At 37.2% G+C, this 288,358-nt stretch overlaps 4 protein-coding genes across 4 annotated transcripts; 1 reads left to right on the forward strand and 3 right to left on the reverse strand.

The window, feature by feature from the left end:
* Positions 1-26,261: 26,261 nt before the first annotated feature.
* Positions 26,262-53,880, reverse strand: LOC131192025 (V-type proton ATPase subunit S1-like protein). The gene is made up of 7 exons (XM_058170779.1): positions 53,766-53,880; positions 38,838-38,878; positions 37,515-37,576; positions 33,599-33,831; positions 32,452-32,502; positions 31,318-31,561; positions 26,262-27,756 (listed from the first exon to the last, which is right to left on the reverse strand). Exons 1-7 carry the CDS (start codon positions 53,858-53,860, stop codon positions 27,454-27,456), a joined length of 1,029 nt encoding a protein of 342 aa, XP_058026762.1. The 5' UTR covers positions 53,861-53,880; the 3' UTR covers positions 26,262-27,453.
* Positions 53,881-59,820: 5,940 nt separating this feature from the next.
* LOC131191067 (small ribosomal subunit protein uS12) lies at positions 59,821-62,251 on the reverse strand. Its single transcript, XM_058168819.1, has 4 exons — positions 62,095-62,251; positions 61,438-61,597; positions 60,171-60,291; positions 59,821-60,017 (listed from the first exon to the last, which is right to left on the reverse strand). The coding sequence occupies exons 1-4, from the start codon at positions 62,096-62,098 to the stop codon at positions 59,871-59,873; spliced, it is 432 nt and encodes a 143-aa protein (XP_058024802.1). The 5' UTR covers positions 62,099-62,251; the 3' UTR covers positions 59,821-59,870.
* A 268-nt stretch (positions 62,252-62,519) lies between these two features.
* On the forward strand, positions 62,520-66,443 carry LOC131191066 (small ribosomal subunit protein uS12). Its single transcript, XM_058168818.1, has 4 exons — positions 62,520-62,666; positions 64,449-64,608; positions 65,560-65,680; positions 66,250-66,443. The coding sequence occupies exons 1-4, from the start codon at positions 62,663-62,665 to the stop codon at positions 66,394-66,396; spliced, it is 432 nt and encodes a 143-aa protein (XP_058024801.1). The 5' UTR covers positions 62,520-62,662; the 3' UTR covers positions 66,397-66,443.
* A 21,227-nt stretch (positions 66,444-87,670) lies between these two features.
* ATG10 (autophagy related 10) lies at positions 87,671-232,575 on the reverse strand. The gene is made up of 8 exons (XM_058168817.1): positions 232,243-232,575; positions 228,663-228,785; positions 213,840-213,950; positions 140,237-140,363; positions 126,977-127,074; positions 91,906-92,003; positions 90,348-90,463; positions 87,671-88,560 (listed from the first exon to the last, which is right to left on the reverse strand). Exons 2-7 carry the CDS (start codon positions 228,783-228,785, stop codon positions 90,352-90,354), a joined length of 669 nt encoding a protein of 222 aa, XP_058024800.1. The 5' UTR covers positions 232,243-232,575; the 3' UTR covers positions 87,671-88,560; positions 90,348-90,351.
* Positions 232,576-288,358: the final 55,783 nt, after the last annotated feature.

Raw genomic sequence — 288,358 nt, forward strand, 5'->3', positions numbered from 1 at the left:
ATTTATACATTAGCAATAGAATCCAAAATATATAATTACCTTGGCAGTGGAAATTGCATATATTGGCTGCATGATTGATTTCATAGCCATATTATGTTTGCATTATTCAGAATTATTAGGGGAACTTATATTTCATTTAATTATGGCCACTTCATCTGCAAAAATCTGAGTTGTAAACAGAATCATGGGATCAATTGAAATACATTATAAATTCTTATCCTGGTTCATAAATTCAATTTGCGCCACAATTTACAATTCAAGTATATTAAAAACTGTGGCTTAGTAAATCCTAAAAAACATTTTATTTAAGCATGTAAAGCTACAGAAGAAGGGAGTGTATGGATGCAATATTCACTCTCAGCCTAATACACTACAATTATTACATATGAATGACACCCTTTAATCTGCCTCATATATTAAATGCTTCGAGTGCAATCAATTTTATTTTAAAAATGTATTTTTATAATACATAGCAAAGCAGATTTTTTTTGTCCTACTTTATTTATTTAACTTATTTGTCTTTACCTCATTCTAGGTATAGATGGAATGGTTTATGAGCAATTTATGAGCCAATTCTAATGTTGTTAAGTATGTAAGGATTTATACTGATAAAAAGCATATGATTGAAATACCAATATTATGTTGCTAAAACCAATGTATCAGTCTCAAATTATTTAATAGAGTCTCTTAAGTGGATTTTCCCATCATAGTTGTGCTATAAAAGGGTTGATGGATGCAGCTTATCAAAGGTGGAAATAGTTCTGACAATATAAATGAAAGAAGAGAGTTTTACCATAGCATGACAAGGACTAAAATAGAATAGAATAGAATAGAATAGAATTTTATTGGCCAAGTGTGATTGGACACACAAGGAATTTGTCTTGGTGCATATGCTCTCAGTGTACATAAAAGAAAAGATACGTTCATCAAGGTACAACATTTACAACACAATTGATGATCAATATATCAATATAAATCATAAGGATTGCCAGCAACAAGTTATAGTCATACAGTCATAAGTGGAAAGAGATTGGTGATGGGAACTATGAGAAGATTAATGGTAGTGCAGATTCAGTAAATAGTCTGACAGTGTTGAGGGAATTATTTGTTTAGCAGAGTGATGGCCTTCGGGAAAAAACTGTTCTTGTGTCTAGTTGTTCTGGTGTGCAGTGCTCTATAGCGTCGTTTTGAGGGTAGGAGTTGAAACAGTTTATGTCCAGGATGCGAGGGAGGTGTAGAATATACACTTACTCTAAGTGGCAAACACTTGAGAAAGGGACAAGCAGGCTTTCCTTGAGATTAAATGTCATGAAGGAAGGAAGCCAGGAGCTAGAGACTTACCATTTTAGAAAAAGGGTACGATAAGCAAAAGGAAATATTATCAATGTAAATAAAACTTTTCAGTCTGGAGAACTCCAACATGGGTCAGCTGAGGAAAAACATGTATTAGTTAGCTGCCAGATTTTGAGGAGGAGGGAAAGATGAACAAGCTATCACTCAAGCTCCTATCCTTTCAGTTCCCTATTCCTCTCATGTATGTTGCTAATGACCATTCATTTATTTCTCCTTCTGTGTGTCATCTGCATCACTTCCCAGAAATAAGGATGTAAAAATGTATCCAGTTCTCCCCATTACATCTCACATCAGAAAGGCAGAAATACAACCAGCTATGGGAAGAAAGAGGGAATGTATAGCTATGGATAGGGGTGAAATCCAGAAGATTCTGAAAGGTTCTGAGAACTGGTAGCAGAAATTTTGAGCAGTTCAGAGAATCAGTAGCGGAAATTTTGAATAGTTCAGAGAACAGACAAATGCCACCTCTGGCTGGCCGCAGAGTGGAGTGGGAATGGAGATTTTGCAATATCCTTCCCCTGCCACGCCCACCAAGCCACGCCCCACAAGCCACACCACGCCCACCAAGCCACTCCCACAGAACCAGTAGTAAAAAAAATTGGAATTCACCAGTGGCTATGGATGCCAGAGAATTTGGACTGTGGTAGAGAGCAATCCCAATAACCAAGCCTGTACATATTAGAGGTACTTATATGGAGCTGCCTACAAAACATTCGCTTGCACTTTGTGTTACGAGCTGTGCATCTAATGCAATATCGTGTATATATGGCATCTACTTTGGATTATGTATCCACTCAAATATTTAAATCCAGAATTTACTGTATATATTGTGCAAGTTGGAATTTGTTTCATTTCACCTTAGAATACCAGTTAATGCAAAGAAAAAAGCTGTGAAATCTTTTTTTTTTTTTAATAAAAAGTTTTATTTTTACAATCATATCAAATAATTCATCCAATGTACAGTTATATACAATTAGTCGGGCTTGCCCAGTCACCATCACCCTTTTTAACACTCTTCCCTCTTCTACCTTCTTTTACTTTCCAAACCTTCCTCTCCTTCTCTTATCTACATCCGCTCCTCCCTCCACCCTACACCTTCCTTCTCTCTCTACTATCCCTCTTCCTTCCTCTTCTCCTCTTTCCTACCTCCTACTCTCTCTTTTCTCCCTCCTCACCGTTCTAAAATGGTAACTATGCAGACCCGACCCTACATTAATTATATTTCTTCAATAATCCCTGTACATTAACCATCACTCCATCTCTACCAAACCCCCCAATTCCCTCCCCTTACCCCCACCCCCACCCCGACTTCCCAGAACAAAATGCAGGGTATCAAAACTAACAATCATAATCCAAAATAATTCCTAAATTATAATCTCTAGTCACACCACACTTAGTCACACTCTCAATTCCCCTCTCCTTCAAAAATATATCTAATACAAAATATTTCCTAAATTTACTCATATGCTATTCGATATTTTTTTTTATCTGATACTTATTTTAAATATAATCAATCCACATTTTCCATTCTAAAATATATTTTTCTAGTGTATAGTCTTTCAAGTAAGCGGAGATTTTTGTCATCTCTGCCAGATTTGATACTTTCTTCTTTCTTCCAATACTGAGCAATCAAAAGTCTTGCGACTGTTATTAAGTTCAAAATCAATTTAGTCTCTATAGCTGTATAGTCCATAATTATTCCTAGTAGAAAGAACTGCGGAGTAAACTTAATCTTCTTTTTCAAAATATTCTGCATAATCCACCATACTTTAATCCAAATGGTAATAAGTAGCATCTTCACAATTGCATCTCCAACATTTAGCAAGATCTAATATGTGTTTCTTGTAAACAGGTAATGTCATTTTTAAATTGTTTCAAATAATGAAATAATTTCCTTCTCTTCTGCGGTGAATTCAGGCCATTAACATTCCAAGATAATAGTTTAATTGCCATTATCGGCCGAAGGAAACTTTTGGAACACCAGCCGCAGATCACATATATTTAAGACAAAGAGTTCTCTGATGATACACCACAGACTCCCATCTTCTAACAGCAGATACCAAAATCACCACAGCTACACACATTTCAGCACATTTTTTAAGAATGCTCATTACTAATATAATTCATTTTCAGCCCACAGTAGTGGTGGGTTGCCCCCAGTAGTATAGAACCAGTAGTAAAACAGGCAGGAGGCTCCACCCACTGATCCAAACGTCATCAAAACTGATCTGCGCATGTACAGAAGAGCGCGGGCATGAGTGAGCAGAGCGAGTGAGCATGGTCAGGATGCAAACCGGTAGTAAAGGTAAGTGGAACCCAACCCTGCCCCACAGGGAAATAAATGGATAAAACAGCAACAAATGCAAATTGCTATCAGTAAAATAAGCGTTTCAAGCAAAGGCTTCCAGCTTCATTATTCCTGATTCAAACTTCTCCCAAGTTGTCTTGCCTTATAAGTGCATCAGTGACTTGACCACAGAGCTAGCAAAATTTCTTTCCCGCATACTTTTTGTTCTTAATACATTAAGTATTTTCTTTCACGGGCTTCCGGTTGGCAACGCAGGCTTCGTGGACGTTCCTTTGGGATCGTCTGCCCTGGGTTTCGTCAAACCGTCCCTGACAGCGTAAATGGGCTGTCAAACGGTTTGGAATTCTCTCCCCCGGGTGAAGGGGGAGGGAAGAGTGGTCAGGTTTTGGGTAGAGCTCCCCGGGAGCCCCTGGAATTTAACCAGGGGATCGAAGGGTGAGAGCTCCCCTTTAGCCTGACGAAGCTCCGTGCCCAGGGTGCTTCTGTTTATACAGAACGAGAAGCCGCGACCATCTCTGTGCCAAGATTTATTTCTAAAGAGAATTCAACACAGACAGAACAAAGTAGGAGGACTAGCAAGAATTTGCAAGTAATAAATCTTAACTTCAGCTCTTAAATAGCTTTCCTTTGAACTAACTTTCAACTTGAGTGGATTTAAAATGGTGTTTGCAATATACAAAGGAAAGTGAAACTATAAAGAAGAACATAACAAGCTACTTTTTTAAATGGAATGAACAAGAATTGTTAATGATTTTTTTCTCTTTTTACCTTTTTCTTTATCACAATGTTTAAGAAGAAAAGTTTATTGAATTTTTTTTTTCTCTTTTTGGTAGATTTTACAGTTTATGAATGGCTCTTAAGCAAACAGAACTAACTATTAAAATCTTGCAAACTTTTTCATTTCAAATATGGAATTTTTTTATTTTTTTATTTTTTTTTTATAGGAACTTTTGGAGGCTTATCTTTTCTTAATAAGTTTTTAAACAAGAGATTTTTACACCAATATATTAAAGATTGGAAATTCTTTATTGTTAGATGTTAAGCTGATTGGTGAGCAGATGGTGGAAAATGTGTAAGGAAATGTGTAAGGTAGAAGACAAGGGGAAGGAGAATGCTTAAGATGTGATTTTGATGGTATTTTCTTTTTTTAATATATATATATAGCGTTTAATTTTTACAACTGACTTATATTGGGTATATCACTATTTGATATATGTGAGGTATAAAGGAATGGGAAGATGGAATATTGTTTAACTTTTGGAGGACAGATAGAAAAATTTATGGATGTAATGTTGGTATTTGGTTAAATAGAATTTAATTGTTATAATTGATATATTTTGGATATAAGTTATAATTTTAATAATATTATTTGATAGATGTAAGGTAAATTGAAGAAATATTAATATTTGCAATGTTATTTGATTTATGTAAGTGATATTTTTGGAGATTGAAAATGTGTAAGGAAATGTGTAAGATAGAAGACAAGGGGAAGGAGAATGCTTAAGATGTGATTTTGATGGTATTTTTTTTTAATATATATATATAGGGTTTAATTTTTATAACTGACTTATTTTGGGTATATCACTATTTGATATATGTGAGGTATAAAGGAATGGGAAGATGGAATATTGTTTAACCTTTGGAGGATAGAAAAATTTATGGATGTAATGTTGGTATTTGGTTAAATAGAATTTAATTGTTATAATTGATATATTTTGGATATAAGTTATAATTTTAATAATGTTATTTGACAGATGTAAGGTAAATTGAAGAAATATTAATATTAGCAATGTTATTTGATTTATGTAAGTGATATTAAAGATATGAGAAGATAGAATATTGTTTATTTTTGGAGATTGGATAAAAATTTAAGAATTTAAGCTGGAAATATGAATTATATTTGGGACACTGTTTAAGGAAGAAAGATATATTATAGAAGACTTTCTGATGAATACTGGAAGATGGAATATCGTTTTGGTCTTGATCGATGAAGATTGGATATTAAAAACTATAAGATTTTGAAGACTTCAGAAGTGGAATGGATTGATATATATTTGGTGTTAATTGATGAAGATTGGATATTAAAAACTATGTATTTTATTGATGAACTGGAAATACTAATTTAATTGGAAGATTCTGAAGATTTTAGGAGTGGAATGGACTGATATATAATGGACTGGAAGAAGAATGTACTTTTTTGTTTCTGGAAGGGGAGTTAAGGTCTTAGAGAGAGGAGTGACTATGGATTTGACTTATGTTGTATTTTAATTTATGATTGTTAATTTTATACCCTGTACTTTGTTCTGGGAAGTCTCGGGGGGTGGGAGGGGGGAGGGAGGGGAAGGGGGGAGAGTGGGGGGAGATGAAGGATCAATGTAAAGGAATGATTGAAGATATGTAATTAAGAAATAGAAATAATTTGAAATGAAGTAGACCATAACCTACTACTAGATAAAGTAGAAAAATGTGGGTTAGACAGCACCACCACCAGATGGATTCGTAACTGGCTGACCAACCGCACTCAACGTGTAGTCCTCAACGGAACTACATCCACATGGAGGGAAGTATGCAGTGGAGTACCCCAAGGCTCTGTTTTAGGCCCAGTACTCTTCAACATCTTCATCAATGACTTGGACGAGGGGATAGATGGGGAACTCATCAAATTTGCAGATGACACCAAGCTGGCAGGAATAGCCAACACTCCAGAAGATAGGCTCAAGTTACAGAAAGATCTTGACAGACTTGAACATTGGGCGCTATCTAACAAAATGAAATTCAACAGTGAAAAAAGTAAGGTTCTACATTTAGGCCAAAAAAACAAAATGCACCAGTACCGTATATGTGGTACCTTGCCCAATAGTAGTACCTGTGAGAGGGATCTTGGAGTCCTAGTGGATAACCATCTAGATATGAGCCAGCAGTGTGCAGGAGCTGGTAAAAAAGCCAACACAATTCTGGGCTGCATAAACAGAGAGATAGAATCAAGATCACGTGAAGTGCTAGTACCACTTTATAATGCCTTGGTAAGGCCACACTTGGAATATTGCATCCAGTTTTGGTCGCCACGATGTAAAAAAGATGTTGAGACTCTAGAAAGAGTGCAGAGAAGAGCAACAAAGATGATTAGGGACTGGAGGATAAAACATATGAAGAACGGTTGCAGGAACTGGGTATGTCTAGTTTAACAAAAGAAGGACCAGGGAGACATGATAGCAGTGTTCCAATATCTCAGGGGCTGCCACAGAGAAGTGGGAGTCGGGCTGTTCTCCAGAGCACCTGAGGGTAGAACAAGAAGCAATGGGTGGAAACTGATCAAGGAAAGAAGCAACTTAGAACTAAGGAGAAATTTCCTGACAGTTAGAACAATTAATAAGTGGAACAACTTGCCTTCAGAAGTTGTGAATGCTCCAACACTGGAAATTTTTAAGAAAATGTTGGATAACCATCTGACTGAGATGGTGTAGGGTTTCCTGCCTGGGCAGGGGGTTGGACTAGAAGGCCTCCAAGGTCCCTTCCAACTCTGATGTTATGTTATGTTATGTTATGAAAGCGGGGCTGCTCAGCTGCCATTTCAGAAGGGAATGGAAAGGGAGAGGAGTGAGTGAAGGAAGAAAGTAGGTAGGAAAGAGAGAGGTAGAAAAGGGGGAAAGGAGAGGAAGAAGAAAGGGGAAAGAGAGAGGGTTAGAAAGGGTGGAAGAGAAGAGTAGGGAAAGAGGAGAGGATGTAGAAAAGCGAAGGAGAGGAAGGATGAAGAAAGTAGAAGAAAGTAGAGAAGGGAGGAGGAAAGGTTTGTTAAGGAAGGAAGTGGTAGCTGGGCAGGTCCGAATAAGTAACAAATGAAAGTTAATGACTAATGTTGAATAAGAGACTGTATATTGAATAGGTTGTTGGAAAATGAAAATAAAACTTTTTACCAAATAAAAAAAAGTATTTTCTTTCACTTTCTCAATTAAAATGTTGCACAGCATAGAAATATCTGTTTAAGGCATCCCTGATTTCCACTACAGGTAGTCTCGACTTACAACCATTCATTTAGTGACCATTCAAAGTTACAACAGCACTAAAAAAATGATTTATGACCAATTTTCACACTTACAACCACTGCAGTATCCCCTTAGTCATGTGGTCAAAATTCAGATACTTGGTAACTGACGTATATTTATCATATTTATTATGTTTGCAGTGTCTGGGGGTCATGTGATCCCTTCTGCGACCCTCTAACAAGGACATTCAATGGAAAAACCGGACTCACTTAACATGTTACTAACTTAACAACAGCAGTGATTCACTTAACAACTGTGGTGCAAAAAGTCATAAAGTGGGGGAAAATTCACTTAAGAAATGTTTCACTTAGAAAAAAATTTGGGCTCAATTTTGGTTGTAAGTTGAAGACTACCTGTATGTTCTTTTTTTACTATTTTTTTCTCATTGAGGAAGTCCAATTAACAGTTATTAGGCATAACCACAATAAATACTCTGTCTAATTGTACTCCATCAGTGTTCTGTAATGAAGTCTGTTATGTATGTATGTATGTATGTATGTATGTATGTATAGGGGATGCAGTGGCTCAGTGGCTAAGATACTGAGCTTGACGATCGAAAGGTCGGCAGTTCAACGGTTTGAATCCCTACTGCCGCATAACAGAGTGAGCACCCATTACTTGTCCCAGCTTCTGCCAACTTAGCAATTCGAAAGCACATAAAAAATGCAAGTAGAAAAATAGGGACTACGTTGGTGGGAAGGTAACAGTGTTCCATGAGCCTTTGGCATTTAATCATGCCAGCCATATGACCACGGAGACGTCTTCGGACAGCGTTGGCTCTTCGGCTTTGAAATGGAGATGAGCACCGCCTCCTAAAGTCAGGAACGACTAGCACATCTGTGCGAGGGAAACCTTTACCTTTTATGTATGTATGTATATGTTTCCCATTACTGCCCTATATTGCTCAAACATTCACATATTTCTGTATTTTTACTCTGGTTAGATTAAAAACCTAAGCCAACAAGTTGTGAGTAGTCCTTCCCCTGTCTTAGTCATGCTGATGAGTCATTGATCAGCTGGTCTGTCCAAAGAGATTCCCATTGTTTTCAGCAGAAGATTTTCCCTGAGCCTGAATTCACAAAATTCAAGGACAGTTGATTCCCCACCACAGAGAACCATGCTGTAGTTGTAGAGACTAAGTTTTCAATGAGATCATCAACATGACTTAGAGAAGGAAGCAGCTGCTCACTGTTCTTCCCATGTTAGGCTTATCCATGCAAAAATATACAACCAAAATAGGGCTAACCATTTGCATTAAACCTTAACACATTACCAACAGACTTACAGTCTTGCTTCACAGTGCCCTCTCTATGCAGCTTACAGAGTCAGCATATTGCCCCCAACAATATGGGTCCTTATTTTACCAACCTTGGCAGGATGGAAGGTTGAGTCAACCTTGAGCTGATCAGGATCGAACTGCTGGCAGTCGGCAGAATTAGCCTACATTCTTCATATTAGGCATATTTTCCCATCTTTTTCCATAGCACAGTCCTCTTTGTGTGTGTGTGTGTGTGTGTATGTGTGTGTGTGTGTATTTGTAATTAATTAGGCCTAAATAACCCCCAAATTTAAAAAAGTTGTGATAAAAGGGAAATGTTCTTACAGACATGGGGCATAGTTGAATTGTATGTAATTTATTAAACTTATATGCAATTATATTTACATTTCAGCTAAACCAGATGAACCTCAATGTTTTGTCTAATTCTATCCACTTTGAAACGTAGGCTATTAAAAATTCTATATCTTTCCTGACTCCCTGTATGGTGTTTCTAGCTAGTCTATTGGAAGACAGATGAAATAGATAAATAAAGAGAAATATGCCAAGGAAACTCCTTTTAGTATGATATTATTTTTGTATCTATAATGCATCTATTCTAAGGAAATATCTCATTCCTATAAACTTCATGTTACACTATTTTCCTAACTGAAAAGACTTTCTATGATTGACCAGCCTAAAATTATTTTTGTAGAGAAAATAGCAAGAACGAAATAAGGCTGGCTACTTCCTAATGAACAAGATTGCAATAGCTAGATGCCACCAAAGTAATACATAGCAACACTTCAGAATAGTTTAACTGGTATTTCTTAGACAAATAAAGCATGCATTAAATAGTCAGTGGTTGAAATAAAAATATAGATTTGGGGGGCAGGGGAAATGGACAGATTCCAAATTCTTCAGCCAAGACAGTTAAATATTTCATTTTAAGCGGAAACCTGCCTGTGAAAGGAAACAGGTTCAGGCAAAAGATGATGCCTCAGGTATTGGATCTGACATAGACTTCCTGAAAAGCAAGCCTGGACCTTCTCTGTGCCTTTTATCTTTTGATAGTGAATACATGGAATGATATAGATTTCAAGGAGTGCAAGGTTTTCTGATGAGGCTTTGGATATAATCACATTATTTTCTTCTCATGGAACTATTCTTTTTTTTGGCATCGTAAGCCAAATTTTTTCAGTTGTGTCTTGAGTTATGTCCCTTTGGTTTTCTTATTTTACTAAAAGCAAAAACAAAATCTATATTCATAATATTAGATCTGTGATATAAAGGAGCCAAGCTTCATGTTGTTCACATTCCCACTAAATTTTTTAACTACTAAAAAGTGTAAAACTAGGTATTGGTATTAAAATTTAGTTCTTTGAATTAAAATGTTTCTTGTTACATCCCTTTCTTTAAAAACAAGTATTGTTTTGTATGTGATAGGACAGTGATGAGTAACCTTTTCCGGACTGAGAGTCCAAAACACATGTCCGAACTCTAAAATGCAACATTGTGTGGGCACCGCGCATGCACCCATTGTGCATGCAAGTGTGGCCCCTGCACATGGTGTTGTGTCTTGCCCGCCCTCAGAGCAGCCGGGGCCTTCTTACCTGCTCCCCAACACTGAGGAATGTATGCCTTCCGGCCCAAGTCCTGGCTCCATGCCCCCACAAACTGCAGAAGAAGGAGCATCTCCCTGCCCCAGCCCTGACTCCATGCCCAGGCAAACGGAGCAGCTAGACCCCTCCCCCTCATCCACAGCAGGTGAGCCTGAGGAGGGTTTACTCCCAAGAACAGCTGATTGGAGTGACCCTCGCATCAGAAGATTGGAGAGGCGGAGGCAACAGAGGGAAGGGAGGGGCAGGCCTTAATGAGTGCTGAGTCATGGAGCCACACCCCATGGCCTATATAAAGGAGCTACTTTCTGGCAGTCTCTGAGTCAGGCAAAAGTCAAACTTATCTTGCTGAAGTCACTTACGGTCTCCTGCCTGCTCTGAGGACTTTGCTAGGACTTTGGGCAGAGCTGCAGAGGCAAGCCTGATTCGGATTTCCCAGACCCAGCCGTCAGCGGAGGAGTGGGACACGACACATGGCCCCTGCATATGCGCACATACCCCACACATACATTCCACCACCACCACCACCATGCATGTGCGGCAGAGCTGAACTGGGGCATTGGCTAATGTGCCATCAGAAAGGGTGCTGCATGCCACATCTGGTACACGTGCCATAGGTTCGCCATCATGGTGATAGGAGATGCAGAGTGGATGCTGAAACAAGCGAGAAGTGTAGCTAGAATCAAAAGTGGGTGAGGGGATACATTTTTTTCTTTTTCTGATACCCTCTATTTGCTCTCTCTCAAATAACAGGATTCACTGAAAGGATACTCAGTAGAGGACAGTCATGAGATTTTGAGCGGCTGACTTTGAACCAGAGTTTGTGTTACAAAATCAAAAAAGTGTGGGTCATCATTTGTTTCCTCTTATTTTTCCCAGATTGCTCATGAGTTAATGTAGCTTGGTGAGTGTCCCCACTCTGGAAAAGGGTCAGTTTGGTCATAGGGACTCCCCCAACATTAACCTCAAAGTTAGATTATTACAATTCATTCTTCATAAGATTGCCTTTGAGGCAAGTGGACATTTGAAGGGATAACCCACTACCCCTATTTTGAATGCATGGCACTGGCTACCAGGTCAAATTCAAGGTATTCATAACACTATATTAAGTTCTGAATTACTTCACTGTCAGATAGTTCACTTTACCCCTCATGTACCTGCTCACCAATTAATATCAGCAGCAAGATGAAACTCAAATATTTTGGCCACCTAATGAGAAGGAAGGACTCACTGGAGAAGAGCCTAATGCTGGGAAAGATTGAGAGCAAAAGAAGAAGAGGATGATAGAGAATGAGGTGGCTGGATGGAGTCACTGAAGCATTAGGCGTGAGCTTAAATGGACTCCAGAGGATGGTAGAGGACAGGAAGGCCTGGAGGAACATTCTCCATGGGGTTGCGATGCGTCTGACACGACTTCGTAACGAACAACAACAACATTGCCCTGTTGGATTTAATCCACTTGCCAGGCATTCACTATGGAACAACCAAAAACAAGGCATTCTCAATACAAGCACCAGTATAAATGCCTTCCCTGTTCAATTTTAGTCTTATTAACTTTTAATATCAATTAAAAACTTTAGCTACTTAAGATGTTGTCATTTAATTTGTTGTTTTTATATCCTGTTTTATGATTTTAATAATTGTTAAATGAACATGGTTTTAATGAATCACACAATATCCATGTGAACTGGGACAATATAGCTCCATTTTACATTATTTGTATTTCATTATTGGCTTGCTTTTTTTAAAATTCAGAAGCCCAAAAGAATTCCACGGATGTTTGTCTTATCAGAGTTTTACAGGGTTTGTCTTGTTATTTGGCCCTTCTTCCTGCTGAGTTCAGTTTAACATGCAGCATTTTCTCTAACGCACTTACAGCAGAAACAGAAACGAAAACCCTAATTTTAGTTCGGATTCAGCATTTGACTCCTTTCCACCTCCTGATATCCCACAAAAATACAGGGAGAATCTAAGTACAGCTGAATTGCTTAGTGGAGTACGTTTTTGTTCATTCTGTCTGCCTTAAATAATTATGGTAATACTTCAGTTACAAAAAACAGATGCATTATGTGCTTGGAAAAATGTAACATGGCCTTCAGCCAAGGAAACTATTATTTTTACCTGAAGTGGTACACTGTCTTTCTGTTTGTAGATTTCAGTGACGAGTCACATCCTCCTGACCTCAAAAGCGTGTGTGTGGGCAGATCATTTAAGCACCTGCAGGAACAGAAAATAGCTATCTATTGTTAGCTGGCTTTATCTCCAGGCTGATCAGTTATTCCTTGAAAGCCTTCTCTGTGGTGAACAGGAATGCACAAGTTTTTAGAGGTCTATGCAGCAGAAATAAAGACATACTGCTTTCAGATCGCATCTGTTTTTCATGGATCTGCGGATTTTCTTCATCCATACAGGTGGCAACATATTCTGGCCAGAGGTGGGTTTCAGCAGGTTCTGACCAGTTCTGGAGAGCAGGCAGCAGAAATTTTGAGTAGTTCGGAGAACCGGTAGTAAAAATTCTGACTGGCCCCGCCCCCATCTCTTCTCTGCCTCCCGAGCCCCAGCTGATCGGGAGAAAATGGTGATTTTGCAGTAACCTTCCAGCGGAGTAGGGAGGGAATGGAAATTTTACAGTATCCTTCCCCTGCCACGCCCACCAAGGCACACCCACCAAGCCATGCCACGCTCACCAAAGCACACCCACAGAACCGGTAGTAAAAAAATTTGAAACCGACCATTGATTCAGGCAGTGCATCTTAATATGTATTGGCATGACATTACCCACTGTTCTGCAAAGTTTCACAGGATTCTAGATTGAAGGAAATGAAGCCCATACAGTTTACAAAGATCAATGAACTAAAAAAAATTAAATACAAAGCAATTTAGATGAGAGTTAAAATTATGAACTGAAATGCATGAAAGAAGCCCTCAGAAATATATTTAAATAATAAATAAGGCAATGCCAAACTCTAGCTTCTGCTTTTTCTTCTTTTAACCTCCCCCACCAAAAATAAACTTGTTCTCAAAATCCTTGAAGATTTCTTTCTAATTTCTCTTAACATGACTGAGCTTTGTTTCTTATTGAAGCTAGCATCACAGATTGGGTTTGATCATTCTCTAAAGAGTCTTTGACAATTTTAAGATGTGTGGACTTCAACTCCCAGAATTCTAGTGTCTGGACTGCCTATATCAGGGCTGTTAAACTCGCGGCCCATGGGCTGAATGAGCCACATGCTGGCCACGCCCCTGCCCCATTAGTGAAGTTGCAATATGTCACATAATGCTGCCGTGACGATGCGAGTTTGACATTCTGGCCTACATGCTCCAATCTTGGATAATTCAATCGGAAAGATTCCTTCATGTTATTTTCCTTGGAGTTAATGAAAGAAATGGGACCTTGAGAGATTACAAACTGCTGAAGAGATGATTCTGCAGTGAAAGGACAACATACATACAGATTATTTTTTCATCTTACACCTAAATAAATGCAAGAACACCATTTATGAAATTTTGCTGACTTCCTTTGAAGTAATTTTTAAAGCCATTTTCTTTCATATTTCAAATGAGAACTGATAGAAAAAATGGAAGAGAATTTTCTGCTTGTAAGTAATAAATAATAATTGGAGAGGACAAGAAATTTCTCTGTGAAGGATATTTTGTAGTGAAGGAATTACAGGGCAGTCCTCAACTTACAATAGTTCATTTAGTGACATTCAAAGTTATAATGGAACGGAAAAAAGTGACTTATGACCATTTTTTATACTTACAAGCTTTGCAGCATCCCAAAAGTCATATGATCAAAATTTAGATGCTTGGAAACTGATTCATATTTATGATGGTACCCCTTGGTCAGGTGATCCCCTTTCGCGACCTTCTCACAAGCAAAGTCTGTGGGAAGCCAGAATCATTTAACAACTGTGTTACTAATTTAATAACTGCTTTAGTGAGTCATTTAACAACAAGAAAAGTCGTAAAATGGGGCAAAATTCTCTTAACAAATGTTTCACTTAGCAACAGAAATTTTGGGCTCAGTTGTGATTGTAAGTCAAGGACTATGTACAGTTGAGAAGATTTTCTGGTAATCATCAAACTATTATCAAAAGCTAAAATCACCTGATAGAATCATCAACAGGAGAAAACAAGAAAGTCCTGTTGCCTCTTGAAAAACACCTTTGGGATAACTATGTGTTTTAACTGGGGTTTTATTATTTGATTTTAATAACTTAATTTTAATTGTTAGCCAAAATTTAATCAGATTTTTACAGTGTTTTTAATTTATCTATATATATTGTATGAATTCTGTTTTACATTGGCTCTGAACTGCCCTGAGGCCTTCGGGAGAAGGGCGGTATAGAAATTTAATAAATGAAAAATAAATGAAATGAAATGAAACTATGACCTGGATCACTGAAAATCTCCATAGACAGTAACAGTGGTAGGTTTCAAAAAATTTTACTACCTTTTCTATGGGTGTGGCTTGGTGGGCGTGGCATGGATTGGTGGGCGTGGCATGGATTGGTGGGCGTGGCATGGATTGGTGGGCGTGGCAGGGAAAGGATACTGTAAAATCTCCATTCCCACCACACTCCAGGGGAAGGTTACGGCAAAATCCCCATTTCCTCCTGATCAGTTGGGACTTGGGAGGAAGAGAATAGATGGGGGCGGGGCTAGTCAGCATTTTTACTACCGGTTTTCCGAACCATTCAAAATTTCCGCAACCAGTTCTCCAGAACTGGCCAGAACCTGCTGAAACCCACCTCTGGACAGTGAGCAAAGATAGAACCAATAGGGATAGATGTGTTGGGTACAATCATAAGACATCTGGAGCACCAGTTGAATATCATCAGCATTGACAAAATCACCTTTAGTTAATTGCAAAAGGCAGAATTACTTGGAACAGTTTACATCCTGCAACAATACCTTTAATATGATCAAGCAACATCTCCCTATCCCAGGTCCTTAAGAAGGACTGGATAGGTGGATAAAAATGCCAAATCCAGTGTAAACATTTAACTAACTGTGCAACAAATGATAATACTCCATTCTCACATGTATGTAGTGTACAGTGACCATACATCCTTTATTTTAAAGGACAGCCCTTTATTTCAGAAAGCTGTCTTTTAGATTTATTTAATTCAATTATTTATTTTCTTGGTTTTACTCTTGACTTTTCCTTCCTATAGTAAAGTTATAAACATAACAAAACTTTTTTTTTATCCTAATGAACATCTTTCAGAATTGCTCTTTTTTCAGATTTGTCCTTTATTTTTTTCCCCCGAGACAATATCTATGTAGTGACACAGATAACATTGGACCTCAGGACTGAAATCAAGGACCCCAGAGACAGGATCATCAGAATCATGCTGGGCATACATTTCATTTTCTAACAGTTCTCATTCAGTCTGAAGAAATAGATCCTTTAAAAATATTTAAAAGGAGAATTTTGCAAAGAATCTCGTGAATGGAATGTTGACTCTTATGACTTATTGCACCTATTTACCCTACTTACAAAATAGCTTTTATTGTGCAATAAAATAATTTTTGCTGCTCTGTAGTGGTTAAAAAAACTGCTTTTTGTCTAATCTTTTATCCAGTTTCTCCATTCTAGTTATCTGGTTGGATTCTTTGCAGGCTATACAGAAGAAAATTCTAGTTTGTGTCTTGGGCACATAATACCAGACTTACCTAATTAGAAGATATATTTTGTTTATGAAGCATCTGCATCAATGTGCTACTTTTAGATGAAATTAAGGTACTTTGAGGCATTCATGACCTGACTTCCTTTTGAAGATGGATGCCTGAGGCTTGTGATAACTGTTCTGCCTTATTGGTTATATCTCCTGAAAGAATAGGAAATTACAACAGTGCAGGAAGAAAAGGAGAAAAGTTGACCTAGTGAAAAGAAGCTATAAGAAAAGAATTATCAGCAGTGTTCATACTTCTTAATATAAGCTCCTTTTGTTTAAAAGAAAGAAAAAAATGAACCTTACAAACACAACTGCCCTGTTTCAATAGATCAAAGGCTAAAGCAAGTCTTTCATGTTGCTCAAAGATCATTGCCAAAGGGCATGAAATGGCACCTTAGAATTCCATGGGAGACATCAATACATGGAAAATTCTCACATTGGAGTATCACAGAGAGAGAGAAAGACAAAGAAACAGTAGAGAGAAACAAGCTATGAATCTACAAGGAGCTAATTAAAGAGGTTGTGCTAGACAGGAGCAGCAGATAAATTATCTTTTTCTAAACCAGAGGCACAGCAAGACCAGTAAAGTTTTGGCTGGTAAACAAAGGATAGAGAGAAGGAATGAATGATGAATCTAACAAATCAAGCTGCTATAGAAATTATGGGTCCTTCCCTTCTGAATTGTTCACTGGATTTTTCTCAGATATAACTACTGCCAGCTTTCTTTTGTATCCCCTTTCATTCAATTCCCATTTCTGTATCTTGCCTTTGTTGAAGAAATGTGTATCCAGCTTGGCTATACTACATTTGTTAAGTTGGGGGAGTGAAGAGACTGGAAACAGGCTTCAGACAACAGCTCTTTATTCAATAACTATGTACAATCCAACAGCTTGCCTCTCTGACAGCCTATATAGGGAGGTGTCAGGGAGTTCAACCAATCATATTTGAATATTCTTCCCGCTCAAACAACAGACCTGAGAGAAAACCTTCAGAGTGTCAGTATCTAACAACCCTCCCCTCTTAGTTGGCACAATCCACTCTGCATACATAGTCACACAAATAGGCAGGGCGTTTACTGGTCCTTCCATACTTGCACAGCTCAGTAGGTGTGGTGGCAGTGGTCTGAGTGGTAGTGCCTGCTGCTGCCTCCTGGTCTATCCATGGAAACTCCTGGAACTTTTTGGGTGGGGCCTCGGGCTCAGCTGGAACCAGTTCACAGTAGGAACATTGCTGGATTCCCGGTTCTTCAGGTGCATATTCCATCTCTATCAGGCTTGAGTCTGCTAAGGAGGGAATATATTTTAGCTCAGTATTGCCTGGTTCTTGGGTTTCTGTGTTAGGGCAGAGGCAGCTGCGTAGTTGGTTTATGTGTCACCTCCACTGGTCCCGTCGTCTAATCTGACACTGTACAACCTGGGGCCTGTTACTTTTTCTATTTTTCCTGGTAGCCATAGGGGTCCTTCGGTAAAGTTTTTTGGTAAACACCAGGTCCCCGATGCTAAAGGATCTGGTGCAGCTGCTTGGTTCTTTTATTGTTTCTGGGGCATAGTTTGGGTAAAGTCAGTCTAAAATCAACCAAAGCTAGTGACCCATTAGTAGTTCGGCCGGGCTTCTCCCTGTTGTCATGCTGGGCATTATGTGTTAGTACAGGATGAATTTGTCTACCTAGGTTTGCCCATCCCCAGGTCCTAATCAGCCCAAGGCTTCCTTGGCAGACCTCACCATCCTTTCAGCCATCCCATTGCTGGCCAGATGAAAGGGCACAGTGAGGGCATGTCGTATTTGCTGGTCTGCCAGGAATCCCTCAAACTGGGTGGCCATAAATTGTGGACTATTGTCTGACACAATGACATTGAGTAAGCTAGAAACCTTTGTTGCAGGCAGAGGTCTTGTACCCCGCAGATGAGTTGATCTAAAAGGATATCATTTAAGTCTCTAAACTCACAGTGGGCAGAGGCTTTCCAAAGTGCTGCAATATATTGGTTGATGGACTCACCATCCTTCTGCATTCAGTGCCGAAATTCTTGGATGGGGCCAGAGTGTAGTGAGTCTTCAGCATACTCTGAAGCACTTCCATCAGGGGTGAAATGTTCCCAGTTCACACCGGCTCCCCCAATTAGGTAGCGATAGCAGCTGCTGGTTCGGAGGACCGGTAGCAAAAATCCCTGGCCCCGCCCTCCCTGTCCGTGCTAAGCCGCACCATCAGCAGAGGTGTTTTTTTTTTACTTTTAAAAGTTTTTCTTCAGACAAAAACATGCCTTTAAAAGTAAAAAAAAAAAACCTCTGATGAACACGGGGCTGAGCAGGGATCATCAGAACACTTAAAAGTTTTTTTAAAAAAAACCTCTTCAGCAGAAGGGGGGGGAAAAGAAAAGCGGGGGGGGCTTTAAAAAGCTCCTCTGGCCATCCCAGCTGAGTTCCTCATCACCAGAACCTTAAAAAACATGTTTTCTACATGTTAAAACAATTATTTTAAGAGGTTCTGGGCTGCTATGAGGGAACTTCAGCTGAGATCTTCAGAGAAGCTGACTTTAAAACTTTTTTTCCTCTGGCGATCCCAGAGGAGTTTCCTGATCCTAACAGGCTTTTAAAATCACTTTTAACAGCCCCCACTTACAAGAGCCCCCACCCATGCCCACCCAATGCCCCATCCTGCTTCTTTCGGGCTGGCAATGCAATGCTTACTTCAGCTACTGATTACAGCCTGCTTTGACTTCCTGTTTTGCTTAATGAGGAACTCTGGGAGTTGAAGTCTACAAATGTAAAGCTACTAAAGCTGGAGACCCCCTGATCTAAATAAATAAATAAATAAATAAAATAAAATATTTGTGCAGATTATAAAATATTTCTGAGATTTGATGTGTTTCTGTAGTATTTCACTCTAACTACACAAACACACAAAATCTCACAAAGCTGTATGTGGCATTTTGTGTGTGTGTGAGTCAGTTATGTTGTGTGTGTGTAAAGTGTGAAAGTGTGAGGTTCCTGCTTGTTGCAGGGGCCATTTTGGGTGAAGTGCAGCTGCTTTTACATTGTGTGTGAGTCAGCTGTATTGTGTTGTGTTTTGTTGTGTGTGTGTAAAGTGTGAAAGTTGGTTTTTGGTACCTCTTATTGTTTTGTATACTTTGTTAATTATTTTTATTATTTATTGTTATTGACCACGCCCACCCAGTCATCTGACCACCAAGCCACACCCACCAATTAAGCCACGCCCACAGAACCGGTAGGGAAAATTTTTAGATTTCACCCCTGACTTCCATGTATGGATTGCACCGGAGTTGGTTCAGACAGGGACTCTGCCATGTCAAACAAATCATGGCCACATTATTTCTCAGCCACAATGGCTGAGAAATAATGCCCTTTTCTGGTTGTCTGATAATCTGAAGACATCATTTGCTTCCATAAAGCATTCAAATTGGGTCATATAAGTGTCCCAGTGTTCTTTCATTGGATCGAAGGGCATAGGTGGGTGAAATGCAGACATTCTTGCCACTTTTCGCTCATTTGAATTTGGCACATAAAATGGCAGCCATTTCTTTTCATCTGCCTGGCTGAATGTTTTGTTGTCAGCTCTTTTTGCCTCAGTTCTCCTTCACAAATCCCACCTTCGTCACCATTGTTAAGTTAGGCAAGTGAAGAGACTGGAAACAGGCTTCAGACAACAGCTCTTTATTCGATAACTATGTACAGTCCAGCAGCTTCATCTCTGACAGCCTGCCCTTATATAGGGAGCTGCCAGGGAGTTCAGCCAATAACGTTTGAGTATTCTTCCCACTCAAACAACAGACCTAAGAGAAACCTTCAGGCTGTCAGTATCTAACAATATTCTACTTCTAATGTATGCTTACAATCTTAATCTTAATTGATTTGAACAAAATTACCATATTTTTCAGAGTATAAGATGCACCTTTTTACCCCACAAAAGAGGGTGAAAATCTAGGTGTGTCTTATACTCCAAATGTAGCCCTGCCCAGCTTCTCAAAAGGAGGTTTCAGTGGCTGAAAAAAACATCAGAAATGAAGCTTCAGAAAAGAAGCCCCCAAACAGAGCTTCAGAAAAAAAGCCCCAAACAGAGCTACAGAAAAGAAGCCACCAAACAGAGCTTCAGAGGCTTTTTTTCTGAAACACTGTTTCGGAGGCTTTCAGAGGCAAAAATAAAAGTTTTTTCTGAAACAGTTTCAGAAGTTTCAGAGGCAGAAAAAAAAAGCAAACAAAAAGCAAGGCACAGAGCTTACAACCAAGGAACCTGTTGCTAAAATTCACCTCTGGGAACAGCTGATTGGGGGTATTTCAAGAGGCCGATCCACCTGCCAATCAGCTTTTTTCTTATTTTCCTACCCAAAAACTAAGGCGCGTCTTATACTCCGATGTGTCTTTACTCCGAAAAATACGGTATCTGTTTTAGCCTACAGAGCTTAACTAAGTCAGTGGAAGGCAGCAAGGCAGCATTATCTGAAGTATTTAAACTGTGATACAGTAATACAGGGCCTTCTCCATTGTGGCTCCCTCCCTCTAGAACATTATCCCTCCAAAAATTAGAGTGGTCCCAGTCTAACACTCTTTCAGAAGGCCCTGAAGGCATGGTTCTGACAGCGAGCCTGGGGAGCCCAGAGTGGGACAGAGCCCATTAAATGGCTGGTATGAATGTGTGTTGTAATCTGGAATGTGTGTGTGTTGTGTGTGGTGTGTGTGTGTGTGTGTGTGTGTGTGTGTGTGTGTGTGATATTATTTTATTATTTTCATCTTTTATTATTTTTATTTCTTTTATATTGTGTTTTTAAGTCCTGTAAGCTGTCTTGAGTCGCCATATGTGAGTAGGCAGCAATATAAATTTTCTTAAATAAATAACTAAACACAACTTATGTTCCAATGAACAGATTTTGAAAATATATAGTTATTTTTAACAATAAACTCCATCGTATAGAAAATACGGGTCACCAATTCTTTTTTAGCCTTATTTAAAACATTTAGAGTCAGTCCTTTTCCCATAATGGAACTCATGTAACATTCCCATAGGATATTCCAGTCGGGCACTACAGTACCTACAATAGTTTCATGTTTATTTAGCTAAGCAAGCTAGGAATACCAATCTTCTCTTGTAATATAACAAGGAGCCAAATTACAATGTGTTGCCATATTTTAGAATACATAACAAGATAAAATTATATCATGCTTTAGTCAGTACAGAAATACAGCAGCAAAAAAAATAATACTATTATACAGATCACTGCTTGCCTATATCAAGTCCTATCTTTAGGATCAAGGTTTGATTGTTTGTGAGGTCCATAGATCTGCAATAGACCCATTGTAAAGAATCCTCGTGGTCTCTGTGGCTGCTGTTCTTTTGCCCGACTTTCTTCTATCCTGGAGAAAGCCAACCAAGCAATAAGGACAATTGATTTTTTACTAGGTGAATACATCACAAGAAGAAGGAGCAAAACCTGGTTGACTGAGAAAAGCTATCAGTATTAAATACAGAGTGTGAAATTTTTCTTTGAAGGCTCCTTCTCAAAATAATAGTTTACTTGTCAACCTATCAGCAAAGATGGCTTCTCAGTATAACCAGGGCAACTATCACTCTTGTCACTAGACAAGGAATGGCAGCAGACTGAGCCACTAGGTATAATCCAACCAAAATTGCTTTTTTTCTTTATGTAAATCCTTTGGTTTTAGCCACACATATAATTGAACACACACATAATTTTCCTTTAAAGGGGAAAATAGTGTGTAGACATATACACATGTCCACACACACATATATGCACAACTTTGGTTAGATTGTGCCCAGCTACTTTTATTTTCAACGATTTTTTTTTCCAAATTCAAATTTAAATAAATTCAAACAATAACATATGCACCTGTTTTCATATAATAATGTTTACATAGTGATTAGTCTTAAGTACTGCAATAATTGGCAAGGGGCTTACTGCATTGCCAACTTGATTAATCCAGAGAAAACTGCTGACACACCTTAAGTAGGCTAAAGCAATGAGCATTAGGGTTATACAAAATATTTGAAAGGACCCTCTGCAAAATATGGAGGAATGAACAAAGACCCTCCTCCTCAAAAGCAGGGGGAAACATGCTGTCCAGAAGACTCAATGCAGCTGCTGTGAACATTTGCCCAGGTGCCAACCCAGGTGTGTGGTTCCACAGGTGTTATCCTTTGTCAGTTGTCCTAGCAGAAATAGTTGTAGTTCTGTATTTGTTCATGCATGTACATGCAGAGGCAATATAGTAGAAAAAGGAGATTAGACAGAGAGGGACTTGGTCTCTAAGATTTTCTAGTGATCTCCTAAACTAGTATTAACCAGGCCCAACTTTGCTGGATATTTTTTCTGTGTTGATTTCTGAAATCAACAGAGGCAGCCTAAGTGCCTTAGTATAGGAATATGCTGCATTTTAATGTCCACTTTTTATTCATTATGAAAACCCTAATTAAGAGAATAAAACTAATGCACTCTTACTTCAAGAATGTAAAGAATCAGAGCCATGAGTCATACAGATGCCTGTTTGCTGGAAGAGTGCCATCATCTTTCCCATGGAAATACTCTTATCAAATTGGGTTAATATTCCTACCTTGATTCCATTTCTGCTATCATTATAAAGTGTTACTTTCTAAGGTCGGTCATGGTTTTATTCTCATACTGAATTTTTTACCAAAAAACAAAACAAAACCCTAAATTAAAGGATAAAGAGAAGCTATCTTTATAATAGCAAATATTAACAAACAGACACTAGGGGGCTCCCTTGCATTGTGAAAATAACATTTTGTGCCAAAGTCTAAGGAGCAAGATTTTTGTTATTGTCTGCCTGCCTGTATTTGGGTTTATGCTTTCAAGAAGAATGGCCAGGTTTTTGCCTTGAACTTGTCCCTCCAGAAGCCCACCAACAATGCAAAAAAAAAATATTCATCTGCTGTTCCATATAAATAATTCAAACATGGCATTCTAATTATTTTGACACAAAATCCTATATGAGCATTGTGTTATATAATGCCCTGTGCAGATTTAAAGCTTGAAATATGTGCTTCTCAAGTACCCAGTTTTATGACAGATGAAAATCCCTTCAATGATGTTCTACCATTTCCATGAGTGAGATACCAAATTAGGTGTCCAGTGCCAAACTGATCTTACTTTTTAATTTTTAGTTGCTAAGCTGCAGAAAATTTGTGGAGGTTGACCAGATGGTGAAAAGTCTGGCTGGTTTCAGTACTCTGCAAATCAAGAAGCAGAATGCATTTTCTCTTCTCTGAACAGGCAGCATTCAGATACTCCGATTTTTACATCAATTATTTGGTTTAAATATCTCAGACTGAATTAGAATTTATTTTAACCATGGTTTACTTAAGAAATTGCAATTTGCCCTATACTAAAAGCCATGGGATGCATTTGAAAACAATTTATTGTTATTATTTGGTTGTAAAATACAATCATTTATTTAAAAAGCCCAGATCATTGACAATTGTACATTTTTATTTTATTTTTCCTCATACATATGGTCGGATAAGCATTGTTGGTCATTTGGTGGCTTACATCTATTGGGTACTTAGAAGTTGATGAAGATTACTGGATCCCTCTTATCTCTATGAGGTGAGTTATGTCTCATGCTAAATTAGAGTTTATTTTAACCATGGTTTACTGAAGAAATTGCAATTTATCCTAAACTAAAAGCCATGATTTACATGCCATAACAATTGGGTCCACCCATTAAGGTAACCAAAATCAAAAAAACTGTATTTTGGTTAGTATGGATGCTTAACCCTGTGACTCGGTTATACAGTTCATTTCAAGCTTTTCTGAGGCTTAATGTGTTCTCTGAATGCAGCCATTTGACTTTTTATAAGGATGGTTAATGTTAGGCAATAATTAAGGTGATGGAACTGAGTTTGAGGAGGATATAGAGCGCAGAGAAAGAACAATTCTCACCCTAATAATACTCCCTTCCAGTAACTGAATTAGATCTTTTGGTAAACTTTCCACATGTTGCAGATACTCAGTTGCAGATCTACTGATTCCTTATATGGAAAGTAAGTCATGGGCCAGCTGGAATCTCTGGAATGTCTTATTGTTCAGTCATGAGATGCATTCGGAGAATAATTTATTGATATAAAGGCCCCTTCCAACTCTGTTAATATATTGATATAGGCCCTGCATTAGAAACTGATCTTGTTGGCATCTATTAAATAGGGGTCAACTTCCAGAGCCCTTGATCTCATCCAGCAATTTCTGCTGCTGCTGTTCACTTCTTCTGTTCAAGGGAAGGAGCAGGCCAGAGGAAACCCTATGCTACCCCTTTCCATAGGGGCAAACTCTTGAATGCAGTGGGAATAATTTCCTGCTAGTTTCTTTCAGGTAACTCAGGAAAAAAAGGGGGTGATGCAAAACCTAATAAAACATGCCCTGTCAACTTGGCTGGTCCTTTTCCCAGGAAAGATTGAGAAGTAATTGAGAGGAACAGAAGAAGTAAAAGAATAGCTGCATGTATGGAGCAGAGAGGCTGCATTGCTACTATCTGATCCTGGTATTTCCCAAACATATCAAATATATTTATTGTGTGGTGGCCATTTTATTTCTTTGGGTATACTGTGGTTTTAATTATTTTTTTATCTGTGGCTTTCTTCCTATTTTTGTTTCATTTACTCTATTTATATAAAAATTGAACTTTTACGTAATTTTAATATCTAATCTGCTGTTACATAATTTTAATATGTAATCTGCTCTGTGAAATCACTACTATTTATTTTTTAAATATAAAACAACATGAGATTAGAATTGTGCAATATTCTTTTTTTTCTCCCTTTTTCTTTAGGCAAGAAGAACAAAATGCACAGGTACTGTATATGTGGTACTTTGCTCAATAGTAGTAACTACGAGAGGGATCTTGGAGTCCTGGTGGACAACCATTTAGATATGAGCCAGCAGTGTGCAGCAGCTGCCAAAAAGCCAACACAGTTCTGGGCTGCATAAACAGAGGGATAGAATCAAGATCATGTGAAATGTTAATACCACTTTACAATGCCTTGGTAAGGCCACACTTGGAATACTGTGTTCAGTTTTGGTCGCCACGATGTAAAAAAGATGTGGAGACTCTAGAAAGAGTGCAGAGAAGAGCAACAAAGATGATTAGGGGACTGGAAGCTAAAAGATATGAAGAACGGTTGCAGGAACTACTGTAGGTATGTCTAGTTTAATGAAAAGAAGGACTAGGGGAGACATGATAGCAGTGTTCCAATATCTCAGGGATTGCCACAACGAACAGGGAGTCAAACTCTTCTCCAAAGTACCTGAGGGTAGAACAAGAAGCAATGGGTGGAAACTAATCAAGGAGAGAAGCAACTTAGAACTAAGGAGAAATTTCCTGACAGAACAATTAGTAAGTGGAACAACTTGCCTGCAGAAGTCGTGAATGCTCCAACACTGGAAATTTTTAAGAAGATGTTGGATAACCATTTTTCTGAAGTGGTGTAGGGTTTCCTGCCTGGGCAAGGAGTTGGACTAGATGTCCAAGGTCCTTTCCAACTCTGTTATTCTATTCTATTTCCTCTATATACAAAAGAGAACCATTAATAGTTAAGACCTGAAGCTTGGTAAGAATGTTTATTGCTATGTAGATGACAACAAAATGAAAACAGAATGCAGTCTAATGGTTGAATACTTTCCACATTCCCTTCCCAAGACATGAATAATAACAAAAATGTTAGACAAAAACCAGCTCTGCCTTCTATGATAGTATCCAAATTCTGGACACAAAATGCTACAAGGCAATTAAGAGCACTTCATTGCTTTATATTAGCTTGTTTAAGTTCTTGGCTTTCTGATTCCAGATAATGTTTCTTAAAATTTAACATTTATGGGATTTCAAAATTTGTATCTACACTGGAATAAAACTTTCAGTTTTTCAGGAGTATTGACCACCTATGCAGTGGTTACAATGGTATGGCTTCAAAACAACTTCTTCATCCATGGGCTAAAACATTCTAATTGCTGTCCTAGATACGTCATGCTAGAGATGTATTTATAGAATAGAGGGTACATCTGGGGTAGAATTCAAAAGGTATTACAACAATAGATTCTTTTTATACAGTTACAAGAGATCAGGGGCTTTCTCCCTTTGAACAATTGTTTGGTTTTCTTCAAAAACATTATTAAATGTGACTCTCAAGGCTTTGGAAATTAAAACTGAAGACAACACTCATACTTTTGCAGTATCAGAGGCAATGATTGCTACACTAAATTCTTCCTTCCCACTGAGATTCATTTTCTTTTATCTTATTCTGAATGACATGTTTGGAAATTAATGCCAACAGTCTGGTATTCTTTGATCATTTATCAGAGAAACCATGTCATAAAAAATTAGTTCAATATTAGAAGAATGGAACATCAAAAACTGTTTATAATTTCAGTGAAATACAACAAAAGTGAACAATGTTCAGTGCCAAGGATACCTCTTGGCACAAAAGCATCACAAGATAAGCTAACCACAGCAAATTTGTATAACACTGAGATGTAACTGACAAAATTCATATAATATCTTCACAAGCCATATACATGGTTGCTGTTTGGCTGGCATTTGCATTTCACACTGCAACCAGACACAATGTTTTGGATGCACATAGTCACTTTTCAGCTCATTAGCAGTTAAAATGTTATTTGCTACACCAAGATAGAATTCATGTGTATATTGCAGGAAGGGAAAAGAATCTTGAGGGTTATGGCAGAAAGAACATGATGTTGCTAGACCATATCTGAAGAACTGACCTTTATTTTTGTTATGCATCTTTGGCTGTGATATTTTATTTTCGTTGGGAAGAAAAATTTGGCAGCTTTAGAACAGCAGCAAATTCCACCTTGTTAGATAAATCCCAGGCAATTAATTAATCAGTCAACATTATATTTCTAAAAACATTCCTGACCATGAAACATCTCCTTTCATCTCCAAGTTGCTTTTTGTATTGACAAATGTAACGAAGTCGTTCGTGTGATCTGTTTTTGTATTTATGAGTAACGAAGCACTCCACTGCAGCACTTCTACTTTTATCTCCACAAAATCACGAAAACTTGAAATTGTTTGATTGAAATTAAAGTTGTGACATTCTGTTTCAGAAGTGTTGTGAGGTCATAGCTGCAAAAGTTTCTTGAAGCATTTTGCTGTCTAACCATGGGATGAGAACAAACACCCAGGATAATGGTTAGATATAGATTTTAGAATATTGTTGGCTTCTAAGTTCATAAGTTTCATGCCCATTGATTCTCAGGGGCTCTTTTTCATCTGCTGTATCAATATCTTTCATCTGTGGATAATAAGCAGAAGATGCTTTGCATTCATAATGTCTGTCAATGGATTTTAAGTGCATCAACATGTGAAGAGCATAAGCTAAAACAAGAAGCAGTATCAGAGACATCACTAGACCCATTAGAATGGCTGGTGGGAAGAGGGAAGCACAATCTTTTGCATAAGCAAACTGTCCATCTTCAATGTTAAATCCTTGAATCTGTGAAGAAAATCAAATAGTCTAAATTAAGACAACCTCCCCTTGCAATCCAAGGGCATGCTATTCATTGATCATTATTGGTAATCAAAATTATTTTCCCCAGTATCAGTTGCTGAAATAGAAATTAGAATCTATTTCTGTGGAGCTTCTTGTATGTCATCGAGGAATTCTAAAATAAACTAGGATAGAAATCTGGTATATAGATATATGTGCGAGATTGCAGAAGTTAAGCCTTGACTCACTTCCCAAATGAGTTGGAATGCAGTACTACTAACACATCTGAAGGAAATTTGGCTAAATAAGGCTAGTCAAGATACTACCAAAGATTGTAATTCCAGGGTCAAAAAGATAAACCCAATAGCTTATTAAAACAGAGACAACGATTCTGTGCACTGCACATAAAAACTGTCTGAGCTTCAATCACACTGTCAAGGCTGCCAAACTGACTCTTTCAATCACAGCCTGCAGATATCCCTGCTGTGGAAACAGTTAAGCTATTTTTCTCCTTGACAGGCTTGTTTACTTCTCTTTGCAAATTTCAGTAACTTTCTCAAGTGTCACCTTGACACAAATTGAACCATCCCATAAACCAAATCAGTGAGATGAAAGCTCAAACTATTTATTCAGGTAAGTGCCTTTGCCATTTCATCTTATCACAACATCTAGTTGGGAAAACAATAAACAACCAGTAATGATCAGATCATGTAATTCATTAATATAGTCTATCATTTTATTACAATAACAAAAATATAACTTCAATATGGCGATACCAGAATTTTCAGGAGGAAGTATATTAATAACCCCAGTGGTGGGCTGTTGCTGGTTTGGACCAGCGAACCAGTAGTTATGGCCAGCGGCTGGGCCCGCCCCACCACCCTGGCGTTATCACATCCTATATAATCGCTGGTTTCTTGATGCAGTGCGCAAGCTCATATTTTCAGTTCTGGGAAAACCGGTTGTTACAGTATGTGACGCCCACCTCTGAATAACCCTGTATATTCTAAGACTAATATGCATTTCTAAGAATACTTAGCCCAGAATAAGTACAGTTACTTTTAATGAAATGTGTTTATATTATAATTCAAACTTCATTATGTCCTAGATCCATGATGGCGAACCTATGGCATGTGTGCCAAAGGTGGCATGCAGAGCCCTCTCTGCTGGCACATGCACCGTCGCCCCAGGGCAGATCTCCGTGGCTTTTCTTTTGTGAGCTTCTGTTTCCCTGCAAACGCTGAAACAGAAGCTCATGAAAGAAAAAGATCTTACCTCTTGCTGCACTGCTGGTGTTGGCCAGCTGGTCTTCGGGTCTCGGCTGTGCATATGTGCATCGCTGTGCATGCTCATCTCTGTGCACATGTGCACATGCCCATACACACATGTGCATGTCAACGCACGCAATCGCACACACATGTTTATGCATGTGCACGTCCGCGCATCCATGCATGTACACGTCCGTTTATTTGCACATCCGGGCATGTCTGCGAATGTACACATTCACATACATGCACACACCTTTCAGTTTGAGTATGCACGTGTGCGCAGTTTGGGCACTCGGTGTCTAAAAGATTTGCTATCATTGTCCTAAATCAGTAGTGGCAAACTTATGGTGCACATTCCAGAGGTGGCACGCCGTCGCCCTAGCTCAGCTCTGCCACACATGCACCACCACCTGCCGGCCAGCTGTCCTAGATTATCTCGTGTTCTTTCTCTCCAATTTACATTTAGGATATAGGCTATCATTCTTTTGGGAAGTTTATTGATATTTTTATCAATTGTCTCATATATAAAATCTCAAAAGTTCACACATGCAAGTCTTGAAAGAGGACAATAGTTAGGCCCCCAACAGTATGGCAGCTAATACCTAATAACTGGAGATATTTATTACACACAGTAATAGACTGACTGACTGACGGCCGTCGCCAGGGGAGCTTTTTTATCAGGTCCGCCTGATCCGCCAATTGCGCCCTTTCCTGGACCGGGACTTGTTATGCATGGTCACTCATGCCCTCGTCACTTCCCGTCTGGATTACTGCAATGCTCTCTACATGGGGCTCTCCTTGAGGAGCACCCAGAGGCTCCAACTGGTACAGAATGCAGCCGCGCAGGGGATTGAGGGAGCTCCCCGTAGCTCCCATGTAACACCTCTCCCGCGCACCTCTCCTCCCTGCACTGGTTGCCAGTGGTCTTCTGGGTGCGCTTCAAGGTGTTGGTTATCACCTTCAAAGCGCTCCATGGCATTGGACCGGGATATTTACGGGAACGCCTGCTGCCGCCAGTTACCTCCCATTGTCCGGTGCGTCCAGTGCGCTCTCACAGGGAGGGCCTTCTTAGGGTGCCGTCGGCTAGCCAATGTTGGCTGGCGGCCCCCAGGGGAAGAGCGTTCTCTGTGGGGGCCCCGGCTCTATGGAACGAGCTGCCGGTGGGACTCAGTCTTCTCCCTGATCTCCGGAACTTTAAACGCAAGCTCAAGACTTTCTTTATTCACCAAGCGGGGCTGACCTGATTGATTTTAAATATGGGGGGTTTTAGCGGGTTTTTAACAGGGTTTTAGCTTTTGTAAAAAAAAAATTTTTAGCTAATATTTTAAGTATACAGCGGTCGAATTAGATTTTTAAACTTGTTATAGTATTTTAATTTGTTTTGTTGTTTTATTTGCTGTACACCGCCCTGAGTCTTCGGAGAAGGGCGGTATAAAAATAAATAAATAAATAAATAAATAAATAAATAAATAAATAAATAAATAAATAAATAAATTCTCTGCTCGAAATAAAATTCCCTATACCATCAGGCTTGAAATTTTAGGCCTGGATAGCCTTGAACTATGCCGTCTACGTTCTGACCTATGCTTAGTTCATAAGATTATTTACCAAAACGTCCTACCTGTTAATGAGTACTTTAACTTCAACCGTAATAACACAAGGGCTATCAATAGATTCCAACTCAATGTAATTCGCTCTAATCTTGATTGTAGGAAATATGACTTCTGCAATAGAGTAGTAAATGTCTGGAACACTCTACCTGATCCTGTTGTTAGTCTCTCTAACCCCCATACCTTTTACCTTAAATTGTCTACGGTGGATCTTTTACGTTTCTTAAAAGGTCCCTAAGGGGGCATGAATAAGCGCACCAGCATGCCTACCGTCCCTGTCCTACTGTTCCCATTTATATGCACTCGTTTTATGTGTTGATGGCATGTTTTGCTTATTTATATCCTTTTATTTGTGCCAAAAAAAAATGCATGTGTCCATGTCTATGTCTATACTGTTACTTGTTTCCTTGTATTTGTTGACAAATAAATAAACAAACAAACAAACAGTGAGAGAGACTTCTGAATAATTCTTAAACTTCCATTGCAAGTCTGTAAGAACAAAGCAACTGCCTTTTTTCCCCTTCACTAAACCGGGTGTGGGCATGGCTAGTGCATGACGCATCCAGCCCGCGGGCCGGGAATTTGACAGCCCTGAACTACATTGAAAGGTTCTTTAAGCTTCCTTACTTCACAGATCTAGCCTTATAAGTATTTGCTTAAAGGCCTCGGTTGGCTTTCCCACACATTACCTGAAAGTCAATAAAAGTAACTTCCCAGTGCTTGGCTGCATCGTTTGCAGAGCTGGGTGTTAATAGTGCATCATATCTCTGCAAGTTGCTGACATGTTCACAGTGATAAGAATAGATTGCTGGTGCATGTATTCGTGTTGCGTTGAAAGTTGCTTGTACAGATTGATTGTAAATAAGCTGGATTCTGTGTAAGGTAAACCAATTTTGAATGGAGAACTTGTAGTAACTGTTTGTCAGAATGAATCTGCCAGGGGAAATCAGAAAATAATTACAGTAAATCTTGCCAATTTTTGTTTATATATGTAAATAAATCTCATAAAGATATACCAACTTCATATTATTATTGCATGGGATTTTTTAGTTGATCCAGAATGTATGCCTTTCAATTCTTTGTTTTCATTGTTAAAAACTAAAAATACTCTAAACTGCCAGAAAATCAAGATAATGGAAAAGAAGGGAGGAGTAGGTTGTTGCTGTTTGCAAATATTCCTTTTAAAACTTATCATAAATACATTTCTAGATAAATAATACAATAGCCTTGACATTTTGTGTGTCTAGTGCTTTAAAAGCACTGTCTAAATTAAAGGCTAGAAAAATAAGAGGATAAATCGTACTGGATGTTCATGTAGTGCACTAATTTACATATATTAATATGTAAAACACACACATCACCTTTGTAAGCAAAATTTCCTAGAGCAATTTGGAATTTTGAAAACTCATATGTATATATTTTAAACTGAAAGCCCAGCATAGCATACATAATATTGCAAAATAAGGAAACAGAACTACCAAACATCATAAAAATACATTTTCATTAAAACATTAAGACAACAGAAATCAGGTTAAGTAAAAGCATAGTGCAGGATAATAAAGTATTTGCTCCTAACAAGGGCACAAAAGTGAGATACGCTAACTATATTTGCAGTTATTCTCTTAAAAGTTGATAACATGCAACTGTGCCTATGGATATTGCCTTCCAAAGTGAAGTCCTGATAATTTCAACTGAGGAATATAGAAATTGTATTTGTTGCAACAGTGGCATGATTTCACATTTTAACATTATCATAATGGAGATAGGCTGACAGTATAGTTTTTATGTAATAATGCTGTGAAGATTAATATTTGAAAACATACCTGATAACAAATCCTTTCAAATTGTCAATGTCACCAAAATTAAGTGAAAGCCTAGATGGAAAAGGACAATTAAATCAAGAACTATTCAGAGGTGGAAGAGAAAGAAAAGAATAGAATGTAGTTAAATTTAAATTCATCAAAGTTATTTAAGATGGTTGCATGGTACCATCACAACACACAAAAAGGACAGAGCTTGGTAATGGCACAACATGCACTCTTGATATGTCCAAATCATACACTGGTGCAAAAAATGTGGCCCTATAATGTATCAGAGTGGCACTTGGCTTGTGCCAAGCTCCTATAGTACAATAAATGCTTGAATAAAAGCCAGCAACTGTATCCAAGAGTGCTTCCTTAGGGATTCACAGGACCTCAGGATAACATTAGTGAGGGTACCTAGTAATACCTATATTCCATTCATAGTAAAATTGAATTACAGCTATATTTCATGGTTACAGTTCACGAACAGACAACAATTAGGCTTAAAATAAACTGCATTTGTCACAGACCCAGGATATTATGATACCTTGAAGATTATCCCATTAATTTTAGTATAAGTTTCTATACATATATCTTGCTACATGGTCTAGTGTTTAGCTTCTATACATCACAAAACCTTTTCTTCTCAATCTATCTTACAATCTCTTTCTTTCTTTCTTGGGTTATATGAAAGTTAAAACACAGACAACCTGTGTTGACAAACGTCTCTGACAAACATAGGATGACAAGCATTCATCAGTTTTATGGCTTCAGCAAGTAGAATATTTGGGAACATTCAAAATCATTAAATTAGTTCAGTGCTCAACATTTCACTGCCATAAGGACACTGAATTGTTGATTTTTTTAAAAAAACATTTAATTTTATTTCAGACCTAGGAAAACTCCACAGTAGGGTACAATTTTGCATTGCACCAAAGGTTTTTGCTTTTTCAAAAAGCAACTGGACTTTCTTGATTTTTTGTTTGACAACATTTCACTTCTCATCCAAGAAGCTACTTCAGTTCTTCAGTTAGAGTTGAAGAAGCTTCTTGGATGTCAAATGAAACATTTTCAAAGAAAAAAATCAAGAAAGGCCAGTCATCTTTTGGAAAAAAACACCTTTGGGACAAGCACAACCTGGATGATTGAGAATCTCAATAAATCTTACATTGCATTTTCTTCACTGCAATTTGAATCAGCAACATCCACCGATGCGTGAACACCAAATGTTTTGTCTGTTAGATCCATCTGAGTGTGGTTCTGAAACTTAATCATGATCCTTCTGGCCCAGAATAGAATACAGGGGCTTCCATTAATGGTGACATTCAGTGGACTGTAGTGGCTGTGAATCATAGATTCTTTCTCCAAATTCTCTTTAGTGCTTACATTGTAATTGCCAATCTGCATGCAACCAAGTAAGAAATAACAATTAGTGTTCTTCCTTTAACATACTACTAACGCTTAATTTTGAATTACTAGATACCAGAGCAACATAAATTCAATTCCATAAATGACTTGCTGTCAAAGCTAGTCCAAAATGCTTTGCTTTGAGATGGAGCCCATCCAGAATCAGAACTAGAACATTACACTAAATTCTCAATTCTGACTATAATAATAAAAAAGTAAAAACCTAGCAATACCCTGCTTCAGAGTGGCTATCATAATTCTGTCTAACAGGAAGACAAGCTCTGCATATAAAACACCATAAGAAATTATAATTACTATTCGTCCCCAATACATAAGTAAAAAACAGAGTTTCTAAAAATATGGATATCTTTTTTAATAAATGTTTAATCATTAGTGGAGACAAAGCTCATTGAACAATTTTTTAAAAAATATATCATTTAAATTACTATTGTCAGAGTGAAATGGCATAAGTGCTATTAGTGATACAATGCCTTAGTGAAACACTATACAATTATTGTGCTAAACTATAAATATCTGCATATGAACTGCTTGAGATACGAACTGTTATTTTTATCCTTCTAGATACAAGAAGATATATTGATTTATGTTAATAATAGTGGAAAGATTTATACAGCTGCTTATCAGCAGGAATTTTATTATGTCAGCTAATTCAGACATTGAATTTGTGGATATTTTTCATCAAAATATAAACAAAGTTAAATCTTTGTAACATTACGTAGAGTACTAGTTTTAAAAATTCTGGAAATTTCAGGAGATAGCAGAAATGTAAAAGAGAAATCCCATCTCAAGAGGCTCAGACATGAAAGAGATGAAAGAAAACACAAATGTGGTCTGTCAATGAAACCTAAATTCTATCAATCTAGAAAATTGGCAGACACCATCAAAGTCCTGTAAAATCAAATCTGAACTAGCAATCATGAGCCAAGGAATTCAACTCTTTCAAGTTGGCTTTTAAAAAACAGTAGAAAGACTCTTTTCTGTTACACCTTTCTTTCTCATAAGAAAAGCAGAAGATACAAGTGGGGAAAAAAATTGAATTTGAGAAGATGGATTAATTTTAAAAATGAACTGTAAGAAGAAGTAATATGTGAAGTTGGTATTGCTTCTTTTCTTTTCTTTTTTTTATTATTCTTTCCTATCTTTTTATTCTTAATGTGAGGGGATCTAAAGTTTTAAATTTTTAAAGGTGGGAGGTTATGTATATTTTGCATACTTTAGCTTGTGATTGTTGGTTATAATACCGGGTATTTGCTCTGGGAAGTCTGGGGGGGGAAGGGGGAGGAGGGGGAAGGGGAAATGATACATGGATTGATTATTAATGTACAGTAATTTTGAAGATATGAAATTAAAAAAATTAAAATGATATTGGCGATGCTCGACTGCCATTTCAGGAAGAAAAGGAGAGAGGAGTAGAAGGAGGGAAGAAAGTAGGTAGGAAAGAGTAGAGAAGGAGGAGGGGAATAAGAAGGTTAGATAGGGTGGAAGAAGGGTGGAAGAAGGGAGGAGTGGAGAAGGAGGAGAGGAAGTAGTAAAGTGAAGGAGATGAAGGATGGGAAAGTAGTAGAGGGTAGAGAGGGAAAGTAGTAGAGGGTAGAGAGGGAGGTTGTGTAGAAAGGAAGTGGCAATCGGGCAGGCCTGAATCAGTTATAAATAAAAATTAATGATTAATGATGGATAATAGTTTGTACATAAATATGATGTTGGAAAATGGAAATAAAAATTATTCAAAAAAAAAAAAAAAAGCAGAAGAAATTATCCGAGCTATTAGAAATTTGTTTGCTTTTGTTATTTTCTTATACTATGTCCTATTTTTTTATGTCCTTTTGTTTTATATATATTTTCCTGAGTGGAGGAACTGAAGGAATTTCTCCCTTTGACTTTCAACCATAATAATTCCATACTATCTATATCTATTTATATCTATATTTATATCCATATCCATATTTATATCCATATCTGTCTGTCTGTCTGTCTCTCTCTCTCTCTCTCTATCTATCTATCTATCTATCTATCTATCTATCTATCTATCTATCTGTTTAAATTTCTTTCTGAGTCAGTCTGCTTATTCTAAGAGGGCTTAAATTTTAGCCCAGAATATTTGGCTAAGCTATTGAGAAAAGTCAGAGGATGTGCCCAGTGGTGGGTTTCAAAAAAATTTCTACCAGTTCTGTCGGTGTGGCTTGGTGGGTGTGGCTTGGTGGGCATGGCACGGGAAGAATACTGTAAAATCTACATTCCCACCCCACTCCAGGGGAAGATTACTGCAAAATCCCCATTTCCTCCCTATCAGCTGGGACTTGGGAGGCAGAGAATAGATGGGGGCAGGGCCAGTCAGAATATTTACTACCGGTTCGCTGAACTACTCAAAATTTCTGCTACCGGTTCTCCAGAACTGGTCAGAACCTGCTGAAACCCACCTCTGGATGTGCCACATTATTGTTATTGAGTTCACACAATTTTGTTCCATACAGATCAGACCAGCACAGGAAGAGAATTTCTCTCGAATAAATTGGATTGTGGTAGCACACTGAGCAGGAATATAGAAGGTTTTAGAAGGAGAGTTGGTAAATGAACCACCCTGCTGGTAAAACCGTGCCAAAGAGTTCTGTGCACACTTGTGCCAGCAGACAACAGATGTCATTACAACATAGCAGAAAATAACACCGGGGGGGGGGGAGCAATTAATTGATAAGTACAGGCATTCCTCAATTTACAACAGCTTGTTTAGTGATCATTTGAAGTTACAACAGCTCTGAAAAAAATGACAGGAGCATTTTTCACACTTACAACGGTTGCAGCATCCCCATAGCCATGTGATCAAAATTAAGAAACTTGGCAATTGACTCATATTTATGATAGTTGCAGTGCCCTGGGTTATGTGATCCTCTTTTGCAATCTTCTGGCAAGCGAAGTCAGTGGAGAAACCAGATTCATTTAACAACACTGTTACTAACTAAACAACTGCAGTGATTCACTTAATAACTATAGCAAGAAAGGTCATAAAACGGGGCAAAAGCCACTTAATAAATGTCTCACTTAGCAACAGAAATTTTGGACTCAGTTTTGGCCCTAAGACAAAGATAACTTGTAGCTATTAAGAGAAACCAAAAAAAAATTGTAATAGAATTCTAGAATACTTTCTGGGAAAAATTGGGAACTACTGATATTCAGAATAGAACTACATTTTCAAATATATAAAATATATACCAGATATTCCTAAGTACCAATAAATGTGTCATCCAGAGTTTCCTGCAGAAAACCTTCAAGTGAGTATTTCTCAGTTATACTATCAACATGGAAAGTTTAGTCTCTTTTTCTTTTCTTTTTCCTTTTCCTTTCCTTTTGCTTTTTATTTTAATTTTTGATATGTGTCACTACTTCTGCAATCAATGGGGTTTGTACCAGGGTAATAATTGTCCTAGGCAGACAAATCTTGCAAGACCAACTCATACCATGAATTTATCTGGTATCATCAATATTTTTTTTAAAAAGATATATATATATATGTAGTAAATCATACAGATTTACAACCCAGGTGCAATATGCTGTATAACACTGAAAATAATTTGGTCAGAGAACATAAATATGCTACATGACTTGGAAAGAAAATATTGTCATCTAAGAACTTACTATCCAGTTTTCTGGTGTCTCCATACCTGTGTTATTGCTACTTGTTGTAAATTAATTTTGGGCTTCACACTGCCATCATACCGTCGACCTACAAAAGAAACAACATACAATACATTCCAATTAAAACTAATCCTAGCAATAAGCAATTTTAATAACTTTTTTTTAAGTTTGAGGGGTTTTTTTATCAAAGAGGAGACTGATATAAAAATATTTTTAAAAAGAAAGAGTGTGTGTATTGGGGCAGACAACTTATCAATCAGATATAGTTTAACACAGCAGCCAACATGGTGAATAATTTGAGCCAATCTTTTTAAAAAGAACCCAGTAGAACCCAGAGAGATATAATCTTCTATTACCTTTCATTAGTATGAACAATTCTTAATACTCAGGGATTTTGTTTAGGAGCCTGGTGAATCAACTGTATTATGGACTGTTATAAACACAAAGCATTTTCTCACTTCATCTATTTGTCTACTACAGGTAGTCCTTAACTTACAACCACAATCGGCACCAGAATGTCCATTGCTAATGAGGTGGTTGTTAAATAAGTCATGCTTAAATTTATTACCTTTTTGCCACAATTGTTAAACAACTGTAATTGTTAAGTAAATTATATTGTCATTAAGCAAATCTAGCTTTCCCTAATGACATTGATGTCAGATGCCGAAAAAAGAGGGGATGAAATGGTGATCACATGACCCAAAGGATGTTGTACCCATCATATATACATACCGGGTTACCAAGCACTCGAATTTTGATCACATGACTGACCGGCTGCTTCAACAGTCATCAATACGAGGACCTGTTGTTACTTTTTAAAGTGCTGTTGTAACTTCAAATGGTTAATAAATGAATGGTTGCAAGTCAAGGACTACCTGCATTTCAAGGAAAGAGCATTTCATGCCCTTTAGTTATGCCATCACTGCATAACTCCCTTACATACTAATTAGATGCAACCACTGCAGAAGAAAAGTAAAAATCTAAATAAAATAAAATAAAATAAAAAGTAAAAATCTAATGAAATATAAGATCTAATGGGTTCCAGTTCTTTGAACTGTTTTCAGCTGATGACTCTAAGAGCTATTGCTTGGTTTGTTATGGCTTCCCTGCTCATCAATATTTTCCTTTGGTGTTGTATTTAGCTTGTATCCCTGTACACAGACATCTTTGTTATTAATCGTTCCTAAGCTACTATAGGAATATTTCTGGCAGAACAGAAAGGTTAAAAATGTTTGAATTAATTAAACTATCTGTTGGTGACCTATAGTCACCTGAAACTCCTCTGTAAATTTTTTGGACCTGTATTTTTTCAGGAAGTGACAATTTGCAGGAGACAATTAAAGCCTTACCATTTCTCTGGAGTAGATCTTGATCAGAGAATACAAACAAACTGCAAAGAAGCAGACAAAAAAGTAGTATTTCAGCAACATTTTTTAAAAAAAATTATGTACCTTACTTAAACTGCAGAAAGGCAATATTTACTACTTTCAAACTGCAATATAATCTGTGAAATAATGTATCCATTTAAAAGTTTAAATATCTTTTTAGGAAAAAGAGTTCTCCATACTGAATTTAGAATGAAACTTTAGGTTATACAACTATTGGTAAATCAACCGGTTTGTTAAGTGGGTTCATTTTATGTATTTGATATTTATCCACTCTGGTAAGCATCCAGGTAAGAATGGATACAATTTTAAAAACAAAACCAGGAAACAAAACATTAAATCCATGAATAAAAATCAAGATTAAAATACTCATTGAAGAGATGCTGCAGAAGATTTCTTAAACTACCAAGCAAGTGGAGGCCAAATGCAGCTCACGAACAAATGCATTTCATGGTCTCAGGCTAAAAAGGTGGGACCCTGGCAGTGGAATAACATGCAGGTCATTGGCAGTAGATTTAAATAGACTTTTGCTAGAGTCTGATAGATACCTGAGAAAGTAGTTATTGAATTTACTGCACGAATCAAAAAGAGGGCCGTGAAAATATTTACAGATCCCTCATATCCTGGACATAAACTGTTTCAACTCCTACCCTCAAAACGATGCTATAGAGCACTGCACACCACAACAACTAGGCACAAGAACAGTTTTTTCCCGAAGGCCATCACTCTGCTAAACAAATAATTCCCTCAACACTGTCAAACTATTTACTAAATCTGCACTACTATTAATCTTCTCATCGTTCCTCATCACCCATCTCCTTCCACTTATGACTGTATGATTGTAACTTTGTTGCTTATATCCTTACTATTTATATTGATATTGATTGTTCCCTGATTGCTTATTTGTACCCTATGACTATCATTAAGTGTTGTACCTTATGATTCTTGATGAAGGTACCTTTTCTTTTATGTACACTGAGAGCATATGCACCAAGACAAATTCCTTGTGTGTCCAATCACACTTGGCCAATAAAAAAATCTATTCTATTCTGTTCTATTCTATTCTATGTAAATAAAACTATTGCAAAAGTCTTCCCAGTTCAATACACCTGGGGGCAAGGGAAGTCAAATGAAACAAGAAATTTCAGCATATTTCATGTTTCAAAGCCAGGTAGCAAAAATACACGCAATGGTTTGGGAACAGCTCAGCCTGCTGCAACACAATAAGTACTGTTCAAATTTTGGAGTCCTGCCAACTAGGAGTCTGAGTGATGCAGTGTGATCCCTGTCCCCTACTCCTTTCTTGTCGTGGCAAATGCAAAAATTGACTTATGATAAATGTTTATTCAAACCGCCCACCTAGCAGTTCAAAAGCATGCAAATGTAAGTAGATTAATAGGTACCACTTCGGTGGGAAGGTAATAACATTCCATGTGCCTTTAACTATGCTGGCAACATAACCATGGAAAATATCTTCAGACAACGCTCCCTTGGCCAAGAAATGGAGATGAGCACCACACCCTAGAGTCGAACACAACTGGACAGGAAAACCTTTACCCTTACCTTACATTTTTATGATTCAGGTAGTCCTCAATTTATGACCACAATTGAGCCCAAAATTTCTGTTGCTAAGTGAAACATTTGTTAAGTGAATTTTCCCCATTTTATGACTTTTCTTGCCTGAGTTGTGAAGTGAATCCAGCAACTGTTAAGTTAGTAACATGGTTGCTAAGTGAACCTAATTTCCCCATCGATTTTGCTTGTCAGAAGGTTGCAGAAGCTGATCACATGTCCCCAAGGCACTGCAAATGTCACAAATATAAGTCATTTGCGAAGCATCTGAAGTTTGGTCACGTGGCCACGGGGATGCTGCAACAGTCGTAAGTATCTAAATGGTCATAAGCCACTTTTTCCAATACTCCTTGTAACTTTGAACAATCACTAAATGAATGGCTGTAAGTTGAGGATTACCTGTATATTGCATCACAAGCCATGAGATTACCTTCTAAGTGAATCTTTTGTGCAAACCCAGTCTGAATGAGGTTCATTTTGCCACATAAACCCAGAAAATTGAGTTAAACAAACTGGTAGGTCTCTTATGCAAGCCTCACATACAGCTAGCTAGAGCAAAAGCGGTTTAATGGACAGCTGGCAGATGCTATATTCCCAGCTAGAAAAGCAGCCTGGGTCAAGGGAGGCAGCCAGTTTGGGCTGATGACTGTTGTGCTAGTCACTGCACTCAACATTAAATCTGCTGTATGCTAATCTTTTTAGTCAGTATTTAGTATTTAATCGGCTTATCAATTAAAGGTCACATTAGAGATCTGAAGAAAAGCCACACACAAGCTTTCTAGGAAATGCATATTACACCACCCAAAGTTCACTGGAGTTGGATGGCCAATAAAATTAAGTGAACAAAATGTTTGCATTTTACTAGAGTTATCACTGTAGGTTTGAAAATGTATTAAAATATCTCAAAGCAAACTCATAGATACCACTGAGGATTTTGAAATTCAGAAGAGTATTGTCCCTGTCTTGTTCACACATTGTTTTTGCTAGGCAACAAGTAACTATTTATTAGTGCAAAGTCCCTAACTTACATATAAATCCAGGAGCTGGTGGGTAAATATACTGACCATCCTGAAATTCCTGTTGCTACTTTTCAGTTCAATTCCTTATATGTTGTAGTGGTATAGGACTATAGGTTCCTTCATGAAACTTAGAGCCTATAAAGTTGTTTTAATAAGTATACATTCATATTTTAGTTATATAATTCTATACAGAACAAGACAACTGAAAATCCACAATGTGCAGCAGAGTTGAAACTAATATGATTAACTAAATTGGCTCAAAGACATGTCCATAGCATCTGACTGAGCTGAATGGTTTATTCCCAGTGATATATTGGGAGACTTGGGAGACTGGGAGAAGAGTCTCTGCCAAGGCAATGTTCAGATAAGAGACAGCCTAGCCTGCAACTGGATAGTGGATAGGGCAAGAGACTCAGAAGACAACCAAATTTCTCAGGCTCATCTGGTTTGATTCCTGTCTGGTAGGGTAACTACAAGGCCAATATTGAGTGCACTACTGGAGGAGCTGCAGCTTAATTGAGGTTAATATTAAAGTCCTTCATGAACTCTCTGGAACTATGCAGAGTTTCACACCTTAAAACCTTAAAACCTTATCTCAGATGACACCAAGTTAGTGTTGTTAGAAGAAAATTCTGGTTTTTCCTGACTGAATTAAAAAGCACAGGACAACTGCTTGAAACAGAAGTAGAATTTATTTGATAGTGAAACAGACAGCCTATCAATCAAAGGTGACTACACATTGAAAGGCAGACTTGAAAATATTTATAGGAAAGTTTGGTCTTTGTATTGGAAAACATGCAACTATGGTTTTCTTCTGGGGATAGTGTTCCAGTCCAGTAAGGAGGAAAGGCAGTTTTCTCATCCCGCAGGGTGAAATAATTTTCACCATTTTGTGTGCCCAGATGTTGGTCTTGGGTGATGGATCTAGATTTGAAGAATCTTATTCTGTATGTAAATGATTTCCATATATTGAGGAGATTTCTTATAGTTTTGGTATTTGCTAATTTCCTAAGCAAGAGACATGCTTAGTCAGCTTCAACTTCAGCCCAAGTATCAATATGAGTGGAAAAGCTTAAGCAGCCTTTTGTTTTATTGCTTAGAGCTCACTGACAGGTTAGGATTGGCGAGTGATCTGAGTGACAAGGGTGACCTGAGGGTGTTGCCTTTTTACATTGTGAAATTACTAAACACTCACAAATTATGCGAACATGCCTATTTATACAGTATTGTCCCAACAAAGTATAGTGCACTCTTAAATAACTGTTTAAAAATTGATGGTTTCAATTTTGATACTTTGCAGAAAACTGCCAGAAAATGAAACCAAGTTTCATGCCAAACTAACAAAATGCATCCAGCACTAAATATGCTTCCAAGTGAAATATTCATAATTGTGCTAGAAACCTAATGGCAAGAGTAATTTCCAAACCTTTTCCACACAGAAATTATTAGCAGTGTTTCTACTTGAAAATCAGATAATAAATGGGCCACAAAGAAACTTTAATTTGCTCATTGAAACATTCAAACCTTATGGAAATAAGATTAGCACATTCACCATTGAAGCAGAGACTATGGCCGCATTGAAAAGCTCCTCCTAATATTGGACATGCAAAATAACACCTTCTTCATCCTTCCACATCATCTACAGATCAATGACTATCAGAATTTCATGTGTCCAGATGTACACATGAAAGCCCTTACTCATATCACAGACTAACAGAATACTATGGATGGAGCACTTCCGTGTGGCTTTGGTCCCTATTCATACATAAACAGCCAAATCATTTGATCTAGAAACATCTAATGTATTTACATGCTTGTATGGTTTTTAGCAGAGATTATATTCAGTATCTAAAAATATTTGCCAGAAATATTTAATCAAGCAACAAATCACTGTAATTCAAAACATTTACAGGATCATTATTGACTGCAGAAAGATCCAGACATAATATTTCCCTGGATTCTTCCTCTTTTATATTTTGGTTCACAGAGCAAAGGATCAAAATATACAGAACATATCCAAGTTTCATAGAATTTTCTCAAAAAATGAAAAACAGACCCAGAAGCAATAGCCATGGGAAAAATCTACCTTATCCTTTCTGAAGCAGCTTGGGGGAAGGAGGTATTTCAAATCTTCCAAACAGTTTTCTCACCTGAGTGAAAAAAGTGTAACTCCCCAGACATATTTTCCTTCATACAGGAAAAACAGGGAAGAGGCAATTTGGAAGAAAAACCATTGGTAAAACAAAGTTTAAGTATTTCTTGCCCACCAGTGGATGACTCCAGTCTCCAAAAGCAATATCCCTAAATATGGAAACACCATAACACTGAGTACTCAAGATATCAGTGGCCATTCAGTCATTCAGTAAAAGATCCTATAATAGCAATAGCACTTATAGTGCTTCATAGTGCTTTACAGCCCTCGCTTCATAGTGCTTTACAGCCCTCGCTAAGTGGTTTACAGAGTCAGCATCTGGGTCCTCATTTACCGACCTCAGAAGGATGGAAGGCTGAGTCAACCTTGAGCCTGGTGAGAGTCGATCTGCCAAACTGCTGGCAGCAGGTGATCAGCAGAAGTAGCCTGCAGTACTGCACTCTTACCACTGCGCCACCGTGGCTCATTAATGGCACTCATCTATCCACAATGACATATTGTTGCCAGGAACAATGAGTGGATACAGAGAATTGAAAGACCTTTGAGCAATGGCATGGCACTGACTTTGGCATGACAAGGGCATTGTTCTTTTAGTATAAAGAAGTGTACAAATGGATGCAACATATATGCATCCATTTAATTCATAGAATTGCCTCTTCTTCCTGAATAGGTCCTGGATTCTGGCAGGAACCACAATGATATTTTTAAATCGAAGTGTCAAAGTCTAATTGTGTTTATCTAAACATCTCATTTCTTTCCACTTTTTTATAATACAGAAAATGCATTTGAAGCCCCAAAGCCCATAAATCCATCTAATGCAATGAAGAATCTGATGGTACAAACACATAAGCCCCCAACTGCCTGTTGTGACAAAGAATGATTTGTTTTCTAAAATCACATTTACCAACTCAGATGTTAGTAAATGAAGAGAGATGAAAGAGTGCTACTGAAGCTTCATAGGAAGTAAATGTTAAGGTAAAAAAACTAGGAAAGCTTTCTGGTTTGCAGACATTTGTGTTTTTTTAAGTGCGCTCTCTATAATATTTCTTAATTTAAAATATTGTGCACCATTTAGCCCATGCAAAATGGTTCACAATAATAACTTTAAGTTGAACCACCCAAAAAACATAGTACATGAAATAGTATCCCAACAGCAGCAAAAAAGTGGATGACCAAGTGAAGGCCTCTGAACTTTCAGAAAGTTGTCAGTGAGAAAGTGAAGTTCTAGAATTACGGTATGGAATTGTCAAATATTCTCCAGTCCTATGTTCCCAGCAGAGGTGAAATGTAAAAGGTGAAATGTAAAATTGGTTACTACTGGTTCTGTGGGCGTGGCTTGGTGGTGGTAATGTGGGCGTGGTACTACTGGTTCTGTGGGCGTGGCTTGGTGGTGGTAATGTGGGCGTGGGCGTGGCTTGGTGGGTGGGTAATGTGACTTGGTGGGCATGGCCAACTTTTTTTCCTTTCTTTTACTTTTAAAAGCATTTTTTTCTACAACATCTTCAGCCAAAGAGCTTGTAGAAAAAATGCTTTGAAAGGGTTCTGACGATCCCAGGTGAGTTGCCTGATCACCAGAAACCTTTAAAAGCATTTTTTACAGCCTCTTCGGCCGAAGAGCTTGTAGAAAAAATGCTTTGAAACGGTTCTGACAATCCCAGCTGAGCCATGTGATCATCAGAGGCTTTTTTTAAAAAAAAACAAAAAACATTTTTTCGGCTGAAGAAAAAATGCTTTTAAAAGTAAAATAAACCTCTGATGATCGCGCGGCTCAGCTGGGCATGCGAGAGAAGGGGCAGGGATTTTTGCTACCCGTTCTCTGAACCACCTGCCACCATCACTACTAGATCGGGCGATCAAGATCGGGAGCATTTCACCCCTGGTTCCCACATAGCCATTTTTAACAAAAAGAACAATTTCATGTTGTGACATTGACCAGCCTTCCCTAGAAGTCTGTATTAGCCCTAATTTTTATTTAAAATTTTAAAGTTGTGAAATTAAAAAAACCTGCATCACTAACAGAAAAAGATAAGTAGTGTGAAGTGTGAAGAAAGAAAACCTAGATATATTTAATAAGTTTATTAAAACTAAATCATATAGCAATGTAGTACATCATCTTCTCATTTTTAGAACACAACAGCTTTTCCAAAAAAAGAGAGAGAGAGTAACAAATTCATATCCTGCATCCATTCCTTAAAAACAGGAGAGTATGTTTTTTTTTCAATTATGAAAAATGATCTTCTTTCCTGTGCCTCAGACTCAGTAAAGACAAAGATCATGCTAGAATAACAAATTCCATGTTTATGTGGAAACCATTTATATGGTCCACCTTCACATTAAATTTCTTATATATAATATCTGTTCCCAAAATTGTACTGACAAATTTGAAACTAATCAAGGCTTTAGCACAAATCATAGGAGTAGCTGTCCAAACACATCTAAATATCACCAGGTTAGAGAAGGCTGGGTTAAGCTGAAATCTTTTGTCAGCCTTATTTTTATTTTTATTACCAGAATCATAGGTGCAGTGGACTAGCTCTGTTATCCTCTTTGATTTCTGCTGTCTACAGAAATGAATGTTCATGTCCTTTATATGTGTGTTTTATGTGTACAGTATTTACATGTATGAAAAAGGTGAGAACAGAGTCATGTTAAATCTTAATTCATTTTAAACTCACAAATCAATTGAGGTAAGAAAATCCCTTTATTTTTATATCTATGTGCAAAAGAGAAATGTAATTTTTAAATAATGTTAAACATCACAATATTATTATTTTTGTCTCCACCTATTTTATATATTTTTAAATATTCTCCCACCCCCACATATACGATTCAAAAGCTAGTGCAGTCCTCAGACAAATGAAATTTATGCATCTTCGTTGATAGTAGCTGGGATAAGAATTTCCATTGCCAAGCAATGCAGTCACAAAGACAAACTCATGCGACCACAATGCTTAGCAATGGCAATCCCTGAAATACTTGATATCATTAAGTGAGAATCTGGAGTCACTAAGCGAGCACCACCTCACAACTTCCTGCTGGCTTCCAATAATCAAAGTCAGTGGGGAAGCTGGCAGGAAATTATAAGACCCAAGCAGCTTGAAAGCAGGTTAGTGGCTGCTGCTGGGGGAGGGAGTGTGCAGATGGCCAAGGAGGCCCGGTTTGCACATGGCATGGCTTGAGGTGGCTGCTATTGGTTGGGGGACGCATAGTGCAGGCATAGTAAGGTTTGGAGATGGTGCACAAGGGTGTGTGGGTGGCAAGGGAGGTTTGTGTGAATGTGATGGGAACTGAAGTACCTGGTAGGTGAGAAAGGGTGTACATGGATATAGAAGAGACCAGAAAGGATGTCTAAGTAGCCAGGAAAGCTTGGCACAAGTGTAGTAAGGCTCTGGGAGGTTGCATAAGAAGGCACTGATGGTGGAGAGGCGTGCCAAAAAGAATGGCTGTTGCTGGATGGGGTAGTATACATGAGGATGTGCACATGGCCACGGAGAGTGCTGGGAAGTGCTGATGCTGTGCTGGGAAGGTACAGCATCAACACAGCCAGGCTCAGAGAGGCTGCACAAGAGTGTGCAGGTGACCAGCAAGGTACAGCACAAGTCCCATAGAACTGGGGAGAGTGCACACGAGCCACTTCTGCCAGCTTACCTACTGACTTTGCTTGTGGAAAGCCAGCATGGAAAGTCACCTGAATCATGTGACTACAGCACATCATAAGTGTGAGCTGGTTGCCAAATATCCAGATTGCGATCATGTGAGCTCAGGGGTGCTGGGATGGCCAGAATTTCAAGAACCATCCAAAGCAGTGGTGAAATGTAAAATTTGTTACTACCGGTTCTGTGGGCGTGGCTTGGTGGTGGGGTAATGTGACTGGGTGGGAATGGCCAACTTTTTTTTTTTTACTTTTAAAAGCATTTTTTGTACAACCTCTTTGGTTGAAGAGGTTGTAAAAATGCTTTTAAAAGGCTCAGATGATCAGGCAACTCAGCTGGGATTGTCAGAGCCTTTTAAAAGCATTTTTTCTACTGAAGGTTCTGACGATCCCAGCTGAGCCGTACAATCATCAGAGGCTTTTTTTTTTACTTTTAAAAGCATTTTTTCGGCTGAAAAAAAATGCTTTTAAAAATAAAAAAAACTCTGATGATTGCACGGCTTAGCTGGGCGTGCGGGGGGGGGGGGCAGGGATTTTTGCTACCGGTTCTCCAAACCACCCACCACCATTGCTACCAGATCGGGCAATCTGGTCCAAACTGGGAGCATTTCACCCCTGATCCAAAGCCTTCCAAACTTTGAATGGTTGCTGAATGAATGCTCATTAAATGAATGCTCATTAATCAAAGACTACCTGTTTAGAGTTTCTATCCCTCCCTTTCTTGTCCCTTTCATTGCAAATTCTGAATAATGCTCAATTTTGCCATAATAAAAAATAATAATAATAATATAATAAATAATAATAAAATAATAAAAAATCAATTTAATGTGTAAATAGCCATGACTCATATATTATGAACTTCAAGAAAAATATAACCCTAACCCTAACCCTAACTCTAAATGTAAATATGATTTACTATATTTCATAATCTTGGTGTAAGATATTATCAATCCTATTCTAATTCTGTCAACAGCCGAACTAAAATTGGCTTAGCTCTATGAACATCTATGGATTCAGTGGTGAAATGCTACCGGTTCACACCGGTTTGGGAGAATCAGTAATGATAAAAACTTCTGGTTTGGGTGAACCGGTAGTAAAAAAAAGGCTACCGGTTCCTCCAAACCGGTATTTCCAACATTTAGCTGTGCCACATGATTTAAAATTGCTAGAAAACAGAAAATCGTGCTTTCTAGTGAATCTAAATCGTGTGGCACAGCTGATCCCCTCCTCGCTGTTCTACTTACCTTCCCAAGCCTTCTTTTGGTGCATACTGTGCATGTGCATGCGCAGCGTGTGTTTGGTGTGCACTGCACATGTGGACGCAGCATGTGTTTGGCCCACAGTGTGCATGCATGGCTAGCAAACTGATAGCAAACCAATTCAAATTTCACCACTGTATGAAATATATTTATTTAAAACTGTTCTGTCCCCCCTCGCCTCCGTCTGAGCAATGGCTTAATTAGCCGGCACCATCAGTTCTGGCAGGAAAATAGCGAGCATCTGCCAAGTGTCTCTGTTATCTCCCTCGACGCCGATGAGTCACCCAGGAACAAACAGTATTTCAGCTCTTAGTTAAGCAGTTGATTTGCCTGCTACGAAGAGGCACAGCAGCTCTTGCTGCCTTTATATCCTGTGGGGTGTGGCTCCATGACTCAGCACTTCCTAGGCCTGCCCCACCCCTGCTTGTGTTGTTCCCGCCTGTCCTGCCTATGAAACCTAGGGTCCAGCCAGGCCTGATTGCCATCAGCTGGGTCTGGAGGCGTGGCCTGGGGGGGAAAGAGTCAGGGACGGAGGCCTCATTATCTCTTCTACGTGGCCTGCCTCTGGCTCCTGGAGCTGAGCCAGGGAAGCCGGTGCTCCCGAGGTAAGTCCTGACATCCCTTCCGCCTCACTTTCCAAGTCACTTTCTGGAGGAGGCCCGGCTGGGGGGCGCAGACACAACAAAAACATTTATATAGCTGCCCATTATATAACCAACTCTGACAGGCTTCCCAGTGTTTATATTTTGGGCAATATACAAAATATTGTAAATGCTTAGTTATTAGAAGAGTATCTGTTAATAAGATAAGAACATCTAGGTTGGTTGTTTGGATATTTCCAGATTTTTCTATTCTTGTTTTCCACCATGCTCATTCACTTCTTTCTACTTCGCCTTTTCTTATCTAAACTTCTGGCCATTCACATTTTAAGGATTTCATCAAATCCTACCAGCAATGACTTCCTTGGACTTTTTCTTCCTCTCAAGCTATGTCATTCTTCTATCAAATATTAATTTTGTTGTTCATTCTGTATATTTTATTTAACCATCTAAACTTCTTTCATACTGATCGCTCATTTTTGCACATTCTACATTCATCACCCATTCATTCTTGATTCTGTCTCTTTTTCTTTTATCACATCAATTTCTTTACAGCATTTCCATTGAATTCAGCTTAGTTTTCTGTTTCTCACAACATGTCCAACTTTCTTCCACATAACAAAATGATCAGAAGCACCTGTGTAATCACTCTTATTTTTTTCAACAGATATCATTCCTTGTTAAGAGACCAAATCCTATCCACTATCTTTCTACATACATTACATGTCTTGAATTTTTTTGATCCATTTCTCCATCTTTAGTAAACATTCTATCACCTATAATTCATTTGCATATTGTAGTTTTCTGATATTTTTTGTATAACTCATAATTTGTCACTCCATTTTCTCTGCCAACTACAATTACCTGCTCTGTGATATGTTAATTTTCAGATCCACACTCCACATGCATCATACAATCTATCTAATATTCACTGCAAATCATTTATATTCTCAGCCAACAACAGAGAATCAACTGCATATAATAGTATAAATGTATTAATGTCTAACACCTTATGATCTTATGTCACCACATGCATTTCTTAAAAAATCTTACACATTTATGCATAAACGCAATAAACATCCAAGAAAGGAACACAGATTTTTCTCTTATTCCCTTCTCAGTTCATTAAGGAATTCCATTTATTTTAATATTGTTTTATTTGCATCATGACTACTTTTATCTCATTCATCGGTGAATTTTCAACTTTGTATATGTGCAAAGTATTACACAGTACAAACCCAGTCAACTTACTATATGCTCTCTCTAAATGCTTATACAGCAATTTTTTTCACATTCATGTTTCATAATTACCTGCTGGGGGGTGGGGGAGTAAAATCTATCTGCACATGCTTTTCCTGGAGTAAAACCACACCATCCTTCACAATTTTTGCCCCTTGTTAATTCTCATACTTTGTGAATCCAAATTTTGAAAGCCATCTTCATAATCCCACCTAACAAACTATCTTTTGTTTGTATCAGGGGTGTCAAACTCACGACCACGGGCCGGATGCGTCACATGCTGACCCATGCCCACCCCCAGTTTAGCAAGAGGGGGCAGTTGCAATAAAAAAGTGTTTGACACCCCCGGTTTATATTCTTGCTATCTTTCCCTTTATTTATAAAAACAACATTCTTCTAATCATCAAAGAGATCCACTCCCACATTAATTGATGGCCACTCCATAAACAAGCAACATTTAGTCTTTACTTTCCAATTATATCATCTACACCTGCAGCTGTAGCCTTTTCAACTTTCTTACACTATTTATGACTTCATTTTCATGTTTTGTTCTTGAACATTTACATTTATATCATTTGTTTCAAATCTTTAAGCCATTACTATAATTCTCATGCAAATTGATAAAAGTTTTCAGTATTACACCATTTCATCCTAAATAATTTCAGTACTTTATTTTTTTAATTCCATTTACTCTGTAGAAGATTCCTGGTTCAGCTCTAACCAAAACAGTGTATGACTTCTATTTAAAATTGATTGATTGATTATATGCCATTAAGTCATTGTCAGCTCTTAGCAACCACACAGAACAATTTTCTCCATGATTCTATTAAAATTACATGATATTTTCTCTGTCTCCATTCCTATTAACTGTTCCTTGAACTATTTGACTATATTTTTTGCATCTATCTTTTTCTTTCTTTATGTATCTATTATGTATACATAATGTAAGACTTATTTTTATTCACCTGAAGACACCTTTTGATTTTAATGGGGTTTGTGGGTGGGTGGGGGGAAAGAATACTATTCTAACTAAATTACTTAGTACTTCATTAAAAATTAAATGAATTGGGGCTGGGAGTCCATATGAAATCATACCTAGAGAAATCAAGCCTTGGTATCTTCTGGCCTCTTTCTTGTTCAATGTGTTAATGAGATTTTATGTACTTTTTCAAATCTATATTGATGACATAGTTTGAATCTATGTTGAAATAATATAATTCTTCTATAATTTTTCTATACTATATGCAAAAGCTTTTTGAAATTTTGAGTATTTACTGTAGACCGAAAGTATTATTTTATGATAAGTCAGTCACAAGAACTGTTGGAGGAGGGAACTAAGGTACCAAATTGCACAAATGCCATTGAATAGGATGAGCTGTCAGTACTTCGGAATATAGTATTCTGGCTAAGGCTCAGGGTGCTGCTATATAAGGCACCAAATTAAAGAGTAAGCAGGTTAATGGAATGGATATACATCTGGTGTAAAGTAAGTGGCCCTGTGATCAAGTGCATATAACTAAATATCTATACAAAACATTGAACGCCACAGATACAGGGGTTCAGCATCACAACTATCTTTTATAGTATTGACAATGTTCACTTCTTGAGCCTGGAAATCAGGACCTATTTGGAGACCTTTACCAACTAGCATCTTTCAATTCTGCTTAAAACAAAAAAACAACTGAACTTTGCTTTCCTGAAATGTGGCTACATGTGTAGCTACCTATATTTTCTGTAAAGGTCATTCGTGGCATTAATATTTAACGATGCTGCTGCTGCAGAAAATTAAGTTTTGTGATACTTGGGTTTGACCAAATATGTTACAACTCAGATCCATTATTTTTAATGCAAACTGACTTCATGTAGCTTAGGACAACAAAAACACCAATTGTCCCCAAATAAAATCATTCAGATTTGTTCAGATATTGGAGACCACAACAGCACTAGATACCGAAGTATAGAAAGGACAACAATAATCACCTCCAATATCCACTTATGATTTGGAGACTGTGCATAGGGAAAACATAGTCAAAAGAATTTAGTATCAACAGATTTTTTTTCATTTTTCATTCATAACAATTTTTTCTGAGAAAAAATAATAGACTGAATCGGTCTGCTTGCCATTGAAATTCTACAGGATACTGCTGTTAATCTTTATGTCAATGGTGCTTTATTACACACAGGCAGAATTATCAACTAACAAGATCCACATAGGGAAACACAAAAACTACCAACTCTTTCCTACAGATAAGAGAATTTCTTCCCAAAAATATCACTTTCCCAACCACTTTTGCAACAAATAGTTACCACCTTTAAGACTTGCCCATGCCATGCCCTAAGGATTATTAAATGACAAGAAAGAGGAAAAGCTATCTTACATCTCATTCTCATCCTAATTACATCATGAGCCCAGAACTGGAGAAATCCTGCATTCCAGAGACTTAAATATATGTCTAGAAACACTTTCCTAAAAGTGGACAGATTTTTGAAAACAAATTTGATGCAGTAAGTTATTACAAATCACTCATGTGGCTCTTCCCCCCCCCCCCACTTGCATTTATGAGCCAATAATATAACTACCGGTAAACTAAATATCTAGTACCCTTTAACTCATCTCTTAGCCAAACTACAGATCTATACAATTAGACACAGATTAATACAAACACCTGTCTATTAGCCACCTCCCCAAAGCACAGCTATGAGCCTCCCCATCTTAATGTGACCTGCATTTTAATGGTGAAACAAGGCACATCTCTCTGTGTAACTAATTTTTCTTCTATAATTGTAACTTTCCTCAACTCAAGCCCCTGGAGAAATATTTGAGGCTGCTTTATGTTGCACAAATAAAATTGTGTACAGGGAACAAGAATGAGGTTGCATATTTTCTGGTAAATCTGCATTTGAATCAAAATTGGTATTATAAGCTTCATTTCATCTTTTAAAAAATTCTTTTTTCAGTGTCATCAGTACCGTTTCTGCCTGTGTGTTTTACACCTACACTATTTTATTTATATCTCTGTTATTAACAGTGCGGAAGGAAAGAAAATCAAACCATCATGGCAAGGGAGAGATGCAACAGAGACTAATTTCTCTCATGGCTTTTGGGTTTTAAGTATAAGATTGTAGACAACAGGACCGTTTATTTTCCCATATATAATACAATTTCATCAAGAGAACTTCCATTGATGTTGACAGCTCTGTTTTTAAGTAAATAAGCTCAGCATCTTGAATGTTAAAACTATTTGCCTTTCTGTGATTAGTACGTCAAAAGAAAAAAAAACCCTCCCTAATCATGAACACCTGAATGAACAATATGGTTACTACCCTCTCCAAAGCATAAACATAAACCTTTCATTCAGCTGCCCCCACACTTTTTGCATACACTCATAAAATCACTGACCTCCTTTCCATTTGTCCAGGGATTTGGTCCATAGATGATGAAAATCTTACGCAAAAAAGGAGAAATAAAAATCTAAAAATTGCACTGCTTTCCATTGAGAAATAAATCAGACCCTCCAGACCCAGCACATCTGTTCATGTGTAGCAAAGAAACAAGAGCCAGTATTTTCAGCAGCCAGAGATAGACAGCCGAGCCAACCAATAGGAAGCAGTGCTCAGTACCATCTGAGCTTTCATGTAGTCTCTATGCAAAATAAGAGGCTGTCTTGGACATTTTCTACTGAACGTAGTCACCTTCCTTTCGTGCTTTAAAATTCACATCAGAGAAGGATTAGATGCAATTGAATACTTGAAGAACAACCACTAAGACAAAAGATAGCTTTGAACAGAAATCTATTTTAATACTAAAATAGCTGTCTAAATTAAGGCTACATGACAGCAGCATTATGCTTATTCTTCTGCGTGCATGGAATTAAAATAGAAGTTGTGGGATCACTGTTTCTTTAGCTACATTTTTTTTCTACTTTGGAGATTATTGGGAGAAAAATTTTCGTAAAAGTGGGTTTTTTAAAAATGAATACAAACTATTGGGTATTTGTTTGTTCTCCTGCACAATGCAACTGAATAGCAAGGCGTTCAGAAAAGGCCAATGCAAAGGTTATTTCTATATTCTGTTCATGGAGTAGGGCAGCTGGCACTTGAATAGCTTCATTTTCACTTTCCATTATCCATCCGCATCCCTGTCTAACAAACAAAAGCTTGCTATGCCCTCCTGTTAAAATATGTCCATTAAATTTGCCTATGAGCAAAATGAAATAGAACAATAGATCTGAGCTTGCCAAGATGTTAAAATCAACAAGTCTCTCTTTCTTTCTCTCCCTCGCCCTCCCTCCCTCTCTCTTTCTCAGGTATGGCCGTCTAACGATTTACATTATTAAGCAATATATTTGGATGAGATTCAGAAAATACCATACGAAAAATAGTACTTATTTGTTTCAGAGTTAATGTTTCTGCCTGCCTGTGTGAATGGCTATGGAAACCAATTTAACCTGAAGAAAAAAAAATTATTTGATTAAATCTTACAATAAAATCACAGGTGAGAAAAACAGATGGCATATTAGCACCTGATGACAAACCACCTTAAAAAGAAAATACACTTAAAAAAAGAAAATATAGTAAAACTATTATTAATCTTGTGTTTCCAAACACTTGTGGGAATAAACCTGCCTTGTTCATGGAAATTTGAGGAGGTGCCAGATGTTGGCTTTCATTTCGTGCATCTGCATTATGAAGCACTCAAGATATATTTTGCCTTTGTAACACAATAAGATAAAATGTTGTGAAATCTTAATTTTATCTGCCATAGCTCCAATGAATTCCATAACACTGTCATCATCCCTCTTTTGATTTATACTGTTTTCACAGAACACCAATCAACACTAAAATATTAAAAAGACTGCCTTTATTACTAATATTTTGACACAATGATTATTGGATGATTCCAGAATACTTCTAAATGCCTATTGGGGAAATAATTGATGTCATTAGACATCAAATTCAATTGCAGGTTTTATATTTTAAAAAATTGACAAACTTTTGGAAGGCTTTATAGGTTGTACTCAAGTCTTTGGAAGGCACATACGGCCACAGGACAATTGGTTGTGGTTTAATACTGGTAATTTAATCTCAGTTGAGATAGGCATTTATCATGCTAAACAAATAAATAATCCTTCAGGCGAACAGATCAGAGGTGGGTTTCAGCAGATTCTGAACAGTTCTGGAGAACCGGGAGAAATTTTGAGTAGTTCAGAGAACCAGTAAATACCACCTCTGACTGGTCCCGCCCCCATCTATTCTCTGCCTCCCGAGTCTCAGCTGATCGGGAGGAAATGGGGATTTTGCAGTAACCTTCCCCTGGAGTTGGGAGGGAATGGAGATTTTACAGTATCCTTCCCCTGCCACGCCCACCAAGCCATGCCACGCCCACCAAGCCATGCCACGCCCACCAAGCCACACCCATAGAACTGGTAATAAAAAATTTTGAAACCCACCACTGGAACAGATCCTAAACCATTTAGGTAGCCAAAGCCAATAGTTTGAACTAATGCCACAAAATACCTGGCAATGTTTCAAAAACAGAAATACTTGTGACCAAAAATGCAGACATTTACAAGTTTTACTTCAAAGCACCTGTTATATTTTTCCTTTTAAACTTTTACTGTCAACTGAATATAAAGAAAATGCCATATGATGCTCAGAGTCATTATAGCAAATATGGAGAGGAGAGGGGGATGGGGGAGGAGAGAAAAGAAGAGAGAGGAGAGATTGGCTCAATTTTTCCTGCTAAAACATTATAGATTTGAGAACTAAAGCAGAGCATATTCAGTTGTAATAGGAAGATGTGGCCTAGTGACCGGAGCAGATTGACTCCGACAAGACCTGTGTTTAAAACACAAAATCATCTATTGCAATGTCCTTCCTATTAAAGACTACTTCAGCTTCAGTCACAATAATACAAGAGCAAACAATAGATTCAAACTTAATGTTAACCGCTTCAAACTTGATTGCAGAAAATATGACTTCTGTAACAGAGTTGTTAACGCTTGGATCTTACTATCTGACTCTGTAGTCTCTTCTCAAAATCCCAAAAACTGTCTACTATTGACCTCACCCCATTCCTAAGAGGACTATAAGGGACATGCATAAGAGCACAAAAGTGCCTACCGTTCCTGTCCTATTAACATAACATAACATAACATCAGAGTTGGAAGGGACCTTGGAGGCCTTCTAGTCCAACCCCCTGCCCAGGCAGGAAACCCTACACCATCTCAGTCAGATGGTTATCCAACATTTTCTTAAAAATTTCCAGTGTTGGAGCATTCACAACTTCTGAAGGCAAGTCGTTCCACTTATTAATTGTTCTAACTGTCAGGAAATTTCTCCTTAGTTCTAAGTTGCTTCTTTCCTTGATCAGTTTCCACCCATTGCTTCTTGTTCTACCCTCAGGTGCTCTGGAGAACAGCCCAACTCCCACTTCTCTGTGGCAGCCCCTGAGATATTGGAACACTGCTATCATGTCTCCCCTAGTCCTTCTTTTTGTTAAACTAGACATACCCAGTTCCTGCAACCGTTCTTCATATGTTTTATCCTCCAGTCCCCTAATCATCTTTGTTGCTCTTCTCTGCACTCTTTCTAGAGTCTCAACATCTTTTTTACATCGTGGCGACCAAAACTGGATGCAATATTCCAAGTGTGGCCTTACCAAGGCATTATAAAGTGGTACTAACACTTCACGTGATCTTGATTCTATCCTCTGTTTATGCAGCCCAGAACTGTGTTGGCTTTTTAACAGCTGCTGCACTGCTGGCTCATATCTAAATGGTTATCCACTAGGACTCCAAGATCCCTCTCACAGGTACTACTATTGAGCAAGGTACCACATATACGGTACTGGTGCATTTTGTTTTTGGCCTAAATGTAGAACCTTACTTTTTCACTGTTGAATTTCATTTTGTTAGATAGCGCCCAATGTTCAAGTCTGTCAAGATCTTTCTGTAACTTGAGCCTATCTTCTGGAGTGTTGGCTATTCCTGCCAGCTTGGTGTCATCTGCAAATTTGATGAGTTCCCCATCTATCCCTCGTCCAAGTCATTGATGAAGATGTTGAAGAGTACTGGGCCTAAAACAGAGCCTTGGGGTACTCCACTGCATACTTCCCTCCATGTGGATGTAGTTCCGTTGAGGACTACACGTTGAGTGCGGTTGGTCAGCCAGTTACGAATCCATCTGGTGGTGGTGCTGTCTAACCCACATTTTTCTACTTTATCTAGTAGTAGGTTATGGTCTACTTTATCAAATGCTTTACTGAAGTCCAAGTAAATTATATCAACAGCATTCCTCTGGTCTACTAATTTTGTCATTTTGTCAAAGAATGCGATAAGATTAGTCTGGCATGATCTGTTTTTGACAAACCCATGTTGGCTTTTGGTTATTACTTTGTTTGCTTCTAGGTGTTCGGTGATTCGTTGCTTGATTATCTTTTCCAGAATCTTCCCCGGTATTGAGGTCAGACTGATAGGTCTGTAGTTTCCTGGATCTGTTTTTTTTTTTCCCTATTGTTCCCTTTCATTATATCAAATTAATATAGTTATTGCATACTTTTACTTATATATGTTTTTCTTTTATGTGTTGTTTTATGTCGATGTTTACGTATACTGTTGTGACAAAATAAAAATGAAAAGATCATAAACTGTTCATATGCAAATTCCAAATTAAGTTAAAATGGAAATAAAAAGTCAAATACTTTCCATGAGACACTTATCATGAGCATGCAAGATGAACGTGAAAACAGATTGTGAAAGAACAATAAGAGAAAGCACTTCGGATGTCAGAACAGATGTGGAAATTGTACAAAAGAGAAGAAAAGCCAAAGCCAAAAAAAGTAAAGTAACATGACAAAAAAATTTCAGATTGTTAAAATAAACAAGAAACAACATATATCACTGAAGAGAGAAACAGACTTGGGAAAAACAGGAAATCTTCCAAAAGGCTTAGATCAGTAGTGTTGTCACTCCCAAATTAGAAAACCACAGGAATTAATGGAATATCTACAAAAATGTGCCTAGAAAAAAAAAAGAATTAGTAAAGCTTCTAGCTCTTTCAATCTATTGGGCACTGTGTCATTCTGTTCCCATAGTCTATCTTGAAAAGGTTCTAGCTAGACTATGGCAACAGAATAGAGAATGACACAGTGACTGATAGATCGAAAGAGGTCGGAAGGAAGGAAGGAAGGAAGGAAGGAAGGAAGGAAGGAAGGAAGGAAGGAAGGAAATTACCTGTGGTGAAACGTAGCTGGATTCCCATAACCTGCATTCCAGAAGACCAAGAAACAGCTAAGTTTATATAGTTTGTTTGATAGAATCAAGATAGCTCCTCCACAGAAGTTCTCAGAGTATAATTTTAATTATGCAAGTAGTTACTTCAGTTTGGCAAGATTTCTGTCTATAGGTGACCAAGAATAAAGGAAACTACTTAGATGTAACTCTGCATGCCTTTCTTGGTTTTTGGAATCTGACACTATCATACAATAGCCTTAATTTCACATACTAGCAAAATAATATTTCAGATCCTCCAAAATAGACTGGGAAGAGGTACCAGATATTCAAGTACTTTTAGAAAAGGCAAAGGAACAAGACATTTTTGCTGGTGCAAGTTGGATAAGTGAGAAAGCAAAAGAATACTAACAGAAAGTCAATATATGCTTTATTGATTGCAGAAAGGCCTTTAATTGTTTTGAGTCAAGCTATGGAATGTTCTTAGGAAAATAGGAATCCAAAACATCTTGTACAAAACCTGTCTACAAGCCACAGTATAGATAAATTACAAAATATGGCCAGTCACTCACTCTCTGTTGCCTCACATGGTTGTTGGATGGAGAAAATAGGAAGGAGTATCAGATATATTTGTCACCTTGCAATATACAAATAATAGACATGGGATAAAAAAAAATCTAAGATAACAAAAAAATTGAGACAAGGCAGTCTTCAAGTTATGACCATTTTAGTGAGCTTTTGTTTGTTTACATTTAGAATGGCACTTATGGGGTCAAAGGCTACCAATTTAAATTCTAATTTTGAACAATTAATTTAGTCTAATATCTAATAGATATTAGACTAAAAATTACTCTTTTGCCTTTTTTTTTTTTTGCTCACATGCAAACAAGGCCCACAAGCACCTGGCATCTGCTACGGAAAGTTTACAATAGGTATTTTATTTGCTTATTACATTACCATATCAAAGAAAACATAGTTTGCTTAGCAATCATTAGGATTATAAAATCGACTTTAAATTTTTCATTTTTTTTATTCAAAATGGACCGCTCTATAACAGAAGGCGTACTCAGATTGATGCAAACTAATGAAAATCTCCTAAACTCAGCAGGATCTTCATAGAAGCAAAACAAATTTGGGATATTATGTAAGAATTAAGTCAAAAGCAGCATAAAAAATTTACAGAAATACGTTCTAGGCCATTTTATGAAAGACACAACAGGGAAACCTTATTAAAATAAAAATGTTTATTAGATCCATTCACAGCATCACAGGAATTATGATCTGGGTCTCTCTTTCTTGCCTTTGTACAAGGCTAGTAGAGAAACATTGGCTACTTTAACAACTTTGAAGCGAACTCCAGGAATGTCACCAACAGCATGACCCTTCCGACCGAAGCCAGCAACCAGGACTTCATCATTCTCCTAGTTTAAAATGAGACAACAATTAATGTTTGATGACAAAAGCATGATCATACTTTTACAATATTTGGTTCCAAGAAAAAAATGATTGTTTTATTCAATTAATAATTGTTCCCTTCAATTAGGTGCCATATTTATATCCATCAATGTATTTACCTCAATAAAATTCAAACAGCCATCATTGGGAACAAAAGCTGTAATCTTCTTGCCATTCTTGATAAGCTGAACTCGAACACACTTCCTGATGGCAGAATTTGGCTGTTTAGCCTCTACACCACTAAAACATGAATTGAACAATAAAGATGCTGTTATAATACATTTCTACAGTACAATAATAATAATTAGCAACTAATTATACAGTATTCATGTTCTGAACTCATAATCTTAAGATCATAAAGCCATATGATATTGGGGGTTGTCTTTCCATGTGCAAATGACAATCAAAACTAAAACACAATTTACAGCTTGTCCTGTTTAAGTAGGATCACAGCAAAATCCAGGCATCACTCTATCTCTTTACTATTTTCCGTGGATCTTATTCCAAATAAGTGTGCATAAAGCTGAAACGTTAATTTCACCTATTGTAAGAAAAAGTTACTTACAATTATGTAAGTAATACTGCAGATAAGGCCATAGTTCTATATACCACTTACTTGAAAACAAAACCCATGGAACTCAACAAGACAAACTGAAGTTTCTCTGACTTCCATGGGGCTTCTTTCTAAGTATCCTTAGGCAAATAACTGGCTGTCATTTGCTTTAGAAAGAAAAACCAAAGAAATCTAACACTTAAAAAGATGAAAAAGACAGATTAAGGTTGGTTCTAAGTAGACCAGTTTTTCTCAAAGAGTGCCCTGGGAACCCTGAGAAGTCTCTGAGACCCTTTCAGAAGGTCAACAAAGTAAAATAAGTTTAAATTATTCCATTTTAATCTCTAATTAAAATGTAGAAACAGTAAATATAGAAATAACTGACAAGTCCTCAATCATTCTTAAGATTGTAAAGGTCCTGAGATCAAAATGTAAATTACCTGCATCGAACAGTAATTTCTAATTTTAATAAGTAGAACAGAGAAGTAAATCATTTAGAAGAACTGTGCTAAGACAGCAACCTTGGAGATCTTATTCTAAAAAAACATGTTAACTTTTATTATGGACTTTTTTCGTAGGTACAAAAACTGAGTCCCTTGGGAGATAGGGCGGTATATAAATATGATTAATAAATAAATAAAATAAATAAATAAAATTCACTTCCAACAACCAATACAAATCGTCTCTAAGGCTGCAACTCATGGAGAATCGGGGTGGGGGATACCCAAGCACCTCTAACGGCAGCAATCCAATTGCAAATAATTCCACACTACTTTTAGGTGACCACTACATCCCATACTTTCTCTAGTTAATAATGGTGAGATCTCACTTACACTTTTTCCAGGACGATTCCTTTAGCATGGGAAGCTCCCCCAAAAGGGTTGGCTTTCAGAGCAGTACCCAGATGGGCCTTCTTATATTGCTTGTCATGCCACTTCTGTTCTCTGCGGTGACTGCGCAGCTTCCTGGCTGTACGAAGTCCACGGCACTTGCCTAGAAAAGAAAATTTAGAGATCAAAAGAGGGATTTTCACTGGATTTCATCATTGAAGGAACTTATTTCAATAAGCCTGATTTTTATGGGGAGTTTTTCCCCCCCCCCCCCACTGTTTTTATTCTGGGGTCCATCGATGACCCTTGAATCTTTTGGTGACACTTACTGCGGTGACAAACAAAACCGAGGGAAAACCGAGGTTGCAAACTAAATTTTACAAGTTTTAAAAAGCGGCCAAAAGCCAGAGAAAACTCCTTCCGAGCCCCGCCGGGAAACTGAAAAGGCGCGTGCAGGGAAATCGAGCTGGACTCGAAGGAAACCTCAGCAAACTATTGACGCTTAAAATATGTATGTATGTATGTATGTGGATTATATATGTATTCGTATGCTTGCGACACCAACCAAATGGGATATTAATTTTCCCCTTAAGAGTCCCGGCTCCCCCCCAATCCCGGACACCGGACATAGAAGGACCGCTTATACCGGGCGCCCCTCACCCATCGCGCTGCCGCCGCCGGAGCCGAAAGACGACAAAAAAGACCCAACTTCCTTTGCGGCAAATCTACGTAACGGTGGCAAAGACCTCACGTAAATGTGGTGCCCCGCGCCTGACTCTCCGCGTTTTATAGTACCGTCTACTAAGAGAAAAGAAAGGGCAAACGACACCGTGGGCGCGGGAGGCTGAGCGGAGAAAAAAAAATTACCACACCGCTGACACGTGATCCTAATAAATTAGAAACGCCTCAAGGATACACACACAAAAGAGACACTCTCACAGAATCCGCCTTCGCAAAGAAAGCCGGCCTAAACGGCTGTAATCTTGCAAAGGGAGGGTTGGTAGTCTACCGTTTCTAACGCTTGAGAGAGTGAGACTCTTGTCGGAAAAAAAAACGGCTGCCAAACTGAATTTCCCACAATGCACCGCGCCTCGTCAACCATCTTTCTTGCGGCTTTGGAACAGGCTCTCGGTTAGACAGCCTTTCCCCCCCCCGAGACGGAGGGGGTCCTCGAAGCCGGTGCATTCTGGGTCTTTCTTTTTCCTCCTCAGGATCCGAGGACGACACGATGGGTGAGGTGCTCTGAGTCTGGGCGTCGCATTGTGGCTAAACAGGGGAGATGAAAGGGACCGCAGGGCGGCTGAGGCCTCTTGGCGGGCGGAAAAAAAGACACACACCCCTCGTCCGCTCAGAGCGATCATTGTTCAATCTTTTCTAAGGACCACGAGGCCCTCCTTGTGGGTTCCTAACATTAGTCGCTACTCGTGTTGTTAGTCCTCAGAGCTCCCTGATACGAGATGACGGCGATGGTAGATTTTAAAAAACCGGCTAGCAGGGATTGCCTACTCTCGGAATCTTTCCTAACCTGAGTTTCTAAGGATGCGTTGAAGCCCAAATCCCAGCTTCCCCAACAAGCCCAGCCAGAGTTGTTGCTCGTTGGGGGATGTGGGAATTCCGACTTAGCAGGCTTGAAGAGCGTGGCATTGAAAATACATTCGAGAGCAACGTTTCCCATCTGTGGTAACTTCGGGATGTTGATAATGAGCCTGTAGTCTGCATGACCGCTCCTCTGAGAATTCGGGGGTTAAAAGTCTATACCTATACGTTTTTGGGGAAAAAGTAAAAAGTGTAAATATATAGAAATTGGGGTTATGAACTGGTTAAGTAAGGATCTGGTTTTGGATTAGGGATTTTGGGAATGCCACCTCTTGCTTTGGAAGGGTGGTCAAAAGAAAGAAATGATTTTTTTACATCATATTTATTTATTTAAATTTTTATACCGCCCTTCTCCCGAAGGACTCAGGGCGGTGTACAGCCAAGGTTAAAACCGTTAAATATACAAAATTAAAATATCAATTAAAATACATATTCAATAATGGCCAAATTAAAACCGTCAAATTGACCGTCAAATTTGTTTTACGTAGTGAGATTTGCTTACAAAACTCCGACTTCTCTAGTTTGGATATTTAAATTCCCATTTAAGCTGCAATGAACAATGATATAAATTCCCATTTGTTACTACTGGTAGATATGTTATAAATAAAAGAAAATTAAAATAAATTGAGAATGTGTTATAAAGAAAGGAAACCAGATTGAAACATCAAAAGTCCGAAGATACATTATATTAAAGTGACCAGATTTCAGCGATGGCAAAGCAGGACACCATTGGGGGGGGGGGCTGCGCATGCACGCTGGGTCTTGTCACCTGGCTGAAGGAGGAGGAGCGGCTGCTGCACTGCTTCTCAGCTCTTCCAGGCACCTTCTCGGCTCTTGCAGGCAGCCTCCGACAGGCAAAGTCAAGCGGCGTCTTTCTCGTGAGAGCGAGCGGAGGACAGACGCCGCTTGACATCTGTAACACCCACTTCCCCACCTCTGCCGCCTCCTCCTCCTCCTCTTGCGTTGCCACCTCCCATTTTCAGAATGGGAGTGAATGGTGTCTGCGTCTGAAGGTGAGACTTTTTTTAAAAAAAAAATTTTTAAATCAAGACTTTTGAAATGCCGCAAGACGCAGGACAAATTATTAAAAAGCGGGACGTCTGGTCACCTTATTTATATGCATTTGTGTGCCTACACACACAGAGGGGAACATGAGACACTGAAGCACAGGATCTTCCAAATTTTGTTTATAAGGCTTTAGCATAAAGTACCTCCTTTTTTGTATAACAAGTTACTTAAATTTGCAAAGAAAATTCCTGGATGTAGTATTGGAAAATAACAGTGCAAAATTAGTGACATTTTGAGAAGATTAAAAAGACGAATCTTATAAATCATACTTAAATATGGAAAGTTGATGAAGGTCAACTTCTACAGACCTAATTGTAATTCCTAATAACTTTTATCATACCATTTTCTAGGCAAGTGTCGTGGACTTCGTACAGCCAGGAAGCTGCGCAGTCACCGTCGTGAACAGAAATGGCATGACAAGCAATACAAGAAGGCCCATTTGGGTACTGCTTTGAAAGCCAATCCTTTTGGGGGAGCTTCGCATGCCAAGGGAATTGTTCTGGAAAAAGTGTGAGTTTCACTAGGAATTCATTGAATCTTGATTTTGACTGAAGAGATTGATGTTGTTTCTTTTAAGGTATATTGTATTGTTTAGCAGAATTGATAAATGCAGTTATGTAACTGAATAACATTTCTAATACATTCCTGTTACTAGCACTTAGGCAAATGTTGGGAAAATTTACTTTTGTTTTGTAATCAAAGCAGAATTTAAGGAAATATATTTTTGAAAGTATTAATATATTTTGTTAAGAATACAAATAGCATCAAATACTGGAGATTTCTTCTTTAATATCTGATCTTCTGACTAAAGTGAAATTTGATATTAGTTTTTGTATTGAAGATTTAAATTACATTAGGCTCCATGGACATGCTTCTTGTGTCTGGTTTGCAATTCACTATTTGTGTCATAAGTGAGACTCTGGGTGTCCATGATAATTTTTATTTGAAAATATGGAATTGGCATTTGGTTACTTAACTTAGTGAATTTCAGTTTTTTCTTGTATGCAGCCCATCAATAGGAGGAATTGAACTAACTAAGCTCAGTTTTACAAAGACAGAAATCTTCATTCAATCAGGGAATACTTTTGATCTGTCAGAAAATCTCATGGAAGGAATGGAAAATATAGCAGTTTCTGCTGGAGTTTTGTGTGCTCTCCTTCTTTAAAAATTTGCTCCAGAAATTTGAAAAACTGTGTGAAACATTGAAAGATACAAAGAAAAGAAATCTGCAAAGATCTTCTCCCCTTTATGCTAGCTGGAATGTTTTGAACTCTAAGAAATGTTCCCACAAATGGAAGAGAAGCTGAATCTGACCCATGTCAGATGGTTTGGCTTAGTGCAAAGTGGTGGGGATTGCAAAATATGCTTTTACTAAATAAAATGTTTTTATATCCTAGCCAAAAATATGTGTAGCTTGTGATGGTAAAAAAATTAAGCATACATTCATTATTTTCATTTTAGTGGCGTAGAGGCTAAGCAGCCAAATTCTGCAATTAGAAAGTGTGTCCGAGTCCAGCTCATCAAGAATGGAAAGAAGATTACAGCTTTTGTTCCCAATGATGGTTGTTTGAACTTTATTGAGGTGAATAATTAATATTTATATAACAGTAGGAATTAGCAATGTGTTTTCACAATAATTGGGACTCAAATTCTTTATAATATTTGTACAGAAGATTCTAAAAATTTCCAGGGAGGCACTTAACTAAAAAGTGTCCTACCTAGAAACGTAGATGATCAATTAATCTCTTTTCCTTTCTTATACATACACAAACCTACAATACAACCTGCATATATATCTATAAAGAGGATAAAATCGAACACAAGAAAAATCACTAGCTGACTGTATATGAAGGGGAATGATGGACCCTGAAATAAAACAGTTTCCTGGGGCTTAGTATTGTGGACAATTATTGGGAGATATATTTGGACCATGAACTTGGTTTCTAGTATTCAGATTTTTCTCAAGAAAAGAAAAACACTGCAGGAAATTAAGGTTTTCTTTTTTCCTGTTCTTTCATTTCTCAACTTTTAAAAACAAGTAATGGATTTTGTTTATGTAGCAAAATGAGCCTTCATAAGATTCACGGTTGTATAGATGTTTAGTAAATTTTAATTGAATGACATTAACTCTACTTACTCATTGAATTCCAGGAGAACGATGAGGTTCTAGTTGCTGGCTTTGGTCGAAAAGGACATGCTGTTGGTGACATTCCTGGAGTTCGTTTCAAGGTTGTCAAAGTGGCAAACGTTTCCTTGTTAGCCTTGTACAAAGGCAAAAAGGAGAGACCCAGATCATAAATTTTATTTTGCTGTTATGATAATAAAGAAACATTGCTCCTAAGAAATGGCCATCACTTTTATTTTGCCGGATTTTGTAGTTTGAACATAATACCTTTTATAATAAAAATAAAAATAAAAAAAGTAATAACCAAAAGCCAACATGGGTTTGTCAAAAACAGACCATGCCAGACTAATCTAATCGCATTCTTTGACAAAATGACAAAATTAGTAGACCAGAGGAATGCTGTCGATATAATTTACTGGGACTTCAGTAAGGCACTTGATAAAGTAGACCACAACCTACTACTAGATAAAAGTAGAAAAATGTGGGTTAGACAGCACCACCAGCAGATGGATTCGCAACTGGCTGACCATCTGCACTCAACGTGTAGTCCTCAACGGAACTACATCCACATGGAGAGAAGTATGCAGTGGAGTACCCCAAGGCTCTGTTTTAGGCCCAGTACTCTTCAACATCTTCATCAATGACTTGGACAAGGGGATAGATGGGGAACTCATCAAATTTGCAGATGACACCAAGCTGGCAGGAATAGCCAACACTCCAGAAGATAGGCTCAAGATACAGAAGGATCTTGACAGACTTGAACATTGGGCACTAACTAACAAAATGAAATTCAACAGTGAAAAAAGTAAGGTTCTACATTTAGGCCAAAAAAACAAAATGCACCAGTATTGTATATGTGGCACCTTGCTCAATAGTAGTACCTGTGAGAGGGATCTTTGAGTCCTAGTGGACAACCACTTAGATATGAGCCAGCAGTGTGCTGCAGCTGCCAAAAAAGCCAACACAGTTCTGGGCTGCATAAACACAGGGATAGAATCAAGATCACGTGAAATTTATAATGCCTTGGTAAGGCAATACTTGGAACACATTCAGTTATGGTCGCCACAATGTAAAAAAGATGTTAAGACTCTAGAAAGAGTGCAGAGAAGAGTAACAGATGATTAGGGGACGAGGCTAAAACATGGAACGGTTGCAGGAACTCGGTATAATGAAAATAAGGACTAGGGGAGACATGATAGCAGTGTTCCAATATCTCGGGTTGCCACAAAGAAGAAGGAGTCAAATTATTCTCCAATGCACCTGAGGGTACAACAAGAAGCAATGGGTGGAAATTCATCAAGGAGAGAAGCAACCTAGAACTAAGGAGAAATTTCTTGACAGAACAATAAGTGGAACAACGTGCCTGCAGAAGTTGTGAATGCTCCAACACTGGGAAAAAAATTTAAATGACAGGTTCAATAGTTGTAATAAGTACTTGATATGGAAAATCCCAGTCACATTGAGATCACATTTTGTAGTACAATACCAGAGTATATATATTATGTGTATGTTAGTCATTGATCAGAACCTAGGAGGCCCAGTTCAAATTAATCTCAATCATGGAAGCTTACTGGTATGACTTTTTGCCAGTCCCAATTTTACAGTTAACCTATATCAAAGAGTTGTCATAGGGATTGGACCTTGAAATGCTTTAATTCCTGAAGGAGAAATAAGATAGAAATCTAACAATTGTTTTAGGGTTGATGAGATATGTTTGAAATATATTTTATTCTAGTTTTCTAAATTCAATCTTTTTTATTACTCTCAGGGTTACATTGTATTGGCTGTGGTGGTTGGTTTTGGTTTTTACAGTCATTCAGTGATGGTAAGATATTTAAGCTCCAACATAAAGATGTAGATGGATGCAGGGGTCCATGAAGAACCAATGAAGCTCTTAAGCAGAGAAACCATTTCCTTTGGGGGAGAGGTATGTGTGAAATGGAAAATATTTTTTCTTTCAGAAATTGAAGAAAATATTGTATATCGGAATTCTGTCAAATCATAGAAGATCAATTACATTTTGAGAGAAGCAAACAAAACAAATGTTCATGTCCTTTGTTTCACCAGGAGCAAAAGCCAAAAGAGTTTTAGATAGCAGGAGAAATGCCATATTTTTCAGATGCTCCGGACTATTAAGATGCACCTACCTTTTTTGGTGAGGAAAACAAAAAGAAATCTGCCTTTGCCTCCCAGCAATTTTGCCTTGTTGCACCAAACAGCAAATAGCCTGTTTTACTTTCATTTTCAGCATAGCTTGATTAGCACAAGGGAAAAAAATTGCTCCCAGCAATTTACCTCCTTGCAGCAAGCAGCAGAGGCCTGCACAGCAATAGGCAATGGCAATCCCTGCAGCCTGAAACAGCTGAGAGTCGTTTCTGGGAGGCCGATCTAAGGGACAAGCTGGGACAAGCTAGGAGGCCGATCCAAGGGACAATCAACTTGTGCTAATTAGGCATGCTGAAGCTGAAACGGGCTGTTTTTTCTTGCTGCAAGGAGGTAAATTGCTGGGAGGCAGAGGCCAAAGAGTGGGGGCCAGTGGGTGGGTGGGTCTACATTTGGTGTATAAGACGCACCCATATTTTCACCCCCTTTTAGGAGGGAAAAAGTTGTGTCTTATACTCCGAAAAATGCAGTAGTTAAAATATCTTATTTGACTGCAAAAATCTGAACAACCACAAGATGACACAAAGACAAACTTTTCCTATTCCTCTTTGTGGTTAGCTCACAGTGGAAGAAATGAGTAAATGTACTGTAATTAAAAACAGGAAATAAAAAGAAATCTAGTTGGCACAAAGTAACTAAGTTTTCACCTATTCATATCTGGAATAATGAAACCATGTCCAATGAGTTGACGAGACCAACAGATAGAAATAAGACTTCATTCAGTAATAACCACTGGATTTTCACATAGGAGCAGATAAGATTGGGGTGGTTACAATACTTAGAAAAAGCGTAATGTGTCCATTTCTTAAGTTTGTTTTTACTTATGTAAAACTACGTGGTCTGCACATGAAGATGCACTTCGTGCTCTTACAGTCTTAAAATACAGACTGTACTAAAATACTGCTTCCTTATCATAGAATATGCTGACATGCATACTAATTAATTACTTTGGTTTCCTTAAATGTGACTTGTCCATTTAGAGATAATGGAGAAGGGCCTGTATTGTCTCTCCATTACCACCAATTCTACTTCCTTAGAATTCGGCACAGGGAATATCTTCATCTTGGCCTTTTTGAAAAGGAGGTAGTGATTATTCTGGTCATGTTTGCAATAGAAGTTTTCAAAAATGTTTGCAAGTTTTCTTGCAGTGGGTCTGGTGGATCCAGGAGTCCAGGGTGGCAACTTATTGCTGAAGTTCTAGATTAAGGAACTTGTCTTTGATCGTAAAATTGGGCAAGGTCACATGGTGACACTGTTTAACAACCACAATGTCTTACAACCATAATTCCGGCTCAATTAGTAACAAATCAAAGATTTCCTGGCTTATTTCATTTTAAAGAAAGACAGCCATTATAATATTCAACATAGTGAGAGCTTATGTCCTTTTCCCACCGAGCAACTGTTATGTTTGGCAGATAAATATGTCTTGCTATGTCTTTTTTCTAGCTAAAGAGCAACCAGAAAATAGACAAAAGAATGGGAAGGGACCCTGGAGGTCTTCTGATTCAACCCCTGCTTAAGCAGGAAACTATGCCATTTCGGTTATGTTTGTCCAAACTCTTAAAAGGCGTCTAATGAAACAAGGAGTAAATTAAGCAAAAGCTATGAACAATCTGATAGTCAACCAAGGTAAGAAAATTTCCCTGATTCCTGGCTTGCTCCCTTCTCTGAATCTCCCATTGGAGGCTATAATAGTTCAGCTACATGTCAGGTGCCTAAATGGGCCTTCCATGGCTACCGGATAGGTGCTCCAAACTGCTCTGGTGGTCTAGGTTGATTCTGTTTTAACTGCTGCAAAACCATGCTTATGAAATTTGCCTACCAAACATACAACCTACATAATATTTTCTTGCTAAATTATTTCTGTGTTCTCTGTGTTCAGAAACATTTTAATCTCAACTAAAGCCAAACACTAGTTTAAGGCCTTTTAACCACCTTCAGAAATCAGAATAATAATAATAATAATAATAATAATAATAATAATAATAATAATAATAATAATAATAATAATAATAATAATAATAATAATAATAATAATATTTTAATTTCTATACCGCCCTTCTCCCGAAGGACTCAGGGCGGTTGACAGCCAGATAAAATAACAATCAAATACAATACAATAAAACCAGAATTAAAAAGCTTATTCAATTTAGCCGATAATTTAAATATAAAATACATAACATCATAAAACCCCATTAAAAATCCTAATAAAACCTGTTTTATGCCAGCCCTGCGCGGAAGAATAAATACGTCTTCAGCTTGCAGCGAAAGGTATATACAATAGACAATGTTCTATTTTAGCTTTCTGGAAACTACCAAAACAATTATATTTCCATCACTACTATATATTCAGTGTCTACTATCAATGGCTCAGATTACTAGCTTTTTTCTTCCAGTTCCTCTGAATTCAATTATCTTCCCTTTCTCAGTTTTTTCATGATAGTTGCATACAGTGCTTCATAATTCTTCCCTATTTGCTTAATGAAATGAATGTTATTTTTTTTCAACCCTGTGTGAGATGTTGACTAACCTAAATCAATCAAGTCATGACAAACTAAATCAAAACATTGTAAATGGTAGGAAGAGCATACATGGTTCTATGAAGGGTTTATGCTCGTAACCCTTCAGTCAAATGAAAGTTGTCTATGTAGCAATGTGGTTAGGGATATGAGGGCATCCTACCACTAGATGCCACTCTTAGTGCTGAGAAATAAGAAGCATAAGATGTTGACTAAAATGTTAATATGCTGGTTGGGAGAAAATCTGAAACTGATGCAAGATTTCAACAGTTCAACTTTGATCTACCAAAAGCATCTTTCATTTAGTGCTGGGTGGTGTCACATTTCCATCTCTGGAAAGAAAAGAAAAAGATCTCAGCTGTACCTTGAAGAATATATAAGACTTCCCATTCAACCCATATTTTAAACAGAAAGAAGAAACAGAATTGGATAGACACTTGTCCATACTCATTTAGAGAATGAGCTTTTCCTAGTATTGTTGAAGGTAGCAAATTAGATGATTTGAGGAAAGCTTCATAAAAGTAAGAAAGCCAAAATGTTAATTGTTGCTTTTCTAGAAAAGGTTTACTGAAGTCCTGAGGATTAATTTATACTTGGGCTACCATATATAGATTGCCAACAATCCAGAAGACTATTGTATGAGAGCAAAGTGATACAGATAAGCCCTTCTGTTGCCATCTAATGGTCATACAGATTTCTGTAGCTCTCTTCCTTTGCTCCAGCAAATCTAACTACTCTGGAATTATTTATTCATCTAAATTGCATTTATACAAATTCAGCTTAAACAAAATAAGAAATATTATTTTGTACTACCAGAACAGCTTAGAAAGTCCAATACTCCTTTGACATCCAATTTTGAACTTTACACAGTTGTAGAGGTGCTTGTCAGGAAAATTCAGAAAAATATAACTGCAATTCTATTACAGTAATTGTTACTGAGAAATTCTAATATATTGTATTGAACTAGGGTTTACTTCCACTCAAGTAAGCAAACTTAATATTGCACTACCATTGATCCTAGGGTTTTGTCTCTTTGGGCTTCAATAAAAGAAAACTAGATACTGAAGTAATATCTGTGTAATAACAGAATAAATAAAAGGATGGTTTTTATTCACAGTTTGCAGAAGAGGAAGGAAAGATTTTTCTTCCCAATTTTCTTTTAACTAGCACTACCAATCTTGTCATAAAAATGTGCAGAGGTGTGCAGAGCTTTTATTTAACTAAACAGGCATCCATATCACAAATACCAGTCCCTTCATCTTAGATTATAGAACGTAGAACAACAGGGTTGGAAGGGGCCTTGGAGGTCTTCTATTCTAACCCCCTGCTCTAAAGTTAAGAGGTTTATCCCCATGTTTGTATCATGCCTCTGTAATACAGGACCATTTAAATCTCTTTCCTTATTTTTTGCTAAATATTTGTTAAGCCAAAGCAGATTAACTCTACACAGATAGCAAATTTCAATTGACCAATACATAGTCATCTGTTAATGAACACTTTTATTTATATTTCCTGCAAGTTCACAGTTTTTATTTGACAGAAAATAAACATTGCCTAAAGAGGCTAAGTGGAGACTTAGGAAGCCAAAATAAATTAATAAAATGATCTGGCTGTTTGACTTTCATCTAATGGTTTTGTACCTTCTTATAGATCTTTATTAATTTATAGGAAGCTCTCATACTTAACATATGTAATTCTAAACAAAAAGATTCAAAGGGTAACATTAAAGTTACAAAACGATGATTTCATTATTCAGTTCTAACACCTACCAACATTCTTGATTATAAATCAGGTGCATAAAAATAAACAGAGAAGTTGACCCTGAGATTCTGCCTGTCAAGTTTCCAGGCTGCTAGGATCTTTTCAATTTAAAAAAAAAACCATACCATCAAGCCATGGTTAGATCCTCTATAGAAATATCTACTGTAATTCAGTCCCAGTACTACTATGATCTGAGCTGCATGATTTGTAGCCAATTATGTGCTGAGCTTTCAATAAAAAAAACTTAGAAAACAAAACTAGTTAGGAAATAGGAAATACAGCAATATGTTTTGTATTACCGTATATACTCGAGTATAAGCCGAGTTTTTCAGCACGTTTTTTGTGCTGAAAAACGTCCCCTCGGCTTATACTCGGGTCTATACGGCTTATACTCGAAGTTTTTTTTTTTTTTAAGCCCCTCGGCTTATACTCGAGTATATACGGCTTATACTCGAGTTTGTTTGTTTTTTCTTTTTTTCACATTTTACCGGACGGCGCGGGGAAGCCCTGCCGGTGCAGTGAGAGGGCGGGGCGGGGGAGCCGCCAGCCTTCTCAGCTGAGGGAGGGAGGGTTTCCCCAACCGGTAGGTGCCTCATTTCCCACCCTCGGCTTATACTCGAGTCCCCAGTTTACCCCAGTTTTTGGGGTAAAATTGGGGACCTCGGCTTATACTCGGATCGGCTTATATTCGAGTATATACGGTAATTGCAAGCCATCTCAGGGAAAACACTGCGCAGGTACTTTGTTATCTTCCCTTTGGTAAGCCCATCCCAGGATCCAGCACAAATGCTATGGTGAATGGGATGCTCAGAAAATTCTTATGAGTTCCCCTTTGGCTTATCAACTTAGTTTGAGCCACCTAGAAGCAGCACTGTCAATGGACAATACTGGAGCAATGAGACAGTCTCAGTACCTCTTTTGTAGACATTAGTAGTAGGATTATTTTTTTCCGCTGGTTTATTTTTAGACAGTTAATGGGGGAGAGGGGAGAATGTTAAAATCTTCTCCATACCTGAAATATGCTTTAACTGGCCCATAATTTTCTTTCATATTTAAATTTGGCAGTAAGAATTGCAAGGAATTCTTGTCACCTACAGTACTTCAGCGGATGTCTATAACCATTTCACCATAATTCCAGTCAAGATGGAATTCATTCACAACTAGTGTAACCTCACAGGATTTGGTCATGGAAATTTGAATGATGTCATTTTGGATACTTCTTCCTTAAAATAAAATTTTGCATTCATCTGCATTGTGTTGGTGATGCTCTTTTCATTCTAATCAAAGTATTCCAAGACCATCTCCTAACAGCAATGTTAATTATGTAACATTTTCATCAGTACATCTGAGAGTATTTGCAGATAATTAAAAATTACCCTTGTCTCCTTTTGTTTCTTACTTCCTTTAGATCAGCTCTGAATACAAATATTGCTTCTAAATTGGAATTGCAGTAAACAGGTTTCCTACAGCCCAGCTAATTTACCATACCCACATAGTACTATACCCACTCTCATTTTGTTTCCCTTCAATATTTTAACTTGCTCCCTTACCTTCCCATTTATTCAACTACATACAGAAGTTGGATTTTTCAAAATTAAAAAAGACTTTCAGATTACTTCTGTACCAACTTCAGTAGGCTGTGTTTTTATAGTTTTATAATCCTATCTTATATCAGTAGTTATAATAACCATGTGAAAATCATAAAATAATTTTATTGGCAAGTTTTCCGGTACAGGAATGCATTAAATTTCACATTATTTTGTTATATAGCAGAAAACAGAGTTGGCCTTCTTTGTGGATTGTGTGTAAAGTAGGGATTCCTGAACATTTTGCTGTCACACCTCCCTTTAGCACAGTGCTTTTCAAACTTGTAGGCGTGTGGAAATCTCTAGGATTTCCCAGCCAGTATCAAAATTTGAAAACACTGCTTTGGTATATCTCAATGCATACACCTCTCTAAAAATCCAAACCCCAAAAGGAACACAAAGGAATACTCAATCATTCTTCACAGCTTTCCTAGACTCTTTCTGTAGCTCTCTGCAAGTTAGGTAGAAGATAGCATTTTGTATTGTTGTTCGCAGGAAATGGTTAATAACCCTTAATAACCCTATGTTGGGCCAAGCTATTCATATGGATCAGCCATACACTGGCTAAACTGGCTATAAAATTGTTGCACACTTGAAAATCTATAAATCTGTGGATTGTGGAAAAAATTGCATGTATCTTTTTTATATAGCTTTTACTGAAAGTTTTACAAAGAACATACAAACTAACAAACTAATAACAAAAGCAAAGGAAAAATAAGACAAATGTGCAGAAAGAAAAAAAATTAGTTTCCAATTTCCTTTGCTGCAAATATAAGAACAATTACAAAGTTACTCTTACTACAAAAGTCATTCTTTTTTTATTATCTGTTTTTTTCTGATCATCAAAACCACAAATCATAAGTGCCTTTTTTTCATTTTATGTAAAAAGTCTGTAAGACATTTCCAGTCAACCATAAATGTAAATAATGTTTTTCCTCTAATCAAAGAAGTCAGTTTAGCCATCTCTGCAAATTCTGTCTTGTTCACCAACCATTCCTCCTTTGTGGGTATTGTCAATTTTTTCCATTTCGAGCATGGCAACCGTCATATATAAAAATAATGTTCCGTGACTTATTCCTAATTGCTTGTCTATTAGTTCCAAAAGAAATAATACTTTTTTGGTTTCAATAATACTTTAATCTTATGTTTAGAATTAAGTTCTGAAAAGGAGTTATAAACATCTTTAGCTGAATACACTTTCAGACTCATATTTGTCCAATTAGTTTCCAATTATGATCACCATTGTAAGCACATTTTACCAGAGCCTGTTTCAACTCCATTTCACTTCTTTGAAAAAATGTACAATTTTTTAAATAAAAATTGAATAAGCAAGGATGTTGAAGGTAGATCTAAATATGTACTGTACTCGTGTCCCTGTTCCCTTTTTAACAGCTATAGTCAAACCTTGATTTTAAAAAACCTGTCATTTCAGTCTGCAATACAGCTGATTTTCTTTGGACATTGACAAGTCTTTTGCATCCAAAGTATTCCAGACAACACAGCTAAATTTATTTCAATATTAAAATATTTGTGACAATTTATATCATTTGTGTAACAATATAATTACTCAAAATATATAATTTATTATGAATGATGTAAAATCTGCAAATATTTTTGTGTGTGCCTGAACATGAGTATTGTGTCTTCTTTATATCTTTTCTTCAGACCGAATATCCCAAAGTCTTTCATGTTTTCAAGTCTTTGTATCTTTGTTGCTGTCCACTGAATCCTCTCCAACATGTAAATACTTTTTTTTGGTGGTAGTGGGGGAAATGAATGCTAAGAATCATACACTACTCTATGTGGTCTTGCCCTTGTTATGTAATGATTTCATGTATCGTTGGTAGCGTTTTGTTTCTAATGCAGCTCAGAACTGTATGAGCTCTTCTAGCAATTGCCTCACACTGCTGACTTGTTTTCAACTTATTGTCAATGACTACATTCAAGTTGGTTTCTCGTTCCTCTTAAACCAGATTAAATTGCAAATTTGTGTCATTCTAAGGTGTTAGACAGTTTCATGTAAACTGCCAATTTGATAAAAAAAACCAGGGTTAATAATAAAAATGTTGAATGAGACTGATTTTCCACAGAATCCTGTTAGTTTTCACTTTCCCACTTGATATAGAGTATTAATGCTGATTGTCTGCAGGTAGCTAGACGGGAGTGGACGGTCTATCCTGAATGGCCTCCAACACATATTTTAAGTGCTTGTCAATGCAAACGTCCTATAGAACCTTGTCAAAAGCTTTTCTGAAATCACAGATTATATTCACAGCGTTTCTCTTTTTTATTTAGAATAGTTACCTTGACAAAGGAGCCAAAATTAGTCTCACATGATTTATTCTGGTAAGGCCATGTTGGCTGTTATCAATCATGACATTACCTTAAAGATGTTTACCAATTATCAGCTTTATTTTCATTCTAACATCTTTTCAGGGATTCATTATCATCATTGATTAGCTCCATATTATTATTTATTACAATTACTTGTATACTGCCAACTTTGATACAACACAAGGAGAACTATAACACAAAATCTTCCAATCAAAAACATTAAATATTACATAAACATCAAAAATATATCCTCTCTCTCACACAGCAGATTTGGCTGGTAGAATCAAATCTGGAGTAGACAATCCTTACAATATAAGACACTTACAGGTTAAAACCAGCACTTTGGACTCAAGAGACTTAGTGGCAACTAAAACAGCACAGCACTGTATATTAGGTTGCTAAAATGACTCATACTCACTTGTAGGAAAGCTTCTGCATTTTAAACTACCATAACTCTAATTTCAGAGTCATCTTCAAAGTCATTCCAAGTACAACACATTACAGTAGATTAATCATATGATGAGAGAGTGAGTTACTAACATTGACAGCTCCTAGTTCAGAAAGGGCCACCATGCCTATACATCCAAAGCAGAGCAAAGGCTCCTCTAACTATGGCCTCCCACTGCTGTATGAATAATAGCCATGGATTTAGGAAAACTCTTAGGCTATTGTTTTCTGCTTGTCTGTCTTGTGTTAATCCCCCGCTTATCTCAGTATTGGCTGATAAAGAGGATGTGTTCTGGTCTTTTTGTTTTCTTCTTAGCCTTTTCATTGTCTCTTGAATGATTTATTGCTATATGTCTATTGATGGCTGATGTATCGGAATGCCAAGCTTCCAGGAATTCCTTAGCATTTTTGGATTTAGCTTGGTCTATAGGACAGGAAGGCCTGGAGGAATGTTGTCCATGGGGTCGTGATGGGTCGGACACAACTTCGCAACTAACAACAAAAATAGTTGAAACTATAATCGAATCTATCCATGTGTTGCAAGGTTAAGGAATATTCATGTCTTCTGCCTGCTAACTGATGTTCATGGATGTGCTGTGTTAGTCTTCTGCCTGCCTGTCCTTCACAGTAGCTTGTATGTTGTAAATGACTCCTGTTTTTTCTTCTTGGATTACTAAAATGTTTTGATTTCTTTTGGAAAGCAATTCCTTAAAAAGAAATTTAATGGTTTTTTTTCCTTTTTATTATTTTAAATATTTTTATTGTAATAGATTTTCTATTGAGAGGGACGGCCATAGAAATTGAACAAACATATTACTCACTATCTTCCCACCAGCAATTTCATATATTCAGATTTGCCCATCCATTTTCCCCAGATACCCAGATTTATCTGCTTCTGCTCATTTGTATAGTTTACAATCATTTGTTACACTTTCTCTTTCAAACTATCTTGATCTTTTGCTATAGTGATTAAAAAATAACATATTTTTCTCTGTATCATATAGTCAAACATTATCTTCAAAGTATTCAGGCATCCAACATTGCAGCACCACTTACCTTCAGAAGTACACATATGTTCATGTCCCTTTATTTCTAAAGTTTCTTTGACATGTATCCATAATTATATTAAACAATTAAAGGGTTATTACAAATCCTTTTGATTAGATGTTCAGCCATTTCCTAACCGTTCTCATGCCTCTTTTCTTTATTAGTTGATATGTTTATCTTTGTTTACACATTGAGAAACATTTTCATTTTGCCACCTCCTCTTTAAATAAAACATCTAATGTCTTGCCTGACTCCCCATCCCCAAGTACTAACAGAATAGAAGTTTTGTTCTCACCCTTTATTTTCTTTCTCTTTGCTATGCTGCAGCTATTTGGCCTTGGGAGATACAGACACCTTGCTTGAGCTAAGCTCTGAAAACTAATGTTTAGAGTAGTCTCTCTTCTGATCGCCCAACAGCAAAATGTAATGATTTTAGTGGACTTTATGATCAGGTATCAATGGTTGCATCAGCAAATCTGCATTGGCTTCAAATGAATTAGCACCTTAATTTTTAAGGATTCTAGCTCACATGGATCAATGCTTACAGAACCATATATACTAATAGTGCATGAATCCTTTGAGGCAAACATGCATGCTCAGTATACAAGTGCCTGCAGCAGCTGGCATGATTAAAACATTAGCAGGAGGATTATGCAAAGCCCTTACAGTACATGTTGAACATTCCATATAACCAGGGCCTTAATGGGACTCTGCAGTTCTACAATTTTATTTTGAATCATAGAAAGACACATAGAGCTTCAAATCTTATCTACTGCTAAATGTAGGAATTTGAATTAAAGCATTCTTAACAGGTGGCTTTCTAGCTTTAGCTAGACCGTAACCCACAAGAGTTCACCATCTCTCTGAGTAATTAGTTTTACTGGTCAGTAACTTTTAAGGTTACATTTTCCTAATATTCTAGTTTTAGGTATATTTGCTGCCTTAAGTTATACATAAAAAAAGTGGAGTACAATAATGATTCAACCAGAATCCATCTTCTTGTAACTTCAATCTGTACCAGAGATTATTTGTAGCTCAGGGATGAATTATGGGATCCTTGGTGCTCTCTGATTTCATTATCCAACCAGGTAACACCATTAGTGCCTGCTAGCACAGTTTAGTTTAGTTTAGTTTAGTTTTATTAAATTTTTATACCGCCCTTCTCCCAAGGGACTCAGGGCGGTGTACAACCAAAAGATAAGAAATATAAAAATATACAATTAAAACAACAATTTAAAACCGAGCAAATTAGAAAAAATGGCCAGTATTAAAAATTTTAAATTTCAAATTTCAAACCCTAAAATGATAAAACCCCAATTAAAATTTAAAAATATTAGGCCAGTCCCGCTTGAATAAATAAATATGTTTTCAGCTCACGGCGAAAGGTCCGAAGATCAGGCACTTGACGTAATCCAGGGGGAAGTTCATTCCAGAGTGTAGGAGCTCCCACAGAGAAGGCCCTGCCCCTGGGGGCCGCCAGCCGGCATTGTTTGGCGGACGGCACCCTCTCTATGTGAGCGTACGGGTCGGTGGGAGGCATAAGGTAACAGCAGGCGGTCCCGTAAGTACCCGGGCCCTAAGCCATGGAGCGCTTTGAAGGTGGTGACCAGGATCTTAAAGCGCATCCGAAAGACTACAGGAAGCCAGTGCAAGCCGTGCAGGATTGGTGTTACATGGGAGCAACGAGTTGCTCCCACTATAACCCGCGCAGCTGCATTCTGGACTAGCTGCAGTCTCCGGGTGCACTTCAAGGGCAGCCCCATTTTTTTTTTTTTTTTTTTGTTTACATTTATACCCCGCCCTTCTCCGAAGACTCAGGGCGGCTTACAGTGTATAAGGCAATAAGTCTCATTCTATTTGTATATTTTTACAAAGTCAACTTAGCCCCATGTAGAGAGCATTGCAATAATCCAAACGGGAAGTGACAAGAGCATGAGTGACCGTGCATAAGGCATCCCGGTCAAGGAAGGGGCGCAACTGGCGGACCAAGCGTACCTGGTAAAAAGCCCTCCTGGAGACGGCCGCCAAATGATCGTCAAACGACAGCCGCCCATCCAGGAGGACGCCCAAGTTGCGCACCCTTTCCATTGGGGCCAATAACTCGCCCCCGACAGCCAGCTGCGGCTGCAGCTGGCTGTACCGGGGTGCCGGCATCCACAGCCACTCCGTCTTGGAGGGATTGAGCTTGAGTCTGTTTCTCCCCATCCAGACCCGTACGGCTTCCAGACACCGGGACAGCACTTCGACAGCTTCGTTGGGGTGATCCGGGGTGGAAAAGTACAGCTGCGTATCATCAGCGTACAGATGGTAACTCACCCTGAAACCACTGATGACCTCACCCAACGGCTTCATCTAGATGTTGAACAGGAGAGGCGAGAGAATCGACCCCTGCGGCACCCCACAAGTGAGGCGCCTCGCGGTCGATCTCTGCCCCTCTGTCAACACCGTCTGCGACCGGTCGGAGAGATAGGAGGAGAACCACCGATAAACGGTGCCTCCCACTCCTAAACCCCCAACTGGTGCAGCAAGATACCATGGTATCGAACGCCGCTGAGAGATCTAATAGGACCAGGGCAGAGGAACAACCCCTATCCCTGGCCCTCCAGAGGTCATCTACCAACGCGACCAAAGCTGTCTCTGTGCTATGACCGGGCCGGAAACCGGACTGGAACGGGTCTAGATAGATGGCTTCATCCAGGTACTGGGGAAGCTGCCATGCAACCACACTCTCTACAACCTTCGCCACAGGGGTATCAAACTCGCGGCCCGCAGCCCGGATGTGTCAAGTGCTGGTCAAACCCAGCCCTGGTTTAGCGAAGGGAGAAAAGTTGCAATACGTCACATGACAACGTGTCGTTGTGAGTTTGACACTCCTGTACTAGCATAAAATGTCTGCAAAACAACCAAGCTCAGAGAGCACCAAGGACCGCACACTTCAAATTGCATTAACTTAGAAATGGATAGTCAGCCTCCTGTATAACATTTTTACAACAATCAAAGAGTTTATCTGTCATGACCTCAGACTCAGTCTCCAAAATAAGGATGGATCAAGTGCCACCAGGTGTTGCACCCCCTAATACAGAAGGTACCGAATCAAACACTGACACCCTCTCAGGTTCTTCTCAGCTAGTACTGATCCCTCTTGAGCCAAGGTGCCAAGAAGAACAGCACAAACCCCCTCAGCCAAGGAAATCCTGCATTTCATCAAAATAAGTGCCTTATGAGCAAGTGGGAAGACACTGGCTCTGCAAGCAAACTTAGTACCTCTTTATTAGCAATAGCGGAGCAAGGAAATCTTCGCCTGCGCACACTTGGTGGGGAAGAGGATTTAAACTGTGCAGAGATTGCCTTCTCTTGCTGAAAAGAACTTTGGTGCTTTGGGCACCCTTTCTGGCTATGTTTTTGACTGTGGCACATTCCTGACCAGGTTCCTGGCTCTTCTGTTGGTACTTTGCAACATATTGTGATTTTCTGATTATAGACTGACTTGATTATCTTCTCCTCAGCCTCTAGAAAGCTACCATGCACTCACATACTTCCCAATACTTACTTCCCAACACTTGTCGCTCCTGTCTGTTTGATGCCATCTCTTCCTGATGTCTTCATAAGCCTTGTTGTAAATGCTGGGCTCCAATCACTTATATCTCAGTTCTCCTCATATGTCCCATTGCTTCTTCCTCTTGGTTGCATTTTGATCAAGCTCCCTCCAAAATGTGTTCTCCCATCTAGTACCTCTGCAAGCACCACCACCCCAAATACCTGCATGTGCTTGCATTTTGCCTGCTAGTTGTATAAGTGCTTTCTTTCCTTTGCTGAAACCAGGAAATGAAACTATCATGCCCTGCTGCCACTTTTCTACTGATGGCTAAACAATGTCAATTCCTTCTTTCTTTCTTCCTAGGATTTAGATTTTGATTCCCTATTCATCCTCACTGACCTTTTCTAAAGTGATTGTGCTTGTATTAGGTAAATAGTGTGTTAATTCTGCAAAGCAGAGGAGTTCCCCTGACAACTTTTGAGCTCTGATTGGTTCAAGATTACTAAAAAAATCTACATAAAACAAGGCACAGGGAAATGGGATAAATTATGATGACACTTTTTAAATAAGTTTTTTATTTATAACATAACAAACACAAAACACATAACATACATTTCCTTTTTGCAACTGTTTCGTAGCGGTGATCTCCTAATATTTACATTTTCTCCCAATTCTCTTTATAATATTTATATCCTTCTTGTCCCATTATCCCTTATTACTCTATAATTCCTATCACTTATAATATTAAATTTGTACATTTTATACACTATCTTACATACATCTTGCACTTATTGTTTCTCCTTTCATCACTATTCATTTTTTTCTAGTCTCCAGGCACTTGTACCATTTATCCCATATTACATAATATTCTGTATCTTCCTTTTCTTTAATTTCTTTCGTTAATTTATCCATGATGACACTTCTTGTCTCATGGCTAGAAAGGTTCTCTATCCCTATAGGTCAGGGGTCTCCAATCTTGGTCCTTTTAAGACTTGTGGAAGCAAAGCTGGCTGAGGAACTCTGGGAGTTGAAGTCCACAAGTTTTAAAGGGACCAAGGTTGGAGACCCCTGCTATAGGAGATGACCATGCATTCCTGGAAACAAATGCAACTGCTTTAATGAGTTCAACATTTGCGCCTTTCATTTATTCTGCAGCTCTTCTATGTACTGAATCAAGTCCAAAGCACTGCATATATCCACTGAAGCTTTTGGGCATCTCAGATTTTCAGCGGTTTGCTTGATGAAAATTTTCTACTTTTTGGGATCATACCACCAGTGCAGTCTTCTTCTTTATGTTGCAACTCAAGATTACCTCAAGATTAAATTTTGTTCTCTGGTTCTGTATGTTTTTCTTTCTTCCCTCTTGTTATGCTCCCTGGTCAGTTGAACAATGCTTCAGTTACACCCACTGGCCAATAATACACAATCACTTTGCAGTGAATAAAGAGCAAAACTCTTTATTCAAAGATCAATATATTAGTTTCACATACCACCCAGCTTAGTTTTCTCTAGTAGCCCTGCGATGAAAATATACAAACCAATAATTTTCATTTTTATTGTTGCAAATTGCCAAAGGTCTTGCTTTCCTTAGCAACTGTAACCATAATCTTTGTTAGCCTCTTTATATTGTAGTCTCTGGGTTTAATTAGATACACTTTTGCATCACATTTTATTCAGTGATAATTCTTGTGCAAAATGTAAAGCCAATCATAATTCTAAACATCTCCCATTTTGCATTTTTATGCCACCCAAGAGGATAATATGTTTTCAAACTTTCACCTTTTCTTTTCATGCCAGCTCTTAATTCTTTATTTCTCTTATTATCTACTACAGTTACAGATAACAGCAAATTTTAATGTAGTTCAGTATTTCAAAATCAGAGAGAGGCTCTTAATGGTTGAACTACAAGTAGAAAGCTATTTGGCTAAAGGCATGCAGAATGAAAGCTGAAGCATAATCTAGCGTGACCACAAACTAATGTCCAGATTTTTGAGTTGGAGTTGTCAGAAATCTAACTGAAATTTAACTCGTATGAGCTGGTTTTGTTGAACCTTGTTTTGGTTTCAAATAAATGCATTTGTTAACACCATTTTGGGAAGAAATATTATAGTTAAGAACCTTAATGTTATGTTGAACTATATTTCTAAAACACGGACTCTGTCATCTCATTAAGAGCTTTGGGCTGCGCTAAGCCTGGAGCATGGAGAAGATGATGATTTTATATCATCAGATATAAACCTACCTTCCTGATTTTAAGAAATGAATCTAGGATTTGAGTCTATTAAAATTATCTCTGAAAAGTGAAGCAACATTTTCTATGCTCTACATTTAAAAATAAGCTTACAGACTAATTTAATTTATATTACTATTGATAGTTATTATAAAGGTATTTTTTCTTTCCCTTAATTGCTTTTATTTTTTGTCATGTTTATTTTAAGCACCGTAATAATATACTTAGGTTCATTTTGTTCACTGTATAACCATCATTTATCTATTTCTCCCCTGCTGGTGCTATAGTTTTATTGTATTTCACTATTAATTTTTAAAGTTAAAAAATAGACATCAAACTCACTTTTGATAATTAGTTCCTGGGGCCTGAGGCTACTAATAATATTTTATTAATAATACTGTGAATATGTTTTAGCTGGCATTTAATATGCATTTTCTCTTCAGCCATCAACATAGTATGGAACCACATACACAAATGTTTAGATGTTATTATCATCTTGTTTTGTTTTTTCTCTTTTCTGAGCAATTGTCCCTTTTGCCTCCTCTTTGTGAAGGAGATGGGCAGTTTCAAAATTTGTTAAATAAATAAAATATAAAATTCGGGTGGTTTGGCAGTCCAATATATATAGCACAGTGATAAGATGTCTTTGATAACAGTTTATATATTTTTGTACTTCACCTAGGAATGAATTAATATTTCTTCCTGTGCACACTGAACTATTGTACAGAAAAAGTTAACCGACTGTTTACAGGAAGACAGTTAATTATGTTTACTGACAGCTTAATTGTTGACAATTAACTTTTGCATTGTAAGTTGCCTTTTATATAATTGCTGCACAATATGTCTAGCAGAATTAGACCAAAGGCCTCTCTAGTCTATCATTTTGTGTCCCATAATGGGCAAACATAGGAATTCAGAAAGCTCATAAACAAGGACCAGCAGTAACAATCTACCACACCAATTGATATTTAAGCCCATACGGGTCATAATTTCAGAGATGACAAATAGCCATTGAGATGATAAGCCACTGATTTGTCTGACCCAACATTAATTTGTCCAATCTCTTTTTGTACAAAAATGAAAGTGCTTCTTTTTTCAGTCCCCTGCATTTACTTTTAATGAGAGTGGGAATATATTTTCTATTCCTGTTTCTTTAAAACCTTTTTAAATCTGCTTCTGCTGCAAGCTAAAAATCCTAGAGGTTTTAATATTTCATCTTAGCAGAGTTTTCTATACTTCAGTTTTCACTTAATTTTATTTTATAGTGACCATAACACTATACAGCAGGGGTGTCAAACTCAAGGCCCAGGGGCCAGATCCAGCCCGCAGGGTGCTTAGATTTGGCCTGCGGGGCCACCCTAGAAACAACAAAGGAGCAACCCGTGGTGCCTCTTGCCAGTGAAAATGGAGCTTGGGAGGGCTGCGTAGAGTTTGTGCTGGCAGAGGGTTGCAGGAGGCTGTCCCAGCCAAAAATGGAGCTCGGAAGCCCATTTTGTCTGGCAGAGTGCTCAGGCCACCAGACACCTCCGACATGAATGACGTCAAACTGGCCACGCCCACCCTGGCTCCCAAGGTCAAACACAACACTGATGTGGCCCTCAATGATGCAGCCCTTCCACAGCAAGGAAGATAAAGCAGAAATGGTTAAATTGATTGTTTTATTCAAAGAGGAAAATATATTTAATTATGTTTTCTTTTTAGATATCTTCTGGAATTTTGTGCTTGGGGTAAAAAAAAAATGAAACTTTGACTTTTGTCAATTAGATAAATTTGTTGTTATAGAAATGGCTAATTATATACTGATTATATACTGTACATACTGTAAAAGTAAAAAGTTGAGGCTATAATATTATCTTGTACTGTGCTAAAGAAAATTGGAAGTCCACACTTTTTTCTTTCTTCCCTTGTACCTCATATTTTCTTTCCTGCCCTCTTTAATTTCCTATTTATAATTTTTTTTGTATTTTATACATTGATGAAACCATAAAAGTCATGAGATAAAAACATTCATAAATATTAGCATATACGTGTATTTTGTATTTCTATATTGAACAAATAGTGGAATAGATCAACAAATTAATCATTGGTTAGATACTGTACAGCTATATATCATATTGTATATATTGACCTCTATGATTAGAATCTGTATTTTTCTGAATGATGGCTATTAACTAAAAAAATATTTCTACTAAGATGCCTTCATGGATCTTTAACAGAAACTGGCAAAATTAAGTAGTGTATTTCTAGAGGATGATTCTTAGTCTTGTACTAGTATTAAAATAGAAATGTTCTGGATACTTTCCTTGCATTTACTGAAATATGCATCATTTTTCCTCAGCGCTCTGTCTTAAATTCTAGCACCATACAGTGAAACATTAACTCTATTAAGCAACCAGGAATGGAATTTTTGCAATGGAATTTTTGCAATCTGGTGGCAATTTACTGATAGACCCAACTTAAAGTACTAAGCTTGCCATGTTATCATGATATAAATTCTGCCATTAAAAATAGTTAAACAGGCTCAAGTACATTAAATAATTATAGGTTAAATAATTACATAATTAAATATTATAATTATTTTATACAATAAAATGTAAAATTAAGATACCAGGTGATATTCAGACAACATGCCTCCTGAATATATAAGAATCCAAATAAGAGTAGAGTCACTAACATGAGAAATTTTATTTCATTTTTGTTATATGGTATATATTTAGATCAAAGGAATGAAAACATGGCTTTTAAGACTAAGTTGGTATCACAACTCTTAGTTGCCTTCTATGTGTTTTAATATGGTAGTGCACATATACATGAACAGACAGACAACACAAGACTCAGTTTAAAAATGCAAAGTTATAACATCAAACAAAATTATTAAACTGCACTGTAGCTATTTTAAAGGATGCAAAATAATATATATTTAATAATTAGGAGATATTTTAAAATATTTTAAATAGTAAGCTTTACATGTATTTGTTTTCTATAACAAAATATAAAAATAAAAAATTGAAGAAAAATGAAAAGGGCATGGAAATTATATGGATATTATATTAGAGTATAATATTTCTCATACTAATATTATGGTACCATTTATATGAAATCTATTTAATCTCTGCTTCCTGTAGATGAGGAAAAGGCATAAAGCTAAGAACAAGCCCCAAGTCTTCACTGTACCCTATAAATTACCTCAATACATCCTAATATTATGAAAGAAGCTAAAGTAATGAATTGTCTTTTTAATTATCAAAACACATTGAGCTTTTGAAAATTAACTTGTAATCGGAATAGTACAATATTGGAATATCGACACCATTTACTATAATAAGAAATAGGCAGATTTTGTTGACAACTGATACTATTCTAATGGAAATGAAAACCAAGTGGAAGGCACATACTATGCTAGGGTGCATCTCAGAGAAATAATTGACATTAATCAGGCAGCGACTAATTAAATAAGATAATTGAAATAAAAACCTGGCCATTTTCTGCTAATTGGTTTCATACATCGACTGCTAATTAACCTCTTGAAAGAGTAAGCCACAACCATACATAAGCATGTGTGTGCATGTCTAGATTGTTGTAGGCATGAAACAGACTTGTAAATAAAACCATGGAACTCATAATGTAAACTTTTCAGCACAGTTTATCTTTATGCAACTCTGCTAAAAAGAAAATCAGCTGGAAAAAATCAGAAAACAAAGATACATGTTATTTAGAGGACTTAAATTTCAGATGGTTTGGATTGGGCTATTACATATACTACTTTTTTCTAAGTCCAACGTTTTTCTTTAAAGAAATAGCATACAGAAAGACAAGTAGGTGTGAAAGCAGCTGCCATTTTATTTATGAGAATGACATCCAGACATAGTAACAGATTCTTTTCAAAGCCAATTTTGATCCCTTAGGCACTTTCCTCCAGGTCTGGGTTATTTCTGGTATGGGACCTAGGCTACGACATTTGATTGATGGACCATAAATTATAAGTTGGTGAAAAAGCTGCATCCCTTACTGCATTTTTATACCAAAATTCTTCATTTCTACAGGAAGAGGAAAGACACTTGAAAAAATAAAATTGCCACCGTGATATAAAATTGGTCATAAGTCATACAAAACATTAGCCTTTCTCAATATATTATAATGCTTATAAATAGAAGCTATAGCCAATAATAATTTTCTTTATGTATGCACCGGCTTATTAACATTCTGTATGATTACATTTCATACTAAATCTTCAAAAGAAGAATGTTAAGTTATATTATCAGCTTTGCTCATGAGTCCTGCAGCAAGGCAACTGTTCACACAAATTATTCCTTTTCATTAATTTGCATAAGCTCTAACAGCAGTCAAGATAGAGAAATGGTTATAACTATTACTGGTTTCAGATATTTTTGGCAATTGCTTATGTTCTTTCTATGATTTGAATCACTTGTCCAGATGTTGCTCCAATATAGTCCTCTTACTTGTTTTGGGGAGGAATATCTTTTCCCCCACTTATCACAGTCAAAGACATTATAATATGAATAAATATTTGTATCCCGATGGCATCATGTATCCTGACTGAAATGAAAACTTATTTGTAAACTGGATGTTCATTAGACTATATCAATGCAATATGGTCTCCACTGTTGTATTATTCTTAGCTCCAAGCATAAGTTAAATTACAAGGCTTGTGACACTTTGGTGACACCCAAATCCATATTTTTGTCCATAATCTGAAATAACAATGAAAAAGAAATCAGAAATTATGGTTTGAATGAGATCAAAATGTAAACATGAAGAAAATGATGAATCTAAACTAATTTTGCTTTTATTTTTTCTTTGATTATTAGAATAATTACCCTTAGCATTTAAAAACAGTTTCTCACTGCATAAATATGTAAGACAAATAACTATCACCAAAAACATACTCTGAAAAAAAGAAGCAATTTTAGATTCGCTAGATACAGCTATCACTTCAACATGTATTTGTTTTTCCTGGACAAAAATATAGCATGTGAAGGATCCTTCCATATTCATTTATTTTATTACAATTTGCATCCTAGATTTTATTCTTCTTAAGTGAGACCAATCTTATTAGTCATAGTCATAAGTACTGTGTCATAAGTAACAATCATATATAACATGGGAAAGAAATTTTTTCTATAGAGAAACAGGGAAAATATTCCAGTTTCTCAACTATAGTGAAAATTATCTCTAATTTAATCTGCACCAAGTGTTCACACAAAGACAATCAATGTATAGTATTCTGAAGAACAGTGTAGAATCAATGGAAAGATACAAAATATAGTATATAAGCCATATAATAAAAATAAACGCAACAAACTCAGGAGCTCACTTTTTAGAAAAACCGTACTCCCATTTTAGATATAGATGATGTTGTATGCTTCCCCCTCTGTTGAGAGAGGGCTGTTCAGTTTTGACATAGATGGCCTCCTTGACCTTTCACTTACCCTTTAGTTTGAAAGAGGGGTCAAAGAGGCCATCTATGTCAAAATTGAACAGCCCTCTCTCAACAGAAGGAGAGGGATATGACATTATCTATCTCCAGTCTATAGTCCTTTCAACAGTTCCAAGAAGGCTCCCCACCCATTTGCACTACTCAGGTGACCCTAACAACACAGATAAACCTCCAGGGGGCCTCAACAGCTCTCTTTAAGAATGCAAATGACCAGCTGTCTGCAAGGAGTATAAATCTTTCCATTCCCCACCATCCAGAGCTGAAGAATCAGAGTCAGAGCTGAAGAAGCTTCTTGGATAAGAAGTGAAACATTTCCAAGAAAAACAAAACAGTTCAGTTGCTTCTTGAAAAAGCATCTTTGGGACATTTCTGGCCTTTTGAAAGTTTGAATAGTTGGCTTTTCCAATTGGCCTGGGGACCGAATGACGGTTATTTGTATCATACTGGAGATGGCTGATAGACTGAGATAAGACTCCACTTCCATCTCATTTACATCTTGCTCCGTTCCTTCCCATCTTTGATGATTTTTAATCATTTTTAATGTTAATATTTATTTTAATATTTTATCTTATTGTTTTTACTTATTTGTAAGTCGTCTAGAAGGGACGCGGTGGCTCAGGGGCTAGGACATTGAGCTTGTTGATCGAAAGGTCGGCAGCTGGGTGGTTCGAATCCCTAGTGCTGCCATGCAATGGGGTGAGCTCCCGTTACTTGTCCCAGCTTCTGCCAACCTAGCAGTTTCGAAAGCACATGAAAATGCAAGAAGAAAAAATAGGGACCACCTTTGGTGGGAAGGTAACAGCATTCTGTGCACCTTTGGTGTTGAGTCATGCTAGCCACATGACCACAGAGACGTCTTCGGACAGCGCTGGCTCTTCGGCTTTGAAACAGAGATGAGCACTGCCCCTAGAGTCGGCAACTAGCACGTATGTGCGAGGGGAACCTTTACCTTTACCTTAAGTCGTCTAGAGCTGCCCCTTGTGGAGATGAATGGCATAAAAATTCAATAAATAAATAAATAATGACATCCTTATATTTTACCTCTTTAATCAGCACCTGTAGTCTCGTCCAAAGTGGCTTTTGCATAACTCAAAGGCATATGGAGACCCACAACTGGGCCAACAACACTCAACCATGAAATAATGTAGTTTGTATGCCTACAAAGAAAAAAGAAAATGCACATTTCTATTTAGAGGAACAGTAATGAAATATTTCAAATATCTTTGAAAGTTGGGCACTAGTTTTATTAAAATATAGATATAAAATATAAATATAAAATATAAATATAAAAAAGAGTATTTTGTAAAATGATTTACATTATTGGCAATTCTAACCTTCCAGTACAGTGTATTTTGAGACAGACACAGTTGCTGGACATCTCTGCAGAGGATGAATTAATTGCAAGAGGTACCACCATATACTCTTTTAGTTGGTGATTGTGAAATTGTTTTACTGCAATTGTTTATACTTTAAATTAAGTATAAGAAGACAATTCAACTTGGGGGTGGGGGAGGGTGTTTCTAAAAAAAATCCCATTTTAAATAAGAAAAGCTGCAAAAATTGTAAATGAAATTCAACAGATCTGAAACATACAAGGAACCTATAATGTAATAAAAGCACAAAGTTGCATATTATTGAAAACTCTTTTAGAAAGGAATGTTGGAAAGATTGTTTAAAGTCCATAGTAATGGACTTTGATGAATTTTAAAAAGCATCAAGTTATTTGTAAAGTAACTGAAGTAAATGGACGACCTGACAGTGATCTGAGAGTATAGCTTATTTTCTTCTCACATTTCTCTATTTTAGGCATTCAACTGAATTTTTTAGCGTTTGAGAAATATGAGAAAGCTCAAATTCTCAACCCTGAACAACAGTAGGACTGAACTGCTACCTGCAAAAATAACAAAGAGGGGAATTGTAGTTGGTGGCTCCCTACTATCAGAACCAGATTATAGTCAAACACATCTCTTGAAACTAAGAAAACAGACTTTAATCAATACAAAGCAATAATAGGTGGCAGACAAAGAAAATGGGAAGATGCTCAAACCCCAATTGTAACTTTGTAAATTTAACAAAGAAAAAGAAAAATAGCAGAAGCCAGTGTAGCTGCATAAAACTGTTAGTGACAATCTGGAAAAAGAAGACATATATAACAGATAAGGACATTAAGTGAGGTCACTAAGATAGAATGTGTACTAGTATTCTAGATTTGTAGAAATAATACCAAGGAAAGAAAGATCAGAATGTGTTAAACCAGCAAAGAACAGAAAGCAAAAATCAAGCTGCTCAAACTAAAGCACAAGAAAAAGAAACACTATCCAGTTAGTCCTTGACTTACAACCATTCATTCAGCAACTGTTTGAAGTTATGACAGTGGAACTATATGAACTATGAACTATGAAACTATAAGAATTATATACTGGTTCAGACAATAAGTTTAGGAATTAGCACCTTATTTTGTAACCTCCACCCCAACCTCTCGCAGGTATAGAAAACATGTATGGTTCTTTGGCAATAGTTCATCACCAAAAATACACTATTGATTTTTTTAATGAAATATTTAAGGTGGGGTTTGAGAATGTACACTGGTATTACTCACTTTTTTTGTTTTCGTAAATTGGATAATATTGAAGACATAAATTCGTTTGTCCGGCAGGGATGAAGTACAAAGAAAGGTTGACCAAGTAATGGATGTTCCTGAAAAGAAGTGATCTGGTTAACTCTGTAAATGCATTTTTAGTGTACAAAATTGTTTATAGTTCACAAGTTGTCCCATAATAATTTTATAAAATATACTTTTTTCAATGAATGGAAATGAAGTGAAATTGAATTATCCAAGATCATCTAATAAGAGGAGTCCCCAACTCCTAGGCCTGGGCCCACTAGTGGGCTGAAGCCTGTTCAGAACTGGCCTGCGCAAGTGGTGGGCAAGAGCGTGTGCGCAGCTCTACTTGCATGAACAGCAGGTGCTTGTGTGAACGACAGGCACATGTGCAAGACATGGGCACTTGCGCTCACGTGCGAAGCTCCACTTGTGCAAGTGTATCTACCACTCGCATGTAACCATCCCCTCTCCCCTATCTGCTGGGCTGCCAAGCCGGAAAGGAACCGGTCAGTCCTAGAGGAGATCAATACTGACTGCTCTTTAGAAGGCCAGATTCTGATGATGAAACTCAAATACTTTGTCCACCTAATGAGCAGGAAGGACTCACTGAAGAAGAATCTAATGCTGGGAAAGTTTGAGGGCAAAAGAAGGGGACAACAGAGAATGAGGTGGCTGGATGGAGTCACTGAAGCAGTCGGCGTGAGCTTGGACTATGGGGGACGGTGGAGGGCAGGAAGGCCTGGAGGAAGTTGTCCATGGGATCGGGATGGGTTGGACACGACTTTGCGACTAACAACAACAAAAATTTCCAAATACACAACATTCTAAATCATTTTTAAAAAACGTCACACAAGAAAGTAATGCCAGGACAGGAGTGGGCAGGATATGCATAAAATGTTAAAATAAGAATAATTACGAAAATAATTTCCAAGCTACATTTTTTCCTTCTCTTTGTATTAGAAAAAGGATTTGCAGAGATGAATAAATTTAACTCTGAATATAAATGATTTACTGTTCTTTTTCAGGCCAGACCTACTGCTAAGTGCTAAACCAATATTGGTGTTATTGAAATTGTATTAGTCATAATTGGGCTTGGCAATCAAAATTTACATTTGGCTCATAAACATTTTGATTATGTTCCTGTAGTTTGGTAGCACTAACAAAATAAACTTTGCTACTTTGTCACCATCCTTTTTCACATAATGTTTTTAAATTGGACCCCCGAAAAGCATAGCAGTGATAAATATAATTTAACAGAGTGATGAGAATAAAAAATACAACTGTAATCATATATTTAAGATGAATTTAATGTATTTAAGGTAATCTTGGCTATATGTAGGATTACTATTTTTACATTTACCAGCTTACATTAGCATCGGACTATTGCATGTTATTTTTTTTACAAATCAAATGCTCTTTTATTTCTGAAGATATACGATGAAAATGATTTTCATATCTGTCTTATGCTATCTGGAAATGGCCAACATATGATTTTCTTTCAAAAAGAGGGCTTTGAAAATATTTACAGACCCCTCACATCCTGGACATAAACTGTTTCAACTCCTACCTTAAAACGACGCTATAGAGCACTGCACACCAGAACATTTAGACCCAAGAACAGTTTTCCCCCGAATGCCAAAACTCTGCTAAACAAATAATTCCCTCAACACTGTCAAACTATTTACTAAATCTGCACTACTATTAATCTTCTCATCATTCCCATCACCTATCTCCTTCCACTTATGACTGTTAACTTTATTGCTTGTATCCTTATGATTTATACTGATATTGTTTCCTGACTGCTTATTTGTAGCCTATGACTATCAAGTGTTGTACCTTGATGAAGGTATCTTTTCTTTTATGTACACTGAGAGCATATGCACCAAGACAAATTCCTTGTGTGTCCAATCATACTTGGCCAATAAAAATTCTATTCTATTCTCTGTAGTGGTGGAGACAGCAGCCAGGAATGGGTTGTACTTGTCTGTTCAGATTGGAGGACTGAGACTGCTAAAGCTGATAAAACCCCGCCTCCTGTTGCCAGGAACCCAGCTTTTGTCTCAGTTCTCCTGGACAGACGTGTCGTGAGTTTTTCCCATTCTTAAATTGCAAGGAGCTTTCTGACTTTATTTTAAGTTTCATTTTTATTTTATTGGGAATTGGAGCCCCTTCTTCTGGCTGGGGTTTAGACTATGGCTGGGGTTGGGGTGTCTCCGCTGTCTGCAGAACTATTTTTATCCAGTCTGCTTCAATCCTGTTGAGCTGCAGGCGTTCTGGGATTATTTTAGAGGAGTGTGAGCGCCCCCAAAGACAGTGGAGACTTGGATAGTGGAATTTTACACTTCCCAGCCCAGTTGGGGCAACGTTTTAGCGTTTGCCCAGGGCTTGCCTGGTGGTGGCTTAATTTTTCCTTAATCTCACCACCTGGCTGTTTACAATAGCTGTGGAGCTTTCCACTCCCATTCAGAATCTCCAAATGGAGAGGAACCAGGTCCATCAGGTAGCGGACCTTCCAAGGCTCCGTCAGCTAGGAGTGGTCGTTCTTCCTGCCATAACCCCAAATCAGTCTTGGCTTCTAGCTGTTCTAAGCCAGCCTCCAAGGCTTCTCTACGAGATGAACAGAGGCGGGATCAAACAATAAAGAAAATTTGCAGCAAGACTGTTTCTTCCTTGGCTGCTTCTGCAATGGCTGCTCCGGCTCCTGTTACCCTGGCTGGGGTGTCTGCTCAGGAAAGTGCAGTGATAGAGTCACCTGGACAGATTTCCTTGCAGAGCTGTCCTGTTGTTATCCCTACAGCTGCATTGTGGTGGGGATCCCTTTCTCCAGCCATTCAATCTGAAAGCGAGGCTCTGGCTATTACTTCTGGACCTGAACCTCAATCTGCTCTGGCCACTGAGACTCCTGGAGTTAGCCAGGAGACAGGTCATCAAGTACCCTTACCTGATAATATTCAGGCTATTATAGCCCAAACTATTCAACAGAGTTTATTATCCAGCTTTCATCTGTCAGGTAGGGCTCCTTCTATTCAATCAGCTATGTCTGTTGTTGAGGACGATCCTGAGATTGAAGAGTTTCAATCCCATGCGGGCATGGATTCACCATCTCACTCTATGGTGAGTTATCCTTCCTTTATGGAAGACGTTGCACATGGAGATCCAGATCTATCTGAGGATGAGGGCTTATCCCCAGAACAACTGGCATTTATAGGACTTTTTTCTCCTAATCTCTTTAAGTCGTTACTTTTCAAGACCACCAACGTGACACAACTAGACGCTCCAGCTGACCAGTCTGAGGCCTCATCTTCCAAGGGTACTTCTGATCCCCTTTTCTCGGAACCAGAATGATCTTTAGAGGCAGTTCCTGTTTTATTTTATTTATTTTATTTTATTAAATTTTTATACCGCCCTTCTCCCGAAGGACTCAGGGCGGTGTACAGCCAGAAATAAAATACAAGATATATACAGTTAAAACGAATTAAAATGTAGCAGAATTACAAAAACGGCTGATAGTTAAAATTAACTATCCTCGTCTCTTTGCGGATGTTGTCAAACGTCAATGGTTTTCTCCTGGATCTTCCACTCTCCCTTCTTCCACTGACAAACATTTTTTCAACGTTGGTACCGATTTGTCTTCCATTCTGCAGACCCCTTCAGTAGATGCACCTGTTGCTACCTTAGTGTCTTCTTCGATTCCAGGTCAACCAGAGGAAGACCTACACCCAGAGGATAAGCAGGCAGAGCTGTCTCTTCAGAGGGCGCATCAAGGGTCTGCTTGGGCTATTTGTTCTGCATCTTCAGCCTCCTTCTTCAACAGGGCCACTCTACTGTGGCTTCGCCAATTGCAAGGAAAACTTCCTGCTGATGATACCAGAATTCATCAAGATCTGAACAAGATTATTGCTGCAGTCCAGTTTTTGGCTGATGCCACCTTGCATTCTATGCGCTTTGCCTCCAGATCTATGGCTTCAGCTTTAACAGCTCATTTACTCTGGTTGCGTCATTGGCAAGAGGACGCTCGCCATAAGTGAAGCTTGGCTTCTGCTCCTTTCACTGGAGGATCCTTATTTGGTGCTGCATTAGACCCTCTCCTAGTTGAGACCAAGGACAAGAGGAAGGTTTTACCTACCATTCATCTGAGAGGGGAAGCCCGGTTTAACCCGATTTCCCATCAGTCTTCCTTTCAAGGTTATGATTGGGGGCAGGCTCTAATAGGTTTCAGGGTTCATTCAGCCAAAGGCAGAGGGGGTCCCAGGATAGGAGTTCCCGGGGTAGAACCCTTTCAGCAAAGCAGCCCTTTCAAGGAGGAGGCGGTCGTTCCTTTCGATGCCATCACTAAGTGCAGTGTTGACACTCCTATTGGTGCAGAACAATGGGACATTATTACCTCAGATTCTTGGATCAGAAAAACAATTCAATATGGTTTAGCTCTGGAATTCATCATCATTCCTCCGACCTTTTTTATCTAATGGCCCTTGTCCAAAGATAAGGACAGACGGACCCTCATGGAGTTGGCAGTTCGCCACCTCCTGGAAATTAAGGCTATTCAACAGGTTCCGGGGAATCAGTTGGGACAGCAATTTTACTCCCATGTGTTTTTAGTCACCAAATCATTGGGAGGATGGAGACCTATTCTAGATCTCAAAAGATTGAACCGTTTTCTGGTATATCGCAAGTTCAAGATGCACTCGCTGTGATCTATCCTTGATGGCGTCCAAAAGGGCGACTTCCTTGTTTCTGTTGACCTCACTGAGGCTTATTTACATATTCCTATTCTTCCCGATCATCATACGTTTCTTAGATTTTTTTTAATTTTTTTAATTTTTATTTGAATTTATATCCCGCCCTTCTCCAAAGACTCAGGGCAGCTTACATTGTGTAAGGCAATAGTCTCATCCTATTTGTATATTTATATACAAAGTCAACTTATTGCCCCCCCAACAATCTGGGTCCTCATTTTACCTACCTTATAAAGGATGGAAGGCTGAGTCAACCTTGGGCCTGGTGGGACTTGAGCCTGCAGTAATTGTAATTGCAGGCAGCTGTGTGTTAATAACAGGCTGCATTAGCCTGGTGAGCCACTTCCCAGCCCCCATTTTGTTATGGGGTAAGCATTATCAATATAGGGCTTTACCCTTCGACCTGTCATCAGCCCCTAGGACCTTTACTAAGATCCTAGCCACCTTGGCGGCACATATCAGAGCCATACCGGTCCGTCTCTACTGTTATCTTGATGACATTTTGATTTTGTCACCTTCTGTTTTTCAGGCCAAGGTAGATCTCTAAATCACAGTTCAGATTCTCACTGCTCATGGTTTCTCTATTAACATGGAGAAGAGTCATCTGACTCCTTCGAACCGTCTGCTTCATTTAGGAGCAGTTATTGTCTCTATTGAGGGGTAGAGTGTACTCTATTGAGGGTAGAGTGAATAGCCTTAAGGCACTGTCTCTCAGGATTCAGGTGGAGCATAGAGTATCATTATTGATGTTATCTCAGCTCCTGGGCAAGATGATCTCATCCATAGCCATTGTTCCTTGGGCCAGTTTACATGCTAGAGATCTACAATGGTTCCTTTTGCCGGCGGAAGCAACTCTTTCACCAGAGTTCAGGTTTCATCTGACGGCACACTCTACTCGTAGTGCAGCTACTTCGGCGGCGTGGGCTACTCAAGCTTTGTTGTTAGAGGTTTGCAGAGCTGCAACCTGGACTTCACCTTCTCCTTTCATTAAACACTACAAGATTGACAAGTTTGCCTCGGCTGAGGCAGCTTTTGGACGTAGGGTGTTGTAGCAGGTGATCACATCAGAAGCAATTGCTGCCCAGCCCGGTCCCTCCCACTCTTAGGAACACTGAACTTTGATATGTCCCATTCCTGGCTGCTGTCTCCACTACTACGGAGAAGGGGCATTGGGACTTATCTGACATGCACCTTCTCGTTGAGTGGAGATAGCAGCCAGTCCCACCCTGTTTCGGTCTGGTGTTGTTGACTAATAAATCTGTTTTGTTTTCTCTGACACATCGAGTCTGCTTCTTCGCCTTTGCCTAAAGCTGGGTTCCTGGCAACAGGAGGCGGGGTTTTATCAGCTTTAGCAGTCTCAGTCCTCCAATCTGAACAGATGAGTACAAACCATTCCTGGCTGCTGTCTCCACTCAACAAGAAAGTGCGTGTCAGGTAAGTCCCAATGCCCCTTCTATTCTAGATGTTCATGAATTTCAACTCTTATCAAACATAGTCGACTAGAAATTAAAATTTTCTTAACTTATAGCTCTATATTTAAACTCTGAAACACTGAAAGATTTGGAAAAAAACAAGTCAGTCAGTGAGACAAATTTATCATCTTTAATTTTGTGCAAAATATGATGTAAAAATGAATTTATAAGGATATGCAATATAGTGCAAAAATATACACTGAAACTATAACATTTACCAAACTGAAGAAGATAGAATATTAAATAAGTTTTAGGTTCCTTTTACTTTAATCCTGTAGATCCCAACTATAAATTCATGCAAAGATATTACCATCTGTTACTCATATAAATGAACTGATGTCATTTTTCCTTATGAAATAAGTGCCAAACTGAAAAAAAAATACCCTTTACTATTGCATCAGAAAAACTTAAAAAAACTTGTTGCAAAGACAGATTTCTGGAAAAGAACCAAGTCTTGTAACTGGTAATAAAATTTTGATTATCAAAATTATATCCATTATCTATTATGAATTATGTAGTATCAAATGAATATCAACTCTTAGTGAAAAAATAGAGATAATTTTTCTAGGTTCAGATATCCCCAACCTGATCCTTCAGGTCTTCTAAAGATATACATACTGCTATGATAATAAAGTCCATCCATCTTGATACATTTCCTATAATGATAGTTTTTTTCTAGAGAGATAGGTCTTTTCATAATATATCGAAATATGATAATTTGTCCTGGTCATTTGTGCCTTGAGTGACAAGCCTCGATTGATTTTTGTTTCTTTGATACCCATATATTCTCAGAATCTCCTTCACCACAAAAGTTCAAATGCATCAATAGACTTTCTATCAAACTTCTTCAAAGACCCACTTTGCTTCTATAGTCTCACAGGCAAAATCATTGCTTGTGCAAGACTGATCTTTGTAAGTATAGACAGATGACAGCATCTGAATAGCATTTTATGTTCTCATACCAAGCATTAGTGTGTATTTTTTTGGTGCCACTTCTTTTACTCTTAACAGTCCATCCAAAAGAGCAGAAACTAACTACCATTTCAGTAACTTCATTGTCAAATATATGACTGCCTGCTATACCTGTTATGTTTGCTTTTCTTAAGATTAAATATAATCTTATCCCCATATTTTCTCTGCGCTCAACTTCTATTATAAGGGACTGGAATCAGAGGAGAATCATTAGCAATACCACAGGTTATTGATGTTTCCTCCTCCAATTTTAAAGTCATATTCATCTTCTTGCAATCAGAGAATATAGGCTGAATGAATGAGTGAATGGAATGGTAAACAAGGAGGAGAGAATATATAGCATTTTTTCACTCCTTTGCCAATCTAGAGCAAAGACATATTGCCATGTTCTGCCTGGACTCTCGCTTTTGCCTATATATTTCAGGTGAGTGACACATACATTTAATAAATAAATATATAAACTATAGGTTTTGCATGAATACATTGATAAATTCTGGGACCCTGATTTTTTAAGGATATTTCACTCACTGTCATGATAAATACAATCAAAGGCCTTTCTATAACCAACGAAGTCCATATTGTCAGGCACAAATGACCAAATCCACACAGAGTTCAAGGTAATTAAATGAATAACAGAATCGGAAGGGACCTTGGAGGTCTTTTAGCCCAACCCCCTGGCTCAGGCAGGAAACTCTACACCATTTCAGACAAATGGTTGTCCAATGTCTTCTTAAAAACTTCCAGTGTTGGAGCATTCACAACTTCTGGAGACAAATTGTTTCACTGATTAATTATTCTAACTGTCAGGAAATTTCTCCTTAATTCTAGTTGCTTCTCTCCTTGATTAGTTTCCATCCATTGCTGCTTCCATCCATTGCATTCCATCCATTGCTGCATACCTAAGATGGCGCCGACGAAGGCTGCCTCGGTGAAATGCTCTCTAATTGTTTCTTTATTTCTAATTGTTCTCTGTGACTCACTACGGATTTCCTACTCACGAGACCATCTGCTAAAAATTAAGGAACATTTCTTTAAGGAGCAGCTTTCTTTAATCTCACCCCCGCCTGTCTTTACAAACACGGAGGAGATTCTAACACAGGAGGAGGCAATTCCCACGGAGCCATGGATTACTAAAAAAACCAAATGACGGAAACGAAGGAAACGAGGTAAACGATCTGGGATCTTAATCAAGCTAAGAACTCGTACTAAAACTCCTCTGCCTTCAATTTTCCTAACAAATATACGCTCACTTGCAAATAAGATGGATGAAATACTCCTCTTAAACAAATACTATTCTGATTTTCGCAATTTAGCAGTCCTATGCTTCTCTGAAACCTGGTTAAATGAATCAATTGAAAATAGCAGCCTGAACATTCCAGGATTTCAAATTGAACGATCAGACAGGATTCCAGAAACATCTGGTAAAAAGAAAGGAGGAGGCTTATGCCTATATATTAATTCATCCTGGTGTCAAGATTTTAACATAATTTACAAATTCTGTGACAACAATTTAGAGACTCTAATTATCAACTGCAAACCTTACTATTCGCCTCGTGAATTTTCCTCATTTCTTCTAATTGCTGTTTATGTCCCACCACAAGCCTGTGTAAGCGAGGCATTACGAACTCTAGCTGACCAAATCATGGAGGCTGAAGCCAAACACCCTGATTCACTGGCCATTGTTTTGGGAGATCTAAACAAGGCAAACTTAAGGAAAGAACTACCAAAATACTTTCAGCATGTCAATTGTCCCACCAGAGGCAAGAATACTCTAGACCACTGCTACACAACACTAAAAGATGCCTATCGGTCTTTACCACGTGCAGCTGTAGGACACTCTGATCATTGCATGATTCACCTTGTACCTGCTTACAGGCAAAGACTTAAAGCCATAAAACCAATAATTAAATCAGTGAAAACCTGGACGGAGGAATCAGAATTAAAGCTACAGGCATGTTTTGACTGCACTGATTGGAATATTTTTAAAGATACCTCTGCAGACCTGGATGAACTCACAGATACTGTAACATCATATGTCAGCTTCTGTGAAGACCTATGTACCTACAAGGAACTTGCGAATACACAGTAATAACAAACCTTGGTTTACACCTAAACTTAAGCAGCTCGACATTCCAAAGAGGAAGCCTACAGAAAAGGTGATAAAATGCTGTACAATCAGGCCAGAAATGCACTAACAAGGAGATAAGAGCAGCAAAAGAAGCTACTCTGAAAAGCTAAAGAATCAATTTTCAGCAAATGAACCAGCAAACATGTGGAAAACTCTTAAAAATATCACCGGCTATGGCAAACCTCCTTCCCAGGCTGAAGGTAATCAACAACTGGCAGATGACCTGAATCAGTTTTACTGCAGGTTTGAAAGGAAACTACAGCCACCTATCTCCACAACCCCATCTCAGACACACCAACAACAGCCAAGCCTCCTACAACTGACCCCATTTCATTGGGTTCACAACCCCTAGTGATCACAGAAAAGGAAGTGCAGGACCTATTTCACAGACAAAAGCCAGGAAAAGCTCCAGGCCCAGACAAGATAACTCCTTCTTGCTTAAAAGTCTGTGCTGACCAATTGGCCCCATCTTCACCCATATTTTCAATAAATCACTAGAGATGTGCTATGTTCCTTCTTGCTTCAAACGCTCTACCATCATCCCAGTGCCGAAGAAGCCCACCATCAAGGAACTGAATGACTACAGACCAGTTGCTCTAACATCTGTAGTCATGAAAACCTTTGAAAGGCTAGTGCTTTCCTACCTGAAAACCATCACGAATCCGCTCTTAGACCCCTTGCAATTTGCATACCGAGCAAATAGATCAACAGATGATGCTGTTAATATGGCTCTGCACTACATCCTACAACATCTTGAGTCTCCAAAGACCTATGCAAGGGTCCTTTTTGTAGACTTTAGTTCAGCATTCAATACCATCATTCCAGACATTCTTCTAACTAAGCTAAACCAGCTACAGGTACGGAACAGACTTGTAAGTGGATCACAAGCTTCCTAACAAACAGGAAGCAGCAGGTGAAGCTAAGCAAGATCACATCAAATACCTGTACAATTAGCACAGGGGGCCCCAAAGGCTGTGTGCTCTCCCCACTTCTCTTCTCTCTGTATACCAATGACTGCATCTCCAATGATCCATTTGTTAAGCTACTGAAGTTCGCAGATGACACAACAGTGATTGGTCTCATTCGAGACAATGACGAATCCGCATATAGACGAGAGGTCGAACGACTAGCCTTGTGGTGCAACCAAAACAATCTGGAACTGAACACACTCAAAACCGTAGAAATGGTGGTAGACTTTAGGAAAAACCCTTCCATACTTCCACCTCTCACAATACTTGACAACACAGTATCAACAGTAGAAACCTTCAAATTTCTGGGTTCTATCATATCAAGATCTCAAATGGACAGCTAACATCAAAACATCATTAAAAAGGACAACAAAGAATGTTCTTTCTCGCCAACTCAGTAAGCCCAAACTGCCCAAGGAGCTGCTGATCCAATTCTACAGAGGAATTATTGAGTCTGTCATTTGCACCTCTATAACTGTCTGGTTCGGTTCTGCAACCCAACAAGAAAAACACAGACTACAGAGGATAATTAGAACTGCAGAAAAATAATTGCTACCAACTTGCCTTCCATTGAGGACCTGTATACTGCGAATCAAGAAGAGGGCCGTGAAAATATTTGCAGATCCCTCGCATCCTGGACATAAACTGTTTCAACTCCTACCCTTAAAACGACGCTATAGAGCACTGCACACCAGAACAACTAGACACAAGAACAGTTTTTCCCGAAGGCCATCACTCTGCTAAACAAATAATTCCCTCAACACTGTCAGACTATTTACTGAATCTGCACTACTATTAATCGTTTCATAGTTCCCATCGCCAATCTCTTTCCACTTATGACTGTATGACTATAACTTGTTGCTGGCAATCCTTATGATTTATATTGATATATTGATCATCAATTGTGTTGTAAATATTGTACCTTGATGAACGTATCTTTTCTTTTATGTACACTGAGAGCATATGCACCAAGACAAATTCCTTGTGTGTCCAATCACACTTGGCCAATAAAATTCTATTCTATTCTATTCTATTCTATTCTATTCTATTCTATTCTATTCTATTCTATTCTATTCTATTCTTTAGATGCTTTGGAGAATAGCTTGACTTCTTTTTCTTTGTGGCAACCCCTTAGATACTGGAACACAGCTATCATGTCATGCCTAGTCCTTCTTTCATTAAACTCAAATCCAGCAAGTGTTCTTTATATGTTTTTGCCTCCAGTCCCATAATCATCTTTGTTTATCTTCTCTGCACTCTTTCTAGAGTCTCAACATCTTTTTTTACATTGTGGCAGTCAAAGCTGAATGCAGTATTCCAAATGTGGTCTTCCAAAGGCAATATAAAGTGGTATTAACATGTCAAGTAATCTTGATTCAATCATCTGTTAATGCAGCCTAGGACTGTGTTGGCTTTTTTGGAAGATGTAGCACACTGTTGGCTCATATTTAAGTGATTGTCCAGTAAGACTCCAAGATCCCTCTCACAATTACTATTATTGAGCCAGATACCATCTATACTATACCTCTGCATTTGTTTGTCTTGACTAATTGTAGAACCTTACTTTCTTCACCACTGAATTTCATTCTGTTACAGAATGCCCAATGTTCAAGTCTTTCAATATTCTTCTGAATCTTAGGTTTATCTTCTGCTACCCCAAGGTAGCAGAAGATAAACCTAAGATTCAGAAGAATATTGAAAGACTTGAACATTGGGCATTCTGTAACAGAATGAAATTCAGTGGTGAAGAAAGTAAGGTTCTACAATCTACAATTGTCATCTGCAAATTTGATGAGTTCCCTGTCTATCCCCTGATCCATAAACTACTTTATTGCATTCTGCTTATAATACAGGTATCTTCCCAGAATAGCAATAGCACTTAGACTTATATACCGCTTCACAGTGCTTTAAAGCCCTCTCTAAGCGGTTTGCAGAGTCAGAATATTGCACCCAACAATCTGGGTCCTCATTTTATCAACCTCAGAAAGATGGAAGGCTGAGTCAACCTTGAGCCTGGTGAGATTCATGAGACAGAATGGTGAGAATGCTTGCTTTCTTTGAGAACCGATAAATAAAGTTTTATGGGGTTTGGGGGAGTGGACCGGTGGTGGTCAATCCTGGATTTCTTTGGTTACACAATGACTCAAGGCTAATTTCCTGCTTGATCCTCTTCCCTCTCTGGGTGGGCATTTCCCAACACATATTGACTATTTATTGGAATTCTTTCACTTCTGCAAAAGAATTTTTTTACTGATCCAGCATGCATCAATAGCAACATTTTTTATTCCTTGGCCAAGCTTCATCATCTGGCATTTCCCTTTACATAGAGAGCTTTAATCTGTGTTAGATGATTCTGAGTATTGCTTAGTATGTGAAATAAAAGGATATAATTTGATAGTTTGTACAGTCTGTTAAATGTACTTTCTTTTGCATTGGTATGTAGACCAAACTCTTCCAATCTATATTGGCTATAAAGGTAAAGGTAAAGGTTCCCCTCGCACATATGTGCTAGTTGTTGCCGACTCTAGGGGGCGGTGCTCATCTCATTAATATAATATAATATTGGCTATATTGTTCTCCAAATCTGCTGACATTGTTTGGTTAGAACTTTTAGATTCTTTTTCAGTTGCTTGTCATATCTGTAGATATTCTATCAATTCCTATAGCCTTCCAGTTTGGGAAAGACAGATACGCTGATCTAATGCTAGATTTTGTAAATAGGAAATATTTTTCAAGATAACTTGGATGTGAACACTGTTATCTTCCAGAATTTAAATATACTCCTTCCATCTTTGTTTGATCTCCTTTAAAATCAGGGATGGGATTCAGTCTATTCAGACTGGTTCGGGAAAACCGGTAGCTCCGAAGATCATCTGACAGCGAACCGGTTCGCTCCGATGATCAGGTGGGCCCACCTGCCTGCCCCTACGCTATACTAACCTATATTTCCTTTGTTTGAAGCACAGCTAATTGGCGCTGCAGAGCTGATTGCCGCACCTCAGCTGTTTTACTCACCAGGCTGCAGTAGAAGGTAAGTTTTGGAGCTGTTTTCAAACACACCGCTCAGCAAACCACTTGTTATACCAGTTGAATCCCACCACTGTTTAAAATCAGTTGTACATTATCTGTACATTGGCAACCATTAGTATATCAATTTGAATATTTATATTATTATTTATTAGAATCTACTATATTAGAATCTACTATACTATATGTCCGTATATATCTAGTATATATTAGAATTTATTATTCTTTATTAAAAGTAGCTCCTTACAATCTGTTGAGAAGAGGAACATTGAAATAAATGAGAAAAATGAATTAATAAAATGATCAGCTAGATCAAGATAAACAAAACTTAAATTATTAATTGTGTACAATTTTTTAAAAAAAATTAAACACATTTCCATTAATTCTAAGCAAGATGACAATTCCCTGCAGAATAAGCTTCCTGATCAAATGGTTGCGTAACATTAACAGCAGCAACAATACCATCTTTCAAAGTTAATAAAAAAATCTTTTGTTCTTGGGAAAAACACAACTGTTCAGATGATCTTAGTGAAAGCAAGGTTTTAACAAAGAGGACATGTCCTTTCTCTAAGACTATGATACAGCTAAACAGCCAGTGTGATGTAGTAGTTAAATTAGCAGTCAGCTTGTTTCAATCTGGCACCATTCAAATGTGTTGAAGCAGAATTTCCTTGTCCCAAACTAGCCTGTGCTGACTGGAGATAGTTATTGTCTAACATGCTTAGATGGTGCCCTTCTGTTCTTGTAGAGAGAAAATAATTTGCAGGAATCAAAACATACACAGTGTGATGGCCCGTGTTATCAGCCGCATTCCCATGTTTAGAGAAGTATTATGTGGTAGAAAATTGAGCTGTCCTAAATATTTAATGCTGTTTCCCCTTAAATGGTGCATCCCCTAACAATTCTTCAATATCCTTCTGTCCCTCCATGCACCAATAGCCTTGAAATAGCTCTGGAAGCAGCTTTGTATATGTTACTTTTGCCTAAACTATCTCTGAGGCTGAATCAAAGAAACAAACAACAGCACAGGAAATGAAAAAAAAGAGTATATAACTAATTTTAAAGTTCCAAAGTACAGAACTGAAAAACAACTATATGAAATTTTTATTATTGTGCATGTCAAGCAAGTTAAAGAATTCTCCCCACACACAAATGGTACAATTTGGTTTCCATATGTCAGATTTGCGTATACGTTATAGAAAGGAAACATGACTCACACTGATCCATATACAGTAATCACAAACCGATTTAAATGGAAAAAAATAGTTATAATTTAATTTTTTTGTGAGTGAAATTGCTATTTTAATGGATCAACTCCTGATTAATATCTATCTGAAATTAGGCTGAGGCAATCCAATATCTTGAAAAACAAAAATATTTTGTGGACATTTCTTTTGGCAATGTATTAAAAAGTAATATCTAGAGAAAGTTTATTTTTTCATATTCTTTATCTGACTAAATACAATATTTCTACTAAATCACTTCCATTAAACATCAATGCAAATGTATATGAATTATTCTTTTTTTCACCAGTTGAGAAAGCAATCTTCATTCCCCCCCATAACCGGACCTTTCCATTGAGGTTATACAACTTTAAAGAGTAAGCTTACAGTGAGATAATGCCTAAAATAATATGTGAAATATAATCCATGTCAAATTTCAATTAACAACAAATGCTACTTTTGGGTAATGGCTACAGCAAGGTAATTAGTTCTGGATAGCTGGTATTGTATGTTTTACTTCTCTTCCCCCAAACAGCAGGTATTTTGTTATCGGTACATTTCCTGTAACAGCACTATTTATTTTTCTGTCATAACTGGAACTTCTCCAGTGGTAATGGCTTCTATTTTCTCCAGTGCTACATTAAACTGCCTTGGAGTATTCATCACAGCATTTATGGCCGTTTCTCCTGCAGTGGAAAGGACTGTTGTCCAAAACATCCTGTCTCATCCAGTTTGCATGATGTAGCTTTGATGAAAATCATTCATAGAGTATGCCAAGCTTTTATCAAGGGCAGCAGAAAATGGTTGTACTTCAACTTGCTTTTAGGACCCCAAATATCTCATCTCTTCTTCAAGCTGACGAGTTGGGAGGGGAGGGTACTTAATTAAAATAAAAAATGTTAAATTATAATTTAATTAAATCAAAATAGTCATACCTTTCATTTACTTAAATAATAATAATAATAATAATAATAATAATAATAATAATAATAATAATAATAATAATTATTATTATTATTATTATTATTATTATTATTATTATTATTATTTGCATTTATATCCCGCCCTTCTCCGAAGACTCAGGGCGGCTTACACTATGTTAGCAATAATCTTCATTCTATTTGTATATTTATATACAAAGTCAACTTATTGCCCCCAACAATCTGGGTCCTCATTTTACCTACCTTATAAAGGATGGAAGGCTGAGTCAACCTTGGGCCTGGTGGGACTAGAACCTGCAGTAATTGCAGGCAGCTGCTGTTACTAACAGACTGCATTAGCAGTCTGAGCCATAGAGGCCCATCAATAAAAATAAATCAATAAAATGGTCACACTGACAAATTTCCAAATAGTACAGTGTAGCTTCATTAATAAAGGATAGAGCAGAACAATAAATTCCTGTGATTTGGATATTTAATCTATATTTAAATGCACTAGAATTTTTAACAAATGCGTAACACTGCTGGTTCATTTTCAGTTTTTGATCCGCTAAGACATCTAGAAATTTTCTGCCTCTATTACTCTTATTATTAGGTAAAGGTAAAGGTTCCCCTCGCACATACGTGCTAGTCATTCCCGACTCTAGGGGGCAGTACTCATCTCCGTTTCAAAGCCGAAGAGCCAGCGCTGTCCGAAGACGTCGCCTTGGTCATGTGGCTGGCATGACTAAATGCCAAAGGTACACGGAACGCTGTTACCTTCCCACCAGAGGTGGTCCCTATTTTTCTAATTGCATTTTTTATGTGCTTTCAAACTGCTAGGTTGGCAGAAGCTGAGACAAGTAACAGGAGCTCACCCCGTTACATGGCACTAGGGATTCGAACTGCTGACCTTTAGATCTACAAGCTCAGCGTCTTAGCCACTGAGCCACCACATCCCTTACTCTTATTATTACTATATGCATTAATTGTTCTTGTTTTGCCCCTAAACATAAGATACTGTATTTGGTGTTTTGGTTTTGTCTCAATATTCTAGATATAAAAATTCTTCTATGGTGTTGGATACTTCTCCTATTTTTGGAAGACTATAAATCATAAACATTTTTTTAACCTTACTTTGCAAAACAGGTCCTGCTCTTTTTTCTATGTAACATTTTTTATTTGTGCATTTGGTTTTGTTTTTTTTGCATTCGTATCAATTCAATTTCATTCCATTTCTTTTAGCCCATTTTCCCCCAATCTATAAAGACTGTTTTGAATTTCTATCTTCTACAGTATTAGCTAATCCAGGGGTCTCCAACCATTCATACCTAAGGGACCACTAAATTCATAATTTTAAATCCCGAGAACCACTAATATGAATTTTTTAAAAAGATAAATAGTATTTAGTGCAATATAAAAAATGCAAATGATTTTTCTGCAGACCACCAAAATTTTCTTGCGGACCACCAGTGGTCCACGTACCACTGGTTGGTGACCACTGAGCTAATCTACCCAAGTCTGCATCATTTGCCTATCTGACAAGCATTCACTTCCCTACTTTATCCAAATCATTAATTTTGGAGGGAGATAGGGCGGTATAAAAATACGAAAAAATACGAAAATACGAAATACGAAAATTAATATAAATAATAAACCAAGGTTGATCCTTGAGACATCCCACTTGATACCCCTCTCCAATTATGAAAATCCATTAATCTGTATTTTTTCAGTAGGAATATTGAGCCATAATTAATGAATCCACTTAATTATTATGCCATCTAGCCTACACTTATAATCAGCATGGCAAGATATTTTATCAAATGTTTTGCTAAAATCAAAATATACAGTATATGTCTACAGCATTTCCACAAACTGCTAAGGAAGTTATTCCATAAAAACAGGAAATAAAATTTGCCTGGCAGATTTATTGTGGACAAAGACATTGTGGTAACTTTTGGTAATCAATGTTTTTCCATTCACTTGCCCTTCTTGTTCAGGATTTCTCATAAAGTTTCAACAAGACTATCCAGTAAGTTCTTCACTACTTCTGAATGCAATTCAATTGTTTCTAGAGATTCAGTCAGAGGAAATATTTACTCTCAATCTTTAATTTTGTTTGTTCGTCTTAATTTCTTTAGACCAGTGTTTCCCAATCTCAGCAATTTTAAGATGTGTGTACTTTAATTCTCAGAACTCCTCAGCTAGTATCTTAAAAGTTGCTGAGATTGAGAAATATTGCTCTAGAATGTCTATGGAGATTCTTAGTCATCCAGCTCATGGTTCTCCCAAAGGTGTTTTTTTCAAAAGGCAACTGGACTTTGTCTTTCCTGAACTGAACTGAAGAAGCTTCTTGGATGAGAAGTGAAATATCTTCAAAGGAAAACGAAGTCCAGTTACCTTTTGAAAAAGGATCTTTGAAACTGTTCATAACCAGAGGTGGTATTCAGCTGGTTCTGACCAATTCTGGAGAACTGGTAGCGGAAAGTTTGAGTAGTTCGGAGAACCGGTAAATACCACCTCTGACTGGCCCCGCCCCCATCCATTCTCTGCCTCTCAAGTCCCAGCTGATTGGGAGGAAATGGGGATTTTGCCAAACCTGCCCCTGGAGTGGGATGGGAATTGAGATTTTACCATATCCTTCCCCTGCCACACCCACCAAGCCATGCTCAGCAAGCCACGCCCACCAAGCCTCGCCCACAGAACCGGTAGTAAAAAATTTTGAATCCCACCACTGCTCTAGACTGATGAAAAACTTAAGTGCTCTTCAACTTACAACTATAATTGAACTCGTGGGTCATCGCCATGATTGTTAAGTGAACAAATTGTTCACTATAGGGATTTTTTTTTTTTGCCATAAACTTGAAGTAAAGTATGATTTCTGGAAAAAAAAGTAATAATTGTGGTCACATGATTTTGAGATGCTGTAAATAGCTGTAAATGTGGGCCAGTTGCTGAGCACCAAAAATGTGGTAATATGAGAGGGCAGACATCAAAACTTTGTAGCCATCTTAAGTGCCTTTTTCAAGTCCATCAGAACTTTGAATGGCTGCTAAGCAACCAATCATGGTCAAAGACTACCTGTAATATTCCAATAATGCCAGCGGTTGGACAAGAGCTGCTTTATGGGTTAAAAAAGGTGCACAGGAAGCTGATGCAGGTCGGGGGGGCGGTGTGGGGAGACACAAGGTGCCTACTCTTCCCTCTCTTCCTTCCCCCTTCCATTCCCAGCAGGCAGGTAAGCGGCTACTGCTGATTGGGAGAAGGAGTGAGGAATTGTAAAACTGTCTGGGAAACTGTCACAGAACATTGAAAATGAAGCTCATGTGAACACAACAGCAGCCACTAGCATTAAAACAGCCACAACTTTGCCAAATGTCATGGGTCCTGGATTTTGGATGCATTCTATACATTAGTCCATTTGAGATATCTTGATTTTAAAATTGTTGCCCTATGATGCATCATTTTTCCAAGTTAAAAGGTCACAACAAGGGGAATGTTAGTAATATATAGATATTTCTAAATATTATATTGACATAATCTGAACTGATAATATTTTTGCTAATAATATATCTAAAGAATATTTTTTTCACATTTTCTCAAAATTCTGTCATTTTGTGACTTAGCAGTATACACAGGGTCTAAGGAACACTATTGAACTCCTCGCTGGTTTTAAGTTCTTTATTCCACGGACATAGACATACTTCCATGCAATGGCATGTTATACCATAGGATACCATAGAAATTTGCCTAATATTCCCTAAAAGAGGGGCCCCTAAATCATACTTTCAAAAAACTGATTCTGTCATTCCAGCATTTCTGCCCAGCCAAACACTTGCCTCTGTCAGGTGGGTCCAGATTTTTTCGAATCAACAGGTATTTCTGAAAGCAACTTCGGGGGCCTCAGTTTAGCACAGCCTTTGAGCAACTCTCACCTGTGTTCCACAATTATTATTTGACTTTCTAATGAGCCAACAGCTACAAGAAGATTCATCTGTACTTGCGATCTTACCATAACATTTTCTGCATACAAAAAGGGGAGCCTAAATACAAAATCATGGTATATATGTACATTGAAAATATGAAATATGGGGGCGTGGCCAGCGCCATGGGCGAGACGGTCGCAAACCCCAATGTCTCCGGGGTTTGCACCAATATCCCCCCGCCCAGGGGGTCCATCCGAACTTTGGATCGGACCATAGCTGCCTTGAAGGGGCAGTGAAGAGTGGGGGAGCCGCTGGAGCGAATGGGGAGATGGCAAACTCCCCATAGCTCCGGATCTTTTCCCCCAACCCAGCGGGGAGGAATGCAGTGCCATAGTCCATCATGGCAGCTGCACCAAAGCTGCGGCGGCTACAAGAGTGGGCAGGAGGAAGAAGCATCAAGAAACAAATTGTTGAAGTCGGGTGAGTGATGATCTCACGAAGAAAAAATAAGAATTTAAAATAGGCACAAGCCTTGGGGAGAAGTTGTAGATTGGCGGCTAATTGAAAAACAAGTGAAAGTGAAAGTCAATTTGGAGAATACACATTCAGGAGGTGAAAGAGAGAAGATAGGGCTTGGAATGGAAGCAGAACCCCATTTAAATAAAGAAAAGGAAAATAATTTTTTTCCAACTAAACAATGGTTTGAAGATTCTTGGAAGTCTTAACAGATTATTTTGGAAACTAAAGAAATAGAAGAAAAAAGTAAAAGAAGCTATTGAACTGTTTTTTATGCAAATATCTCAAATCCCTCTGTTTTAAATTTATGGAATATTTTTTTTTTTTGTTTACATTTATACCCCGCCCTTCTCCGAAGACTCAGGGCGGCTTACAATGTATAGGGCAATAGTCTCATTCTATTTGTATATATTTACAAAGTCAACTTATTGCCCCCCCAACAATCTGGGTATTAAATTGATATTAAATTGATATTAAAGATATCAATAGGACATAAGAATTTGAAAGATAAATAAATACAATTAAAGGGAAATTTTGGAAAATTGACCTCCACATACCAAAGCATTTGAGAACAAAGGAACTTTATTATCAAAATGGCTACCTATTATTTGTGAGCAGTAACTGCTTCAAAAGGAGACATGTAGAGGCAGAGGAAGACAGCTAAAAGATTGGTGTCGCTGGGACTACACAACAGCTTTAGAAGAGAGTTTCAGATGGCGTGTCTTTGAACTATAGAAATTGAATTCTCTATTTAAACAACAACCTAGAGGTAAAGAAAGTATGCAAGAATGGAATAGCAGACTATTCCCCATGGAGAAAGTTCTGTGGATGTGGGCACACGGCTTTTTTTTTTTAAAGGAACTTATGGCTGCCTTTATAATTAGAGGCAGAGGAAAATAGCAAGAGTCAAATAGCTTTCTTGTGACTATTCCCATGAGGATTAATGTCGTTAGGACTACACAACAGTTTTAGAAGAGATTTCTAAATGGTGTGTCTTTGGATTATTGATTTAAGCGGAGAATTCCTCACTTAAGAAGAACTCAGAGGCAAAGAAAGAAAGTAAGAATGGAAGAGTGGACTATTCCCACAGAGAAGGCGCTGCTGATGTAGACACACAACATTTTTTGAAAGGAATTAATGGCTGCTTTTAGAGTTATGTGAAGAAATTTATTTTAGAAAATGTTAATATCTATATTAAAATATGAGTGACAACTATGATAAAAATAATTGAGGTTTTGGGAAATGGAGGGAAAAATACTAGAATAAATTGGGATAATAAGGAAATGAGTATTATTATATCGAGGAAAAATGTTCTTTTTTTTGTTCTTATAAATAAGTAAGGTAATAAAAAGATTTGATAGAACTTTTAAGGAAACAGTTAATATTTTGGGGAAATAACTGAGGGAAATAATTAGTGACTACCCTTGCAAATGTTAATTTTTTTGTTTGATATTAAAATGGATTAGTTGGAAAACTTTAAATATATGTTAATGATTTGAGGCAGAGGAAGACGAAGGGAAGAATGAAATTGTCTATGTGATCTCTGGGCAGTTTTAAGAAAGAGATTTTAGATAGGATGATCTCTGATTAGTAATGTAGATATAAAGCTGAGAGTGGTGAAACTTTAAAACGTAAATAGAATTTATTAATGATGTTGAAGGGAATTAAGCTTGGGGACTAGGCTTCATTTAAACATTTTCCTGAATGGGTTGAATATGATTTATTTTAATAATCAGATTGCGTGCAAATAAATAATTGAATTTAAAGAAGAAGAAGGAAAATACATTGTATTAGACTATAATTTAGGTGAAACTTGATATATTTAAAGCTGTACCTGACCAATAATTTGTTCACAATGATTTTTTTTATTATGCTTGTAAAAAAAATTTAAAAAATTGGCAAAAAAAAATATTAAATATGTGATAGAATTGTATTTTTCTGTGATTTATTGTGATTAACTTCTTTAATCATGTAAGAACATATTGAGAACTATCTGACACCAGTATCCTTTACAATCCAATATGCTAGGGAGATTTCTTTGGTGCTTCTTGCTGTGGCTTCAATTACTGTATCTCTTTGCCCTGTCTCACAATGTGATTCCCACATATGACTGATTATATGTACGATCAGTTTACTCCTTGGTCCTTCAGTTGTCTCTGCTTATTCAAGACATGCTAGCCAGTGGTGGGTTTCAAATTTTTTTACTACCAGTTCTGTGGGTGTGGCATGGCTTGGTGGGCATGGCAGGGGAAGGTTACTGCAAAATCCCCATTTCCTCCCAATCAGCTGGGACCTGGGAGGCAGAGAATAGATGGGCGGAGCCAGTCAGTATTTTTACTACCAGTTCTCCAAACTACTCAAAATTTCCGCTACCGGTTCTCCAGAACTGGTCAGAACCTGCTGAAACCCACCTCTGATGCTAGCTCATCATTCATCCAGAATTCCAAAAATATACATTCAATATTTCTGAAGCCGTATTTTAATTAATATTATGAAGCAACATCATTATAACATCATTTTAAAAGACAAACTCCATAGTCTTTCTGTTACCAGTACTTTAGCAAAGTAATCTTTCTTAGTTTAATGACTCTTCTAATTCAAAATGAACATGCTCTGTCATTACAATCCATGAGCGGTCAAAAAACAATGACGACTAAATTACTAACTGTTTAACAATAGTTAAATAATTGAACTGTTTGAAATATTGGTTTTTGTTCATAATTAACTGGAGCTATAGAGAACAATTGTGTTAGGCACATTGTTGTAGCAAAAAAAAAATCCCACAAGCAGATGAAGAAGGTAAATTATAAATCTGTAGTTTATAACAGAACAAGAACGATTAGTAGTGCTAGGAACTATTTTTCTGGAAACAGCATAAAGTATTATCAATATATGCTAATAACATGATACAACTATTATATGAGTGTTACAGATATATTTTTACATCTTTATTAAACCTGCGGTCTGATCTAAGCATAGTACACAAAAACGTCTCACCTGTCAATGACTTCTTCAGCTTCAACCTCAGTAATACACAGGCAAACAATCGATACAAACTCAAGGTAAACCGATCCAAACTCGAGTGCAAAAGATATGACTTCAGCAAAAGAGGGTCAACGCCTGGAATGCACTTCCCAACTCTGTTGTTACATCCTCAAACCCTTACAGTGTCAACTTTAAACTGTCTACTGTGGACCTCACACCATTCCTAAGAGGTCCATAAAGGGGACATGCATAAGTGCACCAGAGTGCCTTCCGTCACTGTCTTACTGTCCCCATTTATCTGTATTTACTTCCTCTTTTTTCATGCTTATGTTCATACTCATACTTCCTACTGTGTACATGTTTGACAAACTAACAAATAAATAAATAAAATAGATTAGGCTGCGCTAACTTTACTAAGTAATCCTATTGTCTTATTTTATCCATCGTTACAAAGTTATGACAACTTTAGAACTTATTTTAATTTAACTTATTAAAATAATATGCAGACGTAGTAAAAAGTTGGTAACTGATTAATTTTATTTTGGCAAGTGCTGGAAATGTATCGTCTGTTTATTTTTCAAAAATAATGAGTGCCAATTCTAATGACAAACATTGGTCTGCCAATTTTTCAGTTTAAACTCTGGAACTCTGAAAAGTGGAAGCAATTATACGTTTGAGTCATAATTAATAGGCACATTTCATCGTACAATTTTTTTCTTAATGTTGTTGAATCTATGCAGCACTTAAGTGCTTGGCAAATTTTGCTTCTTAAGAGAAGTTCATTTAATATCTCCTATAGAAAAAAAGCACAAATAAAGAAAAGTGTAAAAGAAGAGATAAAGAATTATTATATTTATCTAGTTATTCCATGATCTTTTTAATGCGAGCACTGATAATTTTTAAAACTGTACTTATTTTACTACAGAAAGTATGGTTCACCTTAACAAAATATTCCTGACAGCAAAGAACTAGATTGTATGTGAAATATTCACAAGAATTGTATTGGTAGTATAGGACAGAACAGGGTTTTTCAAACTTTTTCAGACCATGGAATCTGCTCATTTTAAAAATATTCTCAGAATGTTAGGAAAATCTCTAGTGACCCAAAATTGGCTATATTCAAGTGTGTTCTTTTTTAATCCCATAATCTCTCAAGTTTCCATCAAGTTTTTGAAAAACCACAGGATTCCTTATAGTGAAGTTTGACCAGATTCTTTATCTCTCAGTTTAGTTTTTACGCAGAAAAGAATTGTACAAATCGCAAGTTGAGACAGTGTGTCAGTTACCATAATAGGGAAGAAAGTGAATCAAGGATAAATTTAGATTCAAAATACAAATTAGCTCAAAGCATCCACTGGAAAGTGTAAAAAGTAAGACTCAAAGGATGAATTTAGTCTCAGAATTTCCTTCTTAGAAACATATAGTTTTAAGAAGGTTACTATTATTGTTTACTTTTTTTACAATAATTTTTTTTATTATATAAAAAAATTTTATTTCCATTTTCCAACATCATATTTATGTACATCATTAATCATTAATTTTTATTTATTGCTGATTCTGGCCTGCCCGACTGCCACTTCCTTTCTTCACAACCTCCCTCTACCCTCTACTACTTTCCCCTCCTTCATCTCCTTCACTTTACTACTTCCTTCTTCTTCACTCCTCCCTTCTTCCACCCTTTCTAACCTTCTTATTCCCCTCCTCCTTCTCAACTCTTTCCTACCTACTTTCTTCCCTCCTCCTACCTTCCGTCCTCTTTCTGAAATGGCAGTTGGGTAGCCCCAATATCATTTCAAATTTTAATTTCATATCTTCAATCATTACTGTACATTAATAATCAATCCATGTATCATTTCCCCCCTCTCCCCCCTCCCCCCGGACTTCCCAGAGCAAATATCGGGTATTATGACCCACAATCACAAGTTAAAATATACAAAATATACATAAACTCCCACCCCTCTCTAAAACTTTAAATCCCTTCACAATAAAAATAAAGAGATAAGAAAGAATAAGAAAAAAGAAAAAAGAAAAGGAACAATACCAATACAATCTTCCCTTCACATATTACTTCTTCTTACAGTCCATTTTTAAAATTAGTCCATCTTCTCAAATTCAAATTTTCTCCACTTGTATATTCCTTCAAATTTCATAAGTCCATTTCTTAAATTACAGTCCATCTTCTCGAGCTCAAATTTTCATCACTTATATATTTCTTCAATTGTCATAACATTTAATGTCCAGTCTTCCAATATTACTCCATCAGTCAAATATCATTACGAATAAAGTCTCTCAGATACAATATTTCCAACTTAACTTCATAACTTTTGCTATCTATAAACTTATATCCAAAGCGTATCAATTAAAACGAATAATCATTTAAGTTACATCCACAATATAACAGTAAATAATTAACATCATTACATCCACACACATGGATGTAATCTAAATCCACACATTATCTAAATTCATAAATTTTACTTTCCATCCTTCACAATTAAATAGTATCATCCCATAGGTTTATACCTTACAAATAACAAATAACAAAAATCCTATAATTTATATCCTAAACAAATTAATTCTAGAAATTAACCATAATCATATTTACATCTTAAACATTCCTCCCCTCTCCTATTCTATTTTCCATCATCTCCAAACCAGTTAACTTAGCATCTAACAACAAAGGATTCGCACTCTTTAAAACATTAATATAGAAATGTCTTGCTTTCATAACTGTACTAAGAAAATACTTTCTACCTCTAAAATTTACTGACAAACCCATTGGAACTTCCCATCTAAAATATATCTGATGTTTCTTAAACTCATCCACTAAAAAAGCAAATTCTCTTCTCTTTCTTAACATTTTAGGAGGAATTTCCTTCATCATTTTTATATCTTGTCCCAATATTTGAAATTTATTTTTATAAAAGGCTTGCAAGATTTCATACCTAACCTTTTTAGTTGTAAAATAAATAACCACATCCCTCGGTAATCTATTTTGTCTTGTCCACCAAGAATTAACACGATAAATTCTTTCAATATTAATTTCAAAGTCTTCTGGCTCCACACCCTTTATCTGAGCAAAAGCTTGCGTAAAAATCTCTTTTAAATTTTCCTTCCTACATTCCTTCAACCCTCTCACCCTTATGGCACATTCCATTAATCTATATTGTAAAATTACTCTTTCTTCATCTGCCCCATCTACCTTTTCCTGTATATTTTCCATCTTATTATCTAAGATCCAATTGTTTTGGTTCTTTTGAATTTCCCCTATTTTCCTTTGCAACTCTAAATAAACTTTATTAAGTTCTTCCAAACTATCCTCCATCTGAATACAAGAACTTAATATTTGCGAAATTGCATCCTTTACCATTTTAATTTCCCTCTTCTGCTCTTCTACCACATCCTTAAAATCCAACATCTCTTTCTCTATTTCATCAAATTTTTGATCTATTTCTAAAAAACGAGTCTCCAGAAACTCCTGTAAAAAAATTCTTAATTCCTCTTTGATGTCTTCTTTTAATTTTCATATCTGAACTGAAGAAGTTTCAAAGTTTTTAGTGGCTTTTGGTACTATTTGCTTAAAAGCCATTTTTAAAAATATATAACCTACCCAATAACAGAGGACAAAAAGGGGTTAAAAAAGGAAAGATTCAAAAAACTTTTCTTCTAAATCACTATAATCCCAAAGAAGAAGAAAAAATATAAATCAAAAAATTCTCATTTCTTCCATTTAGTCAGTATCTTCTTGTATATTTCTTAGTTCCACACTGGCTGTTAATAAGCATTTCCTTAACTTTCGTTTCCAATACACAAATCGCCATTTGCTTGCATTCCACAAAACGCCATTTGCTTTCCTCTCCTATCTTTGCAACAAATGTCTCCTCTATTAGGGGCTTGCAGGCTTCTTGCATACAAATGCTAGAACTCCAGTTTCTGCTCTGTCAGTGTTAAAATCCATCACAAATCCATTTCTGCCGCGGAGATTGGATGCTACGTTTTTTTCTGCCAAAAGGCAGATGCCCTCTGAGTCCGGAGCTTCTTTCAGGCTTTAGAAGGAGCACTCCCCTCAAGCCTCCAGAAACTTTTCTGGGGCTTCTCCGGGTGGCTCAACTTCAGCCCAAATGCTCATCTCTTCCTCTTTGCCCGAGATGGAGATTTTCAAGCTGCCAGACAGCTGATTTGCTCTGTCCTGGCAGCTCTACAGACTACGGGATTAACGGTCTAAAAAAGACCGCCATCAACGAAGCGGAGCCAAACCGGAAGCCCTTTTTTTACAATAGTTTTGTTGTAACAGGTCAAGCAAGAAAATAAATTCTGGAAATTCTTTAAAATGTTACATCATTGTAACATTCATGATGAGATGGGCAGCAAACAAGTTTAATAAATAATAATAAATAATTTTAAGGTTTTAAATAATTTAATAATTTAAATAATTTAAATAATTTTAAGGTTAACAAAATGGTTATCTATAGTTATACTATAGAATAAATGTTCCATTATAAAATATCTCTGTGTTTATCTCTCTGTGGGTGTAAGTATGGCAGACTTTGATACACATGATTTCACCAGGAACATTGTATGTAATGTCTTGTTAGCATCACTCTTCCAAGCAGTAAGCTCTGCTGGAAAATAATTTTTGTTGAATCTATTTGACTTTTCATGCACAAAACGCAATAGATTATGTGCATTCCTTTTCAAGTTTAGAATTTAGAAATTAAAATTTACTAGACTAGAACTTTCTCGGGAAAGAAACTGTAAGGATGATAATCTGCCCTGCTGGTCCTCCAGTAACTGGCATTCAGTAGGATAGTGTACCTACATATATAAAGAATGTTCTTTCTGCCCCAACTCAGAAAGTTCAAACTGTCCAAGGAGCTGCTGATCCAGTTCTACAGAGGAATTATTGAATCTGAATTATTGCACCTCTATAACTGTCTGGTTTGGTTCTGCAAACCAACAAGACAGACTTAGACTTCAGAGGGTAATTAGAACTGCAGAAAAAACAATTGCTACCAACCTGCCTTCCATTGAGGACCTGTATACTGCACGAGTCAAAAAGAGGGCTGTGAAAATATTTACAGACCCCTCACATCCTGGACATAAACTGTTTCAACTCCTACCCTCAAAACGACGCTACAGAGCACTGCACACCAGAACAACTAGACACACGAACAGTTTTTTCCTGAACGCCATCACTCTGCTAAACAAATAATTCCCTCAATACTGTCAAACTATTTACTAAGTTTGCACTACTATTAATCTTCTCATTGTTCCCATCACCCATCTCCTTCCACTTATGACTGTATGACTGTAACTTTGTTGCTTGTAGATTTTATATTGATATTGTTTCCTGATTGCTTATTTGTACCTTATGACTATCATTAAGTGTTGTACCTTATGATTCTTGATGAATGTATTTTTTTCTTTTATATACACTGAGAGCATATCCATCAAGACAAATTCCTTGTGTGTCCAATCACACTTGGCCAATAAAAAATTCTGTTCTGTTCTGTTCTGTTCTGTTCTGTTCTGTTCTGTTCTGTTCTATTCTATTCTATTCTATTCTATTCTATTCTATTCTATTCTATATTCTAGAATATAAACTATATTCTGTTTTCTATTATATCTAGTAGCTATTTAAAAAGATAAACACTCCCTTAAGTTGACTCTAACCTTCCAGAGGACATGGCTGCCTCAGCATTTTAAAGAAGGGCACTTCATTCACATCAACATCACTGCAAAGGATCTCTTCAAGTTCTTTTATTATTAGCTATTGATTAGTGTATCTTTCATGAACTACCAATGCCATATTTATATAATTCACAATGAAAGTACAACCTGTCAGATTTCTTGTTCAGTAATTTATTAAAGCTGCTTCCTAAAGATTTTTAAAAATTATCTAGAACAAAAACTTAGCAAAAGAGTTGACATAAAGTTATAAATTGGTTATGTTTTAGGTTCACCTGACAGCTCATCATGCTCTTAGTGAATCAGCCATTAAATACATTAAATGTTTCATTTTCCTTAAATAATATTATATTCAGTAAATTATCTGCATCTTCTATTCTGATCTGCTAGAAAGATGAATAGGTTAGTTAAAGCAGGCCATGCAAGCCATAGCCATGCTTTCCATGTTCACATCTAATTCACACAAGAAGCAATGTGTTGGTATAGCTTAAAATTATCAAGCATTATCAGAATTTTCATGGTATTTTAAGGATTGCAATAGCACATCTGAAACTCACCTGCAGTATAAGGAATGCATTTGCCAAGACAGAGCCAGAAATTCCCCTACTAGACAGAACTATTATGCCAACACTGAGCAGGTGCCTATCAATCAGGAGTCCATAAAGACAAGACTCATTTTCTTCGATTCAGAAAGACATGACAAAAAGACCTAGAACATAGAGCTCTAACCAGTGGTGGGTTTCAAATTTTTTTACTACCGGTTCTGTGGGCGTGGCTTGGTGGGCGTGGCATGGCATGGCTTGGTGGGCCTGAAATGGCTTGGTCGGTGTGGCAGGGGAAGGATACTGTAAAATCTCCATTCCCACCCTACTCCAGGGGAAGGTTACTGCAAGATTCCCATTTCCTCCCAATCACCTGGGACTTGAGAGGCAGAGAATAGATGGGGATGGGGCCAGTCAGAATTTTTACTACCTGTTTTCCGAACTACTCAAAATTTCCGCTACCGGTTCTCCAGAACTGGTCAGAACCTGCTGAAACCCACCTCTGGCTCTAACGTATATAGTCGGTATAGATGTTTATGTGTTGTAGGTGGCACATGTCTTATGTTTTATGTCTTACGTTTTATTCTTGTGTGCAATGAAATAACTAACCTAGTTTGTTACCCGTATGCATTTCCATTATAAACAGAACCTGAGTATAGGTTAAGTGTCTGGAGAGTCGAGAGTTATTGCCACTTTTGGCATGAAGTCCAACATACAAGGCTTAAGGCTCTCAGTTTGGCCTTTAATTTCCCAAATAACAAACACAAGGAAAACTTTTAGCACCAATTGCTCAGCTGAAGGTGTTTTAAAGCCTTAATTGGGATGCTGGCAAACCCCATGCTGAAACGAACTTTGAAATTTTGTTGTTGTCATCATCAAATTTCTCTAGAATTTTAAAATGGAAATAGATATATGAAAATAACTCTGAATTGAGTTACATTTATACAACTGCTTCATAAATATTCGAACTATATATTTGAAAATCTGTGGACTCAAGAATTTTGAAAATCCACTCCTTGATTTCCAGGAGTGATACTAGAGTAGAAAGCTTCAATCAGAACAGAACAGCCCAATTTTGGATATATTGATACCTTTGGCCTCTTCAGACTTAAGTTTTAAATTTGTTCATGGAAATATAAAAGATAAATTAAAACTAGTTCAGCATATTTGTATTTTTGTCTTGTACAGTTTTGACACCACAAATGATTTCCAAAAGTTCTAGGCAGTGCACTATAGCAACTGTTGATAATAATTGATCAGGCATTTAATAAGAAATCTTAACAACCATCTCCTAGGGTACACTATACTCAAATATTTCTATTAACATCCTGCAGCATGTCCAGAAAAATGTCTATGAATAGCTGTCTACACAGATTCTTCAAGATGCAAGTGTAAGATTTAAACTCACTTTATCATGAATCCACTTTGTATGGATTCATGATAAGTAACAACCTTACAAGTTACAGCCTTAGCACTGTTACTTCAGAAACAGTTTTGAATCTCCTTCTTTAAAAAAGAGTATTATGAACATCCTTGACATTTTAGAAATAATTTATTGATTTTTTGCTCAACACTGCCATAAATTAAATGATGTAATGGATAGCACTGTTATACTACTAGAAAAACATGCCTTTTGGATTCTTAACCACAGACTGAAAAAGTTTGATGCTAATTTATACACATGAACAAAATGAGGTAGTGCTGAAAAAGCTTCTAGAATCATTACGGATATAAGTCTACAGTAAGATGCTTTTCAGGAGGCTTACCAAAAAGGATTTTTTTAAAATTTGCCAAAAATGATAACCTGAAACTTTTTACATGAAAAGTATTTGCCCTCGCACGAGGTCATTCACTGTCTTTGTTCAATATTTGTTTCTGACCATGCCACCTTTCATTAACCTATCAACAATATAAAACATATCAAGGTTGGCTATGCTATTAAACAATTATGAAACTGGTAGTCAACCCATCTGGTGGATGCTACATTTGAAAAGTCTGTTTTTCCGTGTATATAATCTTCATATGAATATATACATACCTTTCAGTATATCAAACATTTATTATTTATTATTTATTATTATTTATTATTTAGATTTTTATACCGCCCTTCTCCCGAAGGACTCAGGACAGCCAGATTAAAACAGAACAATATACAGATTAAAACCATAGTTAAAATAACGTATTCTATAAATGGCCGAAACATAACCATTATAGCCAAAAACTTTCCTCTAGTCAAAGATGAATTATTGGGTACTGAATTTTCCTTTGGGATGTTTGCAGAAATACTGCAATATTTAGGCCATTGTTCTCAGAGTGAAAAATAAGAACTAAAAACAGGAGATGGTTCTATTGGCAGCTATTCCTCAAGAGGCTCCTGGTTGAAAGACTTAATATTTTGCTTTGGTTCTAGATTTAGAACTTTGACTACCAAACCCACTAGGGTTTTCTGTGGTTTACTCAAGCACTAGAGTCTTGAAAACAGTGAACAGAGTGTCCTAGAAATATTTTTGACAGAATTGTCTGATAGAAATTTAACATTTCATTTGTATCAGTACAATCAGACTGCTTACATATACCTTCCTCTTTTCCCTTATGATGCTTCAGTTATTCATTCAAAGCAGAATGCAAAATACTTTCAGCCAAAGTAATTGGGTGTATGCCAGCTGAATCCCACATATCAGTATAACTGAATCACCTTGAACCATCTTGTGCTTCAGCCTAACTGCATCTGGCATATAAAATGTGGGAAGAAATAAACGAGGGATGTGCACGGCTTTGGATCTGAAGCCAAAAAATGCTTTGTAGGGTGAGCAGGGGGTATGTGGCATACCTTCTGGCATTTTTCTTCAGAATTGGAATATTTTTCTAGATTTGCACAATGCTACAAACCTCAGAAAAGTATTTGTTTTGCATTAAGGAACTGCTGACAGCGTGCCCATGCCCACTCCAAAGCACCCTGTCAGCATTTCCTTAATTCAAACTTTATTTCAGAGGTGGGCTTCACATAATGTAACAACTGGTTTGCCCAGACCGAAAATGTGAGCATGCTTGCTTCGCTCACACACGTGCCTTCCGCACATGCACGCGATTATACAGTGATTATATAGGACAGGACAGGATTATATAGCGCCGGAGCGGGTAGGTGGGCCCAGCTGCTGGTCGGAACTACCGGTTAACCCGAACCGGTCTGAACTGGCAGCAGCCCACCTCTACTTTATTTTCATGGGATCCTCCACTAGAAAAAGATGCGGCCTCCTAAGGTGGCACATGAGACATTTGGGAATTAATGTTTATCATTTTTTTCTCTGAATGGTCTTTCAAAATTAGGTTAAGTCTTTCTCAGATGACATATAAAATTTATATGTTTATGGCTTCTGGTTGGCACCACCTTCCTCGCTGGGTGCCTAATTAAGGTGCTCCGCACTGGATATCGTAAAAGCCGGTGAAAACAGCGAAGAACAGCTGTTCCTGGCTTCAATTTCCCTCTCTGGGAGAAAGGGAGAGAAGAGAGCAGCGGAGGAGTGGTAGATCTCCCCAGGGGCTTTGTTTTTGTTATGCAGAGCCCCAAAAGGTTGAATCCCATTGAATCCTGCTAAGCTCCGATCTTCAGTGCCCTCCTGCAAAAGCAGGAAAAGAGGAAGATGTCCATCTCTGCTCAATCAATTTCTTTTTGTGGATTTCTACATGCAGACGGAGCAAGCACGAGTGAACAATTATTGGATTGCAAGTATTTTTGATTTCCTGACTTCTACCTTTTAAAAAGAGAAACTTTTTTTCTCTTGCTTTAATTGACTATTTAAAATGGCGTCTGAGAGGAAGTGAAAGTAAAGTAAAAATGTGCAAGCTGCGTAACTAAGAAGCTAGGAAACGTTACTTGTGGATTGTAACAAATTGAGCTCTCCTATACTTAAAGGAGAATAGAGAAGTTTTTAAACTTAAATTCTCTGACTTTTAAAAATTGAAATGGCTACTAAGCCACCTAAGACTGCTGGTAGGTAAACTAGAATCAAACAAAAAATAATAATAAAAAATATGATAATAAAAAATATGACCAAACAAGAGAAAGAAAAATTAGAGGAAATAACAGGATTTGAAATTGTAAAAAAGGTTAAATATTTAGGGGTTTATATTACACCATCAAATGTGAAATTGTATAAGAATAATTATGAGGACTTATAGCAAAAAGTTCAGAAGGACTTGATGGTTTGGAAAAAATTGCAGTTATTGTTGGGGAGAATAGCTGCTATTAAAATGAACGTTTTACCTAGGTTTTTATTCCTCTTTCAGATGATACCAATAATTAAGAAAGACAAAAATTTGGAGGAATGGCAGACTGGAATTAACAAATTTATATGGGAAGGTTAAAAAGGCCAGGGTTAAAATGAAAATAATTCAAGATTCATGGGAAAGGGAGGCTTAAAAATGCCTAATTATAAATTATATTATGAAGCAGCTGTTCTCTCTGCGATAAGTGATTGGTTTAATCTAACGGAGGAGAGAATTTTGAACATAGAAGGTTATGATTTATTATATGGATGGCATGCATATTTAATTTATGATAAAAAAGTGGATAAGGCTTATAAAAACCATGTGTTAACAATTGCTCTCTTGCGTGTCTGGAAGAAATATTTTTATAAATTAAATTATAAGGTTCCCATGTGGGCAAGTCCTAGACATACAATAGAAAACATAAATTTAGAACAGACTCAGGAAATGACTACATATAAAGATCTTTTGTATACTGAAAGTGGTAGTTTGCAATTAAAATCTTTGCACATATTAAAAGAAGAAGGGAAAAATTATACTTGGTTCTAATACGGGCAATTACGTGCTAGATGGAAGGAAGATCAGAAAATTGGTATAGTCCAGAATGAGGAAAATTTGGTAAAGCAAATTAGAAATCAATCTCAGGAGCATATAAAGAGATTGTGTAATGTGTTACTTGAAACAGACTCTGAAAGGGATTTGGTAAAGGACTGTATGATAAAGTGGGCACAAAATTTTCAGGAGTCAATATTATTGGAAACTTGGGAAAAAAATTGGGTTAGAAATGTTAAATTTACACAGGCACAGAATTTAAGGGAAAATTTTTATAAAATGTTTTACAGATGGCATTTAGATCCTAAGAAATTATTGTGTATATATCCAGATATGCAAGCAAAATGTTGGAGATGTAATTGTGATGATGCTACATATTTTCATATTTGGTGGACATGCAGAAATATTAAGGCTTTTTGGATAAGAATTTGGTGGATTCTACAAAATGTTTTGAAAAAGAAGATAAAGTTCCTGCCGCAAGTTTTTTTGCTGGGAATTATCACGGACTGTACAGTAATTGAGATTAAGTTGATTTTAAATTTAATAACAGCAGCAAGATTACTAATAGGACAGTATTGGAAGAAAAAAGAAGTACCTACAATAGGAGAATGGATATTGAAAGTTGCCAGTTAGGCTGAGATGGCAAAAATCTCAGCCTTTTTGAAAGACAATACGCAAGAAAGATATTTAAGTGAATGGAAAAAATGGATTGACTATATTCAAAACAGATATCAGACTAAGAGTTATCAGACTGCCTTTGAATGATTAGGATGTATTATTTTTTATTGTTTTGGGGAAGGTTAGGAATTGGTGAGAATTGTAGGATTATAATTTAGTTAGGAAGGAAAAATTTTTAGTATATGTTTGTTTTATTTTTACTATACCTTGTGTTTGTTCCGGGAAGTCGGGGGGGAGGGGGGAGGGGGCTTGTGAAGGGAGGGGGGAGGGGGAAAGGGGGGGAGGGGGGAAAGGAGGAAAAAAATTTGTAAAACTTTTTCAATTAAAAAAAAATTATATGTTTATTTCAAATGATTCTTATATTTACTGCATTACTAATTGTTTGTTCTTTGGACTAGTAACAATATCTTTTTCTCTAAAATTCATTCTTCAAATAAATAATTCTATACAAGTGACAGAAATAGGTAACCTGTTGCGTAATCGTATCCCATGGTCCTTGCCAGAGGCGATCCCTATAGCATTCATGCACACTTTTCCATATTTCATCTAATGTTAAAGGTTTTCCATCTGTAAAAAGAAATCCACATAATTTATTGTGAGAAATTGTTTATAACGCCTCTGTATAATTTTTATATTTAAACTGTACATAATTGAAAACAAAATTAACAGCGGTGATGACATTAATTCTTCTGAATCTAAAAGAACCACAATAATAATGTCATGATGTTTGTTTGTTTACAGACAAAGAAATTAGTATGTCCAACCTTATTAATCATTGTTTGGTAACTTATGTAACTCTAAATGGTATGATAGCTTCCCTCAACAAGAGCCTCTGAGCAATATTGATTATGCCCTCATTCTTAGATCAGCTTTGTTTAATAAAATAAACTTCCTGTATTAAACAAATGTATGATCTGTTTTTGACAAATGAGAGAATATTGTAATATTTTTCCCAATAACTGTCATTATCATGGCATTTATCAGGTGTCAGAAGGACATTATACTGTGATAAATAGTCTTATTCCATTGACATTTTCATCTTCATGAAATAAACAAGATTTATTCCTCCAATTAACATTTGAATGTCATACTTAGATAGAACTCGAAATCATGTCATCAGATTCAGTTTTTTTAACATACTGAAAATGGAGGGCAACATTTTGTTTACTATTTAGCAGCACTAATGTCAAGTGCAAAACCAATATAAGGGAAGCAAAGAGAATATTGGAAACTAATATCTGTATAGGAAAATAGGAATGTATCACAAACAGAAAATAAGCTCAAAAGACTGGTGGATTAGTTATCAAGTTACTAATACAAAGAAAATAACCAAAACAAGTTTTTGATGATGCTCTTTATTTACATTTTAATTACTACTGTTAATTACTACTGTTCAGACTACTGATCTTCCAAGTTCCCAAAAGCTATCTTCCATCTATAATTTTTCCATTTTCCTATTCCATTCTTGAGGTGCTTTCATTTTGTTTTAGAATTTACTTAATAATTCTGAGATGATCAAGAGTTCTTTTATGGATATTTTTTTCACTTTGCAGTCTTTCTTGCTATTCACATTTCCTGTTTTGAAAAAGGCCCATTGTGGGAGTTTCCTCAAGATGTCTCCTTTGGGATTTAATTGAATCATAGGAAACTAAGGCAGTTGAAGACTGCTGGAAAAATGATTATACATTGAAAGAAAGATTGTCAACATATTCTCTTTGACCACTTTATAAAACAAAATAAAGTACAAGAATTTCATGAGAATTTTTCTGCAACTTTCTTTCTGTAAGAAATTTAGAAAGCAATTTCTTTTTGATCGAATTAAAGGCAAGTGGTTAAAGCAAATGCAGAATAATTTTTGTTGCACAGCACTAGTTTTAATAGGAAATGCTAAACATACAAAAAGAGATCTGATTCCTGCTGCGAAACTTCCATTTTACATCTGTCATGACTGGCTTCCTTCCAGACATTAAGTAAAACAAATTTGCTTAGATAAATATGAGTATCTGTTATTGATATGGTAATGCACAATTTCAATTTCATGTTTTAATTGCTATTCTGTTTCAAGTATTCTTTGTCAGATTGAATTGGTCCTATTCTAGAATGAAGTCTTTATAAATATAGAAAAACAGCTACACAAACTGGTATTATTGCATTTATTGCTGAGCAGTATGTTTGGATAAAGGCTCAATTCCTTGTCTTCAAAAAGCCAAAAGCTTGCAAAGTCTGTCCATCTGATCCTGAAACTCTTCAACGAAGCAGAAGATAGGACCTGTTGCAAAGTTGCTGCCTGTTTTAATGCAAACTGCTGCTGTAGCATTACTATCACACAAATAAATGGGAAAAGAGAACTATTCTAACATAGAGATATAATTTTTACTTCCAACTTTTAATTAAATAATAATTTTAAAATTACTTCCAATTAGTTGGGATTTTTATTTGGAAAGAGCAAATTTGGAATCAAGTGGTAGAGTTCAAAAGAATCTTTAGATTTATATTTAACATTTCAAGAACTGTTAGATGTGATTAAATAATAATGTTCTTATTGATTTTAATGTCTTTCAAAGCAGAAAAATGTTTCAGCAACATGTTTATGAGCCTTTTAATGATAAAATTGCTGCCACAGAAGTCGTTTCTACATAGAAAATTAAGACAAAAACATTTGCAATTTCATTTTCTTGCAAGAACATGTATTCATTAGTTCTGATAACTATTCATTTCCATTGCAAAAGAGAGACACATTTCATGAAACTGCCCTAAAAAGAAACACTATCCATGTGTTATAGAAAACATAGAACGATCTCTGAAATCTGGTTCTGGTGTCATAGCTGTAATTTACTTTACTATAAAGTACACAGAGGGCTGCCAGAATCCCACAGATATGTAGATAATGCAAAATGAATTATACACTAGGAATAATGTTTATATATGGAAGAAAAATTAGTAATTAGTTTTTAGTAATATAAAAATAATTTATCCTAATATTTTTAACAGACAAGATGTTAGTACAGGTAGTCCTTGACTTACAAACACAATTGAGCCCAAAATACATATTGCTAAGTGATACAGTGGTTAAGTGAGCTTTCCCCCATTTTGTAACCTTTCTTGCCCCAGCTGTTGAGTGAATCATCACAGTTGTTAAGTTAGTGACACGATTGTTAAGTGAATCTGGCTTCCCCATTGACTTTGCAGGTTAGAAGGTCACAAAAGGGGATCACATGACCTCAGGACATTGCAATCATCATAAATATGAATCAGTTGCCAAGCCTTTGTGATCATGGGGATGCTGCACAGGCCGTTAAGCGTGAAAAATTGTCATAAGTCGCTTTTTTAAGCGCCATTGTAACTTTGAATGGTCACTAAATGAACTGTTGTAAATTGAGGACTACCTGTACTACACTTCATTTTTTTTGAAAATTAAAGAAAATTAATAATATTCACATTAGAGAAACTTTATATTGGACGAATATTCACAGTGCAAGATGTAATGTACCAATCACAGTGTTAATATATTACACATTTTAACTTAATATCAGTGACTGAATGAGATATATTTATGTGCAAGATTCTAAATAATCACGAGTAGAAAACATTAACATCAGAAAGAAATGTGGTATTAAATGCTTTTTTATTAGCACTATAAAAGCTTTTTCTATCTACACATTCCATGTACTGATAAAACAAGTTTAAGATTATATCAACAAATCCAACTAAATAAGTTATTTTTAAATTATTGTTAACAAACTCAACTAAATAATGAAAGAGTTAGTCTTCACAGCTAACTCTGCCCATTGAAGACATTACCCATTTTTTAATTTGAATGATTCTATTACATTAGATTTATCTTTGTCTTTCTCTCAAAAGAAACACATTGTGTGAATTACAATGCAACATCTGAACGGCATTTAAATAAAACTGTTTGGGGAAATGGTCCATTTTAGCTCTGGATTGGTCCTAAACTTCTGTGAAGAAATGTAAGATAGAAGGAAGTCAGAGTTAATTGTGAAAATCTTTCAAAAGCTATTGTTTTCTACTGTGGAAAAATTCCCAACAAACATGTTATAATTATACTTTCAGGAACAATTAAAATTCTGTACTGCAAGGGGAGCTGTTGGCATGCAATATAATGATGGTGCATTAAATCATCCATCAGCTTCTGCAATATCCACTCCAGCTTTAAGGAGTCATGTTTCAACACATCTGATTCCCTGATGCTGACAAGCTAAACAACTTGTTTTGTCTCTGGGAGCTCTTCTCTGGTGATTAACTGCTTATAGTGAATACTAATTATATGAAAATAGCACACTTTTAAAAAATGGGGGGTAGGGATGAAACTCGCCTTATACAGTACCTGCAGCCACAGCAGCCTTTCCTTCCTACTCTCCTCTTTCACCCAAAGGGAATGCTGTTCCAATGAATACAAATATGACATATTTTCACATGCTAAATTAATCGACCTCTTACTTTATATTTTTAAATCACCAAGTAAGCAGCAAGCATTTCATGATTTGCCTACCTGCATAGATTTCAACAGTGTGTTGTTACTTTGTCAAAAGTTTACAATAATTACAGGAATATAATCTCACGGTAAATTATCAAACTATTACAAGCAATAGAGCTTGAGATATGCATCTCATTTCCTAAACTGCAAAGATACCCTAAATTATCATGTGCAAAAATATGAACCTGAGATTAAAAATCCTTTTACCAGATTTGTTTGAAAATGTCCTCTTCCAATTTTACATCCAGAGAGCTAGTTAAAATGCTAACATGGCAAAATTAAAAGCCATTAAACAATATAAGGCAGCAAGTGATTAAATCTACCAAGCACATTCAGAGCATCTTAAGCTACTTTTTAATTAAAAAGAAAAAGATATCACTAGTAACATTCAGATGTGTTAATCTAGATAAAACAATATAATTCCACACACAAAAGCTAATGATGCTGCTGTATGAGAAACTAAAGTTAGAAATGACTTCAGGAGTTCAACTCCCTAATCCCAGGAACAACTCTTTGGATGGAAAAATGTAGCTCATAGAAAATACTATTTAAGTCCTAGTTTGGACTTCCCACAGGTAATCAACTCCTGATATTCCTTATTATTATATGGCATTTTTGTCCATCTATACCAGGGGTGTCAAGCTTGATTTCATTGAGGGCCACATCAGGGTTGTGTTTGAACTCGGGAGGCCTGGTTGGCATAGCCAGGGAGAGCGTGGCCAGGGTGGGCATGGCCTGTGGTGGCCTGGGCCAATCCTCCTGCAGCCCTCTGCCAACACATGGCCCTCCTGAGCTCCATTTTCACTGGTAGAGGCAGTGGCTGGTCCTTAGCTATTTCCAGGGTGGCCCCATGGGCCAGATCTAAGCACTCCTCCAGCCGGATCCAGCCCACAGGCCTTGAGTTTGACAGCCCTGATCTATACAGTCTTACCCAATAACTTGGGATAAGCAGATGTTGTTGTTTAATTATATTAAAGATGTTGTAGCAGTATGTAAGCTGTTCCAAGTAAAGATTCCTTTTGCAATTGACTGTTGGTGATTTTATCAAACCTGATAGTGTTCAAGTGATGTTCCATTTATTTTAAGATTGCACACAAGCAGCCTATTACTATTGTTACTATCTTTGCTTTCTTTTGCCACAGTTATTTTACTTCTATTTGTAGATGTTTTTATTTTGTGAGTTTCTCCAGATGTTGTAATTCCACTACACAGACTTTTGTCTGTCTTACTAACAATTGTTAAGTCTCGGGTGCTATGTGGCAGATGCTTCTCTATTTCAATTCTTAAGTCCCACAGCACTTTAGCTTCTTGATAGAAAATGAACTGATGGAACCATAAAATAGACAGAGTAATTAAAACTTTCTCTATTTTGTGGTTCCATCAGTTCTTGCTTGCAGGTAAATGATATTTCCTCCAGGTATATCGTATCGTTCTCTGGGAGCACGTGTACACCGCCCTGAGTCCTTCGGGAGAAGGGCGGTATAAAAATTGAATAAAATAAATAAATAAATAAATAAATACCAATGCAGCATTGTTGCTACTTTGTCATGACACTGTTTGTAATCAGTCTGTGTGATCTTCTTGCAGCAGCTAACCAGGTGGTCCACTGTTTCTTCTGCTTATTTACAAAGATGGGCCTTGCTTTCTGTTGCTGTCTTCTCAATTCTGGGTTTGTATGCGTTTGTTCTTAAGGCTTGCTCTTATGAATCCAGAATTAGCCTTTCTGTCTCTTTCTTCAACTTTCCTGCTTTCAGGCATTGCCACGTCTTGTTATTATAGAATAGAATAGAATAGAATTTTTATTGGCCAAGTGTGATTGGACACACAAGGAATTTGTCTTAGTGTATATGCTCTCATAAAAGAAAAGATACGTTCATCAAGGTACAACATTTACAACACAAATGATGGTCAATATATCAATATAAATCATAAGGATTGCCAGCAACAAAGTTACAGTCATACAGTCATAAGTGGAAAGAGATTGGTGATGGGAACGATAAGAAGATTAATAGTAGTGCAGATTTAGTAAATAGTTTGGCAGTGTTGAGGGAATTATTTGTTTAGCAGAGTGATGGCCTTCGGGGAAAAAACTGTTCTTGTGTCTAGTTGTTCTGGTGTGCAGTGCTCTATAGCGTCGTTTTGAGGGTAGGAGTTGAAACAGTTTATGTCCTGGATGTGAGGGATCTGTAAATATTTTCACAGCCCGCTTCTTGATTCGTGCAGTATACAGGTCCTCAATGGAAGGCAGGTTGGTAGCAATTGTTTTTTCTGCAGTTCTAATTATCCTCTGAAGTCTGTGTCTTTCTTGTTGGGTTGCAGAACCGAACCAGACAGTTATAGAGGTGCAAATGACAGGCTCAATAACTCCTCTGTAGAACTGAATCAGCAGCTCCTTGGGCAGTTTGAGCTTACTGAGTTGGCGCAGAAAGAACATTCTTTGTTGTCCTTTTTTGATGATGTTTTTGATGTTAGCTGTCCATTTTAGATCTTGCGATATGATAGAACCTAAAAATTTAAAGGTTTCTACTGTTGATACTGTGTTGTCTAGTATTGTGAGAGATGGAAGTATGGAAGGGTTTCTCCTAAAGTCTACCACCATTTCTACGGTTTTGAGTGTGTTCAGTTCCAGATTGTTTTGGTTGCACCACAAGGCTAGTTGTTCGACCTCTCGTCTATATGCAGATTTGTCATTGTCTCGAATGAGACCAATCACTGTTGTGTCATCTGTGAACTTCAGTAGCTTAACAGATGGATCGTTGGAGATGCAGTCATTGGTATACAGAGAGAAGAGAAGTGGGGAGAGCACACAGCCTTGGGGGGGCCCTGTGCTAATTGTACAGGTATCTGATGTGATCTTGCTTAGCTTCACCTGCTGCTTCCTGTTTGTTAGGAAGCTTGTGATCCACTTACAAGTCTGTTCTGGTACCTGTAGCTGGTTTAGCTTAGTTAGAAGAGTGTCTGGAATGGTGGTATTGAATGCTGAACTGAGTCTACAAACAGGACCCTTGCATAGGTCTTTGGAGACTCAAGATGTTGTAGGATGTAGCCATATTAACAGCATCATCTGTTGATCTATTTGCTCGGTATGCAAATTGCAAGAGGTCTAACAGCGGATCCGTGATGGATTACAGAGGATCTGCTGTAATGTACTGGCCATGTAATACTTTATCTTCCCATTCCTCTTTTCTATTATTCATTTGGCCTTTCTTGTAGGCCAGTTTGGTCTCACCAGTATTCAGTAAGCCCACCTAGTACACTAGCTTCAGTGCATCTTTTTCACTGTCCTTCAGATATTCTTCCAACACCCATTTTTCTTCTTCAACCATCTGATGTAACATTTCATTCCCACCTATTTTCCTAGGTATGTAGAGTAAGTCAGCATCACTTCATAGATGAAAGGCATAATTCATTATCATTATTTTTCTGGGTTTCCTATCCAGGACTTTTAGTACTGCTTGAGTCCAGTCCACTATTCCAACTGTGTATCTAATGACTGGAATTCCCCAAGTGTTGATTTCCTTCATTCAGTTTGGACTTTAACATCTTCTTCACTTTCATGACGTATTAATTTCTAACCTTCTTGATTTGAGTGTGTTTAAAGTTGTCAGTTTGAAGGATGTGCGCCAATTTGTAGTTATCATCTTCATCCAGACTCTTGATGTTATTTCCATAGGGCATCTTGATTCCTTCAGTTTCCTCTATTTTTTTGCTCTAACTGTTTGTGAGTGTGGCTTGTTTGTCAAGTCCAAACTCCATTGCAATATCTTGGCTGTATATACAGATAATATTAAGCAACAATTGTATTTCAGATGGTATATTTCCATACAGCTTCAGATCTTCCATGTAAAGGAAGTGAAATAACCTGGCAGATATTTTTATTGTTTGATAAGGTCATTCCATGTCAAGTGGTCTGATTTCAGGAAAGTGCCCAGGTCGACCATCACAGATTTTGATGAAATTTGGTGTGAACATACAATAATAGAATGGATGTGACGTTGCCATACAACATCCTCCACTTTGTCCCTATTTTTAGGGCTTTATGCGTCTGTGATAAAATACCAACTCTATTTTTTTAGGGGGATTGAAACATGCTCTTTCTAATGAGAATGATTTAACAGAGTTTCCAGAAGGTCTTTTTTTGTAAAAGCGGGCCGAATATACCCTATTTTTGGCATTTTTACAAAAACCGTCAACTTTACACTCAATTTGTGAACTATTGGAAAGCAGAAGAAGAATGAAATTTTATATTCAACAACTTTGTGTTGCTAAGTTATTACACACAAAGTTTCACATTTCTCATACCTTTCCTGCCAGAAATATAAGAAGCCAAACTTTATCCTTTTTTCACGCTGCAGTCATTCTTGGCCAACTTTGCTAATTATCTAGATGGAGATCACTCATGAGAATGTTTTTATTATTTTGTTTAATAGAGTACAAGCTGTACAAGATGGCCAAATTTTGTTTCTCTAAACAAAATATTGCTGGAGATGTCTCAAAGTTGCTGAAATCTCAAGAGTCATACTGTCGAACGCTGCGGTATGACTATATCTCCGCAAGTATTGCATCGGCAAACGTAACACTTTACCAAGGTTCATTGGGGACATGTGTGTATGTTCACACCAAATTTCATCAAAATCCTTGATGGTCGATCTAGGAGCCGCAGACCACTTGACATGGAATGAACCGATAGCCATGGCCCAACTTGTTTGGTACTGTTGACAAAGGAATCAATGCCATGACAAACAGTAGTGAGAGTGAGTCTTCTTGAAAGTTTATCACTGTGGACAGCATCTGTAGCTTCCATTGTGCCACTGATCTTTGCACAAAGCTTCTGATGTTTATACTCACAGGGCCTCTGTGGCTCAGATTGGTAAGACAGTCTGTTATTAACACAGATGCCTACAATTACTGCAGGTTCTAGTCCCACCAGGCCCAAGGTTGACTCAGCCTTCCATCCTTTATAAGATAGGTAAAATGAGGACCCAAATTGTTGGGGGCAATAGTTGACTTTGTATATAAATATACAAATAGAATGAAGACTATTGCTAACATAGTGTAAGCCGCCCTGAGTCTTCAGAGAAGGGCGGGATATAAATGCAAAAAAATAAATAAATACTGACTTCTGTTATTTTAAGGCATGATTCAATCATGTAGCATAAGGTTGAATGTCTTCTAGTAATCAATCCAAGATAATTCAAGTTGGTCTTCCTTCTCTTGTGATTTTCCAAAATCATCTTGTCAATTAGGAACTGATCTATTGTCCTCTGCTCTTTGGGCAGTTCCCTTTCTGCTCTTGTATAACAAGCTTATTTTCAACTACCGTACTTTTCAGAGTATAAGATACATTTTCCACCCTGCTAAAAGAAGGTGGAAATGTTGGCGCATCTTATACACTGAATACAGCCATTTTTGGCCCCCAAAACCTTGCCCCGTTTTTCGCAAAAAAAAAGGATGTGCAGAGGGTTTGGGAGACCTGCAGAGTGCTCCTGGGGGCTGGGGAGGCAAAACGTGATACATGGGGGTTTGGCAGGCCAAAGAGGCCTGCTTTTCATGAAAATGGGCTCGTTTTTCACAAAAAGTGGGGCATTTTTGCCCTTCCTAGGAGCACATGGTGGCTCAGAGGCTAGGACATTGAACTTGTCGATCGAAAGGTCAGCAGCTTAGCGGTTCGAATCCCTAGTGCTACCGTGTAACAGGGTGAGTTCCCGTTACTTGTCCCAGCTTCTGCCAACCTAGCAATTTCGAAAACATGTAAAAAATGCAAGTAGAAAAAATAGGGACCACCTTTGGTGGGAAGGTAACAGCGTTCCGTGTGCCTTTGGCATTGAGTCATGCTGGCCACATGACCAGAGACGTCTTCGGACAGCGCTGGCTCTTCGGCTTTGAAACGGAGATGAGCACCGCCCCCTAGAATCGGCAACGACTAGCATGTATGTGTGAGGGGAACCTTTACCTTTACCTTTAAGAGCACTCTGCAGGCCTCTCAAACCCTCTGCAAAGCCCATTTTTGCAAAAAAAATGGGCCTGTTTTTTTAAAAAGGGACCCATTTTTGGCCTCCCAAACCCTCCATGCATTGCGTTTTTGCCCTCCCTAACCCCCCAAAGCACTCTGCAGGCCTCCCAATCCCTCTGCAGGCCACATTTTTGCGAAAAAAGGGCCTATTTTGCAGAGTGCTCCTGGGGGCTAGGGAGGGCAAAAAAGTTTTTTTTCTTGTTTACCTTTTTGAAATCTTGGTGCGTCTTATACTCTGGTGCATCTGATAGTCCAAAAAATACGGTAGATTTTGTTGGGCTGCATTAGCTACCACACCAGTTAGCAAACTGACAGCTGTTGGTAAACAGGTAATTAGCCTGTAGTTGCATGGTTCCCTTTTGTTAGATCTTTCATTATCATGTTTAACTGGATTTGGCATTTTTATCTATCTATATTATTATTGTTGATCATGCATTCAGTTAGATAATTGGCCTTTTTATTCACCTATCAAGCCATTCCCAAAGATCTAGAATAGGCAGATGTTGATGTATGATGGTATTAGAGGTATCATCAGAGGATGTACACTATTTGACATAAAGCTGCCTGTTGCAATTGACTGATAATGAATTTGTCAATGCTGATGATGTTCAAGTGGTGTTCCAATTTATTATATTATTATTATTATATACTTTATTCATTAAACATGAAACTCAGTCAACTGAACATTCAAAAATGCATCACAAATACCATTGACTGGTGCTAATGGTTGATTCAGGTTGCTGCCAGCGTCCTAGGTACCTTCTTAAGATGTATGATGTTCCAGGTAGCACAGTTTTTTGTAGTTTTGCTGGTGTTATTGCAGGAAACTGCAATTTGTTGGTGTATCTTATAAAATTCTTGGACTCGGTACCAAGTGCCTCGATCACAATGGGTATCACTGTTACATGTTTCATCCATAATTGCGTAGTTTCAATAGCCAGGTTGTGATATTTCATGAATTTTTCTAGTTCTTTTTCTTCGACTCTGGCATCTCCTGGTACCATGATGTCAATAAATTGTACATTTCAGCTTTTGACAACTGTAGTATCTGGTGTGTTGTGTTCCACATGACAATCCGTCTGTATTCAAAAGTCTAACAAGATCTTCACCATCTCATTTTCTATAACTTTTTCTACTTTATGTTCCCATGACTTTTTGGATACAGGCAAATTGTATTTTTTACATGATGACCAGTGGATTAATTTAGCAACTCGGTTGTGTCTAGCTTTGTAATCAGTTTGTACGATTTTCCTGCATTCACATATTAAATGTGAAACAGTTTCGACTTTGTTGTTGCAAAGTCGGCAGTTTGGATTGTCAATGGATTTTTGTATCTTCGCTTTCATGGCATTAGTTTGCAGTGCTTGTTCTTGAGCAGCGAGTATTAAGCCTTCCATTTCTTTCTTGATGGTTCCCATCTTAAGCCATGCCCATTATATTATTATTATTATTATTATTATTATTATTATTATTATTATTATTATTATTATTATTATTATTATTATTATTATTATTATTATTTGCACAGTCAGCCAGATGTTCAGACTGGGTTTGGCATTTTGTCTACCTATTGAATCCTTACCAAGGACCTGGGATAGACAAATCTGGATGTTTGATGGTGTTACAGATATCGCCACAGGATGGAAGCAATTCCAAGTAAAGCCCCCTTCTCCAATTGACTGATGGCAAATTTGTCAATGCCTATGGAAGTCAAGTGTACTCCAGTTGTTTTGGGACTGCACCAGTGGTTCTGTGGGCATGGCTTTGTGAGGGGGGGGCAATAATGTAACTGGGTAAGCAAGGCCAACTTTTTTCTTTTCTTTTCTTTTTTAACTTTTAAAAGCATTTTTTTTTTTGCCTTTAAAAGAAAAGCCTCTGATGATCAGGCAACTCAGCTGGGATCGTCAGAGGAGCCTTTTAAAAGCATTTTGCTACAACCACTTCAGTCGAAGAGGTTGTAAAAAATGCTTTTAAAAGGCTCTGGCGATCCCAGCTGAGCCGTGCGATCATCAGAGGCTTTTTTTTTAACTTTTAAAAGCATTTTTTCGGCCAAAGAAAAAATGCTTTTAAAAGTAAAAAAAAAAAAACCTCTGATGATCGCACAGCTCAGCTGGGCATTGGGGGGAAGCAGGGATTTTTGCTACCGGTTCTCCAAACCACCTGCCGCCATCGCTACTGGATTGGGCAATCCAGTCAGAACCGGGAGCATTTCACCCCTGGACTGCACCCAAGGCACCTATTATTATTGGTACTACCTTTGTTTGTCTTTGCCATGGTCGTTCTATTTCTATTTGTAGATCTTTGCATTTTGTTATCTTCTCCAGTTTTTTCTCTTCTATTCTGCTGTCTCCAAGCACTGCCACATCCACTATCCAGATTTTTTTGTCTTTCTTATCGACAACTGTTAAGCCCGGGGTATTATGTGGCAAGTGCCTGTCTGTACTATTGTTGTTGTTGTTGTTGTTGTTACCTCAAGGCAGAGAACATGCCTAATATTTTGTCTCCTATTTTCCCTACAACAACGCTGAGTTACTGGGCTGAGGGAGACTAACCCAGTTATCCAGGTTTTTGTGCCCAAGGCAGGCTTACAACTCAAAGTCAACTTGTTTTTTCAAACTATTCTTCAAGTTGTCTGGAAAATTTTGAGAATTGAAGTCTATACATCTGGACAGCACTATAGTTGGGAAAAGCTACTCTAATCTGCTGATTAAAGATAATTAACAATGGTCTTCAAGATTGAGAAGTTCTCTACCTTCCTAAGCAATGTAAAAAAACTAAGAAATTATATACATAAAAGCTACATATATAACCAACCCTTGGCACTCTTTTTAAAAACAGAACAGCTGAAATATGATTAACCTGTTTTCATCATTAAAACTTCCTGACTTAGATTTTTTTCCCTAACAGTGACCTCAATAACTCTCAAGGCCGAATATTCCATTTATGAGGAAGGTCCAATGTTTTTAACATTAAAAAAAAATAAGTAAAGAAAATGATCATCACAGTTAGGCTTGCTGCCAGAATTCTAAAGATCAAGTTTCTTCAGGCAGAGATGATATCATCTACCCTTAAGATACTAATATTTGCAGATACTGAAATATCTTACCTGAAATAAATCATAAACCACTTATTCATTTTTTTTATTTTCTTGTCTGTTAAATTCAAAATTTATGTCATTATGTATGTTTTAAATATTTGCTTGATACAGAAGCACTTACCTAAAAAACTTGCCCTAAAATAAAGAACAGGAGCTTGATAACTGCAGGAATATAGAACATGATATTCATAGCGAATCACCTCTGATACTTCAGATACTCCAGCCTCTTGAGAATCATCCAGACCTTCCTGAAACATAATTTATACTAGTAAACACATGGCTGTGACAAAAAAAATAGCTTATTGTTTCAAATCAGTATATATATAAAATAATAAAAATTGCTATATCATTTATTATGCATACATTGTATTACATCATAATATGTCAACCTGAAAATTGATGGTTTATTAAAAAAAAAACGCACACAGGAATACAAACCCAAACACACACGTATGTGTGTATGAGAGAGAGGGAGTGTTTAATATACTTGTGACAAAATATTTTTAAATAAATAAGTTCACTCACTTGTTCTAGTAATAATTAGATCTGGGGGTATCATCTTATATGATTCGAGCAGTTCAACTACCAGTCTCATTTTTTTTTTAAAAAGTTCTCTAGGTTTATCCATATATTTATTGTCTTACTATTTAAAATGTCAAGAAGATTTCTTAGTGATATCACACTAAATATCACCATTTGTGATTATACTTAAAGTTGTGTCTCTTTCATGACCACTCAGACTCCTTTGGAATAGCTTCCCCTTAAAATTCAGAGAGCAACAACCTATTAGCTTTTGGGAGAGATATGAAGATCTGGATCTTCACTCAGGCATTTTGCTAAGGTGGAAGTTAGCCCAGCAAATGCAAATGTAAACTTGGAATTAATTGGATGCTATGATGCTGTGATGGGCTCTGTGCTGCTATTGTGGGGTTTTGTGATTTTATGAATGTTGCTGTGAAGTGCCTAGGATTATCATGTATAAAATAGAAGGATATATAAGTTTTCTAAATAAATAAATACATTTGGCCAATCAGCGTCATGCAGTCAGTATCACACAGAGAGAGAATCTACAACACATTTGAAAAAAAGTCTTTTCTCTTTCAGGACTCAGCTATGGACAGAACAAGCCCATCTGAGTTGAAAGCCATATGCTTAGTTTCTCTTCAACTCAATGCACTATAATTGTGTACTCAAAATGCTTCACAAATGTCACATACAAAACTGGGGTAACCCATCATGCTAAAGTATTGTTTACTTACCACCATTCACTGAATAATGCATAGTTGTCTGCTTTAATATATCATGGTTTATAAGCTACAATGTCTAATTTCCCAAAATATTTAATACTGTAAGCTGTCCAAGGTTATTCTGTAACATTGTAAGTTGTCCAAAGTATTGGCAGCCAATAAATTTAATAAATAAATAAATAAATAAATTGGCAGCCAAAACCATAAAACTAGAGTAAAATGCTTACATTTATAATTAACTCCTGATTATTGTAGCAGAAAGGGGTCAGACAGAAAAAAGCAGTACTGCGTTGTGGCATCACAATTCTTTTTCTACATTTATCACAATCTAAACCATGTGCTTGTGGTCATTACTGTTCAAATATTTATTTTTTTAATAAATAAATATATATTTTTTATTTGTTTATATGCCACCTTTATTATTTTTACAAATAACTCAAGGCAGCAAAAACATCTAATCCTTCTTTCTTCTCCTTCTCCTATTTTTCCCACAACAACAACCCTATGAGATGAGTTGAACTGATTGTGAGTGATTGGCTCAAGGTCACCCAGCTGGCTTTCATGGCTAAGCAGAACTTGAATTTACAGTCTCTTGCTTTCTAGCCTGATACTTTAACCACTAGACCAAAGTAGCTCTGGATTGAGATAGATCGAGTCTAAAATGGTGTGACTTATCTAAGGCTATTTAATGAATCAAAGCTAAGAATCAGAGGCTTTCTTTTAGCCAATATAATATTCCTAACCTATTACATCTATAGGGTTTCTTCCAACCAAGGAAAGATGTATGGATATTCGAAGGGGAAAAAATATTACATTAGAATCACAGACAATTCACAGAGCCAAACTCATACAGAATTCAAAATGTGATTAAACCTTAAGAATGAAATTGTACATTGAGCTGTGTTTATTAATTCATTATTACTAACAAGTTAGGCTAGATAAATATAATTGTATTATCTATTTTACTTATTACACTAAGTTGATTGTCTATCATTGACAATCTTTTGATCACTTTGAATAGTAAAACATCCTTCTGTATAATTCAATTGATAGAGAATAAATGTCAAAACCTAAATTTATATTGGTGGTAGGTTTATAATACTATTTTTAAAAATAAAATTAAAACTATTTACTTTTATACCAGCCTTGATCTTATTGTTCACCTGCACAAACTATATATATTATAATTCATATGATAATAGCAGCTTAAATTACTGAAATAAAACTGACAGTAAACATACCACTACTAGATTAGCCTTAAATATAATGAAAAATCTATACTCTCACTTCTCACAGAAGTAAGAATATAAGGCATTCATTAAATCCTTCCCAAAGACTACAATAAGTAATTTCCTTTGCAAACATAAGTAGTCATTTGGAAATGAAGCCATTTTACTTTTTGAAAACATTTATCATGGACTGAGAGAAAGGCAAATATTAGAATATACATTACTATAGTTCAACCAATATATTCCCAGAATGTAAGCAGATATTCCTATCAGAAAAACATATATGTGTTCAAACACTGTATACTTCCAAACTTGTATCCTATATGGTTTGAAAATTTGATATACCCTTAGTAGTTAACCAACTGTAAGGGAGATCACTGTGCAGTTGTTGTTGTTTTTATGCGCAAAAAATTAAAGAGCTTAAAGAAGCAATTAAAAACCAAATAATTTAAGAATCTGTTTCAACCATAGCTGGTTCTACCTTTTCTCATACTCTTAAAAAATCTTACTTCTTCCTGCATTACAGAAACATTTCATACTAAGCCAAATTTAGTACTGTATTAGAAAACAAACTGAGATAAGAAATGTATAGGTGGTCCTCGACTTATAACCATTCATTTAGCAACCATTCAAAGTTACAACGGCAGTGAAAAAAGTGACTTATGACCAGTCCTGACACTTACAACCGTTGCAGCATTTGCACATCACATGATTAAAATTCAACACTTGAAATTTGCATGTACGGGATTCCATCATCCAGGATCATGTGATCCTTATTTGTCAGTGAGCCTGACATGAAAAGTCAATGGGGAAGCTGGATTCACTTAATGGCCACATGAATCATTTAACAACTGCAGTGATTCAACTGGCAAAAAGTCATAAAATTGGGTGCAACTCACTTAACAACTACTTTGCTTAGTTAATGGAAATTCTGGTTCCAATTGTGGTTGTAATTTGAGAACTATCTGTACCTATTTTTTTTTTTAAAATATCAAATTAAGCACAATGTTTTTTACAAAGTCAGAATGAGAATCAGAATCGAGCTGGAAGGAGCCTTGGAGTCCAGCCCCCTGCTCAAGCAGGAGATCATATTCCATTTCAGACAAGTGACTATCTAGTCTCTTAAAATCCTCCAGTGATGAAGCAGCCACAACAGCTTGTCTGAAGGCAAGCTGTTCCACTGGTTAACTGTCCTCACTATTAGGAAGTTTCTCCTCAATTTCACATTACTTCTCCCCTTGATTAGTTTCCATCCATTGTTTCTTGTCCTCACCTCTGGTGCTTTGGAAAATAAATTTACCCCTCTTCTTTGTGACAGCCTTTCAAATACTGGAATACAGCTATCATGTCCCCCCAGTCCTTCTTTTCTCTAGAATAGCCAAACTCAAATCCTGCAACCATTATTTATATGTTTTAGTCTCCAAGCCTTTATTCAACTTAGTTCAGGGGTGTCAAACTCAAAGTTGCAGACCAGATCCAGCCCGCAATGTGGTAGGATCCAGCCCATGGGGCTGTCCTGGTCTACCCAATGTGAAGAGAAAAGATCAGGCCACCGTGGCTTTGGCCTGGTCCACCCAATGCAAAGAGGAAAGATCAGGCCAGCCTGGCTTAGGCCCGGTCTATCCAATGTGAAGAGGAAACATGCCAGCAGTTTGGGGAGTGGTGTCAAGTTGGCTACGCCCACCCAGTTGGCCACACTCACCCAGTCAGCCATGCCCAGCTGGCCCCCTGAGGTCAACCATAGCCTTGATGCGGCCCTCAATGAAATTGAGTTTGACACTCCTGTCTTAGTTGCTCTTTTTTGCACTTTTTCAAAAGTCTCAACATCTGGATGCAATATTCCAGGTGTGGTCTTATTATAACTTTATAAAGTAATACTAACACTTCACATGATTTTGATTCTATGCCTCTGTTTATACAACCAAGGATCTGATTAGGTTTTTTTGGCTGCTGCCAAAACACTGCTGATCATCCTCTAAGACTCCAAAGCCCCTCTCACAGTTACCATTTTTGAGCCAGGTTTCACCTAATCTATACTTGTATCTTTGTTTTTTCCTGCCCAAGTGTAAAACCTTGCTTTTCCCCACATTAAATTTCATTTTTTTGGATACTGAAACAAATAATTTAACTACAGAAAACTGCTGAATAAGTATATAGTTTCATGTAGGGATATATACAGTTTTGCTACAGATTTTAACTACATATTCAGAGCACAGGATCATTAGCTTATCTTATTTCTACTTCCATAGCTATTTCTTCATCCTATAAACTTACAAGAACTTCTGAATCCTCCTTAAGGCCAATACTAATCCCTTTTTATTTGGTAAACAGTACTAACAGGAGGCATGACATGACATCTAGAGTACTCATGTGTAATCCTTTGCTGTTCACTAGGGTGAATACAAAGAAGAAGTAAACCTTGGTGTCTGCAAATGTTGATAGCATTATTTTAATCATTTTCTGACAGAAATGTCAGAAGAAATAACTGCTAATAATATTAATAAGTGAAAAGAATTATCAGAACTTTTAATTACACCAATGTTTTGTGAAGTGAATGGTAAAGTAGTCATTTATATACTGGCAAGTAAATCCCTCCTATGCTCAGACATTCAGGTGTCTACTGGTTAGCTGTTCCAAAATTATGAGGAAAAAACCCCTAGGTAAGCCCTCTAATTTCCTTTCCCCCAAGGCTGTGATAGTATTTTGTTTTTTCAATGCACAACTATCGCTGCTTCAGAGGACAGCCAGTTTAAATTTAATTTTAGTTTACCCTTTGATGCTTCTGCCTCTTAATAGTAAAATGTTTACTAGAGACTAAACATTTTTGTTTCTGATTTTGAATTAAGCAATTTCCCATTACAATGAAACACAGTTTAAATTATATATTCAAGAAAGTCAGGATTAAGTCATGGCTTAGAATTCTAGCATATTCAATAATTTTAGTTTATTTATGAATATTCAAGCTTCCATTTTATAAGTAAGCATAGTTCAAAATCAGAAATGGATGCTTTGTATTTCCTCTGTAAAGCAGAGTTTAATGAGTTTAATGTCACATTTTACTTTGGTCTAGAAGCATACACAGTGTTTATAGTTCACTGTTCTTTCCAAGAACAGCAGTGTTGTGCAAGCAAAAATCATATTCACAAGATGACTATAAGAGGATTTTTGGTGTTTTTTTTTACTTTTTTCAGTCTTCCACACCATAATTCATATTATTCCAAGTTATCAAACTTCAGCAGCAACTTCTGCTGGGTAAAAGATATTGAACAAGTAGATAAGCTCAGCACATCTGGCTCTCTAGAAACTGCTAGCAAAAACCTCATTCTTTTTTCACTTTTGGCTATGTTAGTTAGATCTAATGAAAACTCGAGTTCAACAACATCTAGAGAGTCAAATGTTATTAATTCTGTAATAGCAGAAAGAAATTCATATGAATCTGTTACAAACATTTGTGTCTCATTATATAACACAAATAAGCTGAGTTTACCTATTAACATGCATTATATGAACAATTTATTAGTATCTTCATAAATAGAGTTCTGTTTGTAGTGTTTCATAGATGAGTTAATTTTGTGTTATCATACTTATAAACCGGAGAGATTGTCACTGATTTCAACTAGGTTTTGAATTGTGAAAGACTGAACTTGTAAGTATAGCCTGTGATCAAAAGATTTGTAATTGTTATTCAGGGTTTAAAAACAAAATAAAGCTGTTTATAACTATATTTTAGAATTGCTCCAAACCAGTTGATTTTTTTAGTTGTTGCTTCTTCATAGCAATATTACTTGCTGTACAGCATGGGGAAACCAATCTGGAACTGCCTGTTTTCTAAACAAATTGGGAAGTTGTCATCAGGAAGCATCTGTTTTATTACATTCAATAAAAGCATTCTTGTACTATCATTTTGGAATACTAAGTATAGTAGATACCAGGCTCACTGCCTCTATCTCATCTCATCTCATCTATTATGTAAAAAAACCAGCACTACCTAATTAGTATGCAAGGTTTTCACAAATCTCAATAACTCTTCAGTATTTTAATCCTATGTTTGCTCTCAAATGTGAAGGGATCTGCTCTTTTTAAAGCTACTTGTTAAAAATTACCTTAAAAATTAATCCAAAATACAGATTTCTGCTTTTGTAAACATGGTAATTGTACATTTTCTCAGAAAGCTGTTCAGCAAGATCCTTCAAGCAAAGTTCAATATAGTGGGAGCTGTTAATTTGGCAGCATTTCAAAAGGATCTGGAACCCAGCCAACATCAACTGGCCTAGGTTATGGAAAAACACAGAGAGGGAAAAGGTTCTTTAGAAGAAGAGGAAAGTTGCATCTTTTTCTACTCTCAAATACTGACAACACTTGATCCAAAAACCATGTATGACATGTATGTGTATGTGTGTGTGTGTGTGTGTAGATAGATAGATAGATAGATAGATGATAGATAGATAGATAGATAGATAGATAGATAGATAGATAGATAGATAGATAGATAGATAAAATAAATACCAGTAAATATAAATATATAATGTTCCAGCAGGAATACATTACCATCACCACCCTCTCATTGTTCTTACATTCTCCCACTGTCTCTTGTATTGCTAATCAAAGACCTTTTCAGAATTCATACTAGTCATAAAGAATTATTCCCATTCAAAAAAGAGAAAACAAGAGACAGACTTATTATAACATCATCATTTGTTTAACTATGATTTATTAAATAAATGACAATGCCTGGGTTTAGTTAATACAATAAACCAAAGCCAAACAAATTATGTTATGTCTTATTTTGTTGCTTGAATTAGTCCATAGAGTTTCAAACATAATCAGCTAAAATGACATTCAGTAGGCTACGGGTATGTAACTTACTCTTCCTGCTGTTTATGAGCCTGTAATTTTATTTATTTGTATAGCTGCCCATCTCATCAAAAGCAACTCTGGGTGACATGCAGCAATCAGATAAAAACACAAATATAAAAACAACGGATATAAAAAATATAGAAATCTGCATTAAGAAACAAATAGCATAAAAACACATATACAAATCTTTAGGTACTGAGAGGATAAAAATGACCATCTCACCAATGGGGCCATCTAAGTACATCTCCATTATCCTAGGTGCTCCAGACCTGATAACATAACCAGGTCTCAAGGGCTTTCCACTAAAGAGACAGAGTTAATCTAATTTTGGGAAGGAGAATGTTCCATAAGATGGGCACTACAGAAGAGAAGGCACGTCTCCTGGGACCTACAAAATACGGGTCCCTAACTGATGGTTCCCTCAGGATGCCCTTTCTACCAGATCTAATAAGGCAGGCCGAAATAACTGGAGAGAGGTGATCCCTCAGATAACCTGATCTCCTGCCATCATGGCATAAAACCAGCACTTTATATTTAGATGTGGAAGCAAACTGGCAATCCATGCAGCTTGTGATGCAGAGGGGCAACATACACATAACTACCAGTGCTGCTGTGTTTTATATCAGCTGAAGCTTCTACATAATCTTCAAGGGTTTTCCCATGCAAAGGGCATTGTACCAGTCTAATATGAAAGAGAGTAGGGCACGAGTGACTTTAAACCTGCCAATCCAGGAACGGGTCACAATTGCCACCTGCTCATCAAGCAGTAGTTACGAATCTAGGACTGGGATGGCGAACCTATGGCATGCATGCCAGAGGTGGCATGCAACACCCTCTCTGTGGACACACGAGCTATTGCCCCAGTTCAGCTCTGCTGCACATGCACAGAGGGCAGGGCGCGTGCGGGAGCCGCTGCACATGCCTAAGGGGTGGGGTGTGTGCATGCGTGGGACCCGGGTGCATGTCTAGGGCTGTGAATGCATTGCATTTTGGGGGGGTTGGGCGTGCACGCATGCATTCGTGCACATGCATTTTGGACCCTTGGTCTGGAAAAGGTTAGCCATCACTGATATAGGAGGACTTTCAGATTATAATATTGTTGCAGTATGGTACATACAAAGTATGGTGCAGAAGAAGTAAAATAAAGATTAGAAGGAGAAAGAGAAAGAAGACTAGAGGGAAAAAATCTGAAATAGACTTTTTACTTAAGAAAAAAAAAGGAAAGAGTTGTAGATCCAAATGACTGGAATTGATGAACCATGAGACCATAACTCATGGAGAGGTAGCACTGTTCGGTAAATGACTTCTGTGCCTGAGATGAAAGCAGATCATGTGAATTACCAGAGTAACTGCCTGAAATTTATCTGATCAGTCCACTGAAAAGTAGAAGACAAGATGGTATGAGAACAGATACAGTTGCATCTGAAACACAAAATGAAGAATCAAAAAAAGACAAAAAGACAAATGAACAGGGAAAATAAGAATGAGCTGAAAAGGGGGAAATAATGACAAAAGAAAGAAAAAGGTAGCAAATTGAAGGTGGATTAGGGAAAAGGAGGTGAAAATTACATTAAATGGCAGGTCTCTGCCAGTTAGGACAGCTGCACAAGAGATCTCCTGGAACTGACTTTGATGAAATTAACCTGAGTTCAAGTTGAGATGACAGAATAATAAACATAGGAAATAAAAGATGAAGGAGAAAGAAAAGAGAGTACATTCTTTCTCTGAGTGAAAGTTGTAGCATTCAGATATGAGACAACCAAGAAAGGTGTTCTGTCTCTTTGACCACAATTGGTAAGAATCGAGTAGTTAAGGATTGGTTGCTAGAGAAGAAAGAGGGCTGACTATTTACCCTTGGGAATAATGATTTTGGAAAGTAGACGTGTGTATTCAAGTCTAGTTGCCGGGTACAATTATTAATATTGCAGTTGGAGCTAAATTAGAAGGAAAATCGTTATCTTGTACACTATTTGATTGGACAAGGCTAAAAGAAAAAAAGAAGTGACAGGCAGGGAGAGGTAAGATGGGAAATGGGTACAAGCTGTTCCGTGGGAAGAGAGTTTGTAAATGTGATGCCAGTATCAATTTCCATTCCCCAATTCTGATCTCTTGATTCAGGAACTTCATACTTAGGCTGATGCCATTGAATGTCAAGTTGTCTGTAACAAACTTGTCTATGGTGAAACTGTGAATGAAGGATCAGACCTGGAGTCCATCTGGTTGGAGAGTGAAATGGGGGCAGTCCTCCTCCTCAGTGAGATCGATCCAGCTGAGTACTAAGCAATACATTAGCCTCAACCATACAGTTCCAAGCATAGGTATAATGCCACATTTGTAGGTTCACCAGAAGTACAAGCTGGGGTTGCTGCTATTTTATAATCTCCCAGCTGTATAGCAGCCAACCTTCACCAAAGTAGACACTGATATTGTAATGAACATTATTGGATTGCAGTATGGCCACACAGGATGTTTTTAAGTACCACTTGTCTGATAATATCTAGCAAAAAAACTACTGGTGCTACAATAAATTGACACCTAATGTGTCAAAGCAAATTTTTATTTTGTGTTTCTCTGTCTCTGTCTTTCTCTCTCTCTCTCCCCCCCTCCCACCCCGCTCTCACATACACACAGACACGTTCCAAAAATAAGTATTCATTGCTCATCAACCAAGTAAGATACAGATATTTAGAAAATCTGGAAAAGAATAATCTTTCCAATAAATGCAGCTTTTGCATTTATTCAGGAAATACATTCTAGGCTACCTGTATATGAATTAGGTGCCAACAAAAGGAACCTTCCTGACTAGAATACATATTTTTCATTGCCTCAACATCACTAGTTACATCCCAAATTCTACATTTCCTATAAGGCTCACTTTCCCTTGAGGCAAGGTAAAGCAGTACAACAAATGAACATGAATATATTTACAATATCATACAAATACTAGATTAAAATTTCTTTGGGATGCTGTCAGGACTTGTCTACTTGGTTTGATGTTATCTGTATACTTTATTCTACCTCCCAGGTATTCCTAATTACTGCCAAAATCCCCTTATTGCTTGCATTCACTGACCCACATATCCACTTGCCCAATACAATCAGCTTATTTTGGCGGTTTGGCAGAATTTACTGAACTGAATCCAATTCTTTGCTTACTCAATAATCTGGAAACAACCAGGGAAACATATGTGCTCCATTACATACAATGTTGTAGAATCAGAACACCTCACAATACCATTGCTTTTCAATAACTGTTATTTCAAAACCATTGGGAATAATTTTTGGCATGTGAACAGAACTTCCTTGAGTCTGAATATGGACCAAATAGATCAAGAATCAAAGAGGGTTATAGGTGGTTATTTCAGCTGCAGACCATGAAATCATGGTACTAAGAAAAACATCCAAAGATGCAAATTATGCCTTAAAGCATCTTTCATCACCTTGCATTCTTTTCAAAGTTAATTTTCTTCTGAAAAATCCTAACAATCAGTAAAGATTATAGGCTTTTCAAGAACTCACTAACAGACCATTACCATATTATAAATACCTTACTCTTACATTGCTTCTATAAGAAGTCCTAATTCATGATAATACCAGGCTGGGAACTCTTCCCAGCTTTTCCCAACTATTTTTCAACTTTTATATCACTGTTTTAATTATATTTTAGAAAAGAAATATTTTGTACATATTATGAGGTTGAAACTATTTACACACTCTGTAAATAGGTTCGTTTGTAACAAACATTTGTAACAAACATTTTATTTAATTAATTTTATTTAACTTTTAGAAGATATTTATCACAAAGGCTAGGATTTTTTACCTGTTTAAATTTTGGGTGATGGAACAGAAGAAAGTATATTAACTACTGAAAGCCTGAGCAGGTTTGCAATTACCTTGAGATTCATTTGAATGGTACAAAGAAGACAAAGTTTTGTGTGCCTTAAGGGGAATAATACAAAGATTTTTTTTCTTTGTAAGGAAGTGACTTTCTCCTAATGCTAGTTATCCTGCCTTTTGATCCTACTGCAATAAACATCATGGGGAAATTGTTTGCTTCCTTTCTCACACAAAAGGCACGTTCATGAATAACAATAAACCATAATTAAGTTCCAAGCACAGGCAGGAATCCCCTCTCCCTTTCCCTCCCTTGTTATTTGTAGAAGAATAAACCAGGCTTCAGGTTTGTTTCAGAAGATTCAAGGCTTGTTATGTAAAATCCAGAGATAGTTGTTTAAAATTATTTTCTAAACTAAATCTTGGGTGGTAGAAAGCAATCTAAGAAAGCCTGAGAATTTGCCAATGGTTCATTTACTAACTTCACATGACAAATTTCCAAATTACTAAAGTATTTTCTTCCCTTATTTCCATACAGAAGAAAAAGAGACCAAGCAATGTATTCTCATCACATGCAAATTCACTCTCTATCGCCAAAAAAACATGTTTAGATCTACCTTTGGAACCAGGAGGAAAAAAATTACTTCCTTCTTTAAAGTAGAAACTGGTAACATACAGAAATAAGAACTCCATCATCATCACCACCATTGCTATTATCATTATTGCAAACAGAAGTTATATATGTATGTATGTATGTATATATGTATGTATGCATGTATGTATGTGTGTATGTATGTCTGACTACTGAAACATTCAGTGCTGCCATTCAATAGCTTCTTACAACTTTATGGTCATATTTAACAAATGTGTTTATCAATTGCTGCTTTCCTACAGACTTCTAGCAATTTTTTCAAAATAAAAGCAAAGGGATTTCCCATCGTGAATTTTCCTCATTTCTTCTAATTGCTGTTTATGTCCCACCACAAGCCTGTGTAAACAAGGCATTACGAACTCTAGCTGACCAAATCATGGAGGCTGAAGCCAAACACCCTGATTCACTGGCCATTGTTTTGGGAGATCTAAACAAGGCAAACTTAAGAAAAGAGCTACCAAAATACTTTCAGCATGTCAATTGTCCCACCAGAGGCAAGAATACTCTAGACCATTGCTACACAACACTAAAAGATGCTTATCGGTCTTTACCACATGCAGCTGTAGGACACTCTGATCATTGCATGATTCACCTTGTACCTGCTTACAGGCAAAGACTTAAAGCAGGGATGTCCAATCTTGGCCCCTTGAAGAGTGGTGGACTTCAACTCCCAGAATTCCCCAGCAAGCAACTTGCTCATGTTTATAGCTCATGCTGGCTGGGGAATTCTGGGAGTTGAAGTCCACCATTCTTCAAAGGGCCAAGTTTGGACACCCCTGACTTAAAGCCACAAAACCAATAATTAAATCAGTGAAGACCTGGACGGAGGAATCAAAATTAAAGCTACAGGCATGTTTTGACTGCACTGATTGGAATATTTTTAAAGATACCTCTGCAGACCTGGATGAACTCACAGATGCTGTAACATCATATGTCAGCTCCTGTAAAGACCTATGTGTACCTACAAGGAACTTGCGAATATACAGTAACAACAAACTTTGGTTTACACCTAAACTTAAGCAGCTACGACATTCCAAAGAGGAAGCCTACAGAAAAGGTGATAAAATGCTGTACAATCAGGCCAGAAATGCACTAACAAGGGAGATCAGAGCAGCAAAAAGAAGCTACTCTGAAAAGCTAAAGAATCAGTTTTCAGCAAATGAACCAGCAAACATGTGGAAAACTCTTAAAAATATCACCGGCTATGGCAAACCTCCTTCCCAGGCTGAAGGTAATCAACAACTAGCAGATGACCTGAATGAGTTTTACTGCAGGTTTGAAAGGAAACTACAGCCACTTATCTCCACAACCCCCATCTCAGACACACCAACAACAGCCAAGCCTCCTACAACTGACCCCATTTCATTGGGTTCACAACCCCTAGTGATCACAGAAAAGGAAGTGCAGGACCTATTTCACAGACAAAAGCCAGGAAAAGCTCCAGGCCCAGACAAGATAACTCCTTCTTGCTTAAAAGTCTGTGCTGACCAATTGGCCCCCATCTTCACCCATATTTTCAATAAATCACTAGAGATGTGCTATGTTCCTTCTTGCTTCAAACGCTCTACCATCATCCCAGTGCCGAAGAAGCCCACCATCAAGGAACTGAATGACTACAGACCAGTTGCTCTAACATCTGTAGTCATGAAAACCTTTGAAAGGCTAGTGCTTTCCTACTTGAAAACCATCACGGATCCGCTGTTAGACCCCTTGCAATTTGCATACCGAGCAAATAGATCAACAGATGATGCTGTTAATATGGCTCTGCACTACATCCTACAACATCTTGAGTCTCCAAAGGGTCCTTTTTGTAGACTTTAGTTCAGCATTCAATACCATCATTCCAGACAGTCTTCTAACTAAGCTAAACCAGCTACAGGTACCGGAACAGACTTGTAAGTGGATCACAAGCTTCCTAACAAACAGGAAGCAGCAGGTGAAGCTAAGCAAGATCACATCAAATACCTGTACAATTAGCACAGAGGCCCCCCAAGGCTGTGTGCTCTCCGCACTTCTCTTCTCTCTGTATATCAATGACTGCATCTCCAATGATCCATCTGTTAAGCTACTGAAGTTCTCAGATGACACAACAGTGATTGGTCTCATTCGAGACAATGACGAATCCGCATATAGACGAGAGGTCGAACGACTAGCCTTGTGGTGCAACCAAAACAATCTGGAAGTGAACACACTCAAAACCGTAGAAATGGTGGTAGACTTTAGGAGAAACCCTTCCATACTTCCACCTCTCACAATACTAGACAACACAGTATCAACAGTAGAAACCTTCAAATTTCTAGGTTCTATCATATCGCAAGATTTAAAATGGACAGCTAACATCAAAAACATCATTAAAAAAGGACAACAAAGAATGTTCTTTCTGCGCCAACTCAGTAAGCTCAAACTGCCCAAGGAGCTGCTGATTCAGTTCTACAGAGGAATTATTGAGTCTGTCATTTGCACCTCTATAACTGTCTGGTTCGGTTCTGCAACCCAACAAGAAAAACACAGACTTCAGAGGATAATTAGAACTGCAGAAAAAATAATTGCTACCAACCTGCCTTCCATTGAGGACCTGTATACTGCACGAATCAAGAAGAGGGCCGTGAAAATATTTGCAGACCCCTCGCATCCTGGACATAAACTGTTTCAACTCCTACCCTCAAAACGACGCTATAGAGCACTGCACACCAGAACAACTAGACACAAGAACAGTTTTTTCCCAAAGGCCATCACTCTGCTAAACAAATAATTCCATCAACACTGTCAAACTATTTACTGAATCTGCACTACTATTAATCGTCTCATAGTTCCCATCACCAATCTCTTTCCACTTATGACTGTATGACTATAACTTGTTGCTGGCAATCCTTATGATTTATATTGATATATTGATGATTTATATTGATATATATTTATATTGACCATCAATTGTGTTGTAAATGTTGTACCTTGATGAACGTATCTTTTCTTTTATGTACACTGAGAGCATATGCACCAAGACAAATTCCTTGTGTGTCCAATCACACTTGGCCAATAAAAAATTCTATTCTATTCTATTCTATTCTATTCTATTCTATTCTATTCTATTCTATTCTATTCTATTCTATTCATAGGGAATAAATAGGGAAAAGAGTAGTTATCCAAACTAATCTCAGACAACAAATATCAAAACAACACAAATCAGAATGCATATTAATAAGATAATTATATTCAATCTGCCATTATGCAAGCACATTTGAGGAAAAGGGTAATTTTTCAAAAACATACAGATTTTCCTTACACAACAGCCTTTTTTTAGTTCTCCTTAAAAAACTGAGATAATCAAGTGGTAATGATAGACAGTATTTTTAGAAAGTTATAATTTAACATCTATAATGAAAGGTATTATTAGATTCAAAAAGAAATATGAAACAATAGTTATATGTATATATTTGTAGTTTGTCAGTGTATACATGATATAAAGATAAAATGGCATGGAGAAATGTAGTGAGTATGGTGGTGTAAACTAGTTTTATTTTTATTTTTTCTTTAATATCTTGGGTTACTATATCATACTCCTGTTCTGGGCTCTGCATAAAGTTGTGTATAGTGGACATTTATTTACAGCATATAGTTGCCCATTTCACCCAGGTGTCTCTGTATAGCATTTAAAAATGCTATACCCACAGCAGAAAACCCTGGGATTTCTTGTATGTAATCAATAAAATCCATTTTTAAATGCCTTTTGTTTTCTTGTATACAGGCAGCCCTTGGTTACCAACTGCTTTGTTAGTGAACCTTCGAAGTTAAATGGTGAAAAAAAAGGCTTTGCAATTAATCCTCACATTTACAACAGCAGCAAATCCCACAGTCACATGATCACCATTCAGGTGCTTTGCAACCAGTGTGCATTTACAACTGTTGCAGCATCCTGTACTCATGTGAACAACATTTGCATGCTTCCCAATTGTCTTACAACAATTAATAGAAAACATGAAGTAAAATTAAAAGTCACAGCCACACATTGTCTTGTTTGGTGACTGAATTGGAAGTGACATTGGAAGTCCGTCACAGTCACATTTCTCCTTAGTGATGGCAGTGGGTAGCGATGGAGTTGCCGGTCCCAATTGTGATTGCTAAACAAGGATTACTTGTACAGTATTTCAAGCATACATTCTTTGTACGCCTTATATATACATATACAGATTCTTTGATGTACAAAATGCAAAAGTTAGTTCTTTTTCTCTGAATCTTTTTAAAAATGATCTTAGGGCCCCCAGCACCCCAAAAATTTAGAAAGAATGCTCTTTCTTACAATACAAGAAACCACCAGCAACCAGAAAAATGTGGAAAGAACACCAAGTTTTTACATAGGACTTCAATGTAAGAATACATGCGAAACCATCCCAATTCTTATCTAATGTCACTAAAAAATTCGCTCATTGCAAAGCAGTTTTGCCAACTTCCTTGTAAAATACTATAATTTTTACATAAAAACTTCAATAATAGGCTAGGAATTGATCTTCAAATAAATAAATATTTATTCATTTTATCATACTTACAGAGTCATAGACTGTATATCTTTTGCTTCAATCTCCTGCTCAGTTCAGGAATCACTAAACAATCTCTGGAAGTGCCCATCCTGCTTCCATTAAAAACTTCCAACTGAGAGGAGTCCTTTACTGTTCTAAACCTACTCTCCTAATGCTTAACAGTTCTTATCAGAGAAAAAAAAAATATTTATCCCAAATCTCCTTTTAATTTCAGCCTCTTATTCCTCTCAATATCTAAAAGAAAATCTCTACATTCCTCTTGCATGCAACATTTTTTTAGATATTTGTAGATCATTGTCAAATCCTTTCTCAGTTTTCTTTTGAGATATAAACCATGGCCAATTCTTTTAAACATTCATTATAGAGCTTGTCTCCAAATGCCTTATCTTCCTTGTAGCCCTGTTCCAGCCTTTCCATTTTCCAGATTATAATCTACAGTAGGGGTTCCCAACCCCTGATCTGTGGACCGGTACCGGTTCACAGCATGCCAGAAACCAGGCCATGCAAACAAGTGAAGCCCCATCTGCGGGATACAGGCAACATGTGAAACCATGTTCCCTCTGGTCCATGGACAAATCTCGCCAGTCCCTGGTGACTAAAAGGTTGGGGGCCACTGACCTACAAATGATGTGAAGCCTCTAGAGTGCAATTATTCAACCAGTTGCAAATCCATTAGATTCTAATATTCTCTAGCCCATTTTTTTACAGTCTAGAAAGATGTATGCAGTCTTTGCTTACTGATGATAACTAGGACTCTAGAAACACTATCTTAGAAACTCTACACCATTTCAAACAAATGGTTGTCCAAATCTCTTCTTAAAATGTTGGAGCACCCATAACTTCTGGAAGCAAATTGTTCCACTGATTAATTGTTCCAACTTCAGAAAATGTATCCTTAGTTCTAGGTTGGTTCTCTCCTTGATTAGTTTCCATTCACTGCTTCTTGTCCTGCCTTCAGGTGCTTTGGATAATACGTTGACTCCCCCCCCCCACCTTCTTTGTGGCAACCTCTGAGATATTAGAACACTGCTATCATGTCACCCTTAATCCTTTATTAAACTAGACATACCCAATTCCAGCAACTGTTCATTATATGTTTTAGCCTTCAGTCCCCTAATCATCTTTGTTGCTCTTCTCTGCACTCTTTCTAGAGTCTCAACATCCTTTTTATATCATGGTAACCAAAACTGGATGCAATGTTCATGTGGTCTTACAAAAGCATTACAAAGTGGTATTAACACTTCACATGACCTTGATTCTATCTCTGTATTAATGCAGACTAGGATTGTGTTGGCTTTTTTTTGGCAGCTGCAGCACACTGCTGGCTCATATTTAAGTGATTGTCCACTAAGACTCCAAGATCCCTCTCACAGTTATTACTATTGAGCCAGGTAACACCTATTCTATACCTGTGCATTTGGTTTTTCTTGCCTAAATGTAGCACCTTTCTTTTCTTTACATTGAATTTCATTTTGTTAGATAGGTTGTTTGTTAAATGAATATGGAACATATATCTATCTAAGAAAATGCAAGAGATTTGCAAAATCTCCATAAAAAGGTTTTTAAAATAAAAAATACAAAACGCACAACCTGTAAAGTAAAATGAGTAGTGATCAGGAGTCTGATCTGCCCACAAAGCCTTAAAAATCGTTTGCATGGCTTTAGAGATTACATCATTTTTTAAAAAATGTCCAGTTGCATATTCTGCAAATGTTTATGTTGTAATTCTCATTCCTCCCCCCACAGCAAAATTATTGTGCATATTCTGTAGCAGCTGCCTTGAACATTTTATACATGCTACAGTTCCCAAAGAACTGTAGAAATAACATCCCATCCCTGAAAAAGCAATATATTGAAAGAAAAGAGCAAACTATTCAAGCCCTGCTTATGAACTGGAGGAGAAATAGCACATCCCATTTACATGGTAAGCTACAAGATAAAGCAAATCTCCTAAACTAATTAAGTCTCTAATCAAAGTGCTTATACTGAGTATGAAGACCAAAATCATTATATATCTAATGTCTTTTGCCCTAAATGTGTATGCTTCCTACAGCTAAACCCAAGAACAGTTTCTACCTTTTCAACTTTTAAGTAGCTTTTGGAAACTGCTGGAAGATGTCTTAGAGAACATTAAATGTTGAGTTCGTAGCTGAATGAGTTAAGTTTACATAGTATCACTATAGATCAGTGATGGCGAACTTATGGCACACATGCCAGAGGTGGCACGCAGAGCCCTCTCTGTGGGCATGCATGCCGTCGCCAGCTGCTCTTCTGGTTTCCAGAGCTCGAGATCGCGCAAAGACCAGCTGGTCAGTGCACATGTGAGCACCAGAAACCAGAAGATCAGGTGGCTGGCGCGTACATGAGCTAATTTCCAAATTTCTGGGAGTCCTGCGTGCGCATATGCACACATTCTAGTTTGGGCACTTGGTGCCGAAAAAGTTTGCCATCACTGCTATAGATGATTGGCAGACTTATCCTCAGCTTAGCAATCATTTACTATGTAATAACACAGATAATAGTTTGGAAAGCTTTTGAAAAATTAATTAACTCCAAACAAAATTGTTATGCTAATCAAAATAATCAATAATAAACAAATTGGTAAATACACATTTTCCCTGAAATGTCAAATACACTTTCTTTGATTTTCTTGAGGGAATAAACTTTTGGTGGACAGTCTTGTATTAATTGTATTTATTAAAAATGTAAACAAAAAATCCAAACTAAAGAATCTTCTGTAGTGCAGTTTACTACTGCAGTTAAAAGTAACATATTATTTCACATAGTACTATCTCAGAAACACAAAATACTCTTTCTCTCAATGCTGTTTGTTCTTTTGATGTTATTATTTCACACAAGAATATGCCAAATCATGTTCACAGATTTTTTTAATATAGGTATTATCTATTAGCATGGTTTGAATCTCTTCTTCAAAAGTTAACTGATATTTGTTTTATATCATTTATCAATATTTCAATTCATTCTTAATTTATCTTTGCCCATTCCTTTTCATTTAGTACACATTCAATTCACAATATCTTAAGTAATCTTCTGTAAACCCATATTTTATATTTCTATGTTTTTTCTTATTTATTATAATTAACTCTTTTCTATTTAGGAGCTTAAGGATGAGTAGTCTTTTATTCAGGATTCTCTTCTATGAAAAAGAACTGGCAAGACATAATAACTACCACCAAAAACTTCAATTTTAGGTATTAACAGCATTATACACTGTAAGCCGCCCTGAGTCTTCGGAGAAGGGCGGGATATAAATGTAAATTAAAAAAAAAAAGGTTACATATTTTTCAAAAAACGACTCTTGTCTTTTCAGTGTTGTTCCTTATTGCTATGCTATTATCCTATCTTTTATTCAAAACACAGCCTAGGTACCAATACTGTCATATCCTCTGCAATTATTTTCCTGTAAGCTTAATATTTAGTTCCAAAAGTTTATTTTTATTGATAAACATATTTTTTTCTGATTTATGTTTACCCCATAAAGTTTATTTCGGTAAAATTCACTTGCTATTTCCTAGCAGAATAATATAATCTATACAATATGTTTATTATTATGCCATTAATTTTTAGACTTTTTTCTGTGTTTATTCCATACTTTTAATACTCTGGTCATGATTAAAGAATCTTTTATATCTTGTGTGTTTCAATATCAAGCCAAAGATATTTATATAAACCATCTGGGCATCGTGCTCCCTTACAATAGAAGCAGCCCAGCTCTAAAGTAATATAATCCAGTCTTTGATGTACATGAGACATCTGGCTTGATAAAACAATTTGAAATTTGATACTACCAATCCACATCAATCTTTCAGGTCTTGAAAAATCTTAACTTTCACCCTATCCCATGCAATCCCAAGCTAGTGATATCCAAAAGAAACTGCCTTGGAAATGTAACAAAACTCAACCAAGCAATACAAAACCCTATGGATTAGAACCATGGCAATATATATGCCATATCAAGGCTCCTCTATCAATTCAAGACATTTGCCATGGCAGTGCTTACCCAATTCCCCTCCATGCCCTCTGAATAATATAAACAGTCCTCAATTTACAACCGCAATTGCAACCAGAATTTCTGTTGGTCAGTGAGGTGGTCATTAAGTGAGTCATGCGCAAATTTACAACCTTTTTTGCCATATACATTAAGGGAATCACTGTGTGGTTTATTTATTTATTTATTATTTAAATTTATATACCAACCTATCTCCCAAAGGACTCAGGGCGGTTCACAGGCATATAAAACATCAATATACAAAATTAAAATAATCTTTAAAAAACTTATTCCAATGCCCTATTATTAAAAATAGAAATATAAATATTAAAATCAATTTAAAACCCCTGTAAATTTAAAATCTAAGCCAGTCCTGCACAGATAAATAAATGTGTCTTGAGCTCGCGACGGAAGGTTCGAAGGTCCGGAAGTTGACGGAGTCCTGGGGGGAGCCCGTTCCAGAGGGCGGGAGCCCCCACAGAGAAGGCCCTTCCCCTGGGCGTCGCCAGACGACACTGCCTAGCTGACGGCACCCTGAGGAGTCCCTCTCTGTGAGAGCGCACGGGTCGGTGAGAGGTATCTGGTCGCAGTAGGCGGTCCCAGATAACCCGCCCTATGCCATGGAGCGCTTTAAAGGTGGTCACCAAAACCTTGAAGCGCACCGGAAGGCCACAGGTAGCCAGTGCAGCCTGCGCAGGATGGGTGTTATGCGGGAGCCACGAGGCTCCATCTATCACCCGCGCAGCCGCATTCTGACTAACTGTAGCCTCCGGATGCCCTTCAAGGAAGCCCCATGTAGAGAGCGTTGCAGTAATCCAGGCGAGACGTCACGAGGGCGTGAGTGACCGTGCATAGGGCCTCCCGGTCCAGAAAGGGGCGCAACTGGCGCACCAGGCGAACCTGGTAGAACGCTCTCCTGGAGACGGCCGTCAAATGATCTTCTAGAGACAGCCGTTCATCCAGGAGGACGCTGTTGCGCACCCTCTCCATCGGGGCCAGTGACTCGCCACCGATGGTCAGCCGCGGATTTAGCTGACTGTACCGGGATGCCGGCATCCACAGCCACTCTGTCTTGGAGGGATTGAGCTTGAGCCTGTTTCTCCCCATCCAGACCCGTACGGCCTCCAGACACCGGGACACCGGGTTATTAAGAGAGAGAAAAGAAAACCAGAGAACCTTGCAGACTAAAGTGAAAACATATGTAGCTGATCTTGTAATGATGAATCCAAATAAATTTGTACTTTTCAGAGGGGATCTCAATGCTAGATTGGACCCCAATGACTACACCTCTATACAAACAAAACACCGCCCCTCCAATTTCTAAAGATGACAGATTCCTCTTTACTTGTTGTTCAAAAGACCAGAATCAAGCTTTTCAGGTCTCTGGTACAAACACATTTTAAATAATGCACTTGAAAGTGACCATCCAGCCAAATTCACTTACCTATCTGGCTCCAGAATGAGTGCTATTGATTATATAATTGTCTCCAGGGACCTTCTGCTTTATGCAAAGGCCCAGAAGTTATGCCTAAGTTTGACAGTGATCATTTCCAAATCTTGCTTCAGTTAAATGCTTTCAACCAAGGAACACATATTGAGGATTGCTACCAAGCCTTACTAATGTCAGCAAGAAGAACTTACTGCTAAGCAAGTGAAAAAAACCCTCCCCATCTGAATCAAATAATAACAAAGCTACTGGTCTCAGATCACCTACTGAGCCCCCAGTCTGCCCTAATGTCAGATGAATCTCCTGATGTACTCTTGAATAACTATAACACCCTTCCCCAAGAGCTTCTTTCCAGATCTTCCATAGGATATGATCAGGCAGAAGCATTCATTAAACAGCATATAGCAGATACGGAACACCAATAGGACCTAGCCAGGTCTTCAATCTTTATTGCCAGTGAGACCAATAGCTACTCCCCTATGGCATACTTAACTAATCTTGAAGTACCTAACCACCAGAAGCTCTTCATTTTGGCACAATGCCATGCCTTCCCTTCAGCTGTCTTTGAAGGCAAATACAAGATGATCCCTTATCTGGATTGACAATGCCCTGTGACTCTGAATCCTGGGAAACTACAGTTTGTGCACTTCACTAGTATCTGTATTACAGAGACTTTTGCACTAGCCCCAGTTCACCATTACTGCATAAACCAGAGTGGACAGGAAAATTTCATACCTCCCTGCTGCTTTCAGCTACCAATATTATATAATGTTGCCAGGTTCTGTGCAGCAGCACTTAAAATCCATCAGAAGATGGCCTGCGCCATAATGAGCATCTAGTTCACATTTCTAAAGTGCTCTGTATTATGATAGATCTAGTTTGCCACATTCTTCTATAGTATATCCACATCCTACTCCTATTCTTCGTTTTAGACTTTTTAAAGATTTCTGTTTTTATATTTTTTAGCCTTTTATATGTACAGTATTTTTTATTCTAATGTATCGTTTACACTTTTTAATTCTTTGTAAGAATTAAAACCCTCCTTAAGCTGGTCTTTGAGCATAATAAAGACTTGATTTGACTTAACTTTAACCCTCAGCATTTTATTTGATCATATAAAATAATTAATTGTCTCTACCAATCATTTAATATCTTAATATCAATTCTTTCTGGAATTGTTAGAAATAAAAGTTGAGCTTCAGTAAAACATTCATTTTTACTGTTGCAATTTTTCTAGCCAAGCCAAGTCTAGCTTTCTCCATTTAAAATATCATTGTCGTTATATTTTTCCAAGTCTATTAATAGTCTGAAAGAAGTCTTTGTTATGGTTTGTTCAATAAGTTCCCAGGTACCTAATCTTTTGACAGTAATATAAAACTGTGTCATTTGCTGCAGGGTTTCCTTTGCTTTTTTAGGTAAATTCTCAAATGTAAACATGTACATCTTGTTCTTATTAACCTAATATCCTGATACCAAGCCATATTCTTGATACTAAGTGATAAGTGACATCATTGATTCCAAAGAATGCCTTGGATGAGTAACTGAAAGTACAAAGTACAAATTAATATTAATTTATGTTCTTAATTTTATTTCTTTGTGACTTCCTTGCCAATAATTCTAATGCCAGAAAAAAATAAGGAAGGAGAAAGGGAAGCATTTTGGGGGTAAAGATCAGTTTACCATTATTTTGGCATTTTTTAAATATAAATATTCTTTATCCATGTAAGAATATTCAAACTGCAGTTCATCTTTTTTCAGGAATATAAAAGGCCATTACAAATTATCAAATACTTTGTCTGAATTTAGAAATATAATGGTAGATTTCTTGATTTTTAAACATATATTATAAGATTGAAAATATATGTTACTTTTTTCATGTATCTCTTCGGGACAAATCCACTCTGGTCAGGACTTATGAGATAAATTTAAAAAGCTGTTTAATATCTTTGCAAGTATTGCCATAAACAGCTTTTAATCTGTTAATCAGTAAACACATGTCTAAATGACTTTGGGCATGTTGAGTCATTTCCTTCTGACACCTATGTACAATAAAAAGGACCAACTAGAGAACACACATGAAGCCATCAACTACATCTTCAAAGCAGAAAAATTCACAAAGGAAAAATAAAACACACACTACCCTCATCAGCAGAGACAACAATGGCAAACTAGAAACACAGGTTTATTTAAAAAAAACACCCACACCAATCAAGTGCTCAATTACCAAAGTAACAACCCAACCTCCCACCAGAAAAGCTGCATAAGAACACTATTTAGACTAGGACGAACACATTTCAGTAACCCTGAATATCCCAAAAAGGAAACATCTATACATCTTCCAGCAAAATGTATATCCAATTATCCATGCAACTTCATCAAAAAGTGCCTGATCAACATGGTACAACCTACACAATCTGTGAAAGGTTGAAATTGCCATGCTTCAAAAACATCTCAGAAACCACCAACAGACTATTACAACCAGTGGTGGGATTCAATTTTTTCCACTACCAGTTCTGTGGGTGTGGCCTGGTGGTGGTGGGTCATGTGACTGAGTGGGCGTGGTCAAGTTGACATCACTCATGGCCACGGCCACTCAGTCACATGAGCCCCACCAAGCCCACAGAACCCGGTAGCAGCAAAGCAGCTCTCAAAGAGGTAGAGGCTGCCCAGAGGCCGCCAAAAACTACCGGAGATCTCAAACATGCCAAGAAAGCTGCTGCAGTGCCGTCGCTGTCCTGTTGAAGAATAATGATGGCAGCAGCTTTTTCGGCGCGTTCAAGATCTCTGGTAGTTTTCAGTGCAAGAAGCTTCTAGCCAGCCAGCGCTGCCAGCTCAGTTCCGGCTGGCAAAGAGGCAGTGGCTGGGAGGCTTCTCAAACCAAAAAAAAGACAGCAGCTGCAGGCTTCTTGCAGCAAAAATTACTGATCTCAGGCTCTGCTCCGCTTCTCCAATGCACCGGTGCTGTCCTGCTCTATGCCCGGCCATGCAGGCGCACCCCATTGCTTGGTGCGCCACTCTGCTCGGACTTGCCGGGACAACAGCAGGCAATAGGGTGCGCACAGGTGGCCGACACATAGAACAGGGCGGTGGCGGCACATTGGAGAAGTGGAGCAGAGCCAAAGGTCGGTAATTTTTGCTGCAAGAAGCCTGCAGCCGCTGTCTTTTTTGGGGGTACCGGGTGGTGGCTCTGGGGCAAGGCGGCTCCAGGACAAGGCCGGAGCCAGGGAATGGCGCCTTCCCCGACCCGAAGCGGTCGAAGCGGACAGCAAACAGGCAGTGGCTCCGGGCAAGGCCAGAGCCAGGGAATTGTGTGTTCCCTGACCCGGCCAAGGTGGGTGGCAGCTCCAGGGCTTTGGAAATGGCATGTCCCTGGGCCCCGACCTAAGGTGAAGGGTGAGCAGGCAGCATGCATTGCTTACCTTTGATAAGCTGAGTGGGCGTCAGTGAAGTGAGGCAACTGGCGAGGCAATTAGCTGGGCAGTGTGGCAAAGGCAACATATATAGGGCCGGGGTGGGTGGGGCAAGCGTCAAGCATCCGGAAGGGCGAGCGAGCATCCGGAAGGGGCGAGCAAGCGGCGACCGGGTGACGGCCGTGGCCAGCCAGAAGTTGCTACCAGTTTGGCAATCCAGGTCAAAAATGCTGCTACTGGTCAACCCAAACTGGTATGAACCGGCTGAATACCACCTTTGATTACAACCACATGGCATAAGCATAGCATATAGCCCTCCAAAACATCCCAAGTAAACCAAAAGAATGAACAAGCAGCCCAGAAAAACATCATCTACAATATACAGTGTAAAGATTATAATAGCCACTACATAGGACAAACAGGCAGAAAATTGGAGAAACACCTCCATAAACAGAAACTAGCTGTCAGAAGACATAGTGAACACTCCTTAATTTCAAACACATAGACAAACTTAACCATAATTTCAATTGGAAAACTGTGACCATCCTAGACCAAGCCAAGTCTAAAAATGCTAGAGAAGCCTTGACACTCTGACAAATCGGCCATCAACCAGCACATAGATATAAACAACATCTACAAAACATTCAAGAGACAATCAACAAGCCAAAAGGCAACCAAAAGGACCAGAACCATCAACACCAGATGAATGGAGATTAACATGAGACCAAGAACCAAGCAGCAAACAATACCTCAATCAAGAACTGCTAAGCAAGCTAACAGCAAACAGCCCAACCAAAGAACCACCAAGGCCACTCTCACCAAAACTGAAAGGACTAGCCACTAGAAATGTAAAATGACAGCAAACCCCACTCCCAACTACCACTGATGATGTTAACCTAGTTTGGGGAATGAAACATCTGCAAATAAACAGCAAAGCTCAAGAGTACCAGGACCCCTCATCTCCCCCTTTGTAAACCATAGATATAAAAGCTCTTGCCACAAGAAAGGAATTATTTGTTCTTATAGTATGTCAGTCATTACTTGAATTAATGGCTTAATCAAGTTCCTGAAAGATCTTATAATATACTACAGAAAAAAATAATCTGGTCCTAGAGATTTGTTCAATTTCAGTTTCTGTATTGCTTCGTTTGTTTCATCTCCTGTAATTGATTTATTAAGAGCTTCCTTTTGTTGATCCATACATTTTGTAAAGTGTGTTGTATTTAAGTACTTTTTGATCTTTTCTAGGTTTGATGGCTTATTACTGTATAATCAAACCTAATATTTAGCTAATTAATTAATCATATCTTCTGTTGTTGAAACATACCTTTTCCCATCCCAAATAAAAGTAATGATTCTTTTTTTCTTGTTCTTTGTGCCAACAGTTTCTCAGGTTTATTATTTTTAAAAAATATTGATGCATAAGTTGCACAAACTAAAAGCAGGATGGTGATGGTGGGCTGGTAGTGGTGATTCTCTTTCAGGGTAAAGAACATATGCGGAAAAAAGTTTAAAATATTACAAAGAAAGAGACATAAAACATAGAAAAATAAATATATCTAAATCTAGCTTGTACCAACACTATTCCAAATACTCCTGCATATGTTTATTCTTGCAAAACATCCTTGTTTCATATCCATAAACTGCTCTTCATTTTTTAATTTCTCACCTCTCATTATGAAAATATATTCTGTTTCAAGTTATCGGTACCACTATTTTCTCAATGCTCCCTTTCCTTTTGACTCATTCTCTCTTTCTTCATAAATTTGTTTTGTGATTCAGTCATTCTTTCTACATGACTAAACAATCTCCATATTTCTTTCATACATTTGATTTTCACATTCATTTATTCAGCACCCATTCATTTTTGTTTGTATCTCTTCCTTTAGCATGCAAGCTTCTTAAATACTCATCCCTGATAAATTCAACTTAAGTTTTTATTGCTCTGAATATATCCAGCTCCCACTTCCACCTAACAAAATAGGGAGAAATACGGTTTCATGAATAGCTCTTTTCATACTTCTTTTGACAAATATTCAATTCTCTGAAGAAATAAATTGTACTACATTGTACATAAATACATTGTGCTAATTGCATTTCTTTCATATTTTGCATGTTCTAACATTTTCTCTATTTTTAGTAAACATTCTATTAATATATCAAATTTATTTATATGTTCTAATGGATTGCCATTTAGTTAGAACTTATTATTTTGATGTATATGGCCACCCATCTCAAATACATGATTCTAGGGGTTTTTCAACAATACACATACATCCACATACTCTCTTTCTTTCACACACAGACCCACACAAACTTAAAAGTCATTAAAACATATAATACTATCAGCAGTCGGAGTTTAAAATCAACATAACCACTATGTAGCTCAACCACATATCTAGATACCTAAACCCAGTGGTAAAACCAGTGGTGGGATTCAGCCAGTTCGCACTACTTCGGGACAACCGGTTGTTAACTTTCTGAGTAGTTTGGCACACTGGTTGTTGGGAAAAATTATTAGGGCAGAGAACCGGTTGTTAAATTATTTGAATCCCACCACTGGGTAAAACCATATCTTTATGGCCTTATGAAAAGCCAGTAGGATTGTGGCCAATCTAATCTACAGGGGTTGATATTCCAAAAGGCTAGTACAATGACAAAAAAGTTTTCGCAGAGAACCCGCCATATAATTTCCCTAACAGTTGGAATCCAGAGTATCTCCCCTTAATTTTTCCTTTCAAACAGAATTACCTTGGACTTGATACATTAAGTCCATTCTCCTTACAAAAATCAAATCACAAAAATCAAATCTTTCCTCCAAATCATTCAGGTTTTCAGCCAGCAGCTTATCAACATCTTCAAACAAAAACACATATATACTTACGTCCCCAAACACACATCTCTAACATCAACAAAGACATTGCTTATGAATTTATCTATACTGACAGACAAGCCATCACAGGTCTTTATCTTCATCCTTGATTAGTACTGAACTATTTGCTAAGCATTCCATTTATCCTCATGAATAATTTATCTCTATCATATATTGCATTTACTAAATTCAGCAATCAATTATCCATTTCCTCCTAATTCTAACCTATTCCTTTTACCATAGACTTTCTCTAAATCAAACGTACAGTAAGCTTTCCTCCCCGTTTTTAAACATTTGTCAATGATCTGTCGAAGTGCAAAAACCTTATCTACAGAATCCCATCCCTACTGGCACAGCCTAAAATCTGATCATTCTCATCTTATGTACTCTTTGGATCAGGATTCTACAATCATTTCCAAAGCATACAATTTAATATCTATGTAGTTTTTATATTTACTCTTGCTGCCTTTTCCTTTGTACAATAAAAGATAGAAGCAATATTTCCATTATGAACCACGGATGCAGTCTTCACATGCACACTCAACAATATATAGATTTGGATGATTTTCTTCAATACATAAATGAACAAGTATACTATTTTTGATTCATTTGTTGAACTGGCTACAGAAAGCAGGTCACATTTCAAGCCATATTTATGCACAAATTTTGAAAATTCAAAAGGGTTCACACTGTTTTAAGCACCACTGCATAGCTAATGGATTGTATTTTTGAGGAAAAAGGAGAGGAAAGGTATTGACCAAGTCCTTGTGAGAGAAAATCAGGCTAAAATCAAAGCCTGCTTTTAAAATTATTTTTTTCACAATACTCTTTGTTATATACTAGAGATCATCTTCAAATCCCAGTAAAAGTCCTCAGGATGGTATGTTTAAGGAGTATACATTGTTCAAATAGTTGTTTCCAAGATTAAATACTCTACTTTTAAACTGTGACACCATTAGCATATTTTATTTATTATTTATTTATTTATTTATTTGATTTTTATACCGCCCTTCTCCCAAAGGACTCAGGGCGGTGTACAGGTAACAATAAAATACAGACACTACAGTATACAATTTAAAATGCAAGTTAAAAAACTTATTATAATTAGCCTAGAACTTAAAAAATTTATAAAAACCAAAACCCCATTTAAAATTAGTAAAAAATTTAAAATCGATAAAATTTATGTAATTTAAAATTTAAAATTTAAGCCAGCCCCGCGCGAATGAAAAGATGTGTCTTCAGTTCGCGGCGGAAGGTCCGAAGGTCAGGTATTTGGCGTAAGCCCAGGGGAAGTTCGTTCCAAAGTGTGGGAGCCCCCACAGAGAAGGACCTTCCCCTGGGGGCCGCCAGCCAACAGGCGGACGGCACCCTGAGGAGTCCCTCTCTGTGAGAGCGTACGGGTCGGTGGGAGGCATACGGTAACAGCAGGCGGTCCCGTAAGTACCCAGGCCCTAAGCCATGGAGCGCTTTAAAGGTCGTAACCAACACCTTAAAGTGCACTCGAAAGGCCACAGGTAGCCAGTGCAGTCTGCGCAGGAGCGGTGTTACGTAGGAGCTACGCGAAGCTCCCTCTATCACCCGCGCAATTAAAATATGTTAATGGTGAAATCTAAGTAAAATTGTCTTTTAATATGTTACATATACAAATAGTGGATAGAAAAAGTTTACACACCTATTAAAATGACAGATTTTTGAAATTTAAATCATTTCAGATTTTTTTTTAACCTTTAATATAGCATATAGTTTGTACAACTAAATTGAAAAACAAACTAAAATCTTTTAGGGGGAAATGACAATTAAAAACATACAATAATATTGTTGCATAAGTGTGCGCACCTTAAAAACTAATACTTTGTTGAAACATCTTTGATTTTATGACAGCATTCAGTCTTTGAGACAGGAATCTACCCTGTTTACCCCAAAATAAGACACCCCCTGATAATAAGCCCAATCAGGCTTTTGAGCGCATGGCAATAAGGCCAAGCAAATATATAAAACGGTCTTATTTTCGGGAAAACACAGTATCGGCATGTCACATCTTGAAAATCTTTGCCCACTCTTCCTGCAAAAGTGCAAAATCTGTCAGATCTCTTATGCACAGCCCTCTTCAGGTTTTCAATTGGATTCAGGACCGAGTTCAGGCTGCGCCATTCCAAACTTGGATCTTTTTCTGGTAAGTCCATTCTTTTGTTGACTTGGAGGTATGATTTGGGTCATTGTCATGTTGAAAGGTGACAATCCTCTTCATCTTAAGCAAAACTGATTGATATTTGGAATTGTTCATAATTCCTCCATCTGGACTAAATCCCAGTTCCAGCTGAAGAAAGCATAATTCTGCCACCACCATCATATCATCCATCATATCGTATATCATATATCATAGCATATCATCATATTAACATCATATCATCCTAGTGCCAAAGAAGCCCTCCATCAAGGAACTGAATGATTTCAGTTGCACTAACATCTGTAGTTATGAAAACCTTGAAAGGCTAGTGCTGGCCCACCTGAAAACCATCACGGATCTGCTGTTAGACCCCTTGCAATTTGCTACCGAGCAAATAGATCAACAAATGGTGCTGTTATAATGACGATGCACTACATCCTACAACATCTTGAATCTCCAAAGACCTATGCAAGGGTCCTATTTATAGACTTCAGCTCAGCATTCAATACCATCATTCCAGATATTCTTCTAACTAAACTAAATCAGCTAGCTGTACCTGACCACACTTGTAAATAGATCAAAAGCTTCCTAACATACAGGAAGCAGCAGGTGAAGTTAAGTAAAATCACATCTGATACCTGTACAATTAGCACAGGAGCCCCCCAGGGCTGTGTGCTCTCTCTGCGTCTCTTCTCTCAATACACCAATGACTACATCTCAAAAGATCCCTCTGTTAAAAGTACTGAAGTTTGCGTGATCTGTCTCATTCGAGACAACAATGAATCTGCATGCAGACGAGAGGTTGAACAACTAGCCTTGTGATGCAACCGAAGCAATCTTGAACTAAACACACTCAAAACCATAGAAATGGTGGCAGACTACCACCTTTTACAATACTAGACAATACAGTACCGGACTTTCCAATTTACAATACAGGACCGGAATTTCCAGGACCAGGATCGCCAGGACTGGAATTTGCCAGGACTGGAATCGCCAGGACCGGTTGAGTCCCTGGGAAGGCATCACCCGCACCCTCCAGCCCTTCCCCCACCTCCATCCTCCCATCACTGCCACTGAGGGAGAGAGAGAGAGAGAGAAACTCTGCTCGGCTCCATCAGGGGAAATCCCATAGAGGACTCAAACAAAGAATCATAAAAATCTCCAAAAATCTCTAAAAAAACAACAAAAACAAAACAAAAGGAGAACAAAAGGAGTGTACCTTACCATTTATTGATATTAGTCAAATTAATTGTAAAACACAAACAGAACATTAATCATGCCAACTAGAAATTCCAACAAAAATGCCAAACATCGTCAAACAAAAGATGACACTACAAATAATGCCCAAATTGAATCAATAATATGCTATAAATGTGATGAACTAATAAAAGAAAGTGAAGAAATCAAGAAATGAAAACTATGCATAAACTATGCCCATCTCTCCTGCCTCAAAATAAACAAAACATTAGATAACATACTACAAGCTGAAACTCAATTTATCCATCTTTGTTCATCTTGTCTTCCTAAATTAGACAACCTAATTTGAATGTCTGATAGAACACAAACCATGGATACAACTATAAAATTACAACAAAATATCATTGACTCCACTCAAACAAACTTAGAAAAAACTATCATTGACTCCATTCAAACAAACTTAGAAAAAAGAATACTAGCATGTTTAGAACCACGTATGACAAATCTTGTAAATAAAATTACAGCACAAAAAAATGGAAACGCAGCTGATCAAAATCTATTCCCAATCCAACAAACATTGCCTTTTACACAAACTAAACCACAAACACCTGCCAATCATGCAAACAATGTAGTAATATTAGTAAAAGATACCATTGAGAGAGAACAAAAACGCCAAAATGGTATATTATTTGGACTAGAAAATACAAATGAACCAGATATCGACAAAATATGTAACATCATTTTAAATTACAATTCATCCTCCACCCTAATGAAATAACTGAAGTCTCCAGAGATGGACCTGAATTCAAAAACAGCGATAGCTCAGTGGCGCCTAAATTCTGTAGAGTCATCTGCATAAATGAGTCCAGCAAACGTAATTTCAATGTAATTATAAACACAATTGCCAGAACCAACCTCAGCCTCAACAAACTTAGAGCAAGACCTGACCTATCATTTATGCAGCGAATTCGATCCCATCAACTTCTCACAGAACTCAAAAGATGGCAAGAAGAAGGTGAAACCAACCTTTACAATGACTACCGTGCTGACTGCATAAAAAGAAAAACCTATAATCATTTAGCCAACACCCAACCCCACTTCAATCAAAGCATCCAAACATCCATCGATCAAAACATCCAACCATCCTTCTCACTAAACTTCAAAACATCCGTTATACAGAGCCCTCAACCAACCAACGTTCAACCATCCAACCTCCAAACACCTGTCTTACAGAATCACCAACCATCCACTGTGCAACCAACCTTTGTTCAACCAACCGATGTTCAACCAACCAACCCCCAACCACCTATGCAAAACCTCCAACCATCCAATGCTCAACCATCCATTGTTCAACCAAATGTTGAACAACCATCCAACTTCCAACCACCCATCGTACATAACCCCCAACCAACTATCATTCAAAACTAGGTATGCATGCGCCTTACTTCTTCTACACCAAACACTGCAGATCTTAAATGCAAATTGATAAATGCAAGAAGCATTGTAAATAAATTGCCTGAATTTATCCTCTTGTTAAACATTAGTACATTAGATATTATATTTGTTTGCAAAACATGGCTGAACTCATCCCTCCCTGACTCCATTATTTCAAACAAAGAGTATCATTTTTTTCGGTCAGATCGTGAAACCTGCAGAGGAGGTGGAGTGGCTATCTTTTACAAAAAGTCACTGAATCTAAAAAATATTCAAGTTACACATAAACTTTCTCTTCCTGAGACTATTGTATGCGACCTGTCCATTAACACCACACTTCGATTCTTACTATGCTACAGAGTCCCTGACTACGACATCGATCATGCAAATAAGTTAACCCCACTGCTAACATGGGCTACCTCTTGCCCATATCCTCTCATCTTCCTGGGTGACCTAAATCTACCTTCTATTAACTGGATAACAAATGAATGTACAACTGAACCCATCCATACTACCCTATACAACGCTGTTACAAACCTTGGTCTAGAACAACTAGTAACTAACAATACAAGACTCAACAACTGTCTCGGCCTTATCTTCTGCAACAACACAAACTCAATTTATGGACTACAAATAAAAGAACCCTTTTCCAACAGCGACCACAGCATGATAGACTTTTGTCTCAATATACGCCCTTACATAAATTGTCATAATAATGGTATTCCAAACTAAAATTTCAAAAAAGCCAACTATGACCTTATAAACTACGACCTCTCATTTCTTGACTGGCAAAATTTGTTCTCAACCTGCATCACTGCAGAAGACCACTATAAAGTTTTCCTACTTGAAGTCAATAGAGTTATTAATCTTTACATACCACAAACCACCACCAAAACCAGAAAAAACAAATTACCCATATCAATAAAAAAGCTTCAATCCAAAAAAAAATCCTTCTGGAGAAGAAACAAAAAGGGCTATGTAGCAAATTTCAAAAACCGCTACAGAAATATATGCAATCAAATAAAAACTGAATGAACCAATTACCACACCAAGCAACAAGAAGACCTCTTGTGCACAGATTCCAATCATGCTTTTTATAATTTTGTGAACAACAAACTTAAAGACTTGAACTCATGGACTTCCAGTTTTTAGGCTGATGTCTTAACCACTACACCAGATTGGCTCTCAGTAATTTGGTCATATTAATTATTTCAGCAGATCCATTCTAAAAGGTTGTCATATCCAAAAAAAAATTGATATTATCTAAAAACATATTTACAAAGCTAGTTTAACAAGTTGTCAATCAAATAGCTAATAAAACAGAATAAAAACATAATTTATAAAATGATGTAATAATAAATAAAATGATTTAACCTTTCCTAACTACAGTAATGGACTAAACTTCCTAACCCTAACCCTAACCCTTATTCAACCTAAAATAATCTATTCCTCTTAACAGAATCTATAATAATATCATTGTAAATTGCTCTTGAAAAGTATTTTTTGTGCATGTGCCTTCAAGTCAGTATTGACTCCTGGGGCAATTGCATCAACAAGTCATTGCTGCTTTCTTGGAAAGATTTGGAAAGTAGTTTGCCATTGCCTACTTCCAGAGCTGAAAGAGTGCAACTGGCCCAAGGACATCCTGCTAGCTTCGTGTCCATGGCCGAACTAGAAATTACAGTCTCCCAGTTTCTAGCCTGGTGCCTTAAGCACTGCACTAAATGGCTCTCAACTCCTGAAATAGAACTGTAATATTAAATATAATTAATTCAGAGTAAGCAACGTTCAGTGACATTTTTTTCATAAAAATATACATACGATTGCACTGGAAGTAGTTATTAAGTAAAATATTTTGTGCATATCTCTGTAAGTCTAAAAATAATGCAGGAGAGAAACATGTAAAATGGAGCAACAGATTTTGGGCTTATTTTTGTTAAAGAATGCAAGGGACTGTTGATATCTTTTTACATTATTTCTACAGCTGCTGAATGCATGCCCTCATTATAAATAGGCCAGTCAATATTTATTCTACACATCTCCTGAATAAATGTTTAGATTGAAGAAAGGGGTGGGGGAGGGAAAAATTAGAGAAGAAAAACCTAGTTAAAAATAATGGACCTCAATGATTAACATAGTTTCTATACATTGTTTAGAATAATGTTTTTAGAGGAGGAAAACTGGAGTATATATTCATTGCCCAGAGAAATGCTGTAACTGAACAGTAAACTCTGAAAAGAAAAAAAAAATCCAACATTCTTTGAAATTCATATCAGAACCTAATGTTACAATTGGTCAAAACAAATTATCATTAATAAATTAAAAAGGATCTTCTCTTTTAAATTTTATTTATCCAGTTCAGTATACTATTCAGAAATATCCACTTCAGTTGATTTACAGAAGTACAAATTAAATTATGTAACAGAATTAATCAATATTACACTCAGAGCAGTATGTTTTTCTTTTTTATATAATTTTACTAAAAGTTCAAAAAAATTAAAAACCAATGCAAACTAATATAAACTAAGAAAAGAAAGAGAAAAAAGTCAAAAAGAAAGCTAAAAGTTCATGAAAATAAAAAAAAATTAAAATAGAAAATAAAAAAGTAACTTCCAATCTTCTTTACAGCAGTTAAATACAATTATAAATTTACCTAGCACCAAGGTAGAAACCAGGAGACTGAGTTCTAATACTGGCTGTGACTTGAGCTGGTCTCTCTTTCTCAGCCCAAAGCCTCTCACAGTTTGAGGAAGGAGTATTAGGTATGTTTAACACCTTGAGTTTCTTATATATTAAAATATTAAACGTGGGATTTTTTAAAAAATCTAAAAAAGGAACAGAACAGAACAGAATAACAGAGTTGAAAGGGACCTTGAAGGTCTTCTAGTCCAACCCCCCGATCAGGGATTTTTAATTCAATTGTATAAAATGTGAAGGATGTGTGCTTTTGTTTTATTTTTTATGTATAACGTGCACTGAAGATGGCATTTAATTTCGTTGTACAAATTGTAATGACAATAAAGTAAACTAAACTAAACTCAGGCAGTAAACCCTGCAGTAGTCCCTATAGGGCCTATACCATTTCAGACAAATGGTTGTCTAATCTCGTCTTTAAAACTTCCAGTGTTGCAGCATTCACAACTTCTGGAGGCAAGTTGTTCCATTGATTAATGGTTCTAACTGTCAGGAAATTTCTCCTTAGTTCTAGGTTGCTTCTCTCCTTGATTAGTTTCCACCCATTGCTTTTTGTCTTGCCTTCAGGTGCTTTGGAGAATAGCTTGACTCCCTCTTCTTTGTGGCAGCCTTGAGATATTGGAACACTGCTATCAGGTCACTTCTGGTTCTTCTTTTCATTAAACTAGACATACTCAATTCCAGCAACCGTTCTTTATATGTTTTAGCCTCCTATCCAATAATCATCCTTGTTGCTCTTTTCTGCACTCTTTCTTGAATCTTTTTTACATCATGGAGACCATAACTGAATGCACTATTCCAAGTGCGGTTTTAACAAGGCATTATAAAGTGATATTAACACGTCACGTGATCTTGATTCTATACCTCTGTTAAAAGCCAACTATGTTGGCTTTTTTGGCAGCTGCAGCACACTGCTGTCTCATATTTAAGTGATTGTCCACTAGGACTCCAAGATTCCTCTCACAGTTACTACTATTGAGCCAGATACCAATTATACATATATAAGTAAATATATTATTAGCCAATAACATGATTCAGTTCATATGTTTTGAAAATAGTTTCATCTTTTCTTTTTCTAGAATAATTGAAATTAAATATATATGAAAGACCTAAGTACTGAAAAGGTTAAGCTGGCTTGGTTTCCTTTTTCTCCTCTTTTCTTTCTCAACTAAAATATTCTGAGAACCCTTAGGCATTTAATTCCAAAACAGGAAGCCAGAAAGGAACACTCAGCTATTCTAATCTCTTGCAGATCTTTTGGAAAGTATTTTTCTAAACAATTGCTGAGAGAACCTTTTTTAAATCTACATGCTATTACATGCAAACAAAATGAAGTGCTGTAAAAAGTAAGCTAAATTATTTCTGATAGATTAAGAAATGCCCAGTTTAAAAATTTAGTATGACAATGATGGTGGTAGGCCAACAGAATGGAAATTGTTTACCAGTTAATGATGCAGTAGGAATAAAGTGTTTTAAATTTAAGATATTTCTTTTAAAACAGTTTAGACTAAACCTAAGCAAAATTTATAGGAAAGGCTAGGAAAATATATGCAATACTACCTTTCTTTCTAAGCAATTGGTATCTTCAAAGTATAAACATAATTCCTGAAGCTGAAACTAAGAACATTTTATAAAAATCTTTGCAATTCTTAACTGTTTCATCTGTAAATCTATACTTACACAAATATCCAAGCGCAGATGAATTTAGTAGGACTCATTTCTGAATAGACATATACAGGTAGTCCTTGATTTACGACCAGAATTCAGCCCAACATTTCTATTGCTAAGTGAGACATTTGTTAAGAGAGTTTTGCCCCATTTTACATTTTGAGCCTGGTGAGATTCAATCTGCCAAACTGCTGGCAGCCGGTGATCAGCAGAAGTAGCCTGCAGTACTGCACTCTAACCACTGAGCCACCACGGCTCTAATGGATTATATTGTTAGTGACAGAAAAACAACCTGCCTGATACACAAGCTGTGTATCTTTCTTGTGATCATCTGCACATTCATATATTTGAATTTCCTTTACCTCCACTGGTAGCATCAGAATTATCTAGAACTGAGCTCCATTTTGGCAAGCTAGGTAGATGTTCTCCAACTCACATACCTAAAAGGCTTAACAATGTTCCTTTGGGGGTTTTTTAGGCTATGAGAATATTTCCTCTTTTTTCAGATTAATGTACTTTGGAGATAGTGTAAAATCATGTGAACACACAAAGAGTCTCCTGGATAATTCTGTTGTAACTAAACAACCTGTCCTTCATATAGGCTTTTATATATTACATGTGGGTGATAAAGCTAATTCATCAGAGGCAGAGCAATTAAGTAAAGGTGGTGGAACTACTCAACCAAATAAAGCATTATGTTTTGAGAATCTCGATGATCATGCCAAATAGAATAGAATAGAATAGAATAGAATAGAATTTTATTGGCCAAGTGTGATTGGACACACAAGGAATTTGTCTTGGTGCATATGCTCTCAGTGTACATAAAAGAAAAGATACAAATGAAGGTAAATGGGTGAAACCAAGTTGCAACACAACAAATGTGTGGCAATGTTATACCTTCTAAGATTGCTGTTGATGTGACAACACTTTTGTTGAATGAGCCCACACAGCTAGAGGCAAATGAAACTTTGATAATACATAGGCAGGAATGACAGACTCTGTTAGGCAACTACAATTCTCTGCAGAGAAGCTAGCAAACTCTTCCTTTGATGTCCATGACAAACACAAAGCTACACTGTCTATCATAAAAACTGAATTCCATCTAGAAATGAAATCAGGGATTTCTTAACATCCAAAGACTGGCATGCTGGTTCCAACTCTGTAGCTGGAAAGAGAAAAAGGAAATCATTGAAAATCTGAGTGTAATACAACTTCATGTTCATGAAAAATAGGAACAGCAGATTTATTCTATGAGTGTTAATTCAACTGCACATCTTGCTATGCTATAATATAGTATAAAGAACACCACTTTTATGGTTGGCAGTCTGTCATAGCCAGCAGCTCAAAGGGCTTATGCTTTAATGCATATAAAATACTAAATATTCCATGAAGGAGAATTAGAGAATAAAGATTAGTGAATTCTATGACAAATTGCTTTGTAAGAATATATATCTACACTGAAGGATGTTCAAGTGGAAAATGAAACACTGTGATTTTTTCATTTATTCAGAAAATTTATTTGGCTGCCTATTTCAAGCAAAAAAAATTGGGTGGCTCGCAATACTAAACAATAAAAACAACATACAGAAAACATAATAAATTCTAGATGCCAAGCTGAGACATCTCATATATAAAGTCCATTCACTATCATAAATATACAGAATGATCTAGGGCAGCTAGATTACTCCAAAAAAAAAAATTGTAATGCAACTGTAGCCCAAGTGACACTGATCATACCAATATCCACTGATGAACTGATGGGATATAAGATCCAGTGGTGGATAGTTCTAGATTTTATCACATTAAGAGACTGTAGCTTTACGATAACACAGTCAAAATGCTTGATCTATCCCAACAAAACTATTACTAGTGAAACTAGCAAGAATGTACGCAGTCACTAATTTAAGAAATCCAGTGCTTAGAAGAAGAATTAAGACATTTGCTGTTTTGGGCTGTCATCTGAATTGAAAAGTGTATCAATCTGGGTTTGAATGACCAAACTCTTCTAGACACTGTCTGCCATGGTTCTAAAACAACAAGAATAAAAATGTGTAAGTTGTAACTGTGAAGAAAGTTTCTCAGTGGCAATATTGGTGAAAAGGGACTGGACTTTGGTCCACTGCTTCTCAAATGATAGAGTAAAATAAAAGCATGGTAGATGGTTACATTCTGTTATTAATTCCCAAGCTGGGAAAATATCTTCAAGGTTATCCATAAAATAGATTTGTCAACCCCAACACATTACTGCTGCCTGCAGTTCAATAATAATTCCAAGTAAAATGCTCTTGATATTTCTGGTACCTATTGTTGCCAGAATAAAATACTGTCATATGTTCTTCCAAAAACATATTATGAAAAGAATGCACCTGTTTCATTTTATCACCTATCACTGCATGGAACAAGTCATCACCATTCTCCCATGACTTCTTAATATATCTGGCTTCATTTAATCCCAAAGAGTACAATTGTCAGACTTCAAATCAGGCATGGCTGGGAATCCATCCCCACATCCAGAAAATAAGTGAATAACAGATAACAGAATAATAAAAATAACAGAAGGTTCAAAATTTGATATAGTTAAATAAATAGTTTAATTGAAGACAAGAAAAAATCGTCAGTATTTAATTCCTAAGCCTTTTCTTCACACCTACTGTATACAGGTCAGTGCATATTTTGATTTTATTTTTCCAGCCTTGATTTTAGAAAGCCCAAGCTTACTTCTTATGCAAAAGTTCTGTCTGTATGAATAGTAATGCATCCTATCTCACCAGCTTCAGCCTTTAGATGAATCATGCATGGCAGCACAGCAGGGTTTGGCCATGTTAATTTGCTGGTGTACTACGCAGGCTTCCTCCTTATGAACTAATTTTGTCATGCCCGTTTCTATATAATTAAGCAAATGGTGAATTACTGGAGCATGCTTGTCCCACAAAATGATTTGATATCCCATATAGGTGTGGTGGTGTTTGACCTGAAGGAATAAGGTATTGGTAGAGTGACATTTATTCCACATTTCATCTAATATCCTGATTTCTGATCCACTGGATAATAGTGATAATTATTATTCAGCAACATATATAAGGAGATAGAGATTAGTGCTGTGCTGAAACAGAAAAATAAAATAACCTTGGACTCTCTAGAGCAGTGGTTCCCAACCTTTTCTTGTTTGAGGCACAACCTTTTCTTGTTTGAGGCACCCTTGGAAAGCCTTTCAAAAGTTCCCGGCACCCTTATAAGGAAATAGATATTTAAAATCTCCGTAGCTCAAAAGTTCCCGGCACCCTCAAAAGATCTCACGGCACCCCTTAGTGCCGCGGCACACTGGTTGGGAACCACTGCTCTAGAGCATGGGTGTCAAACTTGATTTCATTGAAGGCCGCATCAGGGTTGTGTTTGACCTGTGGGGGCGAGGGTGGGTATGGCCAGCTTGATTCACTCGTGTCAGGGGCGCCTGTGGTGGCCCGAGCACTCTGCCAGTGAAAACGGGATCCTGAGCTCCATTTTCAGCTGTGACAGCCTCCTGCAACCCTCTGATAGCAAAAATGGAGCTCAGGAGGGCAGCGCACGGCCCTGCCGAGGTCTGTTTTCGCTGGCAGAGGCACCGTGGACCAGACCTTTGCTGTTTCCAAGGCAACCCTGAGGGCCAGATCTAAGCACCCCATGGGGCAGATCTAGCCCGCAGGCCTTGAGTTTGACACCCTTGCTCTAGAGCAATATATCCCAAACCTGCGTAAGTTATCCAAAATTGGGTAAAAGTGTTTTTTTGGGGGGGTGTAATGACACACAAACTCATTTTCCAATCACAACAGGAACTTTTAAATCAACTTGAATTTTTTACCTGAGTAAAAATAATTTTCTGCTAAGCAGTTGTGGGTAATGAAGGGAAAGGTTTGGGAAGCACTGCTCCAGAGATGTTTTAACTTTCTCAGAATCAATGATAGAAATTGGGTTCTGCCAGAAATCTTGTTGTTCACAGAAATGCTATAAATATAGGAACAGAAATTGGAGTTACTGCATGATTGCACAGCCTGCAATATCAGATCATCACCTACATGGGCAGGCATGTAGCCCCTAATCCCATGGTTTCACCGGGTGGTGATGGTGAAAAGCTGGCCATAAAACTGTTTCTACAATAGTTCCTATTTCTGGCACTGTCCTAGGAACCAGTTTTTCTCAGGCTCAGCTGACACTCAAAATTAGATTGACTCTAGATTTTATGTATTTATTTGACCCTGCAACTAGTAGTTTTCTGCTGTTCAACATGCTATTGCCCCACTCAGAATTAAGAGAAACACTTTAGGGCTCATAGGCTGTAGTTCAACAGATTACAATGGCAGAGCCTGAAGTTATGACTGGTACCAGTCCTGCTTTACTATCTGCACCCTGGATACCATAAACACCTCTAAGTCTTCATTCTCGTTCCCAAAAGGTGATTCCGATCTCAATTCATAAAGAGCAATCAACTTTACCAAATCCAACTGACCAGTATAAATATCATATAGGATAAAAAAATGTATTTTGCCTGCGGATATGCCAAACCATTTCAATTCAGACTGAATTTCATGAATGTGGGACAGAGACATGGTCAAATGCCAGTTCATTTATCTGATATTTTGGATTGACAGACATTCTTCCTCCGCAGAAAGACATTTCGGGAAACATATCACAGCCTTAGCAAAGTGTCACAAGCTTAGAAATAAATCCACATTGATTCCTGTTCATACAACAAAACAAGAGAATCTGGCACTAGCTAATGCATGAGACTTTAAATTCCAGAAGGTGCTTGACATGGCTGTATTTGGTAGAGGGTGTTTTGGTAACTCCCTAAGAATCCTTGCTGGATTCTTTTGGGCATTTCATGAAAGGCAATTCTCTGCCTATTGGCAAACAAGAACTGCAGGATTTTTAACATCAGTATTTTTAAGAGATGCTGGGCTCTGCTACCCCTCAGATATTCTGAGAGCAACAACACTTCTCGAACCACTGTTATCAATGCTAATGGCTGCCTAGCTTTAGACATGGATATAGGTTGAATTATAGTCAGTACTGATTTAGCTCTTGTAACTGCTAGCAAAACCTCCTGCTAGAAAAGAGCTCAAAATCAGGAAGAATGATTATTCTGTCCTTGCTTTGAAAAGCCTTGACAATGATGGCATGCATCAATTAAATGCTCATCATCCAAGCACAGCAGACATACTGCATGTCCATCAGAAGCATGCCTTTACGGCCATAACAGCCACTCCAAATCAAAACAATTCAAAATAGAAAGCTTTGTTTGTTTACAGCTGAACAACAAAAAGAGTCTTTCTGACATAGAACCTAAAGACTTTCTGGCAGTAAACCAAAAGCTTCTCCATTCCTGTGAAGGCTTCCTACAATAACAACGCTACTTGAGCCCGCACCCCCATTCCATAACATTAGAAGATGACAGAAAAATAATCTCCACCAATCATCACTAGTGAATCTTCCTTTCTTGGGATGCTGAAACCTAGTAATAGGCATCAACTACCCTTTCAACAAGTCTTAAAGATACTTCTATGGAGCATCTACCCTGAAAGCTCAAAAAATATATAAGTTTTAAAGTTGTAGGAACACCCTGATCATTCACCACAATATCATGTATGTGAATAAAATTTGTAAATCCATATTTTAATACAAAAACATGCTATGCTGAATACAATATAAGTAGAATATAATATATTTCCTTGCAATTTTAATATATGCATGAAGTCTAATTATCATCCTTACTCTCTGAGCAGAAGTTATGACAATGAGTAAAAATGAACTCCTTTAATGAATTATTCTAAGCAGAATGATGCCCAAATATAATTGTCTCGTTTACTTTTGCCCAATTTTGCAGATCACAATATAAATTTTCCCTAAAACTTTATTAGTTCAATAATTATCCTAATTCTCTAACTAACAAACATACTAAACCAGAGTCTTCAAACATATTCTTGCATACAAACAGCACTTCACAAATGCAACACTTTCATGGCAACATGGATTACAACCGGTTTCAGAGTTAGTGAACAGTTATCCTGTGAGATTAAGAGGCACTGGGTTACTTAATATAACTGCACATATCCCCTAGTGAAAGGAATCAGTTTCTTGTCCCTAAAAAAAGAATTAAGTTTCCTCCCAAAGGGGGAGGGGATTGAGAGAGAAAACAAGAAAACCCTTTTTTCTAGCAGGAAAATTTCTGTTCAGCAGAAGACAAGAGAATGCAGAATAGACTACTGTAATACAGAGCACTAACTCAAAATAGGTGGGAATTGTATAGCAATCTTGTTTTAAGAAAAACTGACTTGCCTCACCTACTGTCTAGTTTATGGGCAGTGGTGGGATTCAAATAATTTAACAACCGGTTCTCTGCCCTAATGATTTCTTCCAACAACCAGATCACCAAACTGCTCAGAAAGTTAACAACTGGTTCTCCCGAAGTGGTGCGAACTGGCTGAATCTTACCACTGATTATGGGTTATTTAAAATGGTGGCAATATTTTCACATACATCAGTATTTATGAGTTAAATCATTTCATAGCATTAAGCATTAATCTGTAATCTTATTTAATAAAAAGGAATTCAAATATTAGAAAGAACAGAGTACTATGCAGAAAAAAACTGGATTCTTTTTTTGTACATTAATTCTTAATTGTATCATCACAATTGTCACAATAACAAAGCATATCAAAACCATCAACAGATTTTGTTTAACAGTAATTACAAAACATAGCTGAAAGTTTGTATCAATAGTAATTTTTTAAGAGACAAAATTTGTTAAAGCAATCAAGAATAGCCTTTTAAATAGACCATTTTAAATTAGAATAGAATAGAATAGAATAGAATAGAATAGAATAGAATAGAATAGAATAGAATAGAATAGAATAGAATTTTTTATTGGCCAAGTGTGATTGGACACACAAGGAATTTGTCTTGGTGCATATGCTCTCAGTGTACATAAAAGAAAAGATACGTTCATCAAGGTACAACATTTACAACACAATTGATGGTCAATATATCAATATAAATCATAAGGATTGCCAGCAACAAAGTTACAGTCATACAGTCATAAGTGGAAAGAGATTGGTGATGGGAACTATGAGAAGATTAATAGTACTGCTGATTTAGTAAATAGTTTGACAGTATTGAGGGAATTATTTTTTTAGCAGAGTGATGGCCTTCGGGAAAAAACTGTTCTTGTGTCTAGTTGTTCTGTTGTGCAGTGCTCTATAGCGTCGTTTTGAGGGTAGGAGTTGAAACAGTTTATGTCCAGGATGTGAGGGATCTGTAAATATTTTCACGGCCCTCTTCTTGATTCGTGCAGTATACAGGTCCTCAATGGAAGGCAGGATGGTAGCAATTATTTTTTCTGCAGTTCTAATTATCCTCTGAACTCTGTTGTTGGGTTGCAGAACCAAACCAGACAGTTATAGAGGTGCAAATGACAGACTCAATAATTCCTCTGTAGAACTGAATCAGCAGCTCCTTGGGCAGTTTGAGCTTTCTGAGTTGGCGCAAAAAGAACATTCTTTGTTGTCCTTTTTTGATGATGTTTTTGATGTTAGCTGTCCATTTTAGATCTTGTGATATGATAGAACCTAGAAATTTAAAGGTTTCTACTGTTGATACTGCGTTGTCTTAGTATTGTGAGAGGTGGAAGTATGGAAGGGCTTCTCCTAAAGTCTACTACCATTTCTACGGTTTTGAGTGTGTTCACTTCCAGATTGTTTTGGTTGCACCACAAGGCTAGTCGTTCGACCTCTCGTCTATATGCGGATTTGTCATTGTCTCGAATGAGACCGATCACTGTTGTGTCATCTGAGAACTTCAGTAGCTTAACAGATGGATCGTTGGAGATGCAGTCATTGGTATACAGAGAGAAGAGAAGTGGAGAGAGCTCACAGCCTTGGGGGGGCCCTGTGCTATTTGTACAGGTATTTGATGTGATCTTGCTTAGCTTCACCTGCTGCTTCCTGTTTGTTAGGAAGCTTGTGATCCACTTACAAGTCTGTTCTGGTACCTGTAGCTGGTTTAGCTTAGTTAGAAGACTGTCTGGAATGATGGTATTGAATGCTGAACTAAAGACTACAAAAAGGACCCTTGCATAGGTCTTTGGAGACTCAAGATGTTGTAGGATGTAGTGCAGAGCCATATTAACAGCATCATCTGTTGATCTATTTGCTCGGTATGCAAATTGCAAGTTAGTGTGTTTTATCTTTAATATTGATACTTTCCTAAAATTTTGCTATAGTCCTTTGAAACATATTATGTGTATAATAAATTGTGACATTACAAAAGAGTACATAATGGTCTATTGCTTTTATGTCAAATTAATTCTTTGCTCTGACAGCAAAACTTTATACATAATTCCACACTAAAATAAAATAAACTAGAGATATTTAATTAACAATATTACAGCTTAAAGTTAAACTTCACATATAGCTTTGATCTTTCAAATGCCAAATATTTATATTTTAGTAAAGATCATTTAACACAATGATCTGTAATACCATGATTCAAAAAATGATGAATTAAAACTTTAACATAAAAATGTAACATATATTTAGCTAACAAAACATTAAATGTTTGCTAAAACTAATCAAAGGCCACAGAACAGAACTTTTCAATATCCTGCTTCACAGAAATCAACCCAGCATTATGGGTTGACACAATAAATAGTTCAGTTGTAGCTAAATACAATTTAAGGCATTTTGAATTTGGATTCAATCACTTTTGAGATTCAGCAGAAATTGTAGTAACTTGGTATATATAAGAATCTTATTCAATAATAGAAATATATGGGCTTAGTTTTCCACTGTATTTTATTTTGTAATATTTCAAAATAAAGCAAATATTTCAGAGACACCAAAATCATCAATGCTTCATCATTTTAAAAGTTAACTTTAATATTTTGATATGGTATTGACATCAATATTCCATATTTTAACCAGTTCTTCAAGTTTTGAGACATCTCCCCGTCTCTTCTAATATCCTGGGATAAGTGATTTTCTTAACTTTGAGATGGTCTCATTCTTGCCAGAATTAAGTGAAGCATTTCAAGAAGATGATAAGAAAAAAAACATATCCTCCTTATCTTTGGCAAATTCAAGTGAGAACACTATTGAAAACAGATGTGATTAGTTGTGGTTGTAAGTTGGCTAGAAATGTTCATGAAATTAATGCAGGGGAAGGCGCTGCTTATTTGCCAGTTTTGAAAGACTCACTCAACTTTTGGGCTCTCTGAGTAGCAGAAGAAACAGAAGGTCTTCATTTTTTAAAAAAGTATTTTTAGTGTTTCTGAATATTATTCTCATACTGCCTTATAATAAATACAAATATGATATGGTCATCCTTAATACTAAAGTATTTATAATCCTGCCGAGTTGGAGGACAAAGCAATACACACCACTTCATGTTCCATCCACCTAGTTGGATTCTTAGGAGATGCTGCTGCTACTGCTGCTGCCATTACTTCTCTTGTCACATTGGATTTCAGTCCAAAATAAATCTGGGGGGAAATTACCCCAACTCCAATGAAATCTTAACATTCATAAACCATCTTCACCTTTAAAAACAACTCCTAATATCACAGAACATAATCCTATGCCACCAGCCTCAGCATCATGCTTCAAAAAAAATTTTACGGCTTCCTCACATTCCCATTGTTTTCCACCAATAATTACTATTCATTTATCATAAACTCATTATTTATCTGGGAATAAATGTAGTAAAAGAAACCAAATCCTTCTGGTATTATTCTTAAATCTTTCACATTAAGAAACCTAATCTTAAAGATTAAAAAAACTAGTCTTAAAATTTTTCCCCTCTTCCTTTTCTCATTTTCCATGTTTTCTTCCAAAGACTTCATTTTATCCTATTTTTTCCCCAAGAACTCATTAATCTAATTTCACTTTACATATTCTCTCTGTCCCAATAAACAAAGGAACACAAGGATACCTATTGCCAAGCTGACTATATTAATTAAGCACACTTATCCAGGGATTTTCCCATTCCCCATATAGAGTACCATGCCGGGTACACTTAAATCAGAATCATAGAAAGAAATCCCTCTACCTCATATGCTCCACTGTCAGCATCTCCAGAAAGAGAAATCTAAGCCTAGACCTTTAGATGTTCCTTCCTCACCCAACTGGAATATCGCTGATGTCCTAGGAGGGTCTTGGTGTCTCTGAGCTTGGTAGTTTTTTTGCAGACATTTCATTATTCAACTACCTAGTTAGGCAATTAATCATCTGCAAGAAAACACCCATGCTCAGAGAGCACCAAGGATCCCACAATTCAACACTGAGTTATGCTCTCTTCTATTGATATTGATGTCCTATTTTGACATTCTTGTTTGCAGCAGCACATGGAATATCCTCTTCCTATTTATTTTATTTATTTATTTATTTTATTAAATTTCTATACCGCCCTTCTCCCGAAGGACTCAGGGCGGTGTACAGCCAGAATAAAAACACAGAATATATACAATTAAAAGAATTTAAAATGAACTATTACTATACGGCCGATAATTAAAACATTTAAAAATTTAAAATATTATTAAAATCCCAATTTAAAATCAACTATTTATGCCAGTCCTGCTTGAATGAATAAATATGTTTTAAGCTCACGACGAAAGGTCCGAAGATCAGGCAGTTGACGTAAGCCAGGGGGCCATGTCTGCAACTCATGCTCGGTAGCTTTACCTTTATATCTCTAACTATTTCAGCAATAAAGTCAGAACATCTTTTGAAATATTTTCTGAACAGTCTTGGGGCATAGGTAGTGCTCCACAAAAGGCAGAACAGATATCCCCCCCTTATCAAAAGATCCATAAACTGCCCAAGAACTGCTTGGCAATTTGGCCACCAAGAAGCCTTGGTTTAAATGCCAGAATTAGTTGGTTCTATTCATAGCTGCAACTACATCACAAAAATGGTTTTAAGAGTTGTAAACCTAATCTTGCGTAGCTTCTTCTCCAGAAACACTACACTACTAACCAGAGCATATAAAACATTTGCTAGACCAATTCTTGAATACAGCTCGCCTGTCTGGAACCCATACCTCATTTCGGACATTAATACAATTGAGCATGTCCAGAAACATTTTACAAGAAGTGTTCTCCACTCCTCTGATTACAACAAAATACCTTATGCCACCAGACTTGAAATCCTGGGTTTAGAAAATTTAGAACTATGCCGCCTTCGACATGACCTGAGTTTAACTCATAGAATCATCTATTACAACGTCCTTCCTGTTGAAGACTACTTCAGCTTCAATCACAACAATAAACGAGCACACTATAGATTTAAGCTTAATGTGAACCGCTCCAATCTTGATTGCAGAAAATATGACTTCAGTAACAGAATTGTTAATGCCTGGAATGCACTACCAGACTCTGTTGTCTCTTCCCAAAGTCCCCAAAGCTTTAACCAAAAACTACCTACTATTGACCCCACTCCATTCCTAAAAGGTCTGTAAGGGGCATGCATAAGAGCACCAACATGCCTACCATTCCTGTCCTAATGTTCCCTTTGATTGTATCCAATTTCATATAGTTATTACATACTTATGATTATATTTATGCTTATATATCATATAGTTATTTCATGCTTATGCTTATATATACTGTTGTGACAAATAAATAAATAAATAAATAAATAAAATAAATTATCCCCTCTTCTCCTCCTATTCTTCTTCCATTTGTCACAGTATGTCCTTCCCAATTCATAGATCAAGATAATGTACCCTAACTACTACAACATTCAAAACAAACAGGAAAGATATGTTCACATCCACTCTCCAAAGTCACAAGCAACTTCAGGGGTACTATCACATTACTCATGAACAAAATCATTTGTGTCTGGATCAGTGCCACAAATCTCCTTAAGCTCTAATGTATTTGTCAGATAATTCAGTTATGTTAAATCTCTAACAGTCTCTGTACTGTTAACAAAACCCATACTTTTATTCTGGATTCAGGAGCACACTTCTAGAAGTTTCATGTTTCAAATAAGAAACAGCAACTGTTCCAACTGGATAGATATCAGCCAAGGCTAATAAAAGCCTTCACATAGACAGTACTAAGTGGGTTACCACTTCTTTTCAGTTTATTTTTCTGCTTTTTAAAAACCATTGTATAGCAGTGCAAAGCATCCTACATCCACAGGATTAATCACGATGCTGGATAGCAATCTTGGTTCCTTTGACTACAGTTAATTTATGCTACAGATTCTTCACATTTCACAGAGCATGGCTTAGCAATCAGACAAGACGGATGCATAAAGCATGCTACAAGGGCTTAATTGCAAAATACGTCAGAAATATGTAAGTAGTTTTTAAGGAAAAAGAGCTTTCCCAAGGAAGCAGTTTGATAGTGAGATGGGAAGCATATAAATTGGTAAATAAATAAAATACAAAAGATATTAACTTTGCCATCTTTATTAGTAAAGATTTGTTTGCCATATCCCAAATTACTGAACAGACTCTTTGGAAGAGTCTAGAAACTGCACTGCCTCATTGCTCTTGGAAATCTAAACTTTCTCATCATATAATCTGTTTCAATACTTTGTCTGAGATTTTACAGCTATGCCAGCTATTTCACATGAAAGGTAAATGTGTCTTGTGTCATTTGCTGATCTTATTTATCAAGAGACAATGGACATGTAGAAATAAAAGCAGATTTTCAACATTCACTTTGTGAACTAAAACTTTCATTCACTCATCAATTCACTGAACCATCTATTTGTCCAACTCTTAAGTTTACTTGGCCAGGATAGGTTTGAGTTTCAGAAGAAGCCCACTGTGCATAGGACCTTGTGATCACTTAAAACAGGGGTCTCCAACCTTGGCAACTTTAAGCCCGGAAGACTTCAACTCCCAGAATTCCACAGCCAGCTTTGATTAAAGCTTAAAGTTGCCAAGATTGGAGACGCCTGACTTAAACTACTCCAACTCCAACTCATTTCAACAGTGCCTAATGCCATATAACCTCATTTACCAGTCTTGAAGCCATCTCATCTGCTGGTATTTTTCCACTTGAGTGCCACTGCCTCATCTATTTTACACGGCAACCATCTTGCATTGAGAACACTTCATATTTTTAAAGCTACATATTTTGAACTTTCTGCACATTTGCAAATGATGTCTAAGCTGAAGTATCCTAGGAAAAAGTTTTCAATTTCTATGGACTATCATGTCCATTCACATCTTCACACAATTTTCACATAGAGGAACCAAAGAACTCTTACAAATCACTATATAATAAAATATGGTGACAATATGCAAATAATTCTACCCTTTAACACGAGACTCTTTGCCATTTAGAGAAATACGATAAACTAAATATTTTTTTTGTATTTAGTTTACATGTGGCTCTAAATATTGCAAAGGGAGGATAACAAGTTAAACATCTCATTTCAGAATTTTCAAGTAGAGCAGAAACTCATAGAATCACTTGGCTAATTTCCTTTCAGTTATAAAACACAAACATCATTGACAAAAACTATTGGATTTCCTTAATAGCTGTTAAGAGATCCCTTGACTCTAGGGATCAAGCTACAAGTTTAGACCTCTGGTACATGCAGTGTTTAAAAAGTGTTTTGAAATCTAGGCATCAAAACATTTTATTAATTAACTTACCCCTTCTTCATCTAGCACAATCTCTACTTCTACTAAAAAGTTAGCATAGAAATGCTTTAGCGAGTTTGTAATACTGTAAACTAGAAACCATTTTAAATTACAATACTGTATATATTTATGCACATGTGTGCATGCCTTAGAGTTGGCACAATTTTAACATTTAAACATTGCTTTTAGGGGGGAAATTACAAACACTGCTACAAACTGCTAATAGTAAGAACAGCTCAACAGTGAACCCAAAGAGGTTACCACAGAAAGCTCAGATTCTCTTGACTTGATGAATTAATGCTGAAGCTGGACACCAGCTGTTTTGAATATTTTGATTTGATTCCTGCACATATTCAACTTGATGACCAAAGTGGCCCATCTAGCTGTATTGTGATAATGTCCGTTCCCTGAGGATGGTAAAGAAAAATCTGTCTAACCTATCAAGCATTTTACAAAGCAAACATTTCTTGGTTATGAAAGAACACTATCCATACAGAAGAATTAGCACATAGACTAGGAGGGGCTGGGATTTCAAAATTCTATTATTATTGTTTCAGAATTCCAGGGGAGTAATAATGCCAAGGAAATAAAACAGATTGGCAGATTTTGAGTCAGAAAAAAAATGATCAACATCGGAGAGAAAATGGTGTAACTCCCATCTCAACAATAAGATTTGTAATATTTTCAGAAAAGAAAAAGAGGAGAAAGAATGGAAACTCCTTTATGTATTTTTTAGCTACTCTGAACAAGAGAACAGATTCATCTCCAAAAGATTTTCTAGCAGTCTAATTTAACTGCAGTAATGCAAATGGACAAATAATCTCAAATAGTTTGTTGACTACTTGCAACTGTTCTTCGCAATGCATCATTCGTAAGACTGTTAGATGTAATTTCACAAAAAGAAATGACTGGCCCTAAGAGACATCTCTGAGATGAACAGTATGTTCAGAAATGTGCTCTATTATCCTTGCAGAATACAAAAACAAACAGATCAATAAATGACAATCAATAAACTAGCCTGATCTTCCAAGTGTGTTGGGACCTCTGAAGTTCTGACGTATTCTTACATTCTTGAGCACACCAAACTGGCTGCTTGCAAGCAATATCATCTCTCTCTCCCGCTCTCGCTCTCTCTCTCAAAATTAGGAGCTAAGCTGGAAACACTTGTTAACAATAGGAAATTATTTTCATCTCTTGCATTTAACTCCCTGCTCCTGCCATAAAAAATTTACAATATCTAAATGTATATCGAACCCATCAGAAAATTTGAAATAGTTATGACAAGCTTAATTAGGGGAAGAAACCATTACTTTTTGAGTTATCCTACCTGTTGTTATAAATAAATCAAGGTAGCGAACATTCATAATTCTCCTTCCTGCTCCTATTTAGCCCATAACAAGAACACTATGAGGTGAGTTGGGATGAGATTTATGTGACCTGCTCAAAGTCATCCATCTGGCTTTTATGCCTAAAACTGAATTAGAACTTACAATCTTCTAAGCCAGCATTGTAATCATTACATCAAACTGGCTCTGTATTATAAAACTTTTACTTAGAATGGTGTGTGTGTGTGTGGTTATTATCCAACTTGATTTCTTATTATTTTAATCTAATTTTTCCCAGAGGCTGGGTCACCTAATCAAGTCTATTATGGTTAAAACAGGTCAATAATTTAAAAAACCTAAAGTTACACTAAGATTTACAAGTTAAAGAATCCCCAAATCCGAACAACAGTAGTCAAGATATCAGTGCTTCACAATACTGGCACGAAGTGCTGTAATTTTAAGAGAAGATTTTGAAGGTATGGTATTTCCTTTGTAAAGGAAAAGACTATATGCTACATCTGCAGCTCTAAAGCTCCTGCAGCATTTCCAGTCCATCAGGTACAGAGCTACGGAATTTTAAACCTTCCTAATTATCCATAAGACTAAATTGGGTCCCAGATAATTTAGTCTTCACTTTCCACAAACCATTTATTTTTAAATGGAAGGAGGGGGAAAGAGACAAGAAGTGTAGAGCAAAATCAGGACAAAAAGAGACTGATAAGAGGATTCCCTTTGGAGAGCAAATAGAGAAACAAGGAAGCATTTAGTATTGCTTATCCCAGAATTTGCTTGTTGTTCATATTGTGATTTATGTTGTTATGGTAGGAAGAAATAAAATTTAATTTACATAAAAATAAAAAACCTGAAATCACAAAATTAGTAATGGGGTGCACAAGCAGCAACTATATCCTTATCCCTCCTTGCTCTGCTTTCAAAAAATATTCAGATTTCAGGATATTTTAGCTTATTGAGATATATTAGTTACCTGAGAGTAATATGACTATCTTTGGTAAGTGCTGAGAAGATATAAAAATCTCCCTGCATCGTTTTTTTCAAAAGTCACCAATAAATTTGCAAAGTCAGTTCAGGAAATTCTTTTAATCTCTCTTCATCTCTTATTCCAGTCAGATTCTCCCTACCTGAGGCCTCTGAACAGCAGTAAGTAAAGATAAAAAGGGCTTCAGGTGTTATTATGCAACATCCAAACAGTTCAGCATTCAGCAAGGAAGACTGAAGTGCTGGATCATCAGGTATCATCAAAGTATTTGAAAGTATACTTTTCACAAGCTTCTACAGTATAATACAGATATACCTAAACTTTATCAATCTAATTTATTTAATATTAATGGATATTATTTTCTATTTAATATTAATGGATATATTATCTAACACATTCATGTATTGAATTTAAAAAGATAAACACCCTATGTAAACCACAACTCTGGAAGAATCTGACAGATGCACGGGAATATTTAGATAAAAGGCAAAGCAAACCTGGGTTGATGGAATCAAGTATCTATTTAATAATAGAATAGAATAGAATAGAATTTTTATTGGCCAAGTGTGATTGGACACACAAGGAATTTGTCTTGGTGCATATGCTCTCAGTGTACATAAAAGAAAAGATACGTTCATCAAGGTACAACATTTACAACACAATTGATGGTCAATATATCAATATAAATCATAAGGATTGCCAGCAACAAGTTATAGCCATACAGTCATAAATGGAAAGAGATTGGTGATGGGAACTATGAGAAGGTTAATAGTAGTGCAGATTCAGTAAATAGTTTGACAGTGTTGATGGAATTATTTGTTTAGCAGAGTGGTAACTTGTTCTCCACAAGCAGTTTAATGAAAAAGAATTATCTATCCTAAATAATATTCAGTTTCCCACTGAATAGTTTTCTAAGAAAATGTTCATCCACACATGAACACACAAGCAAACAATTTGTTTGGAATAAAGAATGCAGCATGTTTGAAGGCAGCAGATGGAAGGAGAACATTACTGCAACAGCCAAGAGAGCCGTTAAAGCTTTCTGGCTATTTCTAAGCCATTTAATGTGCCTTCTTTAGAAGTTTGCATTCCCCTGTCACTTTATCTGATAGGTTTGAATGTCTGGAAAACAAATTTCATTGGCAAAATATAACAGAATGGAAATAAATAGTTAGATATGTATTACAAAGTATCACTAGATAGTTATAAAGTTGTATATAAAAATATTACTTTCACTGTGGTAAGATATTTTTGAATGACTGCAGTTTCCTTCAAATCAATTTCTCTGAAATTAAAGTTGCTATTTTCCTTATAAGTTATCTTTCAATCATAAAAAAAGGTCTCTTGCTTCTCTTCCTAGACATAAATTAACTGAGTATATGGCTTTGAGCAAATGCCAACAGATTCATGAACCTAAAATATTCATCTTTGTTGTTCTTTTCTTATTTGGCTGTTATGGAAAGCTTTCATCGGGATACTCTTCAAATTTCACATGATTTTATTTTTAGATTTCAAAATTCAGAATGTCTGGTATTGCTTTTAAATCTGCTGCTTTTCCAATCCCAGCTGTGCTCTTGTAACAGTGCATAAAGGCCAGACCAGCAGATGTTCAAGGAAACCATGTGACTAATCATGCCTATACATATACTGTAAATTCTTCATGAAGAGTTATAAGTCCCATGGTTCCTCTGGGGTATTAGGAAAGCATTTTAATGTACAAAGAAAGCCGATTATAATATACTGTTTTTTAATCAAGATGAACATAAATTGCCAAAGGGTAAAACAAGAAACTGAAGACAAAACTTCTGAAATGAAAATCCAACATCCTGCTCATTATAGCACATGACTCCTAAGTGAAACTTACAAGTAGCCAATATTGTTGCAGTATCAATTTGCTGAGGCTTTCTTTCATTATCTTCTGTACACAGGTTTTTCTGCTGCGCAGTCAAGTGACAGAAAAAGGGCTAAAAGGCTAAAAGTAACAGAAGCAATATTATTAGCATGCAGTAGACTTTTATTTTAAAGTCCACTTTAAGCAGAAGTTGGCATGCAGAAGTTCATTTTGAAGGTCATTTGCAAAGCCAGTTTAAGGGTTAACTGGTGAAAAAAGATAATAAAGTTAATCTTATTACTGAAAGATAGTTATGGCATGGTATGAAAAATAATTGATCCATAAAGTTATTTTGTACCTATAAAAAGTTATTTTGTATTTATGCTATAATAATCCTATGAGAATATTCATTTTCACATTTTAATTTTATTATTATAATGCTGTTTTTCCAGGCACTAGAGTCAGGTGGTTGAGGGAGCTCTGCTGGTCACATGGTCTTTCTGACATTTTAACTTGGACGTGAATTACATGTGGATGCTGAAGTTATTGTTTTAATTCTTCGATGTTGGCCAGAGAGAATGAATTATTTAAAGAAAGGAAGAAACAAGAGAACAAGTGGGAGTTCATCAGGAGGTAATTCTGTAACAATTTTACTTTGAATGAAAATACAACTTGCTTAGATTAATGGACAAGAATGGTCTCTGGAATTTATATAGACCTTTATTTATTTAATTAATAACATTTATTTGGCTGCCTATCTCACATGATAGTTCTGGGGAGCGTACAAGCAAACCACACACAACATTGAGAAAGTTCAAAAATTAATACTTACAGAAGATCAATAGAGGCGGCGCCAACCTCATTTCATGGGAGTCAGGGGTGGGCTGCTAGGGGTTCGCAGGGGTTCGGGAGAACCTCTAGCTAAGATTCTGTGCAGTTCGATGAACCCCCACATCTCATTCTTGGCTGGCCCCGCCCGCCCCGCCCTCTCAGGAGTTCCCATGCAGCCTGTTTTAGATACAGGTAAGTGCAGGGCATGTGCAGAGGTTCAGGAAGGGCGAAAAATGGGCCTGGGGAGGCCGTTTTCGCCCTCTCGGAGGCTCGATGAAAGCCTCATGAGCCTGGGTGGTGGAGGAGGCCAACTAGGCCATGCCCACCATGGCCACACCCACCCAACAACTGGGCAGAGAACCCCTTGCTAAAAATTTTGAAGCCCACTGCTGATGGGAGTTATTGTTTTACCAGGTGAGTGCCATGGCAGAAAAAGTCATCTCTTGGGTTCTGACAGATGTAATTCCTTAGCAGATGGGACCCAGAACATTTGCTGATACAATAGGAATTAATCTGATCCTATGTGTTTGTTAGTCTTCAACACTCTGAAGTCATTCCATTAGACATTCCATTAGACATTTCTTCCATTTATAAAAGGAAGAAAATTGGGGAAGAGTAGAACCTATTCTTATAAACTGCTGTCTTGGCCACACAGTAGATTTAACCTACTTTATACTTTTCCATACTTAGTTAAGAATCACACAATATGTGCAATCTTTTCTTTTGATTTGAAACAAAATGTTATGTGATCCCAAATCATTGTAGTTTGTTTACCATAATTTATGGTTTAGAGTGAAGCCAATAATAAACCAAGCCAGTAATGGTTTCATCAACAAGCCATAGTTAAGTCAAGTATGATTTTACCCATGTATTTTCTACACACAGAAAACTGCTGTCAATATACTATAACCAATAGTTATTCTATGCTTAGGCTATTTGAAACTATCATATCCATTTTATTGTGTGCATTTAAAAATGAATTTCATTTTGTATTTCAAATCTCATAATGCATCACTATCAAAACTTTATATATTAATATCAACATATTTTTAAATTCTGTTCTCCTGAATTCAGAAGAATATTCACTGTGAAGGAAACTAAGAAACAGTACTTTTACATAAAAGAATAAAGAAAAATCATAACGCATTAAAAGTTAAAACAGAATTATGAAAATAGGAATAGCAAACTATTCAAGTCCTGGGTTACATGTAAAGGTTTTTCAGTTTTTTTCTTAGCTTTTAAATAATACGCAAAAAATCATACACTGTAAGATTATTGTATACAAATACAGTTCAGAGCCAAACATTATGCACTTGTATTGCTGGATAATAATTAACCCTGCACTGATTAAAAAATAATAATTTAATATACTTTTTAACCAACTATTTCACATGGTGCTTCATAAAATTAATCAGTTACTAAAATTCTGACTTGCTTTATTATCTTGAATTGTATTTTATTTCACTTAAATTTAAATGCTGGATATTCCTTAGAAACATTTTTGAAGAATTAATTTTATATGTTAAAGCTAACTTTATATCTGCTCATAAAAATTATTGCTGATGTCATAATATTCATTAGGAAATATACTACATTGTTATTCATCAACACAAATTGCTACATTAGAACAATACACAATAGACTTTTGTACTACCAGCACATATATATATAATGGAGAAGCTCAAAAGTCAGAAACTTAAAAAAAGGATCAGAATAATGATCCTATTAATTTTATTAAGGTTTAAATTTATGAAACACTGGCTAAAGCTAATGACAAACGTAGTCATAATTTTATAGTTCACTTTTCACACAATAAGCATTTTGCATGCTACAAGAAAACACTGAACATTTAAGTTACAACTGCTTCATTTCTCTATTAACATATTTAATGCAGATAGCCCAGGTGAAACCGAAAAGATCAGAACTCATTTAGTGTTAACAGGAAATTAATGAACTTTCAAAACACAAAAATTGTGGAAATTCCCTTTATTTACAACCTAAATAATGCTTGTTCTATGTAAACTCCAGGAGGTATGTTCAATTACATATTGCATTATATTCTAAAAAAATGAATGTGTTATTGTTCACAATTAATTCCACTTTATCATACTTTAAAAATCTGAGAATTGTACAATCTAAACAAACAACCCTGCAATTCAATATGCATCTTAATCCAAAAACTACAAAAGGTCATCATATTTTTTTTATAGAAGAAGCAGTATCTAGGGTGCAGAGGTGACTCTATCATTACCAGTTTTTAAGTGAGTTGATAAAACTTGGTTCTGTTGGCATGCCAACAGAAAGAGAATTATGGTCTGTTCCCTTGAGTTAGAAGGAAAGAAAACAAAGATGCTTAGGCTGATTGTTCTGATGTCCACCTTAAAGTTCACTTATTGGGATCAGCTGAGAATTTCATGACTACCATGGCTCTGTCACATATCAGCTCCAGTTTCATAGGTTGCTTTCAGTAGGACTGTAAGATATCTGTAAGATCTCTCTGAGGAGCTGAGAGAGATGAAACGCGGGAGAAGACGCCTAGAGAGCGCCTGGAGGTCCAGCCGTTCCGAAGCTGATCGGACACTAGTTAGGTCTTTTTCAAAGACCTACCTAGTGGCACTGAGGGTGGCGAGGCGTTCCTACGCTTCCTCCCTCATTGCGTCGGCAGATAACCGCCCGGGCGCCCTGTTTCGGGTGACCCGTTTCCTCCTTCACCAGGGGGGACAGGGACGTGCCGAGGAGTTTAGCAGTTATCTATACGATAAAATCGCTCAGCTTCGGGATAGCTTGGACCAAGATTGCAGTGATCCGGATGAGATGACTGAGACGCATCTTGTTGATGTTGTATGGGATGAGTTTGATTCTGTGGCTCTCGAGGACGTGGACAGGTTGCTGGGGAGGCTGCATGCCACTACATGTTTACTGGACCCATGCCCCTCCTGGCTGGTGGTGGCCACTCAGGAGGTGACACGAGGCTGGCTCCGGGGTATTATAAATGCTTCTTTGATGGAGGGGATCTTTCCCGCCGCCTTGAAAGAGGCGGTGGTGAGACCCCTCCTTAAGAAGCCTTCCCTGGACCCAGCTATTTTGGGTAACTATCGTCCAGTCTCCAACCTTCACTTTGTGGCGAAGGTTGTAGAGAGTGTGGTGGCATGGCAGTTCCCTCAGTACCTGGAGGAAGCTGTCTATCTAGACCTGTTCCAGTTCGGCTTCCGGCCCGGGTATAGCACGGAGACAGCTTTGGTCGCGTTGGTGGATGACCTCTGGAGGGCCAGGGATAGGGGTTGTTCCTCTGCCCTGGTCCTGTTGGATCTCTCATCGGCTTTTGATACCATCGACCATGGTATCCTGCTGCGCCGGTTGGAGGGGTTGGGAGTGGGAGGCACCGTTTATCGGTGGTTCTCCTCCTACCTCTCCGACCGGTCGCAGACGGTGTTGACAGAGGGGCAGAGATCGGCCGCGAGGCGCCTCACTTGTGGGGTGCCGCAGGGGTCGATTCTCTCGCCTCTCCTGTTCAACATCTACATGAAGCCGTTGGGCGAGGTCATCAGTGGCTTTGGGGTGAGTTATCATCTGTATGCTGATGATACTCAGCTGTACTTCTCCACCCCAGGCCACCCCAGCGAAGCTGTCGAAGTGCTGTCCTGTTGTTTAGAGGCCGTACGGGTCTGGATGGGGAGAAACAGACTCAGACTCAATCCATCCAAGACGGAGTGGCTGTGGATGCCGGCATCCCGGTACAGTCAGCTGCAACTGCATCTACATGAAGCCGTTGGGCGAGGTCATCAGTGGCTTTGGGGTGAGTTATCATCTGTATGCTGATGATACTCAGCTGTACTTCTCCACCCCAGGCGAGTCACTGGCCCCAACGGAAAGGGTGCGCAACTTGGACGTTCTCCTGGATGGACGGCTGTCGTTTGAAGATCACTTGACGGCCGTCTCCAGGAGAGCTTTTTACCAGGTTCGCCTGGTCCGCCAGTTGCGCCCCTTTCTTGACCGGGACGCCTTATGCACGGTCACTCATGCTCTCGTCACTTCTCGCCTGGATTATTGCAATGCTCTCTACATGGGGCTACCCCTGAAGTGCACTCGGAGACTTCAGTTAGTCCAGAATGCAGCTGCGCGGGTGAATGAGGGTGCACCACGTTGCTCCCGGGTAACACCACTCCTGCGCAGTCTGCACTGGCTACCTGTGGTCTTCCGGTGCGCTTCAAGGTTTTGGTTACCACCTTCAAAGCGCTCCATGGCTTAGGGCCCGGGTACTTACGGGACCGCCTGCTGTTTCCACATGCCTCCCACCGACCCGTACGCTCTCACAGAGAGGGTCTTCTCAGGGTGCCGTCTGCCAAGCAGTGTCGGCTGGCGGCCCCCAGGGGAAGGTCCTTCTCTGTGGGAGCACCTACCCTCTGGAACGAACTTCCCCCCAGTTTACGCCAATTGCCTGACCTTCGGACCTTTCGCCGGGAACTGAAAACTTATTTATTTACTCAAGCGGGACTGGCCTGATTTTTAAACTCTAAATTTTAAATCTTAAATTTTTAATTGTAATTTTATTGGGTATTTTATATGGTCTATTAGACGGTTTTAATTTCGGCCTTTTATTGAATAAGTTTTTTAATTGTTATTTTAGTATGTATATTAATTGTTTTAAATGAAGGCTGTACACCGCCCTGAGTCCTTCAGGAGAAGGGCGGTATAAAAGTTTAATTAAATAAATAAATAAATAAATAAATATAATCTATTATGAGCAATAAACCTAACTGAGCTTCTTAGAAAAACACATATTCTTATATCTTTCCTTTCCCTTATTAATTCATTAGATTTTTAAGGCTGCCTGACTCCAAAAAGAATCTGGAAGGCTTAAAATATTTCAAATACATAATTTAAAACACAGTTAAAAACATAACCACCCAGACAAAAGAATAACATTAACATTCAAAAACCATCAGGACCCTACTCGAGGGTGTGAGGCCAGAGCCAAGGACTTGGGAGAGTAGGAGCTGTACCTATTTCTGGAACTGCTGTTTCAGAGTACAGAGGCTGTAATATATACATTGCTTTATCTTTGCCCATTTCAACATTTTCACCTTAAATGGTTTCTGGAATATCCCTATATTCTCTTTTTTTCCAACTAACTTGATACATTGACCATAACAGAAGTATTGCAGGAAACACATCAAAGCCCAATGTTATATCTTTTCTGCATACATTACATAACACTGAATCAAACCAGGTAGAAACTATACATTCAAAACTATTAAATGCAATTGAAAGTATACATTTTTTAGATTATTCCTGTTATAGTTTCATATCTTGTATCTTTAGCAAAAGTAATAGCTGGCAGTTTATGATCTAGCTTTAAAATACAATACTTGGATTTGGATATTTTTTTTCTCTGAGACCAGTTTCACATTCCTATTGAATGCTGGATTTCATTAAACTTGTTTACATTTTTTCTAAGTAATGTTTATTAAGTTTTAACTTCAGATTTTTACTCCATAACAAACAGTGTAATTCTGCAAATATTTACATTTTTGTTCAAGCTATTTACTTCTACACAAAAATAAGAATGATTTTATTTTTTTAAAATTTGAACACATTTGTTTGTTTGGGGAAATTATTAATAAACACACAACTTTTTTGTATGATTAATATATGCACATATGATGCCCCTTAATGAATATGTATTCTTATAGCCATACTAATTTTTAAACTGTCTAACTTTAAAATTAAATGATTATGTTCTGCATTAACAATTTGGCAGCTGATTTTTTTCCAATAGAAAAATTGCCATCTTTAATCCAGAGTGACTCTTTCCATCTGTTGTAGTCTCACAATAAAAGCAAATCACACAAAACATACATGTGTATAGGTTCTATTGACACTAAATTAATACTTTGACATTTATAGAAATTTATCTGATTACATTCCATCACAGGGACACAATTCAAAGAAATCAACCCACCTATTTTAGATTTTCACAGTACAGAATTTATTATTTATGTATTAGTTCCAATCTCTAATCACTCTATCAGTGCATTTAATCAATTAAAAACATTAAGAAAAGGTAATACACCTTTGAGTTGAACTTGACTCTTGAGCACATAGACATAATTAATTCTCATACCAATTAATTGTAGACCAAAATCTTTAGATAGAGTTGTATTCAACTATAACAAATCTACAGTGCAGATTTCGCAAACTACAGGAATTGCAGACAGGAAAGCAATTCCCTATCATGCAAGCAACAATACATTCCAATTACCATGCAAGCAATAATCGACTTCCACATTACACTGGATATGGCCCATGAGAAGAAAGATAAGTGACTGGCCAATTCCATATATATGTATTTCTATAAAGTTTAGATAGCTTTTCTGAAAAATGCTTCCAAAATCCACCAAGTCAATATCTTTATTAAGCCAACTGAAGTGTTACTAAACTGTTACAAGCAGTCAAGTTTCAACAACTCTTCATCTGGGTTACAGAAAGATGGAGGGGGGAAAAGGTTAGGGAAAAGCAGCTGATGTTAGATGGCTCTGTTGTTAGGTGGAGTTGTACTGAGTTTCTGATGTGCAATTGTATACTATCAGCTACAGAATAAGATGCTAAAACCATTTTATCTAATGCATGCTTTAGTTTGACCACATAATCTGAGCAATGTTACATTTAATATAAATATACAAATTTATATTACAAATGTCATGCTGCAGATTTGACAAATATTGCTTGCTTTTACTAAACATATTCTAAATTGCACCAAGAAATGTGTACAAAAACGTAATTATTCTAGTATAAATATACTGTATATATTTACAATGATTATGAAGTTTTAAGTAGAAATTAACATTAAATATTTTAAATCGATTAATATTAATTTAACTGACAGAAATAATATTTTAGTTGTCAATGTGAAATAACTGTACAAAATTTAAAGGCATCCTTAATATTTGTGAAATTTAATTGAAATGTCATATTAAATTTGATTACTAAATATATTACCTCATAGTTAAGTCCCACAGCTGGTAAATGTTGTGCAGGGTGATTTACTTTCCATAAGACTGTTAAAAAATTTTTTTTGCATTATTATTTATTTTAATCCAGATCTACACCTTGATTCAGTCTTTAATAAAATGATAATTGCTAAAGTAAAGATACAGGTTCTCTCAGCATAAAAAACATGAATTCTTACTACGATGTGTATGAACTCAGTTGCAGGGCAGAAGTTGGAGTCCCTAATATTTTTAAGTTAGTGAATATATTTGGAATTTTGCATACCATGTGATGGACACTCTTATCAAATAGATGATTTGGGTCAAAATTCAAGTATCATCAAATATAAATTGGATTATTTAAAAGAGAGGGAGGGAGGGAGGGAGGGAGAGAAATTATCAGAAACCAAAGTAAAGAATGTAAGTCAAGACAAGTTTCCAAATACCATTTTTTAAAAATCTACATTGTTATCCTTTATCAACCATTTTTTTAAAAACAAAAATGAGACTCATAGATGAGGAGTAATTTGATAATCTGAATAAAAGGCAGGCACAAGTCTGACTCACAAATATCAATTCATATATCACCTATTCAAATATCATAATACCCATTGCACAAAAAGAAAATTAGTGATGCTCAGAAAAATATACAGAGAAAATGGGAACTAAAACACTAACTCCAGCCATACAGATTCATTAGATGAAAAAAATCCAGATGCATACACAGGGCATGAGAAAAGAGAGAGTAAAGCAAATACACTACAGAAGAATCAGGAATAACAAACACCTCACATATCAAACAAAATCCACAGCAAATCAAAACAATCCAGTTAAAAGACATACACACAAATGTCATCACTTTTTTTAAAAAAGCAAGTAGAGTATTAATGCCAAAGAGGCTTTATAAGCATAATACCAACACAAGATAGCTATTGCCTTCCAGGAGGCTTCCTCTATTATGCCTTTTTCTAGGTGAGTGACTGATATGCTTTAAAGCAGTCAGAACAGCCACCTGCCATTTTATCTTGTACAAATGTCTGTGGTCTCCAGGCACACTAGGAAATACAGATTATGGATAAACACTGCAACTTCACCACCAGGGTTTTTTTTTTAGATTTTTATTTTTTATTTGTTTAACTACAAAAACCTGGAGCCAAAGGTTATGATAAAACAAGAAAATAAAACCAATATAATATAGCTGGTTGTAACATGACAACTAACTTTAAAGTAAAAAATGGCTTTTGCGGCATTACTTACAAAATGATAAAGGTGGATTAAATATCTAATAAAAAGAAAAAAATAAATATATGTATGTATATATATGTGTATATACATATACATATACATATATAAAGTGGGTTTTTTCCTATCGAAGCAACTTGGTCTACTCAAATATGGGAGGGAGCATATTGAGGGTTGCCTCGATAGGAAAAAAACCCACTTAATCTGCTACAGTTGACAAAGTGGAGAATCTGTGGCTTAGTGGTTAATACATCTGCCTAATATGCAAGCAAGTCCAGGTTCGAATCTCAGAAGCGTATGGCTAGCTGATGAGAAATAAATAAATAAATAAGTGTGTGTGTGTGTGTGTGAGGTAAAGGTTCCCCTTGCACATATGTGCTAGTCGTTCCTGACTCTAGGGGGCGATGCTTATCTCCTTTTCAAAGCCAAAGAGCCAGCACTGTCTGAAGAAGTCTCCGTGGTCATGTGGTCGGCATGACTCAACGCCAAAGGCGCACAGAATTGCTGTTACCTTCCCACCAAAGGTGGTCCCTATTTTTTCTACTTGTATTTTTTATGTGCTTTCAAATTGCTAGGTTGGCAGAAGCTGGGACAAGTAACAGGAGCTCACCCTGTTACATGGCAGCACTAGAGATTCAAACATTCACACACACACACACACACACACACACACACACACACACACACATATATATATATATTATTGTTATGAGTAGCTATTATGGTTTTCTCATAGTTGCTTTGACCATATAAATTCCAGACTCTTATGATCCATAAATCCTGCATTGATATAATCGGAGACACAAGTAAGTAAAGCAATATACACTTTGTATAAAAACAATTAAACCTTTTCTAATGTTCCATTTTATGTGGTACCTACATTAAAGTCACTATGACCTTTATGAGTTTCTATAAATTCAAAATATTGAATTTTTTCTTACCATTATTCTATGGCAATTATACAAGTAGTCCTTGACTTACAATTTCAGTCATAAGTTGTTTCAGTCACAAATCAAGGTACCACATGATTGGACTCAAGTTGAAAACAAAAGCAACTTAATGCCTATAGAACAGTAACTACATCTTTAAATTTGCCAGTCAATTTTTTATAGATTTATAGAATAACTTTATTGTCACTTTGAATGCACACTAATTGGCATACATTAAAAATGAAAATTCCTTGCATATAGCTCTTAAGAGTCACCACCTCCAATTTTTCACTACATAAACATGACAAGCTAAATAAATAAATAAATACAAAATTATGTATATACCCACATATATTATATGACACAGAGAAACAACACAGTCTAGTTTGGATGTATACATGTTTATGAAGAGAACAACAAATCTTAAGAGTTTACCAGACGGATGGCATAGGGGACAAAGCTGTTACAGAATGTGGTAGTCGTGCTAGAAATACTTCAAAACCTCCTCCCAGACGGGAGCAACAGAAACAGAAACAGACCGTAAAGTGGGTGTGTGGGTCTCTAACAATGCTTTGAGCTTGTTCTGTTTCCCTCCCCCAATACTCCCAACAAAGAGTCAGTCAAAGGCCTTCTCTTCTACTTTATTTACATAGATAAATGTCCTGGCCACGTCTACCCACAGGCCTGCCAAGTCTCTGGAGATAACGAGGAAATTATAGATAAGGCCAGAATTACTCACAAATATATTCTTCCCTCCATTGATACAGTTTTCCCGCGCAAATTCATTGCTTTGTCCAAGACAAAAAACCAGGAAGTCCCGCCTCCTATTTATAGTCTCTGCAGATGTCACTGCATGACCATCATTCCTTGGCTTTGTCCCAACGCTTCCTCTGCTGCGCACGCCGGTCACGTCTGCGCAGTCTTGCATCACTCCAAAACTGTTCTTGGGGTGTTGCCAAATCAGAAGGCTCGGGAGAATCAGGCCTTGCCGGCCCCTCCTCCTCCCTTTGAGTGGGTGCCAGGGAGGGAGAGGGCACAAGAGAAGCAGGCCTTGCCAGGTCTTCTCCCTCACTTTCTGAATCATCCGAGTCCAGGAGTCCGGGTCCAGGAACCTGGGTCACAACAGAGCTCTAAGCATATAGTGCTTATAAGCAGTATCCTGAATAACAGGAAACGAGCTTCCTATAATCTTCTTGACTGTCCTCACTACTGTCTGTCTTTCTATCTGAGGCGCTGCTGCCACCAAACCAAACAGTGATGCAGTTTGTTAAAACACTCTCAATTGTGCAACTGTAAAAAGTGGGCAGGATAGAAGGAGAAAGATGTGTTCTCCTCATCCAACACAGGAAATGCAGACGCTGGTTTGCACGCTTCACTAAGGATGACGTCTGGAGAGACCAGTTCAAATTGTTAGTTATTTGCACCCCCAGATATTAATACTGTCGACCACCTCTACAGCTGCACCCTTGATATTGAGTGGGGTATGACTATGCAGGCTCTTTCTAAAATCTACAATTATCTCTTTTGTTTTACTAACATTTAGAACCAGGTTATTTTTATTGCACCACTGCACGAGAGCCTTTATCTCTCCTCTATAAGCATCTTCATTGTCATCCCAGATAAGACCCACCAATGCCATGTTATCCACATACTTCACAATATGATCCGTAGCAGATTTGGCACAGCAGTCATGGGTCATCAAGGTGAACAGTAATGGGCTCGACTCAGCCCTGTGGGAACTCATACTCAAGGAGATGGAGTTACAAACTTTTTCCCAACTCACACAAACTGGGGCCTACCAATAAGGAAATTCAGTATCTAATTACATAAAACAGTATTAAAACCCAGTAGGCCCAGTTTGTTCACCAAATGCTGAGGAATGATTGTGTTCACATTGTTTCTTTTAAAAATGTTAAAAGTCAGGTATTACTGAAATCCCTCTATTGTCCTGACATAATCAGTCAAAAGCTGATTATGTCTACAAATATTATCCAAGGTTGTCAGTTGCTCTGTTGATACACTGGATTGAGCCAGGGTTTATTTATCTAGACTACTTAATAAACCGCATTTGGCTGGGTATAAGCAGCTAAACTCTGATTTTTCCACAAATTTGTTTTTTTTTAATTAATATATTACGTAAATCTCATTTAGTTAATAAAAGACTATCCCAACATCTATTTATTTTTAACTTCTGCCTTGCAGGTACCTTCTGCTGTCACTTAATATTTACTACTTATATTTTATAGAATGCATATATTTAAAAGATTACATGTAAACAATTGTTCTTTTGAAATAATGAACTGATTCATGCATCACATTAAGGCATTATTTAACTAGAGTTTCTTAAACAAACCATAATCAATGTTTAAAATCTGGTACTCTATAAATCAAGATTTATAACTCATAATGGCTGATTCAAGCAAATTGAATCACAACTAAGCATATGACACTATAGCTCAGAGGTCTTCAAACTTGGCAGCTTTAAGACTTGTGGACTTCAACTCCCAGAATTCTCCAGCCAGCTAATGCTGGCTGGAGAATTCTGGGAGTTGAAGTCCACAAGTCTTAAAGCGGCCAAGTTTGAGGACCCTGCATAGCTGAATACAACTAGTGAATCCAACCAATACATGGTTGCTATCTATTGTAAAAACAACAACACTGAAATAGTTTAGCTCTCTACAATATTTTACAATTATTACAAGTTTATCACCAAAAATGAAAGTATTAGAAATAGAAAAAAATATTAAAGATGAAGATCAAGCATCTTTTGCTGCCTCTGCTTTTTTGATCATGTCAAAAATTAACTTAAATCCCATTTATGCAATTCATAAAAGCACCATAAGGCTTTACTGAGGCTCAGTGTCATATTTTAAAGGATCTGTATTCATGTATTAGATGCCACTCAGAGTGCCTTCAGGCCTCAATTATCCGGTTATGTAAATATAAATAGCACTATTAATAAAGTTCCCCATCTCATAAACTATTATTAACTAAGGAAGGTAAAAAAACCATACAGTTGAGGTCCAGATGCTTCCATATGCATTTAGGATGAATATTTTAAAATACAATACCCAAATAATAATTGTTATATAAATAAACACAAAGGGATAAAACCCAAGCTAATTAGAATAAACTCACTATGCAGAGCAAAAACACTCCAGTCAATCTAGTTGTTTTTTACTTCCTTCATCGCAAATAGCAGTTTCAGAAGATGTTGGACTGGGCAATAATATGGAACAGAAGATTCAACTTCCCTACTTCAAAAAATCAATTTCACTCTGCTTTCTCTGCTTAAAATTTAAAAAAAAAATCAAAATTCTGTTACATTTCCTTATCTTTCTTTGACACCTTCAACTAATAAGTAACATAATATAGAGAAAAATCATTATTCTTTAAAATGTTTCTTTGTATATTATTCTAGCAAGTTTTGTACTTTCACTTATCAGCAACAGATCTTTTTTTCCTTCAATATAGCCTGAAATAAAAAATTTGTGAAATCATAATTTATTTTTCATTTTGTTATGAGCAATACATAAATTTAATTTCTCTAATAGGTATTTTTCAGCAGCCTCTGTGTTGTTTCAATGGCCTTCAATTTTCCAATTTTTCTCTTCAGCCAGCACCTAATTAATAACACTGAATCCTAATTTTTGACATTATTGGGAGTTAGTAGCAGACTAAATATACTCCATGTGAATAGCCCAGCACAGTTAATCCTCAAGTTACAAGTGTGCCATCATGATTGTAACTTGGGATAGGTGTGTTCTGTCTCTTCGCCTCCGTCCGAACGATGGCTTAATTAGCCGGCTCTTATCAGCTCTGGCAGCAAAAGAGCCAGCGTCTGCCAAGAGCCCTCATTAGCTGCCAAGACGCTGGTGAATCACAACCTTCAGCTCTAGTCAATCAGTGGATTTGCCTGATACAAAGAGACACACCAGCTCTTGCTGCCTTTTACATCCTGTGGGGTATGGCTCCATGACTCAGCACTTCCTAGGCCTGCCCCTCCCCTGCTTCTGTTGTTCCCTTCTCTCCTACCTACGAAACCTAGGATTCAGCCAAGTCTGATTGCTGTCAGCTGGGTCTGCAGGCATGGCCTGGGGGGGGGGGAAAGAGTCAGGGGAAGGAGGCCTCGTTATCTCTTTCACCTGGCCTGCTTCTGGCTCCTGGAGCTGAGCCAGGGAGGCCGGTGCTTCCGAGGTAAGTCCTGATGGCCCTTCCCCCTCACTGTCCAAGTCACTTTCTGGCAGCAGGCCCGGCTCCAAGGCACTTTCGGGCATGGGGCCAGGTTCAGGGGCGGGAGCCACAAGGTGTAAAAGGGCTTGGTCATGTGACCAATCCAATTTTACAATCTTTTTTGTGGTGATGGGTAACTGAATCACTGCAGTTGTTAAGCCAACATTGCGGTCATTAACAATCCAATGGTTTGCTATGATTATATCGAAGTAAATACTGGTATTCAGCAAAACCTTCATAAACATGGTCACATGACCATAGGGTTGGCAAATTGATCTATACACAACCCAGTCGCCCGCTAGTAGGTCCATCAGAACTTCAAACAATCGCTAAGCAAGCAACCAGTTGTACATCAAGGACTAGAAATCAGAAGATTACAATTTTTAGGCCCTGTCTTAGGCATGAAAGTCTCCCTCAACCCAACCTCCCAGGATTTTTGTTGTGGTGAAAAAAAGAGGTAAGAGTATTTAAAAATGGAATGAAATTAGACAAAATCTAATTTTTCCAGCAAAGGTGGGATAAAATTAGATAACAATTAATATAATATATTATAATATAATAATAATAATAAAATAAAACTGTGCCTCCCAAGATGTTATGTTAGTGTATTTTTTCTTTCCTGATATAGTTCCCTTTTCCAACTTTCTACAGCTTTTTAACACAAAGGGCCACAGGGCAGAAAATACCTGCAGAAAGCACATCTCCTCAAGACAGTCCTTTCAGCAGTTCCAAGAAGGCTTCCACACCCATTCGCCCTACTCAGGTGACCCTGAAGATACCGATAACCCTTCTAGTGCTTCAATGACCCTCTAAAACAAGGGTGTCAAACTCAAGGCGCCGGGGGCGCTTAGATCTGGCCTGGTGGGCTGCCCTGGAAACAGCAAAGTACCGTTCCGTGGTGCTTCTGTCAGTGAAAACAGAGCTCACAGCTCACAGCCCGTAGCCCTCCCGAGCTCTGTTTTCACAGACAGAGGGTTGCAGGAGGCCATCGCAGCCAAAACGGAGCTTAGGAGCCTATTTTCACTGGCAGAGTGCTCGGACCATCACAGCCGCCCCTAACACAAGTGACGTCAAATTGGCTACACCCACCCTGGCCCCCCAAGGTCAAACACAACCCTGATGCAGCCCTCAATGAAATCGAGTTTGACATCCCTGCTCTAAAAGGATGCAAATGACCAGCTGTCTGCAAGGAATATAAATCCTTCCATTCCCCACCTTCCAGTCAGAGCTTAAGAAACTTCTTGGATGAGAAGCAAAACGTCGCCAAAGAAAAACAAGAAACTCCAATTGCTCTTGAAAATGCACCTTCAGGAAAACCATGACCTGGATGACTGAGAATCTCCATAGACATACAGCTTTTTAATTATTCAAGTAGGAACAACACTACAGAGAGTCCTCAACTTACAAACATTTGTTCAGTCACTGTTCAAAGTTACAATGGCATTTAATAAACAGTTTTGTCAGCAATGAGAGCAGGAAGCAAAGATCAGTTGGGATGGTGGAGTGCAAGGCACTGAGGTTCCAGCATGCGGGATGGAGACGGTGAATGCAATTGTGACTGGGGCAGATGCAGTTCCCAGGCAGTTGCCACTTTGCAAGGCAGGGTAGAAGGCACCCAAAGGTCAGAGATGGTGGGGAAATAGATGGGTGGAAGGAAATGAAAGCAGTCCCTTATCTTACTGAGGCTCAGGAAGTTGAGAATGGCTTGTGTTGGTGCTTAATAATGCACAATTCTCAGTTAACAATGAGAATTGGGACTGCCAGAATTGCAGTCACTAAACAATGTGGTCACATGATGTCTTAGTCTGTCTCACCTAGCGATGAACAATTTCAGTCCTAATTGTGATTGTAAGTCAAGGACTACATGTAACATCGAATTGTAATAAACACAAGAAAATCAGCTCATTTATTGCAATTAGTCTTAAATCTGATTTTAGTTAGCTATTCTCCTTTATTTCACCTTTAAACTGGTTCAGATACAAAACAGAACTTTTTAAAAAATGACATTGGCATGGATTGTTTCTGGCTTATGCTAATGTTTGAACATATCGATTCAAATAAGGGCATTATAACAACAAACCTTGATTCACAGTTAAACTCAAGCAGCTACATCATGCCAAAGAGGAAGTCTACAGGAAAGGAGATAGAATGCTGTACAAACAGGCCAGGAATGTATTAACAAGGGAGATCAGAGCAGCAAAAAGAAGCTGCTCTGAAAAGCTGAAGAATCAGTTCTTAACAAATGAACCAGCAAATGTGTGGAAAACCCTTAAAAATATCACTGGTTACAGCAAGCCTCCTTCCCATGCTTTAAGGAATCAACAACTGGTAGATGACCTGAATCTGTTTTACTGTAGATTTGAGAGGGAAACACTGTCAACTATCACCATCCTCTCCATCTCAGATACAACAGCAGCCAAGTCTCCTACAACTGATTCCATCTTTCTGGGACCCCCGTCACTGCTGAACACAAAAAAAAATGTCCAAGGTCTATTTCACAGACAAAAGCCTGAAAAAGCACCAGGCCCAGACAAGGTAACTCCTTCTTGATTGAAAGTTTGTGCCGACCAATTGGCCCTCATCTTCACCTGCATTTTTAATAAATCGCTAAAGATGTGTTATGTACCTTCTTGCTCACTAAAGATGTGTTATGTACCTTCTTGCTTCAAACACACTACTATCACCTCAGTGCCTAAGAAATCCTCCATCAAGGAGCTGAATAACTACAGATCGGTTGTTATGACATTCATAATTATGAAAACCTTTGAAAGGCTAGTGCTGGCCCACCTGAAAACCAGTCCGGATCCGCTGTTGGACCCCTTGCAATTTGCCTACCAAGCAAATAGATTGGCAGATGATGCTGTTAATATAGCACTGCACTACATCTTACAACATTTTGAATCACCAAGGACCTATGCAAGGGTCCTTTTTGTAGACTTCAGCTCAGCATTCAATACCATCATTCCAGATATCCTTCTCACTAAAGTGACTCAGCTAGCTGTGGCTGACATCCTTGTAAGTGGATCGTAACAGATAGGAAGCAGCAGGTGAAGATAGGCAAAATCACATCAGATACCTGTACAATTAGCACAGGTGCCCCTCAGGGTTGTGTGCTCTGTCCATTATTCTTCTCTATATATACCAACAACTACATCTCAAAGGATCCCATTGTTAAAGTACTGAAGTTTGCAGATGATACAAACATGACTGGTCTCATTCGAGACCATGATGAATCTCCATATAGAAGGGAAGTTGAACAACTGGCCCTGTGGTACAGCCAAACAATCTTGAACTGAACACATTCAAAACTATAGAGTTGACAGTAGATTTTAGAAGAAGCCCTCCTATTCTACCACCATTATAATAACAGACAGCACAGTAACAACAGTAGTTTCTAGGTTCTATAATATCTAAAAGGGACACATAACATCAAAAATATTATCAAAAAAGTACAGCAAAGAATGTTCTTTCTGAACCAACTCAGAAAGGTCAGATTGCCCAAGGAGCTACTGATACAGTTCTATAAAGGAATTATTGAGTCTATCATTTGCACCTCTATAATTGTCTGGTTTAGCACAGCAACCAAACAAGATAGACACAGACTTCAACAGGTAAGTTAGGATTGCAGATAAAATAATTGCTACCACCTGCCTTCCACAGAAGACCTGTATGGGGGTACTGCATGAGCCAGAAAGAGGGCTGTGGAAATATCTAAAGACCCCCCACTTCCTGGACATAAACTGTTTCAACTTCTTCCCTCAAGATAATGCTATAGGGCGTTGCATGCCAAAACAACCAGACACAAAGGCAGTTTTTCCCCAGGCTATCATTTTGCTAAACAACTAATTCCCACAACACTGTGTATTCCCTAGGATGTCAAACCACCCTAGGAGGGTCGTGATTACCTATTATCTTTCTCATCTTTTCATTTTTCCTATTGCCTATTTCTTTAGCTTCTTATGACTATAACTTTTGTTGTTTATATCTCATGATTTATGTTGATTGCTTTTATTTAGTATCCTATTATGATTTAGGTTGATTGATTATTTAGTATCCTATGACTATCGCTGAGTGCTGTATCTTATGAGTTATGATGATTGTATTTTATGGTTATGATCAAGATTTATCACTTGTTGCTTGTATGTACACTGAGAACTTATGCACAGGATACACATTCCTTGTCTGTCCAATCACATTTGGCCAATAAAGAATTCTATTCTATTCCATTCAATTCCATGTTATATGTTTGATACATAATGAAACATTTGATCTTATAATCAAAAACATGGTTAACAAGCAAGCTTGACACTATATATGAACAACAGCCTCTATTCTGTAATTATTCCAATTAAGTTTATAATCTACTTGGTAACTCATTTGATGAATTCTCACATTTCTAAATTTTGATTTAAATTATAGTATTAAAATATCTTGGTTTGATCAAAAGCAGAAATGTTACATACCTCAACAGACAGAAATGTTGGTTCATCATTTACTATGTCCACTCTGCCTGAAGAAATACTTCTGTTTTTCAGCTGAAAATGTGTTTTAATCATGTAGCCATCAGTAGAGTCCTATGTTCAGAGTTTAAAAGAAAGCAACATTTCAATGTTTTTGTTCTGAAGAAAATTTTTTACAACTTAAAATAATTTTAAAGGATTTTAAATAAATTATGTAATAAGCAAACTGATACAAAAGCATCCCATAATTAGATACTTAAGTCCTTGAATATTCAAAATTCTGTGAAATTGAGCTTGTCTCCCAGATATTACATGGATACGTATATGTCATTTTCTTGGCAACAATGCATAAGTGGTTTGTCATTGGCTTTTTCCAGGGTGTTTTGTCAAGTGTTATTGCTCAATATTCTTAACACAGTATATAAAAATTCAGAATTACTAGATCTACCCCTACCCATATTTTCTTATTTATTTTTATTTTATTTTATTTGTCACAACATCATACAAAAAGATTATATAGTATATACACATATAAACATATATAGGAAGAAGAAAAGAAAAACAATAGGACAGGAACGGTAGGCACGTTTGTGCGCTTATGCACGCCCCTTATGGTCCTCTTAGGAATGGGGTGAGGTCAATAGTAGAAAGTTTTTGGTTAAAGCTATTAGGATTATGGGAAGAGACCACAGAGTCAGGTAAAGTATTCCAAGCACTGATGATTCTGTTGCAGAAGTCATATTTTCTGCAATCTAGATTAAAGCGGTTTACATTAAGTTTAAATCTATTGGTTGCCCTTGTATTATTGCAATTAAAGCTGAAGTAGTCTTTGACAGGAAGGACATTACAATAGATGATTCTGTGAGTTAAACTTAGGTCTTGTCGAAGGCGACGGAGTTCCAAGTTTTCTAAGCCTAGGATTTCAAGTCTGGTGGGATAAGGTATTTTGTTGTTTTCAGAGGAATGGAGAACTCTTCTTGTAAAATATTTCTGGACACGTTCAATTGTATTGATGTCAGAGATGTGGTGAGGGTTCCAAACAGGTGAGCTGTATTCTAGAATTGGTCTAGCAAATGTTTTATATGCTCTGGTTAGTAGTGTGGTGTTTTGGAAAAGAAGCTACATAAAATTAGGTTTACAACTCTTAGAGCTTTTTTGCTATGTAGTTGCAGTGGGCTTTGGCACTTAGATCATTTGACATGAAAACTCCAAGGTCTTTAACGGGATGGGGTCGTCTGTAAGGTAATGTCCATCTAGTATGTACTTAGTTTTAGAGTTCTTTTTCCTATATGTAAGACTGAGCATTTGCTGGTTGAAATTGAGCTGCCAATTTTAGACCAAGCGGTTAGATGGTCAAGGTCATTTTGAATGATAGAAGTGTTGTCTGTGGTGTTAAATAGTTTGACATCGTCAGCAAAGAGAACACAATTACTTGAGATATGGTCACAAAGATCATTAATGTATAGAATAAAGAGTGTTGGTCCAAGGACGCTGCCTTGAGGAACGCCACTCTTGACAGGAACAGGATTTGATAAAGCATTGCCAATTTTGACCACTTGTTGTCTGTTAGACAGAAAAGCAGATATCCATTTGTGGAGGGGTCCTGAGATGCCATAGGATGTTAGTTTAAGGAGAAGTTTATCGTGTACTACTGAGTCAAAAGCTTTGCAGAAGTCTATGTAGATTGCATCTATTGATTTGCCTTGATCTAGATTTGAAGTCCATATGTTTTTGCAGTGGAGAAGTTGTAAGTTACATGATAACTTTTCCTGAAACCAAATTGTTTGTTGGAGAGTAGGTTGTTAGTTTCTAAGTGTGAGGTAATGGATTGATTGATGATAGATTCCATGACTTTGCAGGTGACGAGCAAAGGGAGATCGGTCTGTAGTTTTCGACTAAGCTGGGGTCTCCTTTTTGAAGATGGGGATGACTGTGGCTAGTGACCAAAGTTTGGGAAGAGAACTGGTAGTGAAAGCTTTATCAAAGATAATACTTAGGGGTTCAGCTATATTAATGGAAAGTTTTTAAGAAATATGCACATAGACCATCAGGTCCAATAGAAAGCGATGGTTTTAAGTTGTGAAGAGCTTTACCAACGTTGTCTTCTGTGAAATCTATATGAGTTAAATCATCATAGTCATTGCTGGTTCGTTTGTGGAATGTTGGATATGTGTTATCGGAGTTAACAAAAACTGAGCCAAAGAAAATGTTGAAGAGGTTTGCTTTGACTGTTTCGTCATTGCATTCTTTGTTGTTAGAATCTTTTAGTGGTGGGATGGATCTTGAATCTTTAAGTTTACTGTTGACAAAATTATAAAAGGCACGATTGGAATTTGTGCGTAGAAGGTTTTCTTCTTGCTTGGTGTGGTAATTTGTGCATTCAGTTTTTATTTGGTTGCATATGTTTCTGTAACGGTTTCTGAAGTTTGTAACATAGCCTTCTTTGTTTCTTTTCAGAGGATTTTTTTGATTGAAGCTTTTTTATTGATATGGGTAGTTTGTTTTTCTTGGACATGGTAGTCATTCGTGGTACATACAATTTAATGACTCTATTGATTTCAAGTAGGAAGATTCTATAGAGGTCATCAGCAGTTATGCAGGTTGCAAACAGATTTTGCCAGTTCAGAAGTGAAAGATCGTTGTTTATAAGGTCGTAATTGGCTTTCTTGAAGTTCTATTCAGGTTTATTCAGATATAAGGCCCCTTTAATTTAATGACATTCAGTCTCATGTATGCATAGGATTGCTACCTCTGTGATATTGATTCTATCCACTTCCTTTCATAATACTAGAAAAATCAATCCATTATTCTTCTAATCCTTACTTTGCCTTTTTTTTCTTGGAACTACTTCAGTTAATTGATAATCTTAAACCTGATTTTTTCTCCCTCAATTTTCTTATTGGAGGAATCTTTTCACTTTTTTTCTAAACTATTTTAGTAATATCGTATTACTATCAAATATTAATTCATTGTCATTTTAAAACCAGTTCATCAAATACAACCAACCATTATAAATTTAGTAGTATTACAATAGAAAATGCATTTTAAAATGAGTAGGTAATACATGAGGATTGAATCTAAGAAAAGTTCAGTGTTCTGCATACTGATATTTTCATAATATGCAGTAGAATCTGATCTTTCAACAGAAGAATAAAAATACTAAATTTCACTAATTAAAACAGTTATTAGTTAGCTAACTAGAAACAAAATTTTCAGATGAAACATCTTCAAAAGAATTGAAATTTTCTAAGAACATATTTTGATTATGATACTCCAGGTGATACTCCAGGATGACGGCATAATTATTTGTAAAACATTACAATTTAAAGCATTACATGAAGAGGATGTGTTCCTCTTACAAAACAATATTTGCCTTACAAAGTGTATCATGATATGATTTTTCCTTTTGCCTTACAACAAAATGTATCCTATTCTATGTGGCACAGAGAAAATAAAACACAAGGATAAATATTCATAAATAAAACTATTTAGTTAATACCATACTGAATAAAAATTTCAAAACAGTCAAAACAAAACAAGGTAGTATTATTATTAAATCATACATGCTGACCCATTTTTCAGTTAAGTGCAGATGGTAAACCTGTAAATTGTGACAAAAAAGGCACAAGCATTCAACAGACATTCAGTAAAAGCACTTGACAAGAAGCATGAAGGATTCTTCCCATATGCCACTGAAAATGGGACAAAAAAAATTACCATCTGTAAAACAGGAGAATGTGAAATAGCACTTTCTAAAATTAAACATTAAAGTACATAGACCCAGAAATGTACTAAAGGGCTCTGTAAGAATGAAAAAGTATAATTAAAACTGCTAACTTAATTTTCAAAATGTGAAGGTTTTTTGGACTGTAAGCATTATAAATGTCTCAATATGGTGCTTAGCAGCTTCAAATACTCTTAAATTCTTATCAGCTAGAATTTATCTAGATACATCTCAGTTTAGGTGACTCGCAGGATCAAACCTGTTATAAGACCAAATCACCCTTGGTTTGGTCAATCACTGATGGTTGATCTTTACAAAAAAAAGAAGAGAGATTACAGTTATTTTATTCTCTTTGATTCGCTGGCAACTTTTGATACTGTTGACCATAGATCCCTGTGAACTGAATCTATATATTGGAAGTTAGAGACACTGTATTACCCCACTTGTATCTATGGGGTCATATTCAGGAAGAAAACTGGATAATTCCAAGCCAGTTAAACTGAAAGATTCCATAACAATCTATTTTATCCCAAATGCTGGTTAACTTTTACATGTTTGTTCAAGGGGAGTGCCACTAAAATGTTTTTTATCTATTTTAAAAGTGTTAGTATCTATCTGTTAGTGTTAGTGCTTATTCCCAATTTGCTATCAGGCCAAATTCCCAGTAGCTTTATATGATATGAACCTAGATACCTATAGGTGTGTGCATTCTCACGTAACTGTCTGTCAAGACTTACTGGGAATGCCATATTTTCCAGCAATTTGCTACTGTGTGTTGTGACCACAGGAAGGGCATTCTTGATTCAAGTACCCTAGTGGTGAAATTTCTCCAAAAGTACCCAGGGTCATAATGTTCACCTAGGTATAGTTTATCTTTGTGCTATTGTGCCTTCTGGTCTTCTTAATTATTGTCAAGTAGCTTGTTTTTAAGCTGGTTTTAAATATTTCATTTTTAGAAGTTTCAACTCTTTAAAAGATACTGTAAATGGTTTTTAATTATCCTTACTTTGGAATTTGAATATTTACTACTGAAAAATGGATTACAATTTTATAAATCAAATAAATTCACAGCATAAAACCTGAATATGTCATATTACACAAGTAATCCCGAGAACTTTGGCACATTGCAGCTCAAGGAAGGGATATTTCATTCCTTTCCCCACTTTTTCTCAGAGCAAAACTACCCCAATGGAATGCTGAGGCCCCTTTAAGCTCCATCTTTTTTTTGTTTTCACTGCACAATGTCAGCCCTCTATCATTAGCAGCCAGGCCATGCATGCCTCATCAGCAGCTGAAACAAGAAGACAAGCTTCCTTGAGCTGGAAGGTCAGCTGAGGCAGCAGAGTGCTGGAGAATGGGGTTGACTGGGATTCAGCTCAGGCTTGCTAAGCGTGGCAAGAAGCCCCAGATCTGCTTGTTTCCGAAGGTGCTTGCTGCAGGGGAGGGTCTAGGAGAGCCAAAAGGGCAAAGATCGAAGGGGCATAGACAGGTAGGGAGACTTGAAGCTCTGACCTAGAAGTGTCTAAAACCAAAATGTTTTAGACTAGGTTAGGTATTTATTTTATTTATTTATTTTATTTATTTTATTTGATTTTTATACCGCCCTTCTCCCGAAGGACTCAGGGCGGTGTACAGCCATTTAAAATACACAAAATACACATTAAAAACAAGATTAAAACAAGACATATTATAGGGTGGCCGAAAATTTAAAACAATTAACAAACCTTAAAATATAAATAACCCCAATTAAAATTTAATAAAACTTTTAAGCCAGTCCCGCTTGAATAAATAGGTGCGTTTTCAGCTCACGGCGAAAAGTCCGAAGATCAGACACTTGACGTAAACATTTGACTAACAACTGGTAAATTTCACTTAATGACAGCAACCTGGATTGCCAAGATTGCAGTCGCTAAGTGATGTAATCTCATGATTTCTCATTTTATAACCGTATTGCAGCAATTGAAATTCTAGCCTCGCCTGTGGGCGTAAGTTGAAAACTATCAATGTAGCCACTATTTTCAAGGAGCATATCAGGATCCACTTGAACTTCTGTTTCTCATTAATAGAAAACCAGAGGAATTATGTAATGAACTTAAAGAAGTTGTTAAGGAAGAATGTGAAAAAAAGACTGCCAAAAATGAAGAAAGTGAGGGAAGAAAACTGGATGGCAGAACAAACAGTGGAAATGGCAAAGTAAAGAAAAAAGCCAAAGCCAAAAAAGACAATCATATCAAAAGGGAATTTAACAAGGAGCTTCAGAGAGCTGTTAGAAGAGACAGAACACAGTATTATAACAATATCGGTAAAGACACGGAAGATGGAAACAAACATGGAAAGCAAGGGAAGTCTTTCAAGCAATCTTTTAAGTCAGAAGAATGTTCTAATTGATATGCTAAAGAATGCCAATGAACAGATAGTAGCATATTCAGTGGAGAACAAAGGAAAATAAAAGGAGTATACTGAAACACTATACAGTAGAGATGTCTAAATATTCAATGTACCTTAGAAGATATTCTCTACTTCTAAGTAGAGATGAAGTTAGGTAAACTTCAAGCCTTACCAAGCCAGAAGGCTAGGGTCTCCCAGCCGACATACAGGACTGTGGGGACCGATGCTGGCGCGTCCTAGGCTTGGCGGGGTTCGAGGCCACAGGCGCGGCCATTATTTTGGTCGTCGCCTGGGCGCTGTGCCAGTGACACGGGGCATTGGATTTATAACTGCAGCAGCCTGGTGGTGAACAGGGCACGGAGTAGAATTGAGGAGGAGAAGGAAGGAATATCGGTGGCGTGGTGGAGTGCTCCGGTGCGGGGGTTTCTCTCCCTGCGGTTGGAAGGAGCACGAGTTATTTTGGAGAGAGGAGAACTTAAAATAAGAAGATTACGGTTTTGTGGAGCTCTGGAGAGAAGAGGTGATGGAGAAATTTAGGAGGGAAGGTTTGAGGCCCCCTCCTTCTGGGGAACAGTGGTGGCGTCCAGCTTCCGCCTTCACTATGAGAATTTTGATGACATCACTTCCCTTGACTTCCTGGTTGACTAACTGTACTCTGGACTCGTTGCTCCTGTGAGTGCCCCTGGTGGATCCGGAGGAAATTACAAGGATACTGTGCTTGCCTGAGGATTTTGATTCTTTTTTCAAATGGCAAAGGTCAGAGACCAACTGCTGGAGAGATGGAGAATTCTGGAAAAGTTATCCAATATGGACAAGAAACTGGATGATTTGCAAAGAGGCCAAACGGAAATAAGAGAAGAAATTGTGACTATCCAAAAGGATTTAAAGGATACTCAACAAGTCTCAGCAGAAAACAAGCAGAAAGTGGAAGGTCTGGAGGGTGAAATGCGGCAGTGCAGAAAGAGAGGAGGCGACAGGCTATGCTGTGTTTGGACTACAGATGGATAAAATGTCTTATTTCCTTAGGTTTCAAAATTTGGAAGAAGTGGACCAAGAAGACTTGAGAGATGTTGTGACTAAATTGTTGGGAGAATTTCTTGGGAGAAGTGTTGATTTCATGAATTGGGATGTGGATCGAGTTTATAGAGTTAATTCGCAATATACGCATACGCATGCAGTTCCCAGAGAGGTTCATGTCAAATTTGTGAGAAGAGAGACGAGAGATGAAATTCTTAGAAAACATAGGAGTGGGGCACTGATTTACAGGGGCAGGAGATAGCCATTCTGAGGCAGATTCCCAGACAGGTCGTGAAAAAGAAAGAAATATTATTTTTGTCAAGCAAATTGTACCAGAAGGAGTGGGCTTCAGATGGCTGATGCCAGAGGATTGATGATTTTCCGGGAGGGCATTACGAAAAAAATCAGTACAATTGCGGAGGCTACGGCCTATGTGGAGGAACACAAAGCCTTCCTGGAATCAGATGACCCAGGAATTGAAGAAGGGGAGGTTATAGATCATGGGGCTGAAGCGGCTGCCGCTGTTGCGGCCCTGGAGTTGGGTCAGGCTGAACCCAGAGTTCTGAGATCCAAAACTAGGAAGTGATAAAGATATTTGGGATTGTGTTGGTTTTCCTTATTCTCTTTTGTACGATATTCTGTTTATTCTTGACTCTTCTTTATTACGTATTTAAAATTTGCAAACTTTGCTACTTCGTGTCACCTGCTTGCCTTATGGCTGTTGTATGTGTTAAAAAATTTGAGTAAAATTCTTATTTTAGATAAGAAAAATGAAAATTTACCATACCTGATATGTATTTGTATAAACCTTTTTTGACTAATAAAAACTTTTTGAACAAAAAAAAGAATGCCAATGAACAGATAGTAGCATATTCAGTGGAGAACAAAGGAAAATAAAAGGAGTATACTGAAACACTATACAGTAGAGATGTCTAAATATTCAATGTACCTTAGAAGATATTCTCTACTTCTAAGTAGAGATGAAGTTAGGTAAACTTCAAGCCTTACCAAGCCAGAAGGCTATAGGAAGTTAGTATCCTTAATACCTTTAATTTCACATGCTAGCAAAATAAGGATCATCTGACACAGATTATAGCCCTATATGGGAAAAGAAATGCCAGATGTTCAGGTTAGCTTTAGAAAAGCCATCATAGAAAAGGATATCATAGCTGATGCTGGATATTTGAGAGAATAACACAAAGAAGTAAGTATGTGCTTCATTGAAAAGCCTACAATTATATTTTTCACATCAAGCTGTGGAAAGTGCTAAGAAAAATGGGGATCCCAGATTTCCCACTGTCTTCCTGGGAAATGTATAGATAGGTGGGAAAACCACAGAACTCCAGTTATTTATTCAATCTATATGCTGAATATATATTAAGGAAAGCTGGATAAGAAGATTGTACAATTGAAAGAAAAAATATAAATAACCTGTGCTTTGCTGATGAGCCTACCGACAGTCAAAAACACAAAGGATCCAAAAGCCTTGGTACTAAAAGTCAAAGAGCATAGTGAATAAATAGGACTAAAATTAAATATAAAGATAACCAACCTAATGATAGCAGTTGCAACAACCAGTCCTAGATTTGACAATGAAGGTATCAACATGGTGGATAGCTTCTGCCTTTTAGGATCAATTATCAACTGTAAAGAAACAAGCAACCAAGAAAACTAACACTTGATAGAGCATCCATGAAGGCCTTGACAAAAATATTCAAATGATATGATGTGTCTATACCTCGCTACCTATCAAAATATTCTACTTCAAACATATTATGCAATGAATCAGGTCTCTGAAAAAGGTTCGAATGCTGAGAAAGATGGAAGGAAATAAATGGACACTGAAAGCAGGAAGGTAGATGCACTCAATTACACTGATAAGTACACTGCTGGGCAATTTCACAAAACAGATTAGAGATAGATCATGGTGGAGAAGATTGGTAGGAATTAAAAATCTGAGGCACATAGTCTATCTATCTACTGCTGTTTATATTACTGCTGTGCAGCTTTGTATAAAGGTAGAAAGGGTTGTTTCCAACAATTAGAAACCACATTGTATTTTGTTTGTTCTCCAAGGACCACAAGAAATATGTCCAGATTCCATTTTGGGGAGTGAAAACATACCACAGCTGAAAACATATTACTGAGAATTAAACAACAGAAGGTTGTGGAATTTAGTTCAGTATAATAATCTGGGGAAATTCTGGGTTGTCCATTTCTGCTTTGCAATAGAATGGAATGGAATGGAATGGAATGGAATAGAATAGAACAGAACAGAATAGAATAGAATAGAATTTTTTATTGGCCAAGACAAGGAATTTGTCTTGATGCATATGCTCTCAGTGTACATAAAAGATAAGATACATTCATCAAGAATCATACGATACAACACTTAATGATAGTCATAGGGTACAAATAAGCAATCAGGAAACAATCAATATCAATATAAATCATAAGGATACAAGCAACAATGTTACAGTCATACAGTCATAAGTGGAAGGAGATGGGTGGTGGGAACAATGAGAAGATTAATAATAGTGCAGATTTAGTAAATAGTTTGACAGTGTTGAGGGAATTATTTGTTTAGCAGAGTGATGTTGTCTCTTGCCCGCCCTCAGAGCAGCCGGGGCCTTCTTACCTGCTCCCGCACACTGAGGAATGTATGCCTCCCGGTCCCAGTCCTGGCTCCATGCCCACACAAACTGCAGAAGGAGAATCTCCCTGCCCCAGCCCTGACTCCATGCCCAGGCAAACGGAGCAGCTAGACCCCTCCCCCTCCTCCACAGCAGGTGAGCCTGAGGAGGGTTTATTACCAACAGCTGATTGGTGTGACCCTCGCATCAGAAGATTGGAGAGGCGGAGGCTGCAGAGGGAAGGGAGGGGCAGGCCTTAATGAGTGCTGAGTCATGGAGCCACACCCCATGGCCTATATAAAGGATCTACTTTCTGGCAGTCTCTGAGTCAGGCAAAAGTCAAACTTATCTTGCTGAAGTCACTTACTGGTCTCCTGCCTGCTCTGAGGACTTTGCTAGGACTTTGGGCAGAGCTGCAGAGGCACGCCTGATTCGGATTTCCCGGACCCAGCCGTCAGCGGAGGAGTGGGACACGACAAGTGATGGCGTTTGGGAAAAAACTGTTCTTGTGTCTAGGTGTTCTGGTGTGCAGTGCTCTGTAGTGTTGTTTTGAGGGTAGGAATTGAAACAGTTTGAGGATGGTAGAGGACAGGAAGGCCTGGAGGAACGTTGTCCATGGGGTCGCGATGGGTCAGACACGACTTCACAACTAACAACAACAACAACAACGTCCAGGATGTGAGGGGTCTAAATATTTTCACAGCCCTCTTTTTGACTCGTGCAATATACAGGTCCTCAATGGAAGGCAGGTTGGTAGCAATTGTTTTTTCTGCAGTTCTAATTATCCTCTGAAATCTGTCTGGTTTGGTTCTGGGTTGCAGAACCAAACCAGACAGTTATAGAGATGCAGATGACAGACTCAATAATTCTTCTGTAGAACTGTATCAGCAGCTCCTTGGGCAATTTGAGCTGAGTTGGCGCAGATATACACACTATTGTTCTTCATTCGAGTTTTGTGTTGCTGTTATTTTTGATATTTAAAAATTGAATTTTAACATTGGCTAAATGGAAACACTTCTCCTGTAACAGATGAGAAATACTTTTAAAGACTGATGAGACTCAAGAATTTCTTCTCTAGATATATTTACTTGCTATTTTAATCACTTTCCTCTATACCTCCCAATAATTTCATGATACATTTCTCAAAATCCATATACAATCATCAGTTCCAAGACTGTACAGTAATGTTCTCATTAGTGAGCATTCAAGGATGAACCATCCCCAGATGTTAGTGAATTATAAATCCCAGCATTCCTCATCACTGTCTATACTGATAGGAGATTCTGGATATTGGGATCCGATAATTCCTGCACTATACCAATTCAAAATAGAGAGAGGGGAAAAATCTGCTTACTGCAGTTTTCCAGATAACAGTTAACTCCCAAGTATCACATTTCTCCTATTAAGCCACTTCTAGCTATCAACATGCACTTGCAATATGAGGTATAGATCCAAGAAACCGCTTCTATGCCTGGTTTATGCTTGCACAAAACCTTTAGAAAATGTGATTTATCATCTACCATTATACCCCAAAATGAAAAAAAAAATTATCCTGCAAAAATCCTGCATGAAACAGCTTCTCCAGGTACTATTAACCAAACCGAGTTATACATTTCTTACACGTTAGCTCATTTAAGAAAATTAAACATGTTCTTGACATGGGTATTTTTAAAAAAGACATTATTGAATTAAAATGTGTAACACAGCATGGATTCCTAGTAACAATATCTACTGAAAGACAACTAAAATGCATGGTTGGTAATAAACAGTAGCTGCATATTAACAGCTCATTTCTCAAAGAAAGCACAAACAAATTGGGGGTTTTATTAGCTGTTTCATTAAGTTTTATTTGAGAGAAACACACACAAAAAGCATATGTGCAACAGCTGATATAAAAGGATTCTATTCCAAACAATCTCTGTTCAAACCCCATTAATGTACCATTAAATTACTTGATAAGTCTGCAAATGTAACTATAAATTTAACTCTTTGGATAATATATCATTTCTGACAAGAGTTTATTTCATTTGCTTTAATTTTAAATCAATATATGTCTCTTTTCAGCATATTAATTCTCTCCTCTAAGCCACATTATCTATGTCTGTCTGTCTGTCTGTCTTATCTATCTATCTATCTATCTATCTATCTATCTATTCCAGTGGCATAGCCTATTTTAGCATTTCTTTCATCAAGATTTCACCTAAAATATGTACTCTTCTCAGTATACATTTGAACACAAAACCAATTCTTTTCAAGAAAATTACCTTAGTTGCTTTTACTGGCATCTTATATTTATGTTCCCACTAAAACCTAATGAGCCAATCAGAATGTACTTTTGCTGGAACAAACTATGACTGTACATGCCATAAAGACTATAGTTGCAAACCAAATCTAAGTAGTACAAGAACATAGGCTTACTGGATAGGAAAAAAAACCTACATATTCAGTATCTTGCTATAAAGTTCCCTACTAAACATTGCATTCAATCTCACAAATTGACAATTCTTGGATTTATATATTTAAAGTTGGAAGCAAAATCACACTGTATGAAATAAACCTCATTTGAACCTTATGCTAAACATAAATACATGTAAATTTACTTTAATATACATTTGTGGCAGGATGAGGTGCCCTGATGGACTTGGCATAATATAAAATGGTCTAGGTATAAAGATTTTATTTTTCTTGTCAGTACCAACTCAACTGTTAGATTAGACATCTAGCAGCTTCATATCCGATTAAAGTACCGGAGAGGAGGCCCATCAGATGTTTGGAAAAAATATATAGCAGGCAGAAGTGTTAGACAATGGTACAATCCTCAATGTTGAGGATTGCTGGACACTTCTGTACTGAATGGATGGACTTGACATTGTGGGAATCCAGACACATGTGCAAGAGGAATCTGTAGCTGAAAAGCCAATCTGTAATTGCCATAGAAGCAAGTACAATCTGAACAAAATGTCTGGAAAGGAGTGGCTGGTGGATAAAGCACCAAGGACAGCTTGACAAAACTTGTAATTCCAAAGAACTTGGGCAAACAGTCGTTTTTCCATCTTTTTCTTTTTCTCTCTAGACTAAAAGGAAAAAGTAAAAGCACTGAAACTGGCTAATAGCAAGAATACCAAAGTTGTGATAAACAATCTTGTATGAATCAATGAGGAAGCACAAACTTTAAAAAATAAACTTTACAAAAATTATTACAGAAATGTCTCTATAGGCTATTGCATATACGGTATCACAAATAATTTATCTATCACTGCAGTTAGAGGAGAACACTGCAGGTGTCCATATGTATCTAAAAGTTCCTATCCCTCTTCCAATAGTACTTATGCCCAAAGTCCTACAACTGAAATACAACCACAAAGACATACATGAGTATCCTGTTTAAAGTCAGACCACTGGTGCATCTAGTTCAATGTGATGTACAGCTCACTGACTGGCTGCCCAATCTTTGGGTCATTTGTTCTATATGCAAGCAGGGGTGAAATGCTCCCAGTTTGGACCGGATCACGGGTGGTTCGGAGAACCGGTAGCAAAAATCCCTGCCTCCCCCATGCCCAGCTGAGCTGCATGATCATCAGAAGTTTTTGTTTTTACTTTTAAAAGCATTTTTTCCTCAGCCGAAAAAATGCTTTTAAAAATTAAAAAAAAAACCTCTGATGATCGCGTGGCTCAGCTGGGATCATCAGAACCTTTTAAAATCATTTTCTTTACAACCTCTTCGGCCGAAGTAATTGTAGAAAAAATGCTTTTAAAAGGCTCTGGCGAACCCAGCTGAGTTGCCTGATTGGCAGAGCATTTTAAAAGCATTTTTTTACAACCTCTTCGGAAAAAAATGCTTTTAAAAGAAAAGCCTCTGACAATCAGGCAACTCAGCTGGGATCATCGGAGGAGCCTTTTAAAAGCATTTTTTCTACAACTTCTTCGGCCGAAGAGTTTGTAAAAAAAAATGCTTTTAAAAGTAAAAAAAAAAAGTTGGCCATGCCCATCCACACATTACCCCCCACCAAGCCATGCCCACAGAACAAATGTTACATTTCACCACTGTATGCAAGCAATATGGCTACAGCAAAAGCCCAGCTATTCACAAAATGGTTGTCAACAAGGCTTGTCTAGTTATAAGTAAACATCATGAAAACATTTCACAAAAGAAAACTTACAGTGTTCAAAGAAATCCATCTCTCTTAAAAAGAAAAAAGGCCTGTCCTTAGTGATTTGTAAACATAAAATATTCTTCTCCACGCAAGCAGTTTCTACATCTACACTACATAACCAACAATTTAATTGATCACTGTAGATTTTTGTTTGTTTTACAGAAAAAAATTATTTCTCCAGGTAAAAAGGAAAGGAAGCTTTTGTTAATTGGAACAGAATCTAAAGGATAAAACTGTTTCCAATTAAATGCTATAACAATGAAAGCCATTGTAAAAAAACTAAGAGGAAAGTGTTTACACTGGTTATTTTTGCAATTTTCAGCTTCTTTTCAAAAGCAAGTTAAAAATATTTATAAAGGAAAAGAATAGCCAATTTTCAATGTCTATTTTATTTTGTTTTGTTATATTTTGTTGAAAATATCTTAATACTTGTATTTAATAATTGAAATCAAATACCACATTAAAGTTTTAAGGAAAAAACAATGCTTTACAAAAGAACCACAGGCCGAATAAGAACTAAACTTAGATAGACATCTTATTGTTTATAATTCTTGCAAGAAAAGCTTTCAGAAATCAAATTACATAAATTTGGATCTTTTATCTTAGTCTAAATATCGAAGTACAGTAGAACCTCTGATCACAAACGCTTCTGATCATGCCCAAATCAGGTTCCAACCAAAAAATTCACTTTTTTTTGTGGCCAATTTCCCCTTCCGCGCCATTTTTTTTTGTGACAAATTTCCAAAATTAGGTTCGAGTCACAACCATTTGCATTGGTTTGCGACCAAAGTTATGGAATGAATTATGGTCGTGACCAGAAGTTCTATTGTACAATAAATCATAACTTGATAACAACTACTCTTAGAAAGTCTTTGTTATAAATGGTTTAAGATTTGACGTTTGCCCATACCTTTATGCTTCTCCATTGCCAATTATCCCCAATTTTTTGTGAATATTGGAGAAATTCTGTACAATATTGCTTGAATTTATTCTCTTCCAAAAAGAAATCTGCATCAACCAAGTTAAGTGACATCTGTCAAGAAATGGAAATGTTAGCATTGGCAGAAACTGTGAACTCTGAACATATTACTTATCTCCCAAAGGAAAGGAAAGAGAGAAAAATGGAAAATTCAACATATAGTAGGGATTGGACTCATGCCTAATCACTTTGCTACAGAAGGGCATCTGAAGGGTACCAACTTAGGAAGCACTTTTGAAGTAATACATTTCTGTGCATGAGTCTGAAAAACTATTAAAGAAGAAGAAACTTTGCCATTTTTAGCTTTTGTGCTAGTTAAACATAGGGTACTATTTTCTTACCAATCAGAAAAATGTATTTCAGTGTTCTTTACTTCGTAATAAAATGTGTATTTTTCCTAGTACTCCAACCTGGAAAGCATTTAGCTTAACCATTTGCTTTACCAAGAAGAAAACAGATTGAATAAGCAAGGGACCTTAAGGACTCGAGTGCCGATTTGACTGAACTTGACAGAAAGCCCCAACTATCTTATTTTTAAAGGGAACTATTGATTAACAAATATTGTCATTATCCCAGATTATTGTGAACTGGGAATTTCATATTCCAGATTTTGGATTTTATCAATAATTACTATGTCTCTCACTACTATGACAGATACAAAGCATTAGTTAACATGGAGTACAGGTGATATAATTCTCAGACACCTAAAAGGAAGATTGTTTTTAGCAAATAAGCATATGCAACAATTACAACAGATCAACCTAGAAACCTATCAACCTCAAACCTATAAACAACTCCATTTCCATGTGCTGAAATCTTTGAAAAAATTACGAATTTTATTAGTTCTTATTTATTTATTTATTTTAATAAATAAAAGTACAGATGAACAACATTCTAAGTTTTGAAGTTGTATTTATTCATTTATGTAATTAATCAATTAAAAAAAACTAGGTTCAACTTGGGCAACTAGCATCACGCTAAAAACAGTATAAAATATTCACATCAAAAATAACAATTAAATTTTAGCCTCTAGTTTATGTTACAAAACTATCTTTCTTTATAACTTTTCAAAACTGGTTGCACTCTGCAGAATCTGCTGAACTTGTAATTCACCATAGGGTTATTTATGATCATTTATAATCCTGTTGCCTGCATCAGATTGAAAACTGTGGCAAAAGATAGCTAAATGCCTAATAGAGTATATATTACATGTGGATAATCTAAAGCTAGATTCACAGTCTAAGACTACTGAAAACCTAACCAAAGAACTAAGAATTATTAAGTAGCATCAAAGAATATAGACAGGTCCAAACACGGTGGATTTTTTTTTCATATTATGATGTTCAGGGCTGATGAATTCGGAATTTCCAAATATCAAGGAAAACTTTTAGGAATTGCCCTGCAGGTGCCAAGCATGATGTAACAATGAATTTCTTTTTCCGTAAGCATCAACTTCAATCCACAAATCCTGATATTTTGTAAGTTTTTCCAATTTTTTCCCCTCACTTAGCATTACCCAGAATAGAAACATCAATAAATCAGATTAATTTTTTTCAAGTCTGTTATATCAGACATGTTATGAACAAAGTGCCTCTCTGTTTAGATCTTAAAGTCCCATTAGATCTTAATTGTCTCATTTTCAAACTTTCTTAACTTGAGGTTCCCAGTAGTTTTTACTGCATCCAATTCCAAATCTCTGACAAAGTTTTCAATGAATAATTCTGGCAACTTAATGACACTGCTTGCAGTCAGTTTGTGAAATTTTGCTGCAGCCACTGATCAGTCAATTGTTTCATCCTTTTTAGTACAAAGGCGACATTTGCTGTTACATGTTGAATTTTGACCTTCATACAACTAATTGGCAATGCTTGTTGTTGAGCTGCCAAAATAAAGCCTTCAGTTTCTTTATTTAATACTCAATTCTAACCAACTCCATGTGGATTTTATATCAGCTTTTCCTCCTCAACCTTCAAATATTGACCATACATTGGCTTGTTCTTCCAATTAACAAATTGGTTTTCATTTCTTTTCTATATTTAACCTTCACCTTTGCTGAGTTCAAGAGCTTTCCTTGAATGACTTCTTAGTTTTTCTCCACATCAGGCCATGCTTATATCAATATTATGGCTTGTTATAGTCAACCAGATGTTTAGACTACATTTGGCATTTTTATCCACCTATTGAAAGAATCCTTCCCAAAGACCTGGGATAGGGACATATTGTTTGATGTTATTAGAGGTATCACAGGAGGTGAGCTATTCCAAGTAAAGCTGTCTTTTGCAATTAACTAATGGTGATTTTGTCAGTGCTGATGTACAAGTCTGCTCCAGTGCTTGGAATTTCACCCAAGCTTTTGGAATTGCACCCAAGCACCAATTATTGTTGATACTATCTTTGCTTTGTTTTGCCATAGTCCTACTTCTATTTGCAATACCTTGTCCAGGTAGAGCCCTGTGGACTATCCAGACTTTTTTTGTCTTTACTATCATAGCCAATTTATTTTCAGACTATTCAATGGTTCCCATTATATTGATTCAGTTAATCAAAATATTTAAGGTTGCCTTTTAAGATCAAGTCCTCATTAAGTCCTCTTATATAAATACAGATCAACAATAAAATATCAGAAACATTAATGGGCCTCTGGTGGCTCAACAGGCTAATGCAGTCTGTTATTAACACAGCTGCCTGCAATTACTGCAGGTTCAAGTCCCACCAGGCCCAAGGTTGACTCAGCATTCCATCCTTTATAAGGTAGGTAAAATGAGGACCCAGATTGTTGGGGGCAATAAAAGTTGACTTTGCTTAATACAATGTAAGCCGCCCTGAGTCTTCGGAGAAGGGCGGGATATAAATTCAAATTTTAAAAAAAAATTAAAAAAGGCAGTGGAAATGATAAATGCAGCATTCAATCAATAAAGCAAGACAAAATAAACTTACACAAATATGAAGTTTACAAGAAATTTTCAATCTCCAGTTGCACATTTACTGTGATGGGGATAGGTAAACCATCACTGGATTACAAGTCCAGAAACATGAGACCAGCATTAAAAGACTCTTAATCCTCTATTGCAGGGGTCTCCAACCTTGGCAACTTTAAGCCTGGCGGACTTCAACTCCCAGAAGCCCCCAGCCAGCAAAGCTGGCTGGGGAATTCTGGGAGTTGAAGTCCGCCAGGCTTAAAGTTGCCAAGGTTGGAGACCCCTGCTCTATTGAAACCAAGAGGCAGGGGAGTTGCCCTTGAATAATTAAAGTATATGAAACTTATTTAAGCAAAACGCCATACATTCCATAACGTTTATGGGCATAAGGTTAATAATTAGTTAACCTTAGCAAATAATTAGCAAATAATTAGCAATTAGTATAGCATAATAGATTCTAAGGAGCCTATTCCCGCCTATGAAAGAGTATACAGGGGATACCAGATGTTGATTTCTACTATCTCCATAGTAATCTTTCTCAATCTGTCTTCCAGATTTGTTGGGCTTCAGTTTCCCTAATACCTAGTACTCACCAGCTGTTGGGAATTTAAGAGTTGCAGTCCAAATATACAAGTTGCAGAGAGGGATGAGATGAGCTGAAGCTGGATCGGCGCTGGCGCTGGCTGTGAAAGTCAGCTGGAGCTCCGCCGGCATCCGCCGTTGCCGGCAGCAGCACACGGGCCTTGGGAGGAGTCAGCTGGAGTTGGGGCGCGGCCGGAGCTCCGCTGACGCCCCGGTATCTGCTAGCTCGGCTCCAGCTGATCGGTGCTGCCGGCGAAGGCCACCTAAGCTGCGGGCGGTTAAGACTTAGGGCAGCGACCGACGCTGGAGCTCTGCCAGAGCCCCAGAAGGCGGCGCGCCCGGAAGAAAAGAGGAAGAGGCGGGGAGAAGAGGGAGAAGGGGTTTGAAAAGGGAAAGGTTTTGGCGGGAAAGAAAAAGGAAAGAGAGGCGAGGAGAGAGAGAAAGAGAAAGAAAAAAAGAGAAAGAGAAGGCAATAGGAATAAGGGAGGCTTCTGTGGGGCAAACCTGAAGGAAAGCTAGAGAAAGGACTGAGAGGGAAGGGAGAGAAAAGAGGGAGAGGAGGAAGGGAAAACAGAGAGACTGAGAGAAAGGGAGACAAGCAAAGGAATCAATGAAGGAGCAGAAGCTGTGGAAGTAGAGACCAGCAAAGAGAAGGTGGGGAGGGAGAGAGAGGGAGGAAGAGACCAGCTGTCCGACCACCACCCCAATTGCATGATCCACCCACTGGGAGGGGACTGATCACCACCCCATTGTGTGACCCACCTGCTAATAGGAAACTGCACAATGAGCTGGCTGGAATGATAAGACAGCAGAGTCCAGTTGATCCAGGCAACTTAGTGAAGATAGAATAGCTTTCATGGGATGCTTTATACTCAGACCCAGTCTGGAATCAGCTAAAGGGAAACCCCTGAGTTATTATGAGTTCATAAGGAGTGTTACAGACCCCTTGCATCTTGGACACAAACTGTTTCAACTCCTACCCTCAAAACAACGCTATGGTCTTGCATACCAAGACAACTGGACACAAGAATAGTTTTTTTCCCCTGAACACCATCACTCTACTAAACAAATAATTCCCTCAAACTGTCAAACTATTCACTAAGGCTGCATTACTATTAGTCTTCTCATCGTTCACCCATCTCCTCCCACTTATGACTGCATGACTGTAACTTTGTTGCTTGTATCCTTACAATTTATATTGATATTGATTGTTTCCTGATTGTTTATTTGTACCCTATGACTATCATTAAGTGTTGTACCTTATGATTCTTGACAAATGTATCTTGTCTTTTTATGTACACTGAGAGCATATGCACCATAGACAAATTCCTTGTGTGTCCAATCACACTTGGCCAATAAACTATTCTATTCTATTCTATTCTATTCTATTCTATTCTATTCTATTCTATTCTATTCGCAACATAAGCAGAGGAAACTAAAAAGGCCACAGCTGATTTTCCACCAGAATGGCTTCCAGGTGTGAAAATGAGAAAGACTGGCTGCAAAAATGCCTGGCTCACCTACATGGAAGCCAAAATATCTCACCTAACAGAGATGATGGTCTCATAGACAGCAATGGGTGGTATGCCCTTGAATGGAGGCGCAGATGGGCTGATCAGTGGGGGGAGAGGCTCTTCGGCTTCAGCTGAGAAGCCAGTGTGGCCGGTGATCTGTTAAAACTGTGTGGGTGCAGGACACTACAGGCGTTCTTGTACAAAGCTGCAACAACCATGAAATCCAACCTCCTGTCCTATTGTTCCCTTCATTATATCAAATATATATAGCTGATGCATATTTTTTTACATATATATATATATTTTCTTCATGATATGTTGTTTTATTTATGACAATGTTTGTGTATACTGTTGTGACAAAATGAAATTTAAAAAAAAAAACCTACAAAGGGGTCTCAGTGACAGGAGTGATGAGAGCTTCTCCCTTAGCAAGGACTTATGCAAGGGCCTGCCAAGGACAAAGAGACAAAGACCCTGCAACAATCTGCAGAGACTTGCAAGAGCACTCAAACACAAACTGTCAGACCAGATCCTGTGTCCCTCACCACTGAGCTCCCTGAAGAGTTGATGGGTCCTTCTCCAATGGTGCCAGTACATTAACTTAGTCAGACACCTAATCACCCTGATTGTCCCAGCAGGAAAAGACAGTGATGGGGGACATTCATCTGAACTGCAGGCAGTACACCAGCACCTTGTGACAAGAGCAATAGGCTCCCATGGAAAGTGTGGGTTGGCTGTGGGAAATGGACCGAATGAGCAGAGTACTGCAACCTGGGGAGGTAGTGTGTCTACAGGCTTCCATCATATTGAACTGGGAGCAGCCTGGGCCCTACCTTGTCTTTGAATCTGACCCAGAAGACAGAATATTATAGTAGAAGTAATCCCAGAGGTAGTCTCTATAAAGGTCTTGTAGCAGATTAGAGGGCAGATCTCAGTGGTGGATTTCAAAAATTTTTACTACCGGTTCTGTGGGTGTAGCTTGGTGGGCGTGGCTTGGTGAGCATGGCAGGGGAAGTTACTGCAAAATCCCCATTTCCTCCTGATCAGCTGGGACTTGGGAAGCAGAGAATAGATGGGGCTGGGGCCAGTCAGAATTTTTACTACCAGTTCTCCGAACTACTCAAAATTTCCACTACTGGTTCTCCAGAACTGGTCAAAACCTGCTGAAACCCACCTCTGGCAGATCTCAATTGGAATCCGGAATGTTACCAACTTCCCTGCAAGTTTGAAGGACCGAATGTTGTTGGGACAAGTGAGCTCAGCCATCCCTGTTGTATTGCCCAATACAGGGCAAAAGGCAGGGTGAGGTTTCAATAGATTGATTCTACCCAAGGAATAAGCTGGCCCCAGAGTGGCAGGAGAGGGCTAGAGAACAACTTTGGAGGTGGCGACACCTGTTCTCAAAAGACAAATTTGATATGGGGTGCACTAGAAGCACTCAACATCAAGTCCATCTACAGGAAGATAAGCCCTTCCAAGGGAGGTCTCGGCAGATTCCAAGTGACTTGGACATCCTCAAAAAGCATCTAACAAAATTGAAGAGGACCAGGATCATCGGAGAATCTTGGAGCCCCTACACCTCTCCCATAGTAGAAGTCCAGAAAAAGAATGGGTCCCTGAGAATGTGCCTAGATTACCATACCCACAATCGGAGGACCCATTCCAGATCAGTACACTATCTCCCCAAATCAAAGACGCCCTACATTGCTTATTGGGGCAAAGTGGTTTAGTGTGCTGGATCTAGAAATGGCTACCACCAGATTCCCATGGATCCAAATGATAAAGAGAAAACTGCTTTCATCTGCCCCTTGGGGTTCAATGAATTCAACCGGATGCCTCAAATATTATCAGAGGTCCCGGCAACCTTTCAATGACTTTTGGAGCAGACAGTGGGAGACATTAATTTGATAGAGGTGTTAGTGTTTTAGTGTTCCTAGACAATATCATTGTCTTTGGTGAGACTCTTGAAAAACATGAGTGCCTGGAGAAGGTTATGACCAGGCTCCATGAAGAAGGGTTGGAGCTGTCCCTAGAGAAATGCCAATTTTAGCAATCATCTGTCACATACCTTGGTCATGTTGTCTTTGCAGAAGGGATATCAACCAATCCCATAAAGCTTGAAGCCATTACTTCCTTGCCAAACCAGGAAGGGGGTTGTGGAGGGGGTTGGGTAAAGCAGAGAAAAAAGTAAGGTTCAGGGAAGAGGCAGGACATCAGGCTGACTGTGGACATGTGAATTCACATATCAGTGCAATCATGGAGCAACCTTTAATACAGGCAGACTGCCAAGATGGAAAATTTGCAAACAGTTCCAACAACTTTCTGACATAATTGCTGCCTGGAAGAACAAGAGAGGTCCTTGGGCGAAAGGAGAGACCAGTTTCCATGCCTGCCTGTTTGTCCGCCTGCCCACTTGCCTTTCCAATCTTGAGAGCATTGTGTCTTTTTTCTTCCCTTGATTCCTTTCTTTTCCCCCTCACCTTAATGTCGCACCAATTTCAAAGCGAGACGCAGCGCAGTTTCTTCTTTTCCCCTATAGGACGAGCTCAGCTGGGGAGGAAGGGGAAGAAAGTGGAAAAAGCGCAGAAGCCTCTCTGGGCTTTCCCATCTATCTTTCCCATTTTGAAAGCTGCTAACATTGGAAGCATATGCGTGCAGCCAGACACCTACCTACCTCCTGGGTCAAATGGAGATACGGTGCATTATTGTAGTGTTTCAATTTGCTCAGTTCCAGTTCCACCTTTAAAAAAACAAATTTTGGTTATGTATGTTATTAGAGCCTCGGTGGCGCAGTGGTTAGAGTGCAGTACTACAGGCTACTTCTGCTGCCTACCAGATGCTTGCAATTTGGCAGTTCAAATCCCACCAGGCTCAAGGTTGATTCAGCCTTCCATCCTTCTGAGGTGGGTAAAATGAGGACCCAAATTGTTGGGGGCAATATGCTGACTCTGTAAAACCACTTAGAGAGAGTGCAAAGCAGTATGTAAGTCTGCTATTGCTATTGGAAGAGCTGTAATATGGGTTGTCCCTCCTGATTTCTGCAATATACTATGTTTCCCCGAAAATAAGACCCTGTCTTATATTTTTCTGAACTCTGAAATAAGCGTTGGCCTTATTGACATGCACTCAAAAGCCCGATTGGGCTTATTATCAGGAGATGTCTTATTTTGGGGAAAATAGGGTAGTAATAGGCACTGATTGTCAGATCACCATTTAGGCAGGAGTTCCTGGCCTAAAATTTGATTGCTTACTGAATATGCCTTGTGAGCAAATCTAGTGAATTACAAAGTAACCCAGCAAGCATATATACTCCAGGATAGATCAAAGCAGTATGGTCAATATAGGGTTCAGTGTGTTGGGCAAAGCAAGGCTATTGGGTTAATCCTTTTATCCTTCAGATAATGTTGAACAAAGGCTGCCACCAAGTATTCAAAAATGTTGTATTGAAAGCACTGTAGCAACATAGCTGAGTTAATCTGTGAATTTCCTGCAGCATTTGCTAACTGCTGTTGTGATGAGAGGAAATAAAACTCTGATGATTGGAACACTGCCAGATCTTTGTAGTTCATTGGTCTGACTCATCTCATCCAAAATTAGATGTGTTTAGGTAAAGGTACAGTATCTAGTAGAATTAAAACACTTTAAAATATGCATGAATTTTAGACAAGAATCTACAATCAGATCATATGTCCCCCACAGCTGAAGCAAAGATCTACTGTCAATCATTACTCTCATTATATAAAAGCTTCCTTTTACGATGAATCAATGACAGCAGTTTTTTCTATATTGTCATATTTTTATTTTATTATTTACAGTTTGAAGCCACCTAATTTTATAACAACTCTGGGGAGCCTACAGATAAAAATTAAAGGAAAACAAAGCCTATCAAGAAGAAAAAGTATACACCTGAAAAGTGTGTGTGTGTGTGTGTGACTACTTAATATAAGGGACCTGGAATGTGCCCACTTCAGTTGACATGACCAGACAGAGTATATGGAGACAGGCAGTTCTTCAAGTAACTAGGCTCTGCGCCATGCAGGAACTTTATAGCTGATAATGAATGCTTTTTAATTGCACCTGGAAGCCAATTGGCAACAGTGCAGCCCACAAAGCAGCAGGGGCATGTGTCCATACTACAATGTAGTGCCCGTGCTATTGCATTTTGTAGCTTCCAAGAGGTCTTCAAAGGCAATCCCTTGTAGAATGTATTAAAGTAATCCAGTGAAGAGGTGATCAAAGTCTGAATGATTGCTGAAGACCCTCTAGAATGGGAATGGGCAGAAGAGGCACACAAGTTGAACCTGAGCAAATGCCACTTGGCTACAGCTCCCCCTTGCTCTTTGAGCAAGAATTAAGAATCCAAGAAGACCCCCCCAGAGTGTACAACTGTCTTACATGTGATACTGAAACTCCATTAAGGTCTCCTACAGATGAAGGCTCCCTGGAACCAGAAAGGCCAAACTATAACAAAGCCTCTCAGTTTTGCCTGGATTGAGCCTAAATCTGGTCCTCCCCATCCAGACACACACACACAACCCCCAGCATTGGGTACAGACTTTGCATCAACTTGTGGTCCAATATTTGCATTGTGTGCCTTCTTCTGCCTATAAGGTGCTGGAGGCTAGATTGAAAGGCTCAGAAATGAATTCCCTGTATAAAACAGTGATAAAATAGTACTAGTAATGGAAGAAAACTGCCTTGACATGTCTACATGTCATCAAGAAATACTAATTCAAAGGGGTGTTTGCTGTGGGTAAATTACAAAGCATCCAGTGTCTTTTTGCATGCTTGGAATGTTCTTTATTTGTAAGCAATTGCCTTTCCGGTCTGCATTTTCCATGTTCTACAAAATATCAAATTAACAGTGGCGATTTAGGATGATAATTTCAGACAGCAGTATTATACGGAGTACTGCCTGTGTGGTTATTGCACAGTTTTAGTCCATAGTTGGGTTTCACATATCACATAAACCCATATTACAATTTATTTAGGTTTTGCTTATGTTGATTTAAACAACTCATAGAACATTGAGAAAACATTTTTACTACAAACCTTAATATAACATAATATGAACTCAATACGAAACCAGTAATAATAATGTTGATTTAGTTTGGGCTTAGAACAAAGGGCAAACTTTCTGATTCTGATTTGTAAACCGTATTTCTTGCATAGCATTATATGTAATCCTGGCTATTGTGTCATTGACATATCATGCAACTACAAAATACAATTCCTTTCTTGACTATAATTATTGTTTCTTCAGAATTTAATAGAACTACTGATATAATATACCGTAGGATGAGAAAAAAGATGCAATATGTACAATATGTAGGGCCGCGGTGTGGCTCAGGCTGTAAGAAGCCTGTTATTAAAACACAGCTGCCTGCAATTACTGCAGGTTCTAGTCCCACCAGGTCCAAGGTTGACTCAGCCTTCCATCCTTTATAAGGTAGGTAAAATGAGGACCCAGATTGTTGGGGGGGCAATAAGTTGACTTTGTAAATATACAAATAGAATGAGACTATTGCCTTACACACTGGAAGCCGCCCTGAGTCTTCGGAGAAGGGTGGGATATAAATGTAAACAAACAAAAAAACTATTTTGTAGTATTTTCATGTGCATACCCATGAAAATGAGTTAGTGCATTGTTATGCATAAACCAGTTAGTCAGAAATGCCATTTTTACTTGAAATATACAAGCCATAACACACATAACATATAAAACAATTTTATACTGATTCAGTGAACCAGGACTACTTACTCAGACTAGCAGCAGATGTCTTTGGTCTCTAGAGATTTTTCATTGTTTTTATCTGTGATTTTTTTTTACCTAGATATGCAAGGAGTTAATTCTGAAACCTTTTGAATACAAAGTGCTATAGTCATTCTAGCACTGAGCTATAGTCCCTCCCAAATACATTATACTCTCTCTTCATGAATAGGAATGCAGTGAAGCACAAATGTTCATGCAACATAAACCCGTTAGTGACTAGAGATGCCAGAGTAGTTTTTATATAGTTGCTGCTACAGATTGAAATGGCTACTCATCTGGAATTATATGGTAGGTTTAGCTAAATAATCAATTTGCCACAACATTCTGAAGTGTCTTTCATCCAATATACATATGTCAGTATGTTGTTGTTTTTAACATTCTATAGCTGCATTTGCTAATGATGTTGTGCTATCATGTGTGAAGTTTTCCAAGTGTGCTATTTCTAATTTTGGTGAGTGTGACAGCAGTTAACACAACTAAACTACATCATTGCTCTTGTAATTCTACTTTGTTGGATGCTAAGCCCTTGCCTGTTTGTTTTATAAAGTATCTATTGTCATAGATAAATGTAATAGTTCATTTCTTTATATTCCAAAATCTTTCACTCTAGCTAAAGGATGGTTTTTATTATTTTTCCATAAAATGATGTTCTTAAGGGACAGATTATTTTGTTCTATAAATCAAGAAATGACCAATTTGTATTACAAATTCTTTTATTTTTTAATCTTTGGCTAAGATTAAACATCAGTATCAGTGATAATGTATAAATAAATATAGCATAGTTCTATGAATATGTCTTCATGTGCAAATGTTACTGTGTTGAATGGAGCTTAATCTCTAATAGCTGTGTTTTCAGCAAATATGAAGATACAGAACTATTTGAACTGCAGAATGGCTGAGAAATGAAACACTTTTTCGCCTTGTGTGTTGTTTATAATTTCTTTCTTTCTATTATTTTTAGAAACATTCAGTCAATTATGTACTCATCATATATTGACAGAACAATAGCAAAATGATGGAAAAGGATAAGTAAATGGGCAACAGGAAATGTAATTCATTTATTAATATTTAAACACATGAATAAGGTTTAACAAAAACAGCAACAAAAGAATTCAGAACTTTGACTGAACAAAGTATTTTATAAGCTTTTCTTGGTTATTGTCCCAACAGCTTTATTTTTTTCTTAATATTAAAATCTATGATAAGAAGCAGAAGTTAAGTGTCTTCTGACACGTCACACCTTCATGTACAACACTATAAAATAAAAAAACAGCTTCATCAAAATTGTTGAGAACATCCATTATCAAAACAATTTTAATAAGGTTTTCATTAAAAAGTATAAAACTCTAAGCATTAATTAAAAATGTCTCCACCTTTCTCAAAATGGATCATCTGTACCCAATTTAAGAAAAAAAGATTTAACAAACCAAGTTAAATAAAGTTGTTCTCTCATAGTTATCATCATTGATCTTATTACAGACTTTTGTATGGCTGGGATTGAAAAGAGGGATTGTTCTTGAGTTAAACTGTGTGATTGATAGCTGATGTCAGAGAATAAAGAAGACCTCACTGAATAAAGAATTATATTTTACAAGTAACTAGATCTAACGCCCTTACTTGTAATGTTGGGGCAAAAGCTAGAGATGCTGTATCATCCTCCCAGCTGCATGGCAGCATCCCTTACTGAGCTGTGTGATCTGAGAATACAGAATAGAGAATGACAGAGTTGGAAGGAACTTTGAAACTCTTCTAGTCCAATCCCTTTCCCAAGCAGGGGACCCTATATCATTCTAGCAAATGGCTATCCATTGATGGAGCACCCACAGCTTTTGAAGGCAAGCAATTCCTCTGACTAATTGAACATTTTAATAGCACATCTGAATGTGGATTTACTGTCTATCACAATGCTTACCTATTTCAAGTATTAAATATTGGATGTCAACAATTAGTATTATTTTTTGAATTTTGGCAATTTTGGAATATATATATATATATATATATATATATATATATATATATATATATATATATATATATATATATATATATATATATATATTTGTTTGTTTTCTGAAGTTTTCGCGGGTGTTTGTATGTAGGTCTTTGGTTATTCGGGTTTTCTCCCGCGTAAAAGGACATGATATTAAAGCCACAGGACACGATATTGACTTTAAAAAGACCATAACTATCGCCAAAACTGAACACTTTAACAACAGAATAATCAGAGAAGCCATCGAGATAGAAAAACGCCCACACAGCATGAACAAACGAGATGATACCTCCCACCTACCAGCCATTTGGAAACCCGCCCTTATTGACAAACGAATCCCTAACATGAGGAATGACACCAGACCCACACTCACGAGGTCCACACAGGATGTCACCACCACACATCCATCCAGAAAGCAGACCCAAACCCACACTGATCATGAAGCACAACCAAGGACCAGAAGCCAGACCGCAGCTGCAACATTAGCCATTTCAAACCCCTCCAATCCATACATGCAGCAGACTGACACTCACTATGAAGATGTAGCACCACCACAAACACGAAGCCAAACAACAACAATGAAGCTCACCAGCTCAAATCCCCCTGCAACTCAGACTAATCTGAGCACAACCAAGCCCCCACCCAAACAGGACACACCCCCAGTCAATCAGAGCACAAAAACAACCCCATCCAATCAGAGCACAGCCAAGCTCCCACCCAATCAGTTCAAACCCCCACTAGCAGTTAAAAAGGAAGAAACAGCTGCAATCACACATTGCTCCCAGAAGCACGAAGCTGAAGCCTGAAGATGACAAATGAGAATTTGTCGAAACGTCGCCAAGACACTTCCAATTTTACGTGGGAGAAAACCCAAATAACCAAGCCAAGACACTTCCAATTTTACGCGGGAGAAAACCCGAATAACCAAAGACCTACATATATATATATGTACACACATACATACATACATACATACATACAATACAAGATCTTTGGATAGACAGTATTAGGTTCTAAATATAGTAAAACTCTAGCATCTCAGGGAACAATTACATCAGAAAGTTATAGCAAATGAGTAAAATAAAGAATTAGAGGTTTCTATGTTGCCTAGACAATGAGAAAGTGACTCAACATCTATAGCAATAGTGTCAATGGACCTCATATTATATTACCACAAAAATAATATTCAGAATTTATTGGACTCCAATATATTTTATAGAACAGGTCTTTTAAAACAACATTTTGCTGGATATTTAATAAACATAATGCTTTCTAAAACATGTTTTACAATGTCCTACAATTACTAAATTTTAGGAGAAAGTAGTGGATTATTTAAATATAATTGTGTGACATAAAGTAACATTTTCAGAGAATATTATTCTCTTGAAGTACCTAAAAGAACATGGAGTCTGACAACCCAATAACATAAATGGATTTTCCTTACTCTGGCCCAAAGACTGTTATTGCATCATTAGGAAAATCAATGTATGGCTGCTTTCACTCAGTGGTTGAAGATCTGATTGCACTTGCCACATTTGAATGGATTGTCCATAGACGTAGACTTTGTATGAAGGTTAAAAAAGCATGATAGTTATCTAAGTGTATTAAAAGTATATATATATTTGAATAAAATTTGTTTTAAATAAATGAATATAACAAGGGTCTCCAAACCTGGCAACTTTAAGACTTGTGGACTTTAACTCCCAGAATTCTGCAGCCAGCATGGAATACTGTCTTATTTTTCCTTTGACACGGGGTGAAATCCAGCAGGTTCTGGAGAACTGGTAGTGGAAATTTTGAGCAGTTTGGAGACCCGGTAGCGGAAATTTTGAGTAGTTTGGAGAACCAGCAAATACTCTGGCTGGCCCCAGAATGGAGTGGGAATGGGGATTTTGTAATATCCTTCCCTCAGGAGTAGGGAGGGAATGGAGATTTTGCAGTATCCTTCCCCTGCCACGCCCACAAAGCCACGCCCACAGAACCGGTCAGAAAAAAAATTGATTTCACCACTGCTTTGACAATGTATATATTTCTATTGTAATTATCTTTGTATGTCTTTTCCCTTTTTGACATTATTTTAAAAGCAGTAAAATAAATAAATAAAAATAGCACAAGTGAGACAGATTCTACTTCCAAGCCTGAACAGAAATCAGTTTGGCTTCAAATGGGACACTTATATATCTGCCAGTTGTTGACCTGATAGGTAGCACCCAAATTCAGGAAAAGTAAATAGTCTTCTATATGGAATGTATAAGATGTTATAGAAATATATATAGACAGACCCTTGTATAAGGAAGATTTTAGTAGAAACCCAAAAAGCATCCGTTATAATCACTAAATCTGCTGATTAATTTGGCATCAATTATCTTCTGTAGTTATTAAGCTATTCAAAGCCAAAGTTTTGGGTTTGATCCTATATGATGCTCACTTGAATATTTATAAGGAGTCTTCTAATTTAGGAACAATTCAATTAAAATTTCTGAAAAATTTACTTTTAGATATTTACATTAGATATTTGCCTCTTCAATGGATTCACCATTAATTGTCCATCAAAGTGGAGCCTTAAAGCATTTCTAGAGAATATCAATATTTTTGCTTTGGATAATTAATTTTGAGGTGTCCTCTAGGGCAAGGCAACAGTCCCCAAACTTTCCACTTTGCAGATCAGTGGCAGTGGGAGAAAGGGAATGGTTTTGTGCACTGCTTGCACAAATGCACCTTCATATGCTTGCGCAATCACCTGCCACTTTCGCGGCCCATCAGAGGGCAGTGGGGAAGGAAGGAAGGAATTCTGATTAGTAAGCACTTCACCAATATTATTAATTTAAAAATTGTAAAGTTGGGAAGCTTCCGGTATGGCTCCGCTTCGTTGAGAAGCAGCCTTGATTAAGCTGCTAACTCCCTAGTCTGTAGAGCTGTCAGGACATCGTAAATCTGGTCCGACAGCTTGGAATTCTCTTCCCTCGGGCAAAGAGGGAGAGATGAGCATTCAGGCTGAAGTTGAGACACCCAAATAAAGCCACAGAAAAAGCTTCTGAGGCTTGCGGGGAGCTCTCCTTCCATAGCCTGAAAAGCTCCGGACTGGGGCAGGGCATCTGCCTTTTATGGCAGACAAAACGTAGCATCCAATTTCCACGGCAGGAATTGATTTATGATGGATTGTAACGTGGACGGAGAAAAAACTGGAGTTCTAGCATTTGTTTGTAAGAAGACTGCAAGCCCCATAGGATATATTTGCTGCGAAGATAGGAGAGAAGAAAGCAAATGGCGGTTTTGTGGAATGTGTGTACTGGAAACGAAAGTTAAAGAAATGCTTACTAACAGCTAGTGTCGAATTAGAAGATATATAAGAAGATACTGACTAAATGGAAGAAACGAGAATTTTATGATTTATATTTCTTCTTCTTCTTTGGGATTATAATGATTTAGAAGAAAAGTTTTTTGAATTTTTCTTTTTGAATTTTTTTTTTGGTCTGTTATTAGGTTATATTTTTTAAAAATGGCTTTTAAGCAAATAGTACCAGAAGTCATTAAAAACTTTGAAATTTCTTCAGTTCAGATTCAAAAATTAAAAGAAGAAATCAAAAAGGAATTAAGAAATTCTTTACAGGAGTTTTTGGAGAGTCATTTTTTAGAAATAGATCAAAAATTTGATGAAATAGAGAAAGAGATGTTGGATTTTAAGGAAGTGGTGGAAGAGCAGAAGAGGGAAATGAAAATGGTAACGGATGCAATTGCGCAAATATTAAGCTCTTGTATTCAGATGGAAGATGGTTTTGAAGAAATTAATAAAGCTAATTTAGAGTTGCAAAGGAAAATAGAGGAAATTCAAAAGAATCAAAACAATTGGAACTTAGATAATAAGATGGAAGATATACAGGCAAAGGTAGATAGGGCAGATGAAGAAAGAGTAATATTACAATATAGATTGATGGAATATGCTATAAGGGTGAGGGTTTGAAGCAAAATAGGAAGGAAAATTTAAAGAGATTTTACGCAAGTCTTTGCTCAGATAAAGGGTGTGGAGCCAGAAGATTTTGAGATTAATATTGAAAGAATTTATCGTGTTAATTCTTGGTGGGCAAGACAAAATAGAGTACCGAGGGATGTGATTATTTATTTTACAACTAAAAAGATTAGGTATGAAATTTTGCAAGCCTTTTATAAAAATAAATTTCAAATATTGGGACAAGATATAAAAATGATGAAGGAAATTCCTCCTAAAATGTTAAGAAAGAGAAGAGAATTTGCTTTTTTAGTGGATGAGTTTAAGAAACATCAGATATATTTTAGATGGGAAGTTCCAATGGGTTTGTCAGTGAATTTTAGAGGCAGAAAGTATTTTCTTAATTCAGTTATGAAAGCGAGACATTTTTATATTAATGTTTTAAAGAGTGGAAATCCTTTGTTGTTAGATGCTAAGTTAATTGGTTTGGAAATGATGGAAAATAGAATGAAAGAGGGGAGGAATGTTTAAGATGTGAATATGATGATTATGGTTAATTTTTGGAATTGATTTGTTTAGGATATAAATTATAGGATTTTCGTTATTTGCTATTTGTATGGTATAAATCTATGGGATGATATTATTTAATTGTGAAGGATGGAAAGTAAAATTTATGAATTTAGATAATGTGGATGTAATGATTTTAACTGTTTACTGTTATATTGTGGATGTAGTTTAAATGATTATTTGTTTTAATTGACATGTTTATAGATAGTAAAAGTTATGAAGTTAAGCTGGAAATATTGTATTTGAGAGATTTTATTCAAAATGATATTTGATTGATGGAGTAGTATTGGAAGATTGGACATTAAATGTTATGACAATTGAAGAAATATATAAGTGATGAAAATTTGAATTTGAGAAGTTGGATTGTAATTTAAGAAATGGACTTATGAAATTTGAAGGAATATACAAGTGTGTGAAAAAATTTGAATTTTAGAAGATGGACTAATTTTTAAAATGGACTGTAAGAAGAATGGACATTAAATGTTATGGCAATTGAAGAAATATATAAGTGATGAAAATTTGAGTTCGAGAAGATGGACTGTAATTTGAGAAATGGACTTATGAAATTTGAAGGAATATACAAGTAGGAAAAAAAATTGAATTTGAGAAAATGGATTAATTTTTAAAATGGACTGTAAGAAGAAGTAATATGTGAAGTTGGTATTGCTTCTTTTCTTTTTTTCTTTTTATTATTCTTTCCTATCTCTTTATTTTTATTGTGAGGGGATCTAAAGTTTTAAATTTTTAAAGGTGGGAGGTTATGTATATTTTGTATACTTTAGCTTGTGATTGTTGGTCATAATACCTGGTATTTGCTCTGGGAAGTCTGGGGGGGGGAAGGGGGAGGGGGAAAAGCGGGGGGAAATGATACATGGATTGATTATTAATGTACAGTAATTTTTGAATATATGAAATTAAAATTTAAAATGATATTGGGGATGCTCGACTGCCATTTCAGAAAGAAAAGGAGGGAGGAGTAGAAGGAGGGAAGAAAGTAGGTAGGAGAAGGAGGAGGGGAATAAGAAGGTTAGATAGGGTGGAAGAAGGGAGGTGTGGAGAAGGAAGAGAGGAAGTAGTAAAGTGAAGGAGATGAAGGATGTGAAAGTAGTAGAGGGTAGAGAGGGAGGTTGTGAAGAAAGGAAGTGGCAATCGGGCAGGCCTGAATCAGTAATAAATAAAAATTAATGATTAATGATGGATAATAGTTTGTACATAAATATGATGTTGGAAAATGGAAATAAAAATTATTTTTTTAAAAAAATTGTAAAGTTGTGGGCAAGGATACAGCCTTGTAGTACACTTTTACTAGTAAAAATAGATTCATTTTTATGTGAAAAATTACCAGTAAAAATACGTATTTTTACATGACATTTTCCATAATACCCAAGCATTAAACCATTATAGATAGCCCTTGACTTCTTGCCTTTGACCCTTGACCCTTGCAATGAATCACTTCATTTAGTGATTACTCAAAGTTACAACAGCACTGAAAAAAGTGACCATTTTTCACACTTAAGACCATTGCAACATTCTTAACAACTGAGGTAAGCAAGGTCGTAAAATGGGGCAAAACTCAACACCTTTCTCACTTAGCAACAGAAATTTCAGGCTCAATTGTAAGTTGAGAACTACCTGTATTTTCATAATGATTTCACCAGTGGCCAGGATAAGCATCTGGTTCTATAATTCAGACCTAAAATACTATTCTAGAAATGTAGCACAGCTCTAAACACCAAACAGATTTTTTTAAAAATTAAATCCTGATGTGCATAATGTATGGTAAGGGCAAGGCACTGTTACATATCCACATGTTGCTAAACTACAACTCTCAGCATTCATCAGTGTTGTTCAGGCCACCTGAGATTTCAGCAGCAGGTGGAGAGTCTCATGCTTTGTATTCCTGGCTTCTTTGTAATACAATTCCACTTATGAACCAAATTATTGGCATACACTTTAGTAATTTAGTATATGTGAATTCGAAATGGGTTGTAGATGAAGATGAATTGTACAAAAGAAGACTCTGTGTGATGGGTTTTTAAGTGCAGCAGCCATTGCATAGAGGCAATCCCACCTTTGGAACAAGGTATCTTAATTCAGAGGTATGGACAACCCCTTACACCTCCACAACAACAGCCAGAACTGCCTTCTTGACCATTGGGACATTAATTGGTCTACTCCACTGATCTATAGTAAAGTACATGACAAAAACCCATTGCTAATGAAAATGAAATTAGGGTTATGGTTATGTCTATTTGGAATCATGGCTGAAAACTAATGCTAGCGCTAAATTCTTAGAGGTATTGTAAAGCTGTCAATGTTGCTTCTATTACAGTACCTATAAGAATCTATCCCCAACATCAGTGTTTGTCCATGACTCCATAACCCTAACCATAAGCCTATTTTAATTTTTATGGGTAATGGGATTTTCCTACTGTGATCCTCAAACAAATCCAAAAGAAAAGCTGTTTTGCTCCCTTTACAGTACCTTTAAGAGTATTTCCCTAGCAGTATTTTCAGCCAAGACTCCAAATAGACATAACTGTAATCCTAACCCTAAACGTAGTTTCCTTTTCATTGGCAATGGGATTTTTCCATTTATTACAGCTACTTGGAGCCACAGGTGAGAGCTGAGCGCTAGATCTTTTTAAAAGTTAAAATATATTAACCAAAAGAAAGAAATAGAACATGAACAAAAAGGGAGAGAATATAAAATTGAATTAATTTAATTGCATTGATTTTAAAAGAATTAGATGCCAAACCAGACAATCAAAACCCTTCTTTTGTGTTATTTTGTTTTGAAATAATTAAAACTAGGCAGACTACTTAGGGAAAATTAATGCAAGCATGAATTTGTATTATACCCTTTGGGCAGTCAGTATAAAGCCACTACATCACATATATCTCTAGATAATTTTGGATTGTTTCAACAATAAAAGGCCATATTGGGAACCACTGCTTGAATAGTTGAAAGTTAGCAGCAGGGTCCAGATTTCCAAAACGAATCAGCTTCTTCTTTGTCACAAATTACCTTTTAATTCCAATATGGATCTTGGAGTGTTGGGACAAAATGATTATTTTCCCATTAGTCACCTGCTCTTATAAAAATACCTCTGCCTCCTAGATCTCTAGAAGGGTTTGGAGCAAAATGCAAGAAGTCCAATCCATCAATTTGTTATCCAAAGATTTTCTTTAACAAAAACTGCCCAACTCAGCCAAATGAAGTCACAAATCCAAACATGGGCATTTACTAAGTGTACTAAACAGTTAATCATCAGGCCTTCTAACATTTATTGTTAAGTATTCCTGGTGACCTATCTCATATCAGCATGCATTACAGTGAATGTCAGAAGTTGCTGACAATATCATTATACTCAACATGTTTTATCTATTTGGTGCTTTAATGTGCTGCAGTGATTCTTCATCCAAAGCACAAACTAAAGAAACAATCTGTCTTCAGCTTTTAAAACCAGCCTTGCCATTGCTTGCCATGTGGTTCTGTCAAATAAATGATGTAGAGTTGGCTAAATTCCTTTGCAACACTGGTCTTTCCAGACATAAGATTTATCCCTAAATAATAACTGTTTCAATTTTTAAATTCTTGCCAAGTCTATGACAGTCTGAAGTGACTTTTTGCACCAACTTTAATTATATTCCCAGATAAAAACAAAACGAAACAAAACTGGTATTTAACAACAAATTTCTTAAGTCAAAATCCAGCTGTTTTTGAAATTAAACTTAGAATTAAAGAAATATTATTACAGTTCATATAAATCTATATGGAATTTTGCTTTTGAGCAGCAAAGCAATATTTCCTGCTTTTTCCTAATCAGAGAACATTAAGATACTTTCATATTTTTACATTTAAATTTGGTGGATGATCTCTGGCGGGCCAGGAACAGGGGGTACTCCTCTGCCCTGGTCCTATTAGATCTCTCAGCGGCTTTTGATACCATCGACCATGGTATCTTGCTGCGCCGGTTGGGGGGATTGGGAGTGGGAGGCACCGTGTATCGGTGGTTCTCCTCCTATCTCTCCGACTGGTCGCAGACGGTGTTGACAGGGGGGCAGAGGTCGGCCGCGAGGTGCCTCACTTGTGGGGTCCCGCAGGGGTCGATTCTCTCGCCCCTGCTGTTCAACATCTATATGAAGCCATTGGGTGAGATCATCAGTGGCTTCGGGGTGAGATACCAGCAGTACGCTGATGACACCCAGCTGTACTTTTCCACCCCGGGCCACCCCAATGAAGTTGTTGAAGTGCTGTCCCGGTGTTTGGAAGCCGTACGGGTCTGGATGGGGAGAAACAGGCTCAAGCTTAATCCCTCCAAGACGGAGTGGCTGTGGATGCCGGCATCCCGATTCAGTCAACTGCAGCCGCGGTTGACTGTTGGAGGCGAGTTATTGGCCCCAAAGGACAGGGTGCGCAACTTAGGTGTCCTCCTGGATGAACGGCTGTCGTTTGAAGATCATTTGACGGCCGTCTCCAGGAGGGCCTTCCACCAGGTCCGCCTGGTTCGGCAGTTGCGCCCCTTCCTTGATCGGGATGCCTTGTGCACAGTCACTCACGCGCTCGTTACCCCTCGCTTGGATTATTGTAATGCTCTCTATATGGGGCTCCCCTTGAAGTGCACTCGGAGGCTTCAGTTAGTCCAGAATGCAGCTGCGCGGGTGATAGAGGGAGCTTCGCGTAGCTCCCACGTAACACCACTCCTGTGCAGACTGCACTGGCTACCTGTGGCCTTCCGAGTGCACTTTAAGGTGTTGGTTACGACCTTTAAAGCGCTCCATGGCTTAGGGCCTGGGTACTTACGGGACCGCCTGCTGTTACCATATGCCTCCCACCGACCCGTACGCTCTCACAGAGAGGGACTTCTCAGGGTGCCGTCCACCAAACAATGTCGGCTGGCGGCCCCCAGAGGAAGGGCCTTCTCTGTGGGGGCTCCCACACTTTGGAACGAGCTTCCCCCAGGCTTACGTCAGATACCTGACCTTCGGACTTTCCGCCGCGAACTGAAGACATACCTTTTTATTCGCGCGGGGCTGGCTTAAATTTTAAATTTTAAATTTTAAATTACATAAATTTTATCGATTTTAGATTTTCTACTAATTTTAAATGGGGTTTGGTTTTATAAATTTTAAAGTTCTAGGCTATTATAATAAGTTTTTTAATTCGTATTTTAAATTGTATATTGTGGTGTTTGTATTTTATTGTTGCCTGTACACCGCCCTGAGTCCTTCGGGAGAAGGGCGGTATAAAAATCAAATAAAATAATAAATAATAATAATAAATAATAATAATAAAGGTACTCAACATATTTCATGTTGATCACCTTAGGTTCTTAAAAAGCCCATTATTAATATTGTATTACTAGTACCAATTGTCTTTTTTCTGGCCTAAAAGCCATGTAATCTTATTGAAATCTGCAATAATTCTTCTTAGGCTGCTGGTAAATAATATTTTGTCTTGTCTGAAGAATTTCGTTGCTCTTGTAGTAAGGTATATCTCAAGTTCCATTTATACCTCAACAGTTCTTTGATTCCCATTCCATCTATAAAAACACAGTTTAGTTTAGCTTAATGTTCATCCTGTGGTGCCTGTTGCTGTGGTGGCATTCTTCAAGGAGATTCAAAACATCTGGCACAAAACTGATCATTTCATAAAGCATCTTTATCAGCCATTTAAGATGCTATTGTTAAATGACTATTTGCTCTGCCAATGTATTTGACTATTTCCCCAATATTTAATATACACTTAGTCTTTAATATAGAAGGTAAAGTCATTTGCTCCCAACTTTCTTGAGGTAGTTGTGTGAATTATGTTACGTCATCAAACCAGTTTTTTCCTTCTTTCATATGTTACTCCTATATTCCACAATAAAATTCAGCTTCACCAATGTATTCTAGACAGATGTACCTATTACCATTTTGGCAGTAGTGGGTTTCAGTTTAGTTTGCTACCGGTTTGCTCATGCACGCTTGCGTGTGCACGCAACAGTTCTGTGCATGCACAGAAGTGTCCAGCGGATAGACAGAGCCTCCCGCCACCGTTACCAGCTCACCCAATCCAGGGCGAACTGGTAGCAACCCACCACTGCATTTTGGAGATGGAGAGCTATTGGCGAGTATACGCCCCCATGTAATCCAAATTTTTGTTGTCCTTTTGGTTACCAAACCCATAGAAACCTGAACCTCCAGCAAAATATTTCTAGCAGAATAAATCACTTTCTAAAAGTCTGTTTGTTTCTATAGTTTTAAACTCAGGTTTTGTGGATCAATGCATGAGTTCTGGCAGTTTCATAAGCACCTATAAAGGTTGGGGAAAGTGGAGAAACAACAGATGTCTGCATATTGATCAATATGATCTGCTATTTTATGCTTACATGCATGTGAAAACCTTTTTCAGTATTTCTACATTGCGGCTTTGAGATCCAATGAAATCTTCCTGAATAAGTTAGGGTATTTTATTATCCAGCATTTGAACATACCGCGCTTGCAGAAAGTTTTCTTTACTTTCTTGGGTTATATTGAAGGAAAGCATCACTCTCGGTAAAACAGCCTTTTCTGCTCTGGATCCAGAAACTCTCCCCTATTGTTTTTATTTATTTATTTATTTTTATTTATTTATTTTTGTCAAACATGTATTTTATGACAGATACAAGTGTAAACATAATTATAAATACATGTAAAGGGTATGAATAAAAGAAAACATTAGGACAGGTATGGTAGGCACGCTGGTACGCTTATGCATGCCCCTTAAGTTAAGTTAAGTCTTCCCAGAACTAGAATCTGGGGTCTTTTTGGAGAAGAAGTAAAATCTCCTGGCCGAATTCAGAAACCCAATGATCCTGTCAATGAATACTTCAGCTTCAACCAAAACAATACAAGAGCACACAATATATACAAACTTATGGTAAACCGCTCCAAACTTGATTGCAGAAAATATGACTTTAGTATCACAGTTGTAAATGCCTGGAATGCAGTACCTGACCCTGTGGTTTCTTCCCCAAACCCCAAAACTTTAATCTTAGATTGGCAACCTCACCCCATTCCTAAAAGGTCTTTAATAAGCTTACCACCGTGCCTACCGTCCCTGTCCTAATGTTACCTTTTATTCGTATCTATTTCATGTATTCATAATCATGTTTATACTTGTATCTGTTATCTAATACATGCTGACAGAAATAAATAAAAAATAAAATTTTCTGAACTAGGAAAATGAACTTGTAAAAACAATTTTTATTTGTATTGTTTTAATGTCCATCAGACAGCATTAATAAGGCAATTCTCAGGAAAAAAGCAAGAGTATTTATCTTTATAATTTGATGATTTCGGAGGATCATACTTTCAAAGTTGTGATTGAGCAATAGCATAGATGCAAAATCTGTGACAATACATTTGGGGCAGGACTTCTTTTATTTAAATAAAAATTAGTTCAGGTTTCCTCTGTCAGCAGGGGAAAGTTGGGGACTGAATAGTTAAGAGACATGTAAATTAGGCACTTCATGTCAGTTACTCATAATAATTGTAAAAATACTGTATAAAAACTGAAAAATATATGAAACAATATTAAAAGGTACAGTTAAATATGAAAAGATTTCTCTGAGGAGCAAAGGGTAGCAAAAGGCTGCCCTTGGTTGCCAGGGCACTCATATCACTTTTAAATGGTCCTTGGCACTTGTAAATGATATTTGCTGATTCCCCTCCCCCACCCCAAAAAAGCAAAAACAGTGAGGTGTATTAAATTTTGCAAAATCATAAATCTTGTGACCTCTTAATGTTTTGCATTATATAGTGTGAGATTCTAACATTTCCACTTGAGATCCTAATGGACCTTACAAAATTGCAGAAGATTACAAGAAGTACAGTGATAGACCCTGAACAAATTTTAGATTATCTTTTAGAAGAAATGCACTGTGGATCACTATGAAATTTAATTACAGGATTTCCTTACCTTTTCTAGTGCTTTGCCTGAGAAGTCTGACCCGCAATCTAAAAACTTTGGTGTAAGAAGAAATATAATCAAATGCAAACATCATTTAGCAAAAGTCTCAAGAAAGAAAGAGGTTAAATTGATTAGGCTTTTCGGACTTTTAATTACAATAATTATCAAGCTACACCTACATTGGTCAGGAACCATTACAAAATGGTTCCTTTTTTTTTTAATAAATAATTTTTATTTCCATTTTCCAACATCATATTTATGTACAAACTATTATCCATCATTAATCATTAATTTTTATTTATTACTGATTCAGGCCTGCCCGATTGCCACTTCCTTTCTTCACAACCTCCCTCTCTACCCTCTACTACTTTCACATCCTTCATCTCCTTCCCTTTACTACTTCCTCTCCTCCTTCTCCACACCTCCCTTCTTCCACCTATCTAACCTTCTTATTCCCCTCCTCCTTCTCTACTCTTTCCTACCTACTTTCTTCCCTCCTTCTACTCCTCTCTTCTTTTCTTTCTGAAATGGCAGTCGAGCATCCCCAATATCATTTTAAATTTTAAATTTTAAATTTTAAACTCAGGTTTTGTGGATCAATGCATGAGTTCTGGCAGTTTCATAAGCACCTATAAAGGTTGGGGAAAGTGGAGAAACAACAGATGTCTGCATATTGATCAATATGATCTGCTATTTTATGCTTACATGCATGTGAAAACCTTTTTCAGTATTTCTACATTGCGGCTTTGAGATCCAATGAAATCTTCCTGAATAAGTTAGGGTATTTTATTATCCAGCATTTGAACATACCGCGCTTGCAGAAAGTTTTCTTTACTTTCTTGGGTTATATTGAAGGAAAGCATCACTCTCGGTAAAACAGCCTTTTCTGCTCTGGATCCAGAAACTCTCCCCTGTAGTTTTTATTTATTTATTTATTTTTATTTATTTATTTTTGTCAAACATGTATTTTATGACAGATACAAGTGTAAACATAATTATAAATACATGTAAAGGGTATGAATAAAAGAAAACATTAGGACAGGTATGGTAGGCACGCTGGTACGCTTATGCATGCCCCTTAAGTTAAGTTAAGTCTTCCCAGAACTAGAATCTGGGATCTTTTTGGAGAAGTAAAATCTCCTGGCAGAATTCAGAAACCCAATGAACCTGTCAATGAATACTTCAGCTTCAACCAAAACAATACAAGAGCACACAATATATACAAACTTATGGTAAACCGCTCCAAACTTGATTGCAGAAAATATGACTTTAGTATCACAGTTGTAAATGCCTGGAATGCAGTACCTGACCCTGTGGTTTCTTCCCCAAACCCCCAAAACTTTAATCTTAGATTGGCAACCTCACCCCATTCCTAAAAGGTCTTTAAGGGGCGTGCATAAGCTTACCACCGTGCCTACCGTCCCTGTCCTAATGTTACCTTTTATTCGTATCTATTTCATGTATTCATAATCATGTTTATACTTGTATCTGTTATCTAATACATGCTGACAGAAATAAATAAAAAATAAAATTTTCTGAACTAGGAAAATGAACTTGTAAAAACAATTTTTATTTGTATTGTTTTAATGTCCATCAGACAGCATTAATAAGGCAATTCTCAGGAAAAAAGCAAGAGTATTTATCTTTATAATTTGATGATTTCGGAGGATCATACTTTCAAAGTTGTGATTGAGCAATAGCATAGATGCAAAATCTGTGACAATACATTTGGGGCAGGACTTCTTTTATTTAAATAAAAATTAGTTCAGGTTTCCTCTGTCAGCAGGGGAAAGTTGGGGACTGAATAGTTAAGAGACATGTAAATTAGGCACTTCATGTCAGTTACTCATAATAATTGTAAAAATACTGTATAAAAACTGAAAAATATATGAAACAATATTAAAAGGTACAGTTAAATATGAAAAGATTTCTCTGAGGAGCAAAGGGTAGCAAAAGGCTGCCCTTGGTTGCCAGGGCACTCATATCACTTTTAAATGGTCCTTGGCACTTGTAAATGATATTTGCTGATTCTCCCCACCCCAAAAAAGCAAAAACAGTGAGGTGTATTAAATTTTGCAAAATCATAAATCTTGTGACCTCTTAATGTTTTGCATTATATAGTGTGAGATTCTAACATTTCCACTTGAGATCCTAATGGACCTTACAAAATTGCAGAAGATTACAAGAAGTACAGTGATAGACCCTGAACAAATTTTAGATTATCTTTTAGAAGAAATGCACTGTGGATCACTATGAAATTTAATTACAGGATTTCCTTACCTTTTCTAGTGCTTTGCCTGAGAAGTCTGACCCGCAATCTAAAAACTTTGGTGTAAGAAGAAATATAATCAAATGCAAACATCATTTAGCAAAAGTCTCAAGAAAGAAAGAGGTTAAATTGATTAGGCTTTTCGGACTTTTAATTACAATAATTATCAAGCTACACCTACATTGGTCAGGAACCATTACAAAATGGTTCCTTTTTTTTTTAATAAATAATTTTTATTTCCATTTTCCAACATCATATTTATGTACAAACTATTATCCATCATTAATCATTAATTTTTATTTATTACTGATTCAGGCCTGCCCGATTGCCACTTCCTTTCTTCACAACCTCCCTCTCTACCCTCTACTACTTTCACATCCTTCATCTCCTTCCCTTTACTACTTCCTCTCCTCCTTCTCCACACCTCCCTTCTTCCACCTATCTAACCTTCTTATTCCCCTCCTCCTTCTCTACTCTTTCCTACCTACTTTCTTCCCTCCTTCTACTCCTCTCTTCTTTTCTTTCTGAAATGGCAGTCGAGCATCCCCAATATCATTTAAAATTTTAATTTCATATCTTCAAAAATTACTGTACATTAATAATCAATCCATGTATCACCCCTTTCCCCCCCCCTCCCCATTCCCCCCCCCCCCCCAGACTTCCCAGAGCAAATACCGGGTATTATGACCAACAATCACAAGCTAAAGTATACAAAATATACATAACCTCCCACCTTTAAAATTTTAAAACTTTAGATCCCCTCACAATAAAAATAAAGAGATAGGAAAGAATAATAAAAAGAAAAAAAGAAAAGAAGCAATACCAACTTCACATATTACTTCTTCTTACAGTCCATTATGGTTCCTGCAGACAGAGGAACTCATCAACTATAATATATTACCTACTGCATATATTTGCAACATGTTATATACATGTTTTTCTACTCCTTTTTTGGTTTTATTAAGTGTTTTGCTATTTAAGTCAAAGATGAAAAAGCCAGCCAACCATTCATTTCACTCCTTATCTTTAAAATTCTATCACTAAAATTGTACTGCTTAACAAAGTAGATAGCGTTTCTAATCATCTACGCGCTAAAGTGCTCTAAGGCAGTCAAAATTTCTCTAGGGCTTTGGAGGAGAATGGAGTGCATGCTAAGGAGGAAAGAAGTGAATTTTGAAGAAAACTACCTTGGTCCTGTCAAAATATTCTAGTGGTCATTAAAACACTATCTTCCAAATGAAAGGGGAATAGGACAAAGATAGAAAGAAATAGAAGTATAGATACCAAACCTGTCAGTTTTATTTATCTAATTCATTCAGTTGCACTGAATGAATTGATCAGTATGTCTCCTTTAAAAATCACATGCATGACATCAAAAGCAATTTTGTGTGCATCTGGCAGAAATCACTAGGAAAAAATGGTTTTTATAGCTGTTTTGAAATAAATATTAAAAAACAATATATAGCTTGCTAAAGCATATAATGTACTGAGAGCTATTCAGGCATTAAACTGGCATGGCTGCAACATTGTTGAGCTGATGGATGCAGACTGTCAATGGCTCAACACATATAGCACCTATTAAATCTTCATGTATTCGAAGTTCCCTAATATATCAGGATTTCCAATAGCAAGAGTCCTGTAAATGCATTCAGTTGATCCCACTCACAAAGCCTTACAAGAGAAGTAATAATAATAATAACAACAGAGTGGGAAGGGACCTTGGAGGCCTTCTAGTCCAACCCCCTGCCCAGGCAGGAAACCCTACATCATCTCAGACAGATGGTTATCCAACATTTTCTTAAAAATTTCCAGTGTTGGAGCATTCACAACTTCTGCAGGCAAGTCGTTCCACTTATTAATTGTTCTAACTGTCAGGAAATTTCTCCTTAGTTCTAAGTTACTTCTTTCCTTGATTAGTTTCCACCCATTGCTTCTTGTTCTACCCTCAGGTGCTTTGGAGAACAGCCCAACTCCCACTTCTCTGTGGCAGCCCTGAGATATTGGAACACTGCTATCATGTCTCCCCTAGTCCTTCTTTTCATTATTGTTCTTCATATGTTTTAGCCTCCAGTCCCCTAATCATCTTTGTTGCTCTTCTCTGCACTCTTTCTAGAGTCTCAGCATCTTTTTTACATCGTGGCGACCAAAACTGAATGCAGTATTCCAAGTGTGGCCTTACCAAGGCATTATAAAGTGGCACTAACACTTCACGTGATCTTGATTCTATCCCTCTGTTTATGCAGCCCAGAACTGTGTTGGCTTTTTTAGCAGCAGCTGCACACTGCTGGCTCATATCTAAATGGTTGTCCACTAGGACTCCAAGATCCCCCTCACAGGTACTACTATTGAGCAAGATACCACATATACGGTACCTGTGCATTTTGCTTTTTTTTGCCTAAATGTAGAACCTTACTTTTTTCACTGTTGAATTTCATTTTGTTAGATAGCGCCCAATGTTCTAGTCTGTCAAGATCTTTCTGTAATCTATCTTCTGGAGTGTTGGGTATTCCTGCCAGCTTGGTGTCATCTGCAAATTTGATGAGTTCCCCATCTATCCCCTCGTCCAAGTCATTGATGAAGATGTTGAAGAGTACTGGGCCTAAAACAGAGCCTTGGGGTACTCCACTGCATACTTCCCTCCATGTGGATGTAGTTCCGTTGAGGACTACACGTTGAGTGCAGTTGGTCAGCCAGTTACGGATCCATCTGGTGGTGGTGCTGTCTAACCCACATTTTTCTACTTTATCTAGTAGTAGGTTATGGTCTACTTTATCAAATGCTTTACTGAAGTCCAAGTAAATTATATCGACAGCATTCCTCTGGTCTACTAATTTTGTCACTTTGTCAAAGAATGCAATAAGATTAGTCTGGCATGATCTGTTTTTGACAAACCCATGTTGGCTTTTGGTCATTACTTTGTTTGCTTCTAGGTGTTCGGTGATTCGTTGCTTGATTATCTTTTCCAGAATCTTCCCCGGTATTGAGGTCAGGCTGATAGGTCTGTAGTTTCCTGGATCTGTTTTTTTCCCTTTTTTGAAGAGGGAACTACATCAGCTCTTTTCCAGTCTTCTGGCAGCTCCCCTGTGCTCCAGGATCTTTGAAAGGTATAGTTCAGTGGTTCTGAGATTTCGTCTGCCAGTTCCTTCAGAACCCTGGGGTGTAATCCATCCGGTCCTGGTGATTTGAACTCGTCTAGTATAGACAAGTGTTCACTTACCATTTTCTTCCCTATTTTAACTTGTGTTTCTAATCTGTTTTTTGTGGTGCTGTTTTTGATAGGTTGTTTTTTTCCTTTTGTGTAAAGACAGATGCAAAAAATGAGTTAAGTAATCTGCTTTCTCCCTGTTGCTTGTCATCTTCTTGCCACTTTCTCCTAGCAATGGGCCAATTGTTTCCTTGACTTTTTTCTTGTTTTTAACATGTTGGAAGAAGCTTTTTTTGTTATTTTTTACTTTTGTCGCTAGCCTTTGTTCATTGTGAGCCTTAGCTTTCCTCACTTCATCTTTACAGGCTCGGGCTATTTGCTGATATTCTGCCTTAGTTATTTGCCCCTCTTTCCACTTTTTATATTTGTCCTTTTTGTCTTTCAATTTGTCAGATAGTTCTTTATGCATCCATGCTGGTTTCTTTTGAGATCTATTATTTTTCTTCTTCATTGGTATTGTGCTAGACTGGGCTTTTATAATCTCACTTTTCAAAATTTCCCAAGCTTCTTGAGTTGTTTTCCCCCTGAGGATTCTTATCCATGGAATCCTTCTCAAGCTCTCTCTAAGTTTATTGAAATTAGCTCTCTTAAAGTCCAAGACTCTAGTTTGACTTTGTTCTACTACTTGTGTTTGCTTAATGTTGAATTCCAATATTGCGTGGTCACTTGCCCCCAAGGTTCCTGTAGCTTCTACACCTTCTATCATTTCATCTCTGTTAGTGAGAATCTGTTAGTGAGAATGTTAGTAAGGCTGATCCCCTTGTTGCCTTCTCTACATTTTGGGAAACAAAGTTGTCTGCTAGGTTTGTTAGGAACCTGTTGGATCTTCCGCTTGGTGCAGAGTTTGTCTCCCCGTTGATGTCAGGGTAGTTAAAATCCCCCATTACTACTGTGATGTGTTTCCTACATACCTTAGTTAGCTGACTAGCAAAAAGTTCATCTACTTCTTCTGTTTGGTTGGGTGGCCTATAGTATAGACCTATGGCAATATCGTTTTTCACCCCTTTTATATTGACCCAAATACATTCACGGCCAGACAGACAGATGGTTATCCAACAGTTTCTTTAAAAATTCCAGTGTTGGAGCATTCACAACTTCTGTAGGCAAGTCGTTCCACTTATTAATTGTTCTAACTGTCAGGAAATCTCTCCTTAGTTCTAAGTTGATTCTTTCTTTGATCAGTTTCCACCCATTGCTTCTTGTTCTACCCTTAGGTGCTTTGGAGAACAGCCTGACTCTCTTTTGTTTGTGGCAGCCCCTGAGATATTGGAACACTGCTATAATGTCTCCCCTAGTCCTTCTTTTTATTAAACTAGACATACCCAGTTCCTGCAACCGTTCTTCATATGTTTTAGCCTCCAGTAGCTTACTTATTAGCTTACTAGTTTACTAGCTCTGGATTCAAATGTAGAGTTCTGGGTTTTCTCTGAGCTTGGTTGTTTTGCAGACATTTCATTACCCAACCAGGTAAACATAGCACTGATGTTGTTACCTAGTTGGGTAATGAAATATCTGCGAGAAAACAACCAAACTCAGAGAAAACCTAGGTCTTCATGTATTCAAGTTCCCTAATATATCAGGATTTCCAATAGCAAGAGTCCTGTAAATGCATTCAGTTGATCCCACTCACAAAGCCTTACAAGAGAAGTAATAATAATAATAACAACAGAGTGGGAAGGGACCTTGAGGCCTTCTAGTCCAACCCCTGCCCAGGCAGGAAACCCTACATCATCTCAGACAGATGGTTATCCAACATTTTCTTAAAAATTCCAGTGTTGGAGCATTCACAACTTCTGCAGGCAAGTCGTTCCACTTATTAATTGTTCTAACTGTCAGGAAATTTCTCCTTAGTTCTAAGTTGCTTCTTTCCTTGATCAGTTTCCACCCATTGCTTCTTGTTCTACCCTCAGGTGCTTTGGAGAACAGCCCAACTCCCACTTCTCTGTGGCAGCCCCTGAGATATTGGAACACTGCTATCATGTCTCCCCTAGTCCTTCTTTTCATTATTGTTCTTCATATGTTTTAGCCTCCAGTCCCCTAATCATCTTTGTTGCTCTTCTCTGCACTCTTTCTAGAGTCTCAACATCTTTTTTACATCGTGGCGACCAAAACTGGATGCAATATTCCAAGTGTGGCCTTACCAAGGCATTATAAAGTGGCACTAACACTTCACGTGATCTTGATTCTATCCCTCTGTTTATGCAGCCCAGAACTGTGTTGGCTTTTTTAGCAGCAGCTGCACACTGCTGGCTCATATCTAAATGGTTGTCCACTAGGACTCCAAGATTCCTCTCACAGGTACTACTATTGAGCAAGATACCACATATACGGTATCTGTGCATTTTGGGTTTTTTTGCCTAAATGTAGAACCTTACTTTTTTTACTGTTGAATTTCATTTTGTTAGATAGCGCCCAATGTTCTAGTCTGTCAAGATCTTTCTGTAATCTATCTTCTGGAGTGTTGGGTATTCCTGCCAGCTTGGTGTCATCTGCAAATTTGATGAGTTCCCCATCTATCCCCTCGTCCAAGTCATTGATGAAGATGTTGAAGAGTACTGGGCCTAAAACAGAGCCTTGGGGTACTCCACTGCATACTTCCCTCCATGTGGATGTAGTTCCGTTGAGGACTACACGTTGAGTGCAGTTGGTCAGCCAGTTACGGATCCATCTGGTGGTGGTGCTGTCTAACCCACATTTTTCTACTTTATCTAGTAGCAGGTTATGATCTACTTTATCAAATGCTTTACTGAAGTCCAAGTAAATTATATCGACAGCATTCCTCTGGTCTACTAATTTTGTCACTTTGTCAAAGAATGCAATAAGATTAGTCTGGCATGATCTGTTTTTGACAAACCCATGTTGGCTTTTGGTTATTACTTTGTTTGCTTCTAGGTGTTCGGTGATTCGTTGCTTGATTATCTTTTCCAGAATCTTCTCCGGTATTGAGGTCAGGCTGATAGGTCTGTAGTTTCCTGGATCTGTTTTTCCTTTTTGAAGATGGGAACTACATCAGCTCTTTTCCAGTCCTCTGGCAGCTCCCTGTGCTCCAGGATCTTTGAAAGATATAGTTCAGTGGTTCTGAGATCCGTCTGCCAGTTCCTTCAGAACCTTGGGGTGTAATCCATCCGGTCCTGGTGATTTGAACTCGTCTAGGGTAGACAGGTGTTCACTTACCATTTTCTTCCCTATTTTAACTTGTGTTTCTAATCTGTTTTTGTGGTGCTGTTTTGATAGGTTGGATTGTTTTTCCTTTTGTGTAAAGACAGATGCAAAAATGAGTTAAGTAGATCTGCTTTCTCCCTGTTGCTTGTCATCTTCTTGCCACTTTCTCCCAGCAATGGGCCAATTGTTTCCTTGACTTTTTCTTGTTTTTAACATGTTGGAAGAAGCTTTTTGTTATTTTTACTTTTGTCGCTAGCCTTTGTTCATTGTGAGCCTTAGCTTTCCTCACTTCATCTTTACAGGCTCGGGCTATTTGCTGATATTCTGCCTTAGTTATTTGCCCCTCTTTCCACTTTTTATATTTGTCCTTTTTGTCTTTCAATTTGTCAGATAGTTCTTTATGCATCCATGCTGGTTTCTTTTGAGATCTATTATTCTTCTTCATTGGTATTGTGCTAGACTGGGCTTTTATAATCTCACTTTTCAAAATTTCCCAAGCTTCTTGAGTTGTTTTTCCCCTGAGGATTCTTATCCATGGAATCCTTCTCAAGCTCTCTCTAAGTTTATTGAAATTAGCTCTCTTAAAGTCCAAGACTCTAGTTTGACTTTGTTCTACTACTTGTGTTTGCTTAATGTTGAATTCCAATATTGCGTGGTCACTTGCCCCCAAGGTTCCTGTAGCTTCTACACCTTCTATCATTTCATCTCTGTTAGTGAGAATCTGTTAGTGAGAATGTTAGTAAGGCTGATCCCCTTGTTGCCTTCTCTACGTTTTGGGAAACAAAGTTGTCTGCTAGGTTTGTTAGGAACCTGTTGGATCTTCCGCTTGGTGCAGAGTTTGTCTCCCCGTTGATGTCAGGGTAGTTAAAATCCCCCATTACTACTGTGATGTGTTTCCTACATACCTTAGTTAGCTGACTAGCAAAAAGTTCATCTACTTCTTCTGTTTGGTTGGGTGGCCTATAGTATAGACCTATGGCAATATCATTTTTCACCCCTTTTATATTGACCCAAATACATTCATGGCCAGACAGACAGATGGTTATCCAACATTTTCTTAAAAAATTCCAGTGTTGGAGCATTCACAACTTCTGCAGGCAAGTCGTTCCACTTATTAATTGTTCTAACTGTCAGGAAATCTCTCCTTAGTTCTAAGTTGATTCTTTCTTTGATCAGTTTCCACCCATTGCTTCTTGTTCTACCCTTAGGTGCTTTGGAGAACAGCCCGACTCTCTTTTGTTTGTGGCAGCCCCTGAGATATTGGAACACTGCTATAATGTCTCCCCTAGTCCTTCTTTTTATTAAACTAGACATACTCAGTTCCTGCAACCATTCTTCATATGTTTTAGCCTCCAGTAGCTTACTTATTAGCTTACTAGTTTACTAGCTCTGGATTCAAATGTAGAGTTCTGGGTTTTCTCTGAGCTTGGTTGTTTTGCAGACATTTCATTACCCAACCAGGTAAATATAGCACTGATGTTGTTACCTAGTTGGGTAATGAAATATCTGCGAGAAAACAACCAAACTCAGAGAAAACCTAGGTCTTCATGTAGTCTTTTCTAAATCTTCAGGCTGAACATAGGAGGGCAAGAACTAATATGTGTGGCCCATTTTTTTTCAGATCCCATTAATATTATAGCATAAATTTACAGATGTTCATATAAATAGATGTCTGTGTTCAGAAAAGTGCCTTTATTTGCTTGATAAATAAAAGCAAAATCATAACAGTGGTGCCACATCTCTAATAATAGAAAACCTATTTCCCAATAAGAAAGGCTGAGCACCAAAGAATTGAGGCCTTTGAACTCTGGTGCTGGAGAAGACTCCTGCGAGTCCCTTGGACTGCAAGGCGAACAAACAAGTCAGTCCTAGAGGAGATGAACCCTGACTGCTCTTTAGAAGGCCAGATCCTGAAGATGAAACTGAAATACTTTGGCCACCTAATGAGAAAGAAGGACTCACTGGAGAAGAGCCTAATGCTGGGAAAGATTGAGGGCAAAAGAAGAAGGGGACGACAGAGAATGAGGTGGCTGGATGGAGTCACTGAAGCAGTAGGCATGAGTTTAAATGGACTCCAGAGGATGGTAGAGGACAGGAAGTCCTGGAGGACTGTTGTCCATGGGGTCGCGATGGGTCGGACATGACTTTGCAACTAACAACAACAAATTTCCCAACTATTTGCTGAATAATAATTACCATATTCATCGTTACTGCCCATTCTGATTGAGAGTTATAGTTCAGAAACATCTGGAGAAGCATATTTCTCCATCTTTAACATATAATAAAATAAATATATTATTCACGAGCCAATGGATAGGAAATTTGAGGCATTGGGATGTGACATCAAAGATTTAGTTGTGGATCAGGGAGAAAGATAAGATCATTGCTTTCAGTTAGTGCATTCTATATTGTTTTATTCTTTCAAAGCATATTGTTTAAAAACTTATACAAAGTTACATGACATCTGTAAATTTATGCTATAATATTAACGGGATCTGAGCTAACAGAACCATACAGTTATGCTATAAATAATTTCAGTATATGATCAAAGACTATACTAAAGGACCAATTTTCAAACTGCAAAAAAGTAAGATGGGAAACGCAAACTGATCAGTTCCCTTCCTCAGGAGCTACAGCTGTAGATCAGACAAAATGTTACCTTTAGATCATTAACAGCAATTGACAATTCAAAGCCAGAAGTACCACATCCTGCCAAAAAGTGTCATTTAAAATTCATATCAATGAGCTCCAAAAGCTCATTCCTTTCATAAAATGATGCTATTGTGCAGAAGACGATATTCCAACGTAGACATAGATCAGAATAATTTTAGCTGAGTCCTTTTATGTTAGAACTAAGTAATGTCACAACTCTAACCACAGAGTAGAAGGCTTTATATGTTGTTCTATGTATGTTCATCGTAATTTCATGAACAGGTACTGTGCTTCTTATTCCTCACAATCCCACCAGCCTTGTGCTCACAAACATTTGTAACAGGTTAAGTGTATCCCACTTTTTTTTTTATTTGAATTTATATCCCGCCCTTCTCCGAAGACTCAGGGCGGCTTACAATGTGTTAAGCAATAGTCTTCATCCATTTGTATATTATATACAAAGTCAACTTAATTGCCCCCAACAATCTGGGTCCTCATTTTATCTACCTTATAAAGGATGGAAGGCTGAGTCAACCTTGGGCCTGGTGGGACTTTACACCCTTTGTCCATGCAATGAGAATGTTTATAATAGTGGGTGGCATGGCTAGTTATGCTATAACAAAGTTAAGGTTAATATGGATTTTCAAAATCATTTTGTTAAGCATGCCGTTTGAAATGAAACGTCACTGGAATACCTTTAAAGCAAGATAGAGTCCCAAATATAAATATGCAGAGGACAATTATATCAGCACATCAAGAATAATGACATATAAATGAAATGAGTTGAAATTTAAGCCTTGCTGGGATTCTCTGCAGGAAGGAGGGAATTCAAAAACGTCAAGATGGAAAATGCAACTATGCAATCAAACTCGAGCCCACCCACAACTAGAACCACTCAAAAGGGTAAGGATTTGATGATATGATCACTACTATCATCTTGTCATTTTTGATCCACCTTGCAAACCTTCCTGGGTCTTCCCTAGCTTTTGGGGTGCTATCACCAAGCTGCCACTCAAAGACCAAATTTTGGCAGTTTTATTTAAAGATTTCATCCCTAATTAAACAGGACCCTTTTACACAAAACATTGCTAAATAAGAAAGCATGTGACTTTTAATATAACTGAGTTGCCAGTATCAATCCTTTTAGCTATGTAATGACAACTACCCAAACCTCAGAGATAAAATGCCAAAGATCAGAGTATTTATTTGTTAATAGAAGTAGTCTATTGTGGAAACTTTTGCAATGTCTGGATAGTTCTTCCACATCTGTATTTGTGTTTCCCTACAAACAGTAGTACAAACATTTCTATAATTTATTGGGTCTGTTGATGAGAGTCTAATTATGTTAATACAATTTAAGGATTATTTGATGAGGGGCATTTTTTGTTTAGCTTCTTAAAGGAATTTATTTATTTTGTCTAAATGTAATAATTAATCTGTAAGCTATCTCAATTAATCAATGTAAAAAAAATTTCTGAAGCAGTTTGTTGTCCTGTATCCTGATAAAAACAATTAAATAACGGTATGAGTGGAAAGAGAGCTGCAAATATTTACATTTAACCACACTACTAAAAATCTTAACAAGCAACCAAATTATCTGCTTTTATCCCATTTTATCATACCTACTGTACTGATAGTCTTAAACCTGATGGTTTAATATACAACCAATTGACATTTTGCATGTACAATATGCTGAGCTGAGAATGGCTGCAAGGATAAGTGATATAGCAAGAAAAAGTTGCTTGTCCCCGCAGCCTTTATCAGACAACTGGAATACAAAATACGAACTATGTGGGCAGGAGGCTATCGTAGTTGAGCTTATCAGCACAGTGCAATACAGTGGCCATAAAAATTGCATCTATTTTAATTCCCAATTTTCCTTCTCATATAGAAAACAGGAAGTAAAAGAAAAGAAGACCATGGTGATAAGAAAAACCATAGAGGAGTTGCAGGGAAGATCTACTGGGTTTCCAATAGAAACTAGAAGCACAATGCATCCTAAGTGGGTGGACAAAGAGATAAAAGGATGCATGATGGAGAGTGACTTGAGGGTATAGGACAAAATATTGGAAGAGAAGAACTGAGTGGGGAGAAAGGACAAGTTGACGCTCAGGAGAGAATGCAGCATTAGAGAATGTAAAAAGAACCAGGTCCATTTTATCCAGGTCTCCTCAACTTTTGAGAATACCACTGAATGGTACAAGATTTTTAAAATGTAAATTTCCCCACTTCAATGAGAGGGACAACATTCCCCATAACATTCTTTCAACATTGATTTTTATATGCAGCTTTCAAATGAGTATTTTCATTCACCAAAAAAAATAGCTTTAACTCCTGCCAGACTTTGATGAAACTTGTAACCCTGTGACGAAAACTAACCCATTGCTATATCTGAAATTTAGAACTCCAGTTCAATAAATGTAAAGTTGCCACACTAGTCAGACAACTCCATAGGATAAACTTACATACAGTAGGCACTGGTTCATATAGCATCTTCCTACAAACAGATTAACTGGTTAAGACATGTCCTTGTGGGATCCTTTGCATTCTGTATATCACCATCTATCTGTCAATAGCATGGCTTTTGCAACACTTAGCCACTGGCTTTAATTCAGCCTTGTAGCTGGCAATCAAATACAAAAGATAGAAATGATTTTTAGTTTTTTTTTTCATTTCTAAAAAACTTTCGTTGACTCTGCAGCCCATGCAAAATTATCTACTTATGATTATGCAGAATCATGTTAAAAAAATGCACAATCTACCTTACATTTGGCATTAATGAGCATGGAGAAATCAGTTATTTCCCGGTGATATGTGAAATACATTGCACATGATTTGAAGCTCACCCATTAAAAAAAGAAAAGTAAAACTGCTCTGGAAAAGTAAGAGTGAGTAGTCTCATAAGGACAGAGGGAGCCAGCCAGAGATCATTGTACATAGTCAGCTTCACATGGAAACTGGAAAGATGGGTTTCCCCAGTTCAATTTAAAAGAATTTCATCCATTTGACCAGATCATGATCACAGTTTCAGAACTGACTCACCACTTAAAATATGAACATCTGGACAGACTTTTAAATAAATTGCATACATCTGGATACATTTTTAAAGAGTAAGTTAATATTTTGTACAACGTCAATACTAGATCTTTTTATAACATATACACGCCCTGCTATATGAATACACATGTTAAGCAAATTGCAATTTTTCTTTTTAAGAATACAAACAGAATAACCATCTTAGAATAAAACTATATGTAGGTATATGCTGTTTGTGGCTTGCTTTCAGCAATCCTACTGATTATGCACTCAGTTTTCCTAATTTGTATCAATGAGAGTTACTTGGCCTAAATCCAGCTGTTTGGACTTAACTGAATTGCTGCCCAATGACCCTTCCAAAGAATAAATTATGTAGGTTGCTCAATCAAGATAAAGTATGTTCATTTAAGCAACACAGACTCTTGTAACACTTTAAAGACTAACAGATTTATTATGGCATAAACTTTCATGGCTTGGCTTAGTCTCCATCAAATGGACAGAATGTTAAGTTGACTGACAAGTATGTATAACATAGAAAGGGTTGTGCATTTGTATGACTATAAATAATAAACAAATGAGATCAAAGATCTAGATTATCAGCTACACTTAAATATTTTCATCAGCACTAAGATAGTCATTTTAATTTCCATTTTATGTTTAGCTGCAAACTGAGGAGGGAAAGTTTGCTTCCCCAAAAACGATCGAATTTCTTGTTTGCCTACATATAAATTGCAGTTTGTATCTCAAAGACAGTACAACAGTTTGCTCTTCTGGACTGCTGGAAGGTGTATTGTGGAGTTTCTCCATGGTTCAACGTTACTCTGCCAGGTAGATATAACAGCAATTTAGGAAGCAAAATTTTGCTGCTTCTTATTTCATTCCAGAGCTAAGTGGTTTTCAGACCACCCATTTTTTCTGCCCTGCCAGCATCAATTTTCTTTTTAAATACAACCTATAGACCAGGGAGTCATTGCAAATACATGATACAAGGAAATCTTATTACTTTTATCTGGCCTGATTCCAAGAAGCAAGCATACTGGTTTTACTGCATACCACTTTTCTGCTGAAATAGCATGACAGTGTGGTTACAATCACTGAATACATTATTAGACTGAGTAGTATAGTGCTTATTGAAATAGGGTGAGGAAAATCTGCACATTTTTGCAACTTTGGTAATAATAAACCTACATTGTTAACAGGTGGAAATCTGTGGAAATCTGGTCACTTTACAGAGAAAGGTGGATAGCATATAAATTTAATAAGTAAATAACTGGACAGAGAGCAAAACTTTCCTGAAATCACCTGATTGCAGTTTTGAAGGTACACCTTTTCTGTTTAACAATATTGAGTCCTTTCAAATAATATCCTAGAATATGATTTCTTTTTCATTTTTATCTCTGCTCACAAAATTTGAATACTTAAACTTGTTTTTAAAACTTCTTTGGCTCAGTATGGAGAAAATTCACCAGGTGCTGCAAAACTCGTCTATCCCAAGCAACTAAAAAGCAATTGTCAAGCAATTTCCAAAAGTGATTAAAAAGGGAAGTATATGAGCCCAGTGTCCTTTTAAAGATGATGACCATAGCTTGAGCAAGAGCTCTAAAGCCATCGGAGACCAAGGAGCAATTTTTTTGGAGCACTTGTGAGCAATCTAAATTTCTCCTTGTCTGGATTACGAAGAGCCAGTCTAGTTGCTGGCTTTTCATTCCACTGCAGCCATTGGCTCTGCTTTTTGCAGTGCCATCTTCATTTCACCATTTCTTCCAGGGAAATCCACAATGGTCAGAACTTCAAGGATCAGTCATAAGTATTGTTGCAACGTTAAACAGTTGGTAAGTAAGGACTACCCATAGAGAGGAAATATGCTTGAGGTCTACAGTAGTGCTTAAAACCGCGAGAACAAGCGTGCCTCCTTGGGCAGCAATAATTGGAACTAAATGTTTCAATAACCATTGATTGGTCCTTCAAATTGTTCAAGTGAATTTTAGCCCATTCTTCCTTACAATACACCTTCAGGGATGTTAGTAGGCTTCCTTGCATGAACTGCCTGTTTTGGCACAATATTTTTATAAGATTAAGGTCAGGATCTGGCCATTCCAGAACATTATTTTTTGTTTGAGCTATTCATTATATGACTTGTACATTTTGAATTATCTTTTGCATGACCTGCTTTCTCTTGACCCTCAGTTCATGGACAAATGCCTTGATATTTTTCCTTTAAAATCAATTGGTGCAATTCAGAATTCGGAGTTCCATCAATGATAGTAAACCATCCTGGGCAGGAAATCCCCCTCATTCGAAGCTGTTACACATTTCCACATACCTGTATTACGAAGCTCAGGTTTTGGTAGTGAATACCAAGAATTCTGGCTTTTAAATAAGGTAGGACCTCCCACATTCCTCTCTGATTACTGAATTATATTACTGATATTGACTGAAACATCTAAATAATTTTCCCTTCAAACTAACTGATAATCCTAGAAGTTCGTTTACTTTTGCCACACACAGATATACAGCTTTGGATAGTTTTCTTCAATAAGTAAACAATTCTAATGTGCTTGACTTACTTGTTTAATTAGATTCTGTTTATCTAGTTTTAGGATTTGTATAGAGAACAGATCACATTTTATGTCATATCTCTGCAGAAATAATAAAAAGGATTAAATATTAATATGACAACATTACAGGATCACAGATTTTGTAAACTGTGCTGTGTAAAATCTTGCAAGACTCAGAGAAAGTAGACATGGAAAGCTTTTTCTCCCTCTTTCAAACATGAGGACCAGAGGACATGTAGGGCCATTTATTGAAAGAACATTTGAAACAGACAAAAAATAAAAAAAACACTTTTTCCCACAGCATATAATTAAAATGTGGAATTCAGACCTACCAACATCCATAGTAACTATCATTAAAATAAAAATTGGAGACCATATAGAACAATAATACACAAAAATGGTGGAAAAATGAATAACACAACCAAAATACAACATAAAGATGACAGTTAAACTGGAATTTTAAAAACAGTGACAATTAACTACTTATCCAATAGTCTACAGAAGAGGTACATTGTAAACTACTTCCAAAAGGTTAAAAGGGATGATATGAGCCTTAATTCCAAATGAAAGTTATTTCGTAATGCCAGAACAGTGACTGAAAAACAGCACCTCCTGGCTTCTTTTCTCTTTATTTTATAAATTATAAAATAAGGGGCATTTTAATCCAGTATTTTGTTTATCAAAGTGGGCAGCCAGATGCCTCTGAATGTTCACAAGCAGCAGGAGGTCAATATGTTTTCTTTTCCTGCCTTTATTTATTTATTTTTTAACTAGTATTGCAGACATGTTGCCTCCAATTCAGGTATAACATTGAATTTCGAAACTAATGGCCATTGACATATCTCCACTCGTTCTCCACTCATTTATGCAATAACCCTTTGAAACTATCTTCTTCATATACCAAGCCTACAGATCTGTTTTCTCTATTATATTCACTTGCTTTCTGAAATATTTAGCTGAGAATATTTTCCAGATGCAGTGGAATTTTGGAACTGGATTCTAATATGCTCAGACAATTTGACCTTCTGGTTTCAGACTACATATCCCATTTAAGCATGAAAGACTGGTCCACTTGATCAGCCACACTATTTCTATGAGACGATATACAACAGCACTTTTTTTCTACATATATTAAATATGATGAAGTGTGTATGTTTAAGATGAACAGTTTAAGAGGAAAGCTGAAATCCATGACTATTCAATTCCAGCTGATTTTTGAACTTAGAAGAACATAGACATTTAACTTGAAAGATTTGTTTTTATTAACTTGATCAAGATACAATTTTTTATTAAATGATAAGCAATTAATGTAGATTATATTTTAAAAGTTAAATTTATTTTCTTTCAGCTATGACTTTATTTGACTGTATTTCCCTATCTTTTCTTTCCACAGATAATTTTCTATGCAATGATTTAGCACCAGCCTGCTCTATTCTTGGGTTTTTGTCTCCATCATTTCCTCACCTTCATGCTTTTCTACAATTGCTATTTTGAAGTGTCAAATAAATACACAATGACATCATCTTCCATAATCGATGCTCCACAATCCTTATCCCATAACATCTAAATAAAATAAACTCTTCTTTTCAATATAAGAATAAACTCTTCTTTCCAATATAAGAATACTCTTAATTTCATTTCTCATATTTACAAATAATAATCAAGGAACAATATATAATTTATTAATTAACTGTCCGAAATGGATTAGGCTGAAAAATAGTAACTAAATTCATCTGTCACTTCAACTACAGAGCAGTTTGTTTTGTATTGTTAGTATAGTGTGAGAACTCAGCTATTATGGTTTGTACACCACAGTAGTTATGAAAGGGAAACCACTTATGAAAGGGGGAGAGGGGCAATCTGTAAAGCATTGTTAAAATTATTGGATAAACCGGTACTTCATATAAAAAAGAGAAGTCTGTGAGGCAATATGATAGGTATGTGAATCACCATCATACAGAGGGGATACATTGGGTTCAAGTTACAAGAAAGTGGATTTCAATGGACAGAGATGGAATTCACATGAAGAAAAGAATTCATACCTCACATACCTTTCTGTTATCACAGAACCACTAGTGCTTAACTGAGGATGGCTTAAATTAATTAAAGTGTCTGAACCTGAACTGCTTACCTGCAAGAGTACAAGGCTACCCTGTAGAAAAAGATTTACAAATATAGTAATTTTAGATTTTTGGCTTCTGGTAATCCTTTGCTTTGCTACCCATGAACCATTCTTGGATATCTCAGGTAGCTTAAGTTTGAAAACTATGTATTACACAATGAACACTATGAGCATTGTACAGTCAGTATATCTATAAACAAAATACAAGAATGCCTACCTTTTTCCAGGAATATTGTGACATAGTCTACATGTCCCAGGCCACAACAGATTTCTGGAAGCTTTGCAAACATAATTTGAAATGTTCTATATGAACATTTCTTAATGAAATTGAAAGATATTTGAAAGATATTTAGAATTGTACAGGATTTTTTGGAAAAAAACAATTATATTTCATTGCAGGAAAAGTGCTTTAACGATAAATTGACAGTAGTCAATTTATCACTAATGAAATAGTTATTGTTGATAGTAATGACTGATCATTTTTTCCTTTTATTTAAATTATAGAGAAATTTAAGACTCATACCATACACATCTGGTTCTGTCACATTGTAAAGACAAGATATATTCTCATAAGTAAGTTTACAAACATGTGAAAACATGTTCTAAGTTACAACACAACACAGACTTCAACTTCAAGAAAGGCCGTTCTCAAATTAGACCTGGTATAATCATTACATTAACTGTTGTTCTTACATGAAAAATAGCAATAACAAATATATTAGCATCTCTTTTCTTTAATATATTACAGGAACCAGTAATAAAATAGGATTCTTGCCATCAAATGTGTACCCTATGACTATCATTAAGTGTTGTAAGTATTGTACCTTGATGAAGGTATCTTTTCTTTTATGTACACTGAGAGCATATGCACCAAGACAAATTCCTTGTGTGTCCAATCACACTTGGCTAATAAAAATTCTATTCTATTCTATAATTTTAATGTGGAGGTATAGTTTCAGAGAAATTCGTCTTTGTATAAAACAGTAGGGACTATAGTATAAAGCAACAGCCCCCAATCTTTTGGGCACCAGGTGCCAATTCCATGGAAAGAGGTTTTTCCATGGACTGGAAGGGGCATGGTTTCATGTGCTGCCTGCATCCTGAGGATGGGGCTTTGCTTGTTTGCATGGCCTGGTACCTGGCATGCCACAGACCAGTGCTGGTCCATGAATAGAGGGCTGGGGACCCCTAGTATACAGTATAGTAAGACACGTCAGAATCAGCTCAAAGAAACCTCACTTAGCTCATCTAAGAACCAATGTCAGTAGATACCTGGATAGATTCCTGAAAATTAAAGGCAAATAGATTTAGAACAAAATCAGAGAGTTGTACAAGTCAGACAATAATGGAGTCTTCTTTCCAAATGGAGTCTTTTCATATATAAATTAATTGTGAAGGTCAGACACCAGATTTCACTTAAGAAGACTATACCTATGAGTTTCCAAACCAAAGTTCTCTTACATTGACCTTCATATGTATTATGATATTATAATATAAATACCCTGATTAAATTTATAGTTCCCAACTGGACATTTAGAAGGTAAGTCAAACTTTAGAAGTAGATAAAGCAGACTATTTCTGAACTGATGCCAAGAAAATTATGCAGATATGGTCATTAAGTCACCAAAATCTCTGTTTGACTAAAGGGGGATATTATCTTAATGCCTCTTCCATGAAGAATTTCATACTTTGGGTCTAGCAATATGTCCAGAACCAAGACAATCAACATGGACCATTAAAAATATATGATTATAGTCCAAAACTTTGGCGGGCTTATTACTGTTTTATTTAATGACCATGAGAGCTGGCATGTAAAATGTTCCAGGTAAAACACAGAATTGTTTTTACACATAATGTTAACCTAGGATTTTTTAAAATCAGAGTTTGCAAAGACATTCTGGGTAGCTTCCAGAACAGCTGCATCATTCTCACAAATGCTATAGCCGCTTTAACAGTTTAAAAGGATGCTTTTGTACATATTCTCACTTATTGCAAATTTTGAATGCTTCACCAGTCCTATAGAATGGTACCCATTAACTCTATAATTTGAAATAAAAGTAATTAATATAACTAGTCAAATTACTAAATATATTTCCCTGATGAAAACACATAACTTCAGATAAAACTCTGGTAAATCCAGACAAGTCCATGGAACTTTTGGCAGCAGTTTGAAAGATTCTTATTACTACTTTCTTCCAGGATACTTTTTTTGTCCAATTTCTCAGTATAACCTACAATGCTGGGATTTCCTGTGTTTTGCTGCCTATTACCCATATCTGATCTAGTTTAGATTTCTTAGGAACAACCAAGGTCAATGTCCATATTTTTGTTTCTTTGTTTTTGGCATGGTAATGAAAGAAGTTCTCATTTATTTATTTTCAAATGTATCATACCTAGAGGAGATTTTATAGATTATAAGAGTTCTAAAATAAAACATTTGTACTGTTGATATGAAGAATTATTATCTCCATGCTCCTACAGTGAAAGTACAGTACTTGGGAAGTATCACAGAGATTTCTCACCTACAGAAATTGTGGTGGAATAAAAGAAGGCAAACTTCACATGACAAATTATATTACTATAAATTCACTAAGGATTTATATATTGCATCATCTAAGCCAGGGGTCTGCTTTGCTGGCTGAGGAACTCTGGGAGTTGAAGTCCACAAGTCTTAAAAGAGCCGAGTTTGCAGATCCCTGATCTAAGCCATGGGTGTCAAACTCATGGCATCACGTTGCTATCCCATGACATATTGTGATGTTTTTTTCTCTTTACAGAACTGGGGATGGGTGTGACCTGTGCGTGATACAATCGGCCCATAGCCCACCAGTTTGACACCCCTGATCTAGGCTATATACAATATAATAAACTCCCTGTAATCCTCTAATTTGGAATAGAGATGACTGGATGGAACTGAGTGTTTACTGGCCGGATGCCCATCCTGATACCATGCGGAATTCACAGCAGATATTTTTGAGCAATGTAGTGGTCTAGTAGTGAAAATGCTCACCTCCCACACAAAAGGTTGAGGGTTCAAACCTACGGCACAAAGAAAAAGATTATTTACAATACCAGTATATATCAGCAGATAATTTGGATAATTGAGATAATACCTCTAGAGCAGGGGTGTCAAACTGGTGGGCTGTGGGCCAGATGCGTCACGTGCAGGCCATGCCCAACTCCAGTTCTGCAAATGGGAAAACATCACAAAACATCATGTGACAGCAATGTGACACAGCGAGTTTGACACCTGTGCTCTAGAGCAGGGGTCTCCAACCTTGGCAACTTTAAGCTTGGCGGACTTCAACTCCCAGAGTTGAAGTCCTCCAGGCTTAAAGTTGCCAAGGTTGGAGACTCCTGTTCTAGAGAGTATTCTTGAAGGAGGAAGGCAAGAATCATTAAGTAAATGTCAAATTAGCCTGAGAAGAAAGAGAGTATGAGAAAGAAACTCAAGATAATCCCAGCCTTGTTTCTATAAAGAAGTGGTCAGGGGAACCATTTTGGAAAAGGTTGGGGCAGTAGAAATAATGGCCAGGTGTATTGCCCAGTTGTGGTTGATATGCCAGTTGCAGACCTACCTTGATTGAGAGGATTTTGCAACAGTGATTCATACCCTTATTCAGTGGTGGGATTCAGCCATTTCGCACCACTTCGGGAGAACCGGTTGTTAACTTTCTGAGCAGTTTGGTGAACTGGTTGTTGGAAGAAATCATTAGGGCAGAGAACCGGTTTTTAAATTATTTGAATCCCACTATTGCCCTTATTATCTTGTATTTAGACTACTGCAATGAGTTCTCTAGATAGCTGCCTCTGAAGGTTATGCAGAAAGTAAACATGGCACAAAATGCAGTGCCCATTTACTGGCAGGTATTGACCCTTGAAACATGTAATATCAATGTTGTGGACCTTGCATTGGTTACCAATAAAGTTTGGGATTAAATTCAAAGTGCTGGATTTGGCCTAAATATGTTGGCCTGAAAGTGCCTATAGGGTCATCTTCTATCTGAATCAGCCCATCCTATACAAACATCCTAGGAAAGGTACTGATTGCTCTTCACTATTGCAATATAAGGCAGGCCAAAGCCAGAAAGTGCTGCTCATGACCATGTCCCAGTTTTAAGGAATTTGTTGTTGTTGTTAGTTGCGAAGTCCTGTCCGACCCATCATGACCCCATGGACAACATTCCTCCAGGCCTTTCTGTCCTCTACCATCCTCTGGAGTCCATTTAAACTCATGCCTACTGCTTCAGTGACTCCATCCAGCCACCTCGTTCTCTGTCGTCCCCTTCTTCTTTTGCCCTCAATCTTTCCCAGCATTAGGCTCTTCTCCAGTGAGTCCTTCCTTCTCATTAGGTGGCCAAAGTATTTCAGTTTCATCTTCAGGATCTGGCCTTCTAAAGAGCAGTCAGGGTTGATTTCCTCTAGAACTGACTTGTTTGTTCGCATTGCAGTTCAAGGGACTCGCAGGAGTCTTCTCCAGCACCAGAGTTCAAAGGCCTCAATTCTTTGGCGCTCAGCCTTTCTTATGGTCCAACCTTCACAGCCATACATTGTAACTGGGAAAACCATAGCTTTGACTATACGCACTTTGGTTGGCAGGGTGATGTCTCTGCCTTTTAGTATGCTGTCTTGATTTGCCATAGCTTTCCTCCCCAGGAGCAAGCGTCTTTTAATTTCTTGGCTGCAGTCCCCATCTGCAGTGATCTTGAAGCCCAGGAAAATAAAATCCGTCACTAGCTCCATTTCTTCACCATCTATCTGCCAGGAATTGAGAGGGCCGGATGCCATGATTTTAATTTTCTTAATGTTGAGTTTCAAGCCAACTTTTGCACTCTCCTCCTTCACCCACATCAAGAGACTCTTTAGTTCCTCTTCGCTTTCTGCCATTAGAGTGGTATCATCTGCATATCTGAGGTTGTTGATATTTCTTCCGGCAATCTTAATTCCAATTTTTGATTCCTCTAGCCCCGCCTTTCTCATGATGTGTTCTGCGTATAAGTTAAATAGGCAGGGTGATAGTATATAATCTACCTCTCATTAACTGGATAACTAATGAATGTACAACTGATCCAATCCATACTACACTATACAACACTGTTACAAACCTAGGTCTTGAACAACTTGTAACTAACAATACAAGACTCAACAACTGCCTTGATCTCATCTTCTGCAACAACCCAAACTCAATTTATGGACTACAAATTAAAGAACCTTTTTCCAACAGTGACCACTGCATGATTGATTTTCGTCTCAATATACGTCCATACTCAAATCGTCATAACAATAGTATCCCCATCTACAACATCAAAAAAGCCAACTACGACCTTATAAACAACGATCTTTCATTTCTGGACTGGCAAAATCTGTTTGCAAACTGCATAACTGCTGAAGACCACTATAGAGTTTTCCTACTTGAAATCAATAGAATCATTAAACTATATGTACCACAAATGACAACCATGATCAGGAAAAGCAAACTACCCATATCAATAAAAAAGCTTCAATCAAAAAAATCCTCTGAAAAGAAACAAAAAGGCTTTGTAGCAAATTTCAAAAACCGCTACAGAAATATATGCAACCAAATAAAAACTGAATGCACAAATTACCACACCAAACAAGAAGAGGACCTTCTGCGCACAAATTCCAATCGTGCCTTTTATAATTTTGTTAACAATAAACTTAAAGACACAAGATCTATCCCACCACTAAAAGATTCTAATAACAAAGAATGCAATGATGAAACAGTTAAAGCCAACCTCTTCAACATATTATTTGGCTCAGTTTTTGTTAACAGCGATGACACATATCCGACATTCCACAAACGTACCAGCAATGAACATGATGACTTAACTCATATAGACTTCACAAAAGAAAATGTTGGAAAAGCTCTTCATAATATAAAACCATCGCTATCTATTGGACCCAATGGACTATGTGCATACTTCTTAAAAAAACTTTCCACTAATATAGCAGAACCCCTAAGCATAATCTTTGATAAAGCTTTCACTACCAGTTCCCTTCCCAAACTGTTGTCACTGGCCACAGTCATCCCCATTTTCAAAAAAGGAGACCCCAGCTTAGTCGAAAATTACAGACCAATCTCTCTATGCTGCGTCACCTGCAAAGTCATGGAATCAATCATCAACCAATACATTACCTCACACTTAGAAGCAAACAACTTACTCTCCAATAAACAATTTGGTTTCAGGAAAAAATTATCATGCAACTTACAACTTATCCACTGTAAAAACATATGAACTACAAATCTTGATCAAGGCAAAACAATAGATGCAATCTACATAGACTTCTGCAAAGCTTTTGACTCAGTAGTACACGATAAACTTCTCCTAAAACTAAAATCCTATGGCATTTCAGGACCCCTTCACAAATGGATATCTGCTTTTCTGACTAACAGACAACAAGTGGTCAAAATTGGCAATGCTCTTTCAAATCCTGTTCCTGTCAAGAGTGGTGTTCCTCAAGGCAGCGTCCTTGGACCAACACTCTTCATACTATACATTAATGATCTTTGTGACCATATCTCAAGTAATTGTGTTCTCTTTGCTGACGATGTCAAACTATTTAACACCACTGATAATACATCTATCATTCAAAAAGACCTTGATCATCTAACCGCTTGGTCTAAAACTTGGCAACTCCAAATCTCAACCAGCAAATGCTCAGTCTTACATATAGGAAAAAAGAACCCAAACCCAAAGTACTTGCTTGATGGACATTACCTTACAGATGACCTCCATCCCGTTAAAGACCTTGGAGTTTTCATGTCAATTGATCTAAGTGCCAAAGCCCACTGCAAATACATAGCAAAAAAGGTTCTAAGAATTGTAAACCTAATCTTGCATAGCTTCTTTTCCAAAAACACTACACTACTAACCAGAGCATATAAAACATTTGCTAGACCAATTCTAGAATACAGCTCACCTGTTTGGAACCCTCACCATATCTCTGACATCAATACAATTGAACGTGTCCAGAAATATTTTACAAGAAGAGTTCTCCATTCCTCTGTAAACAACAAAATAGCTTATCCCACTAGACTTGAAATCCTGGGCTTGGAAAACTTGGAACTCCGTCGCCTTCGACAAGACCTAAGTTTAACGGACTTCCGGGTGGCTCCACCTCTTCGCTGAGCCCTAATTAAAGGGGCTCCGCACTGAACATCGTAAAAGCCAGGAAAAGCCGGCTTTAATCTTTTTCTCTGGATGAAAGAGGAAAGATAAGAGCGCAGGAATGTTGGTAGACCTCCCCAGAGGCTTTGTTTTAATTAAGCAGAGCTTCGAAGGGTCGATGGGTCCCATAAATAATTCTGCCATCTCCGACTTCAGTGCGTGTCTGCAAAAGCAGGAAAAGAAGAAGGTGTCCATCTCTGCTAATTGTCTTATCTTTATGGATCTCTTTAAGCAGACGGAATGAGTGCAAGCGGACGATTATTGGATTGCAAGTATTTTTGATTTCCTGACTTCTACTTTCTAAAAAAGAGAATTTTTTTTTCCCTTTGTTCTAATTGACTCTAAGATGGCGCTTGAACGGGAGTGAAAATGATGAATGGAATTTTAAACAGTCTGTGCAACTAAGAAGATAAGAAATGTTATGTGTGGATTTTAATGAAGTGAACTGAGCTCTCCTATACTTAAAGGGGAGAAGAGAAGTTTCTAGACTTATATTTTGTGAATTTTAAAACTGAAATGGCTACTAAACCACCTAAGACTGGGGGCAGAAGGGGTTCTGAAGCAGCTTTAGAAGATCTGATTAAAGAGCAAGGGAAAGTGTCTGAAGAAAGGTTTAAGGAGATTATGGATAATAATGAGAAAATAAGAGAAGAAATAAAAGAGAATAATAAAAAAATAAGAGAAGATATCTTAATGGCTTTTCAAGGTTTGGCAAAAAGACTGGAGGTGGTGGAGGAGGAGGTGCAAGAAATTGTTCAGTCAAATCAACAAATAGAAAATAGAATGGGGGGAATGCAAATCAAATTGGATAAAAATGAAGATCAAGTGGTGGTGATGCAGTATAGAATGATGGAAGGAGCTCTGAGAATTAGAGGTTTGAATGAAGACAAAGGGGAAGATTTAAAAAAAAATTTATCAGAAGCTCTGGCTGAATTTATTGAACTTGATCCACAAGAGGTTGCTTATCAAATTGACAAAATTTATAGAGTTAATTCTTGGATTGCTAGGCAAAAGAAACTTCCTAGAGACATCGTGGTTTATTTTTTGAAAAGAACAGTGAGGAATCAAATTTTGCAAGTTGCTTTTCAGAAAAACTTGAAAATAGGGGAACAGGAGTTGAAGGTTTTGAAAGAGATCCCTCCCAAGATGTTAAGGGATAGAAAAGACTTTACATTTTTTACACAAGAACTTAAGAAATACCAGATTCAATTTAGATGGGAGGTTCCAGTTGGCTTGACAGTGTATTATCAGGGAAGAAGATATCGATTGACACAGTGCTTAAGGCCAAAGATTTTCTTTCTACAGTGCTGAAATTTGAAATAGAAATAATAGAAAAAAGAATTCAAGAGACTCAAATGGGTGTGGAAGCTGAGGTGATTCCAGTGATGTTACCATCAGAGGAACAACCACAAGAACAAAGACTGACGAGGGAGCCCTTAAGCGTAAAGAAAAGGAGCAACAAACTCAAAGTAAAGTTCAGGACTCTGCTACAGAAGCGGTGGAGGAGCACGTCAAGATACGGGAGGACGATCTTCAGTTGATTGCCCAAAGGCTTCAGCAGCCCAGTAATGGCAAATAAAATCTTGACTTGGAATGTCAATGGTTTGAACTCAGCTCAGAAGAGAAGAAAATATTTCATTATTTGAAACAATTTAAAATGATGTTATTTGTTTACAAGAAACGCATATTAAATTATCAGATCAAAAGTACCTAATAAACTCAAAGTTAGGTAAACATTTTGTTGCTTCAGCTTTGGAGAAAAAACATGGCATAGTGGTTTATTTGAGAAAAGATATACCAGCCAAGTTAATAGAGGCAGATATTTATGGAAGATATATTGCTATTGAACTTACAATAGAAACAAAAAGGACTCTCTTGCTTGGTATATATGCACCCAACCAGCAACAAGAAAAATTTTATAGAATGTTATATGATAAGTTGATCCTATGGGATTATAAATCGTGTATTATATTGGGAGATTGGAATGGAGTAATAGATACACGAAAGGACAAGAGAACTTCTTCCAAGAAGATACCTGCACATGCAAAGCTGCCTAAATCCTTTTTTGATATGATAGAAGATTTTGAGGTAAGAGATGGATGGGGACTGGAATCTGGAGGAAAGAGACTATACTTTTTCTCTGATAGGCATCAATCCTTCTCACGTATTGATTTTATTTTAATTTCTAATGATTTGCTTTTTAGGGTGAAGAAAACTAAGATATTTCCAAGATGTTTGTCTGATCATAGTCCTGTTTGGATGGAATTGCAATATGGAAAAGAGGGTAGAAGAACTTGGAGATTAAATGAAAATTTGTTTAGATATCAGGATAATGTAAATCAATGTAAAAAGCAGATGAAAGAATTTTTTGATTATAATTTGAATAATGAAACATCGATAGAAATGGTTTGGGACTGCAGTAAAGCTTTTATGAGAGGTGTATTAATATATCTTAATAATAGACAGAGAAATAAGCAACAAAGACAGCGAGGTATTTAGAAGAGGAAATTTATAAGAAACAACAATTATTAATACATAACCACATGATCAAAAACTTAAAGATGCAATAAAGTTACTACAGAATCAATTTAATATGATAATGGCTGATCAGGTGGCAACAAATATACAATATGCCAAACATAATACTTTTGTAATGCAAATAGACCTGGTAGGTGGTTAGCATACACTTTAAGGAAAAGACAAAACAACGTACTATAGAAAAATAGAATACAAAGGTAAAGAGAGATATCAACAGGATAAAATTAAAAAGCTTTTTAGAATATTATACAAATTTATATCTTAAAGATAATATATCGAATAGGGATATTGATAAGTATTTGAAGGAATATAAGGTTAAAAATTTAACTTTAGAACAAACGGATGAATTGAATCGGCCTATAACCTCGGAAGAAATTATTTTGGTAATTAAACAATTAAAAATGGGGAAAACTCCTGGTACGGATGGGCTTACAGTTAGTTATTATAGGAATTTACAGGATGAGATGTTAGGTCCACTTAAGGAATTATTTAATCAGATACAACTAGAACCTCTTTTATTTCATTGATACCAAAAGAGGAACAGGATTGTTCTAAACCTGGGAATTATAGGCCAATCTCACTTTTAAATAATGATTATAAGATTTTTGTTAAAATAATAGCTAATAGATTAATGTTGATTCTGCAGCGAAGAATTCATAATGATCAATCTGGATTTATAAAAGGGAGACAGATGAGGAATAATGTTAGGCAGATTATTAATTTACTGGAGTACTTAGAAAAGAAAAATTTTATTCCAGCAGCATTTATTTTTCTCGATGCAGAGAAAGCTTTTGATCGATTGCATTGGGATTTTTTATTTAAATTAATAGAAAAGATGCAATTTGGAGATGGTTTTTTAAGAATAATTAGGGCAATTTATGGAGAGCAAACAGCACAGATTATAATCAATGGTAGCTTAACAGAACCTTTTAAGATTGCGAAAGGAACAAGACAGGGATGTCCTTTATCACCATTATTGTTTATTTTAACTCTAGAACCATTATTGGATAAAATACGAGAAGTAAAGGAGATAGAGGGAATTAGAGTTAGACAGTATGAATATAAGTTAAGAGCTTTTGCAGATGATTTGGTGATTACTTTAACAAACCCTATAAATTCTAGTAAATCTTTGTTGGAAATAATTGATCAATATGGGAATGTTTCAGGGTTTAAGGTAAATCAGAAAAGACAAAAAGTGATAATAAAACATATGGACAGACAACAGAAAGAAAAATTAGAGGAAGTAACAGGATTTGAAATTGTAAAGAAGGTTAAGTATTTAGGAGTTTATATTACGTCATCAAATGTGAAATTGTATAAGAATAACTATGAGGTTTTATGGCAAAAAGTTCAGAAGGAGTTGATTGTTTGGGAAAAATTGCAGTTATCCCTATTGGGAAGGATTGCGGCTATTAAATGAATGTGTTACCTAGATTTTATTCCTCTTTCAGATGATACCAATAATTAAGAAAGATAAGAATCTTGAGGAATGGCAGAAGGAATTAACAAATTTATATGGGAAGGTAAAAAGCTAGGGTTAAAATGAAAATAATTCAAGATTCTCGGAAAGGGAGGTTTAAAATGCCTAATTTTAAATTATATTATGAAGCAGCTGCTCTCTCTGCAATAAGTGATTGGTTTAATTTAACAGAGGACAGAATTTTGAATATAGAAGGTTATGATTTGTTATATGGATGGCATGCATATTTAATTTATGACAAAAAGTGGATAAGGCCTTTAAAAATCATGTGCTAAGAAATGCCCTTCTGCGTGTTTGGAAAAATACTCTTATAAACTAAATTATAAGGTTCCTATATGGGCATGTCCTAGACATACAGTAGAAAATATAAACATAGAACAGAATCAGGAAATGATTACATATAAAGATCTTTTGTATACTGAAAGAGGTAATTTGCAGTTAAAATCTCTGCAAGTATTAAGAGAGGAAGGGAAAAATTATACTTGGTTTCAATATGAGCAATTACATGCTAGATGGAAGGAGATCAAAAATTGGTATAGAGCAGAACGAGGAAAATTTGGTAAAGCAAATTAGAAATCAGTCTCAGGAGCATATAAAGAGATTGTATAATGTGTTACTTGAAATAGATTCTGAAAGGGACTTGGTAAAGGACTGTATGATAAAGTGGGCACAAAATTTTCAGGAGCCAATATTATTGGAAACGTGGGAAAGAATTTGGGTTAGAAATGTTAAATTCACGCAGGCACAGAATCTGAGGAAAATTTTTATAAAATGTTTTATAGATGGCATCTAGATCCTAAAAATTATCGTATGTATCCAGAAATGCAAGCAAAATGTTGGAGATGTAATTGTGATGACGCTACATATTTTCACATTTGGTGGACTTGTAAGGACATAAAGGCCTTTTGGATAAAAATTTGGTGGATTTTACAAAATGTTCTGAAAAAGAAGATAAAGTTCCTGCCGCAATTTTTCTTGTTGGGAATTATTACGGATTGTACAGTAATTGAGACTAAATTGATTTTAAATCTAATAACTGCAGCAAGATTACTAATAGGACAATATTGGAAGAAAAAAGAAGTACCAACAATACAAGAATGGATATTGAAAGTTGCCAATTTGGCTGAGATGGCGAAGATATCAGCCTTTTTGAAAGACAATACGCAAGAAAGATACTTAAAGGAATGGAAAAAATGGATTGACTATATTCAACGTAGATATCAGACTAAGAGTTATCAGACTGTTTTGAATGATTATGATGTATTATTTTGATTGCTTTTGGGGAAGTTAGGAATTGATGATTGTAGGGTATAATTAAGTTGGGACGAAAACTTTTAGCATATGTTTGTTTTACTTTTAACTATACCTTGTGCTCGTTCCGGAAGTCGGGGAGGGTTGCGAAGGAGGGGAGGAGGGGAAAGGGGGGGAAAAAATTTTTGTAAAACTTTTTGAATAAAAAAAAAAAAAAAAAAAGACCTAAGTTTAACTCATAGAATCATCTATTGTAATGTCTTTCCTGTCAAAGACTACTTCAGCTTTAATTGCAATAATACAAGAGCAACCAATAGATTTAAACTTAATGTCAACCGCTTTAATCTAGATTGCAGAAAATATGACTTCTGTAACAGAATCATCAGTGCTTGGAATACTTTACCTGAGTCTGTGGTCTCTTCTCATAATCCTAAAAGCTTTAACCAAAAACTTTCTACTATTGACCTCACCCCATTCCTAAGAGGACCATAAGGGGCGTGCATAAGCGCACAAACGTGCCTACCGTTCCTGTCCTATTGTTTTTCTTTTCTTTTATACCTTTATATACTATATAACCTTTCTGTATGATAGTTACATATATTGTTGTGACAAAATAAATAAATAAATAAAATAAAATAAATATAGCCTTGCCGGACTCCTTTCCCAATTTTGAACCAATCAGTGGTTCCGTGTCCAGTTCTCACTGTGGCTTCTTCACCCGCATACAGGTTTCTCAAGAGACAAATAAGATGGTCTGGTACTCCCATCTCTTTAAGAAATTGCCACAATAAGGAATAGGCTTCCCTTATACAGAAGATTGGCTCCTTTTCTAATGTCTATCCTGAACATGATAAAGGCTGAACAAATTTAGGGATTGACTTTTCCACTCTTGTCATTTTATTGTTATACTTTTTGGTTAGTTAATGTTTTATCATTGAATGTAATTAAGTTTATGTTTTATTATTTTAATTAACTTATTTACTGTTGACATTTTAATTATTTTTATTTCAAATGCTTTAATAGAGTGTTATAAACTCCAGTGAGTCTTTATAGATTTAACGATATAGGAATATGTTGCAATCTATATGCATTTTTCTTTCAACACATTTTGTATCAAAAAATGTTCCCTTTTTTGAGTTTCATATACTTTTCAGTTTTATGACAAATTTAATGCAATTAATGTAAAATAATGCTAGTATATATCCTAGGTTTTCAATGTAATTCAATAAATTCACATACTGTATATATTATATGGAAATATGTACATTTTGTAAAGGATAAATGTGCATCATTGTAAGCTGTGAATTTATTCATATAGAATACATGTCTATCATTATGTATGTAGAGTACTTAAATATAATAAGTGGATAGTTTGTTGTAGTAACTGGACTGGACCTTTTTATAGAGGTGTACCATGCACAATACAGCTTTATGTGTTCATGTTTCACTACTTTCAAATTTTAAAAATGATTACTTCAAATAATGAAAATCATTAGCTCTAACAAACAATCACATTCCTAAGTACTGGGAAATTATTCTGATCTCATTAAAATTCAAAACATGTATAAATGCACACATATGTGGATATAAAATTGTGGAAAAGCATCTATTCACACAGAAGAGTAAACAATGTGAATTTATTCCCATAGTATGGAGACTTACATGCTAAACTAAATATATTCACTTAGAGATATATGTATTTACCAAATATGATTGTTTCAGAAATGTACTACAAAGATATTGAATAAAAATAATAAAGCAGAAGAGTAAAAGCTTGTTGCTGATGAAATAAGGGGCCAAGGTGTGTTTTAAAATAGGACATTAACTTAACAAAATGTTATACAAATAAAATCAATTTCATAGCTTCACCTTCCACATTGAAACATAAACAGAGCACATGCTTTGCACAACATAAAACACTAAAGCACGACTGACCTCTTGTAGTTCAGTGTACTGGGTGAACAGAGAGAGGAAGGAGCCCATCTTTTATCATTTTATCAGCTTTATATAATGATTATTTTGAAAATGGGAAAGGTTCCTACACATTGTATGATTTATCACCTGATGTCCTTGATAACTATAGATGCCAACTACTCTGGCATGAAGATTACAGATGATACCAGTATTACTAATATGTCTGCGAGTTAAGTATCGGCTTAGGTTGATACGTTATTGATACAATAACACTTTATTAGCAAGAACAAGTAATGAGCAACTTCGCGCCAGCTCCAGACCTAAGCAGAAAAACAAACCCAACTGACAACTGCTTTAAAAGGAAGTGTCAAAACATGCAAACGAATAGGAGCTAGTATAGTTGCCGGCATCTCAGCCAATGAGAGCAGTAGGCAACTATCCAGCTGAGATGCAGTCGTTATTATGAGGACATAACACCCCTCTCCCCTATGATGGCACATGCATACTCATTTAAGTACGCAGGGCGCCTGCGGATTCGCTCAGAGCGCCTGGGTTCCGGAACAGTTGTAGGAGAAGGAGAAGGAGAACCCACGTGCAGGGGAACTTCTCTTGGCCGGGCCCTCGGGTCAGAGGGTGACCCACTGATATCAGGAGTCCTTTGGATTGAAGGTAAGTGTTTCGCCGAGAACGCTCCGGTGGGGCCCGTGGGCTGTCCGGGTAGCGGTTGTTGAACTCCTTTTGTGGATGGAGCTGTCGAGGCGTTGGGTCGTGGCGAGCCAGGTGGTGGCCCAGCCAGGCCCCCAGGATGGTCTGGTGAGTTGTGTGTGTGTGTTTTTTAGATGCAGGTAATCGTACTCCTTCTATAGTTTGTTCCGATGAATTGCAGGGTTGGAACACTCGGGTGGGGGATATGCCAGGTCAACAGGGAGCTCTGAAGTGGATGGACTGGTGGGCGGAGCGGGCGTGTCAGCCGCCACCCATCATCACAATTGGTTTATGTATCACCTCCATATCCTTCCAT

This window comes from Ahaetulla prasina, chromosome 2, assembly GCF_028640845.1.
Source record: "Ahaetulla prasina isolate Xishuangbanna chromosome 2, ASM2864084v1, whole genome shotgun sequence".
NCBI lineage: Eukaryota > Metazoa > Chordata > Lepidosauria > Squamata > Colubridae > Ahaetulla > Ahaetulla prasina.

Excerpts from the sequence above, each read along its gene's own strand:
- LOC131191067 (XM_058168819.1), bottom strand. Across the intron at positions 60,292-61,437 it reads GGAATCGTCCTGGAAAAAGT|TGGTGTAGAGGCTAAACAGC; the intron begins GTAAGTGAGATC and ends TTCATGTTTTAG. Across the intron at positions 60,018-60,170 it reads GCTGTTTGAATTTTATTGAG|GAGAATGATGAAGTCCTGGT; the intron begins GTAAATACATTG and ends ATTTTAAACTAG.
- ATG10 (XM_058168817.1), bottom strand. The coding sequence starts at position 228,785 with ATGTCACTTAACTTGGTTGATGCAGATTTCTTTTTGGAAGAGAATAAA. Across the intron at positions 127,075-140,236 it reads TTTTAGGGCAAGTTTTTTAG|ATGGAAAACCTTTAACATTA; the intron begins GTAAGTGCTTCT and ends TTCTTTTTACAG. Across the intron at positions 92,004-126,976 it reads GGGATACGATTACGCAACAG|GAACATCCATTACTTGGTCA; the intron begins GTTACCTATTTC and ends ACTTCTTTTCAG.
- LOC131192025 (XM_058170779.1), bottom strand. The coding sequence starts at position 53,860 with ATGGAAAGCAGTGCAATTTTTAGATTTTTATTTCTCCTTTTTTGCGTA. Across the intron at positions 38,879-53,765 it reads CCTGGACAAATGGAAAGGAG|TTTGTTTGTATTCTCTGATC; the intron begins GTCAGTGATTTT and ends GCTTCTTTGCAG. Across the intron at positions 31,562-32,451 it reads TTGAAAGGATTTGTTATCAG|ATTCATTCTGACAAACAGTT; the intron begins GTATGTTTTCAA and ends TTCCCCTGGCAG.
- LOC131191066 (XM_058168818.1), top strand. Across the intron at positions 64,609-65,559 it reads GGAATTGTTCTGGAAAAAGT|TGGCGTAGAGGCTAAGCAGC; the intron begins GTGAGTTTCACT and ends TTTTCATTTTAG. Across the intron at positions 65,681-66,249 it reads GTTGTTTGAACTTTATTGAG|GAGAACGATGAGGTTCTAGT; the intron begins GTGAATAATTAA and ends ATTGAATTCCAG.